Here is a 240,609-nt window from a genome sequence, read left to right on the forward strand (position 1 = left end):
TTGTTTTCGTAATTTATATGCTAATAATCTAGCTGATTTACCTCCTACTTCATAATTCTTGTCTCAGGTAAAGAAAATTTCTTTGAGTTTCCAATGTATAAATATCATCAATTTCACTTTGCAATTTCCTAATTTCCTGTTTTCGATTTGAATTACTTTTGTTGCTATCTACAACTTGAAGTTGTTTTAATTTTCCTTGAAGGTCTGCTAATTTTTGTGCATTGATTTTTTTCATGTGAGTAGTAATGGAAATAATTTTCCCTCTCAGTACAGCTTTCAATGTATCCCATAAAATCACTGGTGATGTTTCTCCCGTGTCATTAAGGTCTAGATATTCTTTGATTTCTCCCCTTAATCTCTCCATTACTTTCGGGTTATTGAGTATATGTGAGTTTAGCCTCCATAGTGTTTTCCTCATTTTCCTTTCCAGGATTAGAGACATAGAGACTGGGCTATGATCCGACAGATCAATTGTTGCAATATTACAGTTTTTTATCCTGAGTCTATCTGTATTAAAGATAAAGAAATAGTCTATCCTTGAATAGGCTGAATGAGGGAAAGAGTAATATGTATAATCTTTACTAGTAGGGTGTAATTCCCTCCAGACATCTATAATTCCCAACTCCTCCATCAATGAATTCACTTTCCGAGTCAGAGGTTTATTCTGAGTAACTATTCTTGAAGAATCTAATATAGGATTTAATCTAATATTAAAATCCCCTCCACAAATTACTACCCCTCGAGAACTGACCATTAGGTCAAAAATGTGTCTATAAAATGACCATTCACTACCTGGAGGAGCATAAACATTCAGCAATGTTATTTCTGTACCTTCTATTCTTCCTGTGATTTTTACAAACCGTCCTTCTTTGTCTCTAGTCTCTAAAATATGTTCATAATTAAGAGTACTTGATATTAAAGTAGCTACCCCTCTTTTGTGACAATTTATATGATGAATAAAATACATGCTTAAAGCCCTTTCTTTTTAATTTTCCATGTTCAGATTGGCTCATATGTGTTTCCTGGAGGAAAGCTATTTGTGCCCTCTCTTTTTTCAATTTAGACATAATCTTATTTCTTTTAATTGGATTCAAAACCCCATTAACATTATAGGAAATTATTTTTACCAATTCAGTTTGCATTTTTCTCTAGTAGAAAAAAAGCACTCTCCTTTTCTAACCAAACAGTAAGCAATCCCTTCTCAACAGTAAACCAAGATATATAACCACACCCTAGACATTTCTGAACATATAACATTTGAAAATTTTTCCCGACTTCCCACAGTGAGGCCTGAGCACCGACCCGCCTCAGTTCAGAGGGATAACCTCTATCTTCACCCTGTGTTAGAGGGCCCTCAGCAGTTTGAATAATCATAGAGAATTTTCTCCTAATTATGTCTCGTCCATATTGCTATCATTCAAGTTATTCCGCCTAGTTTATTTTCAGTTACCAGTTTTCATTTTACTTTTAAGTCCGATTTACTCTTTTCAGTCATTTCTCTTAATTAATCTGTATTCTCTGTACATTCGCGTCTGAATATTTGCAGCTTTTCCTTGTAGTTTGACACTCTGGTTCGAGTGGAGCGTCCTCGCCCCACTAACTGCCACGACTTCTGCCGAATCCTCTCCAGTAGCGACTCCGGTTGGGTGATAACTTTAATAGGTAGTCCCCGGTCCGCCAGGTCCAACGTTGCCTCCTCCACCGTAGCGTAAGTTTTTGTCCCTTCGTCGTAAAAGACTCTCAGCCGAGCTGGATACAGGGTCTGGAATCTGATGTTGTTTTCCTTCAGGACTCTCCGTGTTTCTGTATATTCCTTCCGTCTGGCAAGAATCCCCGGTGCGTAGTCGTGGTCTAAACTGATTTTGCAGTTGTTCCACATGAAACCTTTCTTTTGCCATGCTCTTTTAAGCACCTCTTCCTTCGTTCTGTAACTGAGAAATCTGATCAGAATCGATCTGGGCTGGGCGCCTGCCGGAGGCTGTGGTGCCAACGCGCGGTGAGCTCTTTCTATCTGTAGGTCTTTTGCGGCCGGTATATCAAGGTTCTCTCTAAGCAGCTTCTCCACGAAGGAAATCATCAATCCGGGTTTACCTTCGGTTCCTTCGGGAACTCCGTAGATCCTCACATTTTCCCTTCTCGAGCAGCCTTCTTGATCTATTAGTTTCCACTGGAGCTGGTCTTGTAGCTTCAGCATTTCTGCTATCACTTCCTCGGCGTTTTGTAGCTTCTCTTCAATTCCAACAATCCTCGCTTCGGCTTCATCTATCCGCGAGTTAGTTTTTACTATTTCTCCTTTAATATCTTCCAGCTGTTTGCTGTTATCTTGTCGGAACTCGCGAATCTCTCCGAGAATCAAAGACAGAGTCACCGATTCCCCCTCATTATCTCCGTCCTGGCTTGCCGTGGGGGAGCTAGGCCCGTCGTCTTGCTGCGTCTCTTTGTGTTTATCAGCCTTCGAAGCGGACTTTTTATTCTTGTTCTTAGACATCATTCTTGCCCCTTTTATTAATATAGTTATGCAATATTAAGTATTTGTCTAAATTCGATTTTGGGGCAGTTTACCTTCTTTTTTGTCGAGACACCTTTTCCTTACGCCGCCATTCCCTTGATGACCCGGAAGTCAACCGTACTTACATTTTCAGAAGCCCTTTGACAAGGTGCCACCCATGAGACAGCTTAGCAAGCTACGAGCCCATGGTATTACAGGAAAGATTCTAGTATGGATAAAGCAGTGGCTGATTGGCTACAGGCAAATATTGGGAATGAAGGGAGCCTTTCCTGGTTGGCTGCCGATGACTAGTGGTGTTTCACATGGGTCGGTGTTGGGACCAATTCTTTTTACATTATATGTCAGTGATTTGGATGATGGAATTGATGCCTTTGTTGCAAAGTTCGCAGATAACATGAAGATAGGTGGTGGGACAGGTAGTTTTGAGAAGAGAGGCTTCAGAAGACTTGGACAGATTAGGAGATTGAGCAAAGAATTAGCAGATGGAATTCAGTGTTGGGAAGTGTATGGTCATGCACTTTGGTAGATGAAATAAAAAGGTTAGGTATTTTCTAAATAGAGAGAAAACACAAAAACCTGAGGTGCAAAGGGACTTGGGAGTCCTCATGCAGGATTCCTAAAGGATAATTTGCAGGTTGAGTTTGTGGTGGGGAAGCCAAATGTAACGTTGACATTCATTCCAAGAGGACTAGAATATAAAAGCAAGGATGTAATGCTGAGACTTTGTAAAGCACTTGGAGTATTGTGAGCAGTTTTGGGCAATCTTAGAATGGATGTGCTGAAACTGAAGAGGGTTCAAAACATGTTCACAAAAATGATTCCAGGATTGAATGGCTTGTCATATGAAGAGTGTTTGATGTTTCTGGGCCTGTATCGACTGGAATTCAGAAGAATGAGGGGTGACCTCATTGAAACTTATCAAGTGGTGAAAGGCTTTGATAGAATGGATGTGGAGAGGATGTTTCCTGTGGTGAGAGAGTCTAAGACCAGAGGACATAGCCTCAAAACAGAGGGGCTTTCGTTTAGAACAGAGATGAGGAAGAATTTCTTTATGGAAAGAGTGGTGAATCTGTGGAATTCTTTGCCACCGACAAATGCTGAGGCCAAATCTTTGTGGATATTTAATGCAGAAGTTGATAGATTTTTAATTGGTCAGTGCATAAAGAGATATGGGAGAAGGCAGGAGATTGGGACTGAGAGGATCAGCCATGATGAAATGGCGGAAGAGACTCACTGGGCCAAATGGCCTAATTCTGCTCCTATATCTCATACTCTTATGCTTTTATACACAATAATAAGGGGTATTTGATAAGGTAAATGCAAAGCAGGCTTTTTCCACTGAGGTTGGGTGAGACTGCAACCAGAAGTCATGGGTTAAGGGTGAAAGGTGAAAAGTTTAAGAGGAACATCAGGGGAAACTTCTTCATTCAGAGGGTCATGAGAGTGTAGATAAGCTCCCAGCACAAGGTGTGTAGGTGGGTTCGATTTCAATGTTTAAAAGAAATTTGGAAAGGTGCATGGATGGGAAGGGCATGGAGGACTATGGTTCTGATGCCGGTCAAAGGGACTAGGCAGAATAACACTTTGGCATGGACTAGATGCGCCAAAGGGCCTGTTTCTCTGCTGTAATGTTCTATCATTCTATGACTCAATACATTTTTATTTCATAATCAGAAATAAATGAACGTATTGACAAATGCAGTGTGCAATCTAGTAAAATAATAAAGTGCAGTAAGACCATAAAACAGAAGAGCAGAATTAGGATATTCAGCCCATTGACTCTGCTCCATCATTCCATCATGACTGATTTATTATCCCCCTCAACCCCAATCTCCTGCCTTCTCCCCTTAACGTTTGATGCCCTGACTAACCAAGAACCAACCAACCTCTCTGCATTAAAGTTATATTTATTAAAGTACAATAAATAAAAATCAATGAAATACAATAACTAAAACAATGCTAAAATTAGTTGATTCCTATTTTTGGTAAAGTTTTCACTAAATAGTCACTTGATGCCCTAATTGCATTCATATAATAGTTCTCAAGTCTATGACAAATAATATACTTTTCAAAAAATAACTGCACCGATATAGAGATGAAAGTGAAGCAAACAGGCATGGGTTGAAAGAAACATAGAAACATAGAAAGCCTACAGCACAATACAGGCCCTTCGGCCCACAAAACTGTGCCGAACATGTCCTTAACTTAGAAATTACCTGGGTTACCCATAGCCCTCTATTTTTCTGAGCTCCATGTACCTGTCCAGGAGTCTCTTAAAAGACCCTGTCGTATCCACCTCCACCACCGTTGCCGGCAGCTCATTCCACACACTCACCACTCTACATAAAAAACCTACCCCTGACATCTCTTCTGCATCTAGTGCCAAGCACCTTAAAACTGTGCCCTCATGTGCTAGCTGTTTCGGCCCTGGGAAAAAGCCTCTGATTATCAACATGATCAATGCCTCTCATCATCTTATATACCTCTATCAGGTCACTTCTCATCCTCCATCACTCCAAGGGGAAAAGGCTGAGTTCACTCAACCTTTTCTCATAAGGTATGCTCCCCAATCCAGGCAACATCATTGTAAATCTTCTCTGCACCCTTTCTATGGCTTCCACATCCTTCCTCTAGTGAGGTGACCAGAACTGAGTGCAGTACTCCAAGTAGGGTCGGACCAGGGTCCTATATAGCTGCAACATTACCTCTCAGCTCCTAAACTCAATCGCACGATTGATGAAGGCCAATACACTGTATGCCTCCTTAACCACAGAGTCAACCTGCGCAGCAGCTTTGAGTGTCCTATGGACTCAAAGCCCCAGATCCCTCTGATCCTCCACTCTGCCAAGAGTCTTACCCTTAATACTATATTCTGCCATCATATTTGACCTACCAAAATGAACCACTTCACTGGTTGAACTCCGTCTGCCACTTCTCAGCCGAGCTTTGCATCCTATCAATGTCCCGTTGTAACCTCTGACAGCCCTCCACATTATCCACAACACCCCCAATCTTTTGTGTCATCAGCAAATTTACTAACCCATCCCTCCACTTCCTCATCCAGGTCATTTATAAAAATCACGAAGAGTAGGGAGTCCCAGAATAGATCCTTGAGGCACACCACTGGTCACAGACCTCCATGCAGAGTATGACCCATCTACAACCACTCTTTGCCTTCTGTGAGCATGCCAATTCTGGATCCACAAAGCATTGTCCCCTTGGATCCCATGCATGGGATACCTTTTCAAATACCTTAATGAAATCCATATACACTATACTTATTGCTCAACCTTCATCAATGCGTTTAGTCACTTCCTCAAAAGATTCAATCAGGCTCGTAAGGCATGACCTGCCTTTCACAAAGTCATGCTGACTATTCCTAATCATATTATGCCTCTCCAAATGTTCATAAATCCTGCCCCTCAGGATCTTCTCAATCAACTTACCAACCACTGAAGTAAGACTCACTGGGCTATAATTTCCTGGTCTATCTCTACTCCCTTTCTTGTATAAGGGAACAACATTTGCAACCCTCCAATCCTCCGGAACCTCTCCTGTCCCCATTGATGACGAAAAGATCATTGCCAGAGGCTCAGCAATCTCCTCCCTCACCTCCCATATTAGCCTGGGGTACATCTTGTGCAGTCCGGGTGACTTATCCAACTTGATGCTTTCCAAAAGCTCCAGCACATCCTCTTTCTTAATATCTATATGTTCAAGATTTCCAGTCCACTAAGTCATCCCTACAATCACCGCTGTCAGACTTGATTAGTCCTATTCTCTCACTTCTTTCATGTCTTATCTTCTTGCTCTTCACATACTTGTAGAATGCCTTGGGGTTTTCCTTAATCCTGTCTGCTAAGGCCTTTTCATGGCCCCTTCTGGCTCTCCTAATTTCTTTCTTAAACTCCTTCCTGCTAGCCTTATATTCTTCTAGATCTCTATCATTACCTAGATTTTTGAACCTTTTGTAAGCCCTTCTTTTCTTCTTCACAACTTCCTTTGTAGACCACGGATCTTGTACCCTACCATCCTTTTCCTGTCTCATTGGATTGTACCTATGCAGAACTCCACACAATTATCCCCTGAACATTTGCCACATTTCTTCCATATATTTTCCCGAGAACATTTGTTTCCAATTTATGCTTCCAAGTTCCTGCCTGATAGCCTCATATTTCCCCTTACTCCAATTAAACACTTTCCTAACTTGCCTGTTCCTAACCCTCTCCAAAGCTATGGTAAAGGAGATAGAATTGTGATCACTATCTCCAAAACTCTCTCCCACTAAGAGACCTGACACCTGACCAGGTTCATTTCCCAATACCAAATCAAGTACAGCCTCTCCTCTTGTAGGCTTATCTACATATTGTGTCGAGAAACCTTCCTGAACACACCTAACAAACTCCACCCCATCTAAACCCCTCGATCTATGGACATGCCAATCGATATTTGGGAAATTTAAATTTCCCACCGCAACAACCCTGTTATTATTAAAATTTCCAGAATCTGTCTCACTATCTGCTCCTTGATGTCCCTGCTACTATTGGGTGGTCTATAAAAAACACCCAGTAGAGTTATTGACTCCTTCCTGTTCCTAACCTCCACCTACAGAGACTCTGTTGACAATCCCTCCATGTCTTCCTCCTTTTCTGCAGCCATGACACTATCTCTGATCAACAATGCCACACCCCCACCTCTTTTGCCTCCCTCCTTGTCCTTTCTGAAACATCTAAAGCCTGGCACTCGAAGTAACCATTCCTGCCCTGAGCCATCCAAATCTCTGTAATGGCCACAACATCATAGCAATGATCATCCAGATAATTGATATAGATGACAAACAATAACAACCCAGCACTGATCCCTGTGGCATACCACTAGTCACGGGCCTTCAGTCAGAGAGGCAACCATCTAAAACCACTCTCTGGCTTCTCCCACAAAGCCAATGTCTAATCCAATTTGCTACCTCATCTGGAATGCCAAGCGATTGAACATTCTTGACCAACTTCCCATGCGTTGCTAAGGTCCATGTAGACAACATCCACTGCCTTGCCTTCATCCACTTTCCTGCAACTTGCTTGAAAAAATCTATAAGTTTGATTAGACATGACCTACCACACACAAAGACATGCTGACTATCCTTAATCAGTCCATGTCTATTCAAATACTCATATATCCAGTCCTTTAGAATACCTTCCAATAACTTTCCCACAACTGATGTCAGATTCACTGGCCTATTATTTCCTGCTCTACATTTACAGCCTTTCTTAAACAGTGGAGCAACATTGGTTATCCTCAAATGGTATGGTCCTTCCCCTGTCGCTAAGGGTGATTTAAATATCTCTGCTCAGGCCCCGACAGCTTCTGCATTTGTCTCCCATAGGGTCTAAAGGAACACCTTGTCAGGCCCTGGGGATTTATCCACCCTGATCTGCCTTCGGATAGCAAACACCGTCTCCTCTGTAAGCTGGCCTGGAAGTCGATGCCTCTTTGCGCCACTTCAGTAGAAAATTATTGAAAATCTCCCCCATCCATTTTTTTTCTCCACACATCCTGATTTCCCAGAGGACCAATCTTTTTTGCTCTTACCATATCTGTAGAATCCCTTAGGATTCTCCTTCACCTTGTCTGCTAGAGCAACCGTATGCCTTCTTAAGTGTTCTCTTGCATTTCTTGTACTCCATAAGCACCTCATTTTTGTTCCTACCTGCCTATACCTGCTATGCGCCTCCTTTTTTTCTCTTAACAGGGCTTCAATTTCTCTTGAAAACCAAGGTTCCCTGTACTGAAGAGCCCTGCTAAAGGGTCTCAGCCTGTAATGTCGACTGTACTCTTTTCCACAGATACTGCCTGGCCTGCTGAATTCCTCCAGCATTCTGTGTGTGTTGCTTGGATTTCCAGCATCTGCAGATTTTCTCTTGTTCCCTATCCTTGTTCTCTTGACCTTTAATTTAGACAGGCTTTTATTTGTCAAAATAAATTTTCAATGCTGAGGTTCAGTCATATTGATGTTTTGAAGTATTCTTCTTCTGCCAATATACAGTATATCTCTGAGTAAATAATAATTTCAGCAAATCCTGGATCCAGAGGATTTATTCCTTATTGAAATACATAACTAGATAATCGGCACTCAATTGAATGAATTCCTGGATGATGGTTTTAATCAATGTCACTGTGGACTCATGCATTCCTTGCCATACAAAGCAACTACTGTATTGTTATTTACGAGTCATATGAAATCAGTGAGAATGGATGCCATGTGGCACAGTTGTTTAACTAGGTATTTGAAACTACTCAGTCTCATGATGTTTTTCTTAATTAATGTAACTAGATACAGTGGGAGAAGCTAACCTGCTTACATATTGTCCATTTTGCCGCAGGCATTTAGGGCAGCAATGAAGGTCCTCCATCTCTGGTGATGTTCAGGGCTTCCTTCATCATGTCAGTAGCTTCCTCTTGCTTTTCACTACTGTCAGTCATGCAAGTCCCGGGTGGAGACTCAGGAATACCTTCACACTCAGATGTAGAAGGATTCTTCATTACTGTTTCCATAACAGTTTTGTTTTACCAGTGAGGGTTGTTAGCCCCGAGCTGAGCCCCTGAACCTGGAGGACCGGTGGACCACTCCTAGTCTGGCCTGTTTGTCATGGGTGGCCCAAGAGCCAAAGAATACAGTCCTCACTCCAGCCAACGCGGCTCTCCAAACCACGACAAGGTTGAATCCATGGTAAAGAAGGCAAATGCAATTTTGGCATTCATTTCAAGGGGAATAGAATATAAAAACAAGGAGATAATGCTGAGGTTTTATGAGACCATACCAGGGGTGATTGATAAGTTCGTGGCCTAAGGTAGAAGGAGTCAATTTTAGAAAACCCTGCACATTTATTTTTCAACATCGCCCCCGCCTACATTTACACACTTAGTCCAGCGGTCGTGGAGCATACGGAGACCTTCTTTGTAGAAGTCGGTGCCTTGGACCTCCAGAAGTGGTCCATAGCAGGGGTGATTGATAAGTTTGAGGCCGAAGGTAGAAGGAGATGAGTTATTAACTTCAAACTTTCTGCATAATCGCACAAAGCGTTGAACTGCATGTGCATGTAACGAGAGCTGTATAACTCATCTCCTTCTACCTTCGGCCTCGAACTTATCAATCACCCCTGCTGTGGACATTTTCTGGAGGTCCAAGATCCGTATGCTCCACGACCGCTGGACTAAGTGTGTACATGTAGGAGGGGACTATGTTGAAAAATAAATGTGCTAGGTTTTCTAAAATTGACTCCTTCTACCTTAGGCCACGAACTTATCAATTACCCCTCGTACTTCTATTGTCAACAGTTTTGGGTCCCATATCTCAGAAAAGATGTGTTGTCTTTAGAGAGAGTCCAGAGGAGGTTCATGAAGATGATTCTAGGAATGAAGGTGTTAACACATGAGAAGCATTTGGCAGCTTTGGGCCTGTACTCACTGGAATTTAGAAGAATGCAAGGGGATCTATTGAAACCTACTGAATGTTGAAAGGACCAGATAAGGTGGATGTGGAGAGAATGTTTCCTATGGTGGAGGTATCCAGAAATAGAGGCATAGCCTTGAGACTGAGGAGCAACCCTTCAGAACAGAGGGAAGGAGGAATTTTTTTTTGTCAGAAAGTGGTGTATCTGTGGGATGTTGTGCCACTGACAGCTTTGGAGGTCAAGTCCGTGGGTATATTTAAAGCAAAAGTTGATCATCTCAATTGACAAATCAGTCAGGGCACCAAAGGTTATGGTAAGAAGGCAGGTGTATGGGGTTGAGTGAGATCCGGGATCAGCCATGATCTTTGAAAGTGTACTTCCATACACAAGGAAGACCCTTAAATAAAGAAGCCAGGGATACTGAGGAGGAAGACAACATAAGCAAACAAGAGGTTAGATTAGAAAAAAAATATTTATACTTTGGTATGAAAGAAATGAGAGGGGAAAAAACTGAGTACCTTGCAAGAAGTTGCAGTACATATTACAAATGCAAACAAAATCAATCTGTTTACAGGGAGTTAGGAAGGAAGTTGAGAAGCAAGACGACAAAGGTAGTAATCTCGGGATTACTGCCTGTGCCACGCAATAGTGAGTATAGGAATAGACTGAGGTGGAGAATAAATGTGTGGCTGAGGGATTGGAGCAGGGGGCAGGGATTCAGATTTCTGGATCATTGAGACTTCTTTTGCAGCAAGAATGACATGTACAAAAAGGACAGGTTGCACTTGAATCCCAGGGGGACCTATATCCTGGTGGGGAGGTTTGCTAAGGCTGTTGGGGAGAGTTTAAACCAGGATTGCTGGGGGGTGGGAACCGAACTGAAGAGACGGAGGAAGAGGCAGTTGGCTCACAAACGGAAAGCTTGAAGACAGTACAAGAGGGAGGATAGGCAGGTGATCAAGAAGGGACGCGCTCAGACCGATGGTTTGAGATATGTCTATTTTAACGCAAGGAGTATTATGAACAAAGCAGATGAGCTTGGAGCGTGGATCAGTACTTGGAGCTATGATATTGTGGCCATTACAGAGACTAGGATGGCTCAGGAGCAGGAATGGTTACTTAGATCTCCAGGCTTTAGATGTTTCAGAAAGGACAGGGAGGGAAGCAAAAGAGGTGGGGGCATGGCACTGTTGAACAGAGATAGTGTCACTGCTGCAGAAATGGAGGAAGTCATGGAGGGGATGTCTATGGAGTCTCTGTGGGTAGAAGTTAGGAACAGGAAGGGGTCAATAACTCCAGTGGGTGTTTTTTATAGTAACAAGGGCATCGAGGAGCAGATAGGGAGACAGATTCTGAAAAGATGTAATAATAACACGATTGTCATGGTAGGAGATTTTAATTTCCCAAATATCAATTGGCATGTCCCTAGAGCAAGGGACTTGGATGGGGTAGAGTTTGTTAGGTGTACTCAAGAAGATTTCTTGACACAATAAGGCTACAAGAGGAGAGGCTGTACTTGATCTGGTATTGTGAAATGAACCTGGTCGGGTGTCAGATCTCTCAGTGGGAGAGCATTTTGGAGATGGTGATCACAACTCTATCTCCTTTACAAACAACAGGAATTCTGCAGATGCTGGAAATTCAAGCAACACACATAAAAGTTGCTGGTGAATGCAGCAGGCCAGGCAGCATCTCTAGGAAGAGGTGCAATCGATGTTGGAAGGGTCTCGGCCTGAAACGTCGACTGCACCTCTTCCTAGAGATGCTGCCTGGCCTGCTGCGTTCATCAGCAACTTTTATGTGTGTTGCTTCTATCTCCTTTACCATAGCTTTGGAGAGGGTTAGGAACAGACAAGTTAGGAAAGCATTTAATTGGAGTAAGGGGAAATATGAGGCTATCAGGCAAGACGTTGCAAGCATAAATTGGGAACAGATGTTCTCAGGGAATTGTACGGAAGAAATGTGGCAAACGTTCAGGGGATATTTGCGTGGAGTTCTGCATAGATACGTTCCAATGAGACGGAAAGGATGGTAGGGTACAGGAACCGTGGTGTACAAAGTCTGTTGTAAATCTAGTCAAGAAGAAAAGAAGAGCTTTCTAAAGGTTCAAAATGCTAGGTAATGATAGAGAGTAGAAGATTATAAGGCTAGCAGGAAGGAGCTCAAGAAAGAAATTAGGAGAGCCAGAAGGGGCCATGAGAAGGCCTTGGCCGACAGGATTAAAGAAAACCCCAAGGCATTCTACAAGAATGTCAAGAGCAAGAGGATAAGATGTGAGAAAATAGGACCAATCAAGTATGACAGTGGAAAAGTGTGTATGGAACCAGAGGAGATAGCAGAGATACTTAATGAGTACTTTGCTTCAGAATTCACTACGGAAAAGGATCTCGGCGACTGTAGGGATGATTTACAGTGGACTGAAAATCTTGAACATGTAGATATTAAGAAAGAGGATGTGCAGAAGCATTTGAAAAGCATCAAGTTGGATAAGTCACCGGGACCAGACAAGATGTGCCCCTGGCAACTGTGGAAGGTGAACGATGAGATTGCCTCTGGCCTCTGGCAATGATCTTTCCGGAGGATTGGAGGGTTACAGATGTTGTTCTATTATTCAAGAAAGGGAGTAGAGATAGTCCAGGAAATTATAGACCAGTGTGTCTTACTTCAGTGGTTGGTAAGTTGATAGAGAAGATCCTGAGAGGCAGGACTTGGGAACATTTGGAGAGGCATAATATGATTAGGAATAGTCAGCATGGCTTTGTCAAGGGCAGGTTGTGCCTTCCGAGTCTGATTGAATTTTTTGAGGATGTGACTAAACACATTGATGAAGGTAGAGCAGTAGATGTAGTGTATATGGATTTGAGCAAAGCATTTGATGAGGTACCCCATGCAAGGATTATTGAGAAAGTAAGGAGGCATGGGATCCAAGGGGACATTGCTTTGTGGAACTGGAACTGGCTTGCCCACAAAAGGCAAAGAGTGGTTGTAGACAGATCATATTCTGCGTGGAGGCCGGTCACCAGTGGTGTGCCTCAGGGATCTGTTCTGGGACCACAACTCTTCGTGATTTTTATAAATGTCCTGGATGAAGAAGTGGAGGGATGGGTTAGTGAATTTGCTGATGATACAAAGGTTTGAGGTGTTGTGAGTAGTGTGGAGGGCTGTCAGAGGTTTCAGTGAGACATTGATAGGCTGCAAAACTGGGCTGAGAAGTGGCAGATGGAGATCAACCCAGATAAGTGTGAAGTGGTTCATTTTGGTAGGTCAAATATAATGACAGAATATAGCATTAATGGTGAGACTCTTGGCAGTGTGGAGGATCAGAGGGATCATGGGGTCCAAGTCCACAGGACACTCAAGGCTGCTGCGCAGGTTGACTCTGTGGTTAAGAAAGCATATGGTGCATTGGGCTTCATCAATCATGAGATTGAGTTTAGGATCTGAGAGGTAATGTTGCAGCTATATAGGACCCTGATCAGACCCCAGTTGGAGTACTGTGCTCAGTTCTGGTCGCCTCACTACAGGAAGGATGTGGAAACCATAGAAAGGGTGTAGAAGAGATTTACAAGGATGTTGCCTGGATTGGGAGCATGCCTTATGAGAATAGGTTGAGTGAACTCGGCCTTTTCTCCTTGGAGCGACAGAGGATGAGAGGTGACCTGATAGAGGTGTATAAGATGATGAGAGGCATTGATCCTGTGGATAGTCAGAGGCTTTTTCCCAGGGCTGAACTGGCTAGCACGAGAGGGCACAGTTTTAAGGTGCTTGCAAGTAGGTACAGAGGAGATGTCAGGGGTAAGTTTTTTTTACGCAGAGAGTGGTGAGAGTGTGGACTGGGCTGCCGGCGATGGTGGTGGAGGCGGATATGATAGGGTCTTTTAAGAGACTCCTGCACAGGTATATGGAGCTCAGAAAAATAGAGGGCTATGGGTAACCCTAGGTAAATTCTCAGGCAAGGACATGTTCAGCACAGCTTTGTGGGCCGAAGGGCCTGTATTATGCTGCTGGTTTTCTATGTTCTATGTTTCTATGAGTTATAGAATCATAGAAAAGTACAGCACAGAAACAGGCCCATCTAGTCAGTGCCAAACCTTCTAAACTGCCTACTCCCAAACCAGCCCTCAATACCTCTGCTATCCATGTACCTATCCAGACTTCACTTAAACATTGAAATTGAGCTTGCATGGACCACTTGTGCTGGCAGATTGCTCTACACTCTCACGACCCTCCAACTGAAGAAGTTACCTCTCATGTTCCCTTTAAACCTTTCACCTTTTTTCCTTAACCCATGACCTCTGGTTGTAATCCCACCTTACCTCAGTGGTAGAAAGTCTGTGTACATCTACCCTATCTATACCCTTCATCATTTTGTATACCTCCATCAAATCTCTCCAGAATCTTCTACAATGGACTCAAATGGACTGAATCAGGGTTAACAGCAAGTTAATAATGATAGTCATAATAACTTATCTATAGGGCACTTTTCACACACACAAATTAGCTCAAAGTGCTTTACAATGGGATAAAGTGCAAACATGAAAATAAAATCAAAAATAAAAATAAAAGACAAGAAGATGTTAGTTAAAATCAAGGCTAGGTAAATTGGTTAAGTTGGGAAATTTAAGGATAATGTGCCCACAAAGAAAAGCAGAAGGATAGACTATTTCTTAGATAATTGAAAAATATCTAAGAAAGGGAGGTACCTGTGCAAATATTTGCAAATCATTTCACGTGAGTATTCCAAAGAAAGAATGACAAATGATTTTATTTCTGCAGGCTTTTTATAAACTGTTCATTAGTTACCTTTGTGAAAATGTGCTTTTTTGGGAATGATTTGAGGTCTTCAATATAAAGGACAAAAGAGAGTGGGAAATAACAGACATCTGATCGCTGTGGAGAATCCCTCCCTCCACCCTTTCTGAAACAGGCACACTGGCTTAGAATGGAATGTCTTCACTGCTTGTGGCAGAGGCACATTATTGGCTTTGCGCACGTGAAACCTTACTCAGCAAGTAATAAGTCAAGACATTGCTTTGTTAGCAGGAGCCTTCCCCTTTGATGAGCACAAAATATATTTACAACATGTATCTGCTTGCTTACTGAGATCCGTTCTTGATTATGCAGTGCTGATCCTGCTAACTCAAAAGGGTTTAATAATTGCTTATTACAATAACTATTCCTGCCTGAGATCTTTTACAATCCTCTTAATATTTGCCAAAACTCCATTTTCGAATCATCAGCAAATTTGTATCTCTGCAGAACAACATTACTAATCCTTCTCTAATGCAAACAATATTAAATAGTCCCATTTTTCTCTAGAAAGACCTCATTCAGTCTTTTTAGAAAACACCCTGCAGGACATCTATTGAATATCTGTATAAGAAACATATTTACTGCATTCCTTCCCTCTAGCTATCTAAACTCTCATTTCTTCAAAGCTTCTATTAACTTTGACAAATGTGACTTGGTTTCCTCAATTTTATGCAGCTCGAGCTAATCTTTGCTATGCTAATTTAATATCACATTCTGCATACTAAGTGGATAGCTTTAAACCTCAGGAACAAGTGAACTGGACCACACAAGCAGTCGACTGTGTTTGTCTCTCATTCATATTGGGGCTGGGGAAGGGGTTGGTGGAGCTGGGGGGAGAAAAGCAGGCAATTCAGTCACTTAAAGAGACTAAATCTCCATTTTTGTTTTCATTCTTGAGAAATATTTGCTGAGTATTCCAGGGTTTAGGAATCCCAAAAGTAAAAGGGAGATGAAGAGGAACAGATCCTGGTACATTGCCTCTGGAGCAAGGTGAGCAAGGAACACAATGGTTGCCCCCTTGCCCTAACAAGCACAATTTCCACCATCTCCATTGCTAAAGGGGAGTTTAGATTTTTCTTGACAAGCCAACTTTTTATAGCAAGTTTGGTATACCATGCAAAAGCAAATTCAGACAGGTAGATGGTGAGAAGGTGTTTTACAAAGCTGGTGTTGCAGTGACAGGAATGCATTGACTTTTGGATGTTGGCTTCCAATCACTTATCTAGCCTGTATCTGAATGCACGAGATTCTGAGGAGGCTGGAAACCCACAAAATGCTGGAGGAACTAAGCAGGTCAGGCAGCATCTATGGACGGGAATAAACAGTCAATATTTCAGGCTGAGGACCTTCACCAGTCCTGATGAAGGGTCTCTGTCTGAAACTTAAATGGTTTATTTCTTTCCAGAGATTCGGCCTGACCTGCTGAGAGCCCCCACCCTTAAATCCTGCCTTTATCTGAAGCTACTTTGTCAGTTACATGGAGATAGCGAGATGTGTCTAACTTCACTGTTAAATGTTTGCAGGAAAGCCAAATGCGTTGCTGCCATCGGAGAGGAGGTACAAGAACCTGAAGATCCACACTCAACCTGGTCCATCATGTCCATCACGACATCTTCAAAAGGCGATGCCCCAAAAAGGCGGCATCCACCCTTAAGGACCCTCATCACCCAGGACATGCCCTCTTCTTATTGCCACCAACAAGCAGGAGGTAGAGGAGCCTGAAGGCACACACTCAAAGTATCAGGATCAACTTCTTCCCCTCCACCATCAGATTTCTGAATGAACTAAATTCATGAATACACCTCACTATTATGTCCTCTCTATTTGCACTACTTGTTTAATTTTGTTTATATATTTTTAATGTAATTTATAGTTTTATTATTATGTATTGCAATGCACTGCTGCTGCAAAAGAACAAATCTATCATCAGGGACCCCCAGCACCCAGGACATGACCCCTTCTCATTACTACTAGGTACAGGAGCCTGGGGAGGGGGTGACACACACTCAAAATGTTAGAAATGGCTTTTTTCCCCTGCACCATCAGAATTCTGAATGGTCCATGAACCCACGAACACTACCTCACCGGGCAGTCCTGATGAAGGGTCTCGGCCCAAAACATTGACTGTGTGTTCATTTGCCTGACCCGCCGAGTTCCTCCAGCATTTTGTGTGTGTTTACCTCTTTCGCACCGTTTATTTATTTCTGTGGCTTATCATATTTTTATGCTTTATGGTGTACTGCTGCTGCCAAGCAACAAACCTCACAACATATGTCAGGACAATGAGCCCCGAGGCTGGACCCTGGAATCGATTTAGGTCATTAAGATGCCACATTAGCACAAATTCTTGCTGTTTTGAGGCCCGCGGAGAAGCCACTGTGCAGATTAAAAGAGAAAAAGAAAATCGCAGCCAAAATAATTCATTGACGGGTTGACAAAAGCTGCGGAAGAAAACATAACTGACATACTACTGAAAGATGATGATCAATTATAAGCCACCACAGATGTGATCCTGTGCTAAACGAACATTTCTGAGGAACACGTGGCTGCCACAAACAAGCTGCAACACCTACCCACGTTCGAAAACATTGCATGATTTCCAGGCAAGAGAAAGACTTAACAGCACCACCATGTGATGGTATGGAAAATTAATCTCTTCAAGTCTGTACTGTGGTTTCAACATCATCTGTCGAGAATGTGACATTGGCCACCGGAGGGATATTGAAGCTGGTGATATTAAAGTCTGCACGCATCACGAGAAGACGTTCTCCTGGAAGGTGGGTAGGGTTGTATACTTAATATTTCAGTAATCATGCATATATTGGCTGATTAAGCCTTCTCTTTCATTTAAACAAATGAGAATGGGGCAGCACAGTAACGCACCGGTTAGCACAATGCACCATCGACCCGCGTTCAAATCCCGCTGCCTGTAAGGAGTTTGTTCATCCTCCCGGTGACCACGTGGGTTTCCTCCGGGTGCTTCATTTTCCTCCCACAGTCCAAAGACGTACTGGTTGGTAGGTTAAAAACACAAACAGCAGGAATCCTGCAGACGCTGGAAATTCAAGCAACACACATCAAAGTTGCTGGTGAACGCAGCAGGCCAGGCAGCATCTATAGGAAGAGGTGCAGTCGACGTTTCAGGCTGAGACCCTTCGTCAGGACTAACTGAAGGAAGAGTGAGTAAGGGATTTGAAAGTTGGAGGGGGAGGGGGAGATCCAAAATGATAGGAGAAGACAGGAGGGGGAGGGATAGAGCCGAGAGCTGGACAGGTGATAGGCAAAAGGGGATACGAGAGGATCATGGGACAGGAGGTCCGGGAAGAAAGACGGGGGGGGGGGACCCAGAGGATGGGCAAGAGGTATATTCAGAGGGACAGAGGGAGAAAAAGGAGACTGAGAGAAAGAATGTGTGCATAAAAATAAGTAACAGATGGGGTACGAGGGGGAGGTGGGGCCTTAGCGGAAGCTAGAGAAGTCGATGTTCATGCCATGAGGTTGGAGGCTACCCAGACGGAATATAAGGTGTTGTTCCTCCAACCTGAGTGTGCCTTCATCTCCACAGTAGAGGAGGCCGTGGATAGACATGTCAGAATGGGAATGGGATGTGGAATTAAAATGTGTGGCCACTGGGAGATCCTGCTTTCTCTGGTGGACAGAGCATAGATGTTCAGCAAAGCGGTCTCCCAGTCTGCGTCGGGTCTCGCCAATATATAAAAGGCCACATCGGGAGCACCGGACGCAGTATATCACCCCAGCCGACTCACAGGTGAAGTGTTGCCTCACCTGGAAGGACTGTTTGGGGCCCTGAATGGTGGTAAGGGAGGAAGTGTAAGGGCATGTGTAGCACTTGTTCCGCTTACACGGATAAGTGCCAGGAGGGAGATCAGTGGGGAGGGATGGGGGGGACGAATGGACAAGGGAGTTGCGTAGGGAGCGATCCCTGCGGAATGCACAGAGAGGCTGGGAGGGAAAGATGTGCTTAGTGGTGAGATCCCGTTGGAGGTGGCGGAAGTTACGGAGAACAATATGTTGGACCCGGAGGCTGATGGGGTGGTAGGTGAGGACCAGGGGAACCCTATTCCTAGTGGGGTGGCGAGAGGATGGAGTGAGAGCAGATGTACGTGAAATGGGGGAGATGCGTTTAAGAGCAGAGTTGATAGTGGAGGAAGGGAAGCCCCTTTCTTTAAAAAAGGAAGACATCTCCCTCGTCCTAGAATGAAAAGCCTCATCCTTTTCTGGGGTGATATACTGCGTCCGGTGCTCCCGATGTGGCCTTTTATATATTGGCGAGACCCGACGCAGACTGGGAGACCGCTTTGCTGAACATCTACGCTCTGTCCACCAGAGAAAGCAGGATCTCCCAGTGGCCATACATTTTAATTCCACATCCCATTCCCATTCCGACATGTCTATCCACGGCCTCCTCTACTGTAAAGATGAAGCCACACTCAGGTTGGAGGAACAACATCTTATATTCCGTCTGGGTAGCCTCCAACCTGATGGCATGAACATCGACTTCTCTAGCTTCCGCTAAGGCCCCACCTCCCCGTCGTACCCCATCTGTTACTTATTTTTATGCACACATTCTTTCTCTCACTCTCCTTTTTCTCCCTCGGTCCCTCTGAATATACCTCTTGCCCATCCTCTGGGTCCCCCCCCTTGTCTTTCTTCCCGGACCTCCTGTCCCATGATCCTCTCATATCCCTTTTGCCTATCACCTGTCCAGCTCTTGGCTCCATCCCTCCCCCTCCTGTCTTCTCCTATCATTTTGCATCTCCCCCTCCCCCTCCAGCTTTCAAATCCCTTACTCACTCTTCCTTCAATTAGTCCTGACGAAGGGTCTCGGCCTGAAACGTCAACTGCACCTCTTCCTACAGATGCTGCCTGGCCTGCTGCGTTCACCAGCAACTTTGATGTGTGCTGGTTGGTCGGTTAATTGGCCATTGGAGATGGTCCTGTGATTAGGCTAGGATAAAATCGGGTGATTACTGGGCAGCAGGACGCCAAAGGTCTGGGAGAGCCTATTCCACGCTGCATGTCGATAAAATAAATAAGTAAATAAATAAATAAGTGCTAGTAATATCTAACAATGCGCTAATTGCATATGTCATCACGCTATCATACGGTACATGCACACCTCGTTTAAAGTAAAGACGAAGCCAGACCTGCATTTTGGACTCTTGTGACCTCCTTGGAATTAGCTTAATGTTTTGAAGTTACAAAATATAAAAAGTAGGTAGGGGATGAGGGAATGAAGTGAGAAACTGGGAGAGGACGCACGCACGTACACGCAGACTCACGCACAGACTCGCACGCACGCAGGCACACGCAAAAAAGAAAAGAAACTGGGAGGGGATGGGTGGAAGAGCTAAAGGGCTGAAGAAGACCATAAGACGATAAGACATAGGAGCAGAATTAGGCTATTTGGCCCATCGAGTCCACTCCACCATTTCATCATGGCTGATCCAATTTTCCTCTCAGCCCAATCTCCTGCCTTCTCCCCGAATCCTTTCATGCTCTGACCAATCAAGAATCTATCAACCTCTGTCTTAAATATACAGTGCCTATAAAAAATATTCACCCCATCCCTTCCGGAAGTTTTCATGTTTTATTGTTTTACAACATTGAATCACAGTGGGTTTAATTTGGCTTTTTTGACACTAATCAACAAAAAAAGACTCTTTCGTGCCAAAGTGAAAACAGATCTCTACAAAGTGATCTAAATTAATTACAAATATAAAATACAAAATAATTGATTGCACAAGTATTCACCCCCTTCAAGTCAGTATTTAGTAGATGCACCTTTGGCAGCAATTACAGTCTGTGTGGATAGGTCTCTATCAGCTTTGCACATCTGGACACTCACTGCAATTTTTCCCCATTCTTCTTTACAAAACTGCTCAAACTCTGTTGGATTGCATGGGGATTGTGAGTGAACAGCATTTTTCATATCCAGCCACAAGTTCTCAATTGGATTGAGGTCTGGACTCTGACTTGGAGAGTCCAAGATATTACTTTTGTTGTTTTTAAACCATTCCTGTGTAGCTTTGGCTTTATGCTTGGGGTCATTGTCTTGCTGGAAAACAAATCTCCCAAGTTGCAATTCTCTTGCAGACTGCATCAGGTTTTCCTCCAGGATTTCCCTGTATTTTGCTGCATTCATTTTACCCTCTAACTTTACAAGGCCTACTGCAGTGAAGCATCCCCACAGCATGATGCAGCCACTACCATGCTTCACAGTAGGGATGGTGAGTTTTTGATGATGTGTGGTGTTTGGTTTCTGCCAACCATAGCATTTAGTCTGATGGCCAAAAAGTTCAATTTTGGTTTCATCAGACCATAGAAACTTCTTCCAGCTGACTTAAGAGTCTCCCACGTGCCTTCTTGTAAAGTCTAGCTGAGATTTCATGTGAGTTTCTTTCAACAGTGACTTTCTCTTTGCCACTCTCCCATAAAGCTGCGACTGGTAAAGCACCTGGGCAACAGTTGTTGTCTGCGCAGTCTCTCCCATCTCAGCCATTGAAGCTTGTAACTCCTCCAGAGTTGTCCTAGGTCTCTTGGTGGCCTCCCTCACGAGCCCCCTTCTTGCATGGTCACTCAGTTTTTGAGGACAGCCTCCTTTAGGCCATATCTTTCCATTTCTTGATGATTGACTTAACTGTACTCCACGAGATATTCAGTGACTTGGAAATTTTCTTGAATCCATCCTCTGACTTGTGCTTTTCAGTAACCCTTTTGTGGAGTTGCTTGGAGTGTTCTTTTGACTTACAATGTAGTTTTTGCCAGGATACTGACTCACCAGCAGTTGGACCTTCCAGATACAGGTGTATTTTTACTACAATCAATTGAAACACCTTGACTGCACACAGGTCTCCAAAAACAGATCTCCATTTAACTAATTATGTAACTTCTAAAACCAATTAGCTGTACCAATGACACTTTGGTGTGTCATATTAAAGGGGGTGAATACTTATGCAATCAATTATTTTGTGTTTTATATTTCTAATTAATTTAGATCACTTTGAGGAGATCTGTTTCCACTTTAACATGGAAGAGTCTTTTACTGTTGATCAGTGTCAAAAAAGCCAAATTGAATCCACTGTGATTTGATGTTGTAAAACAATAGAACATAGAACAGTACAGCACAGTACAGGCCCTTCGGCCCACAATGTTGTGCCGACCCTCAAACCCTGCCTCCCATATAACCCCCCACCTTAAATTCCTCCATATACCTGTCTAGTAGTCTCTTAAACTTCACTAGTGTATCTGCCTCCACCACTGACTCAGGCAGTGCATTCCACGCACCAACCACTCTCTGAGTAAAAAACCTTCCTCTAATATCCCCCTTGAACTTCCCACCCCTTACCTTAAAGCCATGTCCTCTTGTATTGAGCAGTGGTGCCCTGGGAAAGAGGCGCTGGCTATCCACTCTATCTATTCCTCTTATTATCTTGTACACCTCTATCATGTCTCATCTCATCCTCCTCTCCAAGGAGTAAAACCCTAGCTCCCTTAATCTCTGATCATAATGCATACTTTCTAAACCAGGCAGTATCCTGGTAAATCTCCTCTGTACCCTTTCCAATGCTTCCAATAAAACATGAAAACTTCCAAGGGGAGGGTGAATATTTTTTTTAGGCGCTGTACATAAAGACTTGGCCTCCACAGCTACCTGTGACAAAAAATTTCATAGATTCACCACTCTCTGGTTAAAGAAATTCCTCCTCATCTCCATCATAAAAGGACACCCCTCAATTCTGAGGCTGTGTCGTCTGGTCTTTGACTCTCCCACCGTAGGAAACATTCTCTCCACATCCACTCTATCGAGGCCTTCCACCATTCGATAGGTTTCAATGTGATCACCACTCATTCTTCTGAATTCCAGTGAATACAGGCCCAGAGGCATCAATGCTCTTCATACTACAAGCCATTCAATACTTTATTTTTGTGCACCTCCTTCGAACCATCTCCAGTTTCAGCACATCCTTTCTAAGATAGGGGCCCAAACCTGCTCATGATACTCCAAGCCAGGCCTCATCGGTGCTTTATACAGTTTCAACATTACATCCTTGCTTTTATATTCTAGTCCTATTGAAATAAATGCTAACATTGTATTTGCCTTACTCACCACAGACTCGACCTACAAATTAACCTTTAGAGAATCCTGCACAAGGATTCCTAAGTCCCTTTGTATCTCAGATTTTTTGTACTTTCTCTCCATTTAGGAAATAGTCAACCCTTTCATTCTTCTACCATAGTGCATGACCATACACTTCCCAACACTGCATTCCATCTGCCTATTCTCCTAATATGTCTAAGTCTTTCTGTAGCCTCTCTACTGCTTCAAAACTACCTGTCCCTCCATCTATCTTCATATCATCTGCAAACTTTGAAACAAAGCCATCAATTCCATCATCCAAATCACTGATATATAACATAAAAAGGATCAGTCCCAACACAGACCCCTGTGAAACACCATTAGTCATCGGCAGCCAGTCAGCAAAGACTCCATTTATTCCCACTCTTTGCCTCCTGCCAATCAGCCACTGCTTTATCCATGCTAGAATCTTTCCTGTAATGCCATGGGCTCATAGCTTGTTAAACAGCCTTAAGTGTGGCATCTTATCAAAGGCTTCTGAAAATCCAAATACACATCAATCAATTCTTTGTCTATCCTGCATGTTATTTCTTCAAAGAATTCCAACAGATTTGTCAGGTAAGATTTTCCCTTGAGAAAATTATGCTGACTATGGCCTATTTTATCATATGCCTCCAAGTACCCTGATTCCAACATCTCCTCAACCACTAATGTCAGACTAACCGGCCTATTGTTTCCTTTCTTCTGCCTCTCTCTCTTCTTGAAGAGTGGAATGACATTTGCAATGTTCCAGTCTTCCAGAACCAATCCAGAATCTGCTGATTCTTGAAAGATTGTTACTAATGCCCCATGATCTCTTCAGCCATCTCTTTTCAGAACTCTGGTGTATACGCCATCTGGTCCAGATGACTTATCTACCTTCAGGGCTTTCAGTTTTCCAAGAACCTTCTCTCTCGCTATGGTAACTTCACACACTTCATTTCCCCTGAAGCCTTGAACTTCCACCATACTGCTAGTGTCTTCCACAGTGAAGACTGAAGAAGAAGGAACCTAACAGGACAATGGAGCACAGAAGAAAAGGTAGGACGAGGGGAACCAGTGTGAAGTGGTAGGCTGACGGGGAGATAAGAAGCGATGGGAGGGTAACCAGAGCGGGGAATTCCCTCCCCCACCAACCCACCTTCCCCTCCCACGCCCCCTGCCTGGTTTCACCTGTCACCTGCCAATTTGCACATCTTCCTTCCTCATATCGTTTTATTCTGGCTGCTGCCCCCTTCCTTTCCAACCCTGAAGAAGGGTCTCATTCCAAAACATCAACAGTTTGTATTCCCTCTTACAGATGCTGCCTTACCTGTTGAGTTCCTCCAGCGTTGTGCGTGCTGCTCAAGATTTCCAGTATCTGCAGAATCTCTCGTGTTTGTATTGTGTTTGGATCATGTTCAGTCCAGTCTACTGAGTACCCATTCTAATTCCAGGACCACCCTTCTCCACTGGGACACCCACAGGAAGTCCATGCTGGAGGCTTCCCTCCGCCGACCTTCCTCAAGGCAGAACCAGCAGCTAGACCTCAAGCAACAGAACCTCTGGAGTCCTGCCCCATCTACAACACCCTTTGATGTCTTCAATGGTAAAGATTGCAATAGTTTTATTTGTCTCATGCCACATCAAAACATTGAAATGTATCATCTCTGTCAATGACCAATACAGTCCAAGGAGGTGCTGGGGGCAGCCATCAAGTGTTATCGTGCTCCAGTACATCTTTGGAATATGGGGTAAACCACAAGACCATAAGACAAAGGAGCAGAAGTCGGCCATTCGGCCCATCGAGTCTGCTCCGCCATTTTATCATGAGCTAATCCATTCTTCCATTTAGTCCCACTCCCCTGCCTTCTCACCATAACCTTTGATGCCCTGGCTACTCAGATACCTATCAATCTCTGCCTTAAATACACCCAATGACTTGGCCTCCACTGCTGTCCATGGTAACAAATTCCATAGATTCACCACCCTCTGACTAAAAAAATTTCTTCACATTTCTGTTCTGAATGGGCGTCCTTCAATCCTTAAGTCATGCCCTCTCGTACTAGACTCCCCCATCATGGGAAACAACTTTGCCACATCCACTCTGTCCATGCCTTTCAACATTCAAAATGTTTCTATAAGGTCTCCCCTCATTTTTCTAAACTCCAAGGAATACAGTCCAAGAGCGGACAAATGTTCCTCATATGTTAACCCTCTCATTCCCGGAATTATTCCAGTGAATCTTCTCTGTATCCTCTCCAACATCAGCACATCCTTTCTTAAATAAGGAGACCAAAACTGCCCACAGTACTCCAAGTGAGATCTCACCAGTGCCTTATTGGACCACTAGAAAATGATGCTGGAGACGTAGTAATGGGGGACAACAAAAGAGCAGATGAACTGAATAAGTCTTTAGTCATAGTCATAGTCATAGAACATCCAGAGAAAATACTTGCAGTCATGGGGAGAATCTGCAAGTGTCTTATACATAGCAGTGAGACATTATTAACATTAATAATAATACTGTCTCTCAATTAATGTTCCCTCTAACTTTTTGTACAGCTGCATGAATTAACCATTGCTCAGAGAAGGAAATGTTTATACAGTCTGAAAACTGCGTGGTACTTGATTTTTTTATTGTAATGTGCATACTATGAATATTTAGGATGAAAAATTGGAACATCAAATACTTTTAATTATATTTATTTATTGAGGGGTATAATGAAATACAGCACAAGAAAGAAAATCTTTAGTAAACTTTTTCTCGTCTGTCTTTATTCCAGCTGTGTGGCAACAGAGGCTATGTGTATGGGAGCATTTCGGTTACTGTGCAGCTTAGAGGGAGCAGTGTTGAGTCTTGTATTATTTTAAATATTAATTGAAATGAATTAAAATACAAATATTTTCATAATTAAAAGTAAAAATAATGGACTCATTTAAAACATGTTCAAAGTTCAAAGTAAACTTTGATCTTAAAGTACATATATGTCACCATATACAAACCTGAGATTCATTTTCTTGCGGGCTTACACAATAAATTCATCATGGAATAATAACCGTAATAGAATCAACAAAAGACTGGACCAACTTGGGTGATCAACCAGTGTACAAAAGACAACAAACCGTGCAAATACAAAAAAAAGAAATAATAATAACAAATCGAGAACATAAGATGAAGAGTCCTTAAAAGTGAGCCCATAGGTTATGGGAGCAGTTCAGTGAAGGGGCCAGTGAAGATGAGTGAAGTTATCTCCTTTGGTTCAAGAGCCAGATAACTGAGGGGTACTAACTGTTCCTGAACTAGGTTGTGTGAGTCCTGAGGCTCCTGTACCTTCTTCCTCATGGCAGCGGTGAGAAGGGAGCACGTCCTGGGTGATGGGATCCCTGATGATGGATGCTGATTTCCTACAACAATGCTCCACGTAGATGTGCTCAGTGGTGGGGAGGAATTTCCCATGATGGACTGAGTCATAGCCACTAATTTTTGTAGGATTTTCCATTCAACAGCATTGGTGTTTCCATTCCACGCTGTGATGCAGCCAGTCAATATATTCGCCACCACACATCTATAGAAGTTTGTCAAATTTGTCAAAATTATCATGACAAATCTTCGCAAACTCCTAAGGAAGTAGAGGTGCTGCCGTGCTTTCTTATGTGATTGCACTGGGCCCAGAACAGGTCCTCCGAAATCAACGCTGAGGAATTTAAAGTTGCTGACCCTCCTCACCTCTGATCCCCCGATGAGGACTGACTCATAAATCTCTGGTTTCCTCCTCTTGAAGTCAATAATCAGCTCCTTGGTCTTGCTGACATTGAGTGAAAGGCTGTTGTAGTGACATCATTCAGCCAGATTTTCAATCTCCCTTCTATATGCTGAGTCATCACTACCTTTGATACGGCCAATGACAGTGGTGTCATCAGCAAACTGAAATATGGTATTGGAGCTGTGCTTAGCCTTACAGTCATAAATGTAAAGCGAATAGAACAGGGGGCTAAGCACATAGCTTTGGTTCTTTGGAATGCTCTGCCTCAGAAGGCAGTGGAGGCCAATTCTCTAGATTCTTTCAAAAAAGAGTTAGATAGAGCTCTTAAAGATAGTGGAGTGAAGGGATATGGGGAGAAGGTAGGAAAAGGGTACTGATTGTGGATGATCAGCCATGATCACTGTAGAACCATAGAACCATAGAAACTACAGCACAGAAACAGGCCCTTTGGCCCTTCTTGGCTGTGCCAAACCATTTTGTGCCTAGTCCCACTGACCTGCACACGGACCATATCCCTCCATACACCTCCCATCCATGTATCTGTCCAATTTATTCTTAAATGTTAAAAAAGAACCCGCATTTACCACCTCGTCTGGCAGCTCATTCCATACTCCCACCACTCTCGAAAGGCTGAATGGCCTACTCCCGCACCTATTGTCTATTGTGCGGATGGAGATGGCAAAGGAGATGTTGTTGCCAATCCGAACTGACTGGGATCTGCAAGTGAGGAAATTGAGGATCCAATTGCACAGGGAGGTATTGAGGCCAAGGTCTTGAAGCTTATTGATTAGTTCTGAGGGGATGATGGTATTGAATGCAAAGCAGTAGTTGACAAACAGCGTCCTGCGGCTCTCCAGATGTTCCAGGGTTGAGTGAGAGCCAATGAGATGACAAATTGGGATTGATCCAAAGCAGAAGCTGACATGTTTCACATCCAGCCTCCCAAAACACTTCATCACCGTGAGTGTGAGCGTTACTGAATAACGGTCATCCAGGCAGGCCACCATGTTCTTCTTAGTCACCGGTATAAGCGACGTCTACTTGAAGGAGTTGGGTACCTCAGACTACTGAGGTTAAAGGTATCGGTGAACACTCCAGCCAGTTGATCAGCACAGGTCTTTAGTATTTGGCCAGGTACTCTGTCCGGGCCGGATACTTTTTGTGGGTTCACCCTACTGAAGGCTGCATGCATGTCGGCCTCAGAGACTGAACTCACAGGATCATCGGGGGCTGTGGGAGTTTGGGATGGTTCCTCCATGTTTTAATTTAGTTAAAAGTACAGTCAAATAAATAAAGGTAAACTAAAGCTTAGATCAACTAACATTTCCTTTTAATCAAATCCAGTGATCCCATTCGAAAAATTTGTCTGACAGCCATGACTGGTACCCACCTAAGGGGCGATGCACACTTAGCAACAGAACACACAGCTCAGTCCAGCTGGAACAGTCAGTGGACTCAGGCCAGTAACTCCCCAGGTCAGCAAGTCGGCAGGTCGGGAGTTTGGGATCAGGTCATTGGCGAGTCCTGCAATTGATACCGAAGATCAAAGCCCGATTGTCGAGCCCGAAAGCCCGAAAATCCAGGCTCGATGGCTGAAGGGCCGGGTCCGTAAATTTGTGAGGCCACCAGGGAAATCAGAGGTTTGGTGTTTATTTACTTATATAATTATTGGTATACAGCCCTTCCGGCCCTTTGAGCCACACCACCCAGCAATCCCCCGATTTAATCTGAGTCTAATCACGGGACAATTTACATGACCAATTAACCTACCAAGTAGTACATCTTTGGACGGTGGGAGGAAACCGGAGGAAACTCACATGGTCATAGAGAGAACGTACAAACTCCTTACAGGAATTGAAAGCTGGTGGCCGGCATGATAAAGCACTGTGCTTATCCCAACACTGAACTGTTCTCTGAACTGAAGGAAGGGAGATTTGACAGAGCTGTACAAAATAATGACGGATATAGATTGGGTAAATACATATTTCTCATCTTTGGTTGCTTCAGTTTATTAACGTTAAGTTTTTGTCCAATTATTCTAGAAGATAAATAAGAATTAAAATGAGCACAAATAAAAAACTTGGGCTTTCGCCACTTGGAACAATATCTGTGGGGAGTTCCCAACAACCCCTCGGCTAAGTACTCTAACCAAGAGCTTGTTGTACTCTCAGATAAATACTCTAACCAAGAGCTTGTTGTACTCTCAGATAAATACTCTAACCAAGAGCTTATCTATGCTCAGATAAATACTCTAACCCAGAGCCTGTTGTACTCACAGATAAATACTCTAACCAGGAGCTTGGTCTAATCTCAGACAAATACTCTAACCCAGAGCTTAGAACATAGAATAGTACAGCACAGTACAGCCCCTTCAGCCCAATTGTTGTGCTGACCCTCAAACCCTGCCTCCCACATAACCCCCCCACCTTAAATTCCTCCATATACCTGTCTAGTAGTCTCTTAAATTTCACTAGTGTATCTACCTCCACCACTGACTCAGGCAGTGCATTCCATGCACCAACCACTCTCTGAGTGAAAAACCTTCCTCTAATATCCCCCTTGAACTTCCCACCCCTTACTTTAAAGCCATATCCCCTTATATTGAGCAGTGGTGCCCTGGGGAAGAGGTGCTGGTTGTCCACTCTATCTATTCCTCTTAATATCTTGTATACCTCTATCATGTCTCCTCTCATCCTCCTTCTCTCCAAAGAGTAAAGCCCTAGCTCCCATAATCTCTGAAGTTTGCTGTACTCTCAGATAGGTACACTAACCCAGAGCTTAGGTTTGCATTCCAAATCCCACCAAGCATACCAGTACAACCTTGTCCACTCATCACTCTCCACTGATCTCCCTCCTGTCATTTATCCCTACAAGTAGGACAAAGCTGTGTCTCTATTTTCTTCTCCCGCGAAGTCAGAACTCAGGATGTTCGCTGGTGATTGGTGTTCTATGGTATTTATGAGCCCTCTGAACGTGAAGCAGTCCTGCATGCAGCAAGATGTGAACAATATTCAGAAATGGTATGGAGAGGAGGGAAGGCAAATAACAAGAAATGATTATCCCTAACTGAGAGAGCAACTCTCCAGCACTATCTGCATCAGGAAACTCAGTGGGTTCCACATCGAGACCAGTACATTTTGGTCCAGTTAAGCAGCTGCCCCAACTAGCCAAAGTTTCATGGAGATAGATAAAAAGATTAAGAAGATAAACTCGAGTTTAACTGACAAATATACTCTTCTTGGGGTTCCAGCTGGGTACAGGTATTGATTTTAACAAGTGAATCAATGACCAACTCCACCATCTTTGTCAGGGATGATGCCTGGGCATATCTAGTCTGGTGGTATTTATACCCTCGTCATCTATCCCTCCCGATTGATCAGTCCTCATCCAATCAGGTTTCTGCTATCCCACCTTGTTTACAATTGAATTCCAGTTCTTACTTAGAGCGAGATCTTTGTCTTTGTTAAAATTCTGTTCCTCTCATTTTATTTCAATGGCCTCCTTCACCAAACAGTCCCAAAAGCCATTGGAGCAACACAGTAGTTTTGTGCTGTCAATCCTATGGCCATTGCGAATGTAATGTTCTGCTGCCTCCAATTTCTCCGGGTAACCAAAACGGATACACCTCCTGTGCTTGTTGGTACGGGTTTCCACTGTGCATCCCATTTGACTGATAAACGCTGCCATGCGTTCACAGGGAATCCGGTAATCACCAACCGTCCTGAGTCCCAGGTCATCTTTGACCCGCATCAGCTGTGATTTGTGCTTCCTTGCAGGTTTGTGGACAGTATTAATCCAGTGTTTCTTCAGGATCCTTCCAGAAACCATGGAAATATAGGGAAGACAGGCAATAGCGACGGATTCCTCCACCGGACCAGGCATCATCCCTGATGAAGATGGCAGAGTTTGTCATTGAAACATCGGTTAAAATCAATACTGTACCCAGCTGGAAGCCCGAGAAGAGTTTATTCATCACATACACCAGGAAAGCACTAGATCCTTCTTTATAGTTTAACTGAGAAACAAATTCTGTATTTTCACAAAATGCAGAACAAATCAGAACATTATCAATACTACTAAAACACTCCACTGAGTAAAAAAACTCTTCTCATCTTGGTCGTAATGGTCGAAGTGCTGGGTGACAGCCTCCTTTGGGAATCACTCAGGATCTTAGTTGTGCACGAAGCAAATGGACTGCATCATAGAAACATAGAAAATAGGTGCAGGAGTAGGCCATTTGGCCCTTCGAGCCTGCACCGCCATTCAGTATGATCATGGCTGATAATCCAACTCAGAACCCTGTACCAGCCTTCCCTCCATACCCCCTGATCCCTTTAGCCACAAGGGCCATATCTAACTCCCTCTTAAATATAGCCAATGAACTGGCCTCAACTGTTTCCTGTGGCAGAGAATTCCACAGATTCACCACTCCCTGTGTGAAGAAGTTTTTCCTCATCTCGGTCCTAAAAGGTTCCCCTTTATCCTTAAACTGTGACCCCTCGTTCTGGAATTCTCCAACATCAGGAACAATCTTCCTGCATCTCACCTGTCCAATCCCTTTAGAATTTTATACATTTCAATAAGATCCCCCCTCAATCTTCTAAATTCCAGCCAGTAGAAACCTAGTCAATCCAGTCTTTCATCATATGAAAGTCCTGCCATCCCAGGAATCAATCTGGTGAACCTTCTTTATACTCCCTCTATGGCAAGAATGTTTTTCCTCAGATTAGGGGACCAAAACTGCACACAATACTCCAGGTGTGGTCTCACCAAGGCCTTGTACAACTGCAGTAGTACCTCCCCGCTCCTGTACTCAAATCCTCTTGCTATAAATGCCAGCATACCATTCGCCTTTTCACCGCCTGCTGTACCTGCATACCCACTTTCAATGACCAGTGTACAATAACACCCAGGTCTCGTTTCACCTCCCCTTTTCCTAATCGGCCACCATTCAGATAATAAGCAACACACATCAAAGTTGCTGGTGAACACAGCAGGCCGGGCAGCATCTCTAGGAAGAGGTACAGTCAACATTTCGGGCCGAGACCCTTCAAGTTTTCCTGTTCTTGCCACCAAAGTGGATAACCTCACATTTATCCACATTAAATTGCATCTGCCATGAAATTGCCCACTCACCTAACCTATCCAAGTCACCCTGCATCCTCTTAGCATCCTCCTCACAGCTAACACTGCCGCCCAGCTTCGTGTCATCCGCAAACTTGGAGATGCTGCATTTAATTCCCTCGTCTAAGTCATTAATATATATTGTTAAAAACTGGGGTTGTTTACAATATACATTACAAGGCACTGAGCCTTGCGGTACCCCACTAGTCACTGCCTGCCATTCTGAAAAGGTCCTGTTTATTCCCACTCTTTGCTTCCTGTCTGCCAACCAACTCTCTATCCACATCAATACCGTACTCCCAATACTGTGTGCTTTAAGTTTGCACACTAATCTCCTGTGTGGGACCTTGTCAAAAGCCTTTTGAAAATCCAAATATACCACATCCACTGGTTCTCCCCTATCCACTCTACTAGTTACATCCTCAAAAAATTCTATGAGATTCGTCAGACATGATTTTCCTTTCACAAATCCATGCTGACTTTGTCCGATCATTTCACTGCTTTCCAAATGTGCTGTTATCACATCTTTGATAACTGACTCTAGCATTTTCCCCACTACCGATGTCAGGCTAACTGGTCCATAATTCCCCAGTTTCTCTCTCCCTGCTTTTTTAAAAAGTGGGGTTATATTAGCCACCCTCCAATCCTCAGGAACTAATCCAGAATCTAAAGAGGTTTGAAAAATTATCACTAATGCATCCACTATTTCTTGGGCTACTTCCTTAAGCACTCTGGGATGCAGACCATCTGGCCCTGGGGATTTATCTGTCTTTAATCCCTTCAATTTACCTAATATCACTTCCCTACTAACATGTATTTCCCTCAGTTCCTCCATCTCACTCGACCTTCAGTCCCCTACTATTTCCAGAAGATTATTTATGTCCTCCTTAGTGAAGACAGAACCAAAGTAGTTATTCAATTGGTCTGCCATGTCCTTGCTCCCCATAATCAATTCACCTGTTTCTGACTGTAAGGGACCTACATTTGTCTTAACCAATCTTTTTCTTTTCAATATCTATAAAAGCTTTTACAGTCAGTTTTTATGTTCCCTGCCAGTTTTCTCTCATAATCTTTTTTCCCTTTCCTAATTAAGCCCTTTGTCCTCCTCTGCTGAACTCTGAATTTCTCCCAGTCCTCAGGTGTGCTGCTTTTTCTGGCTAATGTATATGTTTCTTCTTTGGAATTGATACTATCCCTAATTTCCCTTGTCAGCCATGGGTGCACTACCTTCCCTGGTTTAATCTTTTGCCAAACTGGGATGAACACCTGTTGTAGTTCATCCATGCGATCTTTAAATGCTTGCCATTGCATATCCACTGTCAACCCTATAAGTATCATTTGCCAGTCTATCTTAGCTAATTTACGTCTCATACCTTCAAAGTTACCCTCCTTTAAGTATCATTCACAATGGGCTGAAAGGCCGGTTCCTGAGCTGAATAACTCTGTGATCTGAAAACTAATGCTAGCACAGCTGAGAGATAGTACCACCAAATAGAACTTCTTGGCCAAATAACCAGAAAAGTTGTGGTTACTAATGATATATTTAATTTGTGATACTTTTCGAGTTTTATCTGGATTTTAAATCATAAAAAAAGAAACGGCGTGAGTTTATTCCTTGCTAAAAAGGCTTAAGTCTTTGCCAGCAGGTGGCACCATTGCAAAGACATGCAGTACCCCTGATATTAATCACAAAAGACTAGGGTTGTCCTGTAAAACTTTAAGATATAGGAGCAGAATTATGCCATTCAGCCCATCAAGTCTGCTCCACCATGATGGCTAATTTATTATCCCTTTCAACCTCATCCTCATGCCTTAATTCTGTAATCTTTGTTGCCTTTATTAATCAAGAACCTTTGCTTTAAATATACCCGATGACTTGGTCTCCACAGCTGTGTGTGGCAATGAATTCCACAGATTCACCACCCTCTGGCTAAAAAAATTCCTCTTCGTCCCTGTTCTAATGGTACGTCCTTTATTCTGAGACAGTTGGCTTTGGTTCTAGACTCATTCACTATTGCAAACATCCTCCCCACATCCACTCTATCTAGTTCAAGTTTAAGTCTATTGTCATTCAACATATACATGTATACCGCCAAATGAAACAACGTTCCTCCAGACCAAGGTGTACAACATTAGATTATGAAGACACGCAGTCCTCTTTTATTGTCATTTACATAGAAACATAGAAACATAGAAAATAGGTGCAGGAGTAGGCCATTCGGCCCTTCGAGCCTGCACCGCCATTTATTATGATCATGGCTGATCATCCAACTCAGAACCCCGCCCCAGCCTTCCCTCCATACCCCCTGACCCCTGTAGCCACAAGGGCCATATCTAACTCCCTCTTAAACATAGCCAATGAACTGGCCTCAACAGTTTGCTGTGGCAGAGAATTCCACAGATTCACCACTGTGTGAAGAAGTTTTTCCTAATCTCGGTCCTAAAAGGCTTCCCCTCTATCCTCAAACTGTGACCCCTCGTTCTGGACTTCCCCAACATCGGGAACAATCTTCCTGCATCTAGCCTGTCCAATCCCTTTAGGATCTTATACGTTTCAATCAGATCCCCCCTCAATCTTCTAAATTCCAACGAGTACAAGCCCAGTTCATCCAGTCTTTCTTCATATGAAAGACCTGCCATCCCAGGAATCAATCTGGTGAACCTTCTTTGTACTCCCTCTATGGCAAAGATGTCTTTCCTCAGATTAGGGGACCAAAACTGCACACAATACTCCAGGTGTGGTCTCACCAAGGCCTTGTACAACTGCAGTAGTACCTCCCTGCTCCTGTACTTGAATCCTCTCGCTATAAATGCCAGCATACCATTCGCCTTTTTCACCGCCTGCTGTACCTGCATGCCCACTTTCAATGACTGGTGTATAATGACACCCAGGTCTCGTTGCACCTCCCCTTTTCCTAATCGGCCACCATTCAGATAATAATCTGTTTTCCTATTTTTGCCACCAAAGTGGATAACTTCACATTTATCCACATTAAATTGCATCTGCCATGAATTTGCCCACTCACCCAACCTATCCAAGTCACCCTGCATCCTCTTAGCATCCTCCTCACAGCTAACACTGCCGCCCAGCTTCGTGTCATCCGCAAACTTGGAGATGCTGCATTAGTAACGCATGCATTAAGAAATGATACAATATTTCCTCCGGTGTGATATCACAAAACACAGGACAGACCAAGACTGAAAAAACTGACAAAACCACATAATTATAACATATAGTTACAACAGTGCAATAATACCATAACTTGATGAAGAAGGCCATGGCACGGTAAAAAGTTCAAAGTCTCTCAAATATCCCACATCTCACGCAGATGGCAGAAGGAAGAAAAACTCTCCCTGCTATGCCGACCACAGTCCGACTCTGAGTCATCCGAAAACTTCGAGTCTCCGATCAGCTCTCCGACACCAAGTACTGAGCGCCATCTCTATTCAAACGATTCGACCTCAATCTCGGTCACCAACACCAGGCAAAGCCGGGGATTTTGAGGCCTTCCCTCCGAAAGATTCCCGATCGCACAGGAACAACAGCAGCGAACTGGCATTTCAGAAATTTCTCCAGATGTTCCTCTGTGCTTTCACGTCTGTCTCCATCAAATCAGAATCGTCCACAGCCCCTATTTAACGGATACGATATTATTTTTCACCAGAGGGCTGCGCACATGTGGCGCGCTGCTCTCTCTCCTCTCGCCTTAGTACATATAACTCACATACATAACACATAAAGTAATATTACCACAAATACGTTAAAGAATAATAAAACGTATTCCAAAAGATTGACGTTTAGTATAAGACGCATTTACAACGAGTCAAGAAGTAAACAGTATAATACTGAAGTTCAAGAGAGTTTAATTTTAGTTTACATCAAAGTTATTGTTCATTCGTTATGTGCTGTGTTGCATGATGTGGGGAAGCAGTCTTTCCATGACCATGATTGTTCTGGGCAAATTTTTCTACAGAAGTGGTTTGCCATTGTCTTCTTCTGGGCAGTGTCGCCAGCCATTATCAATACCCTTCAGATGTTGTCTGCCTGGCATCAGTGGGTGCATAATCAGGACTTGTGACCTGGCTGCTCATACCACCATCCACCATCTACTCCCATGGGTTCACGTGACCCTGATCGGGGAGACTAAGCAGGTGCTACACCTTGTCCAAGGGTGACCTGCAGGCTAATGGGGAAGGAACCCTTACACCTCCTTTGATAGAGATGTATCCCCATCCCACCACCCAAATGAACATATAAAACATGCAAAAAAAACATTTTCAAGAATTTTCTAAAACACAGCAGAGTAAACCTCCAAATTTTTAATACAGGACATTCTGCAGATGCTGAAAATCTTGAGCAACACACACAAATGCTGGAGTTGCTCAGCAGATCGTACAGCATCAATGGAAAGGAATAGAGTCGATGCTTCAGCCAAGACCCTTTAACAAGATTTACTCCTTTTGAGTGAGTCTTATCCATTCTCACTCAATTACAAATATGCCCACACCTCATTCATGTCTGAGGATCTCATGAGGTGTCAACTCTCCTGGGAGTTACCAGGAACTGCTAGCAGCACGAAGTCCAGGGTAGTTAGTGTACTGAATATAAATTTATTCATTTATATAACTTTTATGAACTTTCTAATTAAATTACATCAAGTTCCACTCCCTATCTGTCCTCTACTAATTAATTACTGCTTAGCCAAGTTCAAAGTTCAAAGTACATTTATTGTCAAAGGACATATACTTTATACAACCTTGAGATTCATCTCCACAAAGCAAAGAAGCCCATTTTAAAAAGACCATCAAACACCCAGTGCGCAGACAAAAAGGAACATTGTGGAAACTACTAATGTAAGCAATCAGCATTTAGAACTGAAGTTTACGAAAGTGATTGCATAGATGTGAAGCCAGGCATCTCTGCAGCTGATCCAGGAACATGTTAGTTACAGGCCACAACCTCAGTTCTGAGCGCGAGCTGAACCAGCCTGACCCTCCCCTCTGCCCCGATACCCTGACCGCTTCAATTCCGCCTGGCACCTAAATTGATCAAACCCTGGGTCTTTCCTCACTCTCAGGCCCGGGCTTCACCGCGACTCTGCCTTGCCTCGCCTCCGTTCCCACACATCGAATTGCCTCCAAGTCTGCTCCAACAATGGAACCCAGTTATGAGGGGTATAAGATCAAGGTTTCGGGACAAGATCTTTCTTCGGGACCAGGAATGAAGGGAAAAAGCTGGGTGAATGGAAGGAGTGTTAGCTGACGGGTGCTAAGTGAGCCCAGGAGAGAGGGTAGGTGGGTGGATGGGGCAAGAGAGTATTTGAAGTAAGAAGCCATGAGGAATCCTCTATTTCCTGAAGAGACTGAAGTCCTTTAACATCTGCCAGACGATGCTGAGGATGTTCTACGAGTCTGTGGTGGCCAGTGCCATCATGTTTGCTGTTGTGTGCTGGGGCAGCAGGCTGAGAGTAGCAGACACCAACAGAATGAACAAACTCATTCATAAGGCCAGTGATGTTATGGGGATGGAACTGGACTCTCTGTCGGTGGTGTCTGAAAAGAGGATGCTGTCCAAGTTGCATGCCATCTTGGACAATGTCTCCCATCCACTACATAATGTACTGGTTGGGCACAGGAGTACATTCAGCCAGAGACTCATTCCACCGAGATGCAACACAGAGCGTCATAGGAAGTCATTCCTGCCTGTGGCCATCAAACTTTACAACTCCTCCCTTGGAAGGTCAGACACCCTGAGCCAATAGGCTGGTCCTGGACTCATTTCCATCTGGCATAATTTACATATTATTATTTAACTACTTATGGTTTTATTACTATTTATTATTTATGGTGCAACTGTAACAAAAACCAATTTCCCCGGGGATCAATAAAGTATAACTATGACTATGACTAGGAATCATCCCAGAGCACCAGGATCACCAGTGTAGGCTTTCACAAATAAAACAAAGTGAGGCATTTTCTGCTTAGCGAAACCCATAACACATTTTATTGAACTCCAAAACTTACAACAAAAACGCACTAAAAATCCTTATGTAATAATATCATCACATCAGACCAGCCTCTTGAAGCAAAACTCCATCTCAATGTTGGTGGCTGTGAATTATGTACATTTCTCCCAATTAAATTACCCTGCACAGCTCCCCCCCCCCGCCAGAATTCACTACAACCGCATTGTGAGTCTGTCTGGGGCTGGGACGAGCCGCCCGGCTCGGGTCCTGTGTTCCGTGGCTGGAAGAACAGCAGGAGTCTCTGGCTTGTCCAGAGGTACATTGACACACTCATGGTCATGTTGTGACACCAGGGGCATGGCGGCAGAATACTCCAAATCTTGGTGGGCCAGTCTACGGCAATCTACCAAAATATGTTCAGGTTTACCCCTCTTTTCATGTGGGCACGTGGCCAAGTGGTTAAGGTGTTCGACTAGCGATCTGAAGGTCGTGAGTTCGAGCCCCAGCCGAGGGAACGTGTTGTGTCCTTGAGCAAGGCACTTAATCACACATTGCTCTGCGACGACACTGGTGCCAAGCTGTATGGGTCTTAATGCCCTTCCCTTGGACAACATCGGTGTTGTGGAGAGGGGAGACTTGCAGCATGGGCAACTGCTGGTCTTCCATACAACCTTGCCCAGGCCTGCGCCCTGGAGAGTGAAGACTTTCCAGGCACAGATCCACGGTCTGTCAAGACTAACAGATGCCTTATCTTACCTACCCCTCTTTTCTATGATCAAAGTCTTTTCTCTCCATTTCAAAATGTGGAACAGACCATTGTAAGTGGGCCTAAGGGGATGCTGGTGTGCATCATGGCAGACAAAAATAAACGCGACAGAATGTAGGTCAACAGGAACCCAAGAATGCTGTATGCCATAACGGGAGGTAGGAATAGGTGAAAACGAATTGAAATTGCCTTTAAGCACACGATATGGGCATAAGTTCAGCAGCTCGCGGAATGAAGTGGTGATAGAAATTCACCATGCCTATAAACTCCTGCAGTGTTTTAGTAGTGCGGGGTGGTGGGAAATCCATAATAGCAGCAACTTTTGATGGGAGGGGTTTCACACCCAATGGAGATTCTGTGGAAATGCAATTGCATCTTCAAGAGTCTGTAAGAGGTGAGCTTTCAGTGATCAGTATCTATCATGATCAGGCGGGTGTTCAGGCAGACTCACCACTCTCACAGCCGTGGAACTGCTGAGCGACGTTACCACGTCACTGAATTTGGTGTCGTCGCCGGTGATTCCTCGCAGAGTGAAGTGGGCTTCAGCTGGTACAAACCAAGCAATGCCATTTTGCTCCCAAAACTCTGGCTGTTTCAAAGCCAACATGTTCATCAACTCTGGAACGGCCCCAGAGCATCAGGGTCTCCAATGTAGGTTTTCACAAATAAAATGATGTGAAGCATTCTATGTTTTATGAAATTTGTATCACATTTTATTCAACTCCAAAACCTAAACTGTCATGGTCCAGTCCGTGAAATCCGCATTCCGGTTCACGGTCTGGTCCATGCTCCTTATTCCAGGTTTTCTGGTTTTCCCCAGTTTCTGTTGAGGAAGCTGATTCTCGTTTGGGCTGGCTTCATAAATAGCTTCAGGGTGCAGCCTTGGGTTGTGGAGGGGGAAGGTTAGCATAGAGCTGAGTTGTGACTGGAAAATGGTGGTGAGAAAGAACATCAAGGAAAGAACCAAGCTGTTGAAGGAAGTTTTTGGTGAGAGTGGAAGTGAACTAGAGATGGAGGTCGGCAGGAAAGAGGAATGGAATGGAAAGAGGAAGGAAAGAAAGCAGAGGTATGGGATATCAAACTCTGAGGAGTCAGTGGATGATCGAAACAGGACAGCAAAACAATGGAAAGAAGATGAGATTAAAGCAATTATAAAACTAAGTGAAGATGGGGCATCTTTTGGTGATTAGAACCTGATTTGTTTGGTGAAGATGCTCAACAAAATTATAGGCGAGATTAAAGGAGAAAAGGTTTTACGAAATGGATCGCTATTAGTGATTTGTCGGGATAGTGCTCAGCAAGGCAAAGTGATAAGATTATGTAAGATAGATGGGAAAGAAGTACAATGCTCAATACCCAACAATAGAAAGTGGACTGGAGGAGTTATTTCGGGGATACCCCAAGTTACTATGGATGAGATTAAACAGAACATAAAAGGAGCAAAAATTATTGAGGCCAAAAGTTTGAAAGTTACAAGAAATGGGAAAAATTGTGATAGTTTATTGGTAATGATTAACTTTGATGAGGAGAGATTGCTGACTAATGTTTTCTTAGGGTATATGTGGTTAGCATATATATATACCACTGCCTTTAAGATGCTATAAATGTCAGAAATTTGGGCACATTGTGGCGGTCTGCAGAGGAAAACAAAGATGTGGGATGTGTGCTGGACAACACGAATATGGGAAATGTGAAGCGGGAGCTAGGCTGAAATGCTGCAATTGTGGCGAGGAACACAACGCAGCTTATCGAGGGTGCATTTATAGCAAGAAGATGGCTGTGATACAATATATAAAAGTAACTCAAGGAATCAGTTATGCAGAGGCAGTGAAAGAATTTTTTTAAAAAGGCTGTCAAGCAAACAAATACAGGGAATAATAAACTGGTGAATTGTGAGGGCTGTAATATGAAAAATAAGGATACACTATTAATGAGTAGAAAGGATTTTGTGCTTTTTATGGTGGATGCAATTAATTGTTCAGCACAATCAAGCAAAAGAACTGAGAAAATTAAAATTATTGTCAAGTCTGCGGAAAAGTATCCTGGTATTAAAGGGATTAGGTGGGAAGAAGTCAAAGAAACACTGAATAGAGGATCCAACAGTTCACAGGCAGGGGAGATGGAATCTTAATGGCAGTATATTTATCGCAAATGGTCAAGAATTTAAGAACTGTTTCAGAACTTAAGGAAAATCCTCAGATTTTATGGTTGAAGCCCAGGGTAAATGTGCAGAACTCCAACAACAAATAGAAGTATCTGACAAGAACAACGGTGAGTTGGAAAGAGATTGGAAAATGGAGGAAATTATTACAAGGATACAAAAGAAAAAAAGAATTTGTTGCAAAGTGAATTATCTACATTCAGATTATAAAATGAAAACATGGAAGCAAATGAAGAAGAACTCCGAGGTCTCGGTAAACAACTGCAGGCTACCATTCAATAAAAGATGTGTAGTGCACCCGTGGCTGACAAGAGAAATTAGGGATAGTATCAATTCCAAAGAAGTAGCATACAAATTAGCCAGAGAAAGTGGCTCACCTGAGGACTGGGAGAAATTCAGAGTTCAGCAGAGGAGGACAAAGGGCTTAATTAGGAAGGGGAAAAAAGATTATGAGAGAAAACTGGCAGAGAACATAAAAACGGACTGTAAAAGCTTTTATAGATATGTAAAAAGGAAAAGACTGATAAAGACAAATGTAGGTCCCCTGCAAACAGAAACAGGTGAATTGATTATGGGGAGCAAGGACATGGCAGACCAATTGAATAATTACTTTGGTTCTGTCTTCACTAAGGAGGACATAAATAATCTTCCAGAAATAGTAAGGGACAGAGGGTCCAGTGAGATGGAGGAACTGAGCGAAATACATGTTAGTAGGGAAGTGGTGTTAGGTAAATTGAAGGGATTGAAGGCAGATAAATCCCCAGGGCCAGATGGTCTGCATCCCAGAGTGCTTAAGGAAGTGGCCCAAGAAATAGTGGATGCATTAGTGATAATTTTTCAAAACTCGTTAGATTCTGGACTAGTTCCTGAGGATTGGAGGGTGGCTAATGTAACCCCACTTTTTAAAAAAGGAGGGAGAGAGAAACCGGGGAATTATAGGCCGGTTAGCCTAACGTCGGTGGTGGGGAAACTGCTGGAGTCAGTTATCAAGGATGTGATAACAGCACATTTGGAAAGCGGTGAAATGATCGGACAAAGTCAGCATGGATTTGTGAAAGGAAAATCATGTCTGACGAATCTCATAGAATTTTTTGAGGATGTAACTAGTAGAGTGGATAGGGGAGAACCAGTGGATGTGGTATATTTGGATTTTCAAAAGGCTTTTGACAAGGTCCCACACAGGAGATTAGTGTGCAAACTTAAAGCACATGGTATTGGGGGTAAGGTATTGGTGTGGGTGGAGAATTGGTTAGCAGACAGGAAGCAAAGAGTGGGAATAAACGGGACCTTTTCAGAATGGCAGGCGGTGACTAGTGGGGTACCGCAAGGCTCAGTGCTGGGACCCCAGTTGTTTACAATATATATTAATGACTTGGATGAGGGAATTAAATGCAGCATCTCCAAGTTTGCGGATGACACGAAGCTGGGTGGCAGTGTTAGCAGTGAGGAGGATGCTAAGAGGATGCAGGGTGACTTGGATAGGTTGGGTGAGTGGGCAAACTCATGGCAGATGCAATTTAATGTGGATAAATGTGAAGTTATCCACTTTGGTGGCAAAAATAGGAAAACAGATTATTATCTGAATGGTGGCCGATTAGGAAAAGGGGAGGTGCAACGAGACCTGGGTGTCATTATACACCAGTCATTGAAAGTGGGCATGCAGGTACAGCAGGCGGTGAAAAAGGCGAACGGTATGCTGGCATTTATAGCGAGAGGATTCGAGTACAGGAGCAGGGAGGTACTACTGCAGTTGTACAAGGCCTTGGTGAGACCACACCTGGAGTATTGTGTGCAGTTTTGGTCCCCTAATCTGAGGAAAGACATCCTTGCCATAGAGGGAGTACAAAGAAGGTTCACCAGATTGATTCCTGGGATGGCAGGTCTTTCATATGAAGAAAGACTGGATGAACTGGGCTTGTACTCGTTGGAATTTAGAAGATTGAGGGGGGATCTGATTGAAACGTATAAGATCCTAAAGGGATTGGACAGGCTAGATGCGGGAAGATTGTTCCCGATGTTGGGGAGGTCTAGAACGAGGGGTCACAGTTTGAGGATAGAGGGGAAGCCTTTTAGGACCGAGGTTAGGAAAAACTTCTTCACACAGAGAGTGGTGAATCTGTGGAATTCTCTGCCACAGCAAACTGTTGAGGCCAGTTCATTAGCTATGTTTAAAAGGAAGTTAGATATGGCCCTTGTGGCTACAGGGGTCACGGGGTATGGAGGGAAGGCTGGGTTCTGAGTTGGATGATCAGCCATGATCATAATAAATGGCGGTGCAGGCTCGAAGGGCCGAATGGCCTACTCCTGCACCTATTTTCTATGTTTCTATGTTTCTAAAAGGAAAACCTGAAAAAGCAGATAGACTTGGAAAAACAGCAATTTTAAACGTATAACGTGTGATGATTGCTATTCTTTAACAAGACAATTTTAATTTTACAAGTGACGTAGATGAAATCAATGTAATTGAGGTAATGCAACTACACAAAAACACGTGACGAAGTTAGGGAAGGATAGCAGTTTGCGGCATTATCTAATGAGCTCATTAAGCATTCACAAGGAATTGCAACTACAGAGTGATGCTAATAGACAACTGCAGGCTGAACTAGATTGTCTAAAGTAGAGAACCCCAGGACATATTTGGTTGGAACACCAGAAGTCTAGCAGGTGGCGGTAATGCACTGAAAAACTGGTTGCCAACCGCCATAAAACAGACAAGGAGAAGAAGCATTGGGTTGCTGGATCGTCCTGTCCATGTCCCCTGTCTGAATCCCTTCTGTTCCCCTGTCTTCTGCTGCCTTGTCTGAAGTCTTGCCTCACCTGTAAGATAAGGAACTGTCTATTGTTGCTTTGAACTGTGTCCATACTTCACTAGGTAGGTCTGGCCATTTGCTGCTACCTAGTGTTGGGAACTGTCTGTGTCCATGCCTTTGCTAGGTAGTTCTGACCGTCTGCTGCTGCCTTGTGTTGGGAACCATCTTGTCGTATTCTGCATTCTGTGTAATGAGTCCCGGCCCTATGTCCTGTTTCCAAGGAGGGGTCCCAGCCCTGTGTTCCATGTTCCTGTCTCTCCTTCGACCAAGGCTCTGTTCTGCGTTCCTGTCTGCCCCAACACCAAGGCCCTGTGTTCTGCATTCCTGTCATCCCAAGTCCAAGGCTCGGCTGTTCCTGAGTACCAAGTCAAGGCTTCATGTTCTCGTTGTGTCCATGTGCCTCGTCGTGTCCATGTGCCGGAGTTCCCTCACTAGTCCTGTCTCCCTAAACCACGTCACGTCTTCACCTAGTTCTGGAGTCCAAGTCAAGACCCAGGTTCTGGGTCTTTGTCCAGTCTCTGGCTCGGAGTCCGAACACAAGCCTCGTCATATCCTTGCCTCGAAGAACCCAAGCCTCGTCATGTCCTCACCTAGTTCCAGGGTCCGAGCCTGAGTCAAGACCCAGGTTCTGGGTCCTTGTCCAGTCTCTGGCTCGGAGTCCAAGCCCAGGCTCCTAGTTCCCAGTTCCTCGTTCAGGTCCCACTTTCCTAGTCAAGTCCTAGCCCAGGTCTGTGTTCTTGTCCCAGTTCTCTAGTCAAGCCCTGTTCCTTGTTCTTCAGTGTCTGTGTCTTGCATTTGGGTCTGCCACCAATGCCCCCTTATGACATAAATGCAAAAACGTAGTAAAAATCCTTGCGTATCAAAGTCATCGTGTCAGTCAAGCCTCTTAAAGTGAAACCCCAACTCCATGGTGGTGGTTGTGAATTATGTACATTTCCAGCAATACGTTGACCTGCTGAAGGAATCTAATAGGAGAGGAGAGTGGGCCATGTAAAGCAAAGGGAACCAGATGGACGTGATGAGCAGGTGGGTAGAAAAGGAGTGAGAGGAACCAGAATGGGGAATGGGAAAAAGGTGGGAGGGAGGAGTAGATACCAGAAGTTGAAGAAATTGATGTTCATACTGTCAACTTGGAGGCTGTGTAGGCATGTGGCCAAGTGGTTAAGGCATTCGACTAGCGATTTGAAGGTCATGAGTTCGAGCCCCAGCCGAGGCAACGTGTTGTGTCCTTGAGCAAGGCAGTTAATCACACATTGCTCTGCGACGACACTGGTGCCAAGCTGTATGGGTCCTAATGCCCTTCCCTTGGACAACATCGGTGTCGTGGAGAGGGGAGACATGCAGCATGGGCAACTGCAGGTCTTCCACACAACGTTGCCCAGGCCTGCGCCCTGGAGAGTGAAGACTTTCCAGGCGCAGATCCATGGTCTCGCAAGACTAACAGATGCCTTTGGAGGCTACTCACAATGAGGTGTTGCTCCTCCAGCCTGCGTTTGGCCTTAACATGGAGGAGGCCATGGATAAACATATCGATGTGGGAACAGAAAGCGGAATTGAAATGAGTGGCCACTAGGAGATCCTGACTGTTGTGACAGACAGAGCAAAGGTGCTCAACAAAGCAGTCCCCTCATCTTCTTCGGGTCTCGCCGATGTAGAGGAGGCCGTGGCGAGAGTACCAGATACACTAGATGACCTCACCTCCGACGGACTCGCAGGTGAAGTGTCACCTCACCAGGAAGGACAGTTTGAAGCCCTGAATGGTGGTGAGTGAACAGCTGTAGGGGCAGGTGTAACACCATACCTGCAGAAATAAGTTCTAGGAGGAAGATCCATTGGGGGGACCAGTAGACAAGGTTGCATTAGCATGGCCAGTGGGATTTGGAATGCAATCACTTAACTGAGAGCTTGTTGGAACTCCCCACAGATATTGTTTCAAGGGGTGAAACTTGGCTATAGGAGGGGCAGGACAGGCAGCTTAATGTTCCAGGGTTCCGATGTTTCAGATGTGATAGAGGCAGAGAGATGAAGGGTTGGGGGGGGGGGTTAGGTGGCATTGCTAATCAGGGAAAATGTTACAGCAGTGCTCAGGGAGGACAGATTAGAAGGTTTGTCTACTGAGGCCATATGGGTGGAGCTCAGAAACAGGAAAGGTATGACCACATTAATGGGGTTGTATTATAGACCACTCAATAGTCAGCAAGAATTGGAGGAGCAAATCTGCAGAGAGATAGCATACAACTGCAGGAAACATAAAGTTGTGATAGTTGGGGATTTTAATTTTCCACATATTGATTGGGATTCCCATACTGTTAAAGGTCTAGACGGGTTAGAGTTTGTAAAATGTGTTCAGGAAAGTTTTCTAAATCAATATATAGAGGTGCCAACTAGAGAGGATGCAATATTAGATCTCCTATTAGGAAACGAGTTAGGACAGGTGACAGAAGTGTGTGTAGGGGAACACTTTGGTTCCAGTGATTATAACACCATTAGTTTCAACTTGATAATGGATAAAGATAGATCTGGTCCTCCAGTTGAGGTTCTAAACTGGAAAAAGACAAGAAATGAAAGGATCTAAGAAGTGTGGATTGGGACAGGTTGTTCTCTAGCAAGGATGTGATTGGTAAGTGGGAGGCCTTTAAAGGAGAGATTTTGAGAGTGTAGAGTTTGTATTTTCCTGTCAGGATTAAAGGCAAAGTGAATAAGAATAACGAGTCTTGGTTCTCAAGGGATATTGGCACTCTGATGATTAAAAGAAAAAGAAAAGAGATGTATGATATGTGTAGGAAATGGGGAGCAAATAAGGTGCTTGAGGAGTATAAAAAGTGTATATAAAAAAAAACAAAAGAAATCAGAAGGGCCAAAAGAAGACATGAGGTTGCTTTGGCAGTCAGGGTGAAGGATAATCCAAAGAGCTTCTACAGGTATGTTAAGAGCAAAAGGATAGTAAGGAATAAAATTGGTCCTCTTGAAGATCAGAGTGGTTGGCTATGTATGAAACTAAAATAAATAGAGGAGATTTTAACTGGGTTTTTGTCTGTATTTACTAAGGAAACTGGCATGGTGTTGATGGAAATAAGGCAAACAAGTAGCGAGGTCATGGAACCTATACAAATTGAAGAGGAGGAGGTGCTTGCTATCTTGAGGAAAATCAGAGTAAATAAATCCCCAGGACCTGACAGGGTATTCCGTCAGACCTTGAAGGAGACTAGTGTTGAAATTGCAGGGGCCCTGGCAGATATATTTAAAATGTCGGTATCTATGGGTGAAGTGCCGGAGGATTGGAGGATAGCTCATGTTGTTCCGTTGTTTAAAAAAGGCTGTAAATCCCAGAGTGCTTAAGGAAGTAGCCCAAGAAATAGTGGATGCATTAGTGATAATTTCTCAAAACTCTTTAGAATCTGGACTAGTTCCTGAGGATTGGAGGGTGGCTAATGTAACCCCAATTTTTAAAAAAGGAGGGAGAGAGAAACCAGGGAATTATAGACCGGTTAGCCTAACATCAGTGGTGGGGAAACTGCTGGAGTCAGTTATCAAGGATGTGATAACAGCACATTTGGAAAGCAGTGAAATCATCGGACAAAGTCAGCATGGATTTGTGAAAGGAAAATCATGTCTGACGAATCTCATAGAATTTTTTGAGGATGTAACTAGTAGAGTGGATAGGGGAGAACCAGTGGATGTGGTATATTTGGATTTTCAAAAGGCTTTTGACAAGGTCCCACACAGGAGATTAGTGTGCAAACTTAAAGAACACAGTATTGGGGGTACGGTATTGATGTGGATAGAGAGTTGGTTGGCAGACAGGAAGCAAAGAGTGGGAATAAACAGGACATATTCAGAATGGCAGGCAGTGACTAGTGGGGTACCGCAAGTGGAACTCATTGCCACAGACAGTTGTGGAGGCCAAATCATTGAGTATATTCAAAGCAGAGGTTGATAGATTCTTGATTAGTCGGGGCATGAAGGGTTATTGGGAGAAGGCAGGAGAATGGGACTAAGAGGGAAAATGGATCTGCCATGGTTGAATGGTACAGCAGACACGATGGGCTGAATGGCCTAATTATGCTCCTATATCTTACACTCATATAATTTAACAATTTATCTGACATTTCAAACATAGAAACATAGAAACATAGAAAATAGGTGCAGGAGTAGGCCATTCGGCCCTTCGAGCCTGCACCGCCATTTATTATGATCATGGCTGATCATCCAACTCAGAACCCCGCCCCAGCCTTCCCTCCATACCCCCTGATCCCCGTAGCCACAAGGGCCATATCTAACTCCCTCTCAAATATAGCCAATGAACTGGCCTCAACTGTTTCCTGTGGCAGAGAATTCCACAGATTCACCACTCTGTGTGAAGAAGTTTTTCTAATCTCGGTCCTAAAAGGCTTCCCCTCTATCCTCAAACTGTGGCCCCTCGTTCTGGACTTCCCCAACATCGGGAACAATCTTCCTGCATCTAGCCTGTCCAATCCCTTTAGGATCTTATACGTTTCAATCAGATCCCCCCTCAATCTTCTAAATTCCAACGAGTACAAGCCCAGTTCATCCAGTCTTTCTTCATATGAAAGTCCTGCCATCCCAGGAATCAATCTGGTGAACCTTCTTTGTACTCCCTCTATGGCAAGGATGTCTTTCCTCAGATTAGGGGACCAAAACTGCATACAATACTCCAGGTGTGGTCTCACCAAGGCCTTGTACAACTGCAGTAGTACCTCCCTGCTCCTGTACTCAAATCCTCTTGCTATAAATGCCAGCATACCATTCGCCTTTTTCACCGCCTGCTGTACCTGCATGCCCACTTTCAATGACTGGTGTATAATGACACCCAGGTCTCGTTGCACCTCCCCTTTTCCTAATCGGCCACCATTCAGATAATAATCTGCTTTCCTATTTTTGCCACCAAAGTGGATAACTTCACATTTATCCACATTAAATTGCATCTGCCATGAATTTGCCCACTCACCCAACCTATCCAAGTCACTCTGCATCCTCTTAGCATCCTCCTCACAGCTAACACTGCCACCCAGCTTCGTGTCATCCGCAAACTTGGAGATGCTGCATTTAATTCTCTCATCCAAGTCATTAATATATATTGTAAACAACTGGGGTCCCAGCACTGAGCCTTGCGGTACCCCACTAATCACCGCCTGCCATTCTGAAAAGGTCCCGTTTATTCCCACTCTTTGCTTCCTGTCTGCTAACCAATTCTCCATCCACATCAATACCTTACCCCCAATACCGTGTGCTTTAAGTTTGCACACTAATCTCCTGTGTGGAACCTTGTCAAAAGCCTTTTGAAAATCCAAATATACCACATCCACTGGTTCTCCTCTATCCACTCTACTAGTTACATCCTCAAAAAATTCTATGAGATTCGTCAGACATGATTTTCCTTTCACAAATCCATGCTGACTTTGTCCGATCATTTCACCGCTTTCCAAATGTGCTGTTATCACATCCTTGATAACTGACTCCAGCAGTTTCCCCACCACCGACGTTAGGCTAACCGGTCTATAATTCCCCGGTTTTTCTCTCCCTCCTTTTTTAAAAAGTGGAGTTACATTAGCCACCCTCCAATCCTCAGGAACTAGTCCAGAATCTAACGAGTTTTGAAAAATTATCACTAATGCATCCACTATTTCTTGGGCTACTTCCTTAAGCACTCTAGGATGCAGACCATCTGGCCCTGGGGATTTATCTGCCTTCAATCCTTTCAATTTACCTAACACCACTTCCCTACTAACATGTATTTCGCTCAGTTCCTCCATCTCACTGGACCCTCTGTCCCCTACTATTTCTGGAAGATTATTTATGTCCTCCTTAGTGAAGACAGAACCAAAGTAATTATTCAATTGGTCTGCCATGTCCTTGCTCCCCATAATCAATTCACCTGTTTCTGTCTGTAGGGGACCTACATTTGTCTTTACCAGTCTTTTCCTTTTTACATATCTATAAAAGTTTTTACAGTCAGTTTTTATGTTCCCTCCCAGTTTTCTCTCATAATCTTCTTTCCCCTTCCTAATTAAGCCCTTTGTCCTCCTCTGCTGAACTCTGAATTTCTCCCAGTCCTCAGGTGAGCCACTTTCTCTGGCTAATTTTTATGCTACTTCTTTGTAACTGATACTATCCCAAATTTCTCTTGTCAGCCACGGGTGCACTACCTTCCTTGATTTATTCTTTTGCCAAACTGGGATGAACAATTGTTGTAGTTCATCCATGCAACCTTTAAATGCTTGCCATTGCATATCCACCGTCAATCCTTTAAGTGTCATTTGCCAGTTTATCATAGCTAATTCACGTCTATACCTTCAAAGTTACCCCTCTTTAAGTTCAGAACCTTTGTTTCTGAATTAACTATGTCACTCTCCATCTTAATGAAGAATTCCACCATATTATGGTCACTCTTACCCAAGGGGCCTCTCACGACAAGATCGCTAATTAACCCTTCCTCATTGCTCAAAACCCAGTCCAGAATAGCCTGCTCTCTAGTTGGTTCCTCGACATGTTGGTTCAAAAAACCATCCCGCATACATTCCAAGAAATCCTCTTCCTCAGCACCTTTACCAATTTGGTTCACCCAATCTACATGTAGATTGAAGTCACCCATTACGGCCACTGTTCCTTTATTGCACACATTTCTAATTTCCTGTTTAATACCATCTCCGACCTCACTTCTACTGTTAGGTGGCCTGTACACAACTCCCTCCAGCGTCTTCTGCCCCTTAGTGTTACGCAGCTCTACCCATATCGATTCCACATCTTCCCGGCTTATGTCCTTCCTTTCTATTGCGTTAATCTCTTCTTTAACCAGCAACGCCACCCCACCTCCCATTCCTTCATGTCTATCCCTCCTGAATATTGAATATCCCTGAACGTTGAGCTCCCATCCCTGGTCACCCTGGAGCCATGTCTCTATGATCCCAACTATATCATAATCATTAATAACAATCTGCACTTTCAATTCATCCACCTTATTACGAATGCTCCTTGCATTGACACACAAAGCCTTCAGGCGCTCTTTTACAACTCTCTTAGCCCTTATACAATTATGTTGAAAAGTGGCGCTTTTTAATGCTTGCCCTGGATTTGTCGGCCTGCCACTTTTACTTTTCTCCTCAGTACTTTTTGCTTCTACCCTCACTTTACACCCCTCTGTCTCTCTGCACTGGTTCCCATCCCTCTGTTGTGAACTAACCTCCTCACGCCTAGCCTCTTTAATTTGATTCCCACCCCCCAACCATTCTAGTTTAAAGTCACCTCAGTAGCCCCCGCTAATCTCCCTGCCAGGATATTGGTCCCCCTAGGATTCAAGTGTAACCCGTCCTTTTTGTACAGGTCATGCCTGTGCCAAAAGAGGTCCCAATGATCCAAAAACTTGAATCCCTGCCCCCTGCTTCAATCCCTCAGCCACGCATTTATCCTCCACCTCATCGCATTCCTACTCTCACTGTTGCGTGGCACAGGCAGTAATCCCGAGATTACTACCTTTGCTATGCCTTCTCATTTGAGTAATAGTATAATATTTCCAATTAATTTTATGCTGTTAATTGTTTTGTAATGAAAATCATCATCTTCCTGGCCCTACCTTTATCTCTGGAACGTCTGGACAGTAAAGACACCAACTTAGACTATTGTTTATGGACAACAGCTCCATTTTCAATACCATAATTCAAAGCAAACTTATCTCAAAATCCCAGATTTTGGATTGAGCACCACTTTTTGCAACTGGATCCTTGACTTCCTGACCAAAAGACCACAATCTGTAAGGATAGGCAGCAAGCACCTCCAGCATGACATATTTCGTTTGGAGTATATTGCATTAGAGGCCATCTTTCATCAGGAAGTCTGAGGAGATTTGGTATGTCACCGATGACACACACAAATTGCTACAGATGTACTGTGAAGAGTATTCTAACTGACTGAATCACCGTCTGGCATTGAGGGGCGGCTAATGCACAGATAAAGGTCTGGAGGAGAGGGAATCCGATAGGAGAGAGCAGGAGACCATGGGAGAAAGGGAAGAGGAGGGGGAGAACTGGAGGGAAGTGATGGGCAGGTGAGAACGAAGTTGAGAGAGGGAAATAAGAATGGGGAAGCGTGTACAGTATTGGAGGGGGGCAATTACGGGAAGTTAGAGAAATCGAAGTTCGTGCCATCAAGCTGGAGGCTACCCAGACAGAATATAAGATGTTGCTCCTCCAACCTGAGAATGGGCTCTTTGCGGCAGAAGAGGAGGCATGGACCGACATGTCGGAATGGGAACGGGAACAGAATTAAAATGGGTGGCTATCGGGAATTCCCGCCTTCTGTGGTAGACGGAAGGAAGGTTTTCTGTGAGTAGCCTTACCTTTTTATAACATTCTGTACAATGTACTCGGCCAGCAGCTCACGAAATCTATTTACCATGACAGCATCTGAACAGATCTGAATTAGGTCGCCGCTGTTGAAGAACAGTGATTGATTACTAATTATCTTGGCACATGTTTTCCGATGAGTCTAACCAGCTGCCGAGACCTGGTGCGCATCTCTTCTGGAGACTAATTACTCGGGAGTGGGATGCGTGATTAGCAGCCGGGAATCTATTTATGCGGTCCACTCCGGTTGTGTGGGGTGTGTGGTGCGAGCCGAGGGACGGTGAAGATGATTCGCGCCCTAGCAGGCCAGGTGAAAATAAATTCGGCGCTGTGTGAGCTGTACCGGACTACAATAGGCAGGCAGGCTCCGCTCGTTAAAAGTCTGGGGACTCTTGGAAAGACTTGCACGCCTAACTTACAGATCATGACTCTGAGAGGAATTCGCACGGGTAAGTATAGTTTAATATCTACCCTGCTGAGAATCTGTGCATAATCCATTCCATTTCGCTCATTAGTTTCTCGTCCACTGACATTTTTTTCCACACAATAGCACTCCGTTCTAAATGACGCAAATCTTTTCCTTCAAAATGTTTTAAAAGTTTCGAAGTTTTTCCACTTCGCGCACGAAATGTTCTCTTGCACGTCGGCTGATTTCAGCCAATTTCAACTCGAGGAAAAGTAAAAGGATTAAAAATTGAAGTTGGGTGAAACGCGTTTCGGCGAAGGTTTCGCGGGGCAGCGGAGTTTGGGAGGGTGTGTATTTGGACAGGGTAAGTAAGATACACCGTCCGATTTCACTTGGTTGAAATGCCCAGAGAGTTGTTTATACAGTCCGGGCACATTTACAGACTGATTTTGAATAAATTTAATATGTAATTCCTTGACTAATCTGAATGTTTGTTATAGACGTTAAGCATTCACTGAAAGAAAATACCCTGCACTCCGCTATCAACGAAGTTGGAACGATTTTCTGAAGAAGTGCTGTAGTTTTAGACAGTAGAGTCCAGCGCCACTGGCATAGGAACGAATTTTAAACCTATTCCCTCGCCCAATGATTATCAAACCTACATTTATGGACAGAATATTACAATATAGAAATGGGCCAAAGAGAACAAAACATGGTTATATTTTTTTAATGTTTTCTTATCTTGCTCTCTCCTACGAAATAACTACACGCAGCAAAAGCATTTCGTAAAACAATTTGCAACTTTAATATAGTTACCCATAGGCGATGTTGTATCTTCTGCCCATTACGTAAGCAACGTTACAACTTGGAGGAATACGGCAATGAGAGACCTTTCGATCCAACCAGTCCACGCCGACCGCGGTGCCCACCCAACCAGTCCACGCCGACCAGAGTGCCCACCCAACCTGTCCCATTTTCATACCTTGGGCGTCTAAACCCGTTCCTTCATGCACTTAATCGAGTGCTTTTGAAATGATGCTATTGTACCACCCTGGGCATTCATCTCTGTCCACAAAGAACAGAAATGTGGTTTTAATCTAAAAAGAATTCTTGTATATTTGTTCATCTAAATTACTGGAATATTTAGTTGGCTATGAACTACTGTAAATGGTAATACCTGATATATTAGTGGTAATAATATTTTTCAGTATGCACGTGTATGGTCGAATGACAGGGTGGAGGTGTAAGGTGCTCCTACCCTATGCCAGCCTGCAGGTCACCCTTGGGCAAGGAGTAGCACCTGCACGATCAGGGTCACATGAAGCCATGGGAGCAGGTGGTGGATGGTCGTTTGAGCTGCTGGTGCATATCACAAGTCCTACTTATACAACCACTGACACCAGGCAGACAATCTCTGAAAAGTACTGATAATGACTGGGATCACCAGTCTTGTAAAGACCCTGCCCAGAAGAAGGCAATGGCAAACCTCTTCTTTGGAAAAATTTGCTAAGAATAATCATGGTCATGGAAAGACCATGAATGCTCATGTCATACAACACAGCACATCATGATCAAATGAAGTAGTGGTAAAAATAAATTTTGTAAACTAGAGGCATTGATTCAAAGTTTGCAGTTAAAGTAAATTTATTATCAAAGGCACCATATACAACCCTGGGACTCATTCTCGAAGAGGCATTCACAGTAGAACAAAGAAATATAACCGCATCCATGAAAAACTGCACCTAATCACTGAGAAGCAACCAAAGAACAAAAGGTGTACTATGCAAATATAAAAAAAAGATTATAATATAAATAATTAAATAAATAATACAGACAGGGTTGCAGATCCTTCAAGGTGTCAGCAGCAAGATGACAAATACACAAATAAGCAAATAACTAAATAAGTAATACTGACAACATGTGTTGTAGAGACCTTGAAAGTGAATCCATGGGTTCTGGAATCAGGTCAGTGCTGAGGTGAGTGAAGTTATCCCTGACAGTTCAGGAGACTGATGGTCGAAAGGTAATAACTGTCCCTGAACCTTCTGGTGTGGGACCTAAGGTTCTTGTACCTTAATGGCCAGCGGATAGTCAATTGATTAATGACATGGAACAAATGATTTTAAAATTTCCATTTCATATCAAAAATTAGAATTCAGTAACTTGTATTTACTTTTTAAAACTCTTAAGGTGATTGGAGGCTGCTAGAAAAAGTATTTCAGTGTGTTTAATAACCAGTACCAACTTTATCCTTTAATTTGGATCTTGAGTTAGGTTGTGAATCTGCAGATGAGGTCTGACTGTTGATGTTGCCCTGCACATTGAATCGCAGGGATAGGAAGGTAGACAGAGGGAGTGGTGTGGCTCTGCTGATAAAGAATGGCATCAAATCAGTAGAAAGATGTGACATAGGACCAGAAGATGTTGAATCCTTGTGGGTTGAGTTAAGAAACTGCAAGGGTAAAAGGACCCTGATGGCAGTTATATACAGACCTCCCAAAAGTAGCTGGCATATGGACTACAGATTACAGTAGGAAATAGAAAAGACGTGTCAAAAGGGAAATGTTATAGTCATGGGAGATTTCAACATTCACATGGATTGGGGAAAATCAGGTTGGTAGCGGATCTCCAAAGTGAGTTTGTTGAATGTCTACAAGATTGCTTTTTGGAGCAGTTTGTCATTGAGTCCACTTGGGGATCAGCTATACTGGGTTGGGTGTTATGTAATGAACTGGAGGCAATTAGGGAGCTTAAGGTAAAAGAACCCTTGGGAGTCAGTGATCACAATATGATTGAATTCAGCTTGAAATTTGATAGGGAAAAAGTAAAGGCTGACATAGCAGAGTTTCAGTGGAGTAAAGGAAATTATAGTGGTGTGAAAGAGGAGTTGACCAAAGTAAATTTGAAGGAGAGGCTGGCAGGGATGACAAATACACAAATAAGCAGTTTTGGTCCCCTAACCTGAGGAAAGACATTCTTGCCATAGAGGGGGTATAAAGAAGGTTCACCAGATTGATTCCTGGGATGGCAGGACTTTCATATGATGAAAGACTGGATCGACTAGGCTTATACTCTCTGAAATTTAGAAGATTGAAGGGGGGATCTTATTGAAACGTATAAAATTCTAAAGGGATTGGACAGCCTAGATGCAGGAAGATTGTTCCCGATGTTGGGGAAGTCCAGAACAAGGGGTCACAGTTTGATGATAAGGGGGAAGCCTTTTAGGACCGAGATGAGGAAAAACTTCTTCACACAGAGAGTGGTGAATCTGTGGAATTCTCTGCCACAGGAAACAGTTGAGGCCAGTTCATTCTCTATATTTAAAAGAGGGTTAGATAAGGCCCTTGTTGCTAAAGGGATTGGGAGGTACAGAGAGAAGGCAGGTACAGGGTTCTGAGTTGGATGATCAGCCTTGATTGTAATGAATAGCGGTGCAGGCTCGAAGGGTTGAATGGCCTACTCCTGCACCTATTTTCTATGTTTCTAAGCAAATAACTAAATAAGTAAAACTGACAACGTGTGGTAGAGACCTTGAAATTGAATCCATGGGTTCTGGAATCAGGTCAGTGCTGAGGTGATTCAGAGCAGCAATGGGTTGAGTTTCTGGAAAAAATGCAGGATAGATGTATTCCAAAAATGAAGAAATACTCAAATGGCAAAATAGTACAACCATGGCTGACAAGGGAAGTCAGAGCTAATGTAAGAGCAAAAGAGCGGGCATACGACAAAGCAAAAATTCGTGGGAAGACAAAGGAATGGGAAGCTTTTAAAAACCTACAGAGAGCAACTAAGAGTCATTAAGAGGGAAAAGACGAAATACAAGAGAAAGGGTATGAGGGAAGAGAAGTCAATGCAGTTACTATTACAAGGGAGAAGGTGCTCAGTAAGCAGAAAGACCTAAGGGTTGTGAACCCTAGGGTTCTGTAAGAGGTAGTGGTAGAGATTATGGATGCAATAGCAAAGATCTTTCAAAAATCATTGGACTCTGGCATAGTGCCAGAGAACTGGAAAATTGCAAATGTTTTTTTGTTCTACTGTTTAGGAAAGGAGGAAGGCATCATTTTTTTTTTATAAGTAGATTTTTATGTCATTGCTGCCACAATGTAAGTTGTTGATAATAAATCTGATTCTGATGCCTGAGACATTTGTTTTCTTTGAAAATATCACACTTACACACTATGCTTTGTTCTTTAGCAGAGGTTCGTGCAACCCAGGAAATTCCAGGACACAGACCCTCAAAATTTGACAGAATGATTCTTCTCTGGTCTGGCCGGTTCAAGAAAGAGGAGGACATTCCTGCCGTAGTTTCGTATGTTCTTCTATTTCAATGGTTAAAATTTTGAATATTGAAACCGAATCTCTAGCAATATTTTCCACAATTAACCGTGCCATCACTGAAACAGCAATGAAACATCTATTGCTTAGGGCTCATACCAGTATACTGACAGGTATGATGCATGATACCAGAAACCCTGTCATATAATGAACTAGATACTTAAACGGTGAACAACCTGCTTCAGGCCTTAATATTGCCAACCTTCCTCTCAACTTCAGCTCTTTCTTCAGGAATTAGACCACAAGACATAGGAACAGAATTAGACGATTTGCCTATCGAGTCCGCTCCACCATTTCATCACGGCTGATCCATTTTCCCCCTCAGCCCCTGTCCCCTCCCATCTCTCTTCCCTCTCATCTCCTCCCTTCATGCCCTGTCTTATCAATAATCTATCAACCTCTGCCTTCAGTACACCCAATGACTTGGCCTGCACAACCACCTGTGGCAATGAATTCCACAGACTCACCACTCTCAGGCTAAAGAATTTCCTCCTCATCTACATTCTAAAGATACACCCCTCTATTCTCTGCTCCTAGACTCCCCCCACCAAAGAAAACATCCACTCTGTCGAGGCCTTTCAACAGTCGATAGGTTTCAGTGAGATCCTTGCCCCCCTCATTCCTCTGAATTCCAGTAAGAAGAGGCCCAGAGCCATCAAGCACTCCTCATGTGACAAACCTTTCGATCCCGGAATCATTTTTGTCCGAACCCGCTCCAATGTCAGCGTATCCTCTCGTAGACAGAACTCAGTCTTCACACCTCCTTTAAGCATCTGGTATCCAAATGATTGCTTAATTTAATTGGGTTGGTGGGAGAGGAAGAGGCAGAAATTAACTCTCAGTGGATCCATCTTCTGGTATTCATGTATAATGTTATTAATTAACTTATAATTAAAATGTGTAGGCAATAAAAAATAAATACATAAATCTTATTCAATATACTTTATACAGTGTATGTATGTTGAATAGATACAAAATCGTGCAAAAAAAATACTATATATTAAAAAAAGTGAGGTAGTGTCCAAGGGTTCAATCTCCATTTAGGAATCAGATGGCAGAGGGGAAAAAGCTGTTCCTGAATTGCTGAGTGTGTGTCTTCAGGCTTCTGTACCTCCTACCTGATGGTAACAGTGAGAAAAGTGTTCTACAATCCAATATTATTCATTTACCTCTATTTTAGTATTTGTACAATTCATCTTCTCTTGCACATTGGTTTTTTGTCTGCCTTTGTTATTTGTAGTTTTTCATAAGTTCTATTGTATTGCCTGCAAGAAAATGAATCTCAGGATAGTATTTAGTGAAAGATATGTACTTTGATAAACATTTGCTTTGAACTTTGAACGTTGAGCATGAAAGATAATTTACTCCCTTGGCGGGTCAGACACCCTGAGCCAATAGGCTGGTCCTGGACTTACTTCATAATTTACTGGCATAATTTACATATTACTATTTAACTATTTTATTACTATTTATTATTTATGGTGCAATTGTAACGAAAAACAATTTCCCCCAGGATCAATAAAGTATGACTATGACTATTTAAGCTAAACTGTGGCACTTCCATCAATACTCTCTGATAAAGTCTTCCATTACAATCCCTTACTCTTCTCTTAGAATTCTACTTGGAAATTATATTGCACCTATCTGCACCCAAGGTTACCTAACAAAGTCAAAGCAAACCTGAGCCCTAGGACATAGCATCCTTCAATATTTTGTATGTCCCAAGCATTAGTATCTGGGCACTGACCCCAGTCGATGCAGGCAGAATATGACACACATCAATTCAGTATCACGAGGGAAGGGTCTCAAATGGCTTCCACTGTTAAGTAGTGGTACATTTTTTTTAGACCCTCTGTGGTCACTTCATTAGGTATCTCCTGTACTTAATCAAGAGATCACTGCGTGTATGTTTGTGATCTTCTGCTGCTGTAGCCCATCCACTTCAAGGTTCAATGTGTTGCGTGTTCAGAGGTGCTCTTCTGCACACCACTATTGTTTTGTTTTTTATACCATTCCCTGTAAACTCTGGAGTCTATTGTGTGTGGAAAATCTTAAGAGATCACCGATTTCTGAGGTACTCAAACCACTTTGTCTGGCAGCAACAATCGTTCCACAGTCAGTCACTTAGATCACATTTCTTCCCCATTCTGATATTTGGCCTAAACAACATCTGAACCTCTTGACCATGCCTGCATGCTTTTATGTAATAAGCTGCTGCCACGTGATTGGATGATTATATATTTGCATTAATGATCAGGTGTACCTAATAAAGTGGCCATTGAATTTAAAGTCTAGAGCATTCGCACATATAATATACACTGCCTGGCCTGACCTGAGCCAAGCATGAGAACAGAACTTTCGTAAACCTAGTCACCATGCAGCCTCTGCCCTGCATCTGGTATTCCTCTGTAAGAAAGGGGTCCCATCTAGAATACCGTATTAATACTCATCTAATGATGTACAAATAGTCAAAGTGCATCTGTAGGGTTACAAGAACCCAGAGTCACTCTTTGAAATTCCTGGGTCAATTTTTTTTGTGTTGTGAGATCACCATCCAAATTTAATTTAATCTGGATATCAGGCATGGTAACAGTCTCGTCTGGGCCAATGCGCCGGCGTCATCCCATGAAGCCGATTTACCTGCTAGCCCGTACGAGACCATGCAACTTTATATTTTAACAGCAATGTCTTGCATTATAATTCACGTAAACTTGTGTTACTTGTGCCCATATAAAATGATTGGAATACTTCGACAGAGTCAGACCATTTTAATGTTGCAGGTTGCAGCCCCTGCTTGAGTATGTGAAGGGGCTGCCCCTCAGGTTTTGGTTGAACTTCAGTCCCGTGCTCCTGATACGTGGTATGAGAGCAGCGGGCCACTTGGAGGATCAACCGCTGGGCTTGCTCCTGGGCCTAGCCAAGATGGCCATTCATGGCTCCAGGTGGCGGGCGGTCGAGGGCTCTGCCCGAGCCAAATGCCTGCCCCTCTTCCAGGGCTACCTTCGCACCCAGGCATCCTTAGAGAGGGAGCATGTGGTTACTCTGGGGGATTTCTGGGATGATGACCCCACCCCGTGGAATTGAGTGATTTGTAGATATTTTAAATTGTAAGTAAATTTGAAATAATTTGCAAGTTTGTACGTTCTTCCTGGTGTGCGTGTGGATTGTCTCTGGATTCCTGTTGCAGTTCAAAGACGTGCCGGTTAGTAGGTTAATTGGTCATTGTAAATTGTCCTGTGGTTAGGCTGGGGTTAAATCGGTGAGATGCTGGGTGCTGTGGCTTGTTGGACTGGAAAGGCCTGTTCTGCACTGTATCTCTAAATACTGTGAATAAAATAAAAATTATTAACAGTTTGTAAATCCCTGATGTTTGGATTTTGTGAGTGAATAAACCTCTGCAGTTATGTTTATCAAAAAAAATTCAGCTGGCTGGCAAAATGAGTGGATTGAATTAGCACAGGAATAGATCTATTACTCATACTCATTTGAAAGTTTACTTCACATCAAAATAATGTGTCATTTGTGTCTTTGGATTGTTGGCTACGTGACCCTGTATCTGTGCAGCAGATGTTCCAATATTGTATTTTCTATCAGCTTGACGTTGACATTTTTCACTGGAAATGATCGGAGATTGTCAAAAGCAATGTTCCCAAGAACGTCTTAGTTACTAAATGCATCTTTCCACGTCCTGTGGTTGAATCTGACCTTGGACAATGCCTAGGGCAGTTGGATTAGTTTTGGATTGCTTTGCAAAGATCCAGCAGAGACACAGCGAATCCCATGTCTCCTTTCTGTGGTACAGAAGTCCAGGACCCTAGATTTTAAATCACTTTTTTGTCTATTAACCTTGACTTTTAGAAATATTTCAAAGTTTTTCTCATGGTTTGTCTTGCAAGCTGATGGCTACCAGAGATCCTGGATACTATTAACCAGCTATTTATTTATTACAATAGTATTCATTGAGGGCCTTGTTGGGCCAGAAGCATCTGTTCCGTGTTGTAACCCTAAATAAATAAACAAATAAATACATACATTTCTTCATTCTGTATACTTAGTAGGAATTGGAAAATAATCTTTTATTGTATTACCTGTATTTCCCTTCACACGCAACTGTAACTGACTCTGACTCCTAGAGTCAGAGAGAAATAAAGCACAGAAACAAGCCCTTCAGCCCATCTAGTCTATGCCGAACCATTTAAACTGCCTACTCCATTGTCCTGCAAATGAGCCATAGCCCTCCATACTCCAACCATCCATGTACCTACCCAAACTTCTCTTAAACGTTGAAATCAGTCTCACTTGCACCACTTGGCTGGCAGCTCGTTCCACACTCTCACCACCCTCTGAGAGAAGAGTTTACTTCATGTTCCCCTTATACTTTTCACCTTTCACCCTTAACCCATGACCTCTAGTTGTAGTCCTACCCAACCTCAGTGAGCAAAGCCTACTTGCATTTAACCGATCTTTAAATCTCATAATTTTGTGCACCTCAGTCAAATCTCCTCTCAGTCTTCTACGTTCCAAGGAATGAAGTCCTAACCTATTCAATCAGGTCCTCCAAACCCGCAACATCCTTCTCAACTTTGTCTGTACTCTTTCAACCATATCTACATCTTTCCTGTTCGGTGGGTGACCAAAACAGCACACAATTTCAACATAACATCCCATCTGCTGTATTCAATACTTTGATTTATGAAGGCCATTGTGCCAAAAGCTTTCTTCATGACCCTATCTACCTGTGATGACACTTTCAATGAGTTTTCCTTGGATCTGCTAATATGGATATTCAAAATGAATATTGATATTCATATCAATATCCATATTCAAAATGAATATGGATATTCAATTATGAATTTGATCCATATGACTTGCACGGGGCATTATTTAGGGTATGTGTGACTATTCGTACTTTGAGACTACTTTATTTCATTGGATAGTAAGGATAATATATACAGGATTTACTAATCAATACATTAATAATTACGGTCATGTTGTTCGGATGAAAGACGAGCAACTGCCGAAACAAATCTTCTATTCCCAGCTTAAAGAAAGCAAACGTAAAAAGGGCGGACAACAGAAGAGATTCAAAGACGTCTTAAAAGCCAACGTGAAGAAATGTAACATCGACATCAACAATTGGGAAACCAATGCCAAGGACAGGAAGCTCTGGCAAGCCATCATCCAAGAAGGAACAACAACAGATGTGCAGAATTAGAAGTAAAGAGAAGAAAATGGAAAGAGAGGCAGCAACAACCAAAGCCCGATCTGCCATCTGGAACTACCTGTCCTGAATGCGGAAGAACTCTCAAAGCCAAGATTGGACTCATAAGCCACTTGAGAGCCCATAAGTAGATCAACAGAACGAAGACCATCATCCTCGAACCCGAGGGATAGTCATGATGACGACGATAAATCAATTATATTTAATCAGTATTAATAGTGATAATATTAAATATTATGAAATACTTAACAACTTAATGTGCAGTACTATAGTATTAATACTTTATTATCAGAATCAAGTTTAGTATATTGACATGCAAATTGAAATTTGCTGTTTTATGGCAGCAGTACATTGCAATAAGTAGTAATAAAATCTATAAATTACAATAAGAGATATTATAAAATATATATATATTGAAATAAGACATGCAAAAGGAGAGAATAAAAAGTAGAGAGGTAGTGTTCATGGGTTCAATGTCCATTCAGAACTCTGATGGCAGAGGGGAAGGAGAGTGTGTCCTTAGGCTCCTGTACCTCCCTCCTGATGGTAGCAATGAGAAGAGGACATGTCCTGGGTGATGGGGGTCCTTTAATCAATACTTTGTTAATTAATAATACTGTCAATTAATAATTGATAATATTAGCTAATAACATATTGCTTATTAAATCCTGGGTTAAGCTAAGTTTAAGAATTGCTAATAGGCCTCACAAATGCATGAGCTCTACCACATGAAGATAAAGGCAACAGGTGTGTGGAAAAGCCACCTGCTGTGGAATTTCTGGCACAGATCAGATGGGCCAAAGGTGTGTTTCGTGCCATAATACATGGTACATAGACCAGTACAGCACAGGTACAGGCCCTTTGGCCCACAATGTTGTGCTGAACCAATTAAGTTATTCAAATTGCCAACTACACTCATCCTATCTGCTTACACAACATCCATTTGTAGTGCTCTCTCACTCTCTGGATCCTCCTCCCTAATTGTACACCACTCTAATTTGAAACTATGTCACTGGTTCCCATTGGGTCCAAATCCTGAAACTCCCTCCCCAACAGAATTACAAGAACATCTCTACTGGAAGAATAACAGGAATTCTAAAATATTTCTCACCATCACCTCCTCAAGGGTAATAGGGATGGCCAACGGATGATGCCAGCATTCCCCAGACCCAGATCCAGGAAAAATGGGCACGGTGGTACTGAATAGGAACAAAAGCTAGCTTGGCCTTTGACATTGATAACGCAGGTGCCAGTTGGTTCTACAAGAACAGGATTTGCTGTAATAGTCTCAAAGCATGATTAACTTGCCAGCGCTTGCAGTCTAAAACAAAACACAAAGGATGGACAACTACTGGGGATGAAAGAATGGCCATAGAGGCCTGGAATCACTTGCGATATATACTGTATGAGCCAGTGTTTTGTAGAGAACAGCTGAAAAAATAATTCAGAGTATAAACAAGAAAAAGTTCTGGGAATTATAAAAGAACCATAAAGAGATAAAAGGTAACAAAAATCATAAACTGCAAATGACATTTCAAACGTGACTGTTAAGATTATTTGAGCACATCAGATTAATAAGCGATCAGTGTGTTTGAAGCATATGTTTATATTATACCACAATATAAATTTATAATATTGACTCCTGCTTATTGACTTCCATCCACTCCCAACAGGGGATGCCATGTGGTATCATGCCAGGATCACCAGACTGAAAAATTTACTTTTCCCAAGCAGTAAGGCTGAACAACACCTCCACCTACTAATCCAGCCCACAACAATACCTTCATTATTTCCTGTTAGTCATCTTGTGTACAGACACTCCTGTGCCTAGTGTTATTTTATGGACAAATAATCAATCATATATACTATCTTATGTATTTAGACATAGACATAGAATAGTACAATAGTACAGCACAGTACAGGCCCTTCAGCCCACAATGTTGTGCTGACCCTTAAACACTGCCTCCCATATAACCCCCCACCTTAAATCCCTCCATATACCTGTCTAGTAGTCTCTTAAACTTCACTAGTGTATCTGCCTCCACCACTGACTCAGGCAGTACATTCCACGCACCAACCACTCTCTGAGTAAAAAACCTTCCTCTAATATCCCCCATGAACTTCCCACCCCTTACCTTAAAGCCGTGTCCTCTTGTATTGAGCAGTGGTGCCCTGGGGAAGAGATGCTGGCTGTCCACTCTATCTATTCCTCTTAATACCTTGTATACCTCTATCATGTCTCCTCTCATCCTCCTCCTCTACAGAGAGTAAAGCCCTAGCTCCCTTAATCTCTGATCATAATGCATGCTCTCTAAACCATGCAGCATCCTGATAAATCTCCTCTGTACCCTTTCCAATGCTTCCACATCCTTCCTATAGAGAGGTGACCAGAACTGGACACAGTACTCCAAGTGTGGCCTAACCAGAGTTTTATAGAGCTGCATCATTACATCGCGACTCTTAAACTCTATCCCTTGACTTATGAAAGCTAACACCCCATAAGCTTTCTTAACTACCCTATCCACCTGTGTGGCAACTTTCAGGGATTTGTGGACATGTACCCCGAGATCCCTCTGCTCCTCCACACTACCAAGTATCCTGCCATTTACTTTGTACTCTGCCTTGGAGTTTGTCCTTCCAAAGTGTACCACCTCACACTTCTCCAGGTTGATTTATATTTATTTATATTTATTGTATTTATTTATCATTGTGTTCTCTATCTTACTGGGTTATTTTGCACTGCATGTATCAGGAGTAACAATTATTTCATGCTCCTTTACACTTGTGTACTGGAAATGATATTAAACAATCTTGAATCAGCAATCTTGAATTAAAATGATGAATTTTCGGTACCCGTAGTCTATGTGACATCAGTAATGCTTGCCCTAGGCAAGTCATTAATTTCTGAACTCACTGTTCTGCAAAGGCCATTAATCACAACTACATTTTTAACCAATTAGAGTCTGTAATTTGACAAGATTATCTTTGTTACAAAAAGCCTGCTGTTATAAGAAGCACTAATATTCCTTCAATAAGTGAACGACTCAAAAGTAATATCTTCCTGCCAAGACTGTCTATCACAAAATACAATTTCAGAGGTTTATGGCTTTGATGTGATTTCACTTAAAAGCATTTTGAGGTGATAATGGGTGGATTGTGCATTAAGCTAGGATTGCTGTCTGGTGAATGGAAATCTGTTTTCTTGTTTAAATTGCTTTGAACAGAGAAAAATGTAATTATTTATACAGTACTAAAACAGATTGCTGTCTGATTCTTTCCTAACTCTAATCACCAAATCAAATTGTGCATAAGTGCAACATACAAAATACACTCTGTGGCCACTCTATTCGGCACCTCCTGTACCTAATGAAGTGGCCACTCAGTATGGCTGTGCTTGTGGTTTTCTGCTGCTGTGGCTCACCAGCTTCAAAGTTTGATGTGTTGTGTGTTCGTGCTGTAAAGCGTGACTATTTGAGTTACGGTCGCCTTCCTGTAAGCGTGAAATGGTCTGGCCATTCTCCTCTGATCTCTCACTGACAAGCTTTTTTGGCCACCGAAGTGCTGGATGCTTTTTGTTTCTTTCACGATTTTCAGTGAACTCCAGAGACGGTTGAGCGTGAAAGCTCCAGGACATCAGCAGTTTCTATGATACTCCGTCTGGCACTGGCCATCATTTCCACAGTCAACGTCACTTAGATCACATTTCTTTTCCATTCTGATGTTTGGTCAACTGAACCTTTTAGGGTTTCTTCACCTAAGTTACAGAGAAAGGTTGAACAAGTTGGGTTTTTATTCTTTGGAACGTAGAAGGTCAAGGGGGGACTTGATAGAGGTATTTAAAATTATGAGGGGATAGATAGAGTTGATGTGGATAGGCTTTTTCCATTGAGAGTGGAGGAGATTCAAACAAGAGGACATGAGTGGAGAGTTAAAGGGCGAAAGTTTAGGGGTAACATGAGGGGGAACTTCTTTACTCAGAGAGTGGTAGCTGTGTGGAATGAGCTTCCAGCAGAAGTGGTTGAGGCAGGTTTGATATTGTCATTTAAAGTTAAGTTGGATAGATATATGGACAGGAAAGGAATGGAGGGTTATGGGCTGAGTGCAGGTCGGTGGGACTAGGTGAGAGTAAGCCTTCGGCACGGACTAGGAAGGCCGAGATGGCCTGTTTCCGTGCTGTAATGGTTATATATGATTTTATGCACTGTTGCTACCACACTGCTGATGATTGGGTATTTGCATTAATGAGGACAGGTGCGCAGGTGTACCTAAGAAAGCGACCACTAAGTGTACTTATTTTCAAAAGTGTAAACTGTTTCCTCAAGTGGTTGGCCACCATTAAAATGTCCTGATCAGTAGAATGTTAATAAAAGGGCCAAACTAAGAACGTTAGCATGGTCAGTAAAATCAAATCAAAGTTGAGTTTATTGTCATCTGCACAAGTACAGGTAAACACAGATGCAATAAAAAAAAACTTGCAAATGAATCACGTAGCATCAGATACACAACATTCATGAGAAAAGCATAAATTAAATATCAATTATGAACAAGTTTTACAAGAATGAACACATTTAGAGCTAAAATTTTAATGTAATGGCTAGAACAACTCTTTCTGGTAGCCTGCTGTAAGAATCAGAATCGGGTTTAGTATGTGCCGTGAAATTTGGTAACTTTGTGGCAGTCGTACAATGCGTAACAATAGAGAAAAAAATCTATATGCCAGGTAGTTTGGGAAAATCAGGTTGGCTCTGGGTTACAGGAGGGGGGATTCCTATAGCACCTATGAGATGGCTTTTTAGAACAGCTCGTGGTTGAGCCCACTGGAGAACCAACTATTCTGGATTGGATGTTGTGCAATAAACCAGATTTGATCAGAGAGCTTACGGTAAAGGACCAGTAGGAGTGAGTGATCATAATGTGATTGAATTCAGCCGGAAATCTGAGAAGGAGAAGCTAAAGCCAGATGTATCAATATTACAGTGAAGTAAAGGGAATTAGAGATACGGGGTGGGGGGAGTTGGCTAGAATTGATTGGAAAAGAACACTGGCAGGGATGATGGCAGAGCAACAATGGCTGGAATTCCTGGAAGCAGTTAGGAAAGCTCTAGGTATATACATCCCAAAGAGGAAGAAGTATTCTAAAGGAAAGGTGACACAACCCTGGCTAACAAGAGAAGTCAAAGCCAACATAAAAGCCACATATAACAGAGCAAAGATTAGTGGGAAGTTAGAGGATTGGGAAGCTTTTAAAAACCAACAGAAGGCAACTAAAAAAGTCATTAAGAGGGTAAAAATGGAATATGAAAGTAAACTAGCTAATAATATTAAAGATGATATTATTTAGATGGGGAGAGAATTCAAAATGCAGAGATGCAAAGGGACTTGGGAGTTCTTGTACACGATGCCCTAAAGGCTAACCTCCAGGTTGAGTTGGTGGTGCAGAAGGCGAATGCAATGTTGGCATTCATTTCTAGAGGTATTGAATATAGAAACATAGAAACATAGAAAATAGGTGCAGGAGTAGGCCATTCGGCCCTTCGAGCCTGCACCGCCATTTATTATGATCATGGCTGATCATCCAACTCAGAACCCCGCCCCAGCCTTCCCTCCATACCCCCTGATCCCCGTAGCCACAAGGGCCATATCTAACTCCCTCTCAAATATAGCCAATGAACTGGCTTCAACTGTTTCCTGTGGCAGAGAATTCCACAGATTCACCAATCTCTGTGTGAAGAAGTTTTTCCTAATCTCGGTCCTAAAAGGCTTCCCCTTTATCCTCAAACTGTGACCCCTCGTTCTGGACTTCCCCAACATCGGGAACAATCTTCCTGCATCTAGCCTGTCCAATCCCTTTAGGATTTTATACGTTTCAATCAGATCCCCCCTCAATCTTCTAAATTCCAACGAGTACAAGCCCAGCCATTCCAGGAATCAATCTAGTGAACCTTCTTTGTACTCCCTCTATGGCAAGGATGTCTTTCCTCAGATTAGGGGACCAAAACTGCACACAATACTCCAGATGTGGTCTCACCAAGGCCTTGTACAACTGCAGTAGTACCTCCCTGCTCCTGTACTCGAATCCTCTTGCTATAAATGCCAGCATACCATTCGCCTTTTTCACCGCCTGCTGTATCTGCATGCCCACTTTCAATGACTGGTGTATAATGACACCCAGGTCTCGTTGCACCTTCCCTTTTCCTAATCGGCCACCATTCAGATAATAATCTGCTTTCCTATTTTTGCCACCAAAGTGGATAACTTCACATTTATCCACATTAAATTGCATCTGCCATGAATTTGCCCACTCACCCAACCTATCCAAGTCAACCTGCATCCTCTTAGCATCCTCCTCACAGCTAACACTGCCACCCAGCTTCGTGTCATCCGCAAACTTGGAGATGCTGCATTTAATTCCCTCATCCAAGTCATTAATATATATTGTAAACAACTGGGGTCCCAGCACTGAGCCTTGCGGTACCCCACTAGTCACCGCCTGCCATTCTGAAAAGATCCCATTTATTCCCACTCTTTGCTTCCTGTCTGCTAACCAATTCTCCATCCACATCAATACCTTACCCTCAATACCGTGTGCTTTAAGTTTGCACACTAATCTCCTGTGTGGGACCTTGTCAAAAGCCTTTTGAAAATCCAAATATACCACATCCACTGGAATATAAGAACAGGGATGTGATGTTGAGGCTCTGTAAGGCACTCGTGAGACCACACTTGGAGTATTGTGTGCAGTTTTGGGCTCCTTATTTTAGCAAGGATATACTGACATAGGAGAGGGTTCAGAGAAGACTCACGAGAATGATTCCAGGAATGAAAGGGTTATCTAATGAGGAAAGTCTGGCAGCTCTTGGGCTGTATTCCCTGGAGTTCAGGAGAATGAGGGGGCATCTCATAGAAACATTCCGAGTGTTATAAGGCCTGAAAAGATTAAATAAGGCAAAGTTATTTCCCATGGTATGGGAGTCTAGGGCATGACTTCAGGATTGAAGGACATCCACTTAGAACAGAGATGCGGAGACATTACTTTAGTCAGAGGGTGGTAAATCTGTGGAATTTGTTGCCACGAGCGGCTGTGGAGGCCAAGTCATTGGGTGCATTTAAGGCAGAGATGCCTGTAGATAGGTTCTTGATTAGCCAGGGCATCAAAGGGTATGGGGTGAAATAAGGGGAATGGGGATGACTGGAGGAATTGGATCAGCCCATGATTGAATGGTGGAGCAGACTCAATGGGCCAAATGGCTTACTTCTGCTCCTATATCTTATGTTCTTTATGGTCTTATATGGAAAGGCTGGGAGATCTGGTGGTGTTTGTGTAACAGTAAGTTTTAAGGGAGATTTAATGGAAGGCTCCAAAATTATGAATGCCTTTGAAGGTAGAGATAAATGGAAAATTCCTGTTATGGAGCAGGGTCGGGAACACAGATGTAACAAATTCAGTAAAAGGTTCACAAAGAAGATGAGGGAAGATGCTTTTGCCCTGAGCTGCTGGATATGAATGTTGATAGACAGAAATGCAGGTGTAAATAGCTGGTTCCAGACCGCTGGTATTTCCATGTGTAAGAGTTAGTAAATCTGGGATTTCCATGCACATAACTAGACTTGCCACAGAGTGCTCTTTACCACTGAAATAAGCGGCTACAAGGAATTCTGGAACAGTGATTTAAATTTTTGTCGTAGTCATAGAGAAGTCAGGAGAGGGAAGGGCAAGAGTACGTTACTAGAGAGTACCCCTGTGGCTGTCCCCCTTAACAATAAGTACTCCTGTTTGAATACTGTTGTGGGGGACAGCCTACCTGGGGGAAGCAACAGTGGCCGCATCTCTGGCACAGAGTCTGGCCCTGTGGCTCAGAAGGGTAGGGAAAGGAAGAGGATGGCAGCTGTAATAGGGGACTCTATAGTTAGGGGGTCAGACAGGTGATTCTGTGGACGCAGGAAAAAAACACGGATGGTAGTTTGTCTCCCAGGTGCCAGGGTCCCGGATGTTTCTGGTCACATACACGATATCCTGAAGTGGGAAGGTGAACGGCCAGAGGTCGTGGTACATATTGGTACCAACGACATAAGTAGGAAAAGAGAGAAGGTCCTGAAATCAGACTACAGGGAGTTAGGAAGGAAGTTGAGAAGCAGGACCTCAAAGGTAGTAATCTCGGGATTACTGCCTGTGCCACGTGACAGTGAGTATAGGAATAGAGTGAGGTGCAGGATAAATGCGTGGCTGAGGGATTGGAGCAAGGGGCAGGGATTCAGAATTCTGGATCATTGGGACCTCTCTTGGGGCAAGTGTGACCTGTACAAAAAGGATGGGTTGCACTTGAATCCGAGGGGTCCAATATTCTGGCGGGGAGGTTTGCAAAGGCTACTGGGGAGAGTTTAAACTAGAATTGCTGGAGGATAGGAACCAAACTGAAGAGATGGAGGAAGGGGTGGTTGGCTCACAAATAGAGAAAGCTTGGAGACAGTGCAAGAAGGAGGATAGGCAGGTGATAGAGAAGGAAGGTGCTCAGACCGATGGTTTGAGATGTGTCTATTTTAATGTGAGGAGTATTATGAACAAAGTGGATGAGCTTAGAGCATGGATCAGTACTTGGAGCTATGATGTTGTGGCCATTACAGAGACTAGGATGGCTCAGGGGCAGGAATGGTTACTTCGAGTGCCAGGCCTTAGATGTTTCAGAAAGGATAGGGAGGGAGGCAAAAGAGTTGGGGCATGGCACTGTTGATCAGAGATAGTGTCACAGCTGCAGAAAAGGAGGAAGTCATGGAGGGATTGTCTATGGAGTCTCTGTGGGTCGACGTTAAAAACAGGAAGGGGTCAATAACTCTACTGGGTGTTTTTTGTAGACCACCGAATAGTAACAGGGACATCGAAGAGCAGATAGAGAGACAGATTCTTGAATGGTGCAATAACAACAGGGTTGTCATGGTGGGAGATTTTAATTGTCCAAATATTGATCGGCTTCTCCCTAGAGAAAGGGGTTTAGATGGCGTGAAGTTTGTTACGTGTGTTCAGGAAGGTTTCTTGACACAATATGTAGGTAAGCCTACAAGAGTAGAGACCGTACTTGATCTGGTATTGAGAAATGAACCTGGTCAGGTGTCAAGATGGCACCTTTGTTGTGGATGTGACTAAAGACGTTGATGAAGGTAGAGCAGTAGATGTAGTGTATGTGGATTTCAGCAAGGTATTTGATAAGGTACCCCATGCAAGGCTTATTGAGAAAGTAAGGAGGCATGGGATCCAAGGGAACTTTGCTTTGTGGATCCAGAATTGGCTTGTCACAGAAGGCAAAGAGTGGTTGTAGAAGGATCATATTCTGCATGGAGGTCGGTGACCAGTGGTGTGCCTCAGGGATCTGTTCTGGGACCCCTACTCTTTGTGATTTTTATAAATGACCTGGATGAGGAAGTGGAGGGATGGGTTAGTAAATTTGCTGATGACACAAAGGTTGGGGGTGTTGTGGATGGTGTGGAGGGCTGTCAGAGGTTACAATGGGACATTGATAGGATGCAAAACTGGGCTGAGAAGTGGCAGATGGGTTCAACCCAGTGAAGTGGTTCATTTTGGTAGGTCAAATATGACGGCAGAATATAGTAGTAATGGTAAGACTCTTGGCAGTGTGGAGGAACAGAGGGATCTTGGGGTTCGAGTCCATAGGACACTCAAAGCTGCTGCGCAGGTTGACTCTGTGGTGAAGAAGGCATACATTGCATTGGCCTTCATCAACCATGTGATTGAGTTTAAGAACCGAGAAGTAATGTTACAGCTATATAGGACCCTAGTCAGACCCCACTTGGAGTACTGCACTCATTTCTGGTCACCTCACTACAGGAAGGGTATGGAAACTACAGAAAGGGTGTAGAGGAGATTTACAAGGATGTTGCCTAGATTGGGGAGCATGCCTTATGTGAATAGGTTGGGTGAACTCGGCCTTTTCTCCTTGGAGCAGCGGAGGATGAGAGGTGACCAGATAGAGATGTATAAGATAGAGGCATTAATCATGTGAATGGTCAGAGGCTTTTTCCCAGGGCTGAAATGACTAACACAAGAGGGCAACTTTTTAAGGTGCTTGGAAGTAGGTACAGAGGAGATGTCAGGGGTTAAGTTTTTTTACACGGAGAGTTGATGGTGGAGGTGGATACGATAGGATCTTTTAAGAGACTCCTGGATAGGTAAATGGAACTTGGAAAAATAGAGGGCAATGGGTAACCCTAGGTAATTTCTAAAGTAAGTACATGTTCGGCACAGTATTGTGGGCCGAAGGGCCTGTATTGTGCTCTCTGTTTTCTATGTTTCTAAGTACAGCACAGAAACAGGCCCCTTGGCCCATCTAGTCCATCATCATCATCATCAGGTGCCATGCCCAGTTTGAGCTTTGACTGCCATGGCCCACACACTTCTGTTTCGGGTCAAGTGGATCAATTCATTGGTATTCATTTCCAGTTCTCTGGCTGCTGTCTCCATCATCATTTGTCTTTGTCTTCCTCTTGCTTTCTTCCCTTCAATCTTTCCCATAATTACCGTGCATTCTAACTCCTCTTTCCTAATCACATGTCCAATGAAGTTACGTTGCCTTTTCATGATCTCATACATTATTTCTCTTTTTGTGTTTATTCTGTTTATGATATCCTTGTTAGATATTAATTTCATTTATGATATTCTTTGCATCCTCTTCAAAAACCACATCTCTGCTGCTACAATTCGTTTCCTCATTTTACTAGATATTGTCCAGCATTCTGAGCCATATAATATAACTGGATAAACGTAACATTTCAGTACTCTGAGGCGGGTTGTCATGCCTAGTTTGGTATTGGTCAGTATACTCTTCATTCTCGTAAAGGTGTCTTTTGCCATCCCTATTCTTCTTTTGATGTCCACGTCGCACCTGCCATCTGATGTCACCCAGCTTCCTAAGTAGCAAAAGTTCTGTACTCGTTTTATGTCTTCCCCATTTATTCTCAGCCTGCAGATAGGATTCTCCTTCTTTTTGGATATCACCATACATTCTGTCCTTTTGCAAATGATAGATAGACCCATTTTTGCACTTTCTTCAACAATTATATCAATTAGGTTTTGTAGTTCTAGTCCATACCAAAGCCATTTAAACTGCCTACTCCCACTGACCTGCACTGGGACCATAGCCCTCCATATCCCTACCATCCGTGTACCTATCCAGACTTCTTTTAAATGTTGATATCATGCTTGCATGCACCATTTGTGCTGGCAGCTCGTTCCACACTCTCACCACCTTCTGAGTGAATTGTCCCCTTTTGTTCCCTTTGAATATGTCACTTTCACCCTTAACTCATGACCGCTGGTCATAGTCCCACCCAACCTCAGTGGAAAAAGCCTGCTTGCAGTTACCCTACTAATGTCCCTCATTATTTTGTATAACTCTATCAACTCTCCACTCAGTATTCTACATCCTAAAGAATACAGACCTAACCTATTGCAACTTTCCTTATAACTCAGGTTCTCCAGTCCCAGCAACATCCTTGTAAATTTTCTCTGTACTCTTTCACCTTTATTTACATCTTTTCTGTGGGCAAGTGACCAACATTGCACACAATACTCAAAATTAGGCCTCACCAATGTCTTATACATTTTCAACATAACATCCCATGTCCTGTACTCAATACTTCGATTTGTGAAGGCAATGTGACAAAGCTTTCTTTACGGCCTTGATTACCTGCGGCACCACTTTCAATGAATTATGTACCTGTGTTCCGAGATCCCTTTTCTCTACCACACTCCTGAATGCCCTACCGTTCACTGTGTAACACCTACCCTGGTTGGTCCTATCAAAGTGCGACAAAGTTCCTCTTGTCTGCATTAAAATCCATCTGCCATTTTTCAGCCCATTTTTTTCAGTGATGCAGACCCCTCTGCAAGCCATGATGGCCTTCCTCACTGTCCACTACAACCCAATCTTGGTGTCATCCACAAATTTGCTGATCCAGTTAACCACATTATCCTCCAGATCATCAATATAGATGACAAACAAAGGACCCAGCAATGATCCCTGTGACTCTCCACTAGTCGCAGGCCTCCATTCAGAGAGGCAACCATCTGCTACCCTCCCTGGCTTCTTCCCCAAGGCCAATGTTTAATCCAATTTACTATCTCATCCTGCATGCCGAGCGATTGGACCTTCTTGACCAGCCTCCCAAGCGGGACCTTGTCAAATGCCTTACTAAAGTCCATGTAGACAAAATCCATTGCCTTGCCTTCATCCACTTTCCTGGTAACTTCCTCAGAAAACTCTATAAGATTGGTTAGACATGACCTACCAAGCACAAAGCCACGCTGACTATCCTTAATCAGTCCATGTCTCTACAAATGTACGTATATCTGGTCCCTTAAAATACCTTCCAATAACTTTCCCAGAACACATGTTGACTCACTGGTGTATAATGTCCTGGTTTACGCTTAGAGCCTTTTTTAAACAGTAGAAGAACATTGGCTAGTTTCCAATCCTCTGGTACTTCACCTACCACTAAGGATGTTTAAATATCTCTGCTAGGGCCCCAGCAATTTCTGCACCTGCCTTCCACAGGGTCCGAGGGAACACCTTGTCAGTCCCTGGGGATTTATCCACCCTGATTTGCCTCAGGGTAGCAAACACCTCCTCCTCTGTAATCTGTACAGGGTCCATGAAATTGATGCCACTTTGCCTCACTTCTGCAGACTCCGTATCTGTCATTTGAGTAAATGACATCTAAGATCTTCCCATCTGTTTTGGCTCCACATGATTGCCATTCTTGTCTTCCAGAGGACCAATTCTGTCCCTTGCAATCCTTTTGTTCTTAACATATCTGTAGAATTCCTAATTCTCCTTCACCTTGTCTGCTAAAGCAACCTCATGCTGCCTTTTAGTCCTCCTGATTTCTTAGGTGTTCTCTTGCATTTCTTGTACTCCATAAGTACCTTAATTGTTCCTACCTGCCTAGATCTGATATGCACCTTTTTTTCTGTTAACCAGGGCCTCAATATCTCTTGAAAACCAAGGTTCTCTACACTTGCTATCTTTCCCTTTTATTCTGACAGGCACGTACAAGCTATGTACTCTCAAAAGGCCTTCCACTTTCCAAGTACACCTTTGCCAGAAAACAACCTGTCCCAATTCACACTTGCCAGATCCTTTCTGATACCATCAAAACTGGCCTTTCTCCAATTTAGAATCTCAACCTGCAGACCAGACCTATCTGTATTTTGTATCTGATTCTGTCTGACTTTACACAATTTTATCCATTTAGTATTTCTTAAAAGACTAATTTAAATAACATATACAGTAAATGATTATCAAAAATATTCAAAGAGTTGGAGGTGGTTGTTTGCCCATTTTGTTGTACACATTTTTTATTGATTCTGTTGTGTTTCTTTGTAGATACTAATGATGCCCACATGAAAATGAATCTCAGGCTTCTATATAGTGACAGCGCTCCTTGGGGGGGGGGGGAGGGGTTCTTTGTATATTTGAATATGTACTTTGATAACAAATTTGCTTTAACTTTTGAACTTTTGGTGACAAGGCCTGAAACCTGACACGATTTCAGTTTTGTTTTTTCACAATGTGGCTTGTTCTAAACAATTGTCCCTCCTCATTCCCCCTCCCTCTACCATATCCACAGGAAGTTTGCACTGTAGAAGGATTTTCTGCCATGCAAGGTTCTTCTCTCAACCTGTTCCCAGTAGTACTGAAGGCTCATCATTTGACTTTGATCCTTCATTTTGTAAAGGAGGCTTAACTGATGGCCAGTTCTGGGACAATTACCTGGAGCAAAGGAGGATGAGAGATAACTTGATAGATGTTATAAGATTATAAAAGATATAGATAGGCACTGGCTGTCTACTCTTTCTCCCAGGGTGGAAATAACCAATATGAGAGAACATAATTTTAAGGCCTAATTTTGTACCAAGATGAGGCCACCCTTAGCATGGAGGAGCAGAGCCTTATTCCATCTGGGTAGCCTCCATCCTGATGGCATGAATATTGATTTCTCCTTCCAGTAAACAAGCTCTCCCCTTCCCCCCTCCCCCACTCCTATTCCACACTCTGACCTTTCACTTCTTCTCACCTGCCTGTTACTTCCCCTGGACTGGACCCCCTCCTGGGTTCCCTTTCTCCCATGGTCCACTCTCCTCACCGATCAGATTCCTTCCTCTCCAGCCATTGACCTTTCCCACCCACCTGGCTTCACCTATCACCTTCCAGCTAGCCTCCTTCCCCTCCCCCCACCTTCTAATTCTGGCATCCTCCCTCTTCCTTCTCAGTTGTAAAGAAAGGTTTTGGCCCAAAAATTGACTGTTCATTCATTTCCAAAGCTGCCACCTGCCAGCATTTTGTGTGTGTTGCTTTGGATTTCCAACATCTGCAGAATCTCTTGTGTTTATAATTATAAGGTGACTGGAGGAGAGTATGGGGTGGGGGGGGAATGTCAAAGGTCATTTTTCTTTACACAGAGAGTGGTGGGTGTGTGGAACGTGTTGCCAGTGGGTGGTGGTAGAGACAGATACTTTATGGATGTTTAAGTGACTCCTAGATAAGATAGATACATGGATAAAAGAAAAATGGAGGGTGTTAGCTTGATATTGGAGTAAGTTAAAAGGTTGGCAGAACATTGTGGGACGAATAACCTGTACTGTACAGTTCTATGTAAAACAGAATGAGGTAAGCAGCTGCAAGAATATTGGGAAATGATAAATTAGGTGGAGCTTTCAAATAGCCAATATGGATTTGATGGGCCAAATGTGCTGTACTATTATTTCTATAATATTAGTATATGCTAAAGAATATCTTGAAACTTCTACGGGGCAGTTAGCACGTGCTTTACAGCAGTGGTCCCCAACCACCGGGCCGCGGAGCATGCGCTACCGGGCCGCGAGGAAGCGATATGAGTCAGCTGCACCTTTCCTCATTCCTTGTCACGGCCACTGATCAGCCATTACGCACGTGAGGTCATGACCCGCGCGTCATCCGTGTCAGGGCGGGAAGGAGATCAACTCCTTGAGCTTGTAAATGACGACGGGCTGAGAAGTATGTTTGACATAACATCTCTGCCGGCATTCTGGATCAAAGTCAAGGTTAAGTATCCTGAGATAGCCACGAAAGCACCGAAAACGTTGCTTCCATTTCCAACATTTTTCTGCAATGAATGCAACGAAAATTGAATTGCGGAATAGACTGGACATGAGGAACCCCTTTCGAGTATCACTGTCTCCCATCACCCCTCGACAGGACCGTGTTGTTGCAGGGAAACAAGCCCAGGGCTCCCACTGATTCAGCGATATTGGTGTGTTGTAATGATTTTATATAATTATACGGGGAAAATATGTGCTGTGTGTTTAATATCCAAATGTTACTTAAAATGTTATGATGCTATTGACTTACTTATATAACCATATAACAATTACAGCACGGAAACAGGCCATCTCTGCCCTTCTAGTCCGTGCAGAACTCCTACTCTCACCTAATTCCACCGACCTGCACTCAGCCCATAACCCTTCATTCCTTTCCTATCCATATACCCGTCCAATTTTTCTTTAAATGATCATATCGAACCTGCTTCTACCACTTCTGCTGGAAGTTCGTTCAACATTTCATGCTCTTCAAGGGAAGGGGGGAGAAATCGGCAGGTCACGACGCGCAGGCGCACTAGTGCCCGCGCAAGGCTTCATGGTCATTGTAGTCTCTGGGTAAACGCATTTGACTGCTACTCTTGTCCGTTGGCAACCCTACCCACCCCCCCGCCCCCCCGCCCGGGTCGGCCGGTCGGCAAGAATATTGTCAATATTAAACCAGTCCGCAATGCAAAAATGGTTGGGGACCCCTGCTTTACAGTACCAGTGACGGGTGTTCAATTCCCACTGCTGCCTGTAAGGAGTTTGTACGTTCTCCCTGTGACCGTGTGTGTTTCCTCTGGACGTTCCAGTTTCCTCCCACAGTCGAAAGGCGTACCGGTTGGTAGGTTAATTGGTCATTACAAATTGTCCCATGATTAGGCTAGGGTAAAATCGGGGGTTGCTGGGAGGTGTGGCTCAAAAATGCGAGAGTGCGTATTCCGCGCTGTATCTCAATAAATAAATATAGAGCGATGTCCCAGCAACAACCTTCCACTCAACATCAGTAAGACCACAAACACGAGGAAATCTGCAGATGCTGGAATTGCAAGCAACACACATAAAAGTTGCTGGTGAATGCAGCAGGCCAGGAAGCATCTCTAGGAAGAGGTACAGTCGACGTTTCGGGCCGAGACCCTTCGTCAGGACTAACTGAAAGAAGAGCTGGTAAGAGATTTGAGAGGGGGAGGGGGAGGGGAAGATTCAAAATGATAGGAGAAGACAGGAGGGGGAGGGATGGAGCCAAGAGCTGGACAGGTGATTGGCAAATGGGATATGAGAGGATCATGGGACAGGAGGCCCATGGAGAAGGAAGAGGGGAAGGGGGGGAAAAGCCCAGAGGATGGGCAAGGGGTATAGTGAGAGGGACAGAGGGAGAAAAAGGAGAGAGAGAAAGAATGTGTGTGTATATGAATAAATAAATAACGGATGGGCTACGAGGGGGAGGTGGGGCATTAGCAGAAGTTTGAGGTCAATGTTCAGTAAGACCAAAGAGCTGATTGTGGACTTCAGAAAGAGTAAGACAAGGGAACATGAGCCAGTCCTCATCAAGGGATCAGAAGTGGAGAGAGTGAGCAATTTCAAGTTCTGGGTGTCAAGATCTCTGAGGATTTAACCTGGTCCCAACATATCAATGCAGCTATAAAGAAGGCAAGACAGTGGCTATACTTTATTAGGAGTTTGAAGAGATTTGGTTTGTCAACCAAAGCACTCAAACTACTACAGATGTACTGTGGAGAGCATTCGGACAGTCTGCATCACCATCTGGTGGGGGGAGACTACTGCATAGGACTGAAAGAAGCTACAGAAAGTTGTAAAATTAGTCAGCTCCATCTTGGGTACTAACCTCCGTAGTATCCAAAACATCTTCAAGGAGTGATGCGTCAAAAAGGCAGCATCATTAAAGACCCCCATCACCAAGGATATGTGCCCTCTTGTCATTGTTACCATCAGGGAGGAGGTACAGGAACCTGAAGGAACACTCAACAATTCAGGAACAAATTCTTCCCCTCTGACACCCAGTTTCTGAATGGACATTGAGCCCATGAACACTACCTCATTTTTAAAAAACTATTATTTCTGTTTTTGCACTATTTTTAATTTAACTATCCAATATACATTAATTGATTTACTTGTTTTTCTCTATATTATCAAGTATTGCATTGTATTGCTGCCGTTAAGTTAACAAATTTCATGACATAGACCTGTGATATTAAAGCTGATTCTGATTTTGAATAAATAAATATTCTTCTCTGTCAGTGCACAACTCAACTTCAAGGATTTCTAGTAACACATTAAAACTGCATCTGTCAGTGTCATGATATTCCGTATTTTTAATCGAGCCAGTCGCGAGTGTCCCACCTCGAGTTCGTGCTCTTGTGCGTTTTAGTTTCCATTAGATCACTGTCAGCTGGAGTGCAGTCGAAACAAGGGATTTGGAAACTATTGTCATGACACTGAGTTCACATCTGTATTTATAATTAAAATTTCCTTTGAGAGTTTAGGGAAGATTCACATGTTATTTATTAAAACTGTGTGTGGTAACTATTGGAGGCCACAATAATCATCTTCCAACTTCTGTCATAATACATTCAGTGGTCACTTTATATTCAGAACTGTTCAAAAGTCACAGGGATGTACATATATGACTAGGGTGCCAAAGACCCTTGCACAGTACTGTACATCGGTTAAATTAGGAAGGTGGTTGGGAAACAGAAGTAAGAGTATTTAGCTTTGTACTAGCTCAGTAGTATTAAGTGTTAGTAACTGGAAAGACATAGTATACAGTATTGTTCAAAGCTCTTAGGTGCCCTAGCTACATATATGTGCCTAAGTCTTGTCCACAGTACTGTACATCCTACACTTAATAAAGTGGCCACAGAGTGTGTGTTTGTTTTCTGCTGTAACCCATCCTCTCCAAGGTTTGATGTGCTGTGTGTTCAGAGATGCTCTTCTGCACACCACTGTTGTTAGGTTATTGAGTTATTGTCACCTTCCCATCAGCTTGCCCCAGTGTGGCCATTCTCCACTGACCTCTGTCATCAACAAGGTGCCTTTTCCCACAGAACAGCCACTCACTGGATGATTTTTGTACCATTCTCTGTAAACTCTAGAGACTGCTGTGTGTGAAAACCCCAGGAGATCAGCAGTTTCTGAGATACTCAAACCACCCTGTTTGGCACTAGCAGACTTTCCACAGTGAAAGCCACTTAGATTACACTTCTTCCCCATTCTGATGTTTGGTCTGAAGAACAACTGGACCTCTTGACCATGTCTACATGTTTTTATGCATTGAGTTGCTGCCAATGATTGGCTGATTAGATATTTGCATTAACGAGCATGTGTACAGGTGTACCTAATAAAGTGGCCACTGAGTGTAGGTATGATTTCCAATGGGCTCTCTTGGTCGGTCATACTTACGTCAGATAGTCCTGGTCTTATTAGAAGCTTTGAAATGATTGAGTGTGATAATAACACACACAAAATGCTGGAGGAACTCAGCAGACAAGACAGCGTCTATGGACAAGAGTACAGTCAATGTTTCTACCACAACCCCCAGTGTGTCCGGTTTGACTCCTATAACAGAGCCAGACTTTCTAATCAGTCTATTGAGCCTGTTGGCATCACCTGTGTTATTGTCCCAGCACACTACCACACAGGAGATTATACTGCCGACAACAGACTGGTGGAACGTGAGAGAGAGAGAGGCCTGCATACTCCAAAGGATCTCAGTCTCCTCAGGAAGCAGAGGAGACTCTGGCCCTTCTTGTACACAGCCTCTGTGTTAGTGCTTCACTCAAGTCTGTTGTCCAGGTGCACCCCCAGGTACTTGTAGATCCTCACCACATCCACGTCCTCACCATCAGTAGTAACAGGGATCAGTGCTGGTTTCGTCTTCATAAAGTCCATCACCACCTCACTTGTCTTACTGATGTTGAGCTACAGATGATTCAGCTTGCACCATTTGACCAAGTCCTCCAACAGGGCTCTGTATTCATCCTCCCGCCCTCCTTTTATACACCCAACTATTGCTGAGTCATCAGAGAAATTCTACAGATGACATGACTCAGTGTTGTATCTAAAGTCCAAGGTATACCGGGGAAACAGGTAGGGAGAGCCAATACAGTTCTCCGTGGGGCCCCACGTCTGACACAAAGCTATGAAGGCATAACTTATGAAGATCCTTTCCCTTTAGGTAACAATCAAGCTCCCTTTTGAACAACAACTTGAATCTACCTCCGCTTTTACCCTAGTAGCCATTGCAAGGACTATTCCCTCACTGTGTAAACAAATACTTTCCTCCTGGCAGATTAGATTCATTTCATCTTAATTAATAGCTTATTTATTGTTAATTATTTAGAGATACAGCGCTGAGTAGCCCTTCTGGCCCTTCGAGCTGTGCTGCCCCAGTAACCCCCAACAAACCATATTAACCCTAACCTAATCACGGGACAACTTATAGTGACCAGTTAACCTACCTGGTACATCTTTGGACCGTGGATGGAAACCGGAGCACCCGGAGGAAACCCACGCATTCCACGGAGGGGACGTACAGAACGGAGCCGGAAATGAACTCCGAACTCTGGAACACACCCAACTTGTAACAGCGTCACGCTAAACTCTATGCTACCCTGGCTCTTGAATAACTTGATTTCCGTAAGACCATAAGACATGGGTGCAGAATTAGGCCATTCAGCCCATTGAGTCTGCTCTGCCATTCTATCATAGCTGATTTATTATTGCTTTCAACTGCAACTTCCTCTCTTCTCCCAAAACCTTTCACACCTTAATAATCAAGAACCTATCATCCTCTTTAAATATACACAATGACAATTGGGTTAACGGCAATGAATTCCACAGTTTCACCACCTCTATGTAAAGAAATTCCTCTTCTTTTCTGTTCTAAATAGAATACCTCTATTCTTGAGGCTGTGCCCTCTGGTCCGAGACTCATCCATTACATTAACCCTTTCATGCCCAGGATCATTCTCGTGAACCTCCTCTGGACACTCTCAAATCTTAATTCATACAGTTAATCTTCAAGTATCATACACAACTGGATACATTTCTTCAGTTGTAATCCTTAAGGTTGTTACAGCTGGGGCAGGTATTGGGGTCAAGCTCCCACCACCTATTAAAGCTATTAAATGCTCCCAATGACATGTTCCTCAATTAGCCTCTGACAACCAAGTCAGGCTCCTGGCCTTCATATGTGGCTTAGCTACTAATCCCGGTGGAACAATTTCTACTGACAGGAGAAGGGGCAAAGGTGGGTTACTGGTACCTTAAAACCAGTCGCTTCGGGCAGATGGGGCTCGTCAGCCATGGTTGGCAGCTCATCTAGGAGAAGGAACTCTGACCTCAAACCTTGTGGCTAAACCCACTGATGGGGAAGGCTTCAAAAGTAAATTCCAAGGGTAAAATCCTGAACTGGAGTCCCTGAGGCAGTTCTGCATTGAGTTCAATGCTGACTGGCAACTCCTGCAATGCTGCTCGTACCAAATTGTGTCGGTCTCAGCCGTTCCTTTGGATTTATCAGATGCATGGAGAGGGGAATCTTTCTGCACGGGCAAAAGCTTCCTCTCCATAATCATACTGCCCAGGCTCGCGTATCCGGCAGCTAGGATGCAATATCCCTGGTCACCTCTAACTGATGGAGGCCAGAGAATCAAACCAGCATTTTATAAAGGTTCATCATGATGTCCTTGCTCTTGTACATCAGCTGGGATCCTATATCAGGTACATCTTACACCAGAGTGTAGCTAGCGGTTAGCACCACACTATGACATCTCGGGGCATTAGAGTTCAGAGTTCATTGCCAGCGTCATCTGAAAGGAGTTTGCACGTTCTCTCTGTGAATGTCTGGCTTTCCATCAGGGTAGTGGTCAGTGTAACGCTGTTACGGGGTAGTGGTTGGGGAAGGTGGGACCTGTACAGATTGGATGGGTCGCACCTGAACTCGAGGGAGAGCAATATCCTTGCAGGTAGGTTTGCTAGCATGGTTTGGGAGGGTTTAAACTAATTTGTGAGGGGGATGGGACCCAGAGTGATAGAGCAGTGAAAAAAGTGCATGGAGTAAAGCCAGATCTAACATACAGAGAGGCTTTGAGGAAAGAGAAGCAGAATAAACGGTGTAAAGACAGTAAGGTAGAAGGGCTGAAATGTGTGTACGTCAATGAAAGAAGCATCAGGAACAAAGGTGATGAACTGAGAGCTTGGATACATACATGGAATTATGATGTAGTGGCCATTACAGAGACTTGGCTGGCACCAGGGCAGGAATGGATTCTCAATATTCCAGGATTTCAGTGCTTTAAAAGGGATAGAGAGGGGGGAAAAGGGGAGGAGGGGTGGCATTACTGGTCAGGGATACTATTACAGCTACAGAAAGGGTGGGTAATGTAGCAGGATCCTCTTTTGAGTCAATATGGGTGGAAGTCAGGAATAGGAAGGGAGCAGTTACTCTATTGGGGGTATTCTATAGGCCCCCTGGTAGCAGCAGAGATACAGAGGAGCAGATTGGGAGGCAGATTTAGGAAAGGTGCAAAAATAACAGGGTTGTTATCATGGGTGACTTTAACTTCCCTAATATTGATTGGCACCTGATTAGTTCCAAGGGTTTAGATGGGGCAGAATTTGTTAAGTGTGTCCAGGACAGATTCCTGTCACAGTATGTGGACAGGCCGACCAGGGGGAATGCCATACTAGATCTAGTACTAGGTAATGAACCGGGTCAGGTCACAGATCTGTCAATGGGTGAGCATCTGGGGGACAGTGACCACCACTCCCTGGCCTTTAGCATTATCATGGAAAAGGATAGAATCAGAGAGGACAGGAAAATTTTTAATTGACGAAAGGCAAATTATGAGGCTATAAGGCTAGAACTTATGGGATGATGTTTTTGCAGGGAAATGTACTATGGACATGTGGTCGATGTTTAGAGATCTCTTGCGGGATGTTAGGGATAAATTTGTCCCGGTGAGGAAGATAAAGAATGGTAGGGTGAAGGAACCATGGGTGACAAGTGAGGTGGAAAATCTAGTCAGGTGGAAGAAGGCAGCATACATGAGGTTTAGGAAGCAAGGATCAGATGGGTCTATTGAGGAATATAGGGAAGCAAGAAAGGAGCTTAAGGGGCTGAGAAGAGCAAGAAGGGGGCATGAGAAGGCCTTGGCGAGTGGGGTAAAGGAAAACCCCAAGGCATTCTTCAGTTATGTGAAGAGCAAAAGGTTGACAGGAGTGAAGGTAGGACCGATTAGAGATGAAGGTGGGAAGATGTGCCTGAAGGCTGTGGAAGTGAGCGAGGTCCTCAGTGAATACTTCTCCGGTATTCACCAATGAGAGGGAACTTGATGATGGTGAGGACAATATGAGTGAGGTTGATGTTCTGGAGCATGTTGATATTAAGGGAGAGGAGGTGTTGGAGTTGTTAAAATATATTAGGACAGATAAGTCCCCAGGGCCTGACGGAATATTCCCCAGGCTGCTCCATGAGGCGAGAGAAGAGATTGCTGAGCCTCTGGCTAGGATCTTTATGTCCTCATTGTCCACGGGAATGGTACCGGAGGACTGGAGGGAGGCGAATGTTGTCCCCTTGTTCCAAAAAGGTAGTAGGGATAGTCCGGCTAATTATAGACCAGTGAGCCTTATGTCTGTGGTGGAAAAGCTGTTGGAAAAGATTCTTAGAGACAGGATCTATAGGCATTTAGAGAATCATGGTCTGATCAGGGACAGTCAGCATGGCTTTGTGAAGGGCAGATCGTGTCTAAAAAGCCTGATAGAGATCTTTGAGGAGGTGACCAGGCATATAGATGAGGGTAGTGCAGTGGATGTGATCTATATGGATTTTAGTAAGGCATTTGACAAGGTTCCACACGGTAGGCTTATTCAGAAAGTTAGAAGGCATGGGATCCAGGGAAATTTGGCCAGGTGGATTCAGAATTGGCTTGCCTGCAGAAGGAAGTGGGGGGTGGTGGAGGGAGTACATTCAGATTGGAGGATTGTGACTAGAGATGTCCCACAAGGATCTGTCCTGGGACCTCTACTTTTCGTGATTTTTATTAACGACCTGGATGTGGGGGTAGAAGGGTGGGTTGGCAAGTTTGCAGATGACACAAAGGTTGGTGTTGTTGTAGATAGTGTAGAGGATTGTCAAAGGTTGCAGAGAGACATTGATAGGATGCAGGAGTGGGCTGAGAAGTGGCAGATGGACTTCAACCCGGAGACATGTGAGGTGGTACACTTTGGAAGGACAAACTCCAAGGCAGAGTACAAAGTAAATGGCAGGATACTTGGTAGTGTGGAGGAGCAGAGGGATCTCAGGGTACATGTCCACAAATCCCTGAAAGTTGCCTCACAGGTGGATAGGGTAGTTAAGAAAGCTTATGGGGTGTTAGCTTTCATAAGTCGAGGGATAGAGTTTAAGAGTCGCGATGTAATGATGCAGCTCTATAAAACTCTGGTTAGGCCACACTTGGAGTACTGTGTCCAGTTCTGGTCACCTCTCTATAGGAAGGATGTGGAAGCATTGGAACGGGGACAGAGGAGATTTACCAGGATGCTGTCTGGCTTAGAGAGTATGGATTATGATCAGAGATTAAGGGAGCTAGGGCTTTACTCTTTGGAGAGAAGGAGGATGAGAGGAGACATGATAGAGGTGTACAAGATAATAAGAGGAATAGATAGAGTGGATAGCCAGTGCCTCTTCCCCAGGGCACCACTGCTCAATACAAGAGGACATGGCTTTAAGGTAAGGGGTGGGAAGTTCAAGAGGGATATTAGAGGAAGGTTTTTTACTCAGAGAGTGGTTTGTGCGTGGAATGCACTGCCTGAGTCAGTGGTGGAGGCATAATGGAAGAATTTAAGGTGGGGGCTTATATGGGAGGCAGGGTTTGAGGGTCGGCACAACATTGTGGGCCGAAGGGCCTGTACTGTGCTGTACTATTCTATCTACCTATCTAACACTATTACAGGGTAGCAGTCAGTGTAATGCTATTATGGGGTAGTGGGCAGTGTAACACTATCACAGGGTAGTAGTCAGTGTAATGTTATTACGGGGCCAACGATCCCGGTTCAGTTCTGTCACTGACTGTAAGGAGTTTGTACTCCTCTGACAAAGCTAAAACATTGTTTACATTTACATTTACATCGTTTATTATTATATTGTAATTTGTCCTTTACTGTGCCTATTGTCTTGTTTATTAATTATTGTACTGCCTTGCACTGTTTTGTGCACTTTATGTAGTCCCTTGTAGGTCTGAAGTCTAGTGTAGTTTTGTGTTGTTTCATGTAGCACCATGGGCCTGGAGGATCGTTGTTTTGTTTTTACTGTGCACTGTACCAGCACATGGTTGAAATGACAATAAAAGTGACTTGACTTGACTTGACTTGAGTGGGTTTCCTCCCACACTCCAAAGGCGTATGGGTTAGTAGGTCAATTGGTCAAATGGGTGAAATTGGGTGGCGAGGGCTCACTGGACTGGAGGGCCTGTTACCCTGCTGTCTCACTAAATCTAAATTATCCTAGAATGTTGTATTGCAAACAAATTAAATTGCATTTGCCTGCCTTTATCTCACTCAGTAACAGAACATTAGAGCTTGGTCTGCAATCTGTCTGCTTTCGATGCTTGCCAAGCAAGCCAGGCCAGAAACTCCATCTGTCCATTCATTTACTATTATAGAAATCAATTGGATCACAAGTTTTCGATTAATAATGCCTGTAAGCTATGGAAAAGACCAAATATTTATTCATTTCTGATTGCTTATAACTAGGTCAGGAAGTAGCAAAGATCCTTCACGGTACCATCACAATGAGAGGCAGGAAGATGGATTAGAAAATCTAGGGTTCTTTTCATTCAAAGAAGGATTCTTTGTTATCATCAGGATGGAGGGACAGAAGCCTGAAGGCACACACTCAGCGATTCAGGAACAGCTTCTTCCCCTCTGCCATGATTCCTTAATGGACATTGAACCCATGAACACTACCTCATCACTTCTTAAAATTTCTGTTTTTGCACTTGTTATTTAATTTAACCATGTATATACACACATACACACACACACATTAATACATACACTTACTGTAATCCACGTTTTTTCTCTCTCAATATATTACAATGTACGGCTGCCACATAGACGACAACTTTTGCAACAAACTGTACGTCATTGATTTTAACCCTGATTCTGATCAAATGTTATGAATTACAAATGTATGCGGAATACAACTGACTAAAAGACAAAAAGAAATTTTTATGTTTTGGGTAGTGAGGAAGATTAGGGTTACAGCAGTATATAGATCTGTTGGCAAATTGGACAAGTGTGAGGTGATAGATTTTGAAAAAAGAGATCAAAAAGGGATTAGGGCATATACAGTAAAGGATAATGTTAAAAAGTGAACCAAGTTAAGGGACCAAGTTCATTGTTCCCTGAAATTGGCAACGCACGTCAATTGGCTTGTGAAGAAGGCATGTGGGCCTAACTGCCTCATAGGTCCAGGCATAAAGTACAAGAGCTCGCCATTATGTTGCAGCTTTATAAAATCTTGGTTAGGCTGATAATTGTGCAACTCTGATTGCTACATTATTCCCACTCCTTGCTTCCTGTCTGCCAACCAATTCTCTATTGATATGGATAGAGAATTGGTTGGCAGACAGGAAGCAAAGAGTGGGAATAAACGGGACCTTTTCAGAATGGCGGGTGGTGACTAGTGGGGTACCGCAAGGCTCAGTGCTGGGACCCCAGTTGTTTACAATATATATTAATGACTTGGATGAGGGAATTAAATGCAGCATCTCCAAGTTTGCGGATGACACAAAGTTGGGCGGCAGTGTTAGCAGTGAGGAGGATGCTAAGAGAATGCAGAGTGACTTGGATAGGTTGGGTGAGTGGGCAAATTCATGGCAGATGCAATTTAATGTGGATAAATGTGAGGTTATCCACTTTGGTGGCAAAAACAGGAAAACAGATTATTATCTGAATGGTGGCCGATTAGGAAAAGGGGAGGTGCAACAAGACCAGGGTGTCATTATACACCAGTCATTGAAGGTGGGCATGCAGGTACAGCAGGCAGTGAAAAAGGCGAATGGTATGCTGGCATTTATAGCGAGAGGATTCGAGTACAGCAGCAGGGAGGTACTACTGCAGTTGTACAAGGCCTTGGTGAGACCACACCTGGAGTATTGTGTGCAGTTTTGGTCCCCTAATCTGAGGAAAGACATCCTTGCCATAGAGGGAGTACAAAGAAGGTTCACCAGATTGATTCCTGGGATGGCAGGACTTTCATATGATGAAAGACTGGATCAACTAGGCTTATACTCGTTGGAATTTAGAAGATTCAGGGGGGATCTTATTGAAACGTATAAAATCCTAAAGGGATTGGACAGGCTAGATGCAGGAAGATTGTTCCCGATGTTGGGCAAGTCCAGAACGAGGGGCCACAGTTTGAGGATAGAGGGGAAGCCTTTTAGGACCGAGATGAGGAAAAACTTCTTCACATAGCGAGTGGTGAATCTGTGGAATTCTCTGCCACAGCAAACTGTTGAGGCCAGTTCATTAGCTATGTTTAAAAGGAAGTTAGATATGGCCCTTGTGGCTACAGGGGTCAGGGGGTATGGAGGGAAGGCTGGGTTCTGAGTTGGATGATCAGCCATGATCATAATAAATGGCGGTGCAGGCTCGAAGGGCCGAATGGCCTACTCCTGCACCTATTTTCTATGTTTCTATGTTTCTATACCAGTCCTGATGAATGGTCTTGGCCTGAAAGGTCGACTGTTTACTCTTTTCCATAGTTGCTGCCTGTCCTGCTGAGTTCCTGCAGCATTTTGTGTGTGTGTTGCTTGGATTTCCAGCATCTGCAGATTTTCTCTTACTTGTACCAACTGCTTATACAAACGTCCATCACCTGCTCCCATGGCTTCATGTGACCCTGATCAGGGTCTGAGCAGGTGTTGCGCCCTGCCCCGAGAGTGATCTGTAGGCTAGCGGAGGGAAGGAGCGCCTTATACCTCCTGTGGTCGAGAGGTATCTCCAACTGCCACCCAACACAGTATAATAAAGATATGCAACACACACAAAATGCTGGTGGAATGCAGCAGGCCATGTAGCATCTACAGGAAGAGCTACAGTCTCCCTCCCCCTCCTGTCTTCTCCTATCGTTTCGGATCTCCCCCTCCCCCTCCCACTTTCAAATCTCTTACTAGCTCTTCTTTCAGTTAGTCCTGACAAAGGGTCTCGGCCCGAAACATCCACTGTACCTCTTCCTATAGATGCTGCCTGGCCTGCTGCGTTCCACCAGCATTTTATGTGTGTTGATTGAATTTCCAGCATCTTCAAATTTCCTGGTGTTTGCAATAATAAAGACATTATTGTGCTGGCAGGACATTACCCAGGGTGGCGGGGGAACAGGGGGAAGAGATTGTATAAGCTGGGCTTGTTTTCTCTGTAATGACGGGGAGGGGGATGAAGTGGTGATAGAATTATAAAATTAAGAGAGGCAATGAATCAGGTAGATAGTTATTTTTTTTCTCCCTGGCATTGCAAGTTAACAACAAAAGCGCATTGGTTTAAGGTGAGAGATAATTATAGGGAATTGGATTGGCAAGATTTTATTTCTAAAACATTACCATGTTTTGGATGCCATTTAGAAGGACACTTAAATAAGTAAGGTATTAATCTGAGCAAAGGTATTAGTGCAGATGGGCAAAAAGGATACACAGACTGAGGAATCCAGCTCACGATTATTGTCATTCAACTGCACACAGGTATACGGCCAGATGAAACAATGTTCCTCCCGACCAAGGTGCACAACACAGTAGATTTAACTCTCACACAACACATGAAGTAATATTAGCACAAGTAACTTAAATAATAAAATATATTCCAGAAGATTGATAAGTAACATTAGGTGCATTTATGACACAAGTTCAAAAGTAAACAGTCTAACACTACTGTATGATGGCCAAGAGCATTTAATTTTAATCTACATTGAAGTTACCATTCATTCATTATGTACTGTGTCTTATGGTGCTTCTGGCACTTAATACATGAGACCTGGGTGGTGGTGGTGGTCTCCCAGCCTGGAGGAAGAAGCTGTTTGCCAACCGAACAGTCCTTGTCCTATTGTTAATGTATCTCCCACCTAATGGTAGGGGGGCAAAGAGGTTGTTGCATAGTTGGGAGGGTTCATTGGCAATGCTAAGGCCCCGTGTATGCAGCGCTCCTGATAATCCTCTCAACAGTTCTCTCAATCCTTTGTCGGGTCTTGCAGTCTGATGCTTTGCAGTTCTCATACCAGACAGTGATGTAGCTAGTCAGGACACTCTCGCTGGGGCTCCTGTACAAATTGGTTAGAATGGAGCTTCAGTCTCCTCAGCAAGTGGCAACACTGCTCTGCTTTATTGATTAAAGAGGCTATATGGTCTATGACCCTATAAAGGGTTTTGGAAGTAGATCAGAAAAGAAACTATTTCAGCTGGTTGGCGAGTACTTTACTTTACACTTTATTGTCGCCAAAACAATTGATACTAAAACGTACAATCATCACAGCAATATTTGATTCTGTGCTTCCCACTCCCTGGATTACAAATATTAAATATTAAAAATAGTAAAAATTAAACATTTAAATTATAAATCATAAATAGAAAATAGAAAAATGGAAAGTAAGGTAGTGCAAAAAAACCGAGAGGCAGGTCTGGATATTTGGAGGGTACGGCCCAGATCTGGGTCAGGATCCATTCAGCAGTCTTATCGCAGTTGGAAAGCAGCTGTTCCCAAATCTGGCCGTACGAGTCTTCAAGCTCCTGAGCCTTCTCCCAGAGGGAAGAGGGATGAAAAGTGTGTTGGCTGGGTGGGTCGTGTCCTTGATTATCCTGGCAGCACTGCTCCGACAGATGGCAATGTTAACATAATTATTACAGTGTTGGGTTGATAGGACACTCTACCATAACAATAGAAGCCAGTTTCATAGTTTTTTACAAAATTAATAAGCGAGGAAAGAACTTAAATGGAAATCCCTTGAATTCAAGAAAAATATCACAAACACGAGTCGCATAGGGTTTAAATCCAAGCTTTAATTCAAAGAATATCTCAACTTTGTCGACTTTATTCAAAATGGAGAAAAGCAACTTGCTTCCACACTTAAATGGCTGGCATCATTTAAAAGTATACATTTGCTAGAATATATACACCATAATCACTTAGAGTATTGTGTGCCATTTTGGGCTCCTTATTTTAGAAAGGATATACTGACATTGGAGAGGGTTCAGAGAAGATTCACGAGAATGATTCCAGGAATGAAAGGGTTACCATATGAGGAACGTCTGGCAGCTCTTGGGCTGTATTCCCTGGAGTTCAGGAGAATAAGGGGGGATCTCATAGAAACATTCTGAATGTTAAAGGGTTTAAACAGATTAGATATGGCAAAGTTATTCAAAGTTATTTCCCATGGTGGGTGGGGCGGCGGTGATGGTTCTAGGACCCGAGGGCACGACTTCAGGATTGAAGGACGTCCATTTAGAACAGAGATGCGGAGAAATTACTTTAGTCAGAGGGTGGTAAATCTGTGGAACTTGTTGCCACGAGCAGCTGTGGAGGCCAAGTCATTGAGTGTATTTAAGGCAGAGATAGATAGGTTCTTGATTAGCCAGAGCATCAAAGGGCATGGGGAGAAGGCAGGGGAATGGGGATAACTGGAAGAATTGGATCTGCCCATGATTGAATAGTGGAGCAGACTCGATGGGCCAAATGGCCTACTTCTGCTCCTATATCTTATGGTCTATAAGAAGCCAACATAGCAATGTAATCTTGAAAAACGATATTGGCTAACTTTGATAAATAGCAGCATATGTACTGCTCCACAATCAAACATCACAGGGGTGGCTTTGGATCATGTCTAGGAGATACTTGGCTCAAATAATTATGCTGTATACTATCAAAACCAGTTGTCTCTTCTAGAATACCATCCAATGTTAGAGTGGATTTTGAGAGGGGGATTGAGGGAGTCTAGGACCAGAGAGCACAACCTCAGAATAGAGTGACATCTATTTACAATGGAGATGAGGTGGAATTTCTTTAGCCGGAGGTGGGTGGTGCATTTTCGGAATTCATCGTGACAGGCAGCTGTGGAGGCCAAGTCATTGGGTGTATTTAAGGTGGAGGTTGATAGATTCTTGATTAGTAAGGGCATGAAAGATTATGGGGAGAAGGCAGAAGAAAGAGGTTGAGGGGAATATGTATCAGCCCTGATCAAATGGCAGCACAGACTTGATGGGCTGAATGGCATAATTCTGTAATTATGTCTTAAGGTCTAATACTACATTTACCACACTCTTGTGGCAACAATGTCTAGATCTTGTTTTGCAATTGTTGAAATCCAATTCAGTAATAAACTTAAGTAGTTTTTGGAGAATGAGCAAGGCTGCACATTATCACATGACTTACAGCCTCTGTTTCATTCATTCGAGTAGGTAATATACCGGTTGGAGTGACCGAGATGTCCAGGCGTCTAACATTCTTTACTTGTTATGACAATGGATCACCCAGAGTGGTGTTCTCGGATGGGTGGGAAACTACAAGAGTAACTTCAAGATAGTACGGTGCATTCCTTTGAATCAGTGTAAATTTCACACAGTCTCACTTTGATCTCATTAGATTTCAGATACTAAATGCTGCGAGAAACAGGGCTCGAATAAAGACTTGCTACATCATGATTGGTTTGACCATTTTGGGCTGCTTTACTATGATTGCATCTGGAAAACAGGTATGCAAAACATCGTTTAAAATAGGCATGCTGAATTATGCATGAAATTCTGGTGATCTTGGTGGAGAACTGAAGTTATACTGTTTATCATTTTATGCCAATAGATTAGCCAAAAATTTCCGTCATTATTCTCTCTTCCCGCCACCTTTTTAAACTTATCTTATTTTTCCTAAACTCACCTGGCATCCTTCAAATAATTTGGATCATATTTCTGAATTTTAATGGAATACGAGGAACTGTCTTTGTTGCAGACATCTTTGGCTGTAACCCATTTTCTGTTCAGTCAGCAATTTCCTGTTTTGTCGAAGGTGCTAAGTTTAAAGGATCTTTTACGTTCATTTCTCACTTGTTTGCGCTTATTCTGTCACCGTGCTTAATACCCATTTCTGGATATAGTTTATTACGCATTCTAAATGCTACCTACTCGATTCACTCCATTACTCAGCGCGCATGTGCACGCACTGCGGCAGCGGTGAAAGTTTTAAATTTATAGACAAACTCCTTTCGAAGATAACTACTGAACAGCAACGTTCGGGTTGGTCTCGCGTTTTTGTACACCCAAGTACAAAGGCATTAAGAATGTGTAGATTTATAACATAGAATAGTACAGCACATTACAGGCCCCTCGGCCCACAATGTTGTGCCGACCCTCAAACCCTGCCTCCCATATAACCCCCCACCTTAAATTCCTCCATATACCTGTCCAGTAGTCTCTTAAACTTCACTAGTGTATCTGCCTCCACCACTGACTCAGGCAGTGCATTCCACGCACCAACCATTCTGAGTAAAAAACCTTCCTCTAATATCCCCCTTGAACTTCCCACCCCTTACCTTAAAGCCATGTCCTCTTGTATTGAGCAGTGGTGCCCTGGGGAAGAGGCACTAGCTATCCACTCTAGCTATTCCTCTTATTATCTTGTACACCTCTATCATGTCTCCTCTCATCCTCCTTCTCTCCAAAGAGCCCTAGCTCCCTATGTATGCTGAAAATCTACTTTAACAAAAATTAAATAATTGCTTAAGTTTAAAAATCAAGGAATTTCTCCACACCCACTAAACATCTCTGGACTAATCCTTAAAACTATTCTACAGCTGTATAGTCCGTCATATCTTTATGGGAGATGAATCATAGTATTTACATGTTGGATTTAAAGATTCTCACAATGACTATCATGAAAATTAAATACTGAACAATTTCTTTCCCCACTGGTGTACGCTTATTTTTTGCATTTCTTTATTTTTAAATTATGAATTAATGGCTATGTTGAGAACTTGTCTTCACTAAGGAACAATTTCCCCCCCTCAACCAACAGGTTCTTGAACCCAGTGTGGACACCTTCACTCACCTCAACTCTGAACTGATTCCACAACCTACTGACTCACTTTCAAGGGCTCTACAGCTCATGTTCTCAGTATTATTTTTGTTTGTATATGCAGTTTGTATTGGTTGTTTGTACGTCTGTGTGTAGCTTTGCACTGATTCCATTTTTTGTACTGTGAATGCCAACATGAAAATGAATTTCTGGTAGTAGATCCGGACATACACTTAGATAATAAATTTACTTTGAACACAGATATTCTATGTGTCCTCTCAAACGTGCTCACCCCTGCCCCACCGGTGTTTTGTGTACCAGTTCTGATAATGGATCATTGACCTTCAGTACCAACTGATCCCTCGCTGATGTTACCTGATCTATAGAACAAAACAGAACAGTACAGCACAGGCCTTTCAGCCCACAATGTTGTGCCAAACCAGCTAAAAAGGAAATCAAAAAGCCATCAAACTAATCTCGCCTAACTACGCAATGTCCATATCCCTCCATCTTCCTTACATTTATCTAAGGTATTTACCTCTACCACTATACCAGGCAACACATTCCATACGTCCAACACACAGTAAAAATAAAACAGCCCCTCAACCTCTGGTATTTGACATTTCTATTCTGGGAAAAAGATACTCCCTGTCCACTCTATCCACGCCCCTCAATCTTATAAACCTCATTCAGATCTGCCCTCATCCTCCGACACTCCAAAGAAAACCCAGGTTTTTCAACATTGTGATTGTGTTTCAGATTTCCAGCAGCTGCAGTTATTTTTTACTCCAGTGAACATGAATTGTGCGTTTGTTCATCTTGTATTCTCTCCACATCCCAGGCTGCTAAACGACACGAATCACTTGCCAGCCGGAATCAAGCAAAAAAGGCAAAATGGAAAGAAGCAGCTCAAAAGGAGCAGCAAACCTCAACTGCCATTTCTGCGGCTAAATCCTGATAACCTTGTGCAAAGAAACCGTAAAAGTCATACAGATGTTCTTAATTCATGCAAGGTAGAAACTTCCAAAAATGATTAACTCAAGACTTAAGTGTATAACCCACATTTATATACTATATAGCCATATTATACTGTCACATTATCCCCCACCATAAAAAAATTGCTAATCCACGGAGATGAATTTTAATTTGATAGCCATTTTTTCCTTCCACACATGATTTTAAATTTACCTTCAAGATTTTCAAATCTTAAAAGAACCCTTCACTAATATACTGTCCATAAATCAAATACTCTTTAAATACAGGATTAAAACAAAAGTTCCTATCAGTTATAATTTTTAAGATTTTTCTAGTCTTTTATAAAGAAAATAATGGTTGGATCAATTGGGAATAAATAGTGTATGTAGAGATTCACAACCAATGCAAAATCCCAAGAAAATAGTTTTTGTTGTGCAACAATTAATAGATTCAAACCTTACTTTACAAGTTGAGCACATAACCTATGAAGACATACTGTAATATGCATTATGAACATAGATCCACTCAGTAAAGGAGTTAACTCCTTGGATGACACATTAAAGATGATGGAATTAAAGACCATAAGATGCAGGAGCAAAATTAGACCATTCACCTCACAAGTCTGCTCTGGTATTCCATTACCCCTCTCAACCCCATCCATCATCTTTGACGTCCTTAAATATACCCAATGATTTGGCCTTCCCAGCCATCTCTGGCAATGAATTCCAGATTCACCACCCTCTGGCTAAGAAATTCCTCATCTCTGTTCTAAAGGGACATCCTCGTATTCTGGGGCTGTGCCCTCTAGTCCTAGACTCCCCCACAAGAGGAAACATCCGCTCCATGTCCACTCTCTCTAGGCTTTCCAACATTCAATAGGTTTCAATGAGATTCCCCTCTTCATTCTCTAAACTTCAGTGAGTACAGAGCCAAAGCCATCAAATGCTCCTCATACCCTTTCATTCCTGGGATCATTCTTGTGAACACCTCTGGAATTTCTCCAGTGCCAGCTCATCTTTTAAGGGAACTGTTCAAAATGCCTTCTCAAAATGGACGCTAACATTGCATTTGCCTTCCTTACCACTGACTCAACCCCCAAGTTCAAGAGCAAGATTCTCCCTATATTTCCAGTTATCACTCCTTCCTGCACTATCAGAAGCCAGGCAACTACTTTCTCTGTTGTTTGGGACATTAGTGCAAAATCCGGCTACTCCATTGTATAAAGACTATTAAGATTATAGGAGCAGAATTAGGCCATTTGGCCCATTGAGTCTGCTCTGCCATTTCATTATGGGTGATCCATTTCCCTCTCAGCCCCAATCTCTTGCCTTCACCCCATATCCCTTCATGCCCTGACTAATCAAAACTGCAATTAACTTGCCATATAATCAAGGTAACTGATATCAAAAGAATTCAATAAAGGTATCGTACAAAGGCTCTTCATAGACTAAAAGATAGACAACCAGTTACAAATGCATAATTAATTTCTTTTTAAAAATAAATTGCTTTAGTGCATGGATCAAGTCAACAATAAGATACAGGAGCAGAATTAGGCCATTTGGTCCATCGAGTCTGCTCCACCATTTCATCATGGCTGATCCATTTTTCCTCAAATCCCTAATCTCCCTAATAACAAACAACCTTTTGGCATTTCCATGTCCCTCTGAAGACATTAGTCTTAGCATTTCTTTAAAAGATTAAAGCAACATAACACAAAAGCAGACACACAACTGAAAACAATGGAGTTAAAACAGCAAATCAAAATCATGTGAATGGATTTTTTATTTTTGCTTTCCAGATATTTCCAAATCCAATACACTTCAATGCAACTGAATAATCAATTAGCTTGTGTACGCTCACAAGATATTCACTAGAAAACTATTCCCCAGTCCAAAAGTGGAAGGAAAAAATGCAACATTCTTTGCACATATACAAAATGCACGAAACAGATTGGAAATCTTCTGCATGGTATTTTACCCTTGCTGATCTTGGCTCAATGTTCCTAATTCTATTCAAACACAATTTTCAAAAATCCAAACTGGAGAAGGGAAAGTTTCAGAACAAGGGGAGCAGGATTTTGGGACTGTTGATTCCAAGGCTGTTGCCAGCAACAGTAGAGAAAGTAGTAATTCCAAATGAAAGAAAATAGATCCAATAAAGAATGAATTTACTCATGTCAAATTGTACAGCTCTGGTCATTGTAAAAAAATATATACACACACACAAAAACATTAGCTTTAATGATGCAGATATGTTAATTTAGAGCACAGGTTTTTCAATTCTTTAGAAATTATGATTTATGCAACTATTGCTAGTATATATGTATTGTAATTGTCACTTAATAAATGCAGCTTAAATATGTCTGCTGATACATCTAGCACAGTATTAGTAGTTTTCAGATTCACATTATTTTGTATGACAACATAAGTACTGCAAGATGCAGCATGAGAGCTAATACAAAGTTTAACTCAAAAAATGAGGCATTGTGTATTTTCATGTGGCTAATGTAGCAAACCCAAGCTACAACACAGTGCTACTTTTGTTATTTGGCTAGTGCCAAATAGCACTTGCATTGTGACTTCTTAATTCTATAGCAGGGATACTGACTGAGGGACCTAAACAAAAACAGCTTTATAAATTTGAGGCAAGAGAACATTTCAGTTAAGACAAAATAGAAAGTATCCCTTTATAGAATGTTTATATACTTTGCTTTATCCCTATCAGATTTATTCCTCATGAAGTTTACTGTTAAATATCTTGGGGCAAAAATATTTTTAAATAATACTGTTGAGATTTTTAGCTAATATTTGGTCATGTTAAATACTGTGCAAATGAAACATCTGAGTCATCTTTCGAAAAGCAGTGACACGACTGTGATCAACTTTACACGTGGAGCATTGGTGACCTGTAACTATTGAAACAGTCATGCATAAAACAGTTTTTCACACTGCAATTTTGTATTGCTGTTCTACAAGTTTCAAGACTTTAGCTGAGTTCAAGCTTTCAGCTATAATGGTAATTAAAAAAAAATCCCTCAACCAATGAAGTGGCATGTATTACAGTCGATACTTTTCACTGAAAAGCATCAGCTGTAGTGAACAACGATATAATGCAAAGAAATCAGAACATTTACAATAAACTCATTTCAATACAGACATAATACTAATTAGAACTATGTATTTTAGTGATGGAGCAAGGAGTATTTTAAGTTTTTCCAAATAATTATTTCTTTATATACACACTTGCCACTGTACAGCAGTTACATTTAATTATAATGCAAATTTGGCTTTTTTTTATACTTTCAAACCACACAGATTAACAATCTGTTCCCTTTCTCTTTAGAATTACTTATGGCAACATTAGTAAATAACCAATAACACACTTACGACAGGTGGGCTTCCTTTAAAATAACAAAACAGGGTGGTCTATTAGCATGTTCAGCACTTATCTGCTATATCATTAATCATGTTTAAGCCATTCCTTCCTATTTCAGATCCAAGATGGTACAACAGAAAAATTAGCTTTACATTTTGATAATCGATAAAATACATAATAGTGAGATTTTCTAAATCAAAATCTGTGTTGAGTACAGGATAGAACTAAGTCATTAACTTAATATTTAACTAAAACTGTCTTCTGAATCATTAAACAATGGAGTCACCCATTTTAAAAAATGGATTTTTAGTAGGGAAGTATTGTGAAAGTAGTGACGTTTGCATATTTACACTGAACCTGCAAGAGCACAATTCAAAATTTTCTTTACAAAAAAAATCAAAATCACTGTACAACATTCTTCACACCAAAGGTTCTCGATTGCAGGCCCTAACTATCTGATAAAGAATTTTCTTTTAATGCTGCTGCAACACCGAAGAAATAGCATCTGAAACTGTGGCTGTGATTTTAAATTGCAGAATACAAGTAAAAGATTCCAGAGGATCACTTTTGCCACCATTTCCATTCTTTAATGTTAATGTGGTGACATGACCTTATTTTCTAATCAGCATTATTTTAAAACTTTAATATCAGGTACCTACTAACCAATTTAGTGATGAAAATAAGTTATTCTGTACTATTTTTGTACATAACTAGTTCTTTAAATGAACTGTATGGAGTACACAGAAATATCACCTCAAGGGACTATCAGTAGCAGTGCTACTTGAGAGGAAATATGAAGTGAATCACATGACCAAATAGCTTAGTTGTGAAGTTCCATTTATGCATTATTAATTAGTAATCAGCACTTATCTGGTTATCAAAAAACCTTATGTTAATACTTAAGAAACTAATTTCACAAATTGGTGAAGGATTACATCTCTACTCAGTTCAATCCATTTTTCCTGGAAGGCAAGGGGATGGAAAATGCAAAAGAGTGGGAAGAGGGAGCAGGACGAGAGAGGAAGGGGAGGAGAAAGCTCACATATTGAATCTGATCAGGTATTTCTGATTGGGTGAATCTACCAGGGAATTCTACACACACCTAATTAAAATAACAACATGATGTATAGTCAGCAGTGCTACAATTTCAAGTCTCCTGTTCAGAGTGCAATTATTAGTTTTCTTTTCTAGAAAGTATAAATACATTTACAGGTTTTCATATTGAAATATAAACTAGCAAATGCTGATAATTACTGTTTTTCACATTAACTTGTACTGTTAACAAATACGTTAAGTCAATGACTTTTAAACAATTGCGTCCTAATTTAAAGAGGTAGATTTATCAGCAGGGGGGTACCTATAAACTGCTTACATACACTAGTGTTGAAAGTGGCTGAGATAAGTTCAATTTGCTCAAACCATGCATTTTATTAATGGAAGTGAGAGAATACACTTTTTGGACTTTAGAAAGAATTTTGGTCAAGTAGTTTTGGAGTTCAATTCCATTATTCAACACAAAGGAAACCACACCCTGTAACAGTATTTTGAGGCTCTAGAAACAAAGAATAAATAAGTATTCTGCTTAAATTAGGGCTGTAAACAGTTAAATGAAATAGAACTATTTGGATGGCTGTAATTTCAGCTTAAATATTGATGTATCTGCCACTCCAACATCCTTTCTTCAGAGAAATTCAGATGCATGATCCAAATCATATGACAAGATACCTAAATGAACATTAAATATGCAACATGAAATCAACAGCCGCAGTTTAAATTACACCTTAAACTGCAAATAGAAAAGTGCATAAGCTGTCACACATTTTTGCTCTTTCAAAAATGTTCCTAATTTTTTTTTTTAAACTCAACTACAACAGCTTCTTTAATTTTGGCTCTGAGGATTTTGTAGTTATGAATATGGTGGCATCGTGGACAATTTCTCCAATCATGCATTTACAACTGGAAACCTTCCATCGGGGCCTCTTGTTGCTGGAAAATGAACTGCTGTTGGCTCTCATCTACCTGCGGTGCAATGCTCGAGTCCTCCTCTTCTATACCAAAATAATGCTCAATCAGGTCAAAGGCTTTCTGATAAATCTCCTGGTTTTCATGACTTTGAAGAAACTCAATTTTATCCAGCCCTGAAATCACAGAGACCACAATGTCATTTACAAGTAGCAACCATTGTTTCAAACGATTTTCATGAGCCAGATCTCACACGTCACTAACATTGGCTTTAAACAAAATTCGCATCAAGATTCAGAAGGCCGGATATGCCAGTTCATTCAATCATTGTGCCTGCAAAACTGTGGTAAATGCCCACCTTGTCGGTATACATCACAGCAGTTTTTAAATATTACTTTATCTCTGCCAGGTTAGACTTACAAGATATCAAACTCACCCAATTTCAATGGGGATTGAAGATAAAAGCATTGGGAGGCATAACAGAATACAAATTTCTGCGCATCCTTTCACTTCCCTTTAATATTTTTTTCATATATTTTGGTTCATAATTTGATTCAACATTTCTAAAAATCATTTAACATTTAAATATCTGAATATCAGATACTTAAAATTCTAAAGCCAGTCATATTTAAAAGCAGGAGTAGGGCTTTGCTAATTTTTAAGGGCATTTCAAGAGATTAGGGTTAAAGTTACACTGGACAGCTGGAGGTCCTGTAAGCAGAGACCACTCTACTGGATTCCAGTCAACATGGGCAGTGCAATTGGTCTGTCACATCCAAACCAGAGAAGTATTGTAAGACATAATTTATTTCGGAAAATTTTTTATTAAGTAGTACGTCCTCTATAAGGGACAGCAATAACCAAGTTCAGGGTCAAATCTTCACTCTGGCAATCCCAGGAAAGAATAAATTTTGAACAAGCATGCTGGAGAAACTCAGCAAGATAGGCAGCATCTATGGAGCAGAAAGAGCAGTCAACATTTCAGGCTGAGACCCTCAATCAGGATTGGAAAGGAAGGGGCAGAAGCCAAAATAAGAGGTGGGGGTGTGTGGAGGGGGAGAGGAAGAGTACAAGTTGGCAGGCGATAGGTGAGACCAACTGAGTGGGAGGGGGTCGAGAATGAAGCAAGAAACTGGGAGGGGATAGGTAGAAGAGGTAAAGGTCTGAAGAAGTGTTGACAGATTATTCCCCTCCACAGATGCCACCTGACTTGCTGAGATCTCCATCTTGTGTGTATTGCTCAAAATTTCCAGAATCCGCAAAATTTCTTGTGCTTACCAAATAACTTGTGCTGACTTGGTACTTGGTACTGTGCAACTGGGATATCTGACCATTGTTAAATAAACTCTTCTCTGGCTTCCAGCCAGGTACAGGTATCACTTACAACCGGTGCTTTGACGACAAACCCGCCACCTTCACAAGGGATGGTGGAATTTGTCATTAAGACATCAGTTATAATTGATACGGCTGGATTCTGATTCATCATATATGCCAGGAAAGCATTAGGTCCTAGCACTAGCACTAGGTGGGAATCAAATTAAAGAGGCTAGGCGTGAGGAGGTTAGTTCACAACAGGGGGATGGGAACCAGTGCAGAGAGACAGAGGGGTGTAAAGTGAGGGTAGAAGCAAAAAGTACTAAGGAGAAAAGTAAAAGTGACAGGCCGACATCCTGGGCAAGCATTAAAAAGGGCCACTTTTCAACATAATTGTATAAGGGCTAAGAGAGTTGTAAAAGAGCGCCTGAAGGCTTTGTGTGTCAATGCAAGGAACATTCGTAATAAGGTGGATGAATTGAAAGTGCAGATTGTTATTAATGATTATGATATAGTTGGGATCACAGAGACATGGCTCCAGGGTGACCAAGGATGGGAGCTCAACGTTCAGGGATATTCAATATTCAGGAGGGATAGACATGAAGGAAGGGGAGGTGGGGTGGCGTTGCTGGTTAAAGAAGAGATGAACGCAATAGAAAGGAAGGACATAAGCCGGGAAGATGTGGAATCGACATGGGTAGAGCTGCGTAACACTAAGGGGCAGAAGACGCTGGTGGGAGTTGTGTACAGGCCACCTAACAGTAGTAGTGAGGTCGGAGATGGTATTAAACAGGAAATTAGAAATGTGTGCAATAAAGGAACAGCAGTTATAATGGGTGACTTCAATCTACATGTCGATTGGGTGAACCAAATTGGTAAAGGTGCTGAGGAAGAGGATTTCTTGGAATGTATGCGGGATGGTTTTTTGAACCAACATGTCGAGGAACCAACTAGAGAGCAGGCTATTCTGGACTGGGTTTTGAGCAATGAGGAAGGGTTAATTAGCAATCTTGTCGTGAGAGGCCCCTTGGGTAAGAGTGACCATAATATGGTGGAATTCTTCACTAAGATGGAGAGTGACATAGTTAATTTAGAAACAAAGGTTCTGAACTTAAAGAGGGGTAACTTCGAAGGTATGAGACGTGGATCAGCTAAGATAGACTGGCAAATGACACTTAAAGGATTGACGGTGGATATGCAATGGCAAGCATTTAAAGGTTGCATGGATGAACTACAACAATTGTTCATCCCAGTTTGGCAAAAGAATAAATCAAGGAAGGTAGTGCATCCGTGGCTGACAAGAGAAATTAGGGATAGTATCAATTCCAAAGAAGCAACATACAAATTAGCCAGAGAAAGTGGCTCACCTGAGGACTGGGAGAAATTCAGAGTTCAGCAGAGGAGGACAAAGGGCTTAATTAGGAAGGGGAAAAAAGATTAATAAATTGAAGGGATTGAAGGCAGATAAATCCCCAGGGCCAGATGGTCTGCACCCTAGAGTGCTTAAGGAAGTAGCCCAAGAAATAGTGGATGCATTAGTGGTAATTTTTCAAAACTCGTTAGATTCTGGACTAGTTCCTGAGGATTGGAGGGTGGCTAATGTAACCCCACTTTTTAAAAAAGGAGGGAGAGAGAAACCAGGGAATTATAGACCGGTTAGCCTAACGTCGGTGGTGGGGAAAGTGCTGGAGTCAGTTATCAAAGATGTGATAACAGCACATTTGGAAAGCGGTGAAACCATCGGACAAAGTCAGCATGGATTTGTGAAAGGAAAATCGTGTCTGACGAATCTCATAGAATTTTTTGAGGATGTAACTAGTAGAGTGGATAGGGGAGAACCAGTGGATGTGGTATATTTGGATTTTCAAAAGGCTTTTGACAAGGTCCCACACAGGAGATTAGTGTGCAAACTTAAAGCACACGGTATTGGGGGTAAGGTATTGATGTGGATGGAGAATTGGTTAGCAGACAGGAAGCAAAGAGTGGGAATAAACGGGACCTTTTCAGAATGGTAGGCGGTGACTAGTGGGGTACCGCAAGGCTCAGTGCTGGGACCCCAGTTGTTTACAACATATATTAATGACTTGGATGAGGGAATTAAATGCAGCATCTCCAAGTTTGCGGATGACACGAAGCTGGGTGGCAGTGTTAGCTGTGAGGAGGATGCTAAGAGGATGCAGAGTGACTTGGATAGGTTGGGTGAGTGGGCAAATTCATGGCAGATGCAATTTAATGTGGATAAATGTGAAGTTATCCACTTTGGTGGCAAAAATAGGAAAACAGATTATTATCTGAATGGTGGCCGATTAGGAAAAGGGGAGGTGCAACGAGACCTGGGTGTCATTATACACCAGTCATTGAAATTGGGCATGCAGGTACAGCAGGCGGTGAAAAAGGCGAATGGTATGCTGGCATTTATAGCAAGAGGATTTGAGTACAGGAGCAGGGAGGTACTACTGCAGTTGTACAAGGCCTTGGTGAGACCACACCTGGAGTATTGTGTGCAGTTTTGGTCCCCTAATCTGAGGAAAGACATCCTTGCCATAGAGGGAGTACAAAGAAGGTTCACCAGATTGATTCCTGGGATGGCAGGACTTTCATATGAAGAAAGACTGGATGAACTGGGCTTGTACTCGTTGGAATTTAGAAGATTGAGGGGGGATCTGATTGAAACGTTTAAGATCCTAAAGGGATTGGACAGGCTAGATGCAGGGAGATTGTTCCTGATGTTGGGGAAGTCCAGAACGAGGGGCCACAGTCTGAGGATAGAGGGGAAGCCTTTTAGGACCGAGATTAGGAAAAACTTCTTCACACAGAGAGTGGTGAATCTGTGGAATTCTCTACCACAGGAAACAGTTGAGGCCAGTTCATTGGCTATATTTAAGAGGGAGTTAGATATGGCCCTTGTGGCTACGGGGGTCAGGGGGTATGGAGGGAAGGCTGGGGCAGGGTTCTGAGTTGGATGATCAGCCATGATCATAATAAATGGCCGTGCAGGCTCGAAGGGCCGAATGGCCTACTCCTGCACCTATTTTCTATGTTTTTCTATGTGTCTATGTCCTTTTTCACCCATTGTTAATTACCCCTCATTGTAAATGGAGGCCAAGGAGAAATTGATGGACATAAGACATTACATTGCAGGGATACAAGTGAACACCCTGGGGAAGGTTTCACTGCTAATGTAATGGTCTTTCTGAAATAGTGGCCAAGTGGATAAGGCGTTCATCTAGTGATCTCAAGGTTGCTAGTTCGTGCCTCAGCTGTGGCAGCGCGTTTGTGTCCTTGAGCAAGGCACTTAATCACACATTGCTCTAGTGTCCGTGTGAGTAGTGGCACCCCACACAGACTTCCAATCTGCGCCTTGTAAGGCATGAAAATGCCCAGCACAGGCCTCTCATGGTCTAAGTCGACGTTCCCTCCCCTGAAATAAGGAAAAAGGGAAATTAATTTGAACAAGAGAGTTTCGGAGTACAAAAATCTAGGTGGCACTCCAGGACATTACTGGAGTATTCTAATACTGGAGGTGTCAGCATCTCAGCTCTTTCTAGATGTAAAGATTGATGGCACTATGCCAAGACTGGATTTGCCTGCAATGTTCTCAAAGCACAATCCGGCTATTCCTCAACTGGCATGATTGAAGGAAAGTGGCTGTAGTAGGCTGTATATGCCTGGAATCCAAGGAGTGTTGTAGAACAGAGGGATCTTGGAAGACAAGTACATGGTTCACTTAAAGTGGAGTCACAGGTAGACAGCGTGGTCTTTTGGTATGCTGGCCTTCAGTATCCAGGGCACTGAGGTCATGGTGACATTGTACAGCGTGCTGAAGCTGCACTTGGGGTGCTGAAGCAATACACACAATGTGCTGGAGGAGCTCAGCAGGTCAGGCAGCCTCTATGGATCTATGGATGGGAATAAAGAGTCAATGTTTTGGGCTGAGACTCTTCATCAGGACCATGTACTGAGTTCAGTTTTAGTCTCCCTGCTATAAGAAAGGTCTTAGTAAATCGAAAGGGTCTAATCGGAAAAATTTATGAGAATGTTATAGAGAGAAGTTGGACAAGCTAGAACTTTATTTTTTAGAGCACAGGAGACAGAGGTGATCTTATAAGGATATATAAAATCATCAAGGGTATACAGAGTGAATGCATTCAGTTTTTTTGCCAGGGTTGGGGAAATCAAGAATTAGAGGGCATAGGTTAAGGCAGGGGTTCCCACCTGTTTTATACCATGGAGCCTTACCTTTAACCAACAGGTCCATGGACCCCAGGTTGGGAACCTCTGATTTAAGGCGAGGAGGCAAAGGCATTGATAATAGCTTCACAGTACAACAGGTTACCTTTGGTTAGAAAGTGGTCATACTAATGCATCAACTGTCAGATGAATAGAAATTGATTCAGTCATGTTTTCATATGCCATTGAAACATTACAGCTGTTCCTGACATTGAAAAACATGAATGACATTATGCAAAGTACAATTACATTAGATAAACAATATTTTTAAAAATATTCAGTTAGGCCCTTTATCTTAATTTGTTACTGGCCAAAGTTTCTTTCCCTTTCCACGTGGCTGGAAGAACTTAAACACACCAGTCTGTGGTTGAAAATAAGATTCAAGATTTGAATACAGCTAATTCAACAAATGCTCAGAAACATATCAAGCTAAGAAAGGTCAAAGGAACACTCAAATTTTTGGTTTACATCCAACATCAACAAGATTATCTGACGAGATATTCATTTTCTCTTCTACTTGACATTTCAGTAATTTTCTCACCATAGGCTTCCTCAATGAGAGCACAATATGGATTGATACCGGTTCCATTCTGCTTGGCCTCTTGTTCTCCTAACCGGAGAATATTTTCCAATCCATTCAAAGCAACCTGGACAATTTTGGAGTCCATGACTGTGAGTAAGTCACACAAAGGTTTGATACAGCCCAGTTCCACCAAATACCTTTGAAGAAAACAAAAAAGTTCCAGTTAAATGCTTTCAGCAACAAATCACATAAGCAAATCTGAATATTCTCAAACTGAGCACTGTAAGGCAAACATTAGTTTCAAAGATGAGCTACTTAGCACCTTTATTTAAATAGAGTTCTCCTGTCCCACCTAGTAAAGTTCCAAATTTGTTGTTTCTCACTGCATCCCCCTTGTGGCACATCGGGCAGCAACCTTGTTGTTTCTTTAGCATTTGTTTTTTTTTAAAATGTGGCTGAGTTGCTAGCTCGACGCTCAACCCATCAGGGATGAAAAGTGTGCAAGGAGCTGGCCTGATTAGAACCTGGGACCATTTGCCTCGAAGTCCGTTGCTGATGCTACTGCACTACCAGACGGCTTAAAGTTCCAAATTTAATAGTCAACTAAACATGTTAAATACAAATTCAGTCATTCACAACAAGCATTCACAACACTCCTTTCCAGCAATAATATGAAGCTCAGATCTGGAAAAAATATTATCCTACTTCATTCAATTTTTGTTAAGGTAGACAAAGAAATGTTAGATAATTAACAGAGTAGAAGGAATAGTTTTGTATTCATGAATTTTATTTTATATGTGAAATTTGATCAGTGTCAATTTGAACTTGATGCCACTGAAACACAATTGAAGATTAAATTACCTAAAATTACTGACTAGACAGTAACTAAATTTTGCAGTCTGTGCTAAGGTTTTAAGCAACAGCCCATACTCCCAACATCAAAGCCAAATTAAACCAGCTCCACTCCTGATGGCAAGATGAAACATTGCGACCTGAAAACAGTTCCCAAATATTGCTCAACAGTTAATAAAACAATTCAGAAATGGACACACAGTACGGGTAGTTCTCCATAGATCATCTGTATAATGCAAATTGGGTATCACGTATAGCAGTTACTTGAACAAATCAAAACCACTTACAGATAAGTATGGGGGTGGGTTTGATAATGTATGATGTGCTATCCAATAACAAGACTTCAAAGTCAAAGAATATGTTCCATCTTTTATTAAGAAACTACCAAAACAAAATATCTTGAAGCGATAAACGCTAATGAAACTAAAACTAGTGATATGAACAGTCTTAGCGTATTAAACGTACTTAAGTCAAGCATTTCTAAAGGTATTTAGAAATATTCAAATGAATTTAAGTGATTTTAAGCAGTCAACAAAAAGATATTACCCCCTGTCCACTCCCCATCTCTACCCAAACTAGACTGAACTAAAGACAAAGCGTGAATATGTCAGTAAACTTTTTGCATCTACTACACCCCAACCCACATGACTAACTACCATAATAAACATGCAACACACAATATAGACAAAATACAGATACATGGCTCCTACATAAAGCAATTGACAAATTAGAGAGCACTATTTGCATTGGTTATAATGCAGCTACCATGGAGTTCCCAAACCGTGGAACACAGCCTGAGGAAGTCAGTTTTATCGCAAGAGACCATTTAAATGTATAAAATGATGAGAGATATAGATAGGCGAATGTGCAGTTCCTCCCTCCACCCCTCCCCCAAGGTTGGAGAATTAAGAACTAAAGGGCATTGGATTAACATGCCAACAGGAGTATTTAATAGGAATTTGATAGGAGAACGAGCACACACACACGTATTTATGTGCATTGAGCTGCAAGAGCAGAGGTTCCCAATCTCGGTTAATAGTAAGGCTCTATGGCAAAAAAAAAACACGTATACATCAATATAGCACAGAACAGACCCTTCAGCGCACAAAACCTGTGCCAAACGTCATAACAATTAGAATAATCTCTTCTGCCTGCACTTGTTCCATATCCCTTATTCACATATGGACTGTATCTAAAAGTCTCTGAAACGTCACTGTCGTATCTGCTTTCACCAGCACCCCGGAAAGATGGTCCAGGCACATACTACTCAGTGTAAAAATAAAGTTCAAAGCAACATTATTATCAAAGTGCTTGTATGTCATCACATACAATCCTGTGGTTCATTTTCTTCTGGGCATACTCAATAAATCCAATAACCATAACAGAATCACACCAACAGGGCGGACAGTCAGTGTGCAAAAGGCAAACAGTGCTAGCTAATACCTGTTTACTTGTTTCCACTTTCAGGAGAGGTGTGGATTTGGACCCATCTACTTGTGTTAGATGTTCATGTGTGGACTTGGAGCTGTCTACATGAGTTAGATGTTCAGGAGAGGTGTGGACTTGGGCCTGTCCGTACATCTCTGACATTAGGTGTCCTGCCATTAACTGTGTACTTTCTCCTTACATGGGATCTCCCAAAGAGAAACTTCAGATTAAACTCCATCTTTCATTTCTCTGACAATATCTAACTTATCTATATCCTGCTCTTAACCTTTGACAACACACACAGAATGATGGGTCGAGACCCTTTATCAGATTTTCTCATTTATCCTTTGACAACCTTCTTCATCGTCTACAATTCCACTAGTGTCTTTGTCATCTGCAAATTTAGTAACCAGCCCCTCAACATTTGTCCAAGTTATCCCAACACTGATGCCTGCAGAACACCAGTGGTCACAGACCTCCAGCTGGGATATCATCCCTCCACCTGTCCTATGTAGACAAGCCAATTCTGAATTAACTCTAGATCACTAGGCAGACTCGTGCTCTTCACAAATTATTTCCCCCATCACCTCAGCAGACCAGGACAAGCTCTCTTCTCACTGCTGCAGTAGTCTCAGCTCCCACACAATAAGGGTCAGGAACAGTTACTACCCGTCAACCATCAGGCTCTTGAACCAAAGGGGATAATTCCACCCAACTTCACTTGCCCCATCAACCAATGGATTCATTTTCCAGGACTCTTCATCTCATGCTCTCAGTGTTTATTTATTATTATTTCTTTATTTTTGTATTTAAAGCTTGCCTTCTGCACTTCTGATTGAAGACCCAAGTTGGGTGGTCTTTCACTGATTCTGTTATGGTTTTTACTCTATAGGTTTATGAGTATGCCTAACGGCAAATGAATCTCAGGGTTATATATGGTGACATATGTACATTAATAGTAAGCTCACTTTGAACTTTACATTTTTGTTCTATTCAAACCTTCTAGGAGATAAGATGTTACTGATATGTTATATAACCTTTGATATCGGATTTAGAAGATATAGGAGCAGAATTAGGCCATTTGGCCCATCGAGTCTGCTCTGCCATTACATTATGGCTAATCCATTTTCCCTCTCAGCCCCAGTCTCCTGCCTCCACCCCACCATATCCCTTCATGCCCTGACCAATCCAGAATCTATCAAACTCTGCCTTAAATATACATAAAGACTTCACCTCTACAGCTGCCTGTAGCAAAGAATTCCACAGATTCACCACTGTCTGGCTAAGGAAATTTCTCCAAATCTCCATTGTAAAAACACACCCCTTTATTCTGAATCTGTCTCCTCTGGTATTAGACACTCCCAGCATAGGAAGCATCCTCTCCACATACACTCCATCAAGACCTTACACCATTTGATAGGTTTCAATGAGGTCATCCTTCATTCTTCTAAATTGCAGTGAATACAGGCCAAGAGACATCAAACATTCTTCAAATAGCAAGCCATTTAATCCTGGAATAATTTGTGAAACTCCTTTGAACCCTCTCCAGTTTCAGCACATCCATTCTAATATAAGCGGCCCAAAACTGATCACAGTACTCCAAGTGAGACCACACCACTGCTGTATAAAGTCTCATTACATCCTTACTTTTATATTCTAGTCCCTTTGAAATGAATGCTAACATCAGATTTGCCTTCCTCACCACAGACTCAACCTGCAAATTAACCTTTAGGGAATCCTACACAAGGACTCCTATGTTTCCTTTGGTGGGGATATCCAGAACTAGAGGGGTATTGCCTCAAAACTGAGGGGCAACCTTTTAGACAGGGAGTAGTGAATCTGTGAAATGCTCTGTCAAAGACTGCAGTGGAGGCCAAGTCTGTGTGTATATTTAAAGCAAAATTTGATAGATTCCTGATTAGTCAGGGCATCAAAGGATATGGCGAGAAGGCAGGGGTATGGCGTTGAGTGGGATCCGGGATCAGCCATGATGGAATGGCGCAGCAGTCTTGACGGACTGAATGGCCTAATTCTTCTCCTGTCTTATGGACTCCCAAGTCCCCTTGCACCTCAGTTTTTCGTATTTTCTCTCCATTTAGAAAACAGTCCCCACTGTTTCATTTCTTCTACCAAAGTGCCTTACCATACACTTCCCAACACTGTGTTGCACCTGTCCTTTCGTTGCCCATTCTCGTAATCTGTCCAGGTCCTCTGTAGCCTCTACTTCCTCAAAACTACCTGCTCCTCCACTCATCTTCATACAGTCAGCACACTTTGCAACAAAGCCATCAATTCCATCATCCAAATCTTTGACATGTAATATAAAAATCAGTACCAACACAGACTCCCAGACGCCGGAGCCAGCCAGAAAAGGCTCCCTTTATTCCCACTCTTTGCCTCCTGCCAATCAGCCACTGCTTTATCCATGCTAGAATCTTTGGACAAAGTACTTAAGTACCTTCTGGAAATCTTGGTACTAGCCAGACTGCAAGTTCAATTCTGCAGCAACTTCCAGAAACTGTAAAACTAGTGTTACAAATAGCCAAAAAACAAAACAATTTTTCATATGATTACACTAAAAACTTAAATTGTTGGGAAAAGTATGCACACTTATCATCTGTTGTTAGAATTACCTGATCTGTTCTGGAGTTCCACCAGAAGTTGCATTTGTGATAGCCCAAGCAGCCTCCTTTCTGGTGCGAAATTCAGCCTTCTGAAGAACATCAATTAGCACTGGGAAAATATTTGCATCTATTACTGCCTGTTAAGTATAAAACAGAATAGAAATGTTAATTAGGACTCAACATAAATGGTTAAAGAAATGCTTGCTCAAAGCAAAATTCTGTCCGCTCTCATCACTCCTTATTAAAGGTGACCTTTGCAAATGCCAACATTTTGTTTGCAATCAGAAGTTTTCACAAGGATGAAAACAGTCCTGATGAAAGGTCTGGAACTGAAATGTTGACTACTTTTCCTTTCCATCAGGGGGTTCCCAACCTTTTTTTTAAAATGACGTGGACCAATACCGTAAAGCAAGGAGTTTATGGACCCCAGGTTGCAAACTCCTGCTTTTCACAGATGCTGCCTGACCTGCTGAGGTCTTCCAGCATTGTGCGTGTTACTCTGGATTTCCAGCATCTGCAGAATCTCAGCTTTATAACATGTTCATCTTTCGTTGGAAATATCTACTCTACAGAGCTACTTTATGTTGGCAGATAGATATCTGCTGAGGTCCTCCAGCATTGCTCATCTCCTAACTGACATGAAAGACATGAAAACAATTTTCCCCATTTCCTTAACTGCCCAAGAGTAGCGACTGACTAGTAGTCTACGCAGTATTTTTCCCAACTAATTAAGGGCTTTGTATCCAGACTAGTTTCAAAGTCTGCTTGATAATATTTGTGTTTGTTTTACCTTTTGTATTTAAAAAATAAAGCACAAGTTTCTTTTGAGGTATATTTATAAACATTTTTCTTTGAACAATGAAATTTGTAAGACACAGCCGCATGTTGCAAAACAAGTTGTGAGCTAGTGAGATGCAGCCACAGTACTGCAAAAGTCATAGGCCCCCAAGATTTTTTTATGGTTTCAGATGGTACTGCCTCCAGAGTCCTGTTCTCAACAGAGGCTGTCTGGGATAACCTGGAGAGTCAGAGCCAACGTCTGTAGAAGAACTGTGGCAAGTCCTCTAAAATGCTTGGAACAGTCTAATAAAAATGCATGACACTGTACCCAAGAGATCTGCAGTCTTAAAAGACAAAGGAGGGGTCACACCAAATATCGATTTCAGATTTTTAAAAACTGTTTCCTGCTCTTTATAATAATTTGTTATTTAGAAGTTTTTCATTTCATTATTTTGAAAGCATCTTCACTTTACAGATTTGCACAGTACTGTAGTAGGGAGTTTGAATTTGGAAAGCTGAGTTTTCAAAAAGCACAAAAACTTCAGTAGATACTTGAGTAGCAATGTTGAACTGAAGATCAAAACATTAAACTGAATGGTGCGAAAGATGCCTTGCGCCTCTGCAGAACTGGATCACTCCAATATCTGATGCCACTGCGTGCCTTTCAATCAACGCTACTAAACCAGTTTTAATAATATCAACTTTACTATTTGTGACAGTTTAGTGTACACAAACTAAAGCCTGCATTTAAGAAGTAACTTATTAGCTATTAAGTACCACAAAGTAATTCTAGCACCAAAATAAGTGTTATTTTGATCCTTATCTGTCAATTATTCTGTTCTAAACAGATTAAATTATGAGTGGATCAAGTTACACTGCCCATTATAACTGGAGCTGGCCAATTTACCACTGAACCTGTTGCAGTCACAATATAGAATGACCTTTAGTAACCTTCTACAGGGCCTGTTCCTGTGTTGAAGTGTTCTTAAAGGCTCTAAATTAAGACAACATGTTAACAGGCTTTGCATTATCTTTGTAAATACAAAATAAAAGTAAAAGTAAAATACCTGGATTTGTGCTCTGTTTCCTGCAGTGATGTTTGAAACTGTCCAACAAGCTTCCTTCCTTATAGATTCTTTAGGACTGCTTAACAAATGAAGGAGACAGGGCAACGCAGAACAGTTCAAAATTACCTACGGAAAGCAATAATCAAATTACTTGTGAAGCACGTAAATAAAATTACCCAAAACCTATTAACTCCAACTAGGCAGAGAAAGAAACACGTAGAAAATTATTTAGTCTTCATGCAAAAGATACTATTAATTTCTATTTTCAGTGTCAAACATGACAGCTCACCTGCACAAGTGTGCCCCTTACCGGATGCAGAACTTGCAATGGTATTTGCTTTTCGTTACTAACATCAAAATTGTTTGAAATTCAGGAATAATGAGGTTTTATTATCGATAAAATTAACAGAAGCAGGAAATCCTCTCCATAAAAAGTCAAATCCCTATTAAGTTACGCTTCTTACTCATCTCAAACCACATATTGTACAATAGATTTTGAAGTGTAACTATTTATTCATTATAAAATGTAAAACTATTTATCTTTGGAAACCAGGCAGCCATTTTGCACCAAATTCAACTGAATAAGTACATAAATTTATTTGTATGACATTGGTTGAGAAGACGAACTACTAGACTAGTACCAGGGCAAAAGCCCATTCTTATTAAACAAAAAGGCAGACATTGGCTTAATATTTCAACTGAAGCAAATAAGAGATCCCTTAAACAGATATATCAGTCCAGATCTTTGTGTTTCTTTTAAAGATGATGCATTCTTTTTCAAGCTAGAAATGTCTGTGGAATTGATGTGGCAGTTAAGAGGACATAGATAAGATCATAAACAGATGCTGGAAATCCAAAGAAACACAATGCTGGAGGAACTCAGGTCAGGATTCTGGAAATTAATAAGCAGTCGACGTTTCGAGCCGAGACCCTTCTTCAGGACTGGAAAGGAAGGGGAGAGATGCCAGATTAAAAATGTGGGGGTAGGGGAAGGGGGACAGCTGGAAGATGATAGGTGAAGTCAGGTGGGTGGGAAATCTAAAGGCTGGAGAGGAAGGAATCTGATAGGAGAAAAGAGGGCACCATAGGAGAAAGGGAAGGAAGAGGGACCCAGGGGAGGTGATAGCAGGTTAAACAAGATCAGGCTGGATGACAGATTTTCCTTCCCTGAAGGCCATTATTGAACCAAATGGGATTTTATAATACTTCTTTTGGCAGAAAAACTAGCTTTAATTGCAAACCAATCACTTATGGGAAATTCTTAATTTACTATTTCTAATCAAATCACGATCTTCTACACCAAGTCTCCTTCTCACCCTCCTTTGCTTCAACAGGTTAAAGTTTAGTATAAACTCTTCAATCCTGTACTCTGCCTCGAGGAACCTTAAAGATTTACTAATCTCTCAACATGTCCTGTCACTTTAAAGTATTAATTCAGAATATCCCCCACTATTTTAGCTTTTACTATTTCTTTTTGCACATTTGACTTAAAGATAAAAAAAAATGAAAGAGCTAAATAAATAATAGCACCCAACAGGACCGATCTCTCTCACCTGTGTCTGGATGTCATCTCCGGTAACTATATTTCCTACGGCTCTCAGTGCAGGCGACACCACCTTATAATCATTATGCCTGTTAAACAAACAGCACAAATTTGCACAACATTCATCTCCACATCCAAAAGCAAAATATAGTTAAAAACAGTTGCGTTCAGCAGGAATGCATACATAAACAAATATTAAAATATTTCAAGTCTAAGTAATTTAGATAACATAATGAACATTTATAGTAAACTATACAATGTATTGGGGTTTCCTGGGAGGGGTAGCTGATGTTACCCAATCTGGGGAAGCATACTCACCTTTGATCCCCACCGAAAACTCAGCTCTAACCCATGGCTCCAAGTACACTACTTTAACAGGCGGGCTAAACCAGATGACGGTAGCCGGTAGCCTCATACCCCATATTTGCCCTAGAATGCGAAGGAAGCTTCAACAGACTGGGCGGACGAGATCTACAGTGAGATCCAAGGGCCAAAGCGCGTATTGCAACGCTCCGTGGAGAGCGAAGGGCATGACAAGGCACAGAAGACGTCATGGTCAGCCAATGCTACCAGGAAAGACCCGAGTTTGTGACACTTGTTTGTACCACTGGACCCGGACTCCTGAGGTTGAGAGTGGAACCGCCCCAGTGCAACGGCTTTTCCACTTTTAAAAACTCTCCTGCACAGGTTTCCTGTCATCGTTGGACACGATGGACAACCGCCACAGAGCATAACATTTACACAAGAGAAACATAGCTTTGCCTCATGATTACTGCATCTGTCACCTAGGATCACAAGTTCACAATTAACTGCATGTAATTCAAGAAATTGGAGATTTTGATTAGGAATAGGATGTGGGAAGAAGCACACTCTCCCCTCCCCCCATGAAAAACCACAAATTTTAAATGATTTAGATAAAAATATATTTTAGATAGAAAATCAAAGCTAATGAAAGGATTAAGTCAGCAAAAATGAGCCAAGACAATTCAAGACAGAAAATCCAGTTGCTTACATCAAAAGCTCCACTAATCTCCTACAAACTCCCGAATCAATGACTATTTGTATTTTCTCATTGGGTCCATCAGAAAGATAAGAAAGGGCCCAGCAGGCATCGGCCAAAACATCAGGATCACTGCTAAATAAGAGTCTTGATAACACGTTCAAACAAGGTGATACCTAAAACAGGTAACACAAATGATCAGTGAGAGATATACTCATTAAGCAACAACACAATGGAATATTTTTTCTTGGGCTTTTAGACTACCGAAGAGATTGAAACTAATTATTTGAGATACAGTACAAAATAGGCCCTTCCCACCCTTTGAGCCCCACCACTCAGCAATTCCCAAATTTAGTCACAGCCTAATCATGGGACAATTTACAATAAACAATTAACCTACCAACCGGTGCCTTGATCAATTTGGATCTAAAGGACGTGCAATAGAATGAAGAAATAGCATATGAACTTTGAAGAAACGGATTATTTCTGGAAAAATATGCTGCCTTCACCTTTGAAAAATATCAGTCAAAATGTAAACCCACAACCCAAATTAGAACATAGAATATTACAGCATCCATTTTTCTGTTATTTTGCCCAAGAGTTGCTTATGCAATGATGCCTTTCCTGAGAACTGAACATGAACTGATTTCTCCACAAATTAAAAGTCTGTTTTCTTTAGCTATTTATACCACATTGCCCCAAGTACAGTTACGATAATTATTTTAAATGCTTGAATATTCACCTGAATACAGCCCATAATTAAACTAATGGATATTTATTTATTGAGATATAATGTGCAATGGGCCCTTCAAGCCGAACCGCCTAGTAACACTAATACCCACACTGTCACAGGGAGGACGTACAAACACCTTACAGACAGCGGCAGGAATTGAAGCTAGGTGACCTGTACAGTAGAACCCTGGGCTAACCACTACACTGTACTCGTCATTAAAAATACCACCACTATTACCATCTTGAAAAAAGCCGCGATTTCAGAAAGTCCGGTTTCCTCAAGTCAGCTCATGTTAGTCAGGCAGCTTTTGTACAGAAACCTAGAGCTTTCAGTAAGCTACTTCAAGACACACTGTATTGTTCATTCATTATGTGCTGCGCCTAATGATGTGGGCGATCACAGTTGCTCTTGGGCTTTGCTTTTGTGTGTGTGCATGAAGTGGTTTGCCATTGACTTCTGCGCAGTGTCTTTACAAGATGGGTGACAGCAGCGATCATCACTATTCTTCAGAGGTTTCTGGTGTCAGTGGTCGTATAATCAGGGCTTGTGATATGCACCAGCAGGCTAGAGACTGTGTAGAGATACGTCTCTACCAAAGGAGGTGCAAGGCGCTCCATCCCTCCGCTAGCCTGCAGGTGACCCTTGGGCAAGGTGCAGCACCTGCTTAGCTAAACACCCACAACCCCCACCCCCAAATCAAGGTCATGAGAAGCCATGGGAGTAGGTGGTGAATGGTTGTATGAGCAGCTGGTGCACATCACAACGTATACCATTCTGAAATTAACTTTGACTTCCAAATCAGCCCAATCCTCAAAGTCTCACAGGCATTGTTGGATTGTATAGAACTGTCATCTTTTTTGTAGTTTTAACTTTCCTACGCTTGCTTGTATTTTTATATAATCACCTATATATATGTAATTGTTCAGTGAATTTTCTATTAATTATGCTGCAGCTGCTTCTGTATTTATCTAAAAACATTTTGGTTTTCAGTAGCAAGTATCATGCTACTTGGATCTAGCTATTTATTGGCAATTGCTATCACTGGAATTTTGTTATCTTTAGTCTGAGTGTGAGAAGACCATGACCACTTTTTAGTCTGTTTTCTTTGTCCTCTTGATGCTTCTTGTTCTTTGCTCTTGAAACACTTAACAAGATGACTGTAAGCAACAAGTTTCATGCCTCATTCTTGAACCTCCGGATGGCAAAGATCCAGGGCAGTTTTGCGGAGTGCAGTATAACCCTTGCCACAAAACTAACACTGAATGTTAGAATTCTAAACCCATTTCAAATAATTAAAGTATTAAAGACAAAAACAAATTCACAAACTGAAAAACATTATACTCAGATCCAGGATCCTGGACTTGAAACTGTTAGCTGTTTGAAATGTTAGATGTACAAGGTAGGGTTAAGTAAATTGTGGGTATTCTATGTCAGCCTGGAAGTGCAGCGACAACCATCACATTCTCAGATCGTGTTCATCACATTCTCAGATCGTGTTGGTCACTGATACAAATGGCATATTTCACTGTTTGTCTTGATGTACAGATGACAAAAAAAACCTTCGAAATTTTTTTTCTGTACACCTGACAGTTAATTTGGGGCATGGAAATGCAAATTGCTGTCATTGTTGTGGGAACATAACAACAGCTTTACAGATAATTACCAGACCATTGTTTGCTCACATAATTATAATAAATAAGCAAAGATACTACCTTTTCAAAATCTGGGGGTGGATTCTTGCCCCTGCACAAGTTTGACAAAGCCCAAACAGCATTCCTTGTTGTAGTAAGTCGATTAGACTTGGTTAACAACCTGTAGGTAAAAACTAAGATGTATTAAATTGGAAAAAAAACCTTTGTACTCAATTCAGTTTTGCAAGATCCACAGCAATATACAGTACTGTGCAGAAGTTTTAGACACTAACATAATGCTAGGGTCTGATACGGGACAATTGCCATACCATACTAAGATGCAGTTGGTGAGTATGCTCCCAATGGTACAGCAGTAAACATAGAATAGTACAGCACAGTATAGGCCCTTCGGCCCACAATGTTGTGCCGACCCTTAAACCCTGCCTCCCATATAAGCCCCCACCTTAAATTCCTCCATATACCTGTCTAGTAGTCTCTTAAATTTCACTAGTGTATCTACCTCCACCACTGACTCAGGCAGTGCATTCCACGCACCAACCACTCTCTGAGTAAAAAACCTTCCTCTAATATCCCCCTTGAACTTCCCACCCCTTACCTTAAAGCCGTGTCCTCTTGTATTGAGCAGTGGTGCCCTGTGGAAGAGGCGCTGGCTATCCACTCTATCTATTCCTCTTATCTTGTACACCTAAGTCTGTCAGTATCCTGGGACAGAGATGAGCTTCCTTGATACTCCGCAGGAAATAAAGGCGCTGTTGTGCCTTTTTGATTAGGATGGAGAAGTTCAGGGACCAGGTGGGATCATCGGAAATGTTCAGATACAAGTGATGACAAACCTGATATGGTTCTCTACTGTGGACTGAGAGTGAGAAGGAAGCAAGGAAAGGGAAATCATGATTGGGAAAAGCAGGGAGAGAGGAGGGAGCGGGAAGCACCAGAGATGTATTCTGTAATCAATAAACTATTTGGAATCAAATGACCTTGCCTGGTGTCTCAGGGCAGGGTGTGTCTGCACCCACACCACCTCCCACCACTGGTACTCCTCTGCCACCTGTCCCACACCGCTCCACCCTCACCATTCCTGACACCTTTTAATCTGCCGGATTTACAAACTCTCCACTTCACGTTGACAAATACAGTACTATGTAAAAGTCTTAGGCACCCTAGCTATATGTGCACCCAGGTCTTTTGCACAGTACTGTGTAATTGTACATTTGAACAAAATGGACTCAATGTCACACTAAGTAACAACATTAATTCATTAGTTGACTTGAATATCATACGTAATTATTTACAGCAGTAACTGATTTAGAAATACTCTTAACATTCATTGGAACTTTACAACAACATGATGCAAGCTCACAGCTTTAAGCCACTTTATAGCCATGTAGTTTTGATGGCTAACCTCTATAAACTTACTGTAAAAGGGGCGGAAGAATTCCACAGTTTAGCACAAAGTTTCGGCATTCAGCATTGTCACCTGCAATATTGCCTAATGCCCAGACTGCCTAGAAAACAATACAGAGGCATGAATATTACATCGGCAGTTACATTTCGGTTAGAATAATTAAGCTATATTGCCTCATTTTCTTTTTAAATGCTACATTAAAGTATCGACTTGTGATACAGACTCTTCTAGAATAAGCTTAAAACTTGAGCCAGTGGGCACCAACAGAAGGACAAATAAACATGATTATTAGTCTGTCTTTTTTCCAGTATGTTTTCCCAATGCAAAAAGCAGAACACATCTGGTACATCTTACTTTTCCACTAATAATTTGGAAAAACTATTTTAAACTCTACGTAGCAGAAAATTTCAGTCCTTCAATATCCAAGCTGCATTTTTATATAATAAGATAAGAAAAACAAGCACTTAATTTTACATTTCTGTTTACACTTCAAATTTAATTATATCCATAGGGGTAACAAAAGAACTAAACCATTATCTGAAAATGAGGAACACTGAATAAGTATTTAGAACAAAGGGAATACCTGCTCCTGAACATCCTCGTATTCAGAATTAAGCAACTGAATGAAGATTGGTACAGCATCAGCTTGGATAACAACCTTAGTATGGAGAAATGTTCCAGAGGCTATGTTTGTTAAAGCCCATGCAGCCTCAAACTAAGGATATAAAATAATACAGGTTAACAATCCACAGAAATATCTTGATATTTTTCTCTCTATTACATGAATCTTAAGGTACAAGCTTCTCTTTCTTTGAGGTCATATTCATGGTGTTCAGGATAATATAAACACTTGAATTATCTGCAAAACAATGCAATTGTAAGAATATAAAATAGATCAGTTACATGAAAACGCATTTCTAGAGTACTAACATTTTAAAGATCTACATTTTGGGCTGAACTATTATAGAACAGTACAACACAGAATCAGGCCCTTTGGCACACATAGCTGGTGCTGAAACACTAATCTGACTACTCCCATCGACCTGCACCTTGACTACAGCCCTCCATATCCCTCTCATCCATGTACCCATCCACATTTCTCTTAAATGCTGAAAAGTGGCACGCACCACTCGCACTGGCAGCTTGTTCCACACTCACTGAATGAAAAAGCTCCCCTCACATTCCCCTCAAACATTTCACCTTTCACCCTTAACACGCGACATCTAATTATAGTCCGCCCAATCACAGTGGAAAATGCCTGCTTGCATTTACCCTATCTATACTCAATTCTGTACACCTCTATCAAATCACCCCTCAGTCTCCTACATTCCCAACCTATTCAACCTTTCCCTATAACTCAGGCCCTCATGTCCTGACAACATCCTTGTAAATTTTCTCTGTACTCCTTCCATCATATTTACATCCTTCCTCTCAGGTGTTTAAAACTGTACGCAGTACTCCAAGTTAGGCCTCACATGACACCCCAAATCCTGTACATTGATCTATGAAAGCCAATGTGCCAAAAGCTTCTGACTATCTACCTGTGACACCACTTCAAAAGAATTTTAGATCCGCATTCCCAGATCCCTTTGTTCTGCCATTCTCCTCACTGCCCTACTGCTCAGCACGTCAGACCTTCTCTGGTTGGTGCTACAACACCTCACACTTATCTGCATTACATTTCATCTGCTATTTTTTAAGCTGGTCCAGATCCCACTGCAAGCTTTGATAGTCTTCTTCACTATCCACTACACCCTCAATCTCGGTGTCATCCGCAAATTTACTGAAAAAGTTTACCACATTATCATCCAGGTCATTGATACAGGTGACAAACAACAACGGACCCAGAACCAACCTCCGCAGTACTCTACTCGTCACAGGCCTCCAATCAGAGAGGCAACCATCTACTACCACTCTCCGGCTTCTCCCACAAAGCCAATGTCTAATCCAACTTATTGCCTCATCTTGAACACCAAGCGACTGAACCTTCTTGACCAACCTCCCATGCAGGACCTTGTTAAAAGTGCCTTGCTAAAATCCACATGGACAACATCCACTGCCTTGCCTTTATTTACTTTCCTGGTAACTTCCTTGAAAAACTAAGATTGGTTAGACACCACTTACCACTCACAAAGCCACTGTGACTTCCATATCAGTCCCTTTCTATCCAAATGCTCATGCCTGGATCTTTATACTACCTTCCAATAACCTCCCCACAACTGATGTCAGTGTCACTGCCTTATAATTTCTTGACTTATTCTTAGAGCCTTTCTTAAACAACAGAACAACATTAGCTATCGTCCAATTCTCCAGCACTCACCGGCAGCTAACGATGTTTTAAATTTCTGCATCGGCCTCCCACAGGGTCTGAGGAAGTACTGTGTTGGACCCTGGGGATTTATCCACTCTAATCTGTCACAAGACAGCAAACACCTCCTCCTCTGAAATTTTTTATAGGGTCCAAGACCTAGTTGCTGCTTTGCCTCACATCTATAAATTCAGGGTTCATCTCCTGAGTAAATACAGATGCACTCTTTAGGCTTGACACACAGAATACCACTGATCTTCCAGAGGACCAATTTTGTCCCTTGCTATCCTTTTGCTCTTAATCTGTAGAAAGCCCTATGATTCTCCTTCACTTTGTCTGCTAGAGCAATCTCCTGCCTTCTTTTAGCCCTCATGACTTCCTTCTTTAGTGTTCTCTTGCATTTCTTATACCCTGGTACCTCATTTGTCCCTGCTTGCCTGTACCTGCTATGCACCTTTTTCTTAACCAGGACCGCAGTCCCTTTCATATCAATGTTCCATAAATCTGTTATGCTTGCCTTTTATTCCAACAGGAACATACAAACTCTGCATTCTCAAAATTTTATTTTTGAAGGCCTCCCATTTACCAAGTACACCTTTGCCAGAAAACAACCTTGCCACACATCCAAGATCGTTTCTGATACCACTAAAATAGGACTTTCTCAATTTGGAATCCCAGCCCGAGAACCAGACCTATCCATCACTCGATGCAAAGCATCTCCTACAAACTTCTGTCTTCTGCCCTGTCTCATTCTTTCTCATTCCAGTATTGCACTCTCTCTAGTTGGGACTTCTATGTACTGATTAAGGAAGTTTTCCTAAAAATATCTGACAAACTCTTTCCCATCCGGCCCATTTACAGTCTGGAAGTCCTAGTTAATATGTGGAAAGTTACAACCACCTATCACAACCTTGTTTCTTTCAAGTTTGTGGTCTCTCCCCAAATTTGCTCCTCTAAATCCTGCGGACTATTGGGTGGTCTATAACATAATCCCACTATGTGGTCATACATTTCTTAATCATCAGTTCTACCCATAAAGTTTCACTGTCCTGACCACTGCCGTGACATTTTCCGACTAGTAATGCCACCTCTTCCTTTTAATCTATCATATCTTAAACAACGCAACACCAAAACATTGAGCTGCCAGTCCTACCCCTCCTGCAAACAAGTCCCACTAATGGCTACAATATCATAATTCCACATGCTGATCCATGCCCCGAGCTCATCTGTCTTTCCTACAATACTCCTTGCATTGAAATATACTCAGCTCAGAACATTAGTCCTGCCGTGCTCAACCTTTTGATTCCTAACCTTGTATAAAAGGCTCAACCACACATTTCTCAACAAACACCCCACCATCTGTTCCGGCGCTCTGGTTGCCACCACACTGCAACTCTAGTTTAAAAGCCCATGCAGCACCTGCAAATTAATTTAAATACTCCCCATCTAGCAAACCTGCGCACAGGTCCCACCTTCCTGGTAGAGTCCAGTGATCCAAAATTCTGAAGCCCTCCCTCCTGCAGTAACTCATATGAAATTAAAAAATAAATGTGAAAGAAAAATTCAAGTCAGTGCAACATAAAAAATGCTTGCAGCTAAACTGAAGCATGAAAAAGCATACATTTTTCTATACCTACAAGCAGTTTTTCTCCTAACTTTTCACTCGTGCACTTTTACTGCCACATGTAATGAGGTGCAGTGCAGCATCAAGTAAACTGAGGTAGCGGAAGAAATCAATGCACAATATATAGAATAGCAGCCATAGAGAAAGTGCAGTGTAGGTAAACAAGGTGTAAAGGCCATGACTAGATTGGAAGATCAGAAATTCATCACTAGCATTTGAAAAATCTATTCTAGAGTCTGACAACTGCAGGATAGCTGTCCAATTCTTTACTTTCTACGTCCAAATCCATACTCGAATATGTACCTTGAATATTACTTGTGTGATTCATCTGTAGATTTTATCCTTACCTTCATAAGTTTGTGCGTTTTGTCTACTACCGTGCTTTATACCTTGGTTCAGAGAAAACATTGTCTCGTTTCTATATACATTATATGGTTACATATGTTATACACACATAGATAGTTAAAAGACAACAATCTTGACTCGACAAGATTTATACAGCATTTGGGCAAGGACTGATACCTGACAAGTACATTCAACAGCTCTGTATCTTTACGTCTGTCACATCAACATCTTGGGATCTCCATGACTGGAAACTCAATGGGTCCAGTAGCACCAAGATCATCAAAAACTGGTTTTCTGTCGTCTGGGCATCACCTCCCAACATCCTAAAATCTTTCCATCAAAGCACGAATTCAATTTTCTTCACATGGCTGTCAAGTATATAGCTTCAACAAAGCTACATATATACAGGCAAGTGAATCGTGTTTTTGATTTGTGTTTTGAAGGCGATGGAAAGATTTTCAGATTTATAATTAGCTCACTGAACTGGTAGGAGGTACTACGATAAAACAAAGTCTTAAAGTAGAGCAAAACAATAAATCTCAATATGTTCAATTGTAGCATGTGATAAGGATACATCAACATTTTTCCGTGCAAACATTTGCTACATTAAATAGGAAACAAGGCTAACTGTTGTATGCCAAATACTGTTACAAAATTTATTCTGATATTAACAAATGCACTCTCATCCTGCAGAGCCAGTGGCTGTAGAGTTGCCCTGCTACACAGAAAAGCAGCAAGACACAAAAAAAAAACACTGGTAAAGGAAACAAATTCTACACTTCAAAATGTACTCACTTGGAGGGTAAAATTCTCGTTACGCTTCAAAAATTCCACAAGTCTTGGCACAATGCCTGGTGTATTTATAACCTCATCTATAGGAGGATTAGGCTCTAAAGAGAAAAATGGCAAAACCAAAAATTAAAATCTCTCCACTATTCCAATTGTTTTATGACCAATAGATCACAAATGTCAAAAACATACCAATGTATACTGTAAAAATATACATGTATACAGTGTACACTGTGGCCACTTCATTGGGTACACCCACTCATTAATGCAAATAACTAATCAGCCAATCATTGACAGCAACTCAACGTATAAAAACATGCAGACATTGTCAAGAGGTTCAGTGTTGTTCAGACCAAACATCAGAATGGGGAAGTATAATCTGAGTGGCTTTCATTGTCTGTTAGTGTCAGATAGGGTGGGATCTCCTGGGATATTCACATACACACACACAACAGTCTCTAGAGTTTACAGGGAATGGTACAGTAGGATTAAAAAAAAATCCAGTGAGCGGCAGTTCTGTGGGTGAGAATGCCTTGTTAATCAGAGAGATCAGAGGAGAATGGCTAGACTGGTTCAAACTGACAGGAAAGCAACAATAACTCAAATAACTGCGTGTCACAACAGTAGTGTGCAGAAGTGCATCTCTGAATGCACATGTTGAACCTTGAAGTGGATGGGCTACAACAGAAGACCACTCTAGGTTCCAACCCTGTACGTAATAAAATGGCCAATGACTGTAGGGTAAACAGAGAAACTTACTCAATGTTTTAAGCAAAAAAAATCTTGAAGTAATTACAAGATATGCAATTACATGGGAATCAATACTATACTGAATGCATATTAAAATGTATGTAATAACACCTGTGAATCAAGTGTTGCTGAAGAAAACGCAGAAGCTCTTACAAGTCACAGAACTAAGGATCAACAAAAATGCTACTTTTGTCACGAACAGCAGATCTTGAAAAACGACTAAAACATCAATGTCAAAATGTAAGCTAGGATTTCATTGCTAAATTTAGGGTTATAATTTAAATTTGCAGAATCCATCCAGAGTATGGGACAACTGACCAATTCTTATGAAGAATGCTGTTTCCTCCATTAACAAATGGAGAAGGTTTGTGACAAATGTCAGGTACTGAAGAACAGGAAAAACAAAAAGGAAAAACTGGAAAGGCATACAAGTAGGAAAGGGCAGCGCATGATAAGGTAGCTAGTTTTGGAAAGAAAATGGAGGCTTTTGTAAATATGAGAAGTAAAATAATTTAAACAATGGAGGGAAAGAATCAGTTTGAGATGCTTAATGAGGATGAAGCTGACATGAACTAGGATCAAGACAGGAAAAGAAAGAACTAGGAAAATATAGATGGAAAGGAAATAGATAAATTCTTAAGGAAACTCATAATCTTCTGATCCCAGATGCACTGTAGGATGGCAAGGGAAAGTAAGATTTCAAGTTGCCCAGAAAATAAAGTTGGCAAAAGATGTTGGTAACCAGATCTTAATCTGACAAGACACAGTTAGATCACTCAGGTTTAAGCAAATAAATGACCGATTTAAAAAAAAAATTCCTTGACCTGTATGCCCATAGTATTTGTTTAGCGATGTTGTTTACTTGGACTTTTAGAAGGCCTCTGACAAGGTGCCACACATGAGGCTGCTTAACAAGAGGTATTACAGGAAAATTACTAGCATAGATAGAAGATTAGGTGAATGCTAGGTGGCAAAGACTGGGAATAAAGGAGGCCTTCTCCGTTGGCTGCTGGTGACTAGTGGTGTTTCACAGAGATCGGTGTTCAGACCACTTCATTTCACAATATACGTTAATGAATTAGATGAATGAATTGATGGCTTGGTGTCCAAGTTTGCAGATGATATGAAGATACGCCGAGGGGCAGGTGGTGTTGAGGAAGCAGTATGTCTGCAGATCTGGGAGAATGGGCAAGGAAGTGGCAGATGAAACAGTGTAGGGAAGAGCATGTTACGTACTTTGGTAAAAGAAATAAAGGCGGAGACTATTTTCTAAATGGGAAGAAAATTAAAAACTCAGGTGCAAAGGTACTTGGAAGACCCCATGAAGGATTCCTTAAAGGTTAACTTGCAGTTTGAATCGGAGGCAAGGAAGGCAAATACAACATTAGCGTTCATTTCGAAGGGACTAGAATACAACATCAAGGATGTAATGTTGAGACATTGGTCAGACCACACTGCTGTATTCATATTGAGAGTAGTTTTGGGCCCTTTATCTAAAAAAAAAGTGCAGGCATTGAAGGGGCTCTATGCCTGTACTTGCTGGAGTTAGAAGAATGAAGGGGAATCTCATTGAATCCTATGAATATTGAAAGACCGAGATAAATTTGATGTGGAGAGGATGCTTCCTGTCGTGGGAGAGTCTTGGAACAGAAGGCACAGCCTCAGAATAGCGGGTCATCCATTTAGAACAGAAATGAGGAAAACTTTCTTTAGCCAGAGGGTGGTGAATTCGTTGCCAGAGATGGCTGTGCAGGTCAAGTGATCGGGCATACTTAAGGCAGAAGTTGATAGGTTCTTGATTAATCAGGGCATCAAGGGTTATGGGACAAGGTAGGAAAACGGAAGCAGGGGTGTGAAAGGATCATATTATGAGACTGCTCTGCCATGATAGAATAGTGGAAGAGACTCAATGGGATGAGTGGCCTAACTCTGCTCCTATGTCCTAAGGTTTGAATAAATAATGTCACTGCAATGGGAACCTGTAATATGACCACTTTTCTTAGCGATTTCTTATAATAAGGCTACTACCCAATCCTATCAATGCACAACATTAAGTCAGTCTCTTCCCCAGGTTGGTTCTTCATATTGATGCTAGGAACTGTTTCAAAAGTGTACATTAAATCTGTACTCCAAACTCATTTTAGAACATTGACTTCCCTAGTTTACACGAAATGTGGATACATGTGGTAACTGAAATTTGATACAAATCAGGAACACAGAATGGAAAGCATCTAAAAGTACTACAAAAGCTGATAATATAAAATAAAAGCAGAAAAGGCTAAAGTCAAAAGTCAGACAGCATCCGTAAAGGGATTGATCTTTTGAGCAGACAGTTTGAAGCATAAACTCGTCTACCATCCATCAACTATCTCCAGCATTGTTTTTATTGGAGAGAGACAGAACACAATCTAAGTGGTTACTCTTTCTACCGAAGTACCAGAGAAAAGTGAACAGAGGACAGACACGTCATATCCTTTCAGATGGCAGAAGTTAAGGGGGTAATTTAATAACTATGGGATATTTTATAAATTAGAGGTATTGATCATAAAACAAAAACATTGGAAACCTTTAAAATGAACTGCAAGACCTCAAGTTGGAGTACTGCATACAAATTAAGACCATTAAGATACAGGAGCAGAATTAGGCCATTTGGCCCATCGAGTCTGCTCTGCCATTTCATCATTGTTGATCTATTTCTGGCTCAGGTTCAATCTCCTAACTTCTCCCCATATCCCCTCATGTCTGAATAAACAAGAATATCAACCCCTGCCTTAAATATATTAACTCGGCCTCCACAGCCACTTGGGGCAACAAATTCCACAGATTCACCACTCACTGTCTAAAGAAATTCCTTCTCATCTCCGTTCTAAATGGACATCCCTCTACTCTGAGGCTACGTCCTTTAGTCTTTAGATTTGCCCACCATAGGAAACATCCTCTCCACATCCATTCTATTGAGGCCTTTCAATTCAATAGGTTTCAATGAGATCCCCTTTCATTCTTCTGAATTCCAGTAAGTAGAGCCCCAGAGCCATCAAATGCTTCTCATGATAGCCTTTCAATCACAGAATCATTTTCGTGAACCTCCTCCAATTAAGAACGGCTAGCCAGGTTACAGAAAAGTTACTGACGAGATTTAACTGCAATAGTCAGAAATAGGTGTCAAAATGGTTGCTGTGATGTGCCGAGTATGGTAGTGTAGTGGGTAGTGCTTATCGCTCTGGCACTTACAGCTTCCACCACTGGCTAGCAGTCTTGCGAAAAGGAGAGCTGAACGCGTAAGTCTCTGCCTGCCAGCATATAGCCTCTCCAACAGCAAGCCTTGTGTAGTGCCTCCTCGCTGGTGATACATGGAAAAGGAACTCCATTTTGGATTTAGGCCAAACTACAGAGGAAGGGGAGGAGGTCTGGCCCCTGCACACATAGCACGCAGGCCCACTGGCATGTGGACATGCCCTAGTGCTCGTGAACCAGATCCCCAGCTATGGGTAGATAGCCCCATTGCCTTGTGGGCAGCCTCCGGAGAGACTAGGGCTACGGGAGTAAACCCAGACAGAAAATCTGGAGTGGAGCCCCTAAGGCGGCTGGATGTCATTGAACATCCTTCCGGCAGCTCCTGCTGCCAAGATGATATTGCTTTATAAGCTTTCCTTTGGACTACACTGGTGAGGCTGAGAGGGAGATCCTGATGGCTGGGCATCTCAGGATCTCCATACCTTCCACCCAGGCTTGCGATGAGATCATCATCACCCACTGTCCTTTAAGACAAATCAGAAACATACCATGTTGTGTATGGAGAAACTGAAGCTGAAACTGCTCTTAGACTACACAACTGAGAATCCGTACTGATATTCAAATTTGGTGTTAATAGCTTTTTCCTACTTTATATGCTCTATCACTTATGTCTGTTACAAAAAACTGCAAATTTAAAATATTCACCAAGGGCAAGAAATTAATGCATACAGAAGTTAATAACCTAGAACTCAATTCCTGAAAGGGTGATGGAATCAAAATGCAAAGGAACCTTAAAAAGGAAATAGATGGATATATATTGAAGAAAAATAATGAACAGTTGTGAGGGAAAGGTGCCAGAAAAATAAACTGGCTTGATGTTTCAATTGTCGAAGTTCAGGACAGATACACTGTGGGATTCTATAAGGGTTATAAAATCAGCTGTACAGCATCATCTAGTGGTTAGGCGACCATTCACATTAACTGGAGAATCCCACGGAGGCAGGTTTTGTCATCAACAGCAATTCAGCGATGCTCGTGACAGACCTCAAGATCACTCTGGTTATCCTCCCCCCAGTGGAAATGCAGAAACCACTTGGAAGATTTTCATACTATGTAAATGCGTATCACTCAAGAAAAAGTACTGATATGCAGATAAATAACTCTCAGCCACCCCCCCCCAAACAACCAAAGATCTATAATGAATTTTCAAAGCTTCAAATACCTCAAAAATCTGAAAAAGCTTTGAGCAAGTTAAAAAAAAATACAAACATGAGAAAGTCTGCAGATGCAGGAAATCTAAAGCAATGCTGGAGGAACTCAGCAGGTCAGGCAGCATCTATTGAAAAGAGTGAACAGTCAACGTTTCAGACACAGACCCTTCTTCAGGACCGAGAAGTACAGGGTGGGGGGAAGATGCCAGAATAAAAAGGTGGCGGTTAGGGAAGGAGGCTAGCTGGAAGGTGATAAGTGAAGCCAGGTGGGTGGGAAAGGTCAATGGCTGAAGAAGAAAGAATCTGATAGGAGAGAAGAATGGACAATTGGAGAAAGGGGAGGAGGAGGGGCCCCAGAGGGAACTGATAGGCAGGTGAAGTGAAAAATCGGAGTGCAGGAAAGAATTGGTTAAATTAAAATATAATTAAATAGTAAATTAATTCTTTTCCATTCAAGGGAACACCACTTGTGATCTGATGCAGAATTCTGCAGTACATGGACATTGCAAGTGTAGAGTAATTAATTCAAATTCACTCTCCATTCCTGAACCTCACGGAGGAATTCAAGGTCAGAATGTAACCTGCAGTCCAGCTGTCAGTGGAAGCATTGCTGAACTGTACATGGACATCTGCAGCTGTTGTGGTATACTTCAGAAATCCTACAGCTGCCATCACATGGCGAAACATGCCCAAATAGCTGTTAATTATATAGTGAAATGACGGAGAACACTGATGATCTGCCATAACCACCCTCCAAAACTTGATCACTTGAGTCAACTCACTCTTCAAAACTCAACCTCCAGCAGTTACAAGGCATAGCTATCCAGTGTTATCTCACATGATTACCATCTCCAATTCCAGACAGTCCTTCAAGGTTTACAACATTTTCAGGTAAACAATTTACAGTATTCAGAATGTAGTCTCACTCATCTTTTATCTTCAGCATGACATCTTCTTTCTGTATTTAATTCTGCTAATGAATAACATGGTTAGCTTTGAGAACTAGTTATATTTTCATTCTAGCCTTTTTTAAAACAAAATCAAAGATCCCCTTGCAACAAGAGCTCTATATCCAGCTACCATTTAGATAGCAGTTTTTCTGCAAAATGGGCAATCTGCTGTGTTCCCATACTATATTCCAATCAATTCTTCATCCACTTCCTACTTTATATCACCTTGTAACCGCATGTCCTCCACACATCTTCGTAACATGACCACCTTCATCCAAATCACTTACATCAGCAAATTCCTAATACATGTAAACGTTCATTCGGTGGCCACTTTATTAGATACTCCTTCTGGTTAATGTAAATATCTAATCAGCCAATCATGCGGCAGCAACTCCATACATATAAACATGCAGACATGGTCAAGAGGTTCAGTTGTTGTTCAAACCAAACATCAGAATGGGGAAGAAATGTGATCAAAGAGATTGCAGAATGATTGCTGGTGCCAGACAGATTAGTTTGAGCATCTCAAACTGCTGATCTCCTGAGATTTTCTCACACAAGTCTCTAGAGTTTATAGAGAATAGTGTGGAAAAACAAAATATCCAGCCAGTGACAGTTCTGTGAGCAAAAACACATTGTTCAAACTGACAGGAAGATAACAGAAATTCAAATAATAATGTGTTACAAGTGGTGTGCAGAAGCACACGTCAAACCAAGAAGTGGATGGGCTACAGCAGTAGAGGACCATGAATTTACACTCAGTGACCACTTTATTTAGTGTGAGAGGTACCTAATGAAGTGGCAGAGTGTATACAGCAAATAAATTTGATCCTTGATTAATCATAACAAGTTAAAGCTCCAGTGTTGACCCATGGTACAAAACTCATATCTTGTTAAACATGCAACTATGCCTATTCTGTTTCCTGTCAGCCATCCAATTTTCTATCCACTTCAATGCATTACCCATGCATTGTGCATTCATGGAAGATTTGACTCATTCTAAAGCACTATTTTGTTAGCCAGCTGTGTCAGAGGACACGTTTGTGACTTGGGTGTGAAATGACCCAAGCCACTAACGGGATTTGTGTCCAAAAGGTTCTGTGGCAGCACCATGCCTCTCCTTTGAGGATAGAATCAATTGCACAGAAAACTGATTCTGGGAGCCGTAGCAGGCAAGCAGACACTTTTTCCCTCAAGGATTGGTGTAAAATACGTGTTCCTCATTACAAAATCCAAACCACAGTAGAATTTCTCCACAAAACAGATTCTTACCTTTCGAAAGTAATTTCCGAAACTTCTGTGTTGCTGCAAGCTGCTGATCTGGATCGTCTGAAAATATCATCTGTACCATTTCTACCGTGATTACACCTTCCTATGGATGTACAAGAGTTTAAACAGAACAGAATAAAGAGAACAGCCCCTTCAAGCCATAATGTTGTGCTGAACCAATTAACAGTTTTAGTTTAATCTTAAACTGAAGACAACATTTTAATTCCTTCCACTTACTCCAGGCATAGATACCACAGTTGAACTTATGTCAGGATCCTGAATGGGGCTTTCAAACATGACTTCATCATCACCAGGTACAGCCACATTTCTGCGTTTGAACAACTAGAGCATTAAGGAAAAACACACTATTAGATATAAAATGTGATTAAGCATCCATTAGTATTTTCAAAGCTTTCTTCACTACGCACCTGCTCTTCCCTTTTCTGTTTTCGTAATTGAATTCCCTCTTCCTCACGTCGCCTTCGCATTTCTTGAGTGTTTAATGCTTTGTTCTTGTAGCTTCTCATTCTGTAATTGTCTTTCACAGGGCTTGCCATGTCTGCAATGAAACATCCCCTAAATTATTAAAGTCAACACTGCAACTGTAGAAAAGGAAGAAAACCAGAACCGATGGTTTTCCCCCACACAAACGCAGTAAATCACAAACTCATGACCAGCAGAAAGACGTGCTTGCATTGGAGAGGGTCCAGAGGAGGATCATGAGAATGATTCCAAAAATGAAAGGGTTAACATACAACGAGCATTTGATGGCTCTGGGACTGTACTTGCTGTAGTTTTGAAGAATGAGAGGGGATCTCACTGAAGCACATTGAGTATTGAAAGGCCTAGACAGCATGGATATGGAGAGGATGTTTCCTATAGTGGGGGAGTCTAGGACCAGAGGACAGAATCTCAGAGTAGAGGGACAACCATTTAACATGGAGATGAGGAGGTATTTCTTTAGCCAGAGCTGGTGAATCTGTACTACGGTTGGGTTGATTTGTTCTCTGATCTTGGCAATCCATTTGCAAACGTTTTGTTATCATACGAGAAGACATCAGTGTGTTGTTCACCTGTGTATCCTTCGAATACTTGGTCTTTATATACTTAACAATTAGTTGATGGATCATCATTATGGAAACTCAATTGCGACATGGGAAGGGGGTCTTGTTGAAACCAATCAGCGACGAACCCCCCCCCCCCACAATGTCATGATTGAGTTTATCAACTGACTGATAAGTATATAAAGGCCAAGCATTCGGAAGACACACAAGTGAATTGTGCGCTGATGATGTCTCCTCATCTGGCGTCAAAACATTTGCAATGGATTGCCAAGATAAAACAACTGAACCAGCTAAACCAGCTAAACTACACATTTTCCAAGTTATTTCCAATTTGTTTAATTCATTGTCACAGGTGGCCGTGGAGGCCAAGTTATCGGGTATATTTAAAGCAGAAGTCAATAGGTTCTTGACTAGTAAGGATGTTACAGGTAACAGGGAGAAGAGAGGAAAATAGGGTTGAGAGGGATAATAAATCAACCATGATGGAATAGTAGAGCAGATCCAGTGAGCCAAATGGCATAATTCTGCTCCCATGTCTTATAGTCAATCCAACTTTACATAGCTTAGTTTAACAAATACTACTGAAGTACAAATATCAAATCCATGTCATCACTTGAAGCATTTGTTCTTGCAAGTTTTGGATTTAAAAAGATTTTGCACCTTTGTAATCATTTCTCTTATGTTAACAAGATCTGCACACAGAGATTAAATTTTTGCCTTATATTTCCCCTATAACTAACGTTTTGTATAATGGTTTAAGCAGAATCACTACAGCTCCATTTGACAAAAAGTATTCATCATTAACTGCCATGCTGCGTTCAATTTGAATCATTCAACCATATATGAATGATCCTGAATATAGCCAAACAAAACAGTGCTACTCTGGGGTCAAGGTGCAAAACACAGAACTAACAGTCACACACAGCACGAAGCACACAGAAGATATCCAGCACAATCATGTATGACGTGGGCGATCACAGTCTTCCATCGGTATGACCATGATTGTTTTTGGTAAACTTTTCTACAGAAGTGGTTTGCCATTGCCACCTTCTAGGCATTTAAAATTTAATACAGTGAACGTGTTTAATGCTGCACTTCAACTACCACTTCCTTCTGGACTTAAGTTGCACAAAGCCTTGATATTACACTTTTCAGTTCAACAAAATCTTGTGGATTTTGGAAAAAACTTCATCTTATTTCAAATAATTGTGAAAAAACCAATACTGTATCATGAAATACAGCCATTTACAGCTATTAAAAAAAATAAGTGCAGAATAATTTGAAATATTTCCAAGGACCCAGTGCAGATGAGTAATTTTTGCTAACAAGTCACTGCTTTAAGACTGTAAAAGGTAGAACGACTATGAATATATACCTAATTTTCTGGGCCAGAGTGTGAACTCTGAATACAGAATTAAATAAATATCATAGTAGGTCACGCGTTTAACTGAGAATGCGGATGCTGGTGGAGATGATCGGAACCTACATTTGCAGTATGAATAGCTTTGAGGACCTTCGACTCAGTAGTCTGAGATTCAGGCACCAATGCATCAGGAAAGAATTAAAGCAAAGTGGATATTTGAACATGGTGCAATCATAGGAACTACAGAACTGACCAGCCAACAGCAACAGGAAGGGGTAACCACCAGGGTTGCTGTTGTGGGCAACCTTCACACTTCAAGCAGTAGGTTTTCCAGACCGTGACAACAGAAGCACAGTTTAATTTACAGGACAAGCAAACTGACCACAGCACTAATGCTGCATGGGGATAGGAAGTGAGAAAGAATGTCTTGGCTCTAGGAGATAGAATGATTATTCAAAGTTCTAAGTAACTTTATTATCAAAGTACATATTTAGATTATGAGAACACTCAGTCCTCTTTTATTATCATTTAGAAATGATTATATGCATTAAGAAATGATACAATGCTTCTCCAGAGTGATATCACAGAAAACAGGACAGACCAAAGACTAACACTGACAGAATCACATAATTATAACATATAGTTACAGCAGTGCAAAACAATACCATAATTTGATAAAGAACAGACCATGGGCACGGTAAAAAAAAGTCTCAAGTCCCGATCGACTTCCGAGTCCCCGATAGCAGGCGGCAAAAGGGAGAAACTCCCTGCTATAAACCTCCAAGGCACCGACAACTGCCGATGCCTTGGAAGCAGCCAACCACAGCCGACACCGAGTCCGTCCATCCGAAAACTTCAAGCTTCCGACCAGCCTCTCCAATACAGCCTCCTGAGCACCATCCTCTGCCAAGCGCCTTCGACCTAGCCTGGCCGCCGAAACAAGCAAAGCCGAGGATTCGGGGCCTTCTGCTCCAGAGATTCCGGTTATCACACAGTAGCAGCGGCAGCAAAGCGGGCATTTCAGAAGTTTCTCTAGATGTTCCTCCATACTCTCACGTCTGTCTCAATCAAATCAGAATTGTGCACGGTCCTCTACTTGACAGATTACAGATATCATTCAGCGGAGACGCCACGCGCGCTGCATATATACCACTATATACTACCTTGAGATTAATTTTCTTGCAGGCTTTCACAGTATAACAAAGAAATACAAAGGTAAATACTAGAGTTTTAGATGACATGCTGAATCTGCGCAAACTTAAAAGAAAGTAAAGGCACTGTCCTGTCTTCTCTGTGATGGCACTAAAGTGCTAGTCCAAGGTCAAATCCTCTGATAAAATGACACCAAGAAATTTAACGTCATTGACCTTCTCCATCTCTGAAACCCTAATGAGGACTGGCTAATGGACCTGCGTTCCTTTTGTAGTCAACAATAAGCTCCTTGGTCCTACTGAGATTGAGTAAGAGGCTGTTGTTATGGCATCACTCAGCCAGATTTTCAACCTCCTCCTATATGCTGATTTGTCTGTAACTTTGATTCAGCAACGACAGTGCTGTCGTCAGTAAACTTAAAAATGGCATTTGAACTGTGCTTAGCCATAGAGTGATAAGTGTAAAGTCAGTAGAGCAGGAGACTAAGTGCAAAGCCTTGTGGTGCACCTGTGAGGATGGAGATTGTGGAGGAAATGTTGCCAATCTGAACTGACTGGTGTCTGTAAGTGAGGAAATCAGGAATCGAATTACACGGGAAATATCAAAGTCTAGGTCTTAGAGCTTGTTGATTAGTTCTGAGGGGATGATAGTATTGAACGCTGATCTGTAGTCAATGAAGAGCATCTGATGTATGCAACTTCATTATCCAGATATTCCAGAGATAAGTGAAGAGCTAATGAAATGACATCTGCTGTTGAACTGTTGGAACCTATAGGCAAATTGGAGCAGACCCAAACCACTTAAGGTATTTATGCTTCATGACCAACCTCTCAAAGCAATTCATCATAGTAGATCTAAATGCTACTGGACAATTGTCATTGAGACATGCAGATAGTTTTCTGCAGATGTGAGCAATAATCCTGAAAATATACCTACTTAATGCCCAGGCCAAGACCACAAGACATTGGAGCAGAAGTAAGCCATTCAGACCATTGAGTCTGCTAATTTCATTATGTCAATCTTGAAAAACCAATGAGAATAGGCCCAACCCATTTTCATCACAGGAATCTGATGAACCTTTTCTGCACTAATTCTCAAAGCAACTACATCTTTAAACACAGAACAAAACTGCATATCAGGGGCTCCCAACTGTTATATGCCATGGAAGCCTACCATTATCCAAGGGTCTGTTGACCCTAGGTTGAGAACCCCTGAACGAAGCACTTCTCCAACTACAGTTTAACCAGAGCCCTGGAATAATGCAGCCAAACGCCCCCAACACCTACTTTTATACTCCATATCTATGTCATAAAGGCCAATAAACCAAGTTACTCACTGTATCTGCATCTCACCCCTTTGTTTCTTAACACCTGGACTTTCAAAGCCCTTAAAACTAAAAATCTCACTGCAGTTCAATAATAATTTGATTCTTTACATCCTTTCATACTAAATAACATTATTATTACCATTATATATTCCATCCCCAATCCCTTGTTCATTCACTTCAAGTTATACTTTGAGCTTGCAATGGTGTATGTTCCTTTCTTAAGATATAGGAGCAGAATTAGGCCATTTGGCCGATCGATCCTGCTCTGCCTTTTCATTATGGCTGATCAATTTCCCCCTTAGCACCAATCTCATGTCTTCTCCCCATATCCCTTCATGCCCTGACCAATCAAAAATCTATCAACCTCTCCTTTAAATATATCCACTGACCTGGTCTCCACAGCTGCCCATGGCAATGAATTCGATAGGAACCAATGAGATTCCCCCCCCGCCCCCCATTCTTCTGAATTCCAGTGAGTACAAGCCCAGGGCCATCAAATACGTCATATAACAAGCCTTTTAATCCCAGAATATTTTTTGTGAACCTTCTTTGAATCCTCTCCAACGTCAGCACATCCTTTCTTAGATAAATTGCTCAATTGCTCATTGTAACGGCAGCGTGCACGGCCACATCGGTGATGAATATCTGTTATCTGTCAAGTAGGGGACCGTGCACAATTCTGATTTGATGGAGACAGACATGAGAGCACAGCGGAACATCTGGAAAACTTCTGAAATGCCCGCTTCGCTGCCGCTGCTACTGGGTGGTAACCAGAATCTCTGGAGCTGAAGGCCCCAAAATCCTCGGCTTTGCGTGTTTCAGCGGCCGGGGAGAGGTCGAAGGCACTTGGCAGAGGATGGCACTCGGGAGGCTGTAGCGGAGAGGCTGGTCGGAAGCTTGAAGTTTTCGGACGGATGGACTCAGTGTCGGCTGCTTCCAAGGCATCGGCAAGTTGACGGTGCCTGGAGGTTTATGGCAGGGATTCTCCCTTTTGCCGCCTGCTATCGGGGACTTGATCGACTTGGGACTTTGAGACTTTTTTTTTTACTGTGCCCATGGTCTGTTCTTCATCAAATTATGGTATTGCTTTGCACTGCTGTAACTATATGTTATAATTATGTGGTTCTGTCAGTGTTAGTCTTTCGTCTGTCCTGTTTTCTGTGATATCACTCCGGAGAAACACTATCATTTCTTAATGCATGTATGCATTTCTAAATGACAATAAAAGAGGACTGAGTGTTCTCCTAATCTAATAATACTCCAAGTGAGGCCTCAACAGCATCTTATAAAGCCTCAACATTACACCCTTGCACTGCAACTTGCTAACCAAAGTTCATAAAAGGATCAACGTGATAACATGAACAGGAAAATGATAACCTGCCACTGTAAAAACCAGTGAATGCACACGCTAAAGCATATGTACCTCCTATTATAGTCAGAATAGGGGAAAGTGGAAGAAAAGCAAAGTTAAAGGCTCTTAATGGAATAAATGAATAAACACAGTATTCATAAAATATCATAAATGGCATGCAATCTTTGAGGCTGCAAAGTGACATTTGGGAATTAAACATTCCAGGATTCTTCTCTTATGTGAAACTACAGAAAATGGGAAAGGAGGCAAGCAACTACAATGATCAAGGCAGTAGAGTACACCATGTTGAGGGCTTCAAAGTGTTATCAGGCAGGAAGTGATAGAAACAAATGGGAACTTGCAACCATGGGGGAATGCCACAGGAAATTGGTGTTGAGGCTCTGCTGTTCACAATCGACTTCAATGATTTAGATGAGGACTTCAGGAGTAAATATTTGCTGATGATACAAGGATGGATGAAAGAATTTGATGCAAGGAGGTACCTTATGCATATAAGCAGGATAAATACATAGGCATGTGCTTGGCAGAAGAAACCGTGTGCAAAAAAAACCAGAAACAGGTTTATTGTCTCTGAAATGATATGAAACTTGTAGGCATAACAAATAAGTCACAATAAAAAAATGAGTAGTGCCCCTTTTTGTGGAAAAATATTTTCAAAAAATACAAGTTTAAACACTAAAATGCTGTTGGTATTAAGAGACACCCAAGTGTCTTTTACAGAAACCTTTAAAAGGTAATATCCACGGATGAGAAATAATGAGGAAGTTAAGCCCTTTATTCCACTGGACACAGATTGTGCTTCCTGAATAAGTTTGGACACATCTTATGGATCTTGGGCTGTTGATCATGAAAATCACCATGAAATTTCCCTATCACACACCAGTTTTGTTTTAAAATTTCCTATATTTGTTATTACAATTCATAATTCAAGTCAATTAAAACGTTGCCCACAACGTAAGCTGAAACGTTTTCCATCTTTTCCAAGAATGCTTAAACAGGGTGGATGCTGCGTGGCAGGACAGGTTTTAAAAGGCTATATAAAAGTATCACGCTCACACCGTTCTATGCATTGTATTTACATGGATATCGGTACGCAATCACGTTGACGCACATGCTCTATGTGCATAGCATACTGTGTATTCATTCTAATAAAGTAATTGGAATATCAAAATGTCTTGCCAATGTTGCATTAGCCGTGATACTTTGTTATATTTGTGACAAGTACACTCTTAAATTTCAAAGACGGAACATGACTACTCTTATTGAGAAAGCCTGTCCGTTCTACTTTGGGTGTAAAACTGGTGACCAAAACAAAGCCTGGGCTCCTCACGTGTTGCACACCATGCACTGTCAATCTTAGACCTTGGCTCAGAGGTACTCAGATGTCAATGCTGTTAGCTATCCCGATGATATGGTGAGAGCAGGAAGATCATGTGACAGACTGCTACTTCTGTCTCACCAGCGTAGCGTGTCTGGTTTCTCTGCTAAAAACAAGAAATCCACTGAATACCACAATCTCCTTTCAGCCATGAGACCCTTCCCAAAGCCACCAGAGATTGGAGTCTACAGGAGGCAGGCAAAGATGTTATGATGCATGAGCCAGGAATGGAAAACACTGCTACAGAATTTGAACCTTTTATGTCGAGTGAGCATCATCTGATAACTCAATCTGAATTAAATGACTTGGGTTTGTCAAAGGCAAAAGTAGAATTACTGGATTCAAGACAGTAAGGATGGAATCTGCTGTCAGCAGGCACCAAATTTTCTGTGAAGAATTTCGATATTTGAGACAGAAGTCTCCCTAGAATAAATGATGCCAACACTAAGAAAGGCATTTTTGTTGGCCCACAAATCAAGAAGGTCAACAGGCGAAGAACTTCCAGTGGGACCGGAGAAAATCACTTGGAAGGTATTCAAGGATGTTGTGGAAAATTTTCTTGGCATCTACAGAGCACAATGCACTACATGCAGCTGCTTGACAACAGGCTTTAAGCATACAAAAACATGAAGTGCAACATGTCACTGAAGATTCATTTTCTTAGTTCCCATTTAGACTTCTTCCCTGCATATCTTGGCACTGTGAGTGATGAGCATGGTGAAAGGTTTCATCAGGACATTGTGGTCATGGAGAAACGGTATCAGGGCAACTGGAATCCATCAATGCTTAATGATTATTGTTGGACACTCATGCGGGAAGCCTCATACACTGAAGTACACCAGAGATACTGAGTACAAATGAAAATCATCTACAAAAATTTTTGGCTTAGCATCGTTATGCAATTAAATAAAAGATAATTTCCTAGAACATAGAATAGTACAGCACAGGTCCTTTGGCCCACAATGTTGTGCTGACCCTCAAACCCTGCCTCCCATATAACCCCCCCATCTTAAATTCCTCCATATACCTGTCTAGTAGTCTCTTAAACTTCACGAGTGTATCTGCCTCCACCACTGACTCAGGCAGTGCATTCCACGCACCAACCACTTTCTGAGTAAAAAACCTTCCTCTAATATCCCCCTTGAACTTCCCACCCCTTATCTTAAAACCATGTCCTCTTGTATTGAGCAGTGGTGCCCTGGGGAAGAGGCGCTGGCTGTCCACACTCTATTCCTCTTAATATCTTGTCTCTATCATGTCTCCTCTCATCCTCCTTCTCTCCAAAGAGTAAAGCCCTAGCTCCCCTAATCTCGGCTCATAATCCATACTCTCTAAACCAGGCAGCATCCTGGTAAATCTCCTCTGTTCCCTTTCCAATGCTTCCATATCCTTCCTATAGTGAGGTGACCAGAACTGGTCACAGTACTCCAAGTGTGGCCTAACCAGAGTTTTACAGAGCTGCATCATTACCTCGTGATTCTTAAACTCTATCCCTCGACTAATGAAAGCTAACACCCCATAAGCTTTCTTAACTACCCTATCCACCTGTGAGGCAACTTTCAGGGATCTGTGGACATGTACCCCGAGATCCCTCTGCTCCTCCACACTACCAAGTATCCTGCCATTTACTTTGTACTCTGCCTTGGAGTTTGTCCTTCCAAAGTGTACCACCTCACACTTCTCAGGGTTGAAGTCCATCTGCCACTTCTCAGCCCACTCCTGCATCCCATCAATGTCTCTCTGCAATTTTTGACAATCCTCTATACCCACAACATCACCAACCTGTGTCATCTGCAAACTTGCCAACCCACCCTTCTACCCCACATCTAGATCATTAATAAAAAAAAAAATCACAAAAGGTAGAGGTCCCAGAACCGATCCTTGTGGGACGCCACCAGTCACAACCTTCCAATCCGAATGTACTCCCTCCACCACTACCCTCTGCTTTCTGCAGGCAAACCAATTCTGAATCCACCTGGCCAAACTTCCCTGGATCTCACGCCTTCTGACTTTCTGAATAAGCCTACCGTGTGAAACCTTATCAAGTGCCTTACTAAAATCCATGTAGATCACATCCACTGCACTACCCTCATCTATATGTCTGGTCACCTCCTCAAAGAACTCTACCAGGCTTGTTAGACACAATATGCCCTTCACAAAACCATGTTGACAGTCCCTGATCGGACCATCATTCTCTAAATGCCCATAGATCCTATCTCTCAGAATCTTTTCCAATAGCTTTCCCACCACAGATGCAAGGCTCACTGGTCTATAATTACCCAGATTATCCCTACTACCTTTTTTGAACAAGGGGACAACATTCGCCTCCCTCCAATCCTTCGGTACCATTCCCATGGACAACAAGGACATAAAGATCCTAGCCAGAGGTTCCGCAATCTCTTCCCTCGCCTCGTGGAGCAGCCTGGGGAATATTCCGTCAGGCCCCAGGGACTTGTCTATGCTAATGTTTTTAACTACTCCAACACCTCCTCTGCCATAATATCAACATGCTCCAGAACATCAACCTCACTCATATTGTCCTCACCATCAAGTTCCCTCTCATTGGTAAATACCAAAGTATTCATTGAGGACTTTGCTCACTTCCACAGCCTCCAGGCACATCTTCCCACCTTTATCTCTAATCGGTCCTACCTTCACTCCTGTCATCCTTTTGTTCTTCACATAATTGAAGATTGCCTTGGGGTTTTTCTTTACCCTACTTGCCAAGGCCTTCTCATGCCCCCTTCTTGCTGTCCTCAGCCCCTTCTTAAGCTCCTTTCTTGCTTCCCTATATTCCTCAATAGACCCATCTGATCCTTGCTTCCTAAACCTGCCTTCTTCCACCTGACTAGATTGTCACCCATGGTTCTTTCACCCTACAATTCTTTATCTTCCTCACCGGGACAAATTTATCCCTAACATCCTGCAAGAGATCGCTAAACATCGACCACATTCTGCTTCTCTTTCCTCAAAGCCTCTTTATATGTTAGATCTGGCTTTACTCCATGCACTTCTTCCACTGCTCTACCGCTATGGGACCCATCCCTCTTGCAAATTAGTTTAAATCCTCCAGAACCATGCTAGTAAACCTACCTGCAAGGATATTGCTCCTCCGAGTTCAGGTGTAGCCCATCCAATCTGTACAGGTCCCACCTTCCCCAGAAGAGATCACAAAGATCCAAACATCTAAAACCCTGCCCCCTACACCAACTCCTCAGCCATGCATTCAACTGCCATCTCCTCCAATTCTTACCATCACTGTCACATAGCACTGGCAGCAATCCTGAGAACGCCACCCTTGAGGTCCTGTTCTTCAGCCTTCTGCCTAGTTCCCGAAACTCACACTTCCTGCCTATGCTGTTGGTACCAACATGTATCACGACTTCTGGTTGCTTTCCTTCTCGTACCAGGATTTCTTGTTTTTCCAAATTCTTACGCAATACAAGTAGTCGGAAATCATATTTATGTTCAGCTTCAAGATGTCTATAATAACCAAAAAATTTGAGGAAGCAACACTTTGGAAAAAAATTGCTTTCCAGTGTTTTGGAGCCCTAGTGAGACCATAAGATATAGGAGAAAATCAGGCCATTTGGCCTATCAGTTTGCTCCACTACTTCATCATGACTGCATTATTTTTTTCCCTCTCAGCTCCAAGCTCCTGCCTTCTATCCCATATCCCTTCATGCCCTGTCCAATCAAGAACCTATCAACCTCTGCCTTAAATATACATAAAGACTTGATCTCTACAGCTGCCTGTGGCAACAAATTCCACAGATTCACCACTCTCTGGCTAAAGAGGATTCCTCCTCACCTCTGTTCTAAACGGGCACCCCTCTGTTCTGAGGCTGTCCCCTCTGGTCTTAGACTTTCCCACCATAGGAAAAATCCTCTCCACATCCAACCTATCAAGGCCTTTCACCATTCCATAGGTTTCAGAAAAATGAAGGGTGACCTCTTTGAACTCTACTGAATAACATAAGAACATAAGAAATAGGAGCAGGAGTAGGCCTGTCGAGCCCATCATGACTGATCTGGCCATGGACTCATCTCCACTTGCCTGCCTTTTTCCCATAACCCTAAATTCCCTTACTATGCAAAAATCTATCCAACCTTGTCTTAAATACATTTACTGAGGTAGCCTCCACTGCTTCATTCAGCAGAGAATTCCACTGAATACAGGCCCGGAGCCATCAAACGCTCATGTGACAAGCCATTCAATCCTGGAATAATTTTCGTGAACCTCCTTTGAACCCTCTCCAGTTTCAGCACATCCTTTTTAAGATAAGGGGCCCAAACCTGCTCACAATACTCCAGGAGGCCTCACCAGTGCTTTTCAAGTTACAACATTACATCTTTGCTTCTATATTCTTGTTCTCTTGAAATGAACACTAACTTCACATTTGCCTTCCTCACCAGGATTAAAATGCAAATTAAACTTACAGGAATCCTGCACAAGAACTCCCAAGTCCCTTTGCACCTCAGTTTTTTGTATTTTCTGTCCATTTAGAAAATAGTCAACCCATTCATTTCTAATACCAAGTGCATGACCACACGTCCCAACATTGTATTCCATCTGCTATTTCTTTGCCCGTTCTCCTAATCTGTCTAAATCCTTCTGTAATCTCTTTACTTCCTCAAAACTACCCATCCTTCCATCTACCTTCATATTGTCTGCAAACTTTGCAACAAAGCCATTAATTCCATCATCCAAATCACTGACATATAACATAAAAAGAATCACTCCCAACACAGACAGATGCTAGAATCTTTCCTGTAATGCCATGGGCCTGTAGCTTGTTAAGCAGCCTCATGTGTGGCATCTCGTCAAAGGCCTTCTGAAAATCCAAGTACACATCAACTAATTCTCCTTTGTCGATCCTGTTTGTTATTTCTTCAAAGAATTCTAGCAGAATTGTCAGGCAAGATTTTCCCTTAGGGAAACCGTGTTGACAATGGCCTATTTTATTATGTGCCTCCAAGTACCCTGAGACCTCATCATTAATAATCAACTCCAACATCTTTCCAACCACTGAGGTCAGACAAACCGGCCTATAGTTTCCTTTCTTCTGTCTCTCTCCCTTCTTTAAGAGTGGAGTAACATTTACAACTTTCCAGTCTTCCGGAACCATTCCAGAGTCTAGCGATTCTTGAAAGATCATTACTAATGCCTCCATGACATCTTCAGCCACCGCTTTCAGAACTCTGGGGTGTACACCATCTGGTCCAGGTGACTTATCTACCTTCAGGCGTTTCATCCTTCTCTCTCATTATAGTCAATTCACACACTTCATGTCCCCTAACACCTGGAGCTTCCACCATACTGCTAGTCTCTTCCACAGTGAAGACTGATGCAAAATACTTATTCAGTTTGTCCACCATATCGTTTCCCCCCCCCCACTCCATTACTACCTCTCAAGCCTCATTTTCCAGCGGTCCGATATCCTCTCTCACCTCTCTTTTACACTTTTGATATCCTTTGATATTATTGGCTGGCTTACTTCACATTCCATTTTTACCTTCTTAATGACTTTTTTTCAATGCCTTTTTTTTAAAAAAGCTTCTAAATTTTCCAACTTCCGACTAATTTTTGCTCTATTATATGCACTTTCTTTGGCTTTTATGTTGGCCTTGATTTCTCTTGTTAGCCACAGTTACGTCATCTCTCCTGTAGAATACTTCTTCCTCTTTGGGATGTATATATCCTGTGCCTTCTGAATTGCTTCCAGAAATTCCAGCCATTGCTGCTGTGCTGTCATCCCTGCCAGTGTTCTTTTTCCCCCAATCAATTCCCAACTCCTCTCTCATGCCTTTGTAATAATTCTCTTTAACCCCACTGTAATACTGATACATCCAATTTCAGTTTCGCTTCTCAAACTTCAGGGTGAATTCGATCACATTATGATCACTTGTCCCCAAGGGCTCTCTTACCTTAAGATCTCTAATCAAATCTGATTCAGCCCCCATGGGGGTGCCACTATAGCATGACACTATTACAGCTTGGGGCATTGGAGTTTGGAGTTCAATTCTGGGATCCTCTGCAAGAAAGTTAACACATTTTCCCCTGAGCACGCGGATTTCCTCCAGGTACTCCATTTTCCTCCTACAAAGATGTACAAGTTAGCAGGTTAATTGGTCAATGTAAACTGTCCTGTGATTAGGCTCGGGTTAAATAGATGTGGAAGGTGATGCTCTGGAAAGAAGAATGTGCTTGCAAAAGAGGTGCCAAGGATGGTAGATTGGTTGTTAGGTTACATAAGCATAACAAAGAAAGAGATCTCATAGAAACAGAAATTCTTTCGAAGTCTGACTGAATAGATGCAGAGTTGATGCGTACTTATAGAGTGCCAGAATCAGAGTCACAACACAAGAGATATGGCGCATAGGTCCGAGTGATTTTTAATCTAGAGCAGCAATTCTTGGACTTCTTTATCCAACAGGTTGTGGAGGGCTCACCAATAAAACAAGAGACCAGAATTTTAGATATTAATGGGTATTGCTGGAGATGGTAGGTGTAGTAAACCGCCAAATGAAAGATCAGCCTGAATCTTTCTGACAGGCAAAGTATGGAAAACGGTCTGAAAAAGCTTCTCCGGTTTTAATTATAATGTTAAAATGATAACTTATAGCCTACTCTTCACAATTATCAATATTCTATACGAAGCTTTAGGAGCCCATGGCCTTTTCAGAAACCATCTCCAATAAAATCACTTTTTAAAAACTCGTACATTTAATTCCCTCAAAATTGCCACCATAGCATCCTTAGCCCGGCGTTCTCCACCTTTCTGATGGCATGACCAATAACATTCAGCAACGGGTCGGTGGAACCCAGCCAGTCTTTGGATTGCCAATATTTTCTCTTTTCGCTTAGTGACAGGTTTTAATACATTCCTAATCGCAACATTTTCGGAGCTTAATTCCATCGACACCTGTCAGTGACTGAATCTCGCTCGGAATATGAGCGCACATTTCTGGAATTTAGATCTGTGCGGTCTTGAGGTTTATCAACGTACCGTATCCATGTGCATCCCGTGGGAAAAGTGACAATTGAGTAGTAACATGAACGAGTAGTCAAAAACGCTGAAAAGGGGTCATTCATGATCAAATGGTAAAAGGGGGTGAAACAGGCAACAGCGCTAACAGTTCATACTCCAGAACGGAGGATTCTCAACGCCACGGGAGCAACCACACCCATAACTCCAGCACCAGACCTCCTCCCTCCCCTCAAATACCTATTCTCACACCTTCCTTCTCCCCTCCGGCGCACGGACTAGAAGCTAGAACTGGAGAAGAACGGATAATACTAAACAAGCACCCAAACACAGGAAAAGCCAAATGCGCGCAATTCCAGAAGCACCCAATAACCCCAAACCCGACCACTGAACACGCGAGGAATTGGAAGGATGCCTGGGAAAGAAGGTTCCTCGCACCCACCCAGTTCACCCAGCTTTGGTGTCGGACGAGGACGAGGACGAGGCCCGGACCCGGGCGGGCCCCCCTTCCCGGCGAGGCCCGAGCGTCACTCGGCAACTCCCCGCTTTCGATGTGGGGACGGGGAGAGCCGAGATAACAACGGGTAACACAGCAGGCCGGACCAGGCGCGGTGCAGCGCGACAGCAAAGCGCGGGCCCCACCTGAAGGCTGCAGCAACTCGGCCGACACTAACTGCAGGCGGGCGGACAAAATGGCGCAGGCGTCAGCGACGGACCGGCGCTTATCCCCGCTCTCCCATCAGGCGCCTCGTCGCCCCGCACTCTGCGCCTGCGCGCCGCCTCGCGCAAACATTTTGTCAAGTTGATTAATAGAAAAAACTATAAACTCTTTTTTTCTGTTACCATATACCAGAAACATATTGGCTACAACTATAGAAAACCAACTCATCATAAGTCATGTTATCCCAGTTGTTATAATGAAATAACTCAGATTTAAAAGATATCGAATATCATAGCAGCTTTGGGGGATCCTTATCGTTGACACACCGTTGAATGAGGTCTATCACCAAACAGGGCGGCGATTGTGCGCACGCGCACTGGGAATAGGTGGGGGGACGGGGTTAAATGGAACACCGGAAACAATGGAAGTTATGGGAAATTGAGGAGAGGGCGATTCGGGATTCGTTCCAGTAGTTTTGTTCCAAATAATTATTGATTTTTGAGTGAATGGTGGAGTATGGTTACAGATAAAATTCTCTGAGCTCACGAAGCTTCTATTTCTTAAGTAAGTATCTGAAATTTTCTGTATCTGAAAGTGAAAGCAAAGAGCTGGAATAGAACAAGCGTTATCAGAACTGGAAAGAAGGGAAGCAGATTAGTTTTTAGTGGGTATGGGGTATCAAGGAAAAAGGGAGAAACTAGACAGACTAGGTCTGTTCTCTCTGGAGTGAAGAAGACTGAGGGGTGACTTGATGTGGCTATAAGTAGTTGTAAGAGACATAAGCACCACATAAAATGCTGGAGGAACTCAGCAGGCCAGGCAGCATCTATGGAGAAAATACAGGACGTTTCGGTCCGAGACCCTTTAGCAGGACTGGAGGAAAAAAAAGATGAGGAGTCAGAGTTAGAAGGTGTGGGAGAAACACAAGGTGATAGGTGAAATTGGGACGGGGAGGGGTGAAGTAAAGAGCTGGGAAGTTGATTGGTGAAAGAGATAGAGGGCTGGAGAAGGGCGAGTCTGATAGGAGAAGACAGAAGGCCCTGGAAGGAAGAAAAGGAGGAGGAGCACCAGAGGGAGGTGATGGACAGGCAAGGAGATAAAGCAAGAGGGGGAAGAAAAAAAAGAGGATGGGGAATAGAAAAGTGGGGGACGAGCATTACCAGAAGTTTGAGAAATCAGCGTTCATACCATCAGGTTGGAGGCCACCCAGACAGAATATTGGGTGTTGTTCTTCCAACCTGAGTGTGGCCTTATTGTGATAGCACTGGAGGCCACGGATGAACATGTCGCGATGGGAAATGGAATTAAAATGTGTGGCCGCTGGCAGATCCTGCTTTTTCTGGCGGACAGAGCGTAGATGCTCAGCGGAGCGGTCTCCCGATCTACGTTGGGTCTCACTGATATACAGGAGGCCACACCGGGAGCACCGGGTACAGTAGATGACCCCAACAGACTCACTGGTGAAGTGTCGCCTCACCTGGAAGGACTGTTTGGGGCTCTGAATGATAGTGAGGAAGGAGGTGTAGGGGCAGGTGTAGCACTTGTTCCACTTGCAAGGATAAGTGCCAGGAGGGATGAATGGACAAGGGAGCGATCCTTGCGGAAAGCTGAAAGTAGGAGGGGGGAGAGAGGAGGGGAAGATGTGCTTGGTGGTGGGATCTCTTTGGAGTTATGGAGAACTATGTGCTGGACGCGTCAATGGAGGGGAATAAACAGTCGGCGTTTAGAGCCGAGGCCCTTCATCAGCCTAGGCCTTAATTATTGCTTTCATTCATACTCCTCATACCCTTGGACTCCCTTGCAATTCAAACTCTTGTTAATCTGTGCCTTGAGTATATTGAATAACTCTGCCCACACATGCCTAGGGAATTCCAATGAGTCATAGTCCTCTAATAGAAGCAGTTGCTCCTCATCTCTATCTATCCTCTTCGGAATTTTGTGTTTTAATAAAATTCTTCTCATTCTTCATGGCTTCAATATTTATTGGCCCAACCAAGCTAATCTGCCATCAACCCCTTCATCAGAGAGTCATGGACCAATACATAGACCCCTTCAACTGAGAGTCATGGACCAATACATAGACCCCTTCATCAGAGAGTCATGGACCACTACATAGACCCTTTCATCAGAGAGTCATGGACCAATACATAGACACCTTCAACAGAAAGTCATGGACCACTACATAGACCCCTTCATCAGAGAGTCATGGACCACTACATAGACCCCTTCAACAGAGAGTCATGGACCACTACAGCACAGAAGAGGGGCCTTCAGCCCACCTTTTCCATGTTGAACTATTATTCTGTCTCGCCCTGTGAATCCGCGCTGGGTGCATAGCCCTCCATTCCCCTCCCATCCATGTACTTATCCAAACTCCTGTGAAGTGTTGCAGCTGAAGCTCACGCCACCGGGTGTTCCCAGGCGCTTTTCCATCCAAGCTTGCTTAGCTTCTGATCAGATGAGATCAGTTATTTTCCGGCTAGTATGGCTGGAGACATCAACCAAGTGAATCATCACTGCACTGCCTTCGATAATAGAGTATCCTCGAAAATTGCATACAGTTGTCTCCATATTTAAGGTGCTGGCTCAGCCAACAGACGATGATAATGTATCAACACTCCTTACGTTTATACTCCATGCCCCGTGCTATAAAGGCCAATATCCCATTAGTCTAAGGCCCTCTGTTGGTCTGGGTCACCCTAGCTGTCCACGTGATACACAAGCCTGGGCAGCAAGCTGTTGCCCGTGCAACCATCTTCCCCTCTCCAAGCAGCTGATGATCCAAATGACAGAGGTGTTGCAGATGTTTCCAGTCGGCACTGAACTCAGCGTAGGACTGTCTTACGGACTCCAGTCCGGATTTTCCTGAAGCCTTCCACACGAGTGGGCATAGCCACAAGTCAGCAGAGGTTTGAAATCAGAGTTTTCCTTCTAGGTGAGCTGCCAACCATGGGTGATGAGCCCCATCTGCCCGAAGCGACTGGTTTTACGCCACCTGTAACTCGCCTTTACCCCTTCTCCTGTAACTCACCTTTGCCCCTTCTCCTGTCGGTGAAAAAGGCTCTGCCAGGCTCAGTAACTAAGCCACAGGTGAAGGCCAGGAGCAGGGCTTGGTTGTTGGAGGATATTTGTGGAGCACGTCTTTAGGAGAACTTAATAGGTGGTGGGAGCTTGTCCAATTAGCACTCCCGGCTGTAACAACCTTAAGGACCCAGTCTCTGCGATCATTTCTTATGTTCACATACATGTCAGCTGTCTGTTTGATGCACTATCATCCGAGATGCCCTTATACTGTAGCATTAGTCATCTCAAATCTCAGCAAGTTTTCTCTAGAGCAATGGCTGATCTGCAGACTGTTGTCATCATTTTATTTTGGGCAGTCCTGGACTGAGGATCAGATCATAAGAGAGAGAAGCAGAATTAGGCCATTTGGCCCATTGAGTCTGCTCCACCATTTCGTCATGGCTGATCCAATTTTCCTCTCAGCCCCAGCCCCTTGCCTTCTCCCTGTATCCCTTCATGCCTTGACTGAAAAAGAATCTATCATCCCCTGCCTTAAATATACCCAGTGACTTGGCCTCCACAGCTGTCTGTGACAATGAATTCCACAGATTCACCATTTTCTGGCTATAGAAATTCCTCTTCATCTCTGTTCTAAATGGATGTCCCTACATTCTGAGGCTGTGTACTCTGGTCCTAGACTCCTCTACCACAGGAAATATCCTGTCCACAGCTACTCTTTTGAGAGCTTTTCAACATTCGATAAACTTCTGAATTCCTACGAGGACAGGCCTCACATGGTAACCCGTTCATACCCAGAATCACTCTCACAAAACTCCTCTGAACCCTCTCCAATGTCTGCTCAGCCTTTCTTAGGTAAAGGGCCCAAAACTACTCACAATATTCCAAGTGAGCTCTCATCAGTTCTCTACAAAGACTGAACATCACATCCTTGTTTATATATTCCAGTCCTCTCAAATTGAATGCTAACATTGCATTTGGCTTCCTCATCACAGACTCAGCCTGCAAATTAACCTTTAGGGAATGCTGCATGAGGACTCCCATGTCCCTTTGCACCTCAGATTTATAAATTTTCTCTCCATTTAGATTGTAGTCTATGCTTTTATTTCTTCAACCAAACTGCTTGACCATACACTTCCCATTACTGTATTCCACATGCCCCTTCTCCTAATCTAAGTCCTCCTGCAGCCTCGCTGCTTCCTGAACACTATCTGCCCCTCTACCTATCTTCATATCGTCCACGAAGATGGCCAAAGAGCCATCAATTCTGTCATCCAAGTCATTGACATATAATGTAAAAAGAATGGGTCACAACACAGACCCCTGTGGAACACCACTAGTCACCAGCAGCCAGCCAGAAAAGCCTCCCTTTATTCCCACTCATGGCCTCCTGCCAATCAGTCACTGGTTTATCCATGCTAGTATCTTTCCTGTAATACCATGGGCTCATAGCTTGTTGAGCAATCTCGTGTGGCATCTTGGCAAAAGCCTTCTGAAAATCCAAGTACACAACATCAGCTGATTCACATACAAGCAGAACCAACACGTGGCTAATTTGTTATCACCTGCCTTCACCCCATAATCTTTGAGACCCTTATTGATCAAGAACCCAGCAGGCTCTACTTTAAATATACACAATGACTTGACCTCCACAGTCGTCCTTGGCAATGCATTCCACAGAGGACATTCTTCCACTCTGGTTTGCGGGCTTATGTGGCCATTGTGACAAGCAAAGACTCTTGCACTATCGAGCAGTTGTCAGCTGGAGGGTGGGTAGTTTCCAAGTGTTCCACTACTTCCACTGCTTGTGCAGGTCGATGGGATTATGCAGTTCAGTAGTTTCGCACAGATTAGATGAAGAACCTGTTTCTGTGCTATGCTGTTCTAAGCACATTTTCGGGGGCTAATATTATATAATCTTATATATGAATATATAATATATAATATATATTCATATTGACAAGCAGATAGTTTTTACAATTTACCGATTTGCCTCTTTTTCCCTCCTTCATTTAGTTGTGAAAGAGATAGATCAAAACGACAAGATGTTCACTTGCGATATTTGTGGGCAAAGTGGCCTATCAGAACCAGATATGAAGACGCACATGTTCTTTGTCCATGAAGAGAATGAGAATAGCTGTCCAATCTGCGATTTATCTGGAATAAGTTATGATGAACTAATGTTCCACATGGAGACCTCTCATGGTGAGGTGAAACCTGACGATGGAATGACAGTCTCTTCCATTGATCAAGAAAAGGATCCTGATTTTTCACTTCGAGCCACTAAATGTAACAAGCCTCCAGAACAGAAAGTGTTTGAAGTGAAAGGGAAGGCAGAGCCAAAACCAGAAGAGCTTCATGTGGCTTGTTCTGCATCAGTTTCTAATGGTGAGAGACTGTTTAAACAGAACAATAGGAAGAGAGAACCTCGAAGGTTAATACCATCAGAAAATGTCAACGGGACATTTGCAGGAACAATTTGGATTCAGCCTGAGCACAAGCTACCTGACAAGAACAATGAAGAATTGAAAGACTATCAACTTTGTGGCAAATCTGATGAATCTGTAATCTTTGGTTCCCCTGAATGTCCTTTCTGTGGCCTAGTAGGAAGCTCTGGAGGAGACCTAAATGACCATGTGAAGATCAAACATGCAGCCATGTTGGAAACACCTCAGAAAGGTACCAGTTGAATGTGTGGTAAAATTATTTATAAAATAATCATTTACTTGCCCATGCAACACCCACAAAATGCTGGAGGAACTCAACAGGCCAAGCAGCATATGTGGAAAAGAGTAAACAGTTGACGCTTCAGGCCAAGACCCTCCATCAGGATCTGGTGAAGAATCTTGGCCTAAAATATTGACTGCTTATTCATTTCCATAGATGCTCCCTGACCTGCTGAGTTCCTCCAGCATTTAGTGTGTGTTGCTTTAGATTTCCAACATCTGCAGGCTTTATCATGTTGACAAAATAGCATGTTTGTTGAAATGCAAAGTACCCTGCAGATGCTGGGAATCTGAAATAAAAACTCAAAATGCAGAGATACCAGGCAAGTCAGCCAGCGTCTGAGGAGCAAGCAGAATTGTTGTTTCATCTCAATGGCAGTTCATTGGGGCAGCAATAAAGGGCCAGTGGCCTGGGTTCAATTCCTGCCACGGTCTGTAAGAAGTTTGTATGTTCTCCCCGTGACTACATGGATTTCTTCCAGTTGCTCTGGTTTCCTCCCGCATTCCAAAGACATATTGGAGAGTAGGTTAATTGGTCACTGTAAATTGTGTCGTGATTAGTCTGGGTGGGTTGCTGGGCAGTGTGGCTCATTGGGGTGGGAGGGCCTGTTCCACACTGTATATCTTTAAAAACTCTTGTCTTCACAGACGTTAACATTCTATGCATTTCTGTCATTTTCCATTCACTGAACTGGAGATTAACTTTCACTTTGTATTTGTTAGGTTCTGCAAAGCACAGGCTGTATTCGTGTCCCATGTGTAAACTGGTATTTGAAAACTGGCAGATACTGCAGGAGCATGTGGAGTTGCATTTAAGCGAGAGCAGAGCTGAAGGTAATACATTGTGAAAAACTGTTTACTCCAACAAGTTCATTTTGTTGTGCACAAGGCCAGTTCGTGACCCTGTTAGCTCGCTTGGCAAATCTGTAAAGCTTTGGCAAAATGATCTGTAAACATAAGAAACATTGCAGATGCTGGAAATCAAAGCAGCACACAGAAAGTGCTGGAGGAACTTAGATCACGCAGTATCCATGGAAATGAATAAACTGTTGATGTTTTGGGCCGAGACCCTTCTACAGATCTGGAAAGGAAGGGGAAAGGGGCAAGAATAAAAAGGTGGGGGCAGGGAAAGGAGGACAGCTAGAAGGTGATGGGTGAAGCCAGGTGGGTAGGAAAGGTAAAGGCCTGGAGAGGAAAGAATCTTATAGAAGAGGAGGGGACCCAGGGGAGCTGATAGGGAGGTGAGAAGAGGTAAGAGGTCAATGGGGAATAGAAGAATAAGGGATGGGGAGGGAATATATTTTACTGGAAGGAGGAATTGATATTCATGCCATCAAGTTGGATGCTACCCAAACAGAAAAATAATTTCTGAATGTTCTGTTTTCGTGACTTGCCCCAGAGTTTATCCTGTTTCCTGCTTAGCTTTGTAAGTTGATCTCCTACAAAACTTCCTTGGTGTGTTGCCATTAGTGAAAATGATTTTCACCTTATTTCAAGTTTTATGCCATATACTGTTATTTGTTTTGCATAGGCTCTTGTGTGATTGATATTTAAAGTATTTCTTCAAGCAGAGAAGAGTACATTTTACTGTACACTTATTTTCTTGGCATACACATGTAATGGGCTGGCTTAATCAGACCAAAACTATCTGAGTGTGCAGGAGATGTGGTAATCAGCATACAAGCACAACAAAGTAACTAAAGCCTAATTTATTATCGCAAAACACTGATAAACTGCACTAAATACTACATTGTAAGTTACAAAGATTTCAAGGCTCATGATTCTTAGTCACTGCACTCATGAAGTATAGTATAGTCAGATGGTTAATGTTGTTGGGGAGCTCCAATTCTGACTGATTCGTGAAACCAGTCCCGAGTCCCAGGCACCCATCGTGATTCCCGGTTTAGGGGAAGTCCAGAGAACCCAGGAGAAGATACCCCAATAATATGAATTTCACAAGTGTAGTAAGATGCACAGAGACAGACAAACTCTTTGATCTTTTGTTCTCATACCGTTAATAGACAATAGATGCAGGAGTAGGCTATTTGGCCCCTCAAGCCAGCACCGCCATTCACTGTGATCATGGCTGATCATCCACAATCAGTATCCAGTTCCTGCCTTATCCCCATAACCTTTGATTCCGCTATCTTTAAGAGCTCTATCCATCTCTTTCTTGAAAGCATCCAGAGACTTGGCCTCCACAGCCTTCTGGGGCAGAGCATTCCATATATCCACCACTCTCTGGGTGAAAAAGTTTTTCATCAACTCCATTCTAAATGGCCTACCCCTTATTCTTAAACTGCGGCCTCTGGTTCTGGACTCACCCATCAGCGGGAACATGCTTCCTACCTCCAGTGTGTCCAATCCCTTAATAATCTTATATGTTTCAATAAGATCCCCTCTCAGCCTTCTAAAATCCAGAGTATACAAGCCCAGTTGCTCCAATCTTTCGACATATGACAGTCCTGCCATCCCGGGAATTAACCTTGTGAACCTACGCTGCACTCCCTCAATAGCAAGAATGTCCTTCCTCAAATTTGGAGATCAAAACTGCACACAGTACTCCAGGTGTGGTCTCACCAGGGTCCTGTACAGCTGCAGAAGGACCTCTTTGCTCTTATACTCAATTCCCCTTGTTATGAAGGCCAGGTTTATTAAGTCAGCCTGGTTAATTTCATTCAAACAATACTTGTGTTCATTAACATAGTGTGTTCATAGTGTGACGAAGGGTCTCAGCCTGAAACGTCGACTGCACCTCTTCCTAGAGATGCTGCTTGGCCTGCTGCGTTCACCAGCAACTTTTATGTGTGTTGCTTGAATTTCCAGCATCTGCAGAATTCCTGTTGTTAGCTTCTATCAACACATGTTTGACATGAATAAACCTACAGTGTTTACCTTGTACAGACACGCCACGTGCTGCAAGCTCACAAAGAGTTAAATTGTCATTTTGAACTGTTCAGACATTCATTCAGTGGTTTTACAGAATTTAATACAACACAACACAGTATGAACATTCAACACCTACAGTGCCTTGTAAAGGTATTCAGCCCTCACAATAATTTTCACATTTTACAGTCTCATTTTCTGAATTTAAAATACATTGAAGTAGGATTTTTGTGCTAACCTACAAAACATTGTGCATCCTGTCAAATCAAAAGAAAAATTCCAAAACCTGTCAATAATTAAAAACCAAAAATTAAAAACCAAAATTGTGATGCTTTAAATCCCCTTTCATCCCCTTTGTAATCACTACTCTAGCTTTCTTTAAGAGTAATATACAGGTTTCCTCCGCCATCCGAAGGTAGAGCATTCCTTTGAAACGGTTCGTAAGCCAAAATGTTGTAAAGCGGAGAAGCAATTACGATTTATTTATATGGGAAAATTTAGTGAGTGTTTGCAGACCCAAAAATAACCTACCAAATCATGCCAAATAACACATAAAACCTAAAATAACAGTAACATATAGTAAAAGCAGGAATGATATGATAAATACACAGCCTATATAAAGTAGAAATACTTTTCCACAATCATTACTGAACTGTTTTCCATAGCGAAAATCTCACGCAAGCGCCATTGGCAGAAAATCTCACGCAAGCGCTGTTGGCAAAAACACGGCGCAAGCGCTCTCCGGTAACCTTTAAGCTATGAAGCTGCCAAGTCATACCAAATAACACGTAAAAATACACAGCCAATATAAAGTAGAAATAATGTATCTACAGTGTAGTGTCACGGGAATTGGGAAGACAGCGCAGAGCACACTGATGATGGTGTGTTAGGCTGAGTCGTCGCAGGTTGGGTGGTGCAGTGGCCCCCACCCTCCGGGCCACCAACCGATATATTGCCGCGAAGCACGCAGAGGTGCAGCGGTAGCCGGGAGGCACCCAGCACATCTTTAAGAGAAAAGCCAAAATAAACATGCTAATTAATTAAGTGCCACCCGACACGTAATTGTCGGCCCAGATCAGTGCCGATCGCCGATTGCATCGCCTCTGATCTGGGCCGACAATTATGTGTGTGGCAGCACCTAATTAATTAGCATGTTTATTTCGGCTTTTTTCTTAAAGATGTGCTGTGTGCCTCCCAGCTACTGCTGCATTCTCCGCAAATCGGTGCAGTATCTGTCCGCGGCATGGGTGTTGGGGTGGTGGGACACTGGGGTGTCAGCTCGTGGTCTGTTTCCATTACAGCAGGCAGCTCATCTTCTCCTATGACTGCCTGCCTTGATGTCGAAGGTCGAGGTTTGTTGTCTGCTGTGGCTGATGTGGAAGGCTGGCTTGACTGCTGAGCCTCGCGCATTTTTCTATCATACAGTTCTTTGTAAGGACTCAAAGAATCTTGCAAATATCCCCTAAACCTACATACCCTTTCAAAATTAAAGTTGTACTTTTTCATTACTCATTCGGTTTCGATTGTTATCTTTTCCTCTTCCAATTGCATCAGCTCTTCATCTATCAGTTCTTGGTCATGGGATGCAAAAACCTCTTCAACATCATCTTCGTCAGCTTCCACAAGCCATACTCACTTTGTCCTTGCTTGGTTCACCACGATCGAAACACTTAATTATGTCTAGTTTTACGCTAAGTGTAACACCGTTACGAACTCTTTCAGGCTTTTCTGACACCATAGAACTCATCTTGCAAATGACTGCTCACAGGCTCCTGTTAAAGCAATGCTGGCGAGAATGTCGTTCCGAATCCAGGGAGAGCGGCTGCTTGGGGCGCGCGCTGAATTTTTTTCGTAACAGTGAAAACACCTCCTGAAAGTGAAAACAGGGTACTAATGTAGGTCTTTCGTAACAGTGAGGTTTCATAAAGCGAACGTTCGAAAAGCGGGGGACACCTGTATTACCTTTCTAACTCACCCAATTTCTTGATGTAGCAAATTGGAGGATCAACTGTTTTCAATGAATTCGTAAGATTAAGTATAGTACGGTAGATTTTCAACAGATTGAAGAAAAAGGAGCAACAAGGGAAGTCAGGGAAATGATAATATAGATACACAACTCTGGGGAAGGGTACAAGACCATCTCAAAGGCACTGAATATCCTCTCGAGCTGAGTTCATTCCATCATGAAAAAGTGGAAAAAATATGAAACCACAGCCACAATGCCAAGGTCAGTCTGCCCTCTAAACCCAGTCATCAGAGAAGAATGGCACTTGTAGGTGGTGGTGAAAGTGGATGCAAAGGGGTCTTTCAAGAGCCTCTTAAATAGCTATATGGAGGTTAGAAAAATAGAGGGCTATGCGCTAAGGAAATTCTAGGCAGTTTCTAGAGTAGGTTACATGGTCAGCACAACATTGTGGGCCGAAGGGCCTGTAATGTGCTGTAAATTTTATGTTCTATGTTCATACCCGCCATGCTGCAAAGCATTTACCATTCACAGAACTTGGCAGATAGCAGTCTGCTCTAGTAAGCACAAAATAATCTGCAGATGCTGGGGTCAAAGCAACACTCACAACACGCTGGAGGAACTCAGCAGGTCGGGCAGCATCCGTGGAAAAGATTGGTCGAGGTTTCGGGCCAGAACGTCGACCGATCTTTTCCACGGATGCTGCCCGACCTGCTGAGTTCCTCCAGCGTGTTGTGAGTCTCCTCTAGGCGCTCTCTCTTTCCATAGTTCAGCGATCACTCAAGACTAGTATGGTATTCTACTGAAGGGTTAGATTAGATTAGATTAATGAGGACACGCAGTCCTCTTTTATTGTCATTTAGTAATGCATGCATTAAGAAATGATACAATGTTCCTCCAGAAGGATATCACAGAAACACAAGACAAACCAAGACTTAAAAAACTGACAAAAACCACATAATTATAACATATAGTTACAACAATGCAAAGCAATACAGTAATTTGATAAAGAACAGACCATGGGCACGGTAAAAAAAAGTCTCAAAGTCTCTTGAAAGTCCCATCATCTCACGCAGATGGTAGAAGGAAGAGAAACTCTCTTCCTGCCATGAGCTTCCGGCGCCGCAAACTTGCCGATGCAGCATCCTGGAAGCACCCGACCACAGCCGACTCTTGAGTCCGTCTGAAAACTTCGAGCCTCTGATCAACCCTCTGACACCGAGCACCGAGCACCATCTCAGCCGAGCGCTTCGACCCCGGCCCCGGCAACAGGCAATAGGCAAAGCCAAGGATTTGGGGCCTTCGGAGATTCTCGATCGCACGGTAGCAGCGGCAGCGAAGTGGACATTTCAGAAGTTTCTCCAGATGTTCCACCATGCTTCTCATGCCCGTCTGCATCAAATCAGGATTGTGCATGGTACCTACTTAACAAATACGATATCATTACAGAGCGGCCACGCGCGCTGCATCGCTCCACCATCTTCTCCTCCCCTCCTGAAAGTTATTCCCTTCAATGAGAATGCCTGTGCATGACTTTCTTTAACGTGGGGAGGCTGATGCACAGGCAGCCAGCACAAGGTCCTTGGCAAAGAGGGGTCTGTGTTCACTGGTATGGACTACAAGATGACTGGGGTCTCTACACTCCTGCAGCTTTCTTCTATCTTCGCTGCCATTGTGAGGTGTCATCGTCTTCCACAAGCGCCACTGTCGACGTCCTGGTTGGATCGCTGTTTGTCCGGATCCTCCGCCTTGCCCTTACCCCCATGGGTGACCCCACCAGGAGATGAACTCTAGGCAGCTTTGATCTCAGGAGCTCAGGAACTCACCAGCCTCCTCACCACGACAAGGTGACGATCATGGGGAGAAGTCTTGCCAGAGCGTCTGGCTGTAGCTTCACTGTTTTCCCAATTACCAGTGCATCACCTGAGGAGACTGAGGTCCTCTAACATCTGCCAGACGATGCTGAGGATGTTCTACGAGTCTGTGGTGGCCAGTGCGATCATGTTTGCTGTTGTGTGCTGGGGCAGCAAGCTGAGGGTAGCAGACACCAACAGAATCAACAATCTCATTCGTAAGGCCAGTGATGTTGTGGGGATGGAACTGGACTCTCTGACGGTGGTGTCTGAAAAGAGGATGCTGTCCAAGTTGCATGCCATCTTGGACAATGTCTCCCATCTACTACATAATGTACTGGGTGGGCACAGGAGTACATTCAGCCAGAGACTCATTCCACTGAGATGCAACACTGAGCGTCATAGGAAGTCATTCCTACCTGTGGCCATCAAACTTTACAACTCCTCCCTTGGAGGGTCAGACACCCTGAGCCAATAGGCTGGTCCTGGACTTATTTCCTGGCATAATTTACATATTACTAATTAATTACCTGTATTTATGGTTTTATTACTATTTAATTATTTATGGTGCAATGAAAACCAATTTCCCCCGGGATCAATAAAGTATGACTATGACTATTTTCAGATTCTGCAGTGACCTGGTGCCCTGCTCAACCTGAGCATTAAACTATGCCACCCTTCTCAAAGTCCGCTCATTTAATTGTTCCTGAAGTATTCCTGTCTCACCATCACATGGTTCACTACCAGTTCTTCTCAGTATTTACTCAGACATATCTGAGCTGTTTAAAAGAAACAGAGTTCAGTGACCACAGCTGATTTACACTTATGACTACGTGACTATGCACAGCGCCAGTGCCATTTTCAAGTTTGCTGGTGACACCACTGTCGTTGGCTGAATCCAAGGTGGGTAATAGATCAGCAAGAGGGAGACTGAAGATCTGGCAGAGTGGTGTTATAACAACAACCAAGAACCAGTAAGACCAAGAAGCTGATTATAGGCTTTAGAGGCCCATGAGCCAGTCCTCATCGGAGGATCGGAGGTGGAGAGGGTCAGCAACTTTAAATTCCTCTGTGTTATTATCTCGGAGGCCCTGCACAGAAGTGCAATTATGAAGAAAGCACGGCAGTGCCTCTACTTAGGAGTTTGTGGTGATTCAGCGTGACATGTCGAACTGCGACAAACTTCTGTAGATGTGTAGTGGAGAGAGTATTGACTACCTGCATCATAGCCTGGAATGGGAACACCAGGGCCGGCTGGTGGCGCATTGACATCAGCGCCGGACCCGGGAGCGGAGGGTCCCAGGTTCAAAACCAGTCGGGTCTGCTCCCGTGTACGCTTTCCATCCGTGCTGGATTGAGTGTCGAGATCGCAACTCAACCTCGTAAAATAAAAGGGAAAAATACTGCCAAAATGTCTGCGTGAGGAGTGGCTCGCCACACAGTCTCTCTCGCTCTGTGCCTTGTAAAAGCCGTGAAAAAGACATTATCACGGATGCACGCACAGATGCGCAGACGCACAGACTCACACGCAGGCACACACCAGAAAAAAAGGAATGGGAACACCAATATCCTTTAAAGGAAAATGCTGCAAGAAGTAGTGGATATAGCCCAGATGACCATGAGTAAAGCCCTCCCAACCATTGAGCAGGCCTACGTGAAACACTTGTAGCAAGGCAGCGTCTGTCATCGAAGTACCCCACCACTCAAGTCACGCTGTCTTCTCGCTGGGGGCACATGAGCCTCAGGACTACAGCACCATGTTCAGGAATGGGTACCACCCCTCAACCATCCGGCCCTTGAACCAAAGGGGATAACTTCACTCAACTTTACTTGCCCCGTCACTGAACTGTTCCCACAACCAATGAAGTAAGGACTCCTCAGTTCATGTTCTCAATATTTATTGCTTGTTTAGTTATTATTATTATTTCTTCTTTTTGTATTTGCACAGTTTGTTATCTTCTGCTGTCTGGTTGAATACCCCATTTGGGCAGTCTTTCATTGATTTTGTTATAATTATTGGATTGATTGAGTATACCGTCAAGGAAATTAATCTCAGGGTTGTACATGGTGACATATATGTATCATAATAATAAAATTTACTTTGAACTTTGATTTGGTTAGCAACATTTCTTTTTGTCCGTGTCTATGGTTTAGAGACTGGTATCACTTCAGATACTCTGTCTCTTTTTAGAAGCAGAACATTTGATGGCCCAGTTTATTCACACCTCCTCTGCCTAACGGAGTGGCCACTGAGTGTGTGTTTGTGGTCTTCTGCTGCTGTAGCCCATCTACTTCAAGGTTTGACATGCTGTGCATTCAGAGATGCTCTTCTGCACACCTCTGTTGTCGTGTGTGGTTATTTAAGTTACTGTCGCCTTCCTGTCAGCTTGAACTAGTCTGGCCGTTCTCCTCTGACCTCTCTCGTTAACAAGGCTTTCTTTTCTGCCCACAGAACTGCTGCTCACTGGATGTTTCTTTTTGTTTTTCACGCCATTCCCTGTTGTGTCTAAAAATCACAGATCAGCAGTTTCTGAAATACTCAAACCACCCTACCTAGCACCAACAATAATTCCCCATTCGAAGTCCCTTAGATCACACTTCTCCCCCATTCTGATGTTTAGTCTGAGCAACAACTGAACCTCTTGACCATGTCTGCATGCTTTTATGCATTGAGTTGCTGTCACATTATTGGCTGATTAGATATTTGCATTAATGAGTAGGTGAACACCTTTTTATTCTGGCATCTTCTCCCTTCGTCTCCAGCCCTGATGAAGGGTCTCAGCCCAAAACATGGACTGTTTATTCATTTCCATAGATGCTGTCTGACCTGCTGAGTTCCTCCAGCATTTTGTGTGTACATAAAGTACTGTGCGAAAGTCTTAAATACATACGTATAGCTGGAGTGCCTAAGACTTCTGCACAGTACAGTAGTAATTTTATGTACAGCACTGTACTGCTGCTCCAAAATATAACAAATTTCATGAGGTATGTGAGTGATAATAATCCTGATTCTGATATGGGTCTCTATTGTGGACTGAGAGTGGGAAGGGGGTGGGGAGATGGGAATCATGGTTGGGCAAAGGGGAAGGAAGTGGGGAGGGAGCGGGAAGCACCAGAGAGACATTCTGTAATGATCAATAAACCAATTGTTTCAGATCAAATGATCTTGCCTGGTACCTAAGGGCTGGTGTGTCTGCACCTGCGCCACCCAACTGTCTTGGCACGCCTTCCCTGCCGCCTGCCCCCTGCCCCATACCCCTCCCACGATGCCCCACCCTTGCCATCCCCAACATCCATTGCTCCCGCCCGATTTACAAACTTGCTCTCTGCTCCACATTGACACATACAGTACCGTGCAAAGGTTTTAAGCAGCCTAGCTATCTGTTCTTGCCTAAGACTATTGCACAGTCCTGTATATGTTATAAAACACCATAAGACATAAGAAATGCCTGTTCATCTCTGTTCTGATGGGGCATCTTTGTACTCTGAAGGTGTGCCTTCTAGTCCTAGGCTCCCTCAGTATAGGAAACATCCTCTCTCTCAGCCTTTCAATATCCGATAGATTTCAATGAGATCCCCCTCCTCTCGCCCCATTCTCCGAAATTCGAGTATAGGCCATCAAATGCTCCTCATACGTTACCCCTTTCATTCCTTGGATAATTCTCATGAAATTAATGATTATCAACCAGAATAGACGTAAAACGATGTTTGTGCTGTATGCATGCATTTTGCGTGCTGATGTTTGTTTTCATTCAGTGATTTACCTCTAGAATGTGCATTGGCCGATCGTCAGTTTGCTCAACAACTACAGGAAGAGGAGAATCAGCAAAGCAGGTTATTTGAAACGAAAAGAGAGCAAGAGGAATTTCAAAAGCTTCAGGTATTTGTGGAAAACGTGTATCAATATTCAATTTGTTGACAGCATCTAAGCATTTTTCAGTTACGGTACTGTGCATAAGTGTTAGGCACACTAGATCTTTTATATGGTGTCGGAGGCTGATCTCAACATCATCAAGGCTGTCTGGGATTACCTGAAGAGACAGAAGCAAGCAGAACTCTGGCAAGTTCTCCAAGATGCTTGGATCCAACTACCAGTCAATTTTTTTATAAAGCTGCATAACAGTATTCCTTAGAGAATTGATGCAGTTTTAAAGAAAAAGGGTGGTCACACCAAGTATTGATTTAGTTTTTAACTGTCTACTGCTCTTTATTGTTCTTTTGATATTTACAAACTTTTTATTTCATTATTTTTGGAAGTATCTACTACTTCGCAGATTTTTCTTTACCTGTGCCTAAAACTTCTGTGCAGTACTGTATATGTGATGAAACTGTGTCCGGCTATAATTATTTTAAAGCATGCTCACTTATAGCTTTTTGGAAAGCTTATCTGTCTGGATTTTGTTTTAGTTAATAAAATATTACATATTGCAGCGCTTAATTCTCTTCTTCCCAGCACCCCATCCTCTGCAAATTGGTGGACCTGGTAGTGTCTAGACTCTTTAAAAGCACCATTGCTGTAATGGTCCAATGTATTAAAAAACATATGATCTGACAACCATACTTAATGTCCTCTTGATAAATTGGAGGAAACCAGTGTGCTACAGTTTCAAAGTAAATTTATTATCGAAGTAAGTTTTACCATATTCAGCCTTGAGATTCATCTTCTTGCTGGTAGTCACAAAACAAAGAAACACAATAGAATCCACTAAAAACCCCGCAGAACCAAGACCTACAAACATCCTATGTGTGAAAAAAGAATAAATCATGCAAACAATAAAAAAGAAAATAAATAATACACAACACACACAAAATGCTGGAGGAACTCAGCAGGCCAGGTAGCATCTATGGAAAAGAGTACAGTCAACGTTTCGGGCTGAGACACTTTGGCAAGACTCACAACAGTGTTTCTTTCTCCCCTCCCCCCACCTTTTAAGTCTACTCCTCATCTTTTCTTCCTCCAGTCCTGCTGAAGGGCCTTGGCCCGAGACGTTGACTGTACTTCTTTCCATAGATGCTGCCTGGCCTGCTGAGTTCCTCCAGCATTTTGTGTGTGTTGCTCGGATTTCCAGCGTCTGGAGCTTTTCCCTTGTTTGTCAAATAATAATACACAACATGAACCACAGAGCCTCCGAAAGGGAGTCTACAGCCCCAGAGCCGGTTCAGTGCTGAGGGGAGTGAAGCTGGTCCAGGAGCCTGATGGCTACTCCTGAACCTGGGGGCATGCACCTAAGACTCTTGGACCACCTGCTTGATGGTACCAGCTATCTATTCAATCCCATTATCAAAGTTACAAATTTTAAAGTTAATTTATTTTCAAAGTATATATGTGCCACCAGATACAACCCTGAGATTCGTTTTTCTTGTGAGTAAATCGAAGAACCATAATAGAATCAATGAAAGACCACACCCAACAGGACAAACAACCAATGTGCAAAAGACAAGTGAAAGGCATCCATTAGTCTTGCGAGACCATGGATCTGTGCCTGGAAAGTCTTCACTCTCCAGGGCGCAGGCCTGGGCAAGGTTGTATGGAAGACCGGCAGTTGCCCATGCTACAAGTCTCCCCTCTCCACGCCATCGATGTTGTCCAGGGGAAGGGCACTAGGGCCGATACAGCTTGGCACTTGGCACCGGTGTCGTCACAGAGCAATGTGTGGTTAAGTGCCTTGCTAAAAAAGACACAACACATTGTCTCAACTGGGGCTCAAACTCACGACCTTCAGGTCACTAGTCCAATGCCTTAACCACTTGGCCACGTGCCCACAAAAGACAACCAACTGTTCAAATGCAAAAGAGGAAAATAATAATAAATAAATAAACATTAAATATCAAGAGCATGAGATGAAACGTCCTTGAGGGTGAGTCCATAGGTTGTGGGATCAGTTCAGTGATGGGGCGAGGGGAGTTGAATGAAGTTATCACATGTCTCATCAGTAGGTAGCTATAGGCCAGTTAGTTGAACTTCTGTAGCTGGGAAAATGCTTGAAGCTATTATTAAATAGCGAGGCTTCTGAAAAGAAATGGATCCATCAGGCAGACACAGGTGGGTCCCGTTTGACAAACTTAGTGCAGTTCTTTGAGGATATAGTAAGTGCATTGGATAGAGAGGAAGAGATGGATGTTATTTACTTGGATTTCCAGAAGGCATTCAATAAAGTGCCACATAAAAGACTTGTCCATAAGATAAGGATGCATAGAGTTGGAGGTGATGTATTAGCATGGATAGAGGATTGGTTAACTAATAGAAAGCAGAGAGTTCGGATGGGCAGGTGTTTCTCTGGTTCGCAATCAGGGTGAGTGGTGAAGCAAATTGTGCAGAGGATAAGGCGAGTCTGCAGAGAGATGTGGTTAGGTTAAGTGAGTGGGCAAGGGTCTGGCAGATAGAGTACAATGTTGGTAATTGCGAGGTCATCCACTATGTAAGGAAAAATGGAAGATCAGGTATATGGGGTGTCAGGGAGGGGTAGCACCTCTGGTGGGGGAACATGTCGCGTCCTTTTCAGGGCGGTTAGTCCACCTTTGGTCCCCACCTGGCACTCAGCTCTCACCTGTGGCTCCCCGTAGCTGTTTGCATGTGACAGCGGCCACACCCCGGGCAACGGCTTCGACAAGCCGGCTATACCAGGTGAGGGTAGCCGACAGGTCTGAAACCCTCGGTGTGATAGGGAGTTGTCTATCCCAGCATGTGAAGACAGACTCTGGCGGATTGAGCGGACGAGACCAATGGAAGGTCCAACGGTCAAGAAGGCGGTCTCTGCAAGCGTCGTGGAACGTGTAGAGCAGGACAAGACACAGAAGACATCCTGGTCATCCACTGTGCCTAGTCCCATCTCCAGTCGTCTAGATTCTGTCTTGCCACTGGACCCAAATGGGAATTGGGAAGAGAGAGTGAGGCTGACGCTGCGCAACTCTCCCTCACTTAAATCCAAATCACGCGCTAGTCTCGACACCATCATTATGGTGTCGAGATCCTCATCGATGTCAACGATGGACGAACAACAAAAGATTACAGCATGCTGCTGTGCAGAAGGACTTAGGAGTGTGTGTGCATGAATTGCAAAAGATTGGTTTACAGGTGCAGCAGGCTATCAAGAAGGCAAATTGAAATTTGGCCTTCATTGTTAGAGGGATTGAATTTAAGAGCAGGGAGGTTATGCTGCATCTGTATAGGGTACTGGTGAGGCCACATCTGGAGTACTGCGTGCAGCTCTGGTCTCCTTACCTGAGGAAGGATATACTGACTTTGGAGGCAGTGCAGAGGAGGTTCACCAGGTTGATTCCAGAGATGAGGGGGTTAGACTATGAGGAGAGTTTGAGTAGCCTGGGACTACACTCGCTAGAATTCAGAAGAATAAGAGGAGATCTTATAGAAACATATAAAATTATGAAAGGGATAGATAGATAGAGGCAGGAAAGTTGTTTACACTGGTAGGTGAGACTAGAACTAGGGGACATGGCCTCAAGATTCGGGGGAGTAAATTTAGGACGGAGCTAAGGAGGAACTGCTTTTGCCAAAGAGTGGTGAATCTATGGAATTCTCTGCCCAATGAAGTAGTGGAGTCTACCTCAGTAAATATATTTAAGACAAGGTTGAATAGATTTTTGCAAAGTAGGGGAATTAAGGATTATGGGGGAAAGGTAGGTAGGCAGAGATGAGTCCGTGGTCAAATTAGCCAAGATCTTATTGAATGGCAGAGCAGGTGCGATGGCCAGGTGGCCTACTCCTGATAGTATTTCTTAAATTCTTATACAGAAGGCCACACCGGGAGCACCAGATACAGTAGATGACCCAAACAGACTTGCGGGTGAAGTGTCGCCTCACCTGGAAGGACTGTTGAGGCCCTGGATGGTAGTGAGGGAGGAGGTGTAGGGGAAGGTGTGGCACTTGTTCTGCTTGCAAGGATAAGTGCCAGAAGGGAGATCAGTGGGGAGGGATGAACGGACAAGGGAGTCACGTAGGGAGCGATCCCTGCGGAAAGTGATGGGGGGGTGGGGGAAAAGAAGGATGCACTTGGCAGTGGGATCCTGCTGGAGGTGGTGGAAGTTATGGAGAATTGTGTGCCGAAGGCTAGTGGGGTGGTAGGTGAGGACAAGAGGAACCCTTTCTCTGGTGTAGCTGCGGGAGGATGGGGTCAGGGCAGACCTCCGCAAAATGGAAAAGATGCAGGTGAGGGCGGAGTTGATGGTGGAGGAAGGAAGCCCCTTTCTATGAAGAAAGAGGACGCTTCATTATTTCTGGAATGAAAGGCCTCATCATCCTGAGAGCAGATATGGTGGAGTCAAGGAACTGCGGAAAGGGAAAGGTATTTTTACAAGTGACAGTGTGGGAAGAGGTATAGTCCAGGTAGCTGTGAGAATCAGTGGGTTTATAAAGGATATCAGCAGATAGACTGTCTCCAGAGATGGAGATAGAGAGATCAAGAAAGGGGAGGGTGGTGTCACAGGTAGACCAAGTAAATTTGAGGACTGGGTGGAAGTTGGAGCAAAGTTGATGAGCTCAGCATGGGTGCAGGAAGCAGCACCAGTACGGTCATCGATGTGGTGTAGGAAGAGTTGGGGAGCAATACTAGTCTCGGCTTGGAACACGGACTGTTCTACGTAGCCAACAAAAACGGCAGGCATAGCTGGGACCCATGCAAGTGACAATGGCTGCAGCTTTGGTTTGGAGGAAGTGTGCTTTTGTACGATTTTCCATTCAAGGGCATTGGTCTTTCCATATCAGGCTGTGATGCAGCCAGTCAACATACTCTCCAAACTGCCAAGGAAGCTCGAGCACTGCAGTGCTTTCTTCATAATTGCACTTGTGTGCTGGTGTTTCCTTTAAACACCAAGGCGTTTGAAGTTGCTGCCTCTCCATCTTCCCCTGATGAGGACTGGCTCATGGAACCTCTGGTTTCCTCCTGAGGTCAATCATCAGCTCCTTGGTCTTATCGACATTGAGTGAAAGGATATAGACCAGTGTCAGTCTGAGAAAAGTGGTATTATTTAAGATTGAATTTCAATGGAACAAATACAAAATGCCGGAGGAATTCAGCAGGTCAGGCAGCATCTATGAAAATGACGGTCGATGTTTTGGGCCAAGACCCTTCTTCGGGACTGAGAAGGAAGGGGGAAGATGCCAGAATAAAAAGGTGGGGAGAGGGGAAGGAGGCTAACTGGAAGGTAATAGGTGAGGCCAGGTGGATGGGTAAGCTCAAGGGCTGGAGAAGAAGGAATCTGAATGGAGAGAAGAGTGGACAATAGGAGAAAGGGAAGGTGAAGGGGACCCAGGGTGAAGTAATAGACAGTTAGAGAAGAAGGATAAAGGGTCGAAGTGGGAAATGGGGGGGGGGGTTAGTATTTGGTCACTGGAAGGAGAAATCAATATTCATACCATCAGGTTGAGAGTACCCTGATGGAATTTAAAGTGTTGGTCCTCCACCCTGAAGGTGGCTTTATCTTGACACAAGAGAAGGCTGCAGATTGACACTTCGGAATGGGAATCAGGATTAAGATTGTCAACTGTCTGCTCTTTTCCATAGATGCTGCCCGAGCTGCTGAGTTGTGTGTGTTGCTCTGGATTTGCAGCAGCTGAAGAATCTCTCTTGTTTGTGATTGAATATCACTGCCAGTTCTCTCTTTTTAATAGTTAAAGTTCAATAATTTCAAACATTCCATCCACTTACATAACCCTGAAACCCACTGTATTTATAGATTTGTGATAGCCACACTTCCAGAAAATGAAAACCAAATGCATGTAATTTATTTTAATGGTCTTGGTTTGGCATTATGTAGTTACATTTTGTTAGTGCTGTGATGTCCAATTAATTCCATGTCTGTCTTCAATGTCTGCTTGGCTGCTGTAACAATTTTTCTTTTGGAAGTAAGACACTTTGCAATTAGAACTGTCTGTACTTCTGTATATTGAGACAACAGTTTGACAATGATAAAATATATTGGGGTAGAGAGTAAATGTTTTTTGGGTTGAGAGGAAGTACCCTGATTATTAATTTGCTTCATTATAGGAGCAGAATTAGGCCATTCACTCATTGAGTCTGTTCCGTTATTCCATCATGGCTCTCAACCCTATTTTTCCGTCTTCTCCCTATAACTTTAAACGCCCTCTATTAATCACGAGCCTGTCAGCCTCTGCTTTAAATATACCCCATGACTTGGCTTCCAGAGCCATCTGTAGCAAAGAATTCCACAGATTCGCCACCATCTGGCTGAAGAAATTCCTCCTCACCTCTGTTTTAAAAGGATGTCCCCCTGGTCCTAGACTCCCCCACTCCAGGAAACATCCTCTCCACAGCCTAGGATCTAGACCTTTCAATATTCGATAGTTTTCATCTTTTAAATCATTTTATTAATTATTATTGAAAATGAACAACAGAAAGAAATACATCAAAATAATCAAGACGACATATCCATATGTAGAGTAAAAGTTAAACTATCGATCAGGCTAAACAGTATATCAATAATCATCAAAAAACAAAGTATTAAAGCTTTTTTTAATGGAAAAAAGGAAAGAAGGAAAAAAAAGAACCCCTACTAACTAAAACAGAGAAAAACCCCTAATAAATAAAAAAAGAAAGGGAAAAAAAACCAACCCATTTGGAGCACAAACCCGGAGCTATGCGCCATACAAGCTTCCATTAAAAAAAAGACATCAAACCGCCAACCAAATTCATATAACCAAGCATCAGAAAAGGACCATCTTAATTAACTCAAGTCGAATGATAATAACGGGCAAAAAAAACCCACCTTTTCTCAAGGTCAAATTTAGGATCAAAAGTTCGACTTCTAATTTTTTCCAAGCTAAGACATAACATCACCTGAGAGAACCATTGTATCAAAGTGGGAGCAGAGGCATCATTCCATTTTAATAAAATAGCCCTTCTAGCCAATAATGTGACAAATGCAATTACATATTGGTCAGATATAGAAATACCGTGAATATGTTGAGGAATTATACCAAACAAAACTGTCAATTTATTAGGTTGTAAATTGATTCTTAAAGCTTTAGAGATTATAGAAAAAATAGATTTCCAAAATTGTTTCAATACAGAACACGACCAAAACATACGTGTCACTGTAGCTATCTCAGTTTTGCATCTATCGCACTGATTATTTACATTAGGAAAAATTTTAGACAATCTCTCCTTTGTCAAATAATAACGATGTACAATTTTAAATTGAATTAGAGAATGACTGGCACAAATCGAAGAAGAGTTAACCAGCTTCAAAATTCGCAACCAACCCTCTGTTATCAAGGTCATATTACGCTCTCTTTTCCAGTCTTGCTTGATCTTAAGTAAAGGATAATTGTCCTGTTGTAATAGTAAATTATAAATTTTCCCAATAAAGCCTTTCACTAAAGGGTTCATTTTCAAAACAATGTCTAACAGGTCAGAATCTTGTATATATGGAAAATCACTTAAATATTCTTGTAAAAAATGTCTGACCTGAAGATATTGCAAAAAATGTGAATATGAGATAGAGTATTTAGTTACTAGTTTCTCAAAGGACATCAATCAACCTTCTTGAAACAAGTCCATAAAGGAAAAAATTCCTTTATTCCTCCAAAGAGAAAAGGTAGGATCGTTAAGTGAAGGTTTAAATAAATAGTTTCGATAAATTAAACTAAGAAGGTTATTATTTTTAAGATTTAAAAACTTATGAAACTGATACCAAATTCGTAGTGATTGATTAATCATAGGATTTATATTAGAATAGAAATTTTGGCTAATTGTACAGGTAAAGGAGCAGTATACCAGACACTCAAGGGTGGCAGGGAAGAGAAGTGTGCGCAGTCACAACTACAACAGAGAAAGTACTCAGGAAGCTGAATAGTCTAAGGGTAGATAAATCTCCCGGACCAGATGGAATGCACCCTCGTGTTCTGAAGGAAGTAGCTGTGGAGGTTGCGGAGACATTAGCGATGATCTTTCAAAAGTCGATAGATTCTGGCATGGTTCCAGAGGACTGGAAGATTGCAAATGTCACTCCGCTATTTAAGAAGGGGGCAAGGAAGCAAAAAGGAAATTATAGACCTGTTAGCTTGACATCGGTGGTTGGGAAGTTGTTGGGAGTCGATTGTCAAGGATGAGGTTACAGAGTACCTGGAGGCATATGACAAGATAGGCAGAACTCAGCATGGATTCCTTAAAGAAAAATCCTGCCTGACAAACCTATTACAATTTTTTGAGGAAATTACCAGTAGGCTAGACAAGGGAGATGCAGTGGATGTTGTATATTTGGATTTTCAGAAGGCCTTTGACAAGGTGCCGCACATGAGGCTACTTAACAAGATAAGAGCCCATGGTATTGCGGGAAAGTTACATACGTGGATAGAGCATTGGCTGATTGGCAGGAAACAGAGAGTGGGAATAAAGGGATCCTATTCTGGTTGGCTGCCGATTACCAGTGGTGTTCCACAGGGGTCCATGTTGGGGCCGCTTCTTTTTACATTGTACATCAACGATTTGGATTATGGAATAGATGGCTTTGTGGCTAAGTTTGCTGATGATACGAAGATAGGTGGAGGGGCCGGTAGTGCTGAGGAAACGGAGAGTCTGCGGAGAGACTTGGATAGATTGGAAAAATGAGCAGAGAAGTGGCAAATGAAGTACAATGTTGGAAAGTGTATGGTTATGCACTTCGGCAGAAAAAATAAATGGGCAGACTATTATTTAAATGGGGAAAGAATTCAAAGTTCTGAGATGCAACGGGACTTGGGAGTCCTCGTACGGGATACCCTTAAAGTTAGCCTCCAGGTTGAGTCAGTAGTAAAGAAGGCGAATGCAATGTTGGCATTCATTTCTAGAGGAATAGAGTAAAGGAGCAGGGATGTGATGTTGAGGCTCTATTAGGCGCTGGTGAGACCTCACTTGGAGTACTGTGGGCAGATTTGGTCTCCTTATTTAAGAAAGGATGTGCTGACGTTGGAGAGGGTACAGAGAAGATTCACTAGAATGATTCCGGGAATGAGAGGGTTAACATATGAGGAACGTTTGTCCGTTCTTGGACTGTATTCCTTGGAGTATAGAAGAATGAGGGGAGACCTCATAGAAACATTTTGAATGTTGAAAGGCATGGACAGAGTGGATGTGGCGAAGTTATTTCCCATGATGGGGGAGTCTAGTACGAGAGGGCATGACTTAAGGATTGAAGGGCGCCCATTCAGAACAGAAATGCGAAGAAATTTTTTTAGTCAGAGGGTGGTGAATCTATGGAATTTGTTGCCATGGGCAGCAGTGGAGGCCAAGTCATTGGGTGTATTTAAGGCAGAGATTGATAGGTATCTGAGTAGCCAGGGCATCAAAGGTTATGGTGAGAAGGCGGGGGAGTGGGACTAAATGGGAGAATGGATCAGCTCATGATAAAATGGCAGAGCAGACTTGATGGACCGAATGGCCTACTTCTGCTCCTTTGTCTTATGGTCTTATGGTCTAGTAACAAAGCTAGATGAAATTGTTTCACAGTTTTCAATTCCAAGTCAACCCAGGATGGTGGTTCCTTTTTATCGGTTCAATACAAACAAGAACACGCATAGCGTATATTAACCGCCCAATAATACATCCTTAAATTAGGTAAGGTAAGACCTCCATCCTTTTTTAATTTTTGTAAATGACATTTTCCAATTCTTGGTCTTTTATTATTCCAAACAAAAGATGAAATAATAGAGTCAACTTGATCAAAAAACTTCTTAGAAAAATAAGAATGTTTTGAAATACAAATAAAAATTTTGGTAAAATCATCATTTTAACTGCATGAATTCGACCTCCTAAGGAAAGTGTAAGTGGATTCCATCTAGAAAAAAAATTACTTCATAAAATCCACTAAGGGAACTAAATTAGCTCTATAAAGGTCTCCATAATTTTTCGTAATGGTAATACCTAAATATTTAAAAGAATCTGTAACTTTTAAAGGAATGTTATCATATATAGAAGCAAAATCATTTAAAGGAAATAATTCACTTTTATGCAGGTTTAATTTATATCCTGAAAACAATCCAAATTCATTTAATAATTTCAATAAGCTAGGAATAGATTCTTCGGGGTTCGAAATATAAACCAAAAAATCATTTGCATTAAGGGAGATCTTATGAATAGTCCCATTTATAGAAATTCCTTGAATATTTTTAGCTTCACAAAGTGCAATAGCCGAAGGTTCCAACATCAAGTTAAATAACAGAGGACTTAACGGACATCCTTGTCTCGTACCCCGAGGAAGTTGGAAAAAGGGGGATCTACAGTTATTTGTGATAACAGTGGCAATAGGGCTTTTATATATCAATCTAATCCATTTATTAAAATTAGTACCAAAGCCAAATTTCTCTAAAACTTTAAATTGATATTTCCATTCAACTCTATCAAATGCCTTTTCAGCATCTAGAGAAACAACACATTGGGGAGTCTTAGAGAGGGATGAGTGTATAATATTTAACAATCTCCGAGTATTAGAAAAAGAATAACGGCTTTTTATAAAACCTGTTTGATCCTGAGAGATAATTTTTGCTAGTATATTCTCCATTCAATTAGCCATTATTTTTGAAAGAATTTTGGCATCCACATTTAATAATGAAATAGGTCTATATGAAGCACAATCAGTAGGATCTTTATCTTTCTTAAGGATTAAGGAAATAGAAGCTTCATAAAATGTGGAAGGTAACTCTCCTGACATAAAAGAATCTTTAAGCATTTCCAACATATAAGGAGTAAACAAATGTTCAGATTTTTTATAAAATCGTACAGTAAAACCATCCAATCCAGGAGCTTTACCAGATTGCATTGAAAGAATAGCTTTCTGAATTTCTCTTTCAGTAAAAGGAGCATCAAGAACTTGCTGATCTTCGACAGATATTCTAGGAAAATCAATCTTTTGTAAAAAGGCATACATATTAGAAGGGTCAGCTGGAAACTGAGATTTATAAAGTTCACTGTAATAGTCTTGAAAAACTTTATTAATATCTTCATAATTACAAGCTAAACTACCATCTCTCTTACGAATTTTTAAAATTTGTCTTTTAGCTCTAACTGCTTTAAGTTGAGATGTTAATAGCTTGTTACTTTTATCTCCAGACATATAAAATTGACTTTTTAATTTAAGCAAATTTCTTTCAATCGGGTAAGTTAATAGTAAATTATATTGAGATTGAAGTTCAACCCTTTGTTTAAATAGATCAACATTAGGAGAAACTGCATAAGTATTATATAGATCTTTAATTAGTTTGGAAATTCTATCTAATTCTATTTTTGTTTGTTTCTTAAGTTTAGCCAAATAAGATATTATCTGACCTCGCAAATATGTTTTGAGTGTATCCCATATAATCAATTTCAAAACATCTCCCGTATTATTAAAAAGAAACAAATCTTTTATCTGAATCTCTATAAATTTAACAAAGTCCAAACTTTGTAATAAATTTTCTGGAAAGCGCCAAAGCAAGTTTACATTACTAACATCATTTAACTCAAAAGTTAAATTTAAAGGCGCATGATCCGAGACTGCAATAGCATCATAGTCACATTTCTGAACTTTGGACAAAAATCGGAAATCAGCTATAAAATAATCAATTCTGGAATATTTATTATGAACATGTGAATAAAAAGAATAATCTCTGTCATTAGGATGTAAATTTCTCCAGATTTCTATCAAACCATAATCAGTTAAAAAGGAATTAATAAGTGTTGCCGAACGACTCAGAGGCTGCTGATTGGTTGAACTTCTGTCAATCAAAGGATTTAAGCAACAGTTGAAGTCACCTCCCATCAGCAGCATATATTCATTTAAGTCTGGTAATAAACCAAATACATTTTTAAAAAAAGAAGGATCATCTACATTAGGTCCATATAGATTTACCAGAACAATTTTTCTATTACAAATAGTTCCTTTAATAATTAAAAATCTACCATTATTATCTGAAACAATGTCTTCTTGAATAAATAAAATATTAGATTTAATAAAAATAGATACTCCCTTTGTTTTATTATGACAAGTAGCATGATATTGAAGGCCCTTCCATGTTTCAAAAAATCTATTTTGATCGCCCGTTCTGATATGCGTTTCTTGAGCAAAAATTATATCGGGCTGGAATCGATTAATAACTTTAAATGTCTTCCTTCGTTTAATAGGGTGATTCCAGCCACGTACATTCCAACTAATAACGTTTATCTGTTTAAATACCATTGGATATTATTCTGAACATGACAATACACGCATACCATCGCGGGCTAATCAAAGATGGCGGTGATGAACATAACCAAGTAGAAAATGCGCATGCTCCAGAGCTCCATAATAGGAAAAAACACAAAAAGTGTGTGAAACAAAATTCCTACAATAAACCCCAAGAAACAAAAATACCCCCAGGCATCCCACCATCCCCAAGGAAGAAAATCCGGCGAAAGAGAGAAAGAGCCGGAACGCATCCCCAAGAAAAAGACATAAGAACGGGGTTCCGCGTGCCACTCAGTTTAAATAATGATTAAAAGTTTTTAATCCCAATTCCCCCCTCCCCCTTACAAAGAAAATACGTAACCTTAAGATAAAAAAAAGCCCAGCAAAGAAAAAAAATGTTTATACTTAATCAATGAACATAAGCTAAAAGAATGCAATGACAGTCTCCAAAGGCGCCAAAACAATGCTATTAACCCAAACAGTTTAATCTCTAAAGAGAGAAAAGCCACGCCATTATTCTTTAACTTATTACCTTATTTAACAAAAGAATTAAAGCTAATTATCTATTACTAAACACTCCAAAAAAAAGATCTATATAAACAGCAAGCAACCTATCACTTAATAAAGAAAAAGAAAAATAGGAAGAGATAATCAAACCAGTTCACAATCTATCCGCTGTATTAATTCACTCCGTGTACTAAAAGTCTTCAAAAAAAAAGTTATTCTTCAATCAAACCAAGAAGACCACCTCTTCTTTAAGTAATCCATCGATCAAAAGATATCTTCAGCATACCGAGATCTTCAAAAACCTGTTTTCTTTCGGAGAATTATTCAGAGACTCTAATATCTTTCATACATCAGATGATTCCACAATAGAATTGACAAAATCCAATGCCGCTTGGGGATCCAAAAAGACACAAGGAGTAGAGACTGTAGGGAATAGCTTTAATTTCGCTGGGTATCTCAGAGATGGAAACAGAGCTTGTTCGTAAGCAATCTTCATGACCGATTTGAATTTAATCCGTTGTTGCATAACTTCCCGAGGATAATCTTCATAAAAACAGATCTCAGAACCGTTAAATTTAAAAACTTTCTGTTTTCTTGCACATTTTATAATTTGGTCTTTAACTTAAAGCGAAGAAAGTTCACTAAAATTGGTCGAGCTTTACCTGACCCAGTGAAAATTCTGTGAGCTCTTTCAATACCGGGAGGCTGAGATAGAATATCCGGGAACAGAGATTGAAACATATTGGCAAAATAATCCCATAGATCTCCAGATTCTAAACCTTCCGAAAGACCTAAAATACGAATGTTGTTTCTTCGAGACTTTGCCTCTAAATCGACAATTTTGCGTTGAGCCTGTTCCAGTCGGGTTGAAATATCCGCAATCTGACATTTCGATTCTTTAAGCTCAGTATTCAAGGAAAGAATATTTTCCTCAATAGTCTGTAAACTCTGTCGGAACGACTTCAACTCAGAAGTGTTATTATCCATTTTATCATTGAGATCCATCAACATACATTCCAAACGCTCAGCCCAGACAGGCATATCTTCTGATTTTTCTTTTGAAGTTTTTCCCTTTCCATTGCTGGGTTCAAAAGGCTGTTTTCCACTTCTTAAAGGATACAACATAATAACCACTATTTCCCCTCCAAGATCCAGAAAATAGAATTTGAATAATTCAAGGATTAAACTGGGGAAAAGGAGGAATTAAAGGCAGCCACAGGATTTGTATGTTACTCCATTGAGCAGCAGGTGGAACTCCAATATTCGATAGTTTTCAGTGTGATTCAGCCCTTCATTCTTCTAAACTCCAGTGAGTACAGGCCCAGAGCCATCAAAGGCTCCTCATTCATCAACCCTTCCATTCTCTGGATCATTCTTGTGAATCTCCTCTGGACCCTCTCTAATGCCAGCTCATCCTTTCTTAGTTAAGGGGCCCAAAACTGATCACAATACCCTTATAAGACCAATGCCTTATAAAGACTGAACTTTTCCTGTTGCTGATGTAATTTAACTCTAATATGTCACCAGAAACTTGATGGGAGATGAAAATGTAAATTACGTTCCTAAGTATAATACATATGTTTAAACGTCATGCGTATAAAACTCTGTATCCCAATTCATTACCAGCCATTATGTTAATCTAATCAGTGCACAAAACTGAATCAATAATTGTCAACAATTATGCTATTTTGAAAGAAGTTAAGCCCTGTGCTATAAACTGTAACAATGATATTCCTGGATCCAATTACTCTGCTCAAGTACCTGCTGCACTTATTTCCATATTTGGCATCTGAGAAGCCCGTTCACCCTACACTACATAGCCATTTTATTCAGTACCTCCTGCACTTAATAAAGTGGCCACTGAATGTATGTTCGTGGTCTTCTGCTGCTGAAGCCCGTCCACTTCAAGGTTCAATGTGTTGTGCATTCAGAGATGCTCTTCTGCACACGGTTACTTGAGTTAGTCACCTTGAACTCCTCAGCCCTCAGAACTGCCCTTCGCGAGATTTTTTTTTTTGTTTTTCACATCATTCTCTGTCGTGTGTGAAAATCCCAGAAGATCAGCAGTTTCTGAGATACTCAAACCTCCCCGTCTGGAACCAACAATCATTCTATGCTCAATGTCACTGAGGTTACAGTTCTTCCCCATTGTTAATCGACAGCGAGAGGTAATGCCCTCTTGGCCATGTCTGCATGCTTTTGTGCATTGAGTTGCTGCTACTTGATTGGCTGATTAGGTATTAGCGTTAACAAGCGTGTGTACCTAATAAATAAGCTACTGACTGTATATGCTGCACTATATCCACATCTCCTTGGCCATTCATTCCTTGTTCACATAATCGATACCAGTTCACATTGCCTGACTATTCATAAAATCAGCATCAGGTTTCATATCCTTGTATCACTGCTAAACGTTGTCAAATCTTTTGTTTGCTGCAGCAGTACAGTGCAATACATAATTTAAAAAACTATAAATTACAATAAGAAATGTATATAAAATAATTAATGCAAAAAGAGACAAAAAACAAACACTGAGATAATGTACATTGGTTCAATATCCATTCAGAAACCGGTTGGCAGAGGGGAAGGAGCTGTTCATAAACTTTGAGCGTGTGTCTTCAGGCTCCTGTACTTCCTCCTTGATGGTAGCAATCAGAAAAGGGCATGTTCTGGGTGATTGGGGTCCTTAATGATGGATGCCACCTTTCTGAAGATGCTGGCAAGGCCAGTGCCAGTGATGGAGCTGGCTAAGTTTACAATTTTCTGCACCTTTTTCCAATCCAGTGCTGTGGCCCCTCCAGACCAGGTGGTGATGTAACGAGTTAGAATGATCTCCACGGTACATCTGTAGAAATGCCGCGCCTTCTCAGTGATTGTAAAGTTATTTCAAAGTTAACTGACAGCTTAAATATTGGATTTTTTTTCCCTCACAGAAGCAGTATGGATTGGATAATCGTGGAGGGTACAAACAACAGACACTGGAAAATATGGATAGGGCTGTTTGCCGGGGTGAAATGAAACCTGCAGACTACCATCGACGGAGAACAGAGGTTATGGAAGCACTGGCATTGGGGGAAGATGATGGCAGAACTAAGACGTTGGGTATGATTGGTTCAATCTTTAAATTTTACATCTTAAGCAAAATTTTCATGGCTGCTTTGTGAAACTACTGCTGTAATAAACCAGGTTTAGCCTCTGATGCATCGCTTGAGTTCTAGAAACAAGGGGAATTTTTTCTCTCCTGGTAGGTATCTGTAATAGGACTAAGTCTGGTAACACAGCACTTTTACAGCTTGAGGCATTTCAGAGTTCAGAGTTCAATTCTGCTGCTGCTCTGTACGTCACCCCCATTCTGCTGCTGCTGCTGCTCTGTACGTCACCCCCATGGTTTTCTCTGGGTCCTGTAGTCCAAAGACATACCTAGTAGGTTAATTAGCTATTGTAAATTGCCCCACGATTAGGTTAGGGTTAAAGCAGGTGTACTGGGGGGTTGTGTGGCTCAAAGGCCAGAAAGGCTTACTGCACACTATTACCAAATAAATAAGTAGAAATTTCCACAGAGGTCCCAGTTGTGACTTTGGTGTTAGGGAAATTAGTTTGCTAGGGAAGCTCGATTAAAGTTGTTTGCAACCAAATTAGACATGGTCTTTGAAGTAAAGAGAGCTTTATTCACAATATCACGGGGAGTGGAACCTCCAACAGTGAGTTCAAACTCCGAACAATACAGAGAGCACAGCTCCTTTTATGCCAGTACAAATCAATTGCAAAAGCAAAGGCTGTTTGATTAACCTGGTGAATTGGAAAAGATAAGTTAGGTTCACATGTGATTCCCTTATGATAACAACCAAAACTTAAAAATTCAGTCCTGTGTACAACTTTGTATTAACAAAATATTTGCCTCATATCTTTGAGTCTAATTCTTACAAGATGAGCAACTGCAAGTATTTGATCTAAGAATTATCTCTGCTGAAATTATCTTTCCTTCAATTATTCGAATAGCTTCGACTGGAACATTTACCATTTCTGGGGTATTTTTCATCAGTCCATTTCAGTGCTGTTTGGGTGCTTGTCAAAGGGGGTCTAGATCCTGTGGGTATAGATTTTCCCATCAATGCTTCAAAAGGGGTCAGATTAGTGGTCCTGTTAACATGATTTCTCAAGGCATACAGAGAAATTGGCAGCATCTCAGGCCATTTGTATCCCGCCTTTTGGCGCCATACTTTGGCCAGAGTGTCTTTCAGTCCTCCATTCATCCTTTCCAATATTCCCAATGATTGTGGTTGGTAGGGCACATGCTACTCCCAGGAGAATCCCAGGTCTTGTCCAATACTTTAGTTAATTTCCCCATACAGCATGTTCCTCTATCACTATTAAACTTACAAGGAATTCTAAATTGTGGAATAATCTCCTCCATCAGTTATTTAACTACTGTCCTGGTGTCATCTTTTCGTGTGGGAAGGGTCTCTATCCATTTGGAAAATATGTCCACTATTACTAACGAATATTTATGTCCCCCACCTGCTGGCATATGTACAAAGTCTGTGTAGTCAAAGTGCAGATTCATAAATGGTACAGATATTCACAGTTTTACCCTCAGCTGAGGTGCGGGTTCTAGTGAGAGCAAATCGCTCAGCTGATGTTCCTGAAGGGAGGGAACCCACTTCCAATACCTTACGTCTCAAAATCATCAGGTTTACACCATGAACCATTAGTAAAAAGAATTAGAGCAACACACATCAAAGTTGCTGGTGAACGCAGCAGGCCAGGCGGCATCTCTAGGAAGAGGTGCAGTCGACGTTTCAGGCTGAGACCCTTCGTCAGGACTAACTGAAGGAAGAGTGAGTAAGAGATTTGAAAGTTGGAGGGGGAGGGGGAGATCCGAAATGATAGAAGAAGACAGGAGGGGGGGGATGGAGCCAAGAGCTGGACAGGTGATTGGCAAAAGGGATACGAGAGGATCATGGGACAGGAGGCCCAGGGAGAAAGAAAAGGGGGAGGGGGGGAAAACCCAGAGGATGGGCAAGGGGTATAGTCAGAGTGACAGAGGGAGAAAAAGGAGAGTGAGAGAAAGAATGTGTGTATAAAAATAAATAACGGATGGGGTACGAGGGGGAGGTGGAGCATTAGCGGAAGTTGGAGAAGTCAATGTTCATGCCATCAGGTTGGAGGCTACCCAGACGGAATATAAGGTGTTGTTCCTCCAACCTGAGCGTGGCTTCATCTTTACAGTAGAGGAGGCCGTGGATAGACATGTCAGAATGGGAATGGGATGTGGAATTAAAATGTGTGGCCACTGGGAGATCCTGCTTTCTCTGGCGGACAGAGCGTAGGTGTTCAGCAAAGCGGTCTCCCAGTCTGCGTCGGGTCTCGCCAATATATAGAAAGCCACATCGGGAGCACCGGACGCAGTGTATCACCCCAGCCGACTCACAGATGAAGTGTTGCCTCACCTGGAAGGACTGTCTGGGGCCCTGAATGGTGGTAAGGGAGGAAGTGTAAGGGCATGTTTATCACTTGTTCTGCTTAAAAAGAATTAAATCTGGGTTATTTAAGGGGGTAGACTTAAATCAGGACCAGAGGAGGTAGTGATTTCTATAGTTATCATGCCGTACGGTGTCACTGCGAGTGGTAACAAGGGTGGCCGGACAAAGGGCGGGTGCTATTTTAAAATCAAATTTAACTTCGAGAATAGCAAACCCTGCTCACCTTTCCGCTGTAAAGTGTCGCGTAGCCGCTGAGTTGAGGAGTGGCGTTACTGTGGGAGGAGTCAATACTGTGCAGGAGTGCTCCAATATTGTAGGCGTCGGCTTTTCGACCATCACTGCTGTTGCCGCCACAGCTCGTAGGCCGTCAGGCAGGCCACACACCACGGGTGCAGACTGAATACCACCGGTCTTCTCAAGTCAGGACAGCGCTCGCAAATGGCTCCTTTTCCTTAGTAGCTAACTGGAAGGATTTGGAGTAGTCAGGAATGCCCAGGGCTGGTACGTGGAGCAATTCCTTCTTTAGAACCTCATATGCCAGTTCCTTTTCTGGGCTCCATTGTGTCCTGCAGTACAGCACAGCATTATAGGTTCTACATTCAGGAACCCAGTGTCGACACTAATCTGTCATTCCGAGGAATGCATCTGTTTTTTGTTAAATTTTCTGGTCTAGGAGATTGTGTGATGGCGGACTCACGTTCAGGACTGAGTCTCCTCGTGCCTTGCTGCAGAACGTAGTCCACATAAGTAACAGTTGTTTATCAGAATGGTAACTTAGATAATGAGTCTCGGTGTCCATGGGCTGCCAAGTGGTTTAACAATTCTACAGTCTTTCTGGCAATCCGCCAGTGCCTTGGAGGCCAGCCGCAGATCATCGGCACATTGTAAAATGACACTAGTACCTGGTAACAGTAATGTGTTCGAATCGCCTCGTGCAGCAGCCACATACACTGCTGGGCTCTCAGTCGAGCCCTGAGGCAACCTCGTCCAGGTAACACACACAAAATGCTGGAGGAATGCAGCGGGCCAGGCAGCATCTGTGGAAAAGAGTACAGTCGACGTTTTGGACCGAAACCCTTCGGCAGGACTTAGGTATACATTGGTATCCATTATAGGTAAAGGCAAACATGCATTGACTGTCCTCGTGCAGAGGGACCAAGAAGAAGGGGGAGTAAAGGTCAATCACTGTGTACTATCAAGATTCAGATGGTATAGAGACTGAAATGGCATTTGTGTCCAGTACAACTGGGGAAATGGGCTGTACTGTCCAGCTGACAGCCTGCAGATCTTGCGCAAACTGGCATGGACTGGTCAAAGAACACTGAGGCTGTCTACAAGAAGGGTCAGAGCCGTCTCTATTTCCTGAGGAGACTGAGGTCCTTTAACATTTGCCGGACGATGCTGAAGATGTTCTACGAGTCTGTGGTGGCCAGTGCTATCATGTTTGCTGTTGTGTGCTGGGGCAGCAGGCTGAGGGTAGCAGACGCCAACAGAATCAACAGACTCATTCGTAAGGCCAGTGATGTTGTGGGGATGGAACTGGACTCTCTGACAGTGGTGTCTGAAAAGAGGATGCTGTCCAGGTTGCATGCCATCTTGGACAATGTCTCCCATCAAATGTACTGGTCAGGCACAGGAGTACATTCAGTCAGAGACTCATTCCACCGACATGCAACACTGAGCATCGCAGGAAGTCATTCCTGCCTGTGGCCTTCAAACTTTACAACTCCTCCCCTGGAGGGTCAGACACCCTGAGCCAATAGGCTGGTCCTGGCCTTATTTCCTGGTATAATTTACATATTACTATTTAATTATTTATGGTTTATTACTATTTAATTATTTATGGTGCAACTGTAACGAAAACCAATTTCCCTCGGGATCAATAAAGTATGACTATGACTATGACTATGCAGCCTGTCCAGCTTTGGGTTTGCCAATATTGTGCCTAAAAGAGCGAGTTTTAAGAGGATTTGTCACTATCGCTCCAGTATCGGACCAAAATAGGTTACGCCAGTGGGAAGGGTGCTCTGAATTTGCTCTTCTAACCATTTCACCATCGGAGCCAGATATTTAGGCTTAGAGGGAGCTTCATTCCCAGGGATACATGAGGCATGCAGTGGTCTCCTTCCTGGAAGTGTATAGCTGTAACTTGGCGGCTATTCCTTCAGGGCTAAAAAAAAAATACTTGGCCCTTAAAGCACAGATTATAACGCTCTCCATCCTGAGCTTCGGCTTTTTCTTGTCTCCATCATCAATTTGAATGAGTGTGTTACTTCAAGTCGCAAACAATTTAAAAAGGTTTACACCGTTAAAGGTCCATTCTGTTCCAGTTGTATTCCTGCACTATTTTCCCACGCATCTTTGAACTGGAAAATGAAATCTGTTACAGGCTCACCCTTTTTCTGTCGGCATCTCGTGAACTCCCCAGAATCACCATGCTGACTGGCCCCTGCTAGGGTTGTGTTCTAACCATGTCTGTCTGTATACCGGGGTTGCCTTCACCTCCATCTGCATTCTCCGCATTCGGGACCCAATCGCCATTTTGTTCCCCGGGGTACAGCGAATCGTCACTTGAGGGTGGATCAAGCATCAGGACTGGCGAAGGGTTCCGGCCCGAAACGTTGACTGATCGTTTCCACGGATACTGCCCGACCTGCTGAGTTCCTCCAGCGTGTTGTGAAAGTACCTGCTGTCTCCAGTTTCCAGCTATACCGGATGCACCAGGAGCTCACCCAGAAGTTGCTTAGTCTTATACTGTTTTACCTTTTTCTCCATATGTTTATTCATCAGAGCCTTTGTCGGTAGATCGACAGGCCTCGAGGCTGTGTCTCTTCTCTCCGGCATCGCACCGGTGGCTTTGGTGCATTTGCTTTCATCACTACCCATTTCTTACCTGTTAGTTTTAGGTCAACCTGTAATCACATTTAGTTAGTTTTCGATCACGATACAACTTCCTTACCCTTTTCCGGCCAGAATTTATCTCAGTCTTCAAAGTACTTCATCCTTTAATTTGACTATTCAGTGGACTCCCTGTGGGTCTCTGACCCCGTCTTCCATCTTCTATCTTGTCCCTCCCCAGGAGCTCAGGGATAGTCACCGGCCGGCCGGGCCCCTCATCTGCACCAGTCTTGCCCTACTGGTCTTGTCTCCCCCAGGTTCTCTCAGACATTCCCCAAGCATACCTCACATTGTCAGAGAAACTTACTATCGTCAGGGTTCATTTGGATCCTGTATCTATAGGGATCCCAACCTCGTCACCAAATTGTTAGGGAAATTGGTTTGCTAAAGAAATGCGATTAATGTTGATCGCAAGTAAATTAGACATGGACTTCGAAGTAAAGAGAGCTTTTATTCATAGTGTCATGGGGAGTGGAACCTCCAACAGTGAGTTCAAACTCCAAACGATACAGAGAGCACAGCTCCTTTTATGCCTGTACAAATCCATTGCAAAAGCGAAGGCCATTCGATTAACCTGGTGAAATGGAAAAGATAAGCTGGGTTCACATGCAGCTCTCTTGTGATAAATTATACCCAGAATAACAGCCAAAATTTTAAAAATCAGTCCTGTGTGCAACTTTGTATTAACAAACTGCTTGTCTCATATCCTTGAGTCTAATTCTTACAAGATAAGCAACTGCAAGTATTTAATCTAAGAATTGTCTCTGCTGAAAGCCAAGGTCGTATTTATAACAAACTAAGTTGCAGATTGATTTCTACGCTCAAAGCCAATATTAACCCTTTGTCTATCAAAATTTTCAACACGATATTTTCCACCACACTGGGCCCAGACCACGACAGCATATTCTGCTCTGCTGCTTGAGCTGATGGTTTGTTTTGCACCGCTCCGCTTACGTTCTTATGGAGTTCCAGTGTAGGAACGTCTTCCAAACGAAATGGCTCCAGTTAAACATGCTCCAAGCACAGTAGTCCCATGAAGATGAATGGTAGAAATCAGCCAGTGGCAGAAAATTTAGTGGCCAATATTTTATTATTTAAGGTGGTTGTAACTCAAAAAGTGGCCAATATCTTATTACTTAAGTGAAATCAATGTTTCTTATTTTTAGAACATAGACCACCATGACATAGTACAGGTCATTTAGCCCACGATGTTGTGTCAAGATCAATTTAACCCTTCCCTTCAGTTTTCTATCATCCCTGAGCCTATCTACGAATTTCTTAAATGTCCCCAATATATCTGCCTCTAACGTAAAATTTAGTAATCCCAGTTCTTTGAACTTGTTATCCTTTATCTTGTTACTGAATATTTGTGAACATAGTGGATTCCAGTTAATTGGGACATATTGGGACAAGTACATTTTGGCCCAATTAAGCAGCTGCCCCAATTAGCCAAGGTTTCATGGAGACAGGACCAGCAGCTTTCATGTCTTCAGATTTCAGAACTGGCTTATTTATACCGTTCTTATTGAAGAAATTATTCAGTGCGCACATGTTGTTGTCACTGGGCAAAAAATTGCACAGCACAAGATTTTTGTACAGCTTGGTCATTAAAAATAAGAGGGGACATTGTAGGAGACATCAATTTTTAGAATACTGCTGTTAAATGGAGGTTTCCTCCAGGTGCTCTGGTTTCTTCACACTGTTCAAAGATGTCCTAGTAGGTGGGTTAATTGGTCACTGTAAATTGTCCCGTGATTAACTAGGATTAAATCATGGATTGTTGGGTGTTATGGCTCGAAGGGCCTGAAGAGCATATACCACACCATATCACAATAAGAATAAATAAATTTCACACATGGAACTAAAGCAGTTGCTCCCAAACACTTTTTGAGTTACCACCACCTCGGCTCTAAGACCACGCCCCCAGTGACCCTCCTTCCTTTCCCTTTTCTATTACATCAACGTTCATTCACTACGAAATCCTTTAGGACAGGTCATCGCAAATTCCACATTGTCAACACCCATCTGCATCAGAAACTGGAAAAGGAAATGTGATTGTGTACGATTGTGAAATATATTTAACATGCCAACGAGGTAGAGGGTGACAACCTTTAGGGCACAGTTTAAATTCCTCTGTGCGCTGATAGCAAAAGATATGTGTGCACGCACACCTTACAGAGAATGTTGATCTCCTCACAGTGTGGTACATTTTCAGCACAGCAGTGGAGCATCAGGCAAAATTGTGTGCTGAAGTTTCTAGGCGAAGAATTATACCCTCCAGCAACCTCTTGAGATGCAAGAATGCCAGCATAGAAGCTCAATTAAAGTTGAATAGAAATTGTATGAGAATTTCCATAGCCCTAACTGCATTAATTGTATCTATTGTATTATTATTTTCAATTTGCTTCAAACTCCCCTCAACAGTAGTCGCAAAATTACTTTGAAAAATGACTTGCTGAGCTTATTTATCGCTGAGTTCATAATTGATTTTGACATTTAATCCGTATTAAAATACAGTTATAGAATACTACAGCATAGAAACAGGCCATTCAGCCCATCTAGTCCATGCAACCTGATCTTCTGCCCAGTCCCATCGACCTGTACCTGGATCATAAACTCCAAACCCCTCTCATCCGTGTAACTATCCAAAATTCTCTTAAATGTTACAATTGAACCTGCATCTAAAACTTATGCTGACATCTCTTTCCACACTTATACCATGTTCTAAGCAAGAATGTTTCCCCTCAAATTCCCCTTAATAATTTCACCTTTCACCCTAAATCTTTGACTTTTATTTCTTGTTTCATCCAACCTGAGGAGAAAAAGCCTTCATGCATTCACCCTATCTATACCCCTGATCGTTTTGTATACCTCTATAAGATCTCCCCTCATGCTCCTGTACTCCACAGGATAAACCCCTAACCTGTTCAAAGTTAATTTATTATCAACGTACGTATATGTCACCATATACAACCATGAATTTTTTTTCTGTGTGCATTCACAGTAGAACAGAGAAATACAATATAATCAATGAAAAACTACAACAAAAACAAAGGCTGACAGACAACTAATGTGCAAAAGAAAACAATCTGTGCAAATACAAGTAATAAGACCGTAAGATAGAGGAATGGAATTAGGCCATTCAGCCGTTGAGTCTGCTCCTCCGTCCACCATGGCTGACCCCAGATCCTACTCTACCCCATACACCTGCCTTCTCGCCATATCCTTTGATGCCCTGACCGATCAGGAAACTATCAACTTCCGCATTAAGTACAGCCACAGACTTGACCTCCACCACAGTCTGTGGCAGAGCATTCCACAGATTCATACTCTCTGGCTAAGAAAATTCCACCTTACCTCTGTTCTAAAAGGTTGCCCCTCAATTTTGAGGCTGTGTCCTCTAGTTCTGGATACGCCTACCATAGGAAACATCCTCTCCACATCCACCTTATCTAGTCCTTTCAACATTCAGCAGGTTTGAATGACATCCCAATGCATTCTTCCAAATTCCAGTGAGTACAGGCCCAAAGCTGCTAAATGCACTTCACCCCTTCATTCCCAGAATCACCCTCGCAAACCTCCTCTGACTCTCTCCAATAATAATAATAATGAAATAAATAATACTGAGAGCATGAGTTAACCACATATGGACTCACTTTCAAGGACTCTTCATCTCTTGTTCTCGATATTTATTATTTATTTATTTATAATATTTTTTTTTCCCTCAGCTCAAGCTGGTACGGGCATAGCCAAGCACGCTCATTTGTTAATTACTAGGAACTTCCAGATTACTCTAATGGTGTTTAATATTGTGGCTTTCTGGAGATTTACATAGGTATTGCCATGCAGCCCTAATTATTTAATGCTAATTAAATTAGAAATTATTTGAAATTAAATTAAATTATTAGAAATTATTTAATGCTAATTAAATTAAATCAGCCCTAATTATTTAGTGACTTTGGGTTGATACCTGTTGTAGATATTACTATTGGACAATGTATACCCTGTTCATGTTCCATAGTCTTTCAATTTCCTCCTTTAATTCAGCATATTTCTGCTGTTTTTCACATTGATTTCTGTATGTTATGTATGTTTGGAACGGCTAAATCTAGTAAATAAGTTGTCCTTGAGCAAGGCACTTAACCACATATTGCACTGCGACAACACCGGTGCCAAGCTGTATCGGCCCTAGTGCTCTTCCCTTGCACAACATTGGTGTCGTGGAGAGGGGAGACTTGCAGCATGGGCAACTGCTGGTCTTCCATACAACCTCGTCCAGGCCTGCGCCCTGGAAACCTTCCAAGGCACAAATCCATGGTTTCACGAGACTGACGGATGCCTATTATATTATTATATTAAATAAGTTGTTCTTGCTTGTTTACCCTGTGTTATTACATCCGGATGATTATTATGTTACTATTATTATTTCTGTTTCTCTTTTTTTTTGTACTTGCATAGTTTGTTGTCTTTGACACAGTGATTGTCCGCCCTGTTTGTGCAGTCTTTCATTGATTCTATTATTGTTATTGGATTTATTGAGTATGCCTGCAAAAAAATGAATCTCAGTGTAGTATATGGTAACATATATGTACTTCGATAACAAATTTACTTTGAACTTTTGAGTTGTAGCGTCCTTGAAAATGAGTCCATAAGTTACGAAATCGCTTCATTGTTAAGGTTAGTAAAGTTATCGACACTGTTTAAAGAGACTGATGTTTGAAGGGTAATTTGAAGGGTGTTCCTGAACCTAGTGGTGTGGAACTGAAGGGTCCTGTAAACTTCAGCAAATATGACATTGGAGTGTACTTTGCCTCACAGCCATGAGTGAAAAGCCTTCCCTGTTCAACCTTTCCCTGTAACTCAAGTCCTCAAGTCCTGGCAATATCTTTGTTTCTCTGCACTCTATCAAACTCAATTTCACTTTTTCAAGAAAGATGAATCTCAGGGTTGTCTATGGTGACATATATCTATCTTGATAATAAATTTACCTTGAATTTTGATCTTTGAAGTTTACTGATAACTTCCCTGTACATAATTCTGGGGGAAGTATGACCTGTTCAAAAAGGACAGGTTATACCTGAACCCGAAGGGGACCAATATCCTGGCGGGAAAGTTTAATAGAGCTATTAGGGAGGGTTTAAAATAACTTGGCAGGGGGATGGGAACCGGAATGACAGAGCGGAGGAAGGGGAAAACAGAAATAAACCTAAGATAGTGAGCAGTAAAGATGTCAGGAAAGACAGGCAGGTGATAGGACAAAATTGTAGCCATTGGGATGAGTTGCAGTGCAATAAAGTTGCAGTGAAATCAAAGCAAAAAGTATCAAATACTGGTCTTAAGGTGTTGTACTTAAATGCACGCAGCATAAGGAATAAGGTGGATGATCTTGTCGTATAGCTACAAATTAGCAGGTATGATATTGTGGCCATCACTGAGACGTGGCTAAAGGATGCATGTCCCTGGGAGCTGAACGTCCAAGGATACACGGTGTATCGGAAGGATAGGAAGGTAGGCAGAGGGGGAGGTGTTGCTTTATTGGTAAGAAATGATATTAAATCATTAGAAAGAGGTGATATAGGATCAGAAGGTGCAGAATCTTTAAGGGTTGAGCTAAGAAATCGCAGGGGTAAAAGGACCCTGATGGCAGTTATTTATAGGCCTCCAAACAGCTGCAGTGATGTGGACTACAAATTACAACAGGAAATAGAAAAGGTTTGTCAGAAGGGCAGTGTTATGATAATCGTGGGGGATTTTAACCTGCGAATGGATTGGGAAAATCAGGTCGGCACTGGATCTCAAGAGAGAGAATTTGTAGAATGTCTGCGAGATGGCTTTTTAGAACAGCTTGTTGTTGAGCCCACTAGGGGATCGGCCGTACTGGATTGGGTATTGTGTAATGAACCGGAGGTGATTAGAGAGATTGAGGTGAAGGAACCCTTAGAAGGCAGTGATCATAACATGATTGAGTTCACTGTGACATTTGAAAAAGAGAAGCCGAAATCTGATGTGTCAGTATTTCAGTGGAGTAAAGGAAATTACAGTGGCATGAGAGAGGAACTGGCCAACGTTGACTGGAAAGAGACACTGGCGGGAAAGACGGCAGAGCAGCAGTGGCTGGAGTTTATTTGAGAAATGAGGAATGTGCAAGACAGGTATATTCCAAAAAAGAAGGAATTTTCGAATGGAAAAAGGATGCAACCGTGGTTGACAAGAGAAGTCAAAGCCAAAGTTAAAGCATAGGAGAGGGCATACAAGGAAGCAAAAGTTAGAGGGAAGACAGAGGATTGGGAAGTTTTTAAAACCTTACAAAAGGAAACTAAGAAGGTCATTAAGAGGGAAAAGATTAACTATGAAAGGAAACTAGCAAATAATATCAAAGAGGATACTAAAAGCTTTTGCAAGTATATAAAGAGTAAAAGACAGGTGAGAGTAGATATACGACCGATAGAAAATGATGCTGGAGAATTTGTAATGGGAGATAAGGAGATGGCGGAGGAACTGAACGAGTATTTTGCATCAGTCTTCACTGAGGAAGACATCAGCAGTATACCGGACACTCAAGGGTGTCAGGGAAGAGAAGTGTGCGCAGTCACAATTACGACAGAGAAAGTACTCGGGAAGCTGAATAGTCTAAAGGTAGATAAATCTCCCGGACAAAATGGAATGCACCTTCGTGTTCTGAAGGAAGTAGCTGTGGAGATTGCAGAGGCATTAGCGATGATCTTTCAAAAATCGATGGGTTCTGGCATGGTTCTGGAGGACTGGAAGATTGCAAATGTCACTCCGCTATTTAAGAAGGGGGCAAGGAAGCAAAAAGGAAATTATAGACCTGTTAGCTTGACATCGGTGGTTGGGAAGTTGTTGGAGTCGATTGTCAAGGATGAGGTTACAGAGTACCTGGAGGCATATGACAAGATAGGCAGAACTCAGCATGGATTCCTTAATGGAAAATCCTGCCTGACAAACCTATTACAATTTTTTGAGGAAATTACCAGTAGGCTGGACAAGGGAGATGCAATGGATGTTGTATGTTTGGATTTTCAGAAGGCCTTTGACAAGGTGCCACACATGAGGCTACTTAACAAGATAAGAGCCCGTGGAATAACAGGAAAGTTACATACATGGATAGAGCATTGGCTGATTGGCAGGAAATAGAGAGTGGGAATAAAGGGATCCTATTCTGGTTGGCTGCCGGTTACCAGTGGTGTTCCACAGGGGTCGGTGTTGGGGCCGCTTCTTTTTACATTGTACATTAATGATTTGGATTATGGAATAGATAGCTTTGTGGCTAATTTTGCTGATGATACGAAGATAGGTGGAGGGGCTGGTAGTGCTGAGGAAACGAAGAGTCTGCAGGGAGACTTGGATAGATTGGAAGAATGGGCAAAGAAGTGGCAAATGAAATACAATGTTGGAAAGTGTACGGTTATGCATTTTGGCAGAAGAGATAAACGGGCAGACTATTATTTAAATGGGGAAATAATTCAAAGTTCTGAGATGCAAAGGGACTTGGGAGTCCTCGTATAGGATACCCTTAAGGTTAACCCCCAGGTTGAATCAGTAGTGAAGAAGGCGAATGCATTGTTGGCATTCATTTCTAGAGGAATAGAGTATAGGAGCAGGGATGTGATGTTGAGGCTCTATAAGGCGCTGGTGAGACCTCACTTGGAGTACTGTGGGCAGTTTTGGTCTCCTTATTTGAGAAAGGATGTGCTGACATTGGAGAGGGTACAGAGAAGATTCACTAGAATGATTCCGGGAATGAGAGGGTTAACATATGAGGAACGTTTGTCCGCTCTTGGACTGTACTCCTTGGAGTTTAGAAGAATGAGGGGAGACCTCATAGAAACATCTCGAATGTTGAAAGGCATGGACAGAGTGGATGTGGCAAAGTTGTTTCCCATGATGGGGGAGTCTAGTACGAGAGGGCATGACTTAAGAATTGAAGGGCGCCCATTCAGAACAGAAATGCAAAGAAATTTTTTTAGTCAGAGGGTGGTGAATCTATGGAATTTGTTGCCACGGGCAGCAGTGGAGGCCAAGTCATTGGGTGTATTTAAGGCAGAGATTGATAGGTATCTGAGTAGCCAGGGCATCAAAGGTTATGGTGAGAAGGTGGGGGAGCGGGACTAAATGGAAGAAGGGATCAGCTCATGATAAAATGGGCCGAATGGCTGACTTCTGCTCCTTTGTCTTATGGTCTTATGGTCTAATGTAGCTGACCAGAATTCATCCTTTTCTAAGTGGAGAGAAAATTCAAAAATGTGAGGTGCAAAGGGACTTGGGAGTCCTCGTGCAGGATTCCCAAAAGGTTAGTTTGCAGATTGAATTGGTGGTGAGGAAGGCAAATGCAATGTTAGCATTCATTTTGAGAGAACTAGAATATAAAAGCAAGGATGTAATGTTGCGGCTTTGTGAGGCACTGTAAGGCCTCATTTGGAATATTGTGAGCAGTTTTGGGCCCTTTATCTAAGAAAGGATGTGCCTATATTGGCGAGGATTCAAAGGAGTTTAATGAAAATGATTCCAGGATTGAAAGGCTTATCATATGAGGACAATTGATGACTGTGGGCCTGTCTTCACTGGAATTCAGGAGAATGATAAAGGATCTTTTTGAAACCTATCGAACGTTGAATTGCCTTGGTAGAGTAGATGCAGAAGGGATGTTTCCTATGGTGGGGAAGTTTAAGGTCAGAGGCACAGCCTCAGAATAGAGGGGTGTCCTTTTAGAATGTAGGTGAGGAGGAATTTCTTTAGCCAGAGAGTGGTGAATCTGGAATTCATTGCCACAGGCAGCTGTGGAGGCCAAGTCACTGAGTATATTTAAGGCAGAGGCTGATAGGTTCTTGGTTAGTCAGGGCATAAAGAAATATGGGGAGAAGGCAGGAGATTGGGACTGACAGGGAAATGGATCAGCCATGATGAAATGGTGGAGCAGACTCGATGGGCCAAATGGCCCTATATCTTATGGTCTTACAACACGCTGGAGGAACTCAGCAGGTCGGGCAGCATCCGTGGAAACAATGAGTCGACGTTTCTGGCCAGAACCCTTCGTCAGGACTGAAGAGCGAAGGTGCAGAGGCCCTATAAAGAAGGCGGGGGAGGGTGGGAAGGAGAAGGCTGGTAGGCCCAGTTGAAAAATCAGTAATTTGAAAGACAAAGGGGTGGGGGAAGGGAAGCTGGGAGGTGATGGGCAGGAAAACAATGGGTAGTAGAAGGAGGCGGAACCATGAGGGAGGTGATAGGCAACTGGGGGAGGGGGCAGAGTGAAATAGGGATAGAGGAAGGGAGGGGGAGGGAATTACCAGAAGTTGGAGAATTCTATGTTCATACCAAGGGGCTGGAGACTACCTGGACGGTATATGAGGTGTTGCTCCTCCAACCTGAGTTTAGCCTCATCATGGCGGTAGAGGAGGCCATGTATGGACATAAACAACAGGAATTCTGCAGATGCTGGAAATTCAAGCAACATACATCAAAGTTGCTGGTGAACGCAGCAGGCCTGACGAAGGGTCTCGGCCTGAAACGTCGACTGCGCCTCTTCCTATAGATGCTGCCTGGCCTGCTGCGTTCACCAGCAACTTTGATGTATGTTGCATGTATGGACATATCTGAATGGGAATGGGAAGCAGAGTTGAAGTGGGTGGCTACCAGGAGATCTTGTCTGTTGTGGCGGACGGAGCGGAGGTGCTCAATGAAGCGGTCCCCCAATCTGCGTCGGGTTTCACCAATATAGAGGAGGCCACACCGGGAGCACTGGATGCAATAGGTGATCCCAACAGGCTCACATGAAGTGTTGCCTCACCTGGAAGGACTGTTTGGGGCCCTGAATGGTGGCAAGAGAGGAGGTGTAGGGACAGGTCTAGCACTTACACTTACAGGGATAAGTGCTGGGTGGGAGATCCGTGGGGAGGGATGTGTGGACCAGGGAGTCGTGGAGGGACCGATCCCTGCGGAAAGTGGAGAGGGGTGGAGAGGGAAAGATGTGCTTAGTGGTGGGGTCCTGTTGAAGGTGGCGGAAGTTGCGGAGGATAATGTGCTGGATCCAGAGGCTGGTGGGGTGGTAGGTGAGGACAAGGGGAACTCTGTCCCTGATGTGGTGGCGGGAGGATGGGGTGAGGGCCGAAGTGCGGAAAATGGAGGAGATGCGAGTGAGGGCATCATTGATGACGGTAGAAGGGAAACCACGATCCTTAAAGAAAGAGGACATTTGAGATGCCCTGGAACGGAAAGCCTCATCCTGGGAGCAGATGCGGCGGAGACGGAGGAACTGGGAATAGGGAATGGAATTTTTGCATGTGGCGGGGTGGGAAGAGGTATAGTCGAGGTAGTTATGAGAGTCAGTGAGCTTGTAGAAGATGTAGAAGATTATTTTGATTGGTCGGATTAATGCTATTAAGATGATCATTTTGCCCAAATTTTTGTATATATTTCAATCGGTTCCAATTTTTAGCCCAAAATCTTTTTTCTATAATGTAGATTCAAGAATTTCCTCATATATTTGGCAGAACTAAAATCCTAGATTAGGTAAAAGGTATCTACAGAAATTTAAAAAGGAGGGGGACTTGCCCTCCCGAATTTTAGATTCTATTATTGGGCAATTAATATTCAATATTTAAAATTTTGGTTACGAGATTTGGATGTATCTTTAAACCCACATTGGGTAAATCTTGAATCTAATTCATTACAAGAGTTTTCCTTGGGTTCGGTTTTAGGAACTTCGCTTCCTTTTACTTCTTTTAAATCGTATAAACAAATGAATAACCCAATAGTTAAGCATACTTTACGTATATGGTTTCAATTTCGAAGATTTTTTGGGTTTAATCAATTTATTCTAGCAAATCCCATTATATCAAATTTCCTTTTTCAACCTTCCACGATGGATCAAGCTTACTTTGATTGGAAAACCAAAGGTATAATATCTTCTCGCGATTTATTTTTGGATAATTGTTTTATGTCTTTTGATCAACTCTCTAATAAATATAACTTACCCAGATCTCACTTTTTTAGATATCTACAGATTAGAAACTTTTTAATTACTGTCTCTCCTAATTTTCCACACCCATATCCAATGGACACTTTGGAAAAAATTTTAGATTTAAATCTTTCTCAGAAAAGTGTAGTAGCAATTATATATAATATAATTATGAATTTATGTCCTGATGCTTCTAATAAAATTAAAGCTGACTGGGAAAGAGAACTTGAGATTAATATACCGACTGAAAAATGGGAAAAAATTGTTCAGTTGGTGAATTCATCCTCTGTATGTGCTAAGCATAGGTTGATACAGTTTAAAGTAGTGCACAGGCCTCATATGTCCAAAGATAAACTATCTCGTTATTACTCTTATATTAATCCAATATGTGACAGATGCCATTCCGAGATAGCCTCTAACTCACATGTTTTGGTCATGTCCTTTGTTGGAAAAATATTGGAAAGATATTTTTGATATTATTTCAACGGTCTTGAATATAGACTTACAACCTCATCCAATTACTGCTATCTTTGGATTACCAATGATAGATTTAAATAAGTTAACCTCTTCATCACGTAGGATGATTGCATTTCTTACTTTAATGGCTAGAAGATCCATTCTGTTGAATTGGAAAGAGATTAACCCTCCTACTGTATTTCATTGGTTTTCACAAACGATGGTGTGTTTGAATTTGGAGAAAATTAGAAGTGCGGTTTATGACCCTTTCATTAAGTTTGAAAAAAACTTGGAGGCCATTCATTCAGCATTTTCATTTGATGTAATTTGATGATTTCCAAACTTGTTTTATCTCTCTGTACTGTTGGTGGAGAGGAATGGAGTCGTCGACACTAAGGTTTTCTTCTTTCCCACTTTTAAGTTGTTAGTACTGCCCAAGTCTTTTAGTTGAGTTGATTGATTCTGTTTTTTTTTGGGGATGGGGTTTGCTTTTTTTTGTTTTGTTTTTTTTTCTTTTTCATGTTTTTTTTCCAGTTTTTTTTTTGCTTTGTATTATCCGTGGTTAGTTCTACATGTTTGGGAGCTTTGTTAATTTACACTACTTGGTTTTGCATTTACTTTTTTAAGTGTAACAATATATCTCCTACTATTTGTATTATTGCTATGTTTTGAAATTAATAAAAAGATTGAAAAAGAAAGAAGATTATTTTGTGTTTATCTTATGGTCTTGTTTGCAATAGGTTTTGAGAGCCTCTGTAATTACTGAAATGCATCTTTGTTTTGCAGGTCTAATGAGGGTGCTAAATGAGTTTTATCAGCAAAGTGGCACAGATATAAAGCATGTGTATCTGAGTGCCGAAACAGATCATTACCATTCGTCGACAGGAGACAAAGGATGGGGATGTGGATATCGAAACTTTCAGATGGTTCTCTCCTCACTTATCAAGCTGGAACACTACAAGAGCCATTTACATGGTACAGATTTTAATATATTAAAGCAGCAATGCTTTTAGCATGCTGAGAGAACATGCTCAACATGCTTGCTAGGTAGCAAGAAACATTTAATTTGGTGAAGCAGCCTCCCATTTGTGCTTGCTGGTCATTGGTAGTGCCTGACTAAGTTGCATATTTTCACTATGGAAGATCACTTTAAAGTTTCGTGATTGATGTGGTTTGCACAAATTCCCTTCCCCCCCACCCAAGAGGATTGGCTGCCTGATAAATATTTTAAGCACAAGACATTCTGCAGATGCTGGAAATCCAAAGCAACACACACAAAATGCTGGAGGAACTCAGCAGGTCGGGTAGCATCTGTGGAAATGAACCGGCAGACAATGATCTGGGCTGAGACCCTTCATCAGAATCACCAAAAAATATTTTGATGCTGGTATTCATAGGAAATACTATATGACAAGCTACCAAGAAAACAGTAATGGACTTACAAGGGACTGTACCTCCAGCAATATCAAAGATTTTTATGAGCTCTAGTCTGCAATGGGACCTAAATTTGGAGACTGACGTCTAAGTTTATCTATAAAGGATACAATCTAGCATGCAAAATCTTTGAATAGAACTTTTGCTGTACACTCTTGATCCTGAGAATGAAAGGGTTAAAATATCAGTTGTGTTTCATGGCTCTGGACCTGTACTGGCTGGAGTTTGGAAGAATGAGGGTGAATCTCATTGGAACCCATCAAATATTGGAAGGCCTCAATAGAGTGGACGTGGAGAAGATGTTTCCTATAGTGGGGGGTCTAGGATCAAAGGGCACAGCCTCAGAATAAAGGGACGTGAGGTGAGAAAGTTCTTTGGCCAGAGGGTGGTTAACTGTGGAAATCATTGCCACAGACTGCTGTGCAGGCCAAGTGAATGGGTATATTTAAAGCAGAGGTTGGTGGTTCTTGATATGTAAGGGAGTCCGAAAGTTTATGGAGAGAAGGCAGGAGAATGAGGGTTGAGGAGGATAATTACTCAGCTATGATAGGATGTCGGCACAGTTTCAATCGGCCAAATGGCCTAATCCTGCGCCTATTGTGTCTGGTCTTGCATCCAGGTTTTGGCTATTATTTGCAAGACTGTGGAATGAGGAGATATAATCTGTATATTTTGCACCAGTTTCCTTTGGTTTCCACTTGGATGGATAACTGCAAACACGTTTTGGTCACTCTTTTTCCTTTAGGCCATGCGATTCCCATCATTCCGAAAATCCAGGCCATGATAGAAGAAGCTTGGAAGGGTGGCTTTGATCCTCAAGGTGCCGCGTCATTTGGAAGCAAACTGCAGGGCACTCGAGCTTGGATTGGGGCAACAGAGATCTACACCTTGTTAACCTTCCTAGGAATAAAGTAAGTGTGTTGATTAACAAAAAAGTAACTTGAAGTAGCGATGACATCATTGGCTCTCCAGCCATAAGACATAGGAATGGAATTAGGCCGATGGGCCATGCCATTATGGCTGATTCATCATCCCTCTCAGCCCCACTCTCCTGCCTTCTCCCCATTGCCTTTGACGCCCTGACTAATCAAGAATCTATTCATCCCTGGCTTAAATACACACAGTTACGTCCTCCACAGCCGTTTGTGGCAAAGGATTCCACTTGCACGTGAGGAGAAGTGAAAGGTCGGAGTGCGGAGTAGAGGGGGGTGGGTGGGTGGATTTGTTCACCAGAGAAATTCATGGCCAGGTTGGACGGTACCCAGACAGGATATAAGGTGTTACTCCTCCACCCTGAGAGTGACATCATCTTGGCACTATTACTTCCCCCTGGATCCCCTCCTCCTTCCCTTTCTGCTATGGTCCACTCTCCTTTCCTATCAGATTCCTTCCTCACCAGCCCTTGACCTTTCCTACCCACCTGGCTTCACCGATCACCTTCCAGCTAGCTTCTTTCCCCTCCCTCCCACCTTTTTATTCAGGCATCTTCCCCCTCCCTTCTCAGTCCTGATGAAGGGTCTCGGCCCGAAACGTCAACTGTTTACTGTTTTCCATAGATGCTGCCTGACCTGCTGAGTTCCTCCAGTATTTTGTGTGTGTTGCTTTGGACTTCCAGCATTTACAGACTTCCCCTATGTTTGTGATTAATAAGAGTATCTTTGCCAGAAAGACTTAAGCACTTCTAAAAGATCGACATATCTTCCAAAGACTATGTCCTTCCAATAGTGCAGTAACCATAACTGTGGACAGAAGTTCAAAATGGCCTAATCTAAACAGTATACAGCTGCAGCACCAATTCCCAACTTTAAAACTCAATGTTCTGGGTAAGGAAGGAAAGCACGCTGAATGCCTTCTTTCCGGAAGTTGCAGCTCAAGACCCGTCTGTACATCAGCTCTCCTGTAGGCCTTGTTATTTGCTCTGTACTTTTGCATTTGGCCTCCCAAAATGCATCATCTTGCATTTGTCCAAATTAAACTTCATCTGCTGTTTCTCTGCCCGCGTTCGAGACCATAACGTATAGGAACAGAATTAGGCTATATGGCCCATCGAGATTTGTGAGGCCACTACCCCACATAAAACCATGTCCGATATTCCTAATATGAATTGTTCTGGTTCCCCAGCATCCTCTCCAATAATTTCCCTGCCACTGTTATAAGGGAAATTAAGAAGAGAAAAATCCATAACAATAGAGAGCATAAAGGATGATGTATGCTGCTTTATAATTGTACCTCCCTAATAAATAACTATTCCTAATGGTGTTTGATAAGCCCTTTCATTTCTATAGGTGTCAAATTATTGACTTTCACCAGCCCACTGGCTCATCAGGCACTCATCCTCGTTTATTTGAGAGGATAAGGCAGTACTATTCTTCAGGCAGGGATGGAGCGTTACGATTGCAACCCAAGGTCATATGGACAAACAAACCACCAATCTATCTTCAGCATCAAGGTAAATATTTTAAAAAATCATATTGTGATGACTTGAATTTCCTAATTTAGTTTGTGATTCTCACAGCTGAGAGTTTGTCTCATTGAACATGGAGCAGGACGGGCCCTTTGGTCTACGATGTTGTGCCGGCTCCAAGATAAATCTAACCCCTCGCTCTAACAGATCTCCATTTTTGGTTACCACATGCCTACCTAAGAGTCTCTTAAATGTCCCTAATATATCTGTCTCTACCACCACTCTTGGCAGCACATTCCAAGCATTTACCACTCTCTATGTAAAATAAAACTTCTGACATCTACCCTATACTTTCATCCAGTCACCTTAAAATTATACCCCCTTGTGTTAGGCATTTCCACCCTCGATCTATGCCTCTTATCATCTTGCACACCTCTTTCAAGACACTTCTCATCCTTCTTCGTTGCAAAGGGAAAAGCCTTAGCGTGCTTGCTTCACTTTTCCTCATAAGACTTGATTAGCATCCTGGTAAATCCCCTCTGCACCCTCTCTAAAGCTTCCACATTCTTCCTATAATCTTTTTAAAATGTACTTATTGAGACACAGCACGGAATAGGTCCTTCCGGCCTTTCGAGTCTCAGCACACAGCAATCCCCGATTCAACTCCGGCCTAATCACGGGACAGCTTACACTGACCAATTAACCTACCAACTAGTTTGTCTTTGGACTGTGGGAGGAAACCAGAGCACCCGGGGAAAACATACAAACGACTTGCGGACAGTGGCAGGAATTGAACCCGAGTTGCTGAGACTGTAAAGCATTGTGCTAACCACCACACTACAATACCGCCCCTCTACACTACCGTGGTGCCGGAGGGAACCAGAAATGAACACAGTGCTCTCTGTGGTCTAACCATGGTTTTACAGAGCTCCTGAACTCAATCCTCAAAGAAATGAAAGCCCACACCCCTTCTTAACAAACTTGTGCAAAATTTAGGAATTGAAGTTTAAACTAATGGTAGGGCAGAACTTAGCATTGAAATGAAGAAAGATTGTGCGTGTGGAATTGGCAGAGGTAGCACAAGAGGAAGATGTAGTAAGAGTTTGTTTTAGAATACACTGGACTCAAAGAGCATAAGAAAGTTAAGTTTACAGAGTACGTCCATCATTGTGTATTTTCGAAGCTGGGTGACGGCATGGAGATAGATCTCTACCAAAGGAGGCATAAAGCACTCCTTCCCTTCGCTGGCCCGCAGGTCACTCTTGGCAAGGTGTATCACTGACTTAGCTCCCCGATCGGGGTCACGTGAAGCCATGGGAGCAGGTGGTGGATGGTTGCGTGAGCAGCTGGTGCACATCACAGGTCTGGTTATGCAACCATTGACGCCAGGCAGACGATCTCAGAAGAGTATTGATAATGGCTGGGGTCACCAGAAGGCTGCAACTCCTGTAGAAAACTTTGCCAAGAACAATAATGTTCATTGGACCATAATCAATATGACATAGCACATAAAATCGGACAAGATTGGTTTTCAATTATTGGGGTACATGTTAATTATGCAAATTTGGTAAGGAAAACAAATTTGTATGGGTGAAGAACTGGTCAGGATGTTGTGGAGGGCATTAGCAAGAGTAGAATAGTAGAGTAGTCAAGAATAGAATTGAATTGATTATACTTAAAGTACAGGAGGTCCTTATCACCACAGGCAGTATTCTGTGGACTGCCATCTAGTGGAAAGGATACAAAGCAGTAAGTTCATTGTATGTGCACAATGGAGATGTGCAAATGCCATAGAATAGTGAAAACGAGGGACTTTGACCATCTTGTTACTGACTATGGAAAGAATGCAAGTGGAAAGTGAGGGAGAGGGAGTGGGTGCCATCTGCAGCAGATGGAGGAAATATATTCCCGTTGGTGGAATGCTCTGGTACTGGTGAATGGGTGTAACAATGAACTTTGACCTAAGGAGACAATAGAATTGGCTGATTAAAGTCTGGACTGCACTCACTGTTCCCTCTAAGCGGTATGGGTGTGCGGCTGCGTAGTAACTGAAACGCTCCCACACACAGCCTTTGTTGCCACACAGCTGGGATTTCCTTTTATATTTCCTTTTACATATTAATATGGTTGTGAAATTATTTTAGTATAATTTTAAAATTATGCTCATGTAAATGTGGTTATCCTAATATAATTTTGAAAATATGCTAATGTAATTATGAAATACCATGTAATTAATTATGTATTAATTAATATAAACCATAAATTTTCTAAATCATAAACAGACTACAAGATTTGAGAGTTTCAACATATTTACATTGTCAGTGTTTCAAGGTACAACAAATTGTAACAATCAATACAGAATGGAAGTTGGTAGCTCATTGTTAATGAACCACCAACCCACTGAACAAGTTTAAAAGTTTACGAAAAGTGAAAGATTCTCTTTGTTGTACTGCATTTCACTGTACCCTTCAATTAATACATAAAATCAAAAGTACATGATTTTTCAATTTTCATTCTGTAATATTATATAGTTTTCTTAGTATTCGTATTATTTAAAAAATTTAATATGCCACCCAGTTTCCAGGCTGTGTAAAAATTTCCTGCTCAGTCCAATGGTTGGTCTGTGCAGCTGTAAATAAAAGCATTAGAGGGGACATTGACTGCACTGCTGACAGAGTCATGGAAGCTGGCGTAATCATAATGTACAAAAGAGAACTGGTTAAATAGATGGAAGGTTACTTGAACAGGGCAGTGGACTGGGACAATATGGATTTTACTTGAAGTAAGATATCAGTGGGCTGAATGCCCCCCTCCCTTTCATGCTGTAACAGTTTGGTGGTTTTATGATTCAATGATATATATTTAATGGAAGAAGGAAGCAAGGAAGCACTTCTTTCTATTGCATACAGTAGTAATGCTGGGTCGCTGGAAGGTGGTGCTGTCACTCCGTTTACACAAGAGTAACGGAAGGTGAAGACAAGAATATAGAAGCCAGAGGATTTTATGAAATATCTTGAGGTCTTTGTGGTTGGTGTTGAATGGGAGCTAAGTAAATGGGGTGGGGAATATCAGTGTTAAATATTTTACACAGAGTGTAGTGGGTACGTGGAGTGCACTATCAGAGCTGGTGGTACAGGCAGATATGTTAGGAACATTTGAGAAACTTTCCAATAGGCATATGGATAATGGAAAAAATGGAGGGTGTTCCCCAGGGGTCAGTGTTGGGACCGATACTTTTCACAGTGTTTGTCAATGTTTTGGATAATGGAATTGATTTTGTGGCAAAGTTTGTGGATGATACGAAGATGGGTGGAGGAGTAGGTAGTGCTGAGGAAGCAATGCGATTGCAGCCAGACTTAGACAAATTGGAAGAATGGGCAAAAAGGTAGCAGATGGAGTACAGTTTTGGGAAAATGTATGATAATGAATCTTGGTAAAAGGAACAATGGGGCGGACTATCGTCTAAATGTGGAGAAGGTTCAAACATCAGAGGTGCAGAGGGACTTAGGAATCCTTGTGCAAGACTCCCCGAAGGTTAATTTTCAGGTTGAGTCTGTGGTAAAGGCGGCAGGGGAATGGAATATAAATTATTTCGAGGGGAATAGAATATAAAAGCAAGGAGATATTGCTGGCGCTTTATAAGATATCAGTCAAGCTGAACTTGGAGTATTGTCAACAGGTTTTGGCCCCATATATCAGAAAGGATGTGTTGTCATTGGAGAGAGTTCAGAGGAGGGTCACCAGGAAGATTCCGGGAACGAAGGCTTTAACATATGAGGAGCACTTGGCAGCTTTGGGCATGTACCCAGTGGAACTTAGAAGAATGCGGGGCAGTGGGGGAGGGTATCGTTGAAACCTACCAAATGTTGGAAAAATTAGATAGGGTGGATGTGGAGAGGATGTTTCCTATGGTGGGGTTATCCAGAACTAGAGGGCACAGCCTAAAATTTGAGAGGTGACCCTTTAGAATAGAGGTAAGGAGGAATTTTTTTAGCCAGAGAGTAGTGAATCTGTGGAATGCTCTGCCACAGACTGCGGTGGAGGCTAAGTCCGTGCGTTTATTTGAGAAGTTAATAGTTTCCTGATTGGTCAGGGCATCAAAGGATATGGCAAGAAGGCAGGTGTATGGGGTTGAGTGAAGTTCAAGATAAGCCATGATGGAACAGACTCAATGGGCTGAATGGCCTAATTCTGCTCCTTTATCTTATGCCCTTATGGTAGGAGTGAAGAGTTAGATTAATCTTAGTGTAGGTTAGATGGCAGGCACAACATTGTGGGTTGAAAGGCTGTAATGTTCTATAGTCAGGGGTTCCCAACATTTTTTTTATGCTGTGGACCCCTACCATTAACCAAGGGGTTGGTAGATCCCAGGCTGCGAACCCCTATATTGAGTCACACTTGCTCAATTGTAATGTACTCGTTTGAAAGTTGGGAAGAGATGGCCTAATCTTTTAAATGGTTCTTATATGGGTCTTTGCAGTGTGTGAAGATTGTTATAAAGGTGGATTTTGGAGATGGCAAGAAATCATAGTTTGTGTCATAAAAGTGTTTATGTCCCATAGTGAAATTCTACTAAGTGTTTTTACTTGTAGCATTTCAGTTCATATCTTTGGCACATGACATGAATGTCTTAGCTGATATCTGAATATGACCCTCATTAGGCTTGAGATTCCTTTACAAATTGTGTTTCATTCTTTTCAATTTAGTTTAGTCGTGGGATGGTCAGACATAGCAGCTCTTCAGGCATTCTTGAACTGGTGCCTGTGACAACAAAGTGCTGTTTCTACAAAATAATCTGAAATCTGCAAACTCGTATATGCTCTGAATTGCTCACCACAGGAAGGAATGAGTGTGGGCCAAAGAAAATAAATTTGTGTAAAACGATAAAGCAAAAACATGCTTTGGAGATTCAAGTGCCTGTTTAACAGTGTACAGGGCACCATGATAACTCAAGATGTAGGGCAGCTCCTTTAACCTCCTCTAACATCAATCTAACCTTTCCCTCCCACATCGCCCTCAATTTTCTATCATCCATGTCCCCATCTAAGAGACCCTTAAAGGCCACTAATGTATCTGCCTCCTGGCAGGCTGTTCCACATATCCATTATCTCTGACACACCCCTATACTTTCCTCCAAACAACTTCAAGTTATGCCCCCTCATATTAGCCCTGGGAAAAGTCTCTGGCTGTCCACTCTATCTCTGCTTCTTCTCAGCTTGTACACCTCTATCAACTCACCTCTCATCCTCCTTCGCTCCAAAGAGAAGAGCCCAGGCTGGCTCAGCCTTTCTTCATAAGACATGCTCTCTAGTCCAAGGTCCAGCATCTTGGTAAATCTCCTTTGCAGCCTCTCTAAAGCTTCCACATCCTTCCTGTAATGAGACGACGAGAACTGAACACCATACTCAAGTGTGGTCTAACCAGAATTTTATAGAGTTGCAACATGACCTTGCGGCTCTTGGACTCAATCCCCAGAATTATGAAGGTCAACACAGCATACGTCCTCTTAAAACAGTAAGCTGTAGGAGCAGAATAAAGCCATTTGGCTCATCGAGTCTACACCGCCATTTCATCATGGCTGATCCATTTTCCCTCTCAGCCCCAATCTCCTGCCTCCCCCCACCACTGTATCCTTTCATGCCCTAACCAAGTCTTGGCCTCCGCAGCTGCCTGTGGCAATGAATTCGACAGATTCGCCATTCTCCGGTATCTAAAAGGTTACCCCTCTATTCTGAGGCTATGTTGTCTGATCTTAGACTCTCCCACCATTGGAAACATCTTCTCCACATCCACTCTATCAAGGCCTATGACCCTTTAATAAACTATGAGTAATTTCTAGGTCCCTTTATAAGTAAAGACATGCTAATAAGTGATCAAGAAGATGTTCCCCATTGTAATACAAAGTTAAAAATTGTAATTTCCCAAAGAGCATTGAATTCAATAGCCAACTGAGCAAATCTTTTACACTCATTAAAACAATTTAATTTGTTCTTAATGTCTTCAAAGGGGTGAATTTTAAACTCATTATAGTTTAACCTGTTGCGAATACCAGACCCAACTTTGAAACATATTAATCTTTTAAATGTTAGGTCACAGTCGGACTATCGTGGGCATTGAAGAAAGGAACAATGGAACACTTTGCCTGTTGATTTTTGACCCCGGTAACCGAGAAATCCAAAAACTTCTGCGCACCAATCTGACCGGAACGAGTCTTAAAATGATTCGTAGATTCATCGGGAGTCTGAAGCACAAACAGTATCAAATTGTGACAATAAGTGGTACTCTGTCAGTGGAAGAGAAAAACGTGAGTTACCTTTTAACAGCCTTTTTGAAAGATGTATGCTTTGCACCGCATCTGCTTCAGTTTGAAACATTTCTAATTTATTTCAGCAGGCTAGAGTTGAGATCTTAGTCTGTATTTTGCATCCTTCAAAGAAAGCTGCTCACGTGATCCCTGTGGCACGATCACCACCTTTTCCTTGTTGACTGCTGTCAGACGTGCATGCTGGGTAGTCCGGCAACAGTGACGTCAGTAAGCTGGCTGAGCGGCCAATTGGGTACAGTATCAGAAAACTGCAAAGTTCAATCAACGTCTTACAGAGCAGGAAATTAAAATTGGAATAAGTCTGATGTATTGAGAAATACACTCAGTGGCCACTTTATTAGGCTCCTGTACACCTGCTTGTTAGTGCAAATTTCTAATCAGCCAATCATATTTGCTATTGTGCCTGCCACCCGCTCTCAGTACTTTGTGCACAGTGCCAAAGTAAATATCGTCAGTGCTCTCCTCCTTCATACCAGTATAATTGTTAGGGCTCATTTGATTCATTTTCTGCACTTCCACTTAATGAGTTTAAAATTAATGTTTGCTGGTGTAATTTTGAAATGCGGTTTCAATCTCCACACAAGTATCACTGGACCACAGTTTTTTTCGGAACAGTTGCTATTGCTTCCTCATAATTTTTTTTTGTTAATGATAGACTACTTGAAGCTGAACACAGATACAATTTCAGATTACTTGTATCACTTTGGAATTTGGAGAAGCATGAAATTAACTTTTATTGAATATAATGCGTATAAATTGCATAATGGTCCTGAAGCTTCGCAATTGTTCAGCTAAGCTAAAAATGTTTTATTGATGATTTTTATTTGTACTCAGTGTCTGAGGCTTCTCACGTGTCCAACAATAATCAGCCAGCATTGATGGATTCCAGTTTTCTGATACCGTTTCTCCATGAGCACAATGCCCTGGTGAAACCTTTCACCATGCTTGTCACGGATAGTGCCAAGATTTGCAGGGAGGAAGTCTAAATGGGAATGTAGAAGATGAATCTTTAGTGACATGTTGCATTTCATGGTTTTGTATGCTTGAAGCATATTGTCAACCAGCTGCACATAAGTTTGGTGCTCTGTAGTTGCCAAGAAAATTTTCAACAATATCCTTGAATGCCTTCCATGTGGTTTTCTCCAGTCCCATTGGAAGTTCTTCGCATTACCTATCATTGATAACCTGTTAGATTTGTGGATCAACAAAATGCCTTCCTTTAATCCTGGCATCAGTTATTCTGGGAAACATCTATCTCAAATATCAAAACCCTTCGCAGAAAGTTAGAGCCTTTCTAAAACCTGTCCTGTCATGCTGCACCCACCCTGTCTAAGCATGCCCAGTTATGCCTGGACAAGATGGAAAACTTTTCATGTTGCATTGTGGGCAATATTTTAATTGATTTGAATTATGAATTGAAGTAACAAAATAGTGGATTAAAAAAAAAAATTGTGCCTGATTGAGAAACTTAATGGCAATTCTTCTTTCAGTTAGTCCTGACGAAGGGTCTCGGCCGGAAACGTTGACTGTACCTCTTCCTAGAGATGCTGCCTAGCCTGCTGCGTTCACCAGCAACCTTTATGTGTATTGCTGGCAATTTTCATGATCAGCAGCCCAAAATCCATAAGATACACCCAAAAATATTCAGGAAGCAAAATCTTTGTTGTCAAGTGTACTTAGAATAATCTAGAAATACCTCTGCATTTTTTGTTGGTCCAAAGAGTGTTTGGTCTGAAGACATGGATCCACTAGAATGCCTTTCCACAGAGTCTCTTAGCATAGAAATAACTGCTTTGTCTCACCATGTCCATGCAACCTCTCACATACCTATCTAAAGCCCCTTTACATCAGCTAGTCCATGGTATTCTACCCCATTGTAATCTTGTGCGATTAGCGGAGTCCACCACCCCCTCAGGCAATGAGTTCCAGGTTCCAATCATCTGCATGCTTCCGATCAAGAACTGCTCTGCAGTATCTTCATATGAGCAAAGCAGTTTATAAATTGATTAAATATTTAACGTTTTTAAAGAACGGGGTTTCTGTTCCTCCACCATTGGTGCTGCCCTCCATTCGCCCCATCGTCCTGCTGCCTTAACAGTGTTAGAGTTCCTCTTGCCCTTAGTTCCTACCCTCGAACCTCCACAACCAACACACCATTCTCAGTAATGTCCACCATTCCCAAAGGGATCCTTCCCCCACCACTCCCTGCTTCCCGCGGTGATCGCTCCCTCTGTGATTCTCTTGTCCATTTGTACCCCCCTATTAATTTCCCTCCCGGCACATCCCGGCATGGCCGAAGTTCTACACTTTCCCCGTTCACCTGTGAATCTGCTGGGTTCGTCTGTTGTACCGGGTGCTCCCGATGTGGCTTCCACTACAATGGTGAGAACCGTCATTAATTGGGTGACTGCCTTGTCGAGCACAAGCGGGACTTCCCGGCGGCCCAACATTTTAATTCCGGTTCCTGTGCCGTCCTCGTGGTCCATTGTCTCCTCTTGTGCCACGATGAGGCCACCCTCAGGGTGGAGGAGAAACACCTCATATTCTGTCTGGGTTGCCTCCAACCTGATGGCATGGATTTCGATTTCTCCTTCTGAGAAAAAAAAATTTCCCTCCCTCCCCTCTTCTTCTATTTCCCACTCTAGCCTCTTTCTTCTTCCTACCTGCATATCACCTCCTCCGGTTTTCTTCCTCCTCCTTCCCTTTCTCCTATGGTCTACTCTCCTCTCCTATCAGATCCTTCCACTTCAGCCCTTTACCTTGCCTTCGCCCGCCTGGCTTCACCTATCACCTTCTCGTTATACTCCACCTCCCACCACCTTTTTATTCTGGCATCTTCCCCCATCCTTTCCAGTCCTGATGAAGGGTCTCATCACGAAAAATTCAACTAGTTGTTGATTTCAGTGGTGCTGCCTGACCTGCCGAGTTCCTGCAGTATTTTGTCTGCATTGATTTAACATTTACTACGTCTCTTTGTGGGCGACATGTTAGGGCAGTGGCTGGAATAACACCCTAACAGTGCCACTGCCACGGGTTCAGTTCCCCCACCATCTGGAAAGAATCGGTACATTCTCCCCGTGGACTGTGGGTTTCCTCAGGTTCCTCTCACGTTTCAGAGACTTAAAGGTTAGAAGCAACACTCACAACACGCTGGAGGAACTCAGCAGGTCGGGCAGCATCCGTGGAAAAGATCGGTCGACGTTTCGGGCCGGAACCCTTCGTCAGGACTGTGGAGGGAAGGGGCAGAGGCTCTATAAAGAAGGTAGGGGGAGGGTGGAAAGGAAAAGGCTGGTCCCCCCACCTTCTTTATAGCGCCTCTGCCCCTTCCCTCCACAGTCCTGACAAAGGGTTCCGGCCCGAAACGTCGACCGATCTTTTCCACGGATGCTGCCCGACCTGCTGAGTTCCTCCAGGGTGTTGTGAGTGTTGCTTTGACCCCAGCATCTGCAGATTATGTTGTATAAAGGTTAGAAGGTTTATTGGGCGGTGTGGTGTCATTGGGCCCAGAGGACCTGCTACCGTACTGTATCTCTAAATAAAACAAAAGTAAATCTATCTATTTCCTTCACAGGCCCGTAAGCATGCATCATCAGTGCTGTCAGCAGAAAGGGTGCCATAGTGCAATTCTCGGACCTAGAATTCAGCAAGCAGTCTATTTTTCAGGTTCCTTACATTTCCTTTTACTTGAGTCATATGTAAATCATAGTTCACTAATTCTGCTTTCATTTTTGATTTGTAAACATGATCAATTTAATTGGAGGTAATATATTTTCTCTTAATTTTGCGCATTTCTTGTAAGATTGGCAATGTTGCCTATGAGGTGTAAAGTAGGATGTAGCTACTGATATCCCACATGCTGATGAACATTTGTAATTAATAATTTCACAAGTGCCGTTCAACATTCTGCTAATGTAGGATTTTGGTCCTGGTTCTGCCTTGTTTTCAGTTGGAACTATAAGCATTTTTCTGAGACTTCCCTTGTGTAGATAGAATTATGCTATAGAAAATGTGTCTCGAACATCTAAGAGTAAAAAGGCTAATATATCTATTTTCCAGATTGCTCCTGTGCACATTTCGTTGCTCTTTTCTACTATGTAAGTTATTGCTAATAAACATTTTTTAAAGTACTCTGAAAGTTGAAAGTTAATTTTCACTCTAGGTTACACTCAACATTCCCTCTAATTTTTTGTACAGCTGTGCGGACCAAACATTCCTCTGAGCAGGAAACCTTTACGCAGCCTGAAATTTGCATGGCTCTTAATTATCTTTTACAATACGCACATCAAGCAAACACAGTCCGCAACTTACAACACAAGTAAACAATGTCAGACAGGCAAAACAATTGGCAGACACAATGGTAAAAGTAAAATGTTGACTAGAAACATAGAAAACCTACAGCACAATACAGGCCCTTTGGTCCACACTGCTGTACCAGATATGTACCTACTTTAGAAATTACCTAGGGTTACCCATAGCCCTCTATTTTTCTAAGCTCCATGTACCCATCTAGGAGTCTCTTAAAAGATCCTATTGTATCAGCCTCCACCACTGCCATCAGCAGTCTATTCCACGCACTCACCACTCTCTGCGTAAAAAACTTACCCCTGATATTTTCTCTGTACCTACTTCCAAGCACCTTAAAACCCTCTCGTGTTAGCCATTTCAGGCCTGGGAAAAAACCTCTGACTAGCCACACGATCAATGCCTGTCATCATCTCATACACTAGTTTGCATTGGCGTTCAGCGGACCAGTGGTCTGTTCACTTCCATTCTGTGTTTATCGTTATAATTTGTAACAGTGTTGTAATTTTAAACACTGACAATGTAAATACTTTGTAGCTCTAAAGCAGCGGTCCCCAACCACCGGGCCGCAGAGCATGTGCTACCGGGCCGTGAGGAAACGACATGAATCAGCTGCACCTTTCCTCATTCCCTGTCACGCACTGTTGAACTTGAACATAGGGTTGCCAACTGTCCCATATTAGCCGGGACATCCTGTATATTGGGCTAAATTGGTTTGTCCCATGTGGGACTGCCCTTGTCCCGTATTTCCCCCGCTAAGGTAGAGGGTTTCTATGAAACTTTTCGTGCCGAAATGGCGTGAAGCGAAGAAGCAATTACCGTTAATTTATATGGAGAAAATTTTTGAGCGTTCCCAGACCCAAAAAATAACCTAACAAATCATACCAAATAGCACATAAAACCGAAAATAATACTAACATATAGTAAAAGCAGGAATGATATGATAAATACACAGCCTTTATAAAGTAGAAATAATGTATGTACAGTATAGTTGGGAAGATGAAGGCAAAACCGATCTATGGGGGAAAAAATCGGCACGTACGCACATGCGCACATACACACGTCATGCATGCGCACATAGGTGCCCGCGCAAGGCTTCATGGTCATGGTAGTCTTTCCTGGGGTAAAGTGTCCCGGGATTTGACTGCTACTTTTGTCCCTTATTTGGGAGTGAGAAAGTTGGCAAATCTAACTGTAAAAGACATGTTGTGGTGAGTTTAACCCTACTTGAACAGCCCCCCCGCCCCGGTCGGCCGGTCCACAAGAATATTGTCAATATTAAACCGGTCCGCAGTGCAAAAAAGGTTGGGGACCCCTGCTCTAAAGTAAAGGTTTAGATGAGGAGAGAAGACACTCAGATTACTCTGCTGTACCATTCGTTTTACAACCGGTATTTGATGCATTTACCAATCAGTGCGCTAGAGATCTGGGGTCTTATTACGAATGACTATCCGTACAATGTTTACTTGTCATTGAAGCTGGAGTTTTCGGAGGCAGATGTGGGAGTAGCTGAGGTCCTTGGTACATTAGTGTTGGTTTGTCCGGACCCGGTCGAGAAAGGTGGAGCTTCAATTCTTGTGGGGACGAATACGCCTGTTGTGAGGAGGCTAGTGGGAGCCTGCAAGAAGAAAGTTGGAGAGAGCTTTCTGAAACCATTGTCCATTCACCCTGTGTTCCAAGCTGCTTTCGAGGAAGTGCATGGCCGCATTGGGCTGGATGATGAGCAGAAACGAGGGACTGTGTGGTACACCCAGTCCAAACCAGTCGTGTTACAGCCCGGGGAAGTAGCTAGAGTGACAGGAACCCCAAATTTCCCAGAATGCCCGATGCTGAGGCCCTCTTGGTGGATGTTCCAGAAGACCACGAAGAGGAGTCATGCTTACCTGCTGGGATACTGGTGAGGCGCGAACTGCAGAAGCTGTTGGTTGTATCGGTGATGACAGTGATTGTCAGGAACACTTCAGAGAAGGAGGTCACCCTCAGGCGGAGGATGCCAGTGCTGCACCTCTTTCGGTGATAGTAATGTCTACAGTCCCTGTAAGACAAGCTGGGGAGAAACTCTCTCCAAAACAAAAGGGAAGTTGACTGCTGAGCCATTCAACTTTGGGGTCTCTTCGGTTCCTGGAGATAGAAACATAGAAAACCTTCAGCACAATACAGGCCCTTCAGCCCATAATGCTGTGACGAACATGTACTTACTTTAGAAATTACCTAGGGTTACCCATAGCCCTCTATTTTTCTAAAGCTTCATCTACCTACCCAGGAGCCTCTTAAATGTATTGTATCTGCCTCCACCACAGTTGCCGACAGCCCATTCCACACACTCACCACTCTCTGCGTTAAAATAAAACTTACCCCTGACATCTCCTCTGTACGTACTTCCAAGCACCTTAAAACTGTGCCCTCTTGTGTTAGCCATTTCAGCCCTGGGAAAACGCCTCTGACTATCCACATGATTGTCGGCTGGTGGCATTGTGGCATCAGCGTCGGACTTTGGAGTGAAGGCTCCCGAGTTCAAATCCAGCCGGCTCCCTTGCACGCTTTCCATCCTTGCTGGGTTGAGCGTCAAGCTAGCAACTCGGCTTCGTAAAAATAAGAAAGCCTGCTAAAAAAAAAAGCCACCATGATGGTGTCCCGATGACTCGACCCGGAATTAAGGGCTTTCTTCTTCTTCTTATCCACATGATCAATGCCTCTCATCATCAGGTCACCCCTCATCCTCCGTCGCTTCAAGGAGAAAAGGCCGAGTTCACTCAACCTATTCTCATAAGGCATGCTCCCCAATCTAGGCAACATCCTTATAAATCTCCTCTGCACCCTTTCTATAGTTTCCACAACCTTCCTGTAGTGAGGTGACCAGAACTGAGCACAGTATTCCAAGTGGGGTCTGACCAGGGATCTATATGGCTGTAACATTACCTCTCAGCTCTTGAACTCAGTCCCACGGTTGATGAAGGCCAATGGACCGTATGCCTTCTTAACAACACAGTCAACCTGTGTGGTTAAGAAGGCATTGGAAGAGGAGGTCGATTGGCTCTTATTCGTTCAGGGAGCAGACCGATTAAGTTATATTCTGCAAATTTCTATGACATACTAACAGATAAATACACATGGCTAAGGACAAAGTAAAATTCATTTCTTTTAATGTCAGTGGGCTGTTGAATCCAGTCAAGCACAGTAAAATTCTATTAAAAATGAAAAAAGAACAAGCCCATGTGGTATATTTACAGGAAACTCACTTGTGATAATGAACATGGAAAATTAAAGAGAATGGGCTTCACTAATTTGTTTTTCTCCTCATATAAATCAGGACGTAGAAGAGGAGTTGCTATTCTCATCTCAAACAAGCTAAATTTTGAAAAAGTATTCAAAATGGGAGATAGAGAGGGCAGATATATTCTGGTAAGGGGGAACATAGATGGAAATCCAGTTACTTTGTTGAATATATATGCACCTCCAGGAAATTATATTAGTTTCTTCCAGAAAATTACTAATATTATGGTAACGGAAACAGAAGGTCTCTTGATATGTGGGGGAGACTTGAATTTACAATTACAACCAAAGTTGTTTCATAAGTTTTTCTCTTCCAATAGAAAAACTTATGAAACAAAGTCCTTACATAAGGACTTTGAGGTTGTTGGTCTAATTGATATATGGAGGGACCTTTCCCTGACAGCAGAGATTACACTCATTATTGTGCCCCCCATTTCGTATATACAAGAATGGACTATTTCATAACATTTGGAAAAGATAGAGACAAAATAATCACCTGTGGAATTGGGACAATAGATGTAAGTGACCACGCACCTATATATTTATCTGTTGATTTTGACCTGCAACCAAAGAATACTATTTGGAAACTAAATTCAAGTCTACTCAGTGATCCCTATTTTAAGGAAGAAATTAAAAAAGAAATTGGTCCTTACTTAGAATTCAATGATAATGGAAAGGTTTCACCTCCCATTCTATGGGATACTCTGAAGGCTGTCTTAAGAGGGAAAACTATAGCGATATCTTCATATAAGAAAAAATAAGAAATAAAACATCAGAGGAATTACAAAATTAGCTGAAGAAACTAGAAAAAAAACACAAATTGAGTTTAGCACAGGATACGCTAGAGGAAATTTTAAAAATTAGGAATGAAATTAATAGTTTAGCTACACAAGAAATTAGAAAAAAATTAATGTTTCTGAAACAGAGACACTATGAAAGTGGATCTAAATCTATGAAAATACTGGCATGGAAATTGGAAAAAAAAAGATAGCAGAAAATACAATTCATAGAATTAGGGATCCAAGAACAAAAGTGATAAAAAAATAAGCTAAGTGAAATTCAAGAAGCTTTTGAAAAGTTTTACAAAACCCTATATTCCAAAGTTCCAGGGGGAAGCATAACCCAAATTGACACCTTCCTGAATTCTTTAGAGTTACCCACTTTAAGCAAAGAACAAAATAGAACGATGACTGTTGACATAACTGAAGCTGAACTAAAACCTGCAATTAGTAGGCTTAGATTAAGCATGTCACCAGGATCAGATGGATATACGGCAGAGTTTAGAAGTGAGTTAATTCCTGTTTTACTCCCCACACTGAACTGGGCTCTAAGAAAGGCGCAAATGCCACCCAGCTGGAAGGAGGCGATAATCTCAGCTATACCGAAAGAAGGCAAGGATAAAATGGAATGTGGGTCATTTAGACCAATATCTGTTCTTAATGTGGATTATAGAATATTTACCTCCATCATGGCCAAACGATTAGAAGAGTTTCTACCCACACTGATACATAATGATCAGACAGGTTTTATACAACAACGCCAAACACAAGACAATATACGAAGGACACTTCACACTATGGATCATATATAAAAAAATGAAATTGAAGCAGTAGTGATAAGCATGGACGCTGAAAAGGCATTTGATTCGGTTAATTAGAATTTTCTTTACAGAGTTTTACATAGATTTGGTCTACATGACACAATTATTAAAACTATACAGGCACTATACGACAATCCTACTGCCAGGGTTAAAATCAATGGATATTTATCTAATAGTTTTACCCTAGAAAGGGGCACGAGACAGGGTTGTGCATGGTCACCGCTGCTCTTCGCATTATAGCTGAAATCATCAGCTCAATACATCAGACAAAATGAAGATATCAGGGGAATTACTATTAAAGGGACAGAGCATAAATTGGCCTGTTACACGGATGACATTTTGATCTATCTAGGGCAACCAACATACTCTTTACCTAAGTTGATGCAATCCTTTGAACAATATGGCCAATTATCAGGATACAAGATCAACATTGATAAAACCCAACTACTTCCATATAACTATAGCCCACCAAGAGAAATTGAAAGTAGATATCCTTGGGCATGGCAAACAGAGTCCATCAAATATTTGGGCATCATTATGCCAAAAGATTTGGCAAAATTATCAGAATGCAATTATCAGCCTATATATAAAAAAATTAAGGAAGATATAACAAGATGGAACCTAATTCCTTTTCTTGGTCTCAGTTCAAGGACTGAGTCTATTAAAATGAATATACTGCTCAGACTACTATATCTCTTTCAGACCCTACCAATAGATTAACCAAAATCAATTCAATGAATGGAACAAGATGCTATCAAGATATATATGGCAAGGTAAAAGGCCTAGGGTTCATCTCAAAACTTTGCAATTAGCCAAGGAAAAGGGGGGATGGGGCCTACCTCCTCTTAGAGATTACTATTTTACAGCACAGTTGAGAGCCGTGATATGCTGGTGCAACCCATCATATGACACTCAATGGAAAAACATTGAGGAGAGGATACTCTCCATCCCCACACAGGCAATTTTGGCTGATAATAACCTACCAAGTTACATAAATACTATTGATAACCTGTGGGTGAAATAGACTCTTAAAATATGGAAAACTATTATAAAAGAATATAAGCTAGAGAGAGACATTGCAATTCTTAAATGGTGTGCATATGACTCGGAGTTTACGCCAAATAAACTGGATGCTAGTTTTAAGGACTGGACAGCTGAAGGAATAACAGCTATTTGCAATATAATGAAAGGAGGAACACTGTTCAGTTTTGAAATGCTCAAAGAGAAACACTTATTAGAAAAACAAGACTTTTACCGGTATCTACAGATGCGACAGTATGTTCATAGGACGGTTAAAAATATAACCAAGGCAAGTACATGTCTGATAGAGCTATTTAGAAAAGCATATAATTCAGACAACAGTAGTAGAATAATTTCAAGCGTTTATAAGGGTTTGTCAAATCTTAAAACACATTCGACTTCATACATTAAAACAAAATGGGAGAAGGAAGGAGGGTGTGAGGGGGTCTTTAATGATGTACCGTGTCTTCTGGAGGCATCGACTCTGAAAGAGGTCTTGGACAGAAGGTAGGGAGACCCCAATAACCTTCTCTGCTCCCCTAACCACCCTCTGCAAGGCTTTTTTGTCGACAGCACTGCAGCTGGAGTACCAGGTTGTGATGCAAAAGGTCAGCACACTCTCGACCACGCCTCTGTAGAATGTAGTTAAGATGTTGGTGTGGAGTGATGCTTATTTAATTAGAAGGGCCCCTTTTTGTTTTTCATTCTTTTCTTTACGAACCCTTTAGTTAGGTATGATTCATGAATATAATTCCTTTAATCGTATGCAGTGTGCTGTCTGTAGTTTCTTGGCACTGAGTTGTAACAGGGTAGCAAATCACACAGCATCCACACAAACCGGGGTTGGGGTGGGAGAGCCAGCACAATCTCACGGGTTTGGCAGGACCGGAGTGTGTCTTCCCTAAACTTACGCAGCCAAGGTGAGCAAGTGGTTTTATATATAGAAGAAATCTCCAGCTGTGAGTTAAGAAAGGCTATATTTCCGTTGTCGTGCGGCTGCATACCCACACAGCTCAGAGCAAGCAGTGGGTGTACAATTAACACTTGCATTAGTTCTGTTTGAGATTGCGGCCATCTTCATCTTCTCACATGGTGTGAGCAGAATTATCTGCAGCTTAATGTGAAAAAGACTAAGGAGCTGGTGGTAGACCTGAGGAGAGCTAAGGTACCGGTGACCTCTGTTTCCATCCAGGGGGGTCAGTGTGGACATGGTGGAGGATTAAAAATATCTGGGGATACGAATTGACAATAAACTGGACTGGTCAAAGAACACTGAGACTGTCTACAAGAAGGGTCAGAGCCATCTCTATTTCCTGAGGAGACTGAGGTCCTTTAACATCTGCCGGACGAGGCTGAGGATGTTCTACGAGTCTCTGGTGGCCAGTGCTATCATGTTTGCTGTTCTGGGCTGGGGCAGCAGGCTGAGGGTAGCAGATGCCAACAGAATCAACAAATTTATCCATAAGGCCAGTGATGTTATGGGGATGGAACTGGACTCTCTCTCGGTGGTGTCTGAAAAGAGGATGCTGTCTAAGTTGCATGCCATCTTGGACAATGTCTCCCATCCACTACATAATGTACTGGTTGGGCACAGGAGTACATTCAGCCAGAGACTCATTCCACCGAGATGCAACACTGAGCGTCATAGGAAGTCATTCCTGCCTGTGGCCATCAAACTTTACAATTCCTCCCTTGGCGGGTCAGACACCCTGAGCCAATAGGCTGGTCCTGGACTTATTTCATAATTTACTGGCATAATTTACATACTACTATTTAACTATTTATGGTTCTATTACTATTTATTATTTATGGTGCAACTGTAACGAAAACCAATTTCCCCCGGGATCAATAAAGTATGACTATGACTATGACTATGACAGTAGCCAGCAGTTTGTGTTTTGGGTCTCATCTTCCACGTGTTGACTGTACACTTATACGTGTATCTGTTACGTTCACAAGCAAGTGCCAGCTGATTGCCTAGTATGTCTTCCAAGTTGTTGCTGGCGTTACATTGGTGCCCTTTTTCATGCAGCTCAAAAAACTACCAGTTATTATACTAAATATGCTTTTACTGGACTACAATCACTGCTGCCATGGAATTTTCTTTTAATCAAATAATCATCTGACTCCGTGCTTCAGTCCAGGAACTTAATTAACTATACTTGGTACCAAGGACTTGTAATCCTCCACCATGTCCACACTGACCCCTGGATGGAAACAGGGGTCGCCGGTACCTTAGCTCTCCTCAGGTCTACCACCAGCTCCTTAGTCTTTTTCACAATAAGCTGCAGATAATTCTGCTCACACCATGTGACAAAGTTTCCTACCATAGCCCTGTGCTCAGCCTCATCTCCCTTACTGATGCATCCAACTATGGCAGAGTCATCAGAAAACTTCTGAAGATGACAAGACTCTGTGCCGTAGTTGAAGTCCGAGGTGTAAATGGTGAAGAGAAAGGGAGACAAGACAGTCCCCTGTGGAGCCCCAGTGCTGCTGATCACTCTGCCGGACACACAGTGTTGCAAGCACACGTACTGTGGTCTGCCAGTCAGGTAATCAAGAATCCATGACATCAAGTGTCATGTTAGGCAAGTTAGGCATTGAGCCAGATTAAAAAGATTAAGTCAGCAAGGCCAAAGGTGGAGAATGAAACAGTGCTCAGCTTACTTCTCGGTGTCAGCCAAGATCCACCACCTCGACACGCTTTCAGGATCTCTGCGGTTCAAACATTTGTTTATTTTTTTATTGTTCGCTCATTGGATGATTCTCGGTACTGTTTGTGGATTCTGCTGTGTTTCTCTGTCTTGTGGCTGCTGACAAGAAGATGAATCTGAAGGTTGTGTTGGTACACATACTTCGATAATAAGTTTACTTTGAAACCACAATTGTCAAATTAGCAAGACGCAAGTTCTGCAAGATTTGTTGACATGATTCGTTTAAGTATTAAAAATCGTTTTAATATTTCATGAAGGTGTTAATTTTTTAATACTCTTGTTTCAGTATAAGAAGACATCATGGCTCAATAAGAGCATTAGACATAGCATAATTTGGCCATTCAGTCTATCAAGTCTGCGCCACCATTTCAAAGGTTTAAAGGTCCAATTTAATGTCAGAGAAATGTATACAATATACACCCTGAAATGCTTTTGCTTTGCAACCATCCACGAAAACAGGAGTGCCCCAAAGAATGAATGACAGTTAAATGTTAGAACCTCAAAGTCTCCCCCAGTTCCCCCCTCCTGCGCGTAAGCAACAGCGAACTATCCCCCCCTCCCACCACCGGCAAAAAATAGCATTGGCACCCACCATCGAGCACTCAAGCGTGAGCAAAGCAATAGCAAAGACACAGACTTGCAGTTACTCCAATGACTTCACGTTTTCCCCGGTATACGACATACCACAGGCTTTCTCTCTCCCTAATAAGGGAGAAGGAGATGTCTCCATTTTTCCCAACGAGCGGGGAGACATAACAAACATCCCGCTGGGATCTTATAAGTCCGTTACGTTGCTTTTTTCGAGCTCTGTGCCAGAAGATCTTGAAGATCTTGGGTCTACAGGCACACAGCAGATATCCCAACTCCCCTGACAGCGCATGGGTCTCCTGTCATGACACCGACCCTCGGTTCACCCATCTCCAGACCCCCAAGATCCTAGGCTTCCAAATCCGAGCCGGACTCTTAGGCCAAGCTCTTGGTGTGCCGAACAACAACGGTTGGTTATACAACAGGAATTCTGCAGATGCTGGAAATTCAAGCAACACACATCAAAGTTGCTGGTGAACGCAGCAGGTCAGGCAGCATCTGTAGGAAGAGGTACAGTTATGAAACCCCGAGAGTAAGTCCCATTCCTGCAAGAACCAAAGTCAGCATGTAACTCCAGGTAAGGATCTTCTAAAGAACCCTGAAATGGGAAAATAAAGATATTAAAGATAGAAATAGAGCTGTTTCCGAAGATGCAAGCAAAGGAGTGGCTGTTTAGTGCCATCATTTGATCACCATTTGATCATAGCTGATTTATCTTTCCTCTCGACCCCATTCTCCTATCTTCCCCCCTGTAACTTTTAACACCGTTACTAATCAATGTCAACTTGAAATGTACCCAGTGATTTCACAGATTCCCCACTCCCTGGCTAAGGAAATTCTATCTCATCTCCATTCTAAATGGATGGCCCTCATTTCTGAGGCTGTGCCCTCTGGTCCCACTATAAGAAACATCCTTTCCACATCCACTCCATTTAGGCTTTTCAGTATCTGGTAAGGTTTAATGAGATTCCCCCTCAGTGATGGCTGGGTTTTGCCGTATTGTCTGGAGGGCCAGTTGTTCTCCTTTGCTGATGTTCAGTTTTGCAAATGGCTCCTTTGAGGGCCACGCAGACCTGTATCCTTACCTCCTCTGCGGTACATGTCCGAGAACAGAAGGCAACCGTTCTTCTTCAACTTCATACCTTGCTAAGCATTTAACGAACATGCTGACTCCCTTTGTTGGGGCTGTGAGCATCACATCACGAGTTCGACCAACTTCTTTAAAACGATAACCAACATCCAGCTGAAACCGGAGGGCATAATGGTCAGCTTTGACGTGGTGCCCCTGTTCACAAGAGTTCCCATTCAGGACAGCTTGGTCCTGCTGCGGTCAATGTTTGATAAGGGTAGCATTCACCTTTCTGAACAGACCCTTGTATTGACGTACTTTCTCTATAAGGGGCCCTACTGTGAACAAATGGAGAGAGTGCCCATGGGATCGCCCTTCTTGCCAGTTGTTGGTAATTTCTACATGGGGGACTTTGAGGAGAGGACTCTGACTTCATCACCCGTATGCCCCAAATGCTTCTTCAGGTTTGTGGATGACACCTTCGTAGTGTGGCCTCATGAACTGTCCAGGCACTCCAACAGTTCCATGGCCATCTGAACAGTATACATCCAAACATTCGGTTTAAATGGAGACGGAGAAGAATGGTTGCCTTCTGTTCTCGGATATGGCGTTTGTCGGAAACCCAGTTACATGGACTTGTACCTCAACAATAGCAGCCAGCAAATCACCTCCCAATGTAGAGCGGTTCTTTCTACTTTGAGAACTATTTTGGACCCGGAGAGTCTCTGAGGAAATAAGACAATTACACACGACGTTCTTACAGAATGGCTACAAGGTGAGGGAAATCGATCACCTTTAAAGGGCCGACAGAAAAACTAGGAAACCTCACAACTCGGAGGAACCTGTTGCTGCTGTTTGTCCTCCCATATTTCCACAGTTCCCGGAAGGATCGCCAGGATCCTGAAGAAATACCAGATTAATACCACCCACAAAGCCCTAAAGAAGCTCAAGTCACAGCTTATGCAGGTCAGAGATGGCCTGGGACTCTGGTCGGCTGGCGTTTACCGGATTCCCTGTGAATGTGGAACAGCGTACTGTATATCGGCCAGACGGACACGCATCAAGGAGCACAGGAGGTGTATCCAACTGGGTTACTCAGAGAAACCAGCAGTAGCAGAACATTGCATTCACAATGCCCATAGGATTGATTTCAACAGAACAAGACTACTGTTCCACGCCAATGGCTTTTGGGAACGCCTGGTGAAGGAAGCCATTGAAATAAAAGTAGAAGAAAAGAATTTTAACAAAGACGAAGGTCTCGCTCTAAGTAAGAACTGGAATTTGATTGTAAACAAGGTGGGAGAACAGAAACAATATTGGATGAGGACTAACCAATCAGGAGGGACAGACTATGGCGGTATAAATACCAGCAGACTAGACATGCCCAGGCATCATCCCTGTAGAAGACGGTAGAGTTTGTCATTGAAGTGTTGGTTATAATTGATATCTGTACCCGGCTGGAAGCCCAAGAAGAGTTTAGTGATGAAACATACCAGCTCTCGCTTAGAAGCAACTTGGATCTACTCCAATTACAAACAAGAGAAAATCTATAGAAGCTGGAAATCCAAGCAACACACACAAGATGCTGGAGGAACGCAGCAAGCCAGGCAGCATCTGTGGAAAAGAGAACAGTCAACGTTTAAAAGAGTATTGAATTGAATTGACTTTATTTCTTACATCCTTCACATACATGAGGAGTAAAAATCTTTACGTTATGTCTCCATCTAAATATACAATGTGCAATCATAGTAATTTATAATATATAATAAATAGAACAGTCATTGTAATATAGAGTACACTCAAATCAGCGTGAGTTAATCAGTCTGATGGCCTGGTGGAAGAAGCTGTCCCAGAGCCTGTTGGTCCTGGCTTTTTTGCTGCAGTACTGCTTCCCAGATGGTAACAGCTGGAATAGATTGTGGTTGGGATGGCTTGGGTCCCCAATGATCCTATGGGCCCGATTTACACACCTGTCCTTGTAAATGTACTGAATCATGGGAAGTTCACATCCACAGATGCGCTGGGCTGTCCACACCACTCTCTGCAGAGTCCTGTGATTAAGGGAGGTACAGTTCCCATACCAGGCAGTGATGCAGCCAGTCAGGATGCTGTCCTGCTGAAGGGTCTCAGCCCGATACGTCGACTGTACTTTGTTCCATGTTTGGATCCACTCTAATTTGCCTATTGGCACAATAGGTCCACAGCAAATGCCACTTCATTGGCTCTTTAATCAACCCTGGAACATCTGGCCAACAAAGATGCATATATCACCCTACTCTTTATTGACAACAGCTCAGCATTCAATACTATCATCCCCTCAAAATTTATCAATAATCTTCAAGACCTTGGCCTTAATACCTGCTTGTGCAATTGGATCCTTGATTTCCTCACTTGTGGACCACAGTCAGTTCAGATTGGCAACAATATCTCCTCGGCAATCTCCATCAGCACAGATGTACCACAAGGGTGTGTGCTCAGCCCCCTACTCTACTCGCTTTGCCTTTAAGGCTGTGTGGATAAGCACATCTCCGGCATCATATTCAAGTTTGCTGATGACGCCACTGTTGTGGGCCATATCAGATGCCCAGTCCATCATTGGTCAAACCCTCACCACCATATCTGCATGGAGCATTGTCTCAGGAAAGCAGCACCCACTTCCCAGGCCACGCTGTCTTCTCACTGCTGCCATCAGGAAGGTGGTACAGAATCCTCAGGATCCACACAGTTCGGTTCAGGGACAGTTTTTATCCTTCAGCCATCAGGCTCCTGAATCAGAGGGGATAACTTCACCATTTACCCCATCATTGAAATGTTCCCACAACCTATGGACACACGTTCAAGGACTTTTCATTCGATATTCTAGATATTTATTGCTTATTTATTTATTATTATTTCTTTCTTTTTGTATTTGCACAGTCTTTTGCACATTGGTTGTCTGATGGCCCTTTTGGGTGCAATCTTTCATTGATTCTATTACGGTTATTGAATTTATTAAGTATGCCTGCAAGGAAATGAATCTCAGAGTTATATGTGGTGACGTACAGTATATGAATGAATGCAGCCAAGTGAAAAAATATTACTCCAAGGCTAAGGTGCAAAACGTACCAACAATCAATATGTAGTGCAAGGCACATACAGCACATACGGGATAGCAAGTAAACATACAGTCACACACAAAAAACATACATAACCCATGCCCAGAGTGACATGTTCTGTAAATTAATGGTGCATGGGTGTTATCGGCTAGAACAAGCAGTTCTCAGCCATCCGCAAATGCACACACCCAATCCAGCTTGTCAGGCCACAGGCTGAACACTGGGGGGCAGCACTGACATGACTGGCCAGCCTCCAACCCAGCATGGACAGCGCACTATGCTACCCCCTGGCACCACAGTTTTACTGTGGAGAAAATTTGGGAGCTGAGGAAACAGGGGACGTAAGTTCTTCAACACACATAAATTCCAACGGCCCAATCCGTGGCAGGAGCAGGCCATGGTGCTGAGGTTTCTCGCAGGTCAGCGATGCTTGTCTTAAAGTACAGAAGGGACATGTGGGGCGGCCATTGTTAGAGTAGGCCAGTGATGAGAGACGGAATGTCAGGCTTTGACTCAAAGGAGGAAAGAGAGAGAAGAAGGGACAGTAATGAAAGCAGTCTCAATAGGTGAACAGACAGGAGATTTCATGGATGTGAATGGGACACCAAGATGGTATGTTGCCTCCCAGGTGCCAGGGTCAGGGATATCTCAGATCGTGTCCACAGCATTTTGGAGGGGGAGGGAGAGCGGCCAGATCTCTTGATACATATTGGTACCAATGAACATAGAACATAGAATAGTACAGCACAGTACAGGCCTTTCGGCCCACAATGTTGTGCCAACCCTTAACCCCTGCCTCCCATATAACCCTCCACCTTAAATTCCTCCATATACCTGTCTAGTAGTCTCTTAAATTTCACTAGTTTATCTGCCTCCACCACTGACTCAGGCAATGCATTCCATGCACCAACCACTCTCTGACTAAAAAAACCTTCCTCTAATATCTCCCTTGAACTTGCCACCCCTTACCTTAAAGCCATGTCCTCTTGTATTGAGCAGTGGTCCCCTGGGGAAGAGGCACTGGTTATCCACTCTATCTATTCCTCTTATTATCTTGTACACCTCTATCATGTCTCCTCTCATCCTCCTTCTCTCCAAAGAGTAAAGCCCTAGCTCCTTTAATCTCTGATCATAATGCATACTCTCTAAACCAGGCAGCATCCTGGTCAATCTCCTCTGTATCCTTTCCAATGACATAGGAAGAAAAAGCAAAGAGGTCCTGAAAAGAGAATTTAGAGAGCTAGACAGAAAGCTGAGAAGCAGGACTTCCATGGTAGTAATTTACGAATTGCTACCAGTGCCACAAGCCAGTGAGGGTAGAAACAGGATGATTTGGCAGACAAATGTGTGGCTGAGAAGCTGGTGCCAGAGGGCAGGGTTTCAGCTTCTTGGATCACTGGGATCTCTTCTGGGGGAAGTTATGACCTGTTCAAAAGAGATGGGTTACACCTCAAACTGAGGGGGACTAATATTCTCACGGGTAGGTTTGTTGCAAGAGTCTCAACTAATATGGCAGGGGGTGGTGGGAGCCAGAGTGAAAGGACTCAGGATAGAACAAATAGTAAAAAGGCAAAGATAGCATGCAGTCAGACTGTCAGGAAGGACAGGCAGATGATAGGACAAAATTGCAGCCAGCTGGGTGAGTATCAGTGCATTGGGGATGCAGAATCAAAAAGGGTAGCAAATACAATACTCAAAGTGTTATATCTGAATGCACAGAGTATAAGAAATAAGGCGGATAATCTTGTTGCACAATTACAGAAAAGTTACAAGCATGGTTAGAGCATTGGCTGATTGGTAGGAAGTAGTGAGTTGGAATAAAAGGATCCTTGTCTGGTTGGCTGCCGGTGACTAGTGGTGTTCCGCAGGGGTCGGTGTTGGGACCACTTCTTTTTATGCTGTATATCAATGATTTGGATGATGGAATAGATGGCTTTCTTCCCAAGTTTGCAGATGATACGAAGATTGGTGTAGGGCCAGGTAGAGTTGAGGCAATAGGAAGGCTGCAGAAGGACGTCAGAAGATTAAGAGAATGGGCAAGAAAGGGGCAAATGAAATATAATGTTGGAAAATGTATGGGCATGCACTTTGGTAGTAGAAATAAATGTGTGGACTATTTTCTAAATGGGGAGAAAAATCCAAAACTGAGATGCAAAGGGACTTGGGAGCCCTTGTGTAGAACAACCTAAAGGTTAACTTGCAGGTAGAGACTGTGGTGAGGAAGACAAATGCAATACTACAGTTCACTTCAAGAGGTCTAGAATACAAGAGCAGGGATGTGATGCTGAGGCTTTATAAGACACTGGTGAGGCCTCACCTTGAGTGTTGTGAACAGTTTGGGGCTCCTCATCTGAGAAAATATGTGCTGGCATTGGAGATGGTCCAGAGGAGGTTCACAAGGATGATTCCAGGAATTAAAGGGTTATCATACAAGGAACGTTTGATGGCTCTGGGTCTGTACTTGCTGGAATTTACCAGTATGAGGGGGGATCTCATTGAAACCTTTCGAATGTTGGAAGGCCTAAACAGAGTAGATGTGGAAAGGATTTTTCCCATGGTGGGAGAGTATAGGACAAGAGGGCACAGCCTCAGGATAGAGGGGCATCTATTTAAAAAAGAGCTGCTGAGAAATTTCTTTAGCCAGAGGGTGGTGAACTTGAGGAATTTATTATCACAGGCAGCTGTGGAGCCCAGGCCGTTAGGGGTATTTAAGGCAGGACTTGGTAGTTTCTTGATTGGACACGGCATCAAAGGTTACGGTGAGAAGGCCGGGGAGTGGAGCTGAGGAGGAAGCAAAAGGGATTGAATGGCGAGCAGTCTTGATGAGCCAAATAGCCTATTTCTGCTTCTATGTCATATGGTCTAAGTGCTGGAGGAAATCAATGAGTCAGATAGCGTCTGTGGAGAGGAATAAACAGTCAATATTTTGGGCCAAGGATTGAAATATTGATTGTTTATTCCTCTCCATAGATGCTGCCTGACCTGCTGAGTTCCTCCAGCATCTTGTGTGTGTTACTCAAGATTTCCAGCACCTGCAGAATCTCTTGTGTTTATTATACTAGTTGTGATGCGCATGTACAAAATAGAGGGGAAAGGCATTAGAGGCCTGAAAGTGCATGAAGGTGGAGGAATTCCCTCAACCTTACCTGGTGCATTCTCAGGCCCCGTAGGAAGCTAGAAAACAAATTGCTGAAACAACAGAAAATCTGCAGAAGCTAGAAATCCAGAGCAACACACACAAAGTGCTGGAGGAACACAGCAGGTCAGGTGGGAGGAGAGAGAAGCAGCACACCGCACATGCGCAGCCCTCCAATGAAAAATGATATCGTATCTGTTAAATAGGGGCCGTGGACAATTCTGATTTGATGGAGATGGACGTGAAAGCACAGAGGAACATCTGGAAAAATTCCTGAAACGCTCTTTCGCTGCTGTCGTTACTGCGCGGTCGGGAATCTTTTGGAGGGAAGGCCTTAAAATCCCCGGCTTTGCCTGCTGTTGGTGACCGAGAAGGAGGTCGAATCGTTCGGATAGAGATGGTGCTCAGTACCCAGTGTCGGAGAGCTGATCAGAGCTCGAAGTTTTCGGATGACTCAGAGTCGGACCGTGTCGGGTATGGCAGGGAGAGTTTTTCTTCCTTCTCCCCGTCTGCGTGAGATGTGGGATATTTGAGAGACTTTGAACTTTTACTGTGCTCATGGACTTCTTCATCAGGTTATGGTATTGTTGCACTCTTGTAACTATATGTTATAATTATGTGGTTTTGTTAGTTTTTTTCAGTCTTGGTCTGTCCTATGTTTTGTGATATCACTCCGGAGGAAATAGTGTATCATTTCTTAATGCATGCATTACTAAATGACAATAAAAGAGGACTGCGTGTCTTCATAATCTATGGAAAAGAGTAAACAGTGGATGTTTCGGGCTGAGACCCTTCAGTGGGACTGGAGAACAAAAACTGAGGAGTGGATTTAAAAGGTGAGGGGAGGGGAGAGAGAAGCTCAAGGTGCTAGGTGAACTTGAAGGTGGGGGGATGAAATAAAGAGCTGGGAAGTTGATTGGTGAAAGAGATACAGGGCTGGAGAAGGGGGAATCTGATAGAAGAGGATAGAAGGCCATGGAAGAAAAAAAGAGGGGAGGAGAACCAGAAGGAGGTGATGGGTGGGCACGGAGATAAGCTGAGAGAGGGAAAAGAGAACAGGGAATGGTGAAGGAGAGGTGGGTGTGTGGGGGAGGGAAATTACCAGAAGTTCGAGAAATTGATGTCATGCCATCAGTTTGGAGGCTACTCAGACAGAATATAAGGTATTGTTCCTCCAACCTGATTTATTTGTGGAAACAAATAGCAGAGCAAAATTGATCATTAAGCTACCACGAAGTTGGACTGAAAGTGGATGAGTGAATAAGGGAATAAGACCATAAGGTATTCGGCCCATCGAGTCTGCTCCGCCATTCAATCATGGGCTGATCCAATTCTTCCAGTCATTCCCACTCCCCTGCCTTCTCCCCATACCCTTTGATGCCCTGGATAAGCAAGAACCTCTCTATCTCTGCCTTAAATGCGCCCAATGACTTGGCCTCCACAGCTGCTTGTGACAACAAATTCCACAGATTTACCACCCTCGACTAAAGTAATTTCTCCGCATCTTAGTTCTAAATGGACGTCCTTCAATCCTGAAGTCGTGCCCTCTTGTCCTAGAATCCCCTACCATGGGAGATAACTTTGCCATATCTAATCTGTTCAGGCTGTTTAACATTCAGAATGTTTCTATGAGTTCCCCCCTCATTCTCCTGAACTCCAGGGAATACAGCCCAAGAGCTGCCAGACTTTCCTCATACGGTAACCCTTTCATTCCTGGAATCATTCTTGTGAATCCTCTGAACCCTCTCCAATGTCAGTATATCCTTTCTAAAATAAGGAGCTCAAAACTGCACACAATACTCCAAGTGTGGTCTCACGAGTGCCCTATAGAGCCTCAACATCACATCCCTCCTCTTATATTCCATAGCTCTAGAAATGAATGCCAACATTGCATTTGCTTTCTTCACAACCAACTAAACCTTGAGGTTAAACTTTAGGGTATCCTGCACAAGGGCCCCCAAGTCCCTTTGCATCTTTGCAATTTGAATTCTCTCCCCAGCTAAATAATTGTCTGCCTGTTTATTTCTTCCACCAAAGTGCATGACCATACACTTTCCAACATTGTATTTCATTTACCACTTCTTTGCCCATTTCTCTAAACTATCTAAGTCTCTCTGCAGGCTCTTTGTTTCCTCAACACTACCCACTCCTCCACCTATTTTTGTATCATTGGCAAATTTAGCCACAAATCCATTAATCCCATAGTCCAAATCATTGACATACATCGTAAAAAGCAGCGGTCCCAACACCGACCCCTGTGGAACCGGCAGCCAGCCAGAGCAGGATCCCTTTTTTCCCACTGTCAGGACCCCCGTGACGGGAATAAAGAACCAGCAGAGATGGAAAACACTTTGGAGTCCAGTATTGCTATAAACTAATAATATTTATTAGTAACTACGCAATACAGTAATATAAATGTGGATAAATCAAACAAGTTAGCAATGATTACATATATAAGTAAGTATATCAGTAAGTGTGGAAATATATATGTATGAAAAACCAAGCTTCTTTAAGCTAGGGGTAAAAAGATACAGTCTTACGATGATGAGTAAAGTTCAGTTCAGTTCAGTTCAGTTTGTGGTATTTAGTTGAGTAGTGATGGAGAGAGAGGGAGAGATTTTAGTCTTCAGGTGAGCTGACACCGTCGATCTTCTCGTCGTCCTTCGAAATCCTTTAAAAGTCACCGACTGTGACTTTAACAAAGGGGACCGGTTTTCTGTGGTGGAGCTATCCCCCAGGCCAGGGTGGACAAATGGACAATTCCTCACCAGTCAACCCTTTTCCTCTTTCCACTGCAAGAGCGACGGATCGATCCGCCTGGTCGATCCTCCAAAACCCACTTTTCCTGGGGGCACAACAGTGCTCATTCAGTGTCCAGAACATGTGTCTGAGGTCTATCATCTGACCTCCTATTTTATCTTCTCGTGCTGAGCATCAACTGTCATTCAAATAACTCCTCCTTTCTCTCTCTGTGAAAGAAATGCAAGCAGGCACAAGTCCTTGAGAAGTGTCAACAACCTGCCGAAAATCATAACATCGAGTGTCCATTAAATAACACTGCCTTCGGTCACCATAGAAACTTACGAGCTGCTCGGTGCTGTCTCCAACTCAGCAGAAATCCGAAAGTTAACCAATTCTTTATCGTGCCTTAAAGTGGCAGTCCACAGTTAGTCTTCGTCTCCGTCTCTCTCTCTCTCTCTCTCTGTCTCTCTCTCTCTCTTTCAAAACAAGATGTCAGTGTTAAATAGCTCTCTCTCTCTCTTTTCAAAACCACAGTTAATAGGGGTCATCGAGCACAGTTTATAGGGGTAATTCAGGACTTCGTCACACTCCCCTTCCTCAGAGAAAAAAAATTGATGAAGATGATTTTTTTTGTCTAAATGTAAATTACAGAGTTTGAAACAATACAGGTAAAAATCATCAGATGACAGAGCAAAAATGTGTACAGTTTCCAACTTAACATCTAGATAAGCAATCCGCTATAATATTGTCAGTACCTTTCACATGTTTGATTGTTAAGTCACATTCTTGCAATATCAGAGTCCAATTTAACAACCTATTCTTATCCTTAATCTTAGTTAAAAACACCAACACATTGTGATCCGTGTAAATCACAAGGGATCTTTGAGCAGGACAAGTATAAAATGTTGTAAGGCCAGAATAAGTGCTAGTAATTCCTTTTCAACAGTTGAATAATTTTTCTGGTGTACATTAAAGTTCTTTGAGAAATAAGCTACTGGATGTTCAAGGAAGTCATTCACTCCTTCCTGTAACAGTACTGCGCCAGCAGCTTTGTCACTAACGTCTGTTGCTATAGAAAATGACTTTGAAAAATCAGGTGCTTTGAGCACAGGATGATAACACAGGATGATTTTCAGACATTCAAATACCTCCTGGCAAAGGTCATTCCATACAAATCTTTCACTCTTCCCCAGGAGTTTTGTTAGGGAGAGAGCGATATCAGCAAAGTTCTTACATAACTTATGATGATACCCAACCATTCCTAAAACCCTTCTTAAAGCTTTCTTGCCAGTCGGAACAGGAACTCCAGCAATAGCTTGAACCTAGGCCTGTACAGGAGCCAGTTGGCCCTGGCCTACTACGTAGCCAAGATAAGTAACAGTAGCATGACCAAACTCACTTTTAGCGAGATTCACAGTAAGATTGGCCTTGGAAAGTCTGTCAAACCGTTTTTCTACAGCTGCAATCTGCTCCTCCCACGTGTCATCCCAGACCACTAATCATTGATATAAACCCCTGTGCTTTCTAACCCTCCAATCACAGAACTGATCATTCTTTGAAATGTCTCTGGTGCATTTTTCATCCTGAAGTGTAAAACATTGTCCTCATACAGTCTAGACGGTGTCACAAACGCTGATGTCTCTTTAGCCCTCTCTGTTAAGGTAACACTCCAGTATTCTTTTAACAAGTCAATCTTAATAAGGTATTTAGCCTTCCCCATTCTATCAATACAGTCATCCATTCTCATTCCTTGTTCCTTCTTGCTTCTATTTTCTTCTTCAACCATTTTACTTTCCTCAAAGTTCTCTCTGTGAAGGTGCTGTTTCATGGGCTGGGCTGAATTGATAATGACGTGATGCACAGCACCTGGGCACTGCTTCAATATGTCAATCAGTCCTTTCACTTGTTTTTGCGGTTTTGGGTCCAACTGTTGGACCTTATCAGTAATATTTTCCAAAACAATGGAATTCGGACATTTTGGTGAGACTAGATTCAGTGGGTAAACATGTTTTCCCACTCCGTTATCAGATTCCATGACTCCATTTTGTTCCATAACAATTCCCCCAGCTGCAATTCTAGCAAACAAGTGTTTTATTTTGATTCGACCATCTTGTAAACTTTCCTTTGCAAAGACACAAAGCTTATAAAACCCCTTCCAGAGTTCTCTGAGTAGGGTCAAAGGTCCTTTTGGCCTGTAACTGAATACAGGTTTCAAGAAACTACCCTCTAATGCCTTCTGAATCGAATCTCCAACAATAAATAACCTGCTCATCCCAATTTTTCCCATTTCTCACACCATATACTTGAATCATGGTCTTAAGAGTTGAGTTGAGCTGTTCCAAGTCTCCCTTGGACTCTGTCTGATATGCAGATGACACCATGTGCTTAGCTTCCAATTCTCTTAACTATCCCCTGGAATGTTCTTGAAGTAAAGGTACTGCCCTGGTCAAATTGAATTCCTTTGGGCAGACCTACCAGTGTGAAAACTTACTGAATGCTGTTACCACAGTCTTGGCAGTGTTTTCAAAAACCACTGCTTCAGGGGACCTAGACACAGCACACATAATTATTAACACATACTGATAACAAACTGCAGTCCTTTGCAAACAGCCTACACAATCCACCATGACCCTAGGAAAAAGTTCACTAAAAGCAGATAGCGGTTTAAGTAGTGTTACCTGAATAACCTGATTAGATTTCCCCTCAACTTGACAGGTATGGCAGATCCTGTTACAATTCACAACATCCTTTCTTAAACTAGGCCAATAAAATTCTTTCATAATCCTATTCACTGTCTTTCTCACTCCATGATGTCCACCTAAAGTCATACTGTAAGCCAAGTTTAAAATTTCAGCTCTGTAAACTTTCAGAACCACCACGTGACTTGCAGGCACAGTGGCTGGTCTCCACCTCCTCATCAACACCCCATCTTTAAGGTAATGTCCCACTGACTCTCTCTCTGAATCTCCTCTCCTGTGAGAGCTACCTCCTTTAAAGCCACCATTTCAGAATCTCGCTTCTGTTCCTCTATAAATTCTTTCCTCAATAAGGACAAACCTTTCCTTTCCTCTTTGTTCTCCTCAGCCTTACTACCCTCCAAGTCCTGCTGAAATCTGGAAGTTAGAAAAGTCTGTGTCACATCTTCATACTTTAAACCTCTGGTTTTGCTATCATAGGCCTCAACAGCAGCTTTGCTCATCAGCTGAATTGCTGAAACACTCTTATCTTGGACAGCTGTCAACATTCCTCCATTGTTTACTAAACTCAGCACCATCACCAGGTTTATAAGAACCATGTATACATTATGGAAGAGATCAAACAATCCATTCATCTGATTACAACTTTCACTTTGACTTGCTTCCATAACATCACCCTGAATAACAGCATGACCTTGCAAATGTTCAAATGTCCAAACAAAATTCAACAGAGTAGCACATCCTTTCTCAGCAGGCCTTTGTCCTGCAAGCAGGGTCAAAGGTCGCATAACTAATCCAACCTTTTCCGGCACTTTATCCAAAAGTCCAGGAACAGCACTTTTCCCATTATTTCCAGCAACACTGACCTCACCGATTTCTACCTCATCACCAACTTTTAGAACACGGTCAAATACAAGTGACTGAGAATCCTCACATTCCACTGGTACCAAAGTTAACCTCTTATTAACTGAACCAAGATCATCTGACACAAGAAAACTGTATTCCTTTTCAACCAAATCAGACACCTCAGACTTTAACTGAGCTTTAACATAGGGTTCGGAACTCTATGAATTCACAGGTACTTCCACAACCTGAACACATTCAATCGGAACAGCTGCCTGTTCTGGGCTGTCATCACTTGTCTCAGTTTCAAATTCAAGGTCATCCCGAACCTACCAGCTATTCTCTGGCAAACTCTCATCTGGAGTAATCTCAACCTCGTGGGTTAAAACCTCCTCGTCTGCTTTCTTATCAGACCCCTGCAGGGTAGGGGCATCCTCTGCCAGTGGGTATGCCCTTACACCACCAAGAACACAACTTATAAATTCATCACACAAAACAAGCCCCTCCGAGCTGCAAAAATCATCAGGGTCTGACACGAAACCTCTTTGCTGCCACATCTCCCTTTTAAACTATCTCTGTCTTTCTGCCACGTGATCTTCATGTTGCCATTTTTCCCTTTCAAGCTGTCTCTGCTCTCTGTTTTGCTGCCTCTCTGACCTCTCTTTGGCTGTTCGAATTTCAATTCATGCTCCAGTCTTAATTTTTCCAACTGAAGCTCAAGCTCATCCTCAATCGGTTTCCTTCCAACAAACAACTCTCCCCCCACCCCCGTGACCCCTGTTTCCATCCGGGGGGTCAGTGTGGACATGGTGGAGGATTACAAATACCTGGAGATACGAATTGACAATAAACTGGACTGGTCAAAGAACACTGAGGCTGTCTACAAGAAGGGTCAGAGCCGTCTCTATTTCCTGAGGAGACTGAGGTCCTTTAACATCTGCCGGACGATGCTGAGGATGTTCTACGAGTCTGTGGTGGCCAGTGCTATCATGTTTGCTGTTGTGTGCTGGGGCAGCAGGGTGAGGGTAGCAGACATCAACAGAACCAACAAACTCATTCGTAAGGCCAGTGATGTTGTGGGGATGGAACTGGACTCTCACGGTGGTGTCTGAAAAGAGGATGCTGTCCAAGTTGCATGCCATCTTGGAAAATGTCTCCCATCCACTACATAATGTACTGGGTGGGCACAGGAGTACATTCAGCCAGAGACTCATTCCACCGAGATGTAGCACAGAGTGTCAGGAAGTCATTCCTGCCTGTGGCCATCAAACTTTACAACTCCTCCCTTGGAGGGTCAGACACCCTGAGCCAATAGGCTGGCCTGGACTTATTTCATAATTTACTGGCATAATTTACATATTACTATTTAACTATTTATGGTTCTATTACTATTTATTATTTAGGGTGCAACTGTAATGAAAACCAATTTCCCCCGGGATCAATAAAGTATGACTATGACTATGACTAACGCCTCCTCATCAAACGTTCCCTTATCTATATAATGCTGGGCTATTATCATCTGCATCTGAGCTTTTCTCATTATAGTGGTCACCTTTAGTTGTAACTTTTGAGCAATTCCCAACAGCACAGCCCTCGTAGCATCCTCCAACGCTTCCGGGGTTGGTTCCAACATAAACTCCTCAACACTAACATCCATTTCTGCTGTATTTCCATACAACCAAATCAAAAGGGATTTTTCCCCAATCAATTCAAACAAACCTCCCACAGTTTTTTCATATCCTGGACGAGCCCACAAATTTGTCACGAACCCCGTGACGGGAATAAAGAACCAGCAGAGATGGAAAATACTTTGGAGTCCAGTAATGCTATTAACTAATAATATTTATTAGTAACTAGGCAATACAGTAATATAAATGTAGATAAATCAAACAGGTTAGCAATGATTACATATATAAGTAAGTATATCAGTAAGTGTGGAAATATATATGTATGAAAAACCAAGCTTCTTTAAGTCTAGGGGTAAAAAGATACAGTCTTATGATGAGGAGTAAAGTTCAGTTCAGTTCAGTTTGTGGTATTCAGTTGAGTAGTAATGGAGAGAGAGAGAGGGAGAGATTTGAGTCTTCAGGTGAGCTGACGCCGTCGATCTTCCCGTTGTCCTTCAAAATCCTTTAAAAGTCACTGACTGTGACTTTAACAAAGGGGACTGGTTTTCTGTGGTGGAGCTATCCCCCAGGCCAGGGTGGACACATGGACAATTCCCCACCAGTCAACCCTTTTCCTCTTTCCACTGCAAAAGCAATGGATCGATCCGTCTGATCAATCCTCCAAAACCCACTTTTTCCTGTGGGCACAACAATGCTCATTCAGTGTCCAGAACATGTGTCTGAGGTCTATCATTTGACTTCCTATTTTATCTTCCCATACTGAGTATCAACAGTCATTCAAATAACTTATCCTTCCTCTCTCTGTGAAAGAAATGCAAGCAGGCAAAAGTGCTTGAAGAAGTATCAACAACCTGCCAAAAATCATAACATCAATTGTCCATTTAATAACGCCCTCGGTCACCATAGCAACTTACAAGCTGCTCGGTGCTGTCTCCAACTCAGCAGAAATCCAAAAGTTAACCAGTTCTTTCTCGTGCCTTAAAGTGGCAGTCGAACAGTTAGTCTTCGTCTCTCTCTCTCTCTCTCTCTTTCAAAACAAGATGTCAGTGTTAAATCTCTCTCTCTCTCTTCAAAAGCACAGTTAATAGGGGACATCGAGTACAGTTCATAGGGGTAATTCAGGACTCTGTCACACCACTCTCTGTTTGCTGATCAGCCAATGCCCCACCCATGCTAGTAACTTCCCTGTAATTCCATGGTCTCTTATCTTGCTAAGCAGCCTCATGTGCAGCACCTTGTCAAAGGCCTTCTGAAAATCTAAGTACACCACATCTACCGCATCTCCCTTGTCTACCCTGCTTGTAATTTCATCAAAGAATTGCAGTAGGTTTATTGGGCAGTATTTTCCTTTCAGGAAACCATGCCTATCTTGTTATGTGCCTCCAGGTACTCCGTAATCTCATCCCTAACAATCGATTCCAACAACTTCCCAACCACTGATGTCAGGCTAACAGGTTCATAGTTTCCTTTCTGCTGCCTCCCACTCTTCTTAAATAGTGGGGTAACATTTGCAATTTTCCATTCATCCGGTACAATGCCAGAATCTATCGCTTCTTGAAAGATTTTTGTTAGAGCAGAGCACCCCTGTGGCCATTCCCATGAAAAATAAGTATACCGTTTTGGATACTGTTGGTGGGGATGACCTTCCAGGAACAAGTTGCAGTGGTCCTGTCTCTGGCACTGAGGTTGGACCCTCAACTCAGAAGGGGAGGAGGGAAGAGAGGACAGCGGTAGTGATAGGGGATTCTATAGTCAGGGGGGCAGATAGGAGATTTTGTGGGGAAGATCGGGAGTCTCAGATGGTATGTTGCCTCTCTGGTGCCGGGGTCCGGGACATCTCAGATCGGGTGCAAGTTATTCTCGAAAGGGAGGGCAAGAATCCAGATGTTGTGGTCCATGTAGGGACCAATGACATGAGTAGGAAGAGTGAGGGGGTCCTGCGTAGTGAGTTCAGGGAGTTAGGTGCGAAGCTGAAGGGCAGGACCTCCAGGGTAACAATCTCAGGATTGCTACCTGTGCTACGTGTGAGTGAGGTGAGGAACAGAAGGATTATACAGATCAATACGTGGCTGAGAGGATGGTGCAGGAGGGAGGGCTTCAGGTTTTTAGATAATTGGGCTTTGTTCCAGGGAAGGTGGGATCTGTTCCGACGGGATGGTTTACACCTGAACTGGAGGGGTACAAATATTCTTGCAGGAAAGTTTGCTAGTGCTGCTTGGGGGGGTTTAAACTAAATTTGCAGGGGGCAGGGATCCAGAATGTGAGAGAGGATAGCGAGATGAAGTATAAAGGACAGGTGGGGACTACACGGTTCCGGAATATTAAGTGTGAAGTAGAGAAAGGTGAGGCGGAACGAGTGATAAGGAGGATACATGTGCAGAGGGATGGTCTGACGGAGCATGGAGTTAAGTGTGCAGAAAGAGTAAGTAAATTTAAGAAGGACAACAAAATTCAAGGGGCGTATAGCCCGGTGAGAGTTCGGGGAGCTGGGTTATGCACAATAGGCAGCAATTTAAACAGAGAGAGGAGAAATGGGTTAAAAATTCTATATCTGAATGCACGAAGTGTCAGAAATAAGGCGGATGAGCTTGAAGCTCAGCTGCGAATGGGTAACTATGATGTTGTTGGGATAACAGAGACATGGCTGCAGGGGGATCAGACCTGGGAATTGAATGTACAAGGGTATACGTGCTATCGAAGGGACAGAAAGGTGGGCAGAGGGGGTGGGGTGGCCCTGTTGATGAGAAATTAGATTCAGTCCCTTGCAAGGGGGGACATAGAATCAGGAGAAGTAGAGTCAGTGTGGATAGAACTGAGGAAGAGTAAGGGCAAAAAGACCCTAATAGGTGTTATCTACAGGCCCCCAAACAGTAGCATGGATATTGGGTGCAAGTTGAATAGGGAGTTAACAATGGCATGTGGCAAAGGAAATGTCGCAGTAGTTATGGGGGATTTCAACATGCAGGTGAACTGGGAAAATCAGGTTGGTACTGGACCCCAGGATAGGGGGTTTGTAGAGTGCCTACGGGATGCATTTTTGGAGCAGCTTTTATGAGAGCCAACCAGGGATAAGGCTATTCTGGATTTAGTGTTGTGCAATGAACAGGATTTGATAAGTGATCTTGAAGTAAAGGAGCCATTAGGAGGCAGTGACTAGAATATGATAAGTTTTTATCTGCAAGTTGAGAGGGATAAGGGCAGATCAGAAGTGTCAGTATTGCAGTTGAACAAAGGAGACTATGGAGCCATGAGGGAGAAGCTGGCCAAAGTTGACTGGTCGAATATCCTAGCAGAAAAGACAGTGGAACAGCAATGGCAGGTATTCTTAGGAATAATGCACAAGGTGCAAAATCAGTTCATCCCCCGGAGAAGGAAGGATTCAAAGTGGGGAAAGTGGCCACAGTGGTTGACAAAGGAAGTCAGAGATAGCATAGCATTAAAAAAGAAGTATAACAGAGCTAAGATGAGTGGGAAGACGGATGATTGGGAAATTTTTAAGGAGCAACTGAACTTAACTAAAAAGGCAATACGGGGAGAAAAAATGAGGTATGAACGCAAGCTAGCTAGGAATATAAAGGAGGATAGCAAAAGTTTTTTTAGGTATGTGAAGAAAAGGAAGATAGTTAAGAACAATGTTGGGCCCTTGAAGAATGAATTGGGAGAAATTGTTATGGGAAGCAGAGAAATGGCAGACAAATTTAATAAGTACTTTGGATCTGTCTTCACTAGGGAAGACACAAGCAATCTCCCAGATGTATGGATGGGCCAAGGACATAGGGTAACAGAGGAACTGAAACAGATTGACATTAGGAAGGAAATGGTGATGAGTAGACTGATGGGACTGAAGGCTAACACATGCCCAGGTCCAGATGGTCTGCATCCTAGGGTACTAAAGGAGGTGGCTCTGTAAATTGCGGACGCATTGGTGATCATTTTCCAATGTTCCTTAGATTCAGGATCAGTTCCTGAGGATTGGCGAATGGCTAATGTTATCCCACTTTTTAAGAAAGGAGGGAGGGAGAAAACAGAGAACTATCGCCCTGTTAGCCTAACATCAGTAGTGGGGAAGATGCTAGAGTCCATTATTAAAGATGAAATAGCAGCATATCTTGATAGCAGTGATAGGATTGGGCCGAGCCAGCATGGATTTACCAAGGGCAAATCATGCTTGACTAATCTATTGGAGTTTTTCGAGGATGTAACCAGGAAGATAGACGCAGGAGATCCAGTGGATGTGGTGTACCTTGACTTTCAGAAGGCATTTGATAAGGTACCACATAGGAGATTGGTGGGTAAAATCAGAGCTCATGGCATTGGGGGGAGGATATTGACATGGATAGAAAACTGGTTGGCAGATAGAAAGCAAAGGGTAGCAGTGAATGGGTGTTTCTCGGAATGGCAGGTGGTGACTAGTGGGGTGCCACAGGGCTCGGTATTGGGACCACAGCTGTTTACAATTTACGTCAATGCTTTAGGGGAAGGCATTGTGAATAACATCAGCAAGTTTGCTGATGATACTAAGCTGGGCGGCAGTGTGACATGTGATGAGGATGTTAGGAGAATTCAAGGTGACTTGGATAGGCTGGGTGAGTGGGCAGAAACTTGGCAGATAGCATTTAATGTGAATAAGTGTGAGGTTATTCACTTTGGGAGCAAGAACAGGAAGGCAGATTATTATCTGAACGGTGTGGAGTTAGGTAAGGGAGAAATACAAAGAGATCTAGGAGTACTTGTTTATCAGTCTCTGAAGGTGAATGAGCAAGTGCAGCAGGCAGTGAAGAAGGCCAATGGAATGTTGGCCTTTATTACAAAGGGAATTGAGTACAAGAGCAAGGAAATCCTTTTGCATTTGTATAGGGCCCTGGTGAGACCACACCTGGAGTATTGTGTGCAGTTTTGGTCTTCAGGGTTAAGGAAGGACATCCTGGCTGTGGAGGAGGTGCAGCGTAGGTTCACTAGGTTAATTCCTGGGATGTCCGGACTGTCTTACGCAGAGAGGTTAGAGAGACTGGGCTTGTACACGCTGGAATTAAGGAGATTGAGGGGGGATCTGATTGAGACATATAAGATTATTAAGGGATTGGACAAGATAGAGGCAGGAAATATGTTCCAGATGCTGGGAGAGTCCAGTACCAGAGGGCATGGTTTAAGAATAAGGGGTAGGTCATTTAGGACAGAGTTGAGGAGGAACTTCTTCTCCCAGAGAGTTGTGGAGGTGTGGAACGCGCTGCCTCAGAAGGCAGTGGAGGCCAATTCTCTGGATGCTTTCAAGAAGGAGCTAGATAGGTATCTTATGGATAGGGGAATCAAGGGTTATGGGGACAAGGCAGGAACCGGGTATTGATAGTAGATGATCAGCCATGATCTCAGAATGGCGGTGCAGGCTCGAAGGGCCAAATGGTCTACTTCTGCACCTATTGTCTATTGTCTATTGTCTATAATGCCTCCGTAATCTCTCCAGCTACTTCTTTCAGAACCTGAGGGTGCATCCCATCAGGTCCAGAAGATTTATCCACCCTCAGACCATTAAGCTTCCTGAGCACCTTCTCAGTCATAATTTTCATTGCGCA

General features: G+C 42.5%; 3 protein-coding genes and 1 long non-coding RNA gene across 6 annotated transcripts; 2 read left to right on the forward strand and 2 right to left on the reverse strand.

Moving 5' to 3' along the window:
* The first annotated feature begins 51,963 nt into the window (after positions 1 to 51,963).
* Positions 51,964 to 96,427, forward strand: LOC134337967 (protein FAM162B-like). Its single transcript, XM_063033420.1, has 4 exons — positions 51,964 to 52,291; positions 56,443 to 56,557; positions 92,577 to 92,685; positions 94,840 to 96,427. The coding sequence occupies exons 1-4, from the start codon at positions 52,129 to 52,131 to the stop codon at positions 94,954 to 94,956; spliced, it is 504 nt and encodes a 167-aa protein (XP_062889490.1). The 5' UTR covers positions 51,964 to 52,128; the 3' UTR covers positions 94,957 to 96,427.
* Positions 96,428 to 96,724: 297 nt separating this feature from the next.
* Positions 96,725 to 147,339, reverse strand: kpna5 (karyopherin alpha 5 (importin alpha 6)). The gene is made up of 14 exons (XM_063033408.1): positions 147,229 to 147,339; positions 132,370 to 132,500; positions 132,179 to 132,283; positions 131,945 to 132,044; positions 124,534 to 124,628; positions 120,045 to 120,176; positions 119,473 to 119,561; positions 118,117 to 118,216; positions 115,684 to 115,847; positions 114,682 to 114,760; positions 113,129 to 113,254; positions 111,291 to 111,418; positions 106,396 to 106,574; positions 96,725 to 100,486 (listed from the first exon to the last, which is right to left on the reverse strand). Exons 2-14 carry the CDS (start codon positions 132,496 to 132,498, stop codon positions 100,299 to 100,301), a joined length of 1,614 nt encoding a protein of 537 aa, XP_062889478.1. The 5' UTR covers positions 132,499 to 132,500; positions 147,229 to 147,339; the 3' UTR covers positions 96,725 to 100,298.
* Positions 147,340 to 147,668: 329 nt separating this feature from the next.
* Positions 147,669 to 227,851, forward strand: zufsp (zinc finger containing ubiquitin peptidase 1). 3 transcript variants are annotated; one of them, XM_063033440.1, is made up of 11 exons: positions 147,669 to 147,811; positions 152,285 to 152,947; positions 153,718 to 153,828; positions 163,467 to 163,576; positions 179,292 to 179,460; positions 196,957 to 197,145; positions 198,350 to 198,515; positions 199,890 to 200,053; positions 206,098 to 206,312; positions 209,905 to 209,996; positions 227,337 to 227,851. In XM_063033440.1, exons 2-10 carry the CDS (start codon positions 152,314 to 152,316, stop codon positions 209,950 to 209,952), a joined length of 1,806 nt encoding a protein of 601 aa, XP_062889510.1. In that variant the 5' UTR covers positions 147,669 to 147,811; positions 152,285 to 152,313; the 3' UTR covers positions 209,953 to 209,996; positions 227,337 to 227,851. The 3 variants fall into 3 exon arrangements, with proteins under 3 accessions (XP_062889510.1, XP_062889520.1, XP_062889502.1); XM_063033450.1 differs by lacking the exon at positions 209,905 to 209,996; XM_063033432.1 differs by lacking the exon at positions 227,337 to 227,851 and having other exon boundaries at positions 209,905 to 213,788.
* On the reverse strand, positions 185,148 to 209,457 carry LOC134337987 (uncharacterized). Its single transcript, XR_010016117.1, has 3 exons — positions 206,322 to 209,457; positions 205,247 to 205,380; positions 185,148 to 185,313 (listed from the first exon to the last, which is right to left on the reverse strand). It is a non-coding gene; the product is annotated as an uncharacterized LOC134337987 (long non-coding RNA).
* Positions 227,852 to 240,609: the final 12,758 nt, after the last annotated feature.

Source organism: Mobula hypostoma, chromosome 2 (assembly GCF_963921235.1).
Source record: "Mobula hypostoma chromosome 2, sMobHyp1.1, whole genome shotgun sequence".
In the NCBI taxonomy this organism is placed as follows: Eukaryota; Metazoa; Chordata; class Chondrichthyes; order Myliobatiformes; family Myliobatidae; genus Mobula; species Mobula hypostoma.

Coding starts and splice junctions, on each gene's coding strand:
- LOC134337967 (XM_063033420.1), top strand. CDS start 52,129: ATGATTCGCGCCCTAGCAGGCCAGGTGAAAATAAATTCGGCGCTGTGT. Junction 56,558..92,576: donor GACATTCCTGCCGTAGTTTC/GTATGTTCTTCT, acceptor TGATCTCATTAG/ATTTCAGATACTAAATGCTG. Junction 92,686..94,839: donor TGATTGCATCTGGAAAACAG/GTATGCAAAACA, acceptor TCCACATCCCAG/GCTGCTAAACGACACGAATC.
- kpna5 (XM_063033408.1), bottom strand. CDS start 132,498: ATGGCAAGCCCTGTGAAAGACAATTACAGAATGAGAAGCTACAAGAAC. Junction 120,177..124,533: donor ACGAGAATTTTACCCTCCAA/GTGAGTACATTT, acceptor TTATATCCTTAG/TTTGAGGCTGCATGGGCTTT. Junction 100,487..106,395: donor TCTCATTGAGGAAGCCTATG/GTGAGAAAATTA, acceptor CTGTGATTTCAG/GGCTGGATAAAATTGAGTTT.
- zufsp (XM_063033440.1), top strand. CDS start 152,314: ATGTTCACTTGCGATATTTGTGGGCAAAGTGGCCTATCAGAACCAGAT. Junction 153,829..163,466: donor AAGCGAGAGCAGAGCTGAAG/GTAATACATTGT, acceptor ATTTACCTCTAG/AATGTGCATTGGCCGATCGT. Junction 206,313..209,904: donor TGTCAGTGGAAGAGAAAAAC/GTGAGTTACCTT, acceptor TTTCCTTCACAG/GCCCGTAAGCATGCATCATC.